The sequence below is a fragment of the Pyrus communis genome, chromosome 6 (assembly GCF_963583255.1).
Source record: "Pyrus communis chromosome 6, drPyrComm1.1, whole genome shotgun sequence".
Taxonomy (NCBI): Eukaryota; Viridiplantae; Streptophyta; class Magnoliopsida; order Rosales; family Rosaceae; genus Pyrus; species Pyrus communis.
The window spans coordinates 22,138,659-22,423,454 of record NC_084808.1 but is presented as its reverse complement, the minus strand read 5'-3'; the positions used below and the strand labels follow the sequence as shown (position 1 = coordinate 22,423,454).

General features: G+C 37.3%; 29 protein-coding genes and 2 non-coding genes across 41 annotated transcripts; 14 read left to right on the top strand and 17 right to left on the bottom strand.

Annotated features, from left to right (window-relative positions):
* The first annotated feature begins 20,391 nt into the window (after positions 1-20,391).
* LOC137736250 (uncharacterized) lies at positions 20,392-20,946 on the top strand. The gene has a single exon (XM_068475556.1). The coding sequence runs from the start codon at positions 20,392-20,394 to the stop codon at positions 20,944-20,946; it is 555 nt and encodes a 184-aa protein (XP_068331657.1).
* A 5,821-nt stretch (positions 20,947-26,767) lies between these two features.
* LOC137738512 (small nucleolar RNA SNORD36) lies at positions 26,768-26,857 on the bottom strand. The gene has a single exon (XR_011068956.1). It is a non-coding gene; the product is annotated as a small nucleolar RNA SNORD36 (small nucleolar RNA).
* A 417-nt stretch (positions 26,858-27,274) lies between these two features.
* LOC137736977 (small ribosomal subunit protein eS27y-like) lies at positions 27,275-28,512 on the top strand. Its single transcript, XM_068476309.1, has 4 exons — positions 27,275-27,407; positions 27,673-27,774; positions 27,886-27,914; positions 28,039-28,512. Exons 1-4 carry the CDS (start codon positions 27,405-27,407, stop codon positions 28,163-28,165), a joined length of 261 nt encoding a protein of 86 aa, XP_068332410.1. The 5' UTR covers positions 27,275-27,404; the 3' UTR covers positions 28,166-28,512.
* A 4,252-nt stretch (positions 28,513-32,764) lies between these two features.
* Positions 32,765-38,625, top strand: LOC137737640 (putative pentatricopeptide repeat-containing protein At5g13230, mitochondrial). Its single transcript, XM_068477181.1, has 2 exons — positions 32,765-35,478; positions 38,252-38,625. Exon 1 carries the CDS (start codon positions 32,896-32,898, stop codon positions 35,395-35,397), a length of 2,502 nt encoding a protein of 833 aa, XP_068333282.1. The 5' UTR covers positions 32,765-32,895; the 3' UTR covers positions 35,398-35,478; positions 38,252-38,625.
* Positions 38,626-54,411: 15,786 nt separating this feature from the next.
* On the top strand, positions 54,412-63,663 carry LOC137735915 (protein LAX PANICLE 2-like). Of its 2 annotated transcripts, none has more exons than XM_068475268.1 (4): positions 54,412-55,671; positions 55,884-55,934; positions 56,057-56,129; positions 63,242-63,663. In XM_068475268.1, exons 1-4 carry the CDS (start codon positions 54,743-54,745, stop codon positions 63,428-63,430), a joined length of 1,242 nt encoding a protein of 413 aa, XP_068331369.1. In that variant the 5' UTR covers positions 54,412-54,742; the 3' UTR covers positions 63,431-63,663. The 2 variants fall into 2 exon arrangements, with proteins under 2 accessions (XP_068331369.1, XP_068331368.1); XM_068475267.1 differs by having other exon boundaries at positions 63,239-63,663.
* Positions 63,664-67,767: 4,104 nt separating this feature from the next.
* Positions 67,768-70,471, bottom strand: LOC137737922 (uncharacterized). The gene is made up of 2 exons (XM_068477507.1): positions 69,576-70,471; positions 67,768-68,145 (listed from the first exon to the last, which is right to left on the bottom strand). Exons 1-2 carry the CDS (start codon positions 70,451-70,453, stop codon positions 68,106-68,108), a joined length of 918 nt encoding a protein of 305 aa, XP_068333608.1. The 5' UTR covers positions 70,454-70,471; the 3' UTR covers positions 67,768-68,105.
* A 377-nt stretch (positions 70,472-70,848) lies between these two features.
* Positions 70,849-76,237, bottom strand: LOC137737967 (putative disease resistance protein At1g50180). 2 transcript variants are annotated; one of them, XM_068477562.1, is made up of 4 exons: positions 74,695-76,237; positions 72,297-74,070; positions 71,698-71,759; positions 70,849-71,557 (listed from the first exon to the last, which is right to left on the bottom strand). In XM_068477562.1, exons 1-3 carry the CDS (start codon positions 75,725-75,727, stop codon positions 71,720-71,722), a joined length of 2,847 nt encoding a protein of 948 aa, XP_068333663.1. In that variant the 5' UTR covers positions 75,728-76,237; the 3' UTR covers positions 70,849-71,557; positions 71,698-71,719. The 2 variants fall into 2 exon arrangements, with proteins under 2 accessions (XP_068333663.1, XP_068333662.1); XM_068477561.1 differs by having other exon boundaries at positions 70,850-71,563.
* An 11,084-nt stretch (positions 76,238-87,321) lies between these two features.
* Positions 87,322-96,650, bottom strand: LOC137737798 (putative disease resistance protein At1g50180). The gene is made up of 3 exons (XM_068477355.1): positions 95,585-96,650; positions 94,185-94,959; positions 87,322-88,667 (listed from the first exon to the last, which is right to left on the bottom strand). The coding sequence occupies exons 1-3, from the start codon at positions 96,630-96,632 to the stop codon at positions 87,518-87,520; spliced, it is 2,973 nt and encodes a 990-aa protein (XP_068333456.1). The 5' UTR covers positions 96,633-96,650; the 3' UTR covers positions 87,322-87,517.
* Positions 96,651-108,536: 11,886 nt separating this feature from the next.
* Positions 108,537-108,609, top strand: TRNAK-CUU (transfer RNA lysine (anticodon CUU)). Its single transcript has one exon. It is a non-coding gene; the product is annotated as a tRNA-Lys (tRNA).
* A 585-nt stretch (positions 108,610-109,194) lies between these two features.
* LOC137736437 (transcription factor bHLH137-like) lies at positions 109,195-110,973 on the bottom strand. The gene is made up of 7 exons (XM_068475704.1): positions 110,857-110,973; positions 110,456-110,611; positions 110,213-110,278; positions 110,038-110,106; positions 109,776-109,859; positions 109,528-109,668; positions 109,195-109,355 (listed from the first exon to the last, which is right to left on the bottom strand). The coding sequence occupies exons 1-7, from the start codon at positions 110,866-110,868 to the stop codon at positions 109,305-109,307; spliced, it is 579 nt and encodes a 192-aa protein (XP_068331805.1). The 5' UTR covers positions 110,869-110,973; the 3' UTR covers positions 109,195-109,304.
* A 4,106-nt stretch (positions 110,974-115,079) lies between these two features.
* On the top strand, positions 115,080-121,582 carry LOC137737433 (RNA polymerase II C-terminal domain phosphatase-like 3). Its single transcript, XM_068476898.1, has 12 exons — positions 115,080-116,115; positions 116,250-116,382; positions 116,483-116,538; positions 116,633-116,690; positions 116,778-118,214; positions 118,478-119,074; positions 119,157-119,303; positions 119,399-119,661; positions 119,765-119,876; positions 120,000-120,257; positions 120,538-120,584; positions 120,684-121,582. The coding sequence occupies exons 1-12, from the start codon at positions 115,403-115,405 to the stop codon at positions 120,745-120,747; spliced, it is 3,885 nt and encodes a 1,294-aa protein (XP_068332999.1). The 5' UTR covers positions 115,080-115,402; the 3' UTR covers positions 120,748-121,582.
* A 2,349-nt stretch (positions 121,583-123,931) lies between these two features.
* Positions 123,932-129,265, top strand: LOC137737348 (coiled-coil domain-containing protein SCD2-like). The gene is made up of 17 exons (XM_068476796.1): positions 123,932-124,464; positions 124,954-125,126; positions 125,581-125,656; positions 125,792-125,833; positions 125,926-125,988; positions 126,080-126,129; positions 126,214-126,241; positions 126,447-126,521; positions 126,775-126,885; positions 126,971-127,031; positions 127,347-127,466; positions 127,581-127,702; positions 127,907-127,976; positions 128,086-128,127; positions 128,243-128,283; positions 128,690-128,816; positions 128,948-129,265. The coding sequence occupies exons 1-17, from the start codon at positions 124,099-124,101 to the stop codon at positions 129,067-129,069; spliced, it is 1,689 nt and encodes a 562-aa protein (XP_068332897.1). The 5' UTR covers positions 123,932-124,098; the 3' UTR covers positions 129,070-129,265.
* A 5,609-nt stretch (positions 129,266-134,874) lies between these two features.
* Positions 134,875-137,622, top strand: LOC137736861 (serine carboxypeptidase-like 45). Its single transcript, XM_068476162.1, has 10 exons — positions 134,875-135,198; positions 135,312-135,413; positions 135,492-135,587; positions 136,087-136,179; positions 136,313-136,386; positions 136,461-136,742; positions 136,843-136,967; positions 137,073-137,165; positions 137,254-137,371; positions 137,473-137,622. The coding sequence occupies exons 1-10, from the start codon at positions 134,943-134,945 to the stop codon at positions 137,620-137,622; spliced, it is 1,389 nt and encodes a 462-aa protein (XP_068332263.1). The 5' UTR covers positions 134,875-134,942.
* A 190-nt stretch (positions 137,623-137,812) lies between these two features.
* LOC137736862 (protein NEOXANTHIN-DEFICIENT 1-like) lies at positions 137,813-141,057 on the bottom strand. Of its 2 annotated transcripts, none has more exons than XM_068476163.1 (12): positions 140,813-141,057; positions 140,647-140,716; positions 140,182-140,329; positions 140,011-140,094; positions 139,520-139,583; positions 139,270-139,316; positions 139,091-139,145; positions 138,957-138,995; positions 138,680-138,848; positions 138,499-138,559; positions 138,346-138,402; positions 137,813-138,214 (listed from the first exon to the last, which is right to left on the bottom strand). In XM_068476163.1, the coding sequence occupies exons 3-12, from the start codon at positions 140,238-140,240 to the stop codon at positions 137,959-137,961; spliced, it is 891 nt and encodes a 296-aa protein (XP_068332264.1). In that variant the 5' UTR covers positions 140,241-140,329; positions 140,647-140,716; positions 140,813-141,057; the 3' UTR covers positions 137,813-137,958. The 2 variants fall into 2 exon arrangements, with proteins under 2 accessions (XP_068332264.1, XP_068332265.1); XM_068476164.1 differs by having other exon boundaries at positions 140,647-140,713.
* Positions 141,058-143,010: 1,953 nt separating this feature from the next.
* LOC137736860 (pentatricopeptide repeat-containing protein At5g13270, chloroplastic-like) lies at positions 143,011-145,933 on the bottom strand. The gene has a single exon (XM_068476161.1). It carries the CDS (start codon positions 145,832-145,834, stop codon positions 143,540-143,542), a length of 2,295 nt encoding a protein of 764 aa, XP_068332262.1. The 5' UTR covers positions 145,835-145,933; the 3' UTR covers positions 143,011-143,539.
* Positions 145,934-147,688: 1,755 nt separating this feature from the next.
* Positions 147,689-149,596, bottom strand: LOC137736249 (F-box/kelch-repeat protein At3g23880-like). The gene is made up of 2 exons (XM_068475555.1): positions 148,823-149,596; positions 147,689-147,865 (listed from the first exon to the last, which is right to left on the bottom strand). Exons 1-2 carry the CDS (start codon positions 149,594-149,596, stop codon positions 147,689-147,691), a joined length of 951 nt encoding a protein of 316 aa, XP_068331656.1.
* Positions 149,597-152,222: 2,626 nt separating this feature from the next.
* LOC137736248 (F-box/kelch-repeat protein At3g23880-like) lies at positions 152,223-153,455 on the bottom strand. Its single transcript, XM_068475554.1, has one exon. The coding sequence runs from the start codon at positions 153,453-153,455 to the stop codon at positions 152,223-152,225; it is 1,233 nt and encodes a 410-aa protein (XP_068331655.1).
* An 828-nt stretch (positions 153,456-154,283) lies between these two features.
* On the bottom strand, positions 154,284-155,110 carry LOC137736247 (F-box/kelch-repeat protein At3g06240-like). The gene is made up of 2 exons (XM_068475552.1): positions 154,648-155,110; positions 154,284-154,417 (listed from the first exon to the last, which is right to left on the bottom strand). The coding sequence occupies exons 1-2, from the start codon at positions 155,108-155,110 to the stop codon at positions 154,284-154,286; spliced, it is 597 nt and encodes a 198-aa protein (XP_068331653.1).
* Positions 155,111-156,775: 1,665 nt separating this feature from the next.
* LOC137736246 (uncharacterized) lies at positions 156,776-157,774 on the bottom strand. The gene is made up of 6 exons (XM_068475551.1): positions 157,635-157,774; positions 157,479-157,565; positions 157,332-157,371; positions 157,187-157,240; positions 157,050-157,106; positions 156,776-156,964 (listed from the first exon to the last, which is right to left on the bottom strand). The coding sequence occupies exons 1-6, from the start codon at positions 157,772-157,774 to the stop codon at positions 156,905-156,907; spliced, it is 438 nt and encodes a 145-aa protein (XP_068331652.1). The 3' UTR covers positions 156,776-156,904.
* A 6,721-nt stretch (positions 157,775-164,495) lies between these two features.
* On the top strand, positions 164,496-165,474 carry LOC137737869 (uncharacterized). The gene is made up of 5 exons (XM_068477442.1): positions 164,496-164,536; positions 164,617-164,727; positions 164,807-164,899; positions 164,981-165,087; positions 165,192-165,474. The coding sequence occupies exons 1-5, from the start codon at positions 164,532-164,534 to the stop codon at positions 165,317-165,319; spliced, it is 444 nt and encodes a 147-aa protein (XP_068333543.1). The 5' UTR covers positions 164,496-164,531; the 3' UTR covers positions 165,320-165,474.
* A 120-nt stretch (positions 165,475-165,594) lies between these two features.
* LOC137737870 (light-regulated protein, chloroplastic-like) lies at positions 165,595-166,408 on the bottom strand. The gene is made up of 3 exons (XM_068477444.1): positions 166,143-166,408; positions 165,893-166,054; positions 165,595-165,791 (listed from the first exon to the last, which is right to left on the bottom strand). The coding sequence occupies exons 1-3, from the start codon at positions 166,325-166,327 to the stop codon at positions 165,716-165,718; spliced, it is 423 nt and encodes a 140-aa protein (XP_068333545.1). The 5' UTR covers positions 166,328-166,408; the 3' UTR covers positions 165,595-165,715.
* A 9,775-nt stretch (positions 166,409-176,183) lies between these two features.
* Positions 176,184-179,453, bottom strand: LOC137736959 (inactive leucine-rich repeat receptor-like protein kinase CORYNE). 2 transcript variants are annotated; one of them, XM_068476287.1, is made up of 3 exons: positions 177,889-179,453; positions 176,755-177,073; positions 176,184-176,501 (listed from the first exon to the last, which is right to left on the bottom strand). In XM_068476287.1, the coding sequence occupies exons 1-2, from the start codon at positions 178,752-178,754 to the stop codon at positions 176,761-176,763; spliced, it is 1,179 nt and encodes a 392-aa protein (XP_068332388.1). In that variant the 5' UTR covers positions 178,755-179,453; the 3' UTR covers positions 176,184-176,501; positions 176,755-176,760. The 2 variants fall into 2 exon arrangements, with proteins under 2 accessions (XP_068332388.1, XP_068332387.1); XM_068476286.1 differs by having other exon boundaries at positions 176,185-177,073.
* Positions 179,454-182,297: 2,844 nt separating this feature from the next.
* Positions 182,298-189,623, bottom strand: LOC137736958 (ADP-ribosylation factor GTPase-activating protein AGD3-like). The gene is made up of 19 exons (XM_068476285.1): positions 189,036-189,623; positions 188,260-188,336; positions 187,852-187,952; positions 187,695-187,765; positions 187,173-187,235; positions 187,034-187,078; positions 186,848-186,913; positions 186,684-186,731; positions 186,500-186,595; positions 186,378-186,419; positions 186,084-186,299; positions 185,808-185,939; positions 185,467-185,691; positions 185,235-185,321; positions 184,816-185,151; positions 184,144-184,289; positions 183,957-184,050; positions 182,929-183,419; positions 182,298-182,769 (listed from the first exon to the last, which is right to left on the bottom strand). Exons 1-19 carry the CDS (start codon positions 189,078-189,080, stop codon positions 182,655-182,657), a joined length of 2,496 nt encoding a protein of 831 aa, XP_068332386.1. The 5' UTR covers positions 189,081-189,623; the 3' UTR covers positions 182,298-182,654.
* Positions 189,624-201,856: 12,233 nt separating this feature from the next.
* Positions 201,857-204,217, top strand: LOC137737277 (uncharacterized). Of its 2 annotated transcripts, XM_068476715.1 has the most exons (3): positions 201,858-202,210; positions 202,632-202,960; positions 203,038-203,207. In XM_068476715.1, exons 1-3 carry the CDS (start codon positions 201,956-201,958, stop codon positions 203,069-203,071), a joined length of 618 nt encoding a protein of 205 aa, XP_068332816.1. In that variant the 5' UTR covers positions 201,858-201,955; the 3' UTR covers positions 203,072-203,207. The 2 variants fall into 2 exon arrangements, with proteins under 2 accessions (XP_068332815.1, XP_068332816.1); XM_068476714.1 differs by having other exon boundaries at positions 201,857-202,210; positions 202,632-204,217.
* A 12-nt stretch (positions 204,218-204,229) lies between these two features.
* Positions 204,230-206,625, bottom strand: LOC137737278 (trihelix transcription factor ASR3-like). 3 transcript variants are annotated; one of them, XM_068476716.1, is made up of 3 exons: positions 205,787-206,625; positions 205,268-205,309; positions 204,230-204,523 (listed from the first exon to the last, which is right to left on the bottom strand). In XM_068476716.1, exons 1-3 carry the CDS (start codon positions 206,463-206,465, stop codon positions 204,237-204,239), a joined length of 1,008 nt encoding a protein of 335 aa, XP_068332817.1. In that variant the 5' UTR covers positions 206,466-206,625; the 3' UTR covers positions 204,230-204,236. The 3 variants fall into 3 exon arrangements, with proteins under 3 accessions (XP_068332817.1, XP_068332819.1, XP_068332820.1); XM_068476718.1 differs by having other exon boundaries at positions 204,230-204,517; XM_068476719.1 differs by having other exon boundaries at positions 204,230-204,514.
* A 19,725-nt stretch (positions 206,626-226,350) lies between these two features.
* Positions 226,351-231,783, bottom strand: LOC137738355 (histone-lysine N-methyltransferase, H3 lysine-9 specific SUVH4-like). Its single transcript, XM_068477992.1, has 17 exons — positions 231,711-231,783; positions 231,199-231,620; positions 230,709-230,738; positions 230,418-230,498; positions 230,245-230,301; positions 229,731-229,785; positions 229,459-229,565; positions 228,936-229,115; positions 228,618-228,716; positions 228,344-228,442; positions 228,106-228,155; positions 227,926-228,014; positions 227,666-227,825; positions 227,436-227,541; positions 227,172-227,354; positions 226,825-227,058; positions 226,351-226,733 (listed from the first exon to the last, which is right to left on the bottom strand). Exons 2-17 carry the CDS (start codon positions 231,592-231,594, stop codon positions 226,620-226,622), a joined length of 2,040 nt encoding a protein of 679 aa, XP_068334093.1. The 5' UTR covers positions 231,595-231,620; positions 231,711-231,783; the 3' UTR covers positions 226,351-226,619.
* A 12,765-nt stretch (positions 231,784-244,548) lies between these two features.
* On the top strand, positions 244,549-245,160 carry LOC137736243 (uncharacterized). The gene has a single exon (XM_068475550.1). It carries the CDS (start codon positions 244,549-244,551, stop codon positions 245,158-245,160), a length of 612 nt encoding a protein of 203 aa, XP_068331651.1.
* An 8,769-nt stretch (positions 245,161-253,929) lies between these two features.
* On the top strand, positions 253,930-261,524 carry LOC137736743 (protein MEI2-like 4). 3 transcript variants are annotated; one of them, XM_068475992.1, is made up of 15 exons: positions 253,930-254,622; positions 255,097-255,169; positions 255,407-255,452; positions 256,633-256,947; positions 257,269-257,696; positions 257,795-257,953; positions 258,117-258,233; positions 258,319-258,470; positions 258,594-258,691; positions 258,779-259,180; positions 259,279-259,951; positions 260,051-260,135; positions 260,238-260,306; positions 260,384-260,563; positions 260,705-261,524. In XM_068475992.1, the coding sequence occupies exons 2-15, from the start codon at positions 255,110-255,112 to the stop codon at positions 260,867-260,869; spliced, it is 2,949 nt and encodes a 982-aa protein (XP_068332093.1). In that variant the 5' UTR covers positions 253,930-254,622; positions 255,097-255,109; the 3' UTR covers positions 260,870-261,524. The 3 variants fall into 3 exon arrangements, with proteins under 3 accessions (XP_068332093.1, XP_068332092.1, XP_068332094.1); XM_068475991.1 differs by having other exon boundaries at positions 253,931-254,622; positions 258,779-259,183; XM_068475993.1 differs by lacking the exon at positions 255,407-255,452 and having other exon boundaries at positions 253,932-254,622; positions 258,779-259,183.
* A 131-nt stretch (positions 261,525-261,655) lies between these two features.
* On the bottom strand, positions 261,656-265,012 carry LOC137736744 (OVARIAN TUMOR DOMAIN-containing deubiquitinating enzyme 1-like). Its single transcript, XM_068475994.1, has 9 exons — positions 264,783-265,012; positions 264,271-264,432; positions 264,121-264,186; positions 263,945-264,028; positions 263,705-263,827; positions 262,905-262,957; positions 262,739-262,788; positions 262,560-262,660; positions 261,656-262,192 (listed from the first exon to the last, which is right to left on the bottom strand). Exons 2-9 carry the CDS (start codon positions 264,427-264,429, stop codon positions 261,929-261,931), a joined length of 900 nt encoding a protein of 299 aa, XP_068332095.1. The 5' UTR covers positions 264,430-264,432; positions 264,783-265,012; the 3' UTR covers positions 261,656-261,928.
* Positions 265,013-270,111: 5,099 nt separating this feature from the next.
* Positions 270,112-270,507, top strand: LOC137736242 (secreted RxLR effector protein 161-like). The gene has a single exon (XM_068475549.1). The coding sequence runs from the start codon at positions 270,112-270,114 to the stop codon at positions 270,505-270,507; it is 396 nt and encodes a 131-aa protein (XP_068331650.1).
* Positions 270,508-271,532: 1,025 nt separating this feature from the next.
* LOC137737890 (uncharacterized) lies at positions 271,533-274,867 on the top strand. Of its 2 annotated transcripts, none has more exons than XM_068477465.1 (5): positions 271,533-271,741; positions 272,230-272,737; positions 273,666-273,782; positions 273,900-274,297; positions 274,427-274,867. In XM_068477465.1, exons 2-5 carry the CDS (start codon positions 272,237-272,239, stop codon positions 274,803-274,805), a joined length of 1,395 nt encoding a protein of 464 aa, XP_068333566.1. In that variant the 5' UTR covers positions 271,533-271,741; positions 272,230-272,236; the 3' UTR covers positions 274,806-274,867. The 2 variants fall into 2 exon arrangements, with proteins under 2 accessions (XP_068333566.1, XP_068333567.1); XM_068477466.1 differs by having other exon boundaries at positions 272,221-272,737.
* The last annotated feature ends 9,929 nt before the right edge of the window (positions 274,868-284,796 follow it).

Here is a 284,796-nt window from a genome sequence, read left to right as displayed (position 1 = left end):
ACGGTTTTGTTTTTGGGAACTCACGAGCAACTTCCCAGTGGGTCACCCATCATGGGATTGCTCTAACCCCCTTCTCGCTTAACTTCGGAGTTCCTACGGAACCCGAAGCCAGTGAGCTCCCAAAAGGCCTCGTGCAAGGTAGAGATGAGAATATACATATAAGGATCACTCCCCTGGGCGATGTGGGATGTCACAATCCACCCCCCTTAGGGGCCCGACGTCCTCGTCGGCACACCACGACCAGGGTTAGGCTCTGATACCAAATTTGTCATATCCCGGCCCGGGGCGGATCACTTCCCGGGCCCGCTCCACCACCGTAGCACGATATTGTCCGCTTTGGGCTTACCATTCCCTCACGGTTTTGTTTTTGGGAACTCACGAGCAACTTCCCAGTGGGTCACCCATCATGGGATTGCTCTAGCCCCTCGCTTAACTTCGGAGTTCCTACGGAACCCGAAGCCAGTGAGCTCCCAAAATGCCTCATGCTAGGTAGGGATGAGAATATACATTTAAGGATCACTCCCTTGGACGATGTGGGATATCATTGCTAGGCAATATGTCGATTAAAAAGACATAATAATTAGTCATTTTATTTCACCGCAAATTAATCAAAATATTTTGATTCTTTTTGTATGGAAATACGGTGGATATGCCACTATCAAAGTCACTTATCAAGGGTCCCTCGCCACTTTATCTTACTGTCTCTCTCTCTGGACCTTTCCTTTTTTCTTTATTTGCATCAATTAGTGAAGGAAATAGAGAGAACGTACTTTGTACTATCAGCCAATGGCTTACACTAACTTGTCCTTCTCCGTTTGGGTATTAAATCAAAATTACAGCACTTGGTCAATCTTTACAATTCCATACAATTTGCTACATTGGAAATGCATGAAGAAAGAATATATGATGAAGACTATGTTGATAACCAAAGATCCAGGTAAGTCTATTAATGTTTATTTGTGGCCCTTTATGGTGTCACCAAACTTCAAGAAAAATATTTGGACAAAAATGTCCCCAAGACAAAAAAATTCAAAGGCATCCCAAAATAATGCATCAAATAATGTAGGGTTATTTTCGTTTTTTTTAACAGTACTTTTTTAATAATTATTTTTTTGTACTTTTTTTTAATTAGTATCTCACAATAGCATAGCAATAATGTAATTCAATCAGCTGTTCATTCCATATTATTTTCTCTATTTTTAAACACGTTCAAAACATCTAAAGATGAGTGTAATGCCGGTTAAAAAAAAAAAAGGTATTTCGCATGCGGATAAAAATGTGATTAAATTAGTTGTCAAATGATTTTTTTTTTTTTAACAAACCATATTATCTACACTAAGGGGAAGGGGGTTGAGCTTAGCCTCACAATGGGCTAGCAATAATGTGATTCAATCAGTTGTTTATTAAATATTATTTTCTCTATTCTTAATATAAATTCTATAGAGACCGATTTTATTATGTGGATTCAGCTGCTTTAATTGGTTTATAAGGGTTTTCTTTTAGCATGATCTAAGATTATTCATTTACTTCAAATATTTGACTTTCCTTTTGCCAATTTACGCATATAAATACATTTAAAACATGTAAATCACACCTATTGATGGTCGGGGTGAAATTTCATCTTCTGAATCTTGATTAATTGAGTCTCCCGCTCCTGGTATTATTTCAAGATGTTCTGTATACGAGCCTCTTCAAACAGGACTTATTGCTATTAGCAAGCTGTGATTCAAAAAATATTTTCTGCAAGCGCGTGAGCGTGTGCATGAAGGCTAGTATATATACGCGCATGCATGAAGGCTAGCGTGTGTGTGTGCGCGCGCGCTCATTGCTAGGCAATATGTCGATTAAAAACATAATAATTAGTCATTTTACGCGTGTGCATGAAGGCTAGTATATATTTGCGCATGCATGAAGGCTAGTGTGTGTGTGCGCGCGCTCATTGCTAGGCAATATGTCGATTAAAAAACATAATAATTAATCATTTTATTTCACCGCAAATTAATCAAAATAATTTGATTGTTTTTGTATGGAAATCCGGTGGATATGCCCCTATCAAAGTCTCTTATGAAGGGTCCGTTGCCACTTTGTCTTTCTATCTCTCTCTCTGGACCTTTCCTTTTTTCTTTATTTGCATCAATTAGTGAAGGAAAGAGAGAGAAAGTACATTGTACTAGCAGCCAATGGCTTGCACTGACTTGTCTTTCTCCGTTTGGCTATTAAATCAAAACCACAGCACTTGGTCAATCTTTACAATTCCGTAAAATTTGCCACCTTCGAAATGCATGAAGAAAGAATATATGATGAAGACTATGTTTATAACCGGGGATTTGGGTAAGTCTATTGATGTTTATTTGTGGCCATTTTTGGTGTCACCATGTTTCAACAAAAATATTTGGACAAAAATGTCCCCAAGACAAAACATTTCAAAGGCATCCCAAAATAATGCATCAAATAATGTAGGGGTATTTTTGTTATTTTAACAGTACATTTTTAATTATTATTTTTTGCACTTTTTTTTTAATTAATACTTCAAAATAGGATAGCAATAATGTGATTCAATCAGTTGTTCATTCCATATTATTTTCTCTATTTTTAAACACGTTAAAAACATCTTAAGAGGATTCTAATGCCGGTTATAAAAAAAAGGTATTCCGTACGCGGATAATAATGTGATTAAATTAGTTCTCAAATGATTTTATTTTAACAAACAATATTATCAACACTAAGGGGAAGGGGGTCGGCTTAACCTCACAATGGGGTAGCAATAATATGAGTCAATCAGTTCTTTATTAAATACTATTTTCTATATTCTTAATGTAAATTCTATAGAGACCGATTTTATTATGTGGATTCAGCTGCTTTAATTGGTTTATGAGGGGTTTCTTTTTGCATGATCTAAAATTATTCATTTACTTCAAATATTTGACTTTCCTTTTGTCAATTTGAGCAAATAAATACATTCAAAATATGTAAATCACGTGTAGCACGCTATGATTCAAAAAAATATTTTATGCACGTGCATGAACATGTGTATGAAGGCTAGTATGCATATATATATATATATATATGTATATATATATATATATATGTATGTATGTATGTATGTATGTTCATTGCTAGGCAATATGTCAATTAAAAAAAACGTAATAATTAGTCATTTTATTTCACCGCAAATTAATCAAAATATTTTGATTGTTTTTGTATGGAAATCCGGTGGATATGCCACTATCAAAGTCTCTTATTAAGGGTCCCTCGCCACTTTATCTTTCTGTCTCTCTCTCTCTGGACCTTTCCTTTTTTCTTTATTGCTTCAGTTAATGAAGGAAAGAGAGAGAAAGTACCTTGTACTAGCAGCCAATGGCTTGCATTGAGTTGTCCTTTTTTGTTTGGGTATTAAATCAAAACCACAGCACTTAGTCGATCCTTACAGTTCCGTACAATTTGCCACCTTGGAAATGCATGAAGAAAGAATATATGACGATGAATATGTTGATGATCGAGGATCCAGGTAAGTCTATTGATTTTTTTTTTGGCCCTTTTTGGTGTCACCAAGCTTCAATAGAAATATTTGGACAAAAATGTCCCCACGATAAAAAATTTCAAAGTCATCCCAAAATAATGCTTCAAATATTGTAGGGGTATTTTCGTTATTTTAACATTACTTTTTTAATAATTATTTTTTTGTACTTTTTTTAATTAGCACCTCACAATAGGATAGCAGTAATGTGATTCAATCAGTTGTTCATTACATATTATTTTCTCTATTTTTAAAGACATTCAAAACATCTTAAAAGGAGTGTAATGCCGATTACAAAAAAGGTATTTCGCACGCGGATAATAATGTGATTCAATCAATTTTTTATTAAATATTAGTTTCTCTATTCTTAATGTAAATTCTATAGAGGCCAATTTTATTATGTGGATTCAGTTGCTTTAATTGGTTTATGAGAGGTTTCTTTTAGCATGATCTAAGATTATTTATTTACTTCAAATATTTGACTTTCCTTTTGTCAATTTACTTATATAAATACATTTGAAACGTGTAAATCACGCGTAGCACGCTATGATTCAAAAAATATTTATGCACGCACGTGAGCGTGTGTATGAAGGCTATTATGTGTGAGTGTGTGTGTGTGTGTGTCTATGCTCATTGCTAGGCAATATGTCAATAAAAAAACATAATAATTAGTCATTTATTTCACCGCAAATTAATCAAAATATTTTGATTGTTTTTGTATGGAAAGTCGGTGGATATACCACTATCAAAGTCTCTTATCAAGGGTCCCTCGCCACTTTGTCTTTCCATCTCTCTCTCTGTGGACCTTTTCTTTTTTCTTGATTTGCATCAATCAGTGAAGGAAACAGAGAAAACGTACTTTGTACTATCAACCAATGGCTAGCACTGACTTGTCCTTCTCCTTTTGGGTGTTAAATCAAAACCACAGCACTTGGTCAATCTTTACAATTCCGTACAATTTGCCGCATTGGAAATGTATGAAGAAAGAATATATTATGAAGACTATGTTGATAATCGAGGATCCAGGTAAGTTTATTGATGTTTATTTGTGGCCCTTTATGATGTCACCAAACTTCAACAAAAATATTTGGACAAAAATGTCCCCAAGACAAAAAAAATTCAAAGGCATCCCAAAATAATGCATCAAATAATGCAGGGGTATTTTCGTTTTTTTAACAATACTTTTTTAATAATTATTTTTGTGTACTTTTTTTTAATTAGTACCTCACAATAGCATAGCAATAATGTAATTCAATCAGATGTTCATTCCATATTATTTTTTCTATTTTTAAACACGTTCAAAACATCTAAAGATGAGTGTAATGCCGGTTAAAAAAAAAAAAAAAGTATTCCGCATGCGGATAATAATGTGATTAAATTAGTTGTCAAATGATTTTTTTTTTTAACAAACGATATTATCTACACTAAGGCGAAGAGGGTTGGGCTTAGTGTGACATCCCACATCGCCTAGGGGAGTGATCCTTAAATGTATATTCCCATCCTTACCTAGCACGAGGCATTTTGGGAGCTCACTGGCTTCGGGTTCCGTCGGAACTCCGAAGTTAAGCGAGAAGGGGGCTAGAGCAATCCCATGATGGGTGACCCACTGGGAAGTTGCTCGTGAGTTCCCAAAAACAAAACCGTGAGGGAATGGTAAGCCCAAAGCGGACAATATCGTGCTACGGTGGTGGAGCGGGCCCAGGAAGTGATCCGCCCCAGGCGGGGATGTGACACTTAGCCTCATAATGGGCTAGTAATAATGTGATTCAATCAGTTGTTTATTAAATATTATTTTCTCTATTCTGAATGTAAATTCTATAGAGTCCGATTTTATTATGTGGATTCAGCTGCTTTAATTGGTTTATGAGGGGTTTCTTTTTGCATGATCTAAGATTATTTATTTACTTCAAATATTTGACTTTCCTTTTGTCAATTTACGCATATAAATACATTTAAAACGTATAAATCACGCGTAACACGTTATGATTCAAAAAATATTTTATGCACGCACGTGAGCGTGTGCATGAAGGCTATTATGTGTGTGTGTGCGCGCGCTCATTGCTAGGTAATATGTCGATAAAAAAACATAATAATTAGTCATTTATTTCACCGCAAATTAATCAAAATATTTTGATTGTTTTTGTATGGAAAGCCGGTGGATATACCACTATCAAAGTTTCTTATCAAGGGTCATTCACCACTTTGTCTTTCTGTATCTCTCTCTCTGGACCTTTTCTTTTTTCTTGATTTGCATCAATCAGTGAAAGAAAGAGAGAGAACGTACTTTGTACTATCAGCCAATGGCTTGCACTAACTTGTCCTTCTCCTTTTAGGTATTAAATTATAACCACAACACTTGGTCAATCTTTACAATTCCGTACAATTTGCCACCTTGGAAATGCATGAAGAAAGAATATATGATGATGACTATGTTGATAACCAAGGGTCTGGGTAAGTCTATTGATGTTTATTTGTGGCCGTTGGTCGATGAGCGGAAAGATTTGTGGGAAAACGGTGTTCTGATATAAAATAAATCAATTGGGCAGATGTTCACCTTGCGAGCAGTAGTGATGTGGACTATAAATGATTTTTCAACATATGTTATGATGTTCAAGTGGAGTCTTAAGGGTTATTTTGCACGCCCAGTTTGCAAGGAGGACACAACGTCTTCTTGGCACGCCGTGAAAGTTTGTTACCTAGGGCAACGTAGATGGTTGTTGTGAGACCACGAGTGGCGTCAGAATGAGACAACATTCTTCCACGGAACAAAGATTAAGCCAAGACACAGAGAATGGCCTGGAGAAAATATTTTATTGCCCTTGAATCGTTTGGATTTTGGTCCTTTTGGAAAATCGATAAGTAAGACCACACCAAACACCCATCTAAACTAAACACACAAAAGTATGTTGTTTCAGTTGTCGTACTGGTCGAAATTGAAACTGCGTCATAATCTCGATGTTATGCATGTTGAGAATAACATGTTTGATACACTGGTTTGAACTATATTAGACATCGAGAGAAAAACAAAAGAAACAATCAAAGCTTGCATCGATTTGGAGCGAATGGGAATAAGGCCACGTTTACAGATGACGAGGAAGGGTGAGATAGCTAGAAAGGACCTAGCAACTTTTTTTCAATAAAACCGGAGAAAAGGAAAAAGTTTTTAAAGTTTCTATCCTCCGTAAAATTTCCAGATAGGTTTGCTTCAAATATTGGGCGATGCACAAACGTAGATAAGGGCAAATTTTCTGGGCTTACGAGCCACAATTGCCATGTCATATTGCAACGCTTGCTCCCAGTTGGTATTCGACACCTTTTGCCAGAAAATGTGGTGAAGCCGATTCTATTGTTGGCGAGTTTTTTTTCCCAATTATCTAATAGGACATTGCGAAAGTCTGATATACAACAATTATGCACAAACATTGTCGAAGTCCTTTGCAAGTTTAAACAAATCTTTCTCCCTTCTTTCTTCATAAGCATGATACACGTGATGTTTCACTTGTCATATGAGGCATTACTTGCCGGACCCGTCAACTATCGATGGATGTATCCAATTGAAAGGTATAAAGTCCTTAGTCATTTATTATTTCGTGAACAATTGATGATTTAACTTATTTGAATCATAAAAAATTTTATTTTGCAGATTATTGGGTGAGTTAAAGAATAGTGTAAGGAATAAGGCGAATCCCGAATGATCAATTGTGGAGCTAGGCTTGGGTGGCGTTTGAAACGAATAGGTTTTGCACTATGTACTTACAAGACATTGAGACAGCTTTCAATCGAGCACAACGTAATAATGACGATGGTGTGAGAAGGCAAAAACTATTTGTGTTTGCCCAAATCACACGACCATTTGGCGAACCAATACGAGATGATTCGTTCACAAAAAGGGACATGCAAGTAGCTCATTGGTTCATACTTAACAACTATGACGAGATAATTGAGTACCTGGATGAGTATGAAGAGTTGATGAAGCGGAAGTATCCTTCACATTTATATGCCGTGAAGCACAGTGACTTGTTTCCTCATTGGTTTCGCGAGCAAGTAAGTTGTTTGGGTTTTTTTGGATGGTTGTTTTCTTAAATTGCATGTTAGTTGTCTTAAATTTTGGTAAAACCAACATGTCAAATTTTTGGATTAAATTAGGTGAAAATAATGAAGGAAACCAATTCCCCTACGTATACTGAGGAATCATACAATTTGGCTATCGGACCTCTAAGCATCGAACTGTACTCATGGTGTCATGTGAACGGCATAAAATTCTTGGGAGCTGAGCGTGATGACAAGCTTTGTACTAAAAAAAATAGGGTACATGTCACAAGAGCAGGAGGTATTGCAGACATTGATTTCTATGGCAAACTAACAAGTGTGGTCCAATTGTTTTACAAAGATTGTTGCCAAGTCATCATTTTTAAGTGTCATTGGTTCAATACAGACCCTAGTAGGAATGAGAGTGTTAAACGGGATGATGGTTTACTGTCGGTGAACACTAACCGATGTTGGTACAGTGAAGATCCATACATTTTGGCAACTATGGCCAAGCAAATTTTCTACATCGATGACCCAAAGGCCAGGAGGGGATGGAAAGTTGTTCAGAGGATTGATCACAAAAGGGTGTATGATATTATGAACCGAGATCCTGACGACAACGACGATGACGACAACTTTGCTGACCAACTCCTCGAAACTTCGACACAAATTGGTGCAGAAACACTTCGAGATACTAATATTGTCCAAGAACCATTTCAGGTAGCTGGAGGTCCTCAAATCAAAATTCCTATAGACTCAATTACAATTGATTTCAAAAGTCTCCCAATATACAATCCACCTGAGGGCACATATGATGTTTTTGATGTACCAATGGATCAGGATGAATGAGAGACTGAAAGTGATCAAAGTGAAGATAGTGATATTTATTGTACCGAGGATGAGGATTAAGGACTTTTGGCTTAAATGAAATGCAATTCAATGTATTTAATTTTTTGTATATAAACAAATTTTTATTTTTATTAAATTTGTAATTGGATAAAGAATTTAAAACTAAAACAAAATAAAGTTAATTTTACGCAACAAACAAAAGAAAGTCGTCGCGCATAACGTAAACGCGCGACGAAAATAAGAACATTCGTAGCGCAAGCTAGAAAAATTTTAATATGAAATTTAAATGTGAACAAGCTCAATAAATTGAGTTTCCAGGGTTACGCGGCATATGGTACGCATTCGTCTCATAATAGACGTTTGTGCGACGAAATCAGTTATTTTTGTCGCGCAAGGCCTTCAAAATTTTCCAAAGTCAAATATGGGTGCCTTTTTTTAAATGTTCATTAAATATTGAGCGACGAATGAGGATAATTCATCGTGCAATGCAGTATTGCACAACGAAGGTGCTAAATTCATCACTAAAGGTCCTTCAAAATTTCCCAAATTAAAATGTAGGCGCCTTTTTCAAAAAATATTCATTAAATATTGCGCAATGAAATGTGCTAGATTCGTCGCGCTTTGTCCTTATGCAGGACGAGTTAGTTTCTTTTCGTTGCGCATTGTTCTCAAAATTAACCAAAATTTGGACGGGTTTTTTTTTTAGTTTCATTAAAAGTGCGGCATGACGAATATGGTCGTCGCGCAAAGTCCTTTGCATTATTAATTCCAAAGAGCTTTTCTTTCTCTCATGTTTCAAAACTTCTCTCACTCGAACTCTCTATCTCTACAACTTTCTCTCTCACTACAACTCTCTCTCTCCCTACAACTCTCTCGCTCCTTGCAACTTTCTCTCTAGCGAATTCTCTCTCTCAACTCTTAGGTAAATTTCTGTTTTTTTCCTTCATTTGTTAATTATTTTAGTTGTATGATATTTGTGGATTGATTACGTATTAGAGTATTAGACATTAGGGGTTAGGGATTTAGGAATTTTGTCAATTTGGGGATTTAGGGATTTTTGAATTAGGGAATTTAGGAATTTGGCAATTTGGGGATTAGGGCTCGGGGTGGGCGTCAAGATGGGTGGTGGGGAGTGGGGGTTGGGTTGGGGTGGAGGTGTCGTGAGGTGAGGATTAGGTAAGGGTGGAGTTGGTGCAGGGTGGAGGTTGGGTAAGGGTGGAGGTGTTGTAGGGTGAGGGTTGGGTAAGGTTTAATTAGTTTGTTAATTTTCTTAATCTTTTGCAAATTTCATTTAAATTGGATTTATTCAATTTGTTAATATGTTGACATATTAAATTAGTAAAATTGATTAAGTTGTTAACTTGATAATTTTTTGTTTGAGTTTTGTAAGTTTAGGGTTTATTTTCTAATGTTAGGATTAACATATTAGTGTTAGGGATTATTTTATATTGTTACAATTGTATAACATTAGGGTTTAGGGTTTTTTTTATTAAGTATTACTTAGTACGATTAATTTGTTAAATTAGTTTACGATGTTCATTTGTTAACTTTAAAATCATAGGTTTAGGATTTTAGTTTAATTTTTTAATTTTAGGATTAAGATTTTAGTTATAGGTATAATATTATTAATATAGGGTTAAAAATTAAAAAAAAAAAAAAAAAAAAAAAAAAGGGATTTGGATGAAGTATTTATGTTGGGATTAAATTGTTAAATTAGTTAAATTTCTTAATTTGTAAACCTAGGTTTACAATTTTAATTAATTTTATAAATTTAGGATTAATATTTAGGTTACAGGTATAAATTTTAAATTTTTTGTATTACTTTTTTAATTTTAGGGTTGCTTTTACAATTTCATAAATTTTGTGTTAATTGTATAATTATAGGGTACAATTTTTACTTTTTAAATTTTAGGACTTTGTATTGACTATATAAATTGGTATTAACAATGTCACATCCCGACCCGGGGTGGATCACTTCCCGGGCCCGCTCCACCACCATAGCACGATATTGTTCGCTTTGGGCTTACCATTCCCTCACGGTTTTGTTTTTGGGAACTCACGAGCAACTTCCCAGTGGGTCACCCATCATGGGATTACTCTAGCCCCCTTCTCGCTTAACTTCGGAGTTCCTACGGAACCCGAAGCCAGTAAGCTCCCAAAAGGCCTCGTGCTAGGTAGGGATGAGAATATACATTTAAGGATCACTCCCCTGGGCGATGTGGGATGTCACAATCCACCCCCCTTAGGGGCCCGACGTCCTCGTCGGCACATTTCCGCCCAGGGATTGGCTCTGATACCAATTGTCACATCCCGGCCCGGGGTGGATCACTTCCCGGGCCCACTCCACCACCATAGCACGATATTGTCCGCTTTGGGCTTACCATTCCCTCACGGTTTTGTTTTTGGGAACTCACGAGCAACTTCCCAGTGGGTCACCCATCATGGGATTGCTCTAGCCCCCTTCTCGCTTAACTTCGGAGTTCCTACGGAACCCGAAGCTAGTGAGCTCCCAAAATGCCTCGTGCTAGGTAGGGATGAGAATATACATTTAAGGATCACTCCCTTGGGTGATGTGGGATATCACAAATAACATAGTTTTGAATGTTTGTCGTTCAATTGGATTTTGTAGATGTCGCAATTGATTAGGCAGTTGTTGACCCTAAAAATTACAAAGCCTACGTGGTGTGCAGGCCGAGTAACTAATAAGCTAACTACATCCTTCGGTTGAATGTGGGACGTGCTAACTCATTGGTCGAGCTTGACCAAGGAGTAAAATTTGTTGATGTTGCGTTGAGCGCGTTGCTGACTTCTTTATCTTGCGACTGCAGCCGAGGAAGGAACAAATCTCGGCCTTTGGATTCTCAAGCCTGAAGACAAGGCTGCTAGTTTTGCGAAGTTCAATACCAAATTCGACTCTCAGGGTGTCGAATGTGGTAACCTGGTAACACCTCACTTCGCCGAGAAGGCTAATGAGATGACCTCTGCCAATAAGGATTCGAAAATCCTTCTTAACCGAGACTTGGATATATAACCAGTCAGCCTCGACGCAATGCTGTTTATCCAAACTGAAGGTGTTTCGGGAATGACTGATTGTACGGCAACAGTGCTGTTTATCCAAACTGAAGATGTTCGCCGGTTGCCTTCACAATGTTGTTTATCCAAACTGAAGTTGTGTCGGCGAGAAAAAGAAAATAAAAAAAATCTCAAGATGTTTGAGAGGTTTTTTGCAGGGCAATTGTGTGTTGAATTGGAGGTCCTCAAACTGAAGATGCAACTCTGTATTTATAATGTTGATTTTTACTACGTTTTATTCTTGTCTTGGCCTACTATACATAATAATGGGCTAGATAATTGTGGAGTCCGACTACAACTTTAACTTGCAGAATGAAATATGATCCGTGTGGCTGACTTTTCAAATGAAAACCCATCTAGGTTTATCCCATCATGACCAAAGACCTAGCCTACCTAGGCTTCCTATCATAACTCCATCACCATCAAATCCTAGGCTTATCACATCAGCAAAAACCTAGCTTTCCTAGGCTCTCATCATCTTTTACCAAAACTGCCGCATGCATCCTGACCCTATGAATATTAAATTCATTTTTAATTATCACCATATTTAAATGGATAATAATCTGTTCGGAATCCAATCCTATTAGTAGTTCCAAGTGACCTCATAATATCATCATGTTCTGCATGCTTCATTATCTGATGTCGTGCATATCTGTTAACCAAAAACTGATCCAACCAGACACCCATATGCCAAACATCCACATCAACTTGAATTATCTTGAATTCTCCCACCTGTTTCCTAGCTTGGAGATATATTATTTTCACATGAAAATGTCAAGATAAATCATTATTAAAAGATAATTATGATAAAAATCATAATGTTATCTTTTAATATTAATAAAATTATCTTCACCAATTCATCGATAGTGTGGAAGTACGCTCACTCAACGGCCTCGATTACTCGGGCCGATGGTGCAAGTTTGGGTCCAAACAGTAGCGTAGGTCAATAGGTAGATCCTTGCCGACGCCTCCACCACCTACGCCTACAGTCGCCACCGCTCTACCAATACTAGCCCCAACGTCGGAGGTTGTCTTACATCCACCCCAGGCCATGATGTCTACAATGCTTGAGTCATCTACTTCTTTGGTGACTCATCCGTTATTAAGCACCTAGCGGACTCATCAACTGCTCGGATTACCAACAAGGTAGAGGAGTATGCATCGAATTCCACTGCATACAGAGAGGAAGCCGATACAGGTAATACATCTTTTGTGAAAATTTCTAATTTAATAAATTTAATATACTATTATTCGGTTCCTTTATGTGTGAATTGTTGGGTATTGGTGTTGTATATTTGTTTGTAGGTTTTGGGAAATGTTGTATTTTTAGGGGAAGTTTTGTCAAATTTTTCGTAGATTATTTAATTTATTTTTACACTAACTTATTTCATTTTTGCAACTCGTAAAAACACTAGGGGCCCAAGCAAGCTCATGGGCACCTCACAACTCACATGCACCACCCAGGAGCATATAAAGATTACATGGGATGCTCGACATCGGGCGGCATCAACAAAGGAGCAGCACAACCGTTTGGTCCATAACATTGGCTTCGTTGTGTGTCATCACTGCCCAATGCAATGGGAGTCTTGGAGACTTATCCCACAATAGACCAAGGACGCCTTTCTTCATGAGCTCGGTTAGCAAAGTTTATTTTTTCATTATTTTTTAAGTAAATTGTGCAAAATTAATAACTGGTAACTTTGATTAATTTTTATCTTATTCGCAGCATCATTATGAGCTCGAGGACCTTGATGCCAATCAAATCAAATACATCCAAGAACTCTTCACCGACTGGTTCACTCAGTGAAAGAGTGACCTCCACAAGTATTTCCAGAAATTCGACGATCCGACTGTCACTCTAGCACATGGGTGCCCCTTAGAGTTGGTGAAGTGCCCTGAAAATTAGGCCTGGCTCTACATTTCACATCCCGGCCCGGGGCGGATCACTTCCCGGGCCCGCTCCACCACCATAGCACGATATTGTCCGCTTTGGGCCCCGACCACGCCCTCACGGTTTTATTTTTGGGAACTCACGAGCAACTTTCCAGTGGGTCACCCATCATGGGATTGCTCTAGCCCCTTTCTCGCTTAACTTCGGAGTTCTTACAAAATCCAAAGCCAGTGAACTCCCAAAAGGCCTCGTGCTAGGTAGGGATGGGAATATACATTTAAGGATCACTCCCCCTGGGCGATGTGGGATGTCACAATCCACCCCCCTTAAGGGCCCGACGTCCTCGTCGGCACACACGCGGCCAGGGTTAGGCTCTGATACCAAACTTTACATCCCGGCCCGGGGCGGATCACTTCCCAGGCCCGCTCCACCACCGTAGCACGATATTGTCCGCTTTGGGCCCCGACCACGCCCTCACGGTTTTGTTTTTGGGAACTCACGAGCAACTTCCCAGTGGGTCACCCATCATGGGATTGCTCTAGCCCCCTTCTCGCTTAACTTCGGAGTTCTTACGGAATCCAAAGCCAATGACTTCCCAAAAGGCCTCGTGCTAGGTAGGGATGAGAATATACATTCAAGGATCACTCCCCTTGGGCTATGTGGGATGTCACACTACACCCATTTTCAAGATGAAAAATACTTGGTAAGTGAATTATATAAATTATTTAGATTAATAATATTTTATTAACACTTTAATTCCGTTTATTAATTTATTTGAATACTTCATAATTAATATCGGCACTAATACGGTTCATTTCTTTTTAACAGAAAAGAGGCAAGGCCAACACAATAAATAGGTTGAAGAAGAAGCTTTTCCACCACTCCGGCTCCCGACGCTTCTTATACAGGATGGAGGAGCGACGTCAGGTAACCACATTTTTAAAAATTAAAAAAAAAATCATTACTCTTACTTTAAATTACACAACTAATAACTCATGCCTTTATTAATTTTTAAGGCTAACGAGGTCGAAGTTTCCTGAGATTGACACATTCAAGGAGGTGTACATACAGCCTGGCGATGAGTTGACGAAGAAGCTCCATGTAAGTTTTTGTAATTTTTAAATTTATAATTCTTATTCATTTTAAGTAAATGTTATATAAATATTAATTAACTTGCTTTTATAATTATAGGTTAATATGGTCGAGATGAGTTAGGCTATCCTCGAGGAAGTGGCTTCCCAGCTTCCCCCTAACACCCCGATGAAGGAGTTGCCCCCCCTTCCCTGAGGATGCAGGTCTTCATATCATGACAGACACCATCGACCAAAAACTCAGTCTTAGGTGGGGGAAGGTGTATCGGGGCATGGGAAATACCCGCTATCGTGATACGGGAACCTCATCTTCCACCTCCACCTAGAGATAGGTTGCATCATTGATGAAGCAAGTAGCGGAACTCCAGCAGCAAGCGGCCCAAAATCAGTACATTGCGAAGCAGACTGCCCATATCGCCACCCAGCATGCTTATATAGCTACCCAAGAGTCTAGGATGGCCCAGATCATCACCACGCTCTTACAAGGGGAAGCTTCAACATCCCCGCCGCTACACCTCCTCCCACTACGCCTACGACTTCCCATGCCCCCAACCCAGTACAGCTAACTGCCGGAGCTGACTCTGATGACTTTTTATTGTAGTTTTTTTTTTAATTAAACATTCGTACTTTTAAAAAAATTTCCAGCTTGTACTTACATTTTCATATTTATTTTTAATTAATATTCTTCTTTATCAATTACTGTTCCTAATTCAATTTAACCAAACAAAATTATTTTGCTTAAAATTTAGTTTATAAATATGTTTTTAAAAAAAATTAACAATGGTTGCGCAACGAAATAATTCGTCACCCTATTAACAAACACGACAACAGAGTATAATCTTAAGATAAGGAGAGCTTCGTCCCATAAAACTATAGGCGATGAAAGACACCCTCGTCACTCTTTCTTGGGCTATAGGTATGTACGACGATTAGACTTTGTCCCTATACATTTATCCCTTTAAACTTCATGCGACAAGTTCTATTTCGTCGCACCTATAGGTATGTGCGACGATTAGACTTTGTCCCTATACATTTTATGCAATGAACTCAAATTTCGTCACACAAACAATTTTGCGCAACGCGGCGAAATTCTACTTTACGTGACGATTTATGTTTTGTCGCCAAAACTGTTTTATGTAGTAGTGAATTGATGGCTGATGTGGCAATCTGAAGCCCTATGTCAAATTTTGTACTTCTCCAACCAAATTGTCAAATGTTATTTTATTATTTAAATAGAGTTTTAAATGGTTGTAATTATTAAAAAAATGTTGAAACAAAATTTTAATTAGTTGAAATATTAGTGGAATAGGTGACCCACCATTAAAATGAATTAAAAATAAATTTGACATTGATGTCAAATTTGATTCCAAATCACAAAGCCTTCAAATCCAGTCAGCAAATAACACTTCAGTTTGAGAGATTTTTTATGTCAAATATGGCTCCAGGTCTGCTGTCCCCTTTTGCGTGTCTCCTTTAGGTCTCATTGTTAATATTTTGACACTTCTTCTAGTGCAACTTAGTTTCTAACTTTGTTAACTTTTTATTTAACATTTAAAAGTATAAAAAAAAAATCCAAAATAATCTGACTGTTTGGTTATCAAGGTCAGTAAATCCAAAATAGAATTCTTTCTGTGGCTGTTAGGTTACCAACGTGAGCAAACTTCTTCCCAATTTTTCTCCATCATTGTACTGCTTCTTCACTTCTTTCCAAGCCAACTCTGGTTGAACTTAGCTAGCTTGGAAAGAAGTGAAGAAGCAGTACAACGATGGAGAAAAATTGGGAAGAAGTTTGCTTACGTTGGTAACCCAACAACCATAGAAAGAATTCTATTTTGGATTTGCAGGCCTCGTTACCCAACAATTAGATTATTTTGGATTTTTTTTAACTTTTAATAGCGCGTTTACTAATCTGTAATCGGAATGAGAATAAGGAATCTGATTCCAATTACGAATTATACATGTGTTTACTAAAATTGGAAGGAATCAAAAGTGTGTGGGGCCCACACAAAAAATGGAATCCAATTCCTGAAATTAGAGGATTTGGATTCCCAACATATACAAGGTATTTGGATTCCGGATTGCACAAGCAATCGGAATGATAATTTTGTTTCTCTTTATGCCCTCACTTACTTTCATTATTTCCAAGATTATCCTTTTAACCCTAGGCTTATTTTTCCTTTCAACCAGCTCATTTCTATCTTCTCTCACCCAAGATTATCCTTTTAAAGTCAATACTTAAATTTATAAAAAAAAATAAATAAATAAACGAGATCATTAGTATGTCTATGAAATAAAAAAGCTATTTAATTTTTTCTTACTATTATATACTACATCAAATTTTACTAAAAAAATATATATATAATATTTGATTTGAGACAAAGGCATTTTAGTAAACATACTGGTTTATATTCCGATTCTGCTGAATTAGTAAACAGCTTTATGGAATTGTATTCCGATTCCAGACAGTTTTAGTAAACAACTTCCACAAGAATCTGATTCTGATTCTGATTCCACCTCATTTCAATTCCTCCTCAATTCAATTCCTCTCAATTTGATTACGGATTAGTAAACGCGCTATAGATGTTAAATAAAAAGTTAAGAAAGTTTGAGATTAAGTTAAGTTAGAGGACATGTGTCAAAATATTAGTAATGAGACACACAAAAAGTGACAACATATTTGGAGCCGTCAAATACGCACATTATCATTCTACCTAAGATTTTAATATTTCTTTTGGAGATACTCTAAGCAAGGCACGACATACTTTTCAAACTTCTCATGGGAGCTGCAATTACTCGTAAAAATTATTTTCCTGGTTCCCATGGAAGATTCAACTCTCTTTACATGTCTTTCAAACTTCCCATGGAAGCTGCAATTACTCGAAAAAATCATTTTCCGTTTTTAACCCTAATACCATGCCGCACGTACGACGTGTTTCAAAGTTCCCGTGCAACCTGCAATTACTCATAAGAATTATTTTCTTTTTTAAACCTTTATCTTCTGTTATATTTTTACTTATGCTTTTTCTTTCACATTCCACCGTTCATCTTCCTCACCGTCCCGTTAATAACCATTATCCCATATATTATGTTGGAGAAGACCAATCGTGTTGGACAACAATTTAACGCTAGCTAGTGGAGGGTTTATGAAGTATTGTAGGGTTCCAAAACTTGTATGCTTGGGAAAATTAAGGGAGTGCGTAAGTTTCTGCAGAACGATAAAAACCAAAAACTGAACAGAATCCAAAGACTGAAGAGAGAGAGAGAGAGAGAGAGAGAGAGAGAGAGAGAGAGCAACTTAATAAAGCTCTTAACACAAACAATTAAATACATGAAAATTAGTCAATATTTGCCTAGTAGCTAAAATAGGCACGGAAAAAGAAACATATAGTTTCGTGCGCATTAGGTCATTTCCAACCAAGAATTATTAGTCACATTTAGTCCTAACGACACGTTCAAGTAAGGGTAATCAAAATCAAACAGCGAAATTGAATTCCAATTACAAAATCCTTCGGTATTTACTAAATAATGGAAAATCAAAGATTTGATGAGATCCGCACAAATTTTGAAATCCAACTCCATGACGGTATTTGTATTCCGAATTTCCAAGTTGTTGGGTCATAATAGACTTTTCCTCCTTATTATAAACTCATTTATATATAAAGCTCTAAAATTGCCTTTCATATTACAAGCAATTTGAGTTTGTGAGAACCCGTATTTAAGAAAAATATCATATTAAAATCTTTTATTTTATGTTTGTTAATTTTCCATGTAATTTTACTAATTTATACATATGTATGCATGTGTGTTGTGGAGCCAAAAATAATCATAAGGTGACACGTGGATTTTTGGGTATAAGAGGACAAAAATACCCTTGAGGCATACCGGAATTCCTACGCACGAGCAGTGGACAATCATCCATCAATCAAGTCAAAAGTGTCCAAAATAGGTAACCAATTCAAAGATATTCTCATCCATCCTCATCTTAGGTAATTATTTTATAACCTACATAACATTCCATTTAAGTGGAGATTAATTGGCTAATTAATAGATTAATTCCTAATTAATCCATTAATCACCAATTAAATCACTCATTACGCCCCAAAAAAATACCCAAGAGCCGGCCACTCTTTCTTCCAAAGAGGACTGGCCATGCCCTATATATTGGCTCTCATTTTCACCAAAACCTAGTTCCACACTCTTGCTAAAATTCTCCAAAACTCTCAAACACTTTTCTCTCTAAATTCTAACTTTGGCATCAGAGGTTCTTCAGCCAAAGCCCTACCCCCCCCCCCCCCCATTCATTATGGGCACGTGAGGCTCTTGGCCTTGACCTAAGCTATTATTTGTTTTGTAGGTACAATATTGTCCAAGTCAAGGAGGAAGAAATTTGCATCCATAAATTGGTGATTTCATTGAGAGTTGAAATTCACACTCGTAGAAGACTTTCACATAAAAAGGGTTTTTTCTCTATTTTCTAGTCCACTTGTATTTTTTGTACGTTCTTATTATTAGAATTTTTTATTTGCAAAGATTCTTTGATAAAACGAAAAAGAGAAATACGATGACTAGAAATTTAGAAAACATTATGAGTGAAAATTACAATATTCAAGAAATGGGACCGCGGCGATCCACGAAACTAAATGTGATTCTAGGGGGAGTGGCACCACCACCACAAGGTTCCACCATGGGATCCACAGCGGTGGCCACCCGTGGCGAGATCCATGGCACCACTACCACGGCATGAGCCGTGCCATCCAAGGCTCATGGCACCAAGGCCATAACCCAAGCCATGTCACTCCAAGCCCAACACGTTGCCAAGTCGAGCCTTAGCCTCGCACCCACGTGTGCCACACGCCGAGCAGCCCACTCTCGTGGCCCAGCTTGTTCTCGTGGCCTAGCCTGCTCCCTACTCTTATGGCCCAGCCTGCTCCCACCGAGCAACCTGCTCTCATATCCCAGCCTGATCCTGCTGAGCAGTCTGCTCTCATGGCCCAGCCTGCTCTCATGGCCCAACATGCTCCCATGGTACAGTCTACTCCTATGGCCTTCCAAGCAGCCTAAATCGATCCAATACCAATTCAACCGTCCCAGCTCCAAATTTCCGGACCGATGATCAAACCAGGAGCATTTTCACTATATTTTTCGGCAGATTTGACATTTCCCAGCTCAAATCTCATGCCCGGAGTCTACCACACTTCCATTGCTCAAGGAGAAACATTCATTCCAAGCTCTTCCAATCCAAATGGCGAACAACACTTGTCTCGACAAGTCATAGAGTTAACGAGCGCCCTAGCACAGCAGACGACCTTAGTGAACCAGCTTTTACAGCTCAACAAGATGCAACGTGTTCCAAACGAGGTGTCCCGAAGAAGGACAAGGGCAGACGAAGAACCTCTCCAGCAACATCCCGACAAGGAACCACTCGATCAACCACGAACCGAGCGTTTAGGCAGAGTACACTCCCAATTGAGCTCCCAAGATAGCGTATACTCCCATCTTAGCGTGTGAAGGAGCGTGCACTCTCAACTAAGCCCACGAACGAGCATACAATCACGGTTGGGGCCACACTCCGATAATCAACATGAGCAGCCTTCTAAGCGAAGTGTTCATTTGCGGCTAGGCCCGCAAGGAGCATCATTCACATCACATCGGATTAGGCAGTACAATGGGCGGAGAGAAGCAGTCACTCAATATGGCTTAAGTTCAACCAGCAGCCTGCGAAATCCCTCACCTGTTAGGAATCCACCACATGCACCGTTGCAGCGGCATAAACTAGCCGAGCACGTAGAAGAGCAGCCTAGACCAGCAGGCCAAGATTGGGGGTAGCCGAAAGCTCCGTTGTACCACAAAGGCAAATTCAGGAAGAAGTAGAGAGGCTCCTAAACAAGCAATCACGTGATTTCTAACGCAACGAAGTGGCCGATGAGGCTCTACGACAGGACATGACCAACATAAGCAGGTCACCCTTCACGAACGAGATCGAGCAGGCAGAGCCTCCACGCAAGTTCAGCATGTCATATTTCACATCTTTCAAAGGAGATGAAGACCCAGAGAAACACTTAAAGCACTACCAAAGTGCAATGATCCTCTATCGAAACAACGACGATCTTATGTGCAAGATATTCACCACCACTCTACAAAGCGAGGCGCAAGATTGGTTCTACACCCTGCCGCCACAATCTATCCGGAGTTTTAACGAACTTTCTTTGGTTTTCACCAAAGAATATTCATCCTATCACTCGATCAAGAAGAAGTCCAACCATTTGTTCAACGTAAAGAAGAACCCAAAAGAGTCGCTTCGTGACTATGTGAAGAGGTTCAAAGCAGAGAAGGTAAGGATAGTCGGATGCAACGACTCGATGGCTAGAGCAACCTTCCAAAAAGGACTTCCAGCAGACTACCCGTTATTCAAAAAATTGATCATGAAAGAAGATCTAACTCTTGCAAACTCTTTCACTTTGGCAAAGAAGCATGCACTTTGGGACAAGGCACTCTAATGCACATTCAAGGACTTGAAGAAGTACACGACATCACCTCCCTACTATCCAAACCGGAAGCAAAAGATGACTGATTCACATGTTTGACTATACCCCAGCGCCACAATCCGCACCACAGCCGCACAAACTGCCCTTTGCTCTAGCCAAGCCGAGTAGCCTAAAGCAGTGGTCCCTGCCACAACACCTCATCGGCCCATGCTGAGCCAATTCCTAGCCCCTGCCAGCCGACGTGTCGCACCACCCTAACGGCTGCCCCACGATAACACTATCCAAGAAGAAGACAAGAAGAAATTAAGTTTTTATTACACTGGTGCGGCATAGAGAAGACGAAGAAAACAACAAAAGACGGTCATTTGCACGGGCAAGATGTAGAAGATTGCTAGAGGAAGGGGAACAAATATCCTCTAAGCTCTCTCTCTCTCTTGTATGGTAGAATAAATCACTTTCCAAAGTTGATTTAATAACCCACTTAAGGTGGACTTAAATAGGCTTTGAGAGAAATTTATTTCCCTTTCCTAGAAGGATCTAATTTCATATTAAAGAGGGAATCTACATTAACAGGAAGCAATCCTAAGTTTCCTAGAGCAAGAAGATCTTTACACCTGCTGCCCTTTCCTACGAGCAGCCCAGCAGGTGTGGGAGCATTTGTGGAGCCAAAAATAATCATAAGGCGACACATGGATTTTTGGGTAAAAGAGGACAAAAATACTCTTAAGGCATATCGGGATTCTTACGCGCAAGCAGTGAACAATCATCCGTCAATCAAGTCAAAAGTGTCCAAAATAGGTAACCAATTCAAAGATATTCTCATCCATCCTCATCTTAGGTAATTATTTTATAACCTACATAACATTCCACTCAAGTGGAGGTTAATTGGCTAATTAATGGATTAATTCCTAATTAATCCATTAATCACCAATTAAATCACTCATTACATCCCCAAAAAATACCCAAGGGCCGGCCACTCTTTCTTCCAAAGATGACCGGCCATGCCCTATATATTGGTTTCCATTTTCACCAAAACGTAGTTCCACACTCTTGCTAAAATTCTCCAAAACTCTCAAACACTTTTTTCTCTAAATTCTAACTTTGGCATCAGAGGTTCTTCAGCCAAAGCCATCCCTCCCCATTCATCGTGGACGCGTGAGGCTCTTGGCCTTGATCTAAGGTGTTATTTGTTTTGTAGGTACAATTTTGTCCAAGTCAAGGAAGAAGAAATTTGCATCCACATGTGTGTGTACTAATTTATGCATATGTATGCGTGTGTGTGTGTGTGTGTGTGTGTGTATTAAACCCTAGTGGTAGATATCTTTTCGTTTCGTGCATTGCATAAGATTAGGACACCTCCTGCAAAAAAATTATCCCTATATTTATATTTTACTATATTTTTAATTGGTCTGTAAAGACTAGCAGCCGACTTTTTTCTATTAGAAATAGAGACATGCCTTCTTTATTTTCAAACATTGTCGTAGTGGCTGTGCAAAGTGTATGTGTAAGTATTTATGTAATGTGCTATCACTATTAGAAAATAGGGCTTGTCTTACAAAAGTTTGCCCGACGGAATAGTTTTTGTCGGTTTAAAAGCCGTTTACTCAACAAAATATTCAATTCGTACACCTATTTTACTTCTAACATACTTTGTTTGTTTTTTATTATTGATATTTTTTTAATTTATTAATCTGTCGAACGCACACTTTTGTTAATTTTTTATCATTATTCTTCTTCAACTCATTTGATCTGACAACTGAAAATTAAGAATGTGAAAAGTAAAAATAAATATGTGAATATTCCCATGAGAAAAAAAAGTGAATGATTTTAGAGATGTGAGCAAAAAAAAAAAAAAAAAAAAAAATTAAGGACTGACATGGGGAGGTTGGACAAATAGGTTAAAGTGAGAGCACAAAAGTGTGCTAGAAAAACGATGTTATTGGGCATTGCCCACGGGCCCAAGATTAACAGATGGCACTCCATCCACTTGTTATATCCATGAATCATTTTACATGGGAATGCCTGGAATGCCTTGCCCTACGATTGAAGGGAATTCACCGGTCAAACACAAGCGGGAACGGTATCTCAAACAAATCACAAAATGACGTGTGAAGAAGTAAAATCATATGATATTGTGTTATTAGTGGTTCTAAGAAGCTCAAGGGAGTGTAGGTAAGTGTTCGTCCTCTAATTGATCTTTCCAAATTTTATGCGTTACTGGATTACAAATTCTAAATTTTAATGTGAGAATCATTTCATGTAAATAAATATGTCATCAAGAGTTCAATCCAATTATTACTTTTTTTTTTATGAGGATTGTAAAAAAAATTAGAAAAAAATGTGAGTCTCATGACCAATGCCAAATGGCAAAGAGAGTGAAACTGCTCCACAAGGAGCTCACTGTCGACGGATGAGCTCCCAACCAATATTGGGAGGACCATCAGCGTCGCAATAATCAATATGCAACATTAACTTCGAAATGTAAAAGCATCAGATAGATCAATTTAGTTAGGATCAGATCAATGTTTCCTCGTAAGAAATTTATAAATTATAACAAGGGATTGATTATTTACTTCGAAAGCTCTTGCATATTGTTCCTGGTTAACTTTTTGGAGTAAAATACTTGATCCAGAAGGGAATACAAATTTAGGGCAGTAACATGAATTATAGAGTAAATGAAAACACATGTAAAACCTTGATAGTGCGCCATATAATAATATCACATATTGGCCGGGGGAAATTGAGCTCTCTTATCAAAAACAAGAACCCATTTGAAACGGCCGAAGGAATTTTCGGCCTTGCTCCGGAGTATTCTACTTTTTCTAAGTTTTTAAATCATTTGTCAAAGGAAAAAACGACCGAAAAATAATGTATAAAACCTTCCTTCAACGCAAGAGGAGAATGCAAACATCTTCTCACTCAAAGGCAGGCCTTCCTTTTTGGCGTTTTTATATGCCCGCAACGGAACTCGAGCGCCATGACAATTAAGTTCGCTCGGATCTCTCATAGGCAATTTTAGACCTCTAATCAGATTCAATTAATCAAACACAAACCCTAATCAGATTTAACCCACTCCTTAATCAAACAAATTAAAGTATTAGAACCACAACAAAACCAATAAACCAAGTTAAATATTGTAAGAAAGGAGAGAGAGAGAGAGAGAGAGAGAGAGAGAGAGAGAGAGAGAGAGAGAGAGAGAGAGGAGTTGAAGGAGCAACAGTTTTAAACCACTCCTAATACCATGCCGCACGTACGACGTGTTTCAATGTTCCCATGCAACCTGCAATTACTCGTAAAAATTATTTTCCTTTTTTAACCTTTGTCCTCTGTTATTTTTTGCTTATGCTTTTTCTTTCACATTCCACCGTTCATCTTCCTCACCGTCCCGATGGCCATTATCCCATACATTAATTATGTTGGAGAAGACCAATCGTGTGGGACAACAATTTAAAGCTAGTTAGTGGAGGGCTTATTAAGTAAGTATTGTAGGGTTCCAAAACTTGTATGACTTGGAAATTTGAGGGAATGCCATAAGTTTATGCAGAACAATAAAAACCAATAACTGAACAGAATCCAAAGACTGAAGAGAGAGAGAGAGAGAGAGAGAGAGAGAGAGAGAGCAACTTATTAAAGCTCTTAACACACAATTAAATACGTGAAAATTAGTCAATATTTGCCTAGTAGCTAAAATAGGCACGGAAAAAGAAACATATAGTTTCATGCGCATTAGGTCATCTCCAGCCAAGAACTATGGGTCACATTTAGTGGCACATTCAAGTAAGAGTAATTGGAATCAAAAAGCTAAATTGAATTTCGATTACAGAATACTCAGGTGTTTACTAAATATTAAGGAATCAAACATTTGGTGAGACCTACACAAATTTTGAAATCCAACTCCATGATAGTATTTGTATAGACTTTTCCTCCTTATTATACACTTATTTATTTCTAGAATTCTAAAATTGCGTTTCAAATTAAAAACAATTTGAGTTTGTGAGAACCCGTATTTAAAAAAAATAGCATATTATCTTTTGTTCATGTTTGCATGTGTGTGTGTCTATATATATATATATATATATATATATATATATATATATATATATATATATATATATTAAACCATAGTGGTATAGATATCTTTCGTTTCAGGCGTTGCATAAGATTAGGACACCTCCTGCAAACATTGTGATAAGCCTTAAACTTTCTTGTATCATGATGACACTTGCATACCAAGTGTCGAACCCTAATACATTTATTAGCCATGCCCAATTCCATTAGTGTTCCACATGATTTATTTATCCCATTTTGGATAGTTTTAAAGTTAATATAGGGGATATTTATATTTTACTATATGTTTACTTGGTCTGTAAATATAGCAGCAGACTTTTCTATTATAAATAGAGACATGCCTTCTTTGTTTTCAAACATTGTCGTAGTAGTTGTGCAAAGTGTGTGTATGAGTAGTTTATGTAATGTGCCGTCACTACCAGAAAATAAGGCTTTTCTTACAAAGTTGGCCCGACGAAATAGTCAATTCGTACGACCTTTTTGCTCTATCCTATCATTTTAACTTTTTATCGTTAATCTTCTTCAAGTACTTCGATCTAACGACCGAACACATACCCTTGTTTTTTTACGACTGGTCTTCTTCAATTCATTCGATCCGACAGTCGAAATTTAAAAAATATATATATGAGAAATAAAAATAAATATATGAATAGCTCTACCTATTAGGTAAAAGCAAATGAATTTAGAAATGGTAAGCGAAAAAAACACAAACAAAACAAAAAAAAGTGATAAGGGGAGGTTGGACAAATAGGTTAAGTGAGAGCCCAACAGGCCCAAGAGTAACAGATGGCTCTCCATCCATTTGTTGTATCCATGAATCATCATATATAATTAGGAATGCCTTGCCTTACTATTGAAGGGAATTTCTTGGACCAAAACACACGTAGAAACGGTATCTCAAACAAATCATTGTATGCAAGTAAAAACACATTATTTGTGGTTATAAGTGGCTCAAGGGAGTCTAGGTAAGAGTTCATCCTCCAATTGATCTTTCCAAGTTTTATGTGTTGTAAGATTACAAATTTTAAATTTTAGTGTGAAAGCATTTCACATAAGCAAGCATGTCATCAAGAGTTCAAATCCAATCATTACTATTTTCTATGAGGATTGTAAAGGGGATTGATTGTTTACTTCGAAATAATCCGTATGCGATATTAACCTTCACAATTTTATAAATTTGTAACAAGGGATTGATTGTTTCCATCGAAAGCTCTTACATATTGTTCCTGGTTAACTTTTAGAGGTAAAATTCTCGATCTCCAAGGGATACAAATTTAGGGCAGTAACCTGAATTACAAGGTGAATAAAAACACATGCAAAACCTTGATACTGCCCCATATAATAATATCACATATTGGCCGGGTGAAATTGAGATCTCGTATCAAAAAACAAGAACCCATTTGAAACGGCCCAAGAAATTTTCTACCGTGCCGTGCTCCCGGTGTATTTTATATTTTCGAGTTTTACAACATTTGTCAAAAGAAAAAATGACCGAAAAATAATGTATAAAACCTTCCTTCAACGCAAGAGGAGAATGCAAACATCTTCTCGCTCAAAGGCAGGCCTTACTTTTTGGGGTTTTTATATGCCCGCAACGGAACTCGAGCGCCATGACAAGTAAGTTCGCTCGGATCTCTCATAGGCAATTTTAGACCTCTAATCCGATTCAATCGATCAAGCACAAACCCTAATCGGATTTAAGAACAAACTCAATAAAGGAAGCTAAATATTGTACGAGAAACGAGAGAGAGAGAGGGGAGTTGAAGGAGCATCAGTTTTAAAAAGCTCGAATTTTGGAAGCTTCATGGCTTTCGCCAATCAGTTTTCATTTCCAAATGTTTCTCATCATTTGCTCTCACCAACACTTCAATGGAAAACATAAATACCAAAAATTCGAAAGAAAAAAAAAATACAACAAATGGGAGAAAAGGATTGCATCCTCTCACCATTGATTGCCGTTAGATGTGTTTGATGAGTTTACCGGCAATCAAATTCATCTAACGGCGGTGACAAACGATGAATTTGAGCAGCACATTGTGCACTCCAGAGCGGCCGCGGGCGGACGAAGACAATACATAAGCATCTCTGGAACGCATTATATATAGGGAGGGAGGAGCCAAATCGAACCGCGAAACCCTAATTCCTTTGCCGACAACCACAACGACGCCGTTTCGTCTTGCTTATAATGATGAAAGAACGATAATACCCCGTGTTGGGGTAAAGGCGGAGATCTAAGTTTGTGTTGGATCCGACGGCCCACATAGCTCAGACACTCGTTTATATTCGTAGCCTTATAAGCCCTAAAATCTTCTCGGTCGCTCCCTCTCTCGCACTCCAGCTCTCCAGGGGTTTCTTGCGGCTCTTTGGGCTTTTTTGGTTTGCGACGATCTGCATTGATCAACATGGTTAGAACCCAACGTTTAAATCTGTTGCTTTTCATATTTTATCAACCAATTGCTCTGATATGAATCGTTATTTTCATTAGGCTCACAGATTTATCCCCATTTTTGCAAAACGCCTCTTTAAAGTGTAGATTATATTTGAATGCCACTGAATGGGTTATTTTTTTACGTGGGTCGTTCTGTTTTTGTTATATTAATTGGGAAATATATTGGATTTGTGAGAAAATGGATCGCTTAGTGGTAGATTTTGATGGCTGGTTGTAAACAGGTGCTTCAGAACGACATCGATTTGCTTCATCCGCCAGCTGAGCTCGAGAAGAGGAAGCACAAGCTCAAGAGGCTTGTGCAGACTCCCAACTCTTTTTTCATGGTAATTATTAGTAATTATTTGATTACGAAGGTTTTTCAACGTTTGCGTTTTCGTATAATTGTTGGGTTTTTGGGTGAAGATTGTTGATTTTGATTGTTTTTAATGTGGCAGGATGTTAAGTGCCAAGGATGCTTTAGCATGTAAGTAATGCTGCTCTGCTCATGTTGATGTTTTCTCGTTGACTTTGTGATGATTTTATATATGTTTTCTGTATATGATTTAAATTTGAATGAAAGTATAACAAAAGGAAAATCATTTGTGCAGAACCACCGTGTTCAGTCACTCACAAACAGTTGTGGTGTGCGGTAACTGCCAGACGGTGTTGTGCCAGCCTACTGGAGGACGCGCCAGGCTCACCGAAGGTTGCTCTTTCAGAAGAAAGGGAGACTGATGCTCTTGCTTTCATCGCATTTACATTTATTTGGGAATTGCAGAAGAGCTTTTTGGGGTTGAAATATGGGTTATCCTCGTTTTTCCCATTTCCTTTTTAGTGTTTTGAATATGTAATTTGTTAGGGCAGCGTTCTGGACCTTACCATGGGAGTGTTATGTTATGAATGTTTAGTTAATTTTGGTGGTTAACAATATCTTTTGCACTTCAGATGAAGCATTGTTTTAAGTGTTCATGTGTCTACCCTTTTAAGTGTCATTGACAGATTATCAGTGATCAGTTTCTCTGTCATGGAAATGTTATAGCTGCTACTTTCGTTATTTGAGATGCCAATTTGTTTTCAATGTATTCTGGGTGTTGATATTCAAATGATTCTGAACTTATTTGTTCTCGAATGTTGGGTTGTACTTGTACCTTGTTTTTGTACCTTGTTTTATTTAGGAGGGACGAATACTGAATCGTTGATTCGGCTTATGCTTTGTTTTTCTATGTTATGTTTAGTGAACTTTTCTGTGATTGCAATCTGGAATCGCACTTGCGTAGCGATAACCCTTTGGTATTATGAGAAAGTACTCTGATGCTTAGAATTGGATCATGTGTTGTAGTTGGGTGTATGAGAAATATTACTTATTCGACACTGAATCAAAGGGTGGCTGTTACAAACAACTCCTTTTATGATTTTAGGCATTTGACTAGTGGGGAATTTGTAGATTTGATCTTCTTTCTCTGCACAACGATCTCATTGGCTGCTTCGTACTTTGTGTTTTGTGCTGATTAACGCTGTATTAGCATTATCGTCTGTCCTTAAATGCTGCATTAGCGATCTTTGTTACTGGAGAAAGTATTGGTATAAACCTTGCAACCTTTGTGTTGGAATGTTTCTCTAATTGCATTGGATATGCATCGTGTTCTTGATGAATTCAGTATTCTGTAAGTGATTTGATGTGAACGGTTTTGTTTGCAGATTTTATGTTTTTGTTGATAAACGCCAGAACATGTGCATGTTACTAATCGTTGCAACACAATCCCGGATGTAACTTATCATTTGCCGGAATGCGTAACACCAGATTTATTAGGATATCATTGTATCCAAGAACGAAATGTCCTTCAATACAACCGATCTCTTTGTTTCAATTTATGCAGAACGTACTGCCTAATTCTAATCTAAAAAATCTCAAGTGTACGGAGTGAATTGTTTCGCTAGACGAAACTCCCGCCGGCTTTTACCTTTCATGGTTGATGCTAAATCTTTCAATTAGTGTTTATTCATCACGATCTAACAATGCTAGATTGTCGCAAAATGTTAATGGCACTTCGAAAAGATTATTTTAGTTATGGGTGAAGTGCCGATTTAGTCATTGAACTGTCATTTTAGTGAAATTAGGTCTTGGAATTATTTTTTTGGTAGAATATATCTGTAAATTCATTAAAAATTGCTAACTTCATTCTTACTATTATATTTAAAACTATTTTATTCAATTTTTCGTCAACTTAAATCATTTGACATACTTCAAAGTATAATACCGTCATTTTTTCGCTTATAAGCCCTTAACATTTTATATAGGTTACGAATCTAACATCTAATCTGTCACACCCCGATCCCGACATATGTTCAGGATCGACACGTGACATCACCAAGTACCCGTATATCTAACATACCCCGCCTCCGGGATATGGACAAAGTACAACTCAAGATTCAGATTCCTTACTAATTTTTTGTATACTTTATGGTTGCATCTACCCTCCTTGTTAGACTGCCTACGTACCCTACATAGAGATCAAGTCATTCGTAGTTCACCATTTGTTAAGCTCTAAACTTTTCGTAAGACACTTTCTAGCAGAAAACATAGAGTACCACACCACACATCAACCATAAGCCAAACAAAAGTTATCATCATGCCAGTCACACACACACACATGCTTTCCAACACCATTCAACAATCACATCAATCTTAACACATACAATACACCAAGATGCAGGGCTAGAGCGACACAATTTGACCGAAGCCTACATCTCTGAAGAATGTGATTTCCACCACTCAACGAAATCCAACAACATTGAGTTCCGGACCACTCAACAGAACCAAAATTCCAAGCGGAATTCCAGATCATTTAACAAAATCCAAATTAGGATACAACTCCGGACCACTCAACGGAATCGCGGAGTAGAAGGGATTCTAGACCTCTCAACCGAATCCTAGTGGATACGATTTTGGACCACTCAACGGAATTGCGGAGTACAATGGATATCAGACCATTCAATGAAATCCAAGGCAGGATACGATTCCAGACCAGTCAACGGAATCAAGGAGTACGAGGGATTTCAAACCACTCAACAAAATCCAGAGGAGCAGGGAACCGGACCACTCAACGAAACCCAGTTCCGAATAACTCAATGGAACTGAGCAGAAGTGCAATGAACATAACAACAGCTCGAAGAAACAAGACATGAATCAAGTTACTCAATTCACAAAGGCTCAATGAAATGAAACAAGCACAAGTACTAAATTTAGAACGAGTCAACGAAGTGAGAAATGAAACAATATCGAAGCAACAAATCCCCATCACAATGGGTTAACGGTCCATTACTAGCCTTCACATTTCACAAATATTTCAACATGCATTTCAAATCACATTTCACAAACATTTCTAATACACAAGTCAAATCACATTTCATAATAATAGATCAATGGCTAAACATTAAAAATCACATTTTAATAAAAATTACATTTATCAAAACGAAGTCATATCCACAAAGGATACTAAATACAAAATCAGGGTAAGAACCATGTCACATATCTTAAAGTCACTCGCTAACCAATGTAGGCCCACTAGACTTCACTTAGTCTCTAGTTGTACTAATTTTAGTATTTAAAACAATTTGAGACATGTTGACCAAAAGTCACCTATCAATCAACAGTGGGGTCCACAACCCTACGTAATTCGATCCAGAATATCTACCAACAAATTACCGATCCGTAATTTCCCAAGAGTCTCATTAGTCTTCTAGAACAATTTCCTAAAATTTTGAAACGATCCAAAGTTCGGATCTCTACCAATCGCTAAAATTAAGTGGCGGTCAACGTTTGGTTTTACAAACTTAAAAATTCAATTCATTAATATCCGTACGTCGAATTCTCAATCTGTCAGTTTCTAATGTCCTCAAATATTACTTGCTATAACGCATTAAAGTTTGGTGATGATCCAACGGTTGGATCGTCAATGGTTATAATGATCAAGATGAGGACCCTAACGAAACTATGTTCGAACGATGGGATTTCATCCATTGGATGTCACATATGGAATCAGGGTATCAATTTTAGCTTAGAAGGGTCAAGTGGGTCCTCGGGCCACGCGCCACCACATGTGGCAACTGACCACCCTGACTTGCTAGAAAATTCACCTAACTCCAAAAATTACCAAATTTTGTAAGGGGGAGAACTTTCATACCTAAGCCGAAGTCTAATTCGACTGGGAAATACCTGAAATTGCCCTTGATCCGTTGGAAACCCTAGAAATGGGTGTTCTCGATTCAACCTCAAAACGAACTCTAACACCTCAACCACTACTTAGGCCTTGTTCCTAAGGTGAAGGGGAGTATATTGGTGGTGGTTATCAATGGAGTTAACTTCACCGCCGTGGAACCATTGTACCCACCAATGCGGTTCTTCATGAATCCAAGCCCAATTTCATCGACTTTGGGGTGGAATTGGTAGATGGAGGGTCGTTGAGTGTTTCCCAGGTGGTGTCTCGGCGTAATTCTCCAAAATTTGACCGGAGAAAGCATTGGATTCCATGGTTGAATCGAGAACACCCATCTCTCCCTTCCCCTCCTTTCTTTCTTTTCTAATTGGGTAGCATCCCTTCCTTTCTCTCATTTCTCTCTTCCTTTTCCAATCACATCCACACACGTGGCACATCAAATTTGATGAGCCTTCCAGATTTATGGTCAAATGACCATTTTTTCCTCAACTTCGTTCATTTATAACTGCAAATTACATTCTGTTTGAGCCCATGCATCCGTATTGAGACGTACTATCTGAATATGTAAGAAATCTGAAAAATCATGAAAGGATCAAATATATCCGCAAAGAAATCCTGTTTAATACAATAGGGGCAATTTCATCATTTTACTTATCGGAAAAAAATTATACACCGCAAATACAAACGCGTCAAAACTAAGAATACGAAATGCATAATTTTAAATAGTGATATCCGGGGACGGGATTTCACATAATTTATTTATGAAAATTACCAATCTACCCTCCAATGTGTATCATATGCAAGTAACATGACTTAAATTGAGTACAGTAGCTTCGAATCTAATATTAGGGATGTAGTTGACAGATTTTTATAATTCAAGCCATAAATCCCAAAAGATCATTTTGCACTCTCTTTTTTAAAATAAAAAAATAAAAAAAAATTAAAGAATTACAATGACTTTCACATTTAGAGAGTGTCGACAATGGTCATCTAATTGAACTTGTCAAAAATAATTAGGATGAGCGGGCTTGGGGCTTCAAGAACTTATTGGTGCAATGGTGGGTATGTTGAGGTCTGTGTCTTGGGTCTTTGAATTTTGACATGGTCGAGTGGTTGATGCCGCGAAGGTGACTAGCCTTCCCGCTGAAACGTATTGCCCTCTTTCAAACTCTCAACGGAGAGTCCAGTTTTTTACAGGAAGCCAAAGTTCACAACTCTACATATTTCTTCGTTTTCGATCTCGTTGGCATGCTTAGATTGCTTTCCCAGAGAACGTTGCACTCTGGAAATCTCGCTTCTCACTCCAAAACCACCGCCCTGACAACCTTTTCACGATGTGGGTTCGCCGCCCAAGCCGCCCAACTGCCCCCACCAAACTTCACCACCCACCCAGAGCTTCCCAGCTCAGAGTTCGACTCTCACGCATACGGCGTATTGCTCCAGCACTGCATCCGAAACGGCGACGCCAGGTCCGCAATGGGTCTTCATTGCGAGATTCTGAAGAAAGGCGGCTGCTTGGACTTGTTTGCTGACAACATTCTTCTCAATATGTATGTGAAGGCGGGTATGCTAGTTGATGCCGCTAACCTGTTTGATGAAATGTCCAAGAGAAATGTTATTTCGTTCGTTACGTTGATCCAGGGGTTTTCGGATTACGGGTGTTTTGTTGATGCTGTAGAGTTGTTTAGTGGGCTGCATAGAGAAGGCCATGAGCTTAACCAATTTGTTTTTACTACGATTTTGAAGTTGCTTGTGAGGACGGGGTGGGCTGAGCTGGTTTGGACTGTTCATGCTTGTATTCATAAGCTGGCGCATGGGTCTAGTGCCTTCGTTGGGACTGCTCTCATTGATGCCTACTCTGTTTGCGGGTACGTTAATGTTGCTAGGGATGTTTTTGATGAGGTTGTTTGTAAAGATATGGTAGCTTGGACTGGGATGATAGCATGTTATGCTGAGAATGGTTGTTCTGAAGAAGCACTCGAACTCTTCTCTCGAATGAGGGTGATTGGGTTCAGGCCTAATAATTATACTTTTACGGGTGCGCTTAAGGCTTGTGTGGGATTAGAGGCCTTAAATGGAGGGAAGAGTGTCCATGGGTGTGTGATAAAATCATGTTATGAAGGGGATCTGTATGTGGGTACGGCATTACTTGATTTGTACACCAAGTTTGGAGATATTGAGGAGGCTCGGCAAGTATTTCAAGAGATGCCCAAAAATGATGTGGTTCCTTGGAGCCTTATGGTTTCACGGTATGCTCAGAGTGACCGGTGTGAAGAGGCTCTGGACTTGTTTTGTCGGATGAGGCAAGCATTTGTTGTTCCAAACCAGTTTACATATGCTAGCACGCTGCAAGCTTGTGCAACTATGGAGCATTTAGATTTCGGTATGCAAATCCATTGCCATGTAACCAAGGTTGGTATTGATTCAGATGTCTATGTTTCAAATGCCCTCATGGGTGTCTATGCTAAATGTGGAAAGATAGATGACTCTATGGACTTATTTGTGGAATCACCAAATAGAAATGATGTATCTTGGAACACAATGATTGTTGGGTACACCCAGTTAGGTGATGGAGAGAAGGCATTGATGTTGTTTTCAGGTATGATTAAATGCCAAGTCGAGGCAACAGAAGTGACGTACTCTAGTGCTCTCCGTGCTTCTTCTGGCCTAGCAGCGTTGGAATCAGGAGTTCAGATACATTCTGTAACAGTCAAAACCGTATATGACAAGGATACTGTAGTGGGTAATTCTTTAATAGACATGTATGCCAAATGTGGGAACATTAAAGATGCTCGCCTGGTGTTTGATAAGTTGAAGCAACGAGATGAGGTCTCATGGAATACCATGATCTCAGGGTATTCTATGCATGGCCTTGCCCTTGAGGCTCTAAAAGTCTTTGAAATGATGCAGGAAACAAATTGCAAACCAAACAAGTTAACTTTTGTTGGTGTCCTGTCAGCTTGCAGCAATGCAGGACTTCTAGATCAAGGACAAGCTTATTTTGATTCTATGGTACAAGACTATGATGTTGAACCATGCATAGAGCACTACACTTGTATGGTCTGGCTTTTAGGGCGATCAGGCCATCTTGATAAGGCTGTGAAGTTGATTAATGAAATCCCATTTGAACCTAGTATTATGGTGTGGCGTGCTTTGCTCGGAGCTTGTGTTATCCATAATGATGTCGAACTTGGAAGGATGGCTGCCAAGCATGTTCTTGAAATGGATCCTCAGGATGAGGCGACCCATGTGTTATTGTCAAACATATATGCCACCGCAAAGAGATGGGATAATGTAGCTTATGTTAGAAAAAATATGAAAAGGAAAGGAGTAAAGAAGGAACCTGGCTTAAGTTGGATTGAGAACCAGGGCACAGTTCATTATTTCACTGTGGGCGATACTTCACATCCTGATATGAAACTGATCAACGGCATGCTGGAATGGTTGAAATTGAGAACCTTGAAGGCAGGACATGTTCCCAATTGTAATGCCATTTTGCTTGATGTGGCAGAGGATGAAAAGGAGCGTCTCTTGTGGGTACACAGTGAAAGATTAGCTCTAGCATTTGGGCTGATTAGAGCACCATCTGGGAGCCCCATTCGTATCATTAAAAATCTTCGGATATGTATGGATTGCCATGCCACAGTGAAGTTAATATCAAAGATTGTGCAGCGAGATATTATTGTTAGAGATCTCAATCGATTCCATCACTTTCAGGATGGAGTTTGCTCTTGTGGTGATTACTGGTGATTGATCTGCTTTATTCAGATCTATGGTTCCTCGAGGGTTGAACTGAAGTGTCCTTGTCCTCAAGGGTTCACTCCCTTCCAGGTATTCCATATCCGTGACCAAGTACGTGAAATTTACCAAGTTTTTGCTTTGCTTCACATCTTGTATGTTTTATCTGCTAATTTATTCCATTGCAGTTCTTAATGGCTAGAAATTGACTGTTAAAACCTTCTGCTGATTCCATTACTTGTGCACATAGGTATCACCCACTTGTTTATTGTCTGTTTTTTCTTGATCTTCAAGTAATTCTAGACCAAGAAGAAAAAGTTGTGTCAAGTTTAGACCATTGGCTGTATCTTCAACATCTATCAATCCAAACGAATGCAGTACTCATTCATTAATCATTTCTCTTAAAACATTTGCAGCCTTTTAGTAGGGATTAACTTTCTAGTTTGGCCTTTGTGATAATCATCATAAAGAAGTTTACATTTCTTTTGCTGATTGGAAAGTTGCAGCATTTTCCTAATTAAAAGACTCGTACAATTGTCTAAATGTGAACTGCAACTCCCACTGAACTTGTTAATTGCTTTCTCATTGATACTCGGGAATATTTTTTTCCTTTTTCATTGTTCTTATTTTACTCTAGAAACTTTCTTGTTCCTATTGTATTGTTTTTTTAGTTCCATTTTCTAGTTTCAGAACAATTAACTGAAATAAAATGTTCAATCTCACTATAATTTAGCCTACCATTTGATGTAATGATTTTGTCCATTACTAATCTGTAGTCATGAGATTACATTCATCTGCATGCGTTGACATTGTCAGTTTAAAGATGATTACAGAGTATATGAATTGCAGATCATCTTTTCCCTATCCATGTGGGGATCACACCAGTTTAAAGGAAAAGTGAACCTTGATCCTTTAAAATCTGAGTGCATGCACCCATGTGTATCTAGTATTTTACCAAATTATAGTTTATATACATATGGTTGTATATTTATGACCTTAATCCATATTCAAATTTAATGGTATAACATTGGAGAGGTTATTATATTGTGGGCTTCCCTGTCATTTCAAGTAGATTGATGCACAAGCATAATAACATTGTGAACGCATTGACCTGATGCGAAAGAGTGCATTTTTCATTTATTTAGTTTTAATCTAAGCGTGGATAATCTTATGTTCATGGTGATATGCGGTATCCATCAAATATCTTCTATATGTTGCGTGTCGTATCAAACTTCCTAGTCATTTGTGGAATTAGACATCATGTCACATTTTAAAATATTCTGTATTAGCACTTCAACTTTTGAATCGTCTAACATTGCGATTTTGAATCATGACTTTTTGACTTTTGATTCTCATCTTGTCGATAGCATTTTAGGTGGTAGTGGATTCGTAAATCTCATTATGAATTAGGTAAGCATATCTGTAATTGCTACGTGGAAAGATAAACGGGAAAAATGGCATATTTCCCTTTCTTCAAATCATCATAAACTGCAAGTGGTTTTTTAGGCTAGGGCGAAAGTCTAGCCTTTGGATCTTCACTTTAGAAAATCGTTTGTGACGGCATCACCAACTACTTAGTCTACTATTACTATGATCACTACAATAGTTGCATAACCATATCTAAGCCTGGGATAATATGAAATATCCTTCCATTTATTTGCTGCACAGATCTTAATTGCTCACTTTGTGGGACTCATCATCAGGGATATGACTAAATTAGCGGAACTTGGGGCTAGTGTGAGTTTAAACATAATAGGATATGACTATACAAACAGAGCTTGGGGCGGCAACTGTGAGTATAAAACAGGAATGCACTGTATTACGAGAGCTACTGACTCATCAGGTGTATGATAAGAAATCAACTGATGAAGAAATATTTTGAGAATTGGTCTTGAGATCGTTTCTTTGTGCTTACAAACCTCAAACTATGTGTCAGTTTTTTTTTCCCCTTTTTTGCAGGAAATACAGTACATCTTAACCTGGAAACATATTGCATCTTAGCTGCAGTTTTTTTCAATTGCATGGATCACATTGTCAATTGTCTTTGTGCTTCCCCGGGAGAAAATTTATCTATAATTTTCTAGAACTATTTACATTCGATTTGAGAGATTTTAGCTCAGAGAAAGCAACAGTTCATCTTACTGAAAAACAATATAGTTTATTAGTAAGGCTTTGCTTCAAAAGAGAACTGACTATCCAACTACTTATTTCCCACTATCCCTAGAAGAATCTTGTCTTGTTCCAATTTCCCGGTCGGTTGAATTACTCTTTGACCGTTTTCATTTTTCCTCTGAGACCTTTTGTTATCTCTACCTTCAGATGGTGCACCAAAGGTTGGACATTGTTTCACTTTTTTGTCTACCACTTTGAAAGAGATTTAATGCCAAACATTCCTAAACGAATCAGTTGTGTGTGATTGCATACATGTCAGGTTGTCTTATAATATATGTTACTCGTGTGTGTTTATAGGGAACTTGGCAAAAGTAGGAGCTCTTGTCAATGGCTCAACTTGCTTTTGGCATCAGCGAGGACAAGCTAATGTCTAAGATTAATATTTTCCGAATTTTAATTTCTCTTAGACTCAATTTTGGACACTTTATGTCACCGAATCTATAAAATAACAGGGTACATAGCTATAAACTTGTATATTTTAATTTCGCGTCTATACTGTAGCAAAAGTTGGAGTTTTTAACTGGTCGTCCAATTTCTATAGCATCTCGCTGCAAGCAGAAACTGATTTTACATTCATCTTCTTTTCCAAATTATTTGTGTGGATAATTACTGTTTCCATCTTTTTACTTTATGCTTTCATTGTTCATGTTGCTGATGCTAACTATTATTGAATCTTGTTTTGTGCTCGACTTAGATGTATAACTAAAATTTATAGAAGACGTGGAGCTTGATATGTCGGCAGCAGTTTGTAAGCTAGCGCTACACAGTGTGTTCCATTGTCGAAGCAAGAGAATACAAGCGGCCTCTGTTTGACAGTGATACTTAAGACCACTCTGATTCTGAGAATGTAGGTGAGGAAGGTGACTTTAGAAGGCTAAAGAAACTCTCTTTTCAGAGATTGCTTACATCAATTTTTTGATCAGGTTAGAAAGTTGCTTTTGTCAAGCTTTTATATGCTTCCAAGTTCCAAGTCATACAAGGTTGTCAAAATCCTGTCTTGCCAATTATTCAGAACCATATTTTTTCCGTATGAGAATACTTAGATACAGTTTTACGAGCAGTTCAAGGTACAGATATATAAATCTTGAATGTGTGACTATTACTTGTACTGGTCTGAATTCAAACTTCTTGTACCCTCCTTAAATTCAGTTGTGATTATATGGCGCCTACGTTTCCTGCTCATGGTTACGTCGTGCTGCATCATGTAGGAAAATCATGTTCTTCTCAGAGATTTGAATGTACGCTGTAACTTGTAAGTGGCATTTCTTAGTTTCCATTTTTTGGTGGTTAAGAGTGACTTTCCAAACAGAATATGAGAAGATGATGTAAATTGTCTTGAACTTCCATAATGTATATGTATGATTCATGAGAAAGCATTTGTTCACTGTTCCCCTTGCACAAAATTCCTTGGGCCATGTCTTAAGTTGTACGCGAGCCCATCTGATCAGTCATTGCTTTAAATTAACTAAACATTTGCAAAAGCAGAAGCTAAAAGTAGAAAATGCACTACCACAAATTAATTAAAAATGAGACTATAATCCATTCAATCAAAATTGGCTTCTTAGCTAAATTGATGTCCGAGATTGGCTTAACTCCTTACTTTGTTCTTTGACAATGAAAATTGATAGAAATGGTCCCTGAGTTGGTCTTACCGCAAATCATTTTGGTCATTCTATGAAAAATTTGCAAATATCCTCGTTAAGTGGAGGAGTTTATTTGACAAAAATACCCTTAAAAAGGTGGTCACGTGATTGTTCATGTAACAATTTAACGAGGATATTGACATTTTTCACGAAATGACTAAAATGATTTAGGTTTGACAAACTCAAAAACCATTTCTATCGATTTTCATTGTCAATGACCAAACTGTGGAGCTATCTCAGAGATCATTTTAGCTAAAAAGTCCTAAAAATAATTAACAAAAAATTAAGAGGGAAAATATGTCATACAAGGATGTATGTTATACATAAACATAAACTCTTTCAACCATTATATGTTACAGTTTCACAGTATCTCCTAAGGTAAACTCTTTCAACCGTTATATGTTACAGTTTCACAGTATCTCCTAAGAGTATAGAATGATAACTATCGTGGGAGTTTACTGTTTACGTACCAAAATTCATTCACGAGGGGAGAAATTAAGGCACAGCCGCACAGGGTGTGTCTCGTGGATGAGAAACATGCAGCCGCAAGGGCCACAACGTTGGAAGTCTATGAAACCTACCAAACACAGAATCGTCGCGACGAAATTGGAACGCTCGTATCTCATCCGGTCCTGCCAAGGGAGAATATATTTTTCCTACGTTTGAAGTTTCAAAGCGCTCGACCAATGAAACGACCCCACATAAAAAAGAAACAGATCAGAGAAACATCACAAGTCAAGCTTTAATCTTGACAACATTATATTTTAAAAATCATTTAACTAGATGCATATGAGTGATCGTAGTTGTGACCTTAATAACTCATCGACCGTCGTATTAGCTTCTCACTAAGTATGACTTTCAAGATTAGTGGGTCTTTACGGAATTGCTTGGATAAGAACTTCTAATCCTCCTTCGATATTTATTAAAGTTAACAAAACGCATTCGTATTGTTCAATGTAAAATATGTCAAAAAGCAATAATTTTTAGCCAGCGGCACAAAAGTGTAACCAACGGTGAACGAACCTACTATAATATAAAATTGTATTATTTAAAATACATGATATGGTTGAAAATTCATTTTTAGCACACTTGTTCTATTTGTATAGGTGAATAATTGCGGACAAAATTGCTAGGTAAAGCCATAAGATCGACGAGAAATTTTTCAATGTACTGGGAATATGGTATGATACATCAAGTGTCATAAAATAAGTAGTTGAAGTTTTTTTTCCTAGTATCTAACCATTTGTATAATAACATTTGGTATATCAGACCATATTTTTAACACATTGAAAAATCTCTCTAGATGGACATGCATAAATACACGCATATACATAATACATCATGGATGAAGTGTGGTGAATTAACATATAATGTGTTGATGTGAAGAGTCACCTTTCCTACAAAACTAAATAAATAAAAATTAATCTGCATAACATAATTAAACATCATAAACTTATAATTTACTTTGTCAAAAACTATAATCCAATGAGGAATTTAAACACGATGAGCTTGTCTTATTTGACACTTGACAATTGACATGTGCACTCATCACTTCTCTTCCACTTTGTTTGTTTGTACACGTACACCTAGCAAACTAGAGCTAGCCTAGCCTGGTACCCACACCAACACTTTTTTCTTTTATTGTTCATGTACGTAATACAAAGCCTTTTTGTTTTGAAACCTGCAAAACAAAATGTACGTTTACATGGTGAACAGAAGAAATATACAATTCAAATTTGTTCGACCCAAATCAACTGTAGCTAGAAAGTTAGGGTTCATAGATGCGAGCTCAACCTCTTAGAAAGAAAAAAAAGAAAAAGAAAAAAAAGGGGTTTATTATGTGATTAATCTATATATGTCTGAGGCAGTTGACCATGTAGATGTATAAAAGTGGATGAATGATGATGAGGCATATGAGCCATCTTGTCAAGATCTTAGTAGTGGAATTACAAGACGAATGATCGATGTAAGAAAAGCGAAGAGAATATGACTCTCTTAAATGTGAGATTCATTGTCATTTCATGTTTTTTTTGTACAATATTGTATAATATTAACATAAAAATAGATGTTAAATTGTGAGACACTAGAGATATCATAGAAAATCTCATTTTTAGATAATCTCCTTAGTATTGGTAATTAATGTTCTCTCTCTCGCTTTCCTCTCTCCATTGTAGGTGCGGAGGCATTGAATCATCGATCACCAGGTAGCAAGAAGACTCACTTTCCCATTACAAACTACAAAGTAACTGTTTCAGTACTTTTCATCAATAATCAAACGTCCACGTGACCCAACCACGACAATGCAACCCATCCCCAAAAGAAATTTCATTGTTATGATAGCCGGTTGTAAAATAATACAGTAATTAAAGAACAATCAAACGGGGATTAGTTTAATGAAATATTTAACTAGCCAGGCCAAATGCGGATTAGTAAAAGAAGGTGGTGGTGATGATGGCGGTAATAGAAAAATGAGAGGAGAGAATACATGTTGAGGGTTTTCCAGGGGGCCCACAGGAGAGCCCCCCACGAAGTCCGGCTTTGCACGCGCAGTCAGGAGGTGGGGACCCAGGAACAGGCCCACGCCTCAGTCCATGCAAAAGGGAGAACCAAAAAATCAGAAAAGAGAGAGCGAGCGTGGAATTTTATGGCCCAGGCAGCCCTTGTCTTGTCGGGAATTTCGAAGGGCTATCGCTGTTGCCGTGAACCTGCACGCACCCCATACCATAACAAATAGAAAGCGCTCTCTCTCTCTCTACACATAGATAGAGGTATCATGCATGCGCATGCATGGCGTTGGCTGCCATTTGATTATGAATTATCATGCTTCTTCTTCTCCTCTCAGCTTTCTTGCCCTTCCAAGTTTATTAACCAATACAACCAAACCTAACCTACCTTACAAGTTACAAGATAGCTCAACTTTAACCCTAAACAACATATTTATATATATATATAGAGAGAGACAGAGACAGAGACAGAGATAGAGACAGAGATAGAGAGAAGTACTGTGCTATGCTGCCAAGGGAATCTACTCCATGCCTTGCTTCACATATGTACTCCTTACGAGTTACCAACCACTGGCCATTGATTTCCAACTTACTTTCTTTTCCATCTGAAATATCGATACATACCACCCAAAAACAATAAAAAGAATCCTAACAAAATTGCAAGGAATCACACACACACACACACACATATATATATATATATATATATATATAACTTCTACCAATTGAAAAGGAGAGATTTTATTCAATAGCATTGTACTTTATATTCCAAGTATTGAAATATTAATATATATGATATATACTAATCTAAGGGACAATTTTTGCTAAAAAGTCTGCAAGTTATTGTTCTTTCTTAATATATGATATATGCTTATGTAAAAATTGAAATAATTTTTTGGTATACTAGTATCCTTATCCTTTCTAATGTATTATTGTATGTTTAATATCAATGAACAAAGGGTATCTAAAACGAACAATAAAATATAAATTTTGATTACAAAATGCATATTTTGATTACAAAATGCATATTTTGAGTAAATAACGACAAGAAACAGAACTTTTGGAAGAAAAAAAAAATTCGAAACACCTTGGAAAAATATGGATCATAAATATGGAATTATCGGAAAATCATTCCAGTTTTTTGAAAAATATTCGGATTTGAAATTTTCAGGTTTGGATTTTGAAGTTTTACTTTAGGAAGATAGAAGATGGAGAAGTCATGAAGAAACTTCTCTCTCTCAATCCTACCATTTTTATATAGATTAGGAGGGATAAATTTTCTTCAAAATTTATCCATTTTCTACTTTCATTTAGAAAAAAATATGCAAGTTCATATCCAGATTTACATTCAACATTCAATTTAATGAATTGTCCAAACCAAGTCAATCCTAAACATCAAACGATATGGTGAGGGAGAAAATATGGGCCCTCTCTCTTAATGTTACATGAAAGCAACAAAGCAAGACTTAGTTCAGGTACATATACAAATATTTTTTATGATATTCCGGAGTATGAGATACTTGAATTTTTTAACTATTAATTTTTTGTTTAAAATTTTAAATTTAAGGGTTAAAACATCCGAAGAAAATGCCTTGATGTTTTAAGGAAACCAGTAATTAGCATGCAAGTTGTTAACCGTATATAATAAAGTTGGAGCTATATATGCATGTAAATCATCATCATTGGAGCTATATTAATATTTGGTGGTGGTGGAATTGGAATGTGCAAGAATTGTTAAATTGTTTTGGTTTTTGGTAATTTTTTTGTCCACTGTTTGTATTTGGCGGATGTATTAATGAAATTCTGTTTCAATACGCTACGTTGTCTTCGCAAAAGATGAGCTGGCTAGCAGCCATGAAGGGTACCATCATCAAATATGAGTGAGAGAAAAGGAAAGCGAAAAAAGGTTTGATTGCCTTCCAAGGTCATCAATTGGCATGCAAAAGTGGTAAACAATTAAGAGTTCATAGTTTTTTAATATTACATGCAAAAGTGGCAAAAAGTTTAAATGTTCATAATTTTTAGATATAACATGCAAGAGTGTCCATTCATATATATAGTACTTATACCTTAATTACCATACAAACGGTTATATTGCATGAACCCTACGTTTTAAGTTAGAATCTAAAGCAACCAATATAATTAAAATTCACACTACAACATTTACATTGTCGCAAAGTAATATGTTCTCAACCGGAAAATATAAATTTTTTGGAGTCGGTGTGCCATATCTAACTCTTGTGACTACTAGTGATATCAAAGATAATCATAAATTTAAAGTGGAATCCGTTGAATTACTTTTTTCTTTCTCATGGACAAAAAACTATACGGTCATACAAATTATTCTTCCTCATAAACAACCCCAAGATAAGTGTCAATATTGAGAAGAGAAGTGAAAACTTAAGATGGCAAATGTAATTTAGCTTTTTGCATACATTCTTATCTTGTTCTTTTATACCCATCTCTTCTGATAAAGTAGTTGTCCATTTTTATAAAAAATAATTGGAGATGACCTAATAGTTGGGTAAATTTCTTGGATTTAGTTGAATAAAAATGTACATTTTGAAGGGAAAAGCATACTAAATTGTAATATAATCCACTAACTAATTAACATGTTTTAAGAAGAGGTTAACAAGCTAGCTAACCTGACTCAGACCCATTTGGAAAGTTGCAAAAAAAAAAAAAAAAAGGAAAAGGAAGGAAAAAAAAACACAAAAGGTGATCTCCAAGTCAATTTGAGAGTAATTGCAAGTACCCTTTTGGTAGTAAAACTAATAATCGCACAGACGGAAGTAAAACAATGATAAAAGGGAAGAAAGTGGTAGGTTTGTAAAGAAAGCTTTATCTCTGAAAACCAGCCGGCCAAGAAAATGTATAAAAATCAAGGACTACGAAAAAGAGTTGGAAAATGATGAGGTTTGTAGTAATCATGGTGAGTGGGAAGCAGTGAAGAAGAAAAAAGGAATAGAAAAGAATGGAATATTTAGGGTTTGGTGACATGCAAAGAGCTGGCGCACTGCGTTGCATCTGTCAATCTTTGGTTTATAATTAATTACTGCTAAGTACTCTGTTTTCATTCGTAATTTCCCATGCATACATGCTTTTGATCAAATCGCTAAGCGTGCCTGCTGTGCTCGCTGCTCTCATGTATGAAAAAACAAGACATCTGTTTCTTGAGCTACTCAACCTGCGGCCCCAGCAATTCATTACCGTCGAGAGATTTTTCAATGTGATCAGTATATGAGATAATACACCACGCGTCATTATAAAAATCGTGAGATATGTATGCTAAAAAGTTAATAACTTAAAAAATAAAATTTCTCACCACTTATATTAAAATACGTAGTATACTACTTGTGTTCCCATCACAATTAAAAATTTTCCTTTCATTTAAACAGTACTACACCATATATACGTAGTACTGCCCCATCATTTTAAATTTAGCTCATAATTATTATCTTTAGGATTTAGGGTTTAAGCACGGTGAACAGTTACATGTGAATCAAGAAATTTATTAAACCGAGTAAAATTCATTGGAGTTGATTAACTTCTTGATTAACAAGTGATTATGCATAGATTAGTCCATAAAGTGGGGAACGGATTATATTTATTCAAATTAATTAAAAGGGTGCGCCCCATTTACCAAAAAATGGGGTGGGCAGATAACGGTTTTTAAATATTCACAGATATTAATGACCTGTAGACGCGCGCGAGAAGCTTTTCTTGCACTTAAAGGGAACATGCAATGCAAAGTGGTAACCCAAAACGAAGGAATATATAGAAAGTTGGCCCCCTTTTCAATTTGAAGAAATGATAAGGAAAATTTCTTAAAGTGAGATTTTTTATGAATTTTCTAATACCTTACAGTTAATTATCGTGCAAACATTACGTTATGCAAAAAATATGAAGTAACAGAAAATTTATAGAAAATTTCACTTTTAAATAAATCTTCTTAGCATTTCTCTACGATCACCCACACATGCCACTATGTGAGAGACATCGAGGCGCCTAAGCCAAGACAAAAGCTATCCAACAAGCCTACAAAAGGCATCTCTCCTTGATCGCTCACACATATACAATTTCATTTTTCTATTTTTATTTTCCACCAACAAAGTAGACAAACCCAAACCATACGTTCCTTTTCTCTCTAAGAACAGTCCCTGTTACAAGATTGTAAAAGAAATAAAGCATGTCATATGCTATATTGTTCATTCCCTTCTTTGTGTGATGAGTTTTATGGGGAGAGAGAGAGATCACTCTACCTATTGTCACACTATGACCTAATATTAAAAGTTTGCCCAATACTTGGAGAACTGAATTGCCCACCAAGCAAGCAATACACGGAGGGAAGGACAGAAATTTGATCTACTGCTGCATAATTGTTTCATGAGAACCTTAGAGCAATATTCTTTGGACAATCAAGTTGGTTCTTACTTTACGTTTGATATCCTAATTACTTTACGTTTGACATCCTAATTAATCAACTCTTAACTTCTGACCCCCCCAATAAAAATCAACTCTTAACTTGATTATTTGTACGGTCATCACCAGTCGGGAGTACTATTATACATGGTGTTATCTCCATCAATGAACGTGTATGAGGCAATGAATGATGGCTCGTATATATCGGGTGACATAGTACAGTACGAAAATCCAAACTAAAGTCTTCACTCCTCATGATCAAAGTTCTTTTTTGGGTAAGCTCCAATATACAGTTCATGGTATCAAAGTCAGGTTATCTTGTGTGTGAAGTTCAACAGTCACACTTGCTCCACGGCACTCCGTTTTGTTGTCCATATATTAGACTTGAAAATTCACCACGTGCGAGAGAGCATGTTGAGAATGAATCTTACTGATGAAAGAAGAGACCTTGCATAGTCTTATAATTAAGTTTGGTTGCTCTTCGTATTGTCAATTTATTTTACGATAGATGATAAATTTCAAATTTTATTCCCATTAAGGTTGTTCACCAAACAATATGGAATCAAAATAAGAATCCTACTGATTCCATGTAGGAGAAAGGAATTCAGAATTCCATATCTTTACCTGTTAAATAATAAAAACTGTTTGTAGAAATTAAATATTTTATTTATTTTAGAAACAATGGCCTTCCATAGCATATTAAAAACATATATGTTGATTTTAAAAGTGGAATTGAACTCTAATAAATATTTGTCTTTGCACTCGAGGTTCTGTGTCCGACAAACATTTCCCCCTCCCCCATTATAGAAAGTTAAAAAAAAAAAAAAAAAAAAAAGCTTATCTAGAAACCACAACAATCTCAAACTAGTCCTTAGTAAATAGCTTATACGGAATTTATATTAATCTTACTTCGATTTTATAAATATTTTTGTATGCATTTCAACGTGATTCTAATTTTGACTCTTCCTCATTTCAAATTCTTCTTAATTCAATTTCCGTATACAAATTAATAAACGACGAATTCTTCCTTCTCGTATTAGTTCCTCCAATTCCATTTAAAAAAATAAAAAAATTATGCACGTCATAAATGCAGTTGAAGCGCTTGCCAAGCCCCAGCACCCCAAAAATAAAAGACATAACTTTGGCCCAATTGACTTGAGAGTTGAGATCATAGACTTAATCAATTATTTAATTATATATGATTAATGTATTGCAAGAAAAAAAGGTACATGGCTAGGAATGTGTTATACGCATACCCATTTTTACTTTTCACACAGTCTCTTAATTTACAACTATCAAATCAAATAAATTAAAAATAATTAAATGATAGAAATTAATAATAAAAAATTTGAAAGAAGTAAAATATGGTCCACACACCCCTATGGCTATGGCAGGCAGATGAGGAATCTGTTGACTAAACTAGACTGGGCTCTGAATTTAATTAGTAGAAGATATCATATATAGGATGGGAAGGGAGGACATCTCACATCAAATGCATTCAAACCCAAAAGCAAAAACTAAAGGGAGGTGACTCAGAGGAAGCAGTTTGTGCCGTGCTATAAAATACCTGACAAACCCCCAATACGCCATGCACTCTTTTCTCTCTCGGTTTCATCAAACTTGAATTATCCATTCCCTTGCCCTCACAATCACATGCATGCACAGATGGGCTGACATCCAGCACTCATTACACCACATGCACATGCAGACAGACACAACCAAACATATCGTTTAAACAAGAACCCTAGCTAGTAAAATTATTGACCAATAAAAAGGAGAAAGAACCCTAAAGTATTTATTTTATAGAAAAACAAAGTAAAGAACAGAAAGAAAACCAATCATGCATGGGAGAATTAGGAGCATTCTGATGATGGCATTGATGATGCCATGATGACGAGATTAAAGCCTCCCAAGTTTTTATCTTTTCTTCCCAATTTTTCAAGTAGAAACATCCAGAGCATCCAACGATTCCCAAACAATTAGTGGGGGATTGGGAAGGGGATTGAGAACGCAAATCAAAACCCACTTCTCGCAATGGGAACAAGCACATTAGAAAGCCATCATTATTTGGTCCCCAGGCCCTTAGTACGGTATTTAATCAAAACCAATGGACTCTAATGCATGAAATGATCACATCTCTCTCCGAAGTCAGAATTGCACAGCATCCCATGCATGATTATTACGTATTCCTCGTGCTTAATTTCTTTCATATTTCTCCACCCTTCGAAAGGCAAAAGCGATGTCTTTCAGATATTTTTCCAACTGTTTTGCCCAATAATGTCCTGGTTCTTTCAGTACTACAAGAAAGCTTGATGTACATTATGGATACTGTCTATGTGAAATGTATATATAATTAGTCAATATTATTGATTTCACATACAATTTGAGCTCATAATAACAAAATCTTTAGTCCAACCCAGTTGGGCAAAATTATGGATAACTCATATAAGTTGACCAACTACAAAAACAATAGATAACTGATCTGCTATAGATTAAATCAACACCTACACATACTGAAGCAATTGATGAAATTTGTTGTGATTGTTAAAATTTGTTTGAAAGTACTTTTAAAATAATTAAAACTGTTTTTAGTTCATCAAAATTGTTAATTTTGGGTTTCAAAAGTAATTAGAAGGATATATAAAGATTATGATATTTTGGTATTTTTTTGTTTTAAGGTTGTCTTGTAGGATAAGGATTAGGGTTTCTTTCCTACTTTTTTTTATTAGAGTTTAAGATTGATGTCATGTTTGTTTCAGGATTAGTTCTTTGTAAATACACCTCTTGTTAACTTTGTAGGGAATAAATAATGCAAATTGTAGTCTTTTCGGGTTATGTAACATTCTTGATAATTTTGGAGTGCTCTTTATTTTTCTATGGAATAAGATTCAAAGTTTGCAATTCCTAATTCGTCCTTTTCTCATCTTTTGTTTTGTTTTGTTTTTTTTTTGTCTAACACTTTGATTTTCAGCAAGCACTTGCACTTACATTAAAATTTCTGTGTGCTTGTAATAGAAGTGCGTATATTGAAATTGCTCCTAAGCATAAATGCTTCTACGGATCTTAATGTTCAAATTAAGTAATAAACCAGAACATTAGGGGACCAAGGTTCGAATTGAAATTGCAGTCTTCTGCGAGGACTTCCATATATAGCAAGTTGAACAATATTCGAGCTAGCTTAGTGACGATGAAGGTTTATCTTAATTAGAGACCATAGCCATGGTTTTGCATGCTTTATTTTATTCCGGTTTAAGATTCTTTATAAATTTAACTCTCAAGATGTTTGTCCATATGTCATATAATCGATCGTCCAAATTAATCAAAAAGGAGGAGGAGTCGGCGTGACGTAGGACCGTTGAGTGCACTGCTAGCTAGGCAATATCTTGCGGATGAATTTTGGGTAGAAAAATGTCTCTGTCAATGGCCTTTCAAGTTTCACCCTTGCTTTGCTTTCCATTCTTTTATTCGAAGCTTAAGTCATTCCATGCCCATGCACTGTCACCGGCCAGGCATGCCATCTCACCACTGCTCCCCTTCCTTTTAAATAACCCCATAAATCAAAGCGCATCATCACACTAGCTACTTACTTGCCTCTCTCTCTCTCTCTCTCTCTCTCTCTCTCTCTCTCTCTCTCTCTCTCTCTCTCTCTCTCTCTCTCTCTACCTATGTACATGCACGACAACAACTTTTTCACTTGTACAAGAGTTAAGAGTAAAAAGTAATGTTATCAATATTATGTTTTTATATTATATTTCTATACCATCTTAGATAGCATTTGATGTGGACAACAAAATCATTTGAAAAATTTGCAAAACCCAAGGAAATGAAGGAGAAAGACTCCTCGTATATCACAATCATCATTTAATTAACTAATTTTTCTTAATTATTAGTTTATTAAATAATAAATTAAATTTAAAAATATGATTAATTCAAATGATATGGCTGTTCACATCAAATGTCACTTAAGGTGGTATGAAAATGTGGTACAAAAATATAGTATGAATACTATTACTCAAGAGTAAATTGACAAAAGTTGAGGTTTTATCGTAAATTCAATTGAAAAGATGAGAAACAGTCCAACTACAACATACTTGTAAATTCATGCAAAATTATTTTTTTCCTGATGTGGCATTTATATTTTAGACACATACGCTTCCTCACATGTGTCGAATTTTCAAGCCCGTCACGTGCGGTGAATTTTCAAGCCTAGCACGTGAATAACACAAATTGGATGACGTCGAGCACTTGTATCTGTTAGGCTTTACACATGACACATCTTGCTCTGATAACAGGAAGAAAGTTAAGATTTTATCTTAAAACCAATTAGTAAAATAAGAAATATCCAAACTTACTTATAAGTATATACAACATTTTTTCTTTCTTCAATATGAAATTAATACTGTCAACATAAACAGCACAAAAGTATTATAAATTATGAAATTATAACAACATTGCATCGCCGTTGGAGAAACAGAGAAGGAAAATATCAAACAATTAAAATGGGCCACGAGGGTGTAACTCTTAGTTTCTTTAATGCACCGGAGATTAGTACTTTAAATCTTATATTTGGTTTCATATGCGGCAAAACATTTTCGATGTATTGAAGACATAAAACTCGTATTTGAGTCCATAGTAAAACCCTTATTAAGATTTGAATTTTGATTCCAACAATCCACAATGCCAATATCCAAATTTTGACTCTAATATTTTCTTCTCCATTGAAAGATTCAAATCTTAAAAATCAAACCACAACAATACAAATCTTGGCATTGAAGTAAAAAAATCAAAAAGCTCTGTGGCACCACCTTTTTAAGACTCAAATATAAGTCTTGCATTAATTAGAGATGCTCTAGGCATCGAGCAAAGTTTTGAGGCAAATGTATCATTTGATTTGATTATGCATGTATCACTTAAAGATAGGCCTAAAGATTTGTTTGATAAACATTTCATTTTTTTAGGTTTTAATTTTTTGTTAAAATATAGAGAAATACAAGGGAGAAAAGAGAGAAGAACAAAAGTGGATGAACTTAAGGGTCTGTTTGACAAATATTTCCGTTTTAATGTTTTGTTGTCAATTTTTTGAGAAAAAAGGATGTTTAAAAATTAAACATTGAATACTTCTTAATAGGTTTTTTGTCATTCTAGTTTTTATTTTCTACATTCCTTTCATTTTTCACTCCACTCTTCGTTACCATTCTTCGTTCTTCGAATTCCTATGTCTCTATCAAGACAAAATAAAAACTAAAAATTAAAAACAAAATGATGATCAAACCACCTTAAATTACTCTGCCCACAATTACAATTACTTCCTTTGAACTTTCTTTGTTCTTTTATTCATTGGTGGGGTCTTTGATTATTGGGTAGAATACAGTCTTCATGAAGATTGATATGCAAGGATTGGATGGGTATAGAGTAGTCTCATCAGCTATAGTACTAGTAGTGCGCCATGAGCCATATCCATATATAATGATGAAAAATATATGTAGGCCGCTGGCGCTCAATTTTAATTTAAATCGCATGTTCCTTGCCATGCCATATATTTCCCTTCCAAGGGTTCAGAGAATTTGCTGATTGACGCGTCTTTGAAATGTCCCCCATGTTTCCAAAACAACTGAAATATATAAAAGTGCTTCTTTGAGAGAGAGAGAGAGCATGTATAATGGGCTGGAAAGAAAAATGGTCAGCTTTTCAGAAACGATCAGGCAGCCAAGCCAACAACCACCACCATATATGTGTCTAATTAAAATGTCAGTGTCTTGAAGTTTACCCAATTAGAACTGAGCATCCTGCAAATAGAATTTGGAAAACAAATTAACTAAACCTAATTAGATGAGTTGAGAGAGGGAGAGAGAGAGGGAGAGAGAGAGAGAGAGAGGGAATTACATTTGACAAATCACTGGCCGTACAGGAGAACCAGAGAGAGGGTGGGGAGCACATGCGTTTTGGACGGATTACATATTCTAAATTTTCGAAATTTTTTTCAATATGACAGGTACACATGATAGTTCACGTGTTACTATACAAATGATAAGATATGTATGTTAAATTATTAATAACTTAAAAATTAAAATTTTTACTATTTATATAAAAACACATAGTATACATTCCATGTTCCAATAACAATAAAACAGTTCTCCTAAATTTCCTAGTTCCTACAGTTGAAGCCCACGTCGTAGTGTTTCGATTCTTGGGTTGTGGGGAAGCAAAACACCATCATATATGCATGCCCAAGTCCCCAATGTTTATTTGTTTACAGATAATTACCTCTTACCTCTAAATATAAAATTCAGTCTGATGTGCTCTCTGTGTATTAATATCTCAATTAGGCTTGTTCAGACACAGACAGGTAATGTCATTATGCCCTGCCACTCCCCTTCCTTTCTCAATTTCAGCCATTTACTTAATTAATTAAGCTTTCAAAAGTACGTACCCACCAAAACTGCATCCTAATGTTTGACTACAACAAGCTGAGTTTGAGAAAATTTTATGTGTATCTAAAATATTTATTTTATTTGAGTTTTATAATACGAGTAAACGATAAGATTGATATGTGTTATTTATAGGAATAAAGTAAATATATGTATTATAATTGAATAAAATTATAAGGTAATGCTAAAAAGAATAAGTTTGAAGACAAAGTTTTGAAAACTAAAAGATATGGAAGTTGATGATTGATTGATTACTTAAACATTAATAAACGTGCTTATTAGTAACACATCATTTAGTTTCCAAATTTTGTCTCTCTAATATTACTTTAAAACTATAACACCAAGTAATGGTGTTCCGAATACATCAAAAGTCCCTCGAGTCTGAGCTGAGTCTTCGAGAGCTAGTAATGATGAATTAGTATAACATTTATTGGGATTACTCTTAAGTAATTGGAAATATAGACGATCGAGAAACAAAACTTTGCTCAACTAAATAACTGAATAAGGCCGGTGGTGTCGCTTTGTTAACATTCCCCAGGACATATTGATGATCGATCAGAATATTGTGATGATCGAGTTCGTGGATATTTTCAGAATAATGATTCTCAAAAGCATAATTGATATGTCTTATATATGATTATGATAGAGTACCAAATTGAAAAGCAAATATACAAGAGATGGGGCCTAATATATGCAGTAGTGATGGCTTTAGCACATAAATCCACTATTGCTATGTATGCTAGAAAGGGATCTTTTAGAGATATCTCAAAAGGAGAGAGCCGTTATGTCATTTATCTTTGGAACATATGGCAATTCTTTGATGCACACACACCATTTGCAATTAGAGATGCACAAACATTAATTTAGCTTGTTACTTTTTACTTTTCCGATCGATAAAGTTACTTATACTTTACATATAATAATTATTATTATTATCATGGGTTCAATGGGGAGATCAAATCTTCTGCACCCAAAGTGGATGTAGTATCTCTGTGGCTTCAATAAATGTCTGACACATTAAACTTATGACAATAAAATTAAGAAATTGGAAGATAATGAATATAAGTCAAACACTTATTGGAGCCATAGAGAGACCACACCTATTTTGAGTGCAGAAGATTTGATCTCTTCAATGGGTGTTATCTCCAATTTGTGACATAAAAAGTAGAAATACTATTGTAACTTTCATGATCAATGATAAATAATAACTTAAATATACAATAGTCAAGTCACTTAAAACAATAATTTAGTGATACTTCTCTCCGATTATAAGGTTTGATTTTTATGGATGACTAGTTCAATACTAATTTTCGTATTCAGCAAAGAGTATGATTAACCTTAATCTCAATTTTCCAGTCTCTTACTATAAATATAGGGTAATGTTATCCACATGTTCATTTTTACTTCTCACAGACCACTCTCAATTTTGAGCCGTCGAATTGAAGAAGATCAATGGTTGAAAATTAACAAAGGTGTGTAGGAGGTGAAAATAAGTGTGTGAATAATACTATCCTAAATATATCGTTGTACTACAAAACAATATATACAGTAGTTAATGTTGCAAAACTTAGCATAAGAATGAAGTATGTTACCTGTATTTGTACATACGTGTTGCACACGAATCTAGATATTTCCTACACTATTAATTTATTAGAAAACAGGTGAATATGTATTTTCTTAATAAAGTAAAAAAAATAAGAAACGAAATAAAAAGATAGGAACAGTTTGACCTCTAGCTCCTTCAGCATATATAGAATATACAGAAGAACAATATATACATATATAATATACCTGACTGACCACCATCTCCTCTCTCTTTTTTTCTATTCCATCTCTCTCTCTCTCTCTCTCTCTCTCTCTCTCTCTCTCTCTGCGCAACTGTTTCATATGTCCACAAGGTTCCAAAGAAATAGAATTAATGGAAAGTGAGATTTGCAGGGTTTATTCTCTTCTAGGATGAAACAGCAGCAAACACAAACCCACATGGTCAGCTGCAGGACGTTCATGGGTGTCTCTCTCAAAATCAGTATTTCAAAACATTCCCATGGCACATAAACACCAGATTCAGGAATCATTTTCTTTATTACTAATATTCCATGGCTCAAGTCTTTGAGACCACCAAGCAATATTCCTGCAATCTCAAGAACAATCCAAACTTCTATTATTTGGGGTCGGTCAACAGTCCGAAATGACCATGGTTCCTCCTGCTGCTCATCATCAAGACATACCCAACCAACAACAACAACAACACAATCTCTACGGCGGTTATGGTGGTTGCGGTTCCAATTACACGGCGGAGATCAGCAATTTCGGTCTTATGAGTACTAGTCAAGTTGTAGAAGGTTATGAGTATAACAATTATTGCAATAATATTGTTATTGAATCTGATCATCATCATCATCATCATCATCATCATCAGCTAGCGGGAATTGATTCAATGGCCGAGGATGAGTCTAGAACTAACAGCGTAAACGAAGCGGGTTCGAGTTCTAAAGATGCTCCGGAAGATAACAAAACATGGCTCCAATTGACTATAGGCGGCGGCTCTAACAACCACCCACCTGCGACTACGGAACATCCAACCCTCAGAAGCTCACGAAGTAGTACTACTCCTTCCGGTCCCGGATTGGTTGAACTTGATCTTGATCTATTACCACCAGGCCATGATCAAGGTGGTTTTTCGTCATTACGGCAAGTGAGGTCCATGCCACATATGCCTCCAATGTTTCATGTTCCTCAACACGAAAATATTTTCCGTGCTCCTCCTTCGAATCCGTCTTTCAGGCCTCCGTTTAATTCGAGTAACGCTACGGCTTTATACTTCCAGCAACCGGGGCCGGGAATGAGTAGCTCCTCGTCGGGTTTATTTCCTCACCAGGACGTTAACTGGGCATTTAGGCCAGCAATCCCTCATAATAATATAGGGATGACGGCTTCTACTTCATCTTCTTCTGCTTCCTCTTTTATACAACTGGGTTCATCCTATTTTGCACGCCCATTCCACCATCCTCTTCATGAATTTAACGTCGCCGGACCGAGCTTAGATTTCAGAGTTGTTGATCCTCCGAGAAGGCCCCAATCTGGCATTTGGTTTACACTCCAAGCATCCCAAAATCAGTAAGTATTATTGCATAAAACTCCCCCTGAGTAGGTGTAACTTTCTTTGTTGGATTTATAAAACTCCCCCTCCTGCAGACGTCGAGGTTTGTTAGAAAAAAAAGTTTACTAGTACTAGAACTCATTTTCTTCCCTTTTTGTTTCTTCGTTAATCAATTTGGAAAATATTGATGATGAAACTACATTTTCAATTAATCGGTTTGTCAATGCAGAGCAAAAGAACCATTCTTGCCCCAGATACCCAAAAGCTACTTAAGAATCAAGTAACATCTTCTATCTTTCCATCTCCTACCAATTCTTTTTTCATTTTCTCAGCTTCAATTAATTGCTATTTTCCTTTTACTTAGTTCGATTTTTATTAATTTCTTGTGTGTGGAAAATTTAGGGATGGAAGAATGACAGTTCGGTTGATAAAGAAGTATCTGGTTAATAAGCTGAGATTGGATAGCGAATCAGAGGTATGTATATCATCATACACACTTCAATATAAATTGAATCGAAAAGTGTTAAATTATAGAAAATTATAGTTAATTTTTGTTAGTGCCTTGCAATATTCAAGTTGCTTACGAACTTAATTAACACCATGCAGAAGCAAATATGATGACAAACATTAATAAAGAACATACAGAAAACTGACCTGTTGTTTTTGTCAAGTAACTAGGTATAAGCACATGGTGTTAGAGACATGATAGAAACAGCAGAACTAAAATGGGGTTCTATAGTGCTATTTGTTTCTTTTGCTAATAGAACCATATTTAGGTAGTTAAGTAGATTTAGGTCTTCCCTTTTTTTTGTTCATAATCATCTATTTCTCTATTAAAGGGATAAACTAAAATGGGTCATCTGCTTGTGTGTAGTTAGTTACGGAGTGTTTAATTGGTGATGGAAATTAACATACTTACTGGCCAAGAGGTACTTTACCTACCACCGCTTTGCTCAAACCTCAAAATTAAAGGTTCTATAAAGAGGTTTTCTCTTTCATAACTAAAAATAATGAAAGTAACGTTTCATCGAAATGGCAATACTCCTGCATGGAAAGCAGAATAAAGCACAACAAATATTCAAAAAACATAGAGAAAAAAATGTATATTATCAATACCAAAGATAGAAACACCACTATTAAGAAAGACAGTAATAAAGAAACAATGGATTGACAAAAAAGATGAGCAAACAATATATAGATGTAAGCCCTTCCTTGCACACTTCAAAACAACTCTTTCTTATCCACACACTAAATAAGACAGTGATTGAGCCTGCAGTGAAGTTGTTACGCTTCAAACCCTATATGAGAAATGGTTTTCAGTTGTTGCTTGAGAACTGGTTTAACAAGTCACTGCAAATCAAAACCAGGCTTTCCCCCATATTATAACTAATATATTTTCTTTTCTCTTTTTTTCTCTTTCTTTTCTTATATTATAACTAATATATACGTATACATACATATTGAGCATGGACATTCACTTGGAGTTTTTTCACTTCAAATAGATGGAATGAGTATCGGTGTCCTGGATTGATGTGTAAACTATTTTTTATATAATATTAAATATACTAAAATTTAATAAAAAATCACAGTAATTTTTTGTGATTATCTATTACTGGAAGTCATAAAATAAGATGTGGTATTTGAACACTTTGACCTTAAATCCAGACCCCAAAACAATTGAGCCTATATATGCCAGTAGCCCTTCACTATTTGTTCCCTACTAACGACTCCCTCTATTTTTTCCGCATGCAAAAAGTATTAATGTTTTTGTTAAGTGAAACCATGACTGGTATTAAACAGGTATAGAAAAATTAGGTTTAACCGTAGTAGTATGCAGAAAGCATTATATAGGTGAATGATATGCAATGCAATGCACAGCATGAAATGATAATTTGTATATGATGTGCACATTATTGCGGCTCATAATTTTACACAACTCTTTTAACACACGTTTCATCATGAAGTACCAATATATGTTTCCTAATAATTATGCTGAAGTTAAAATTCCTTCTGTATCTTAAAAATATGTGTATGCAATTCATGTTAGAACGTACCAATATAAGCAGACTTAATTAAGCTTTGCACAAGTGAAGTCATGGCCTGACTACTAGCTAGGTTTCTTAAAATTATTGAATTTTTTATGCAATGAGCAAAGTTTAATTTAGTTCATTGATCATGGATCGTAGGAAAAAAATCTTGACCAAAAAGAAAATTAATGATGAAATTTAGATTAACAGCTTAATGAGTAAGACATAATTGTAGACAAAATTAAATGAAACCTCAGTTGTATTCAATACTAAATGTTACGCGGAGGCCTAAATGATTCTAAAGCCAGCTTATATATCTATTATTTAAAACTCGAGGCATAATTCATGAAAAAAAAATCGAGGCATAATGCATATACATGTAGATATATATGTTTATGATATATTTAAATTTAAATTCCGTGCATGCAAGTTTAAGCTATAAGCGATTGTTTTAAGTTATAATTAATATCTAGTTGTCCTAATTGATCTAAGAAACATACGTCTCTTCTTATTAAAGAAAAGGTACATAAATAAATAAAAAATTACGATCCTTATTAGTTTAGCAAATTGTGTTTCTGAATATATATGGCTTAATGGGTCGTTGTATACAAATTTCTGCTAAATTATCTGTGGTTCTTCAGTAAGTATGTATATTCAAATTAAAACAGCTGTGTGGATCATCGAGTGCATCAATAAAAAAGAAGTTGCCTGGAAGAATAAAATTGGTTTGTAAGTAATATACGTCAACAAAATAAAAATAATTAAGAAAAACAAAATTATAAACTTATACAGGGATGCCAGTTTGCTTTTAGGTATAGAAGAGTGTTGGAATGGAAAAATAAAATGTCGAAGGGCGTAGCAAAAATGGTTTTAAGTTATGACCCATGTACTGATCGTATATTAGGTACTTAAATTTAGGTTTTAAACCGACAATGTATGAATAATATAAGAATGATCTAAAAATTAGAGATTCATTAAAAAAAAATTATGCGGTTCAAGTTATTGAAATACATTATGTAGTAGGCGTAATAACACTCCCCGTTATTGTTTTTTAAATAAAATAAAGAGAGACTTTGGATCCTTGGTTATCAATGTTCCTTGACTGAATCTTGTTGATTTTCAGTTTTTGATCGAAATCCCTGACATTAATATGAATATGTATTTCTATGCAAGTAACTATATTTTTTAAACTAAAAAAAATGAAATTTGTAATTGTTTAAATTAATGTGATATTAAATCAAACCTATAATTTGTGCGATTAAAAGTATTAAAATATAAATTACACTCTACAGTATATTGTATATGCATAAACATGGGTACACTCATCAAAATTAACAAAAAAAATTATTGTACCAAAACATCGGTAAATTCTTCAAAAGCACACAAAAAAATAATAGATATTAGGTCTAATAACATTAGTAAATTTCTTAGATTAAACTTGACATGGATACATTCTCCAATCAACGAGAAAGAATGTATCCATATAAGTTTAAAAATGGATTAGAAAAAATTGAATGGATTATATATATAAAAAAAATGGGTGCATTTTGCATTTCGCATGTAGCAAATTGGTATATTTAAGAACGGGTTATCTTTTTATAAAAATTAATGGGGTTCAAACTTGTTCTAATTTTATTTTGGAAATTTTGGAAATTTTTTGAATTGAAAATTAATTAGGAGTTTAATAAAGGTGTGAGTATTAAAACCCTAAATTAATTACTAATTTTATTTCAAAAAATTATGTAACTGACATGTAAATTCATTATTACATTAATGCTAGGGACTTCGATCAAAATCTAAAAACTAATAAGGTCCCAGTCAATGAACATTGGTAACTAGGGACCAAATAATAATTTTTCCTAAAATAAATGTATATAATAAAAGAACTCGGTTCATTTCAAGGCGCATAAATTATTCCATTAATTCAGAAGAATGAGGAGTTTCGAACTTGGGGCGCATAGGTAAAAACCCAACACCATATCCACCATGATTATACTATATACATTTCAAAGGTACATTTATATACCATGTACAACTATCATTTCATAATATGTGTGCAGCAAGACAAAAAAAATGATATTACTTTCATATATATGACACCAGTTCTGCTCTCCTAAGATCCTCGTTTTACTTGTGAGGACCAAATGCATATTAACCCTAAGATTATATCAGTTTAGATCCAAAGGCTTAAAATATTTGACAACTTAATAAAAAAAAAATAAAAAATAAAAACAGAGTTTTGTTTTTGTCATGGTTCATGAATTTTAAATTGGTTTTTAGTGTATAGGATATCTTCATTAAGAATACAAAACGAAATCAAAACTGAAGGAATATAAATTAATAACGAAAACCATGTAGTGGTGTAGTTGAATTTGTCTTCTCTTGACCTAAATTATATATCATCTGCATCTTTAAATAAAAAATAAAAAATAAACTATATATTATATGCGTATACGATCGATGTCTAGGTACCTTATTAAAATTTTTTAGTAATAATATATAGATAGGGATATATGTTTGAGCTGTATACTCTACATGCCAATTTTCTTATAAATAAGTTTTGCAATTTAAGTTGGATCGTTAATTTTTGGTTAAAATTCATAGACTCCACACGTTGAACAGTTTTAAGTTAAACGAAAATATAAAATAGTTGAAAGAATGATAAACCAACAACACGTGTATGTATCTTACTGGTCAATATTTTACGATCATTTGATACGTTACTTAATTATTTCTTTGTACACCATGCCCCCAAGTTAGGAGATAAGATGGAGACACTATCTTATAATAATAATAATAATAATCAATCCTCACAAAACAGCTAATCTGTGTGCAACAACCAACAATCAAATTTGGCAGATAGTGTTTTCATGCACCCATATATTTCCAAATTAATTCTATACCATATTAATAAAATATAGCATTATTTAGGATGTGTGACACACTAAACATTCTCTCTTTGCTTTTATATATTAATATAAGTTAATTAGTTCTCGCACTTTGTTATATGAAAGTCAATAATACACCGTTGAATTGGCAATTTCTTTGTTCATTAGGATCCACCGTCCAGGGTGGTGTGAATCCGTTGCTGCATACTTTTCCTAGGGAGAAATTTAATTAAATTCCATGCAGTACCTAAAAGTCGAGAAATTTTTAGTTATGACAGGAATATAAGTGGTATACTACGTATTTTAATAGGAGTGGTGGAAATTTTTATTTTTGAAGTTATTAACTTTTTAGCACACATATTCCACTATTTGTATAGTGACACGTGATGTACCACCCCGTATACGGGTCACAATGAAAAATCGCTCCTAAAAGCCAACTCGTTCCCTTCACACCTGGCATGCAACTAAATACCCAATGATTAGGTTTATAATTGGAGGGTGTGAAAGATGAACTCCATTTCACTTATTACATAAAAATAAATTTCATGTATAAAAAATCTTTAAAAAAAAAAAAAATATAACCTCTAATGATTCTTGCGTAAACTTAGGTTTGTTCCTATGATACGATTCTCAGATGATCAAGATATGATCTTTTGTGTTCTTTGGTTAGGCATGCATCATATATATCTCTAATATATTTTGTTATGATTAGCCACAATCCATGAGAAGCATGATAAATTATTTTTTATGGACATGAATATATATCATCTAGTGCAATAATCAGAGGTGGGATTTTTTCCAACCTTTTCTTTTTTGTAATTCCTTCATTGACTTTAGGCTTTTGCAAACCAAACATCTTCGATCATCTTGGATTATCGTAGGGTTTCAAAAATCACACGTGGACCCTGTCATTCTCGAAACCCATTGCATGTTCTCTCTCTCTCTCTCTCTCTCTTGTTTTCCTTTCGTCACGCCTTCGTTTCTTTGAACTCATCTTTCATCTTTTCCATTCGAAAGCTAATATTGTAGGGCCTTCTAATTTGCATTCTTTTCCTAAATTTGCACTGTTTGTGATAAAAAAAGGTCCTCCAAAACCTTAAGTGCTGCACTTAGTTGCATGGAATTTAAAAGACACCCCATCATCATCATCCCCAAACCAAACTTGAATAGATAGACCCAAAGTATTAATTTATATATTAATAGTATAAGAGTTAATGAGTAAATCTGCAACTGAACAATTCCAATCAAGTTGTTCATATAAGAACAAAAATAAAATCACGAGAGACAGATAAGAACCATGAAGTTTAATGAATACTTTACAGTTTGTGAATCCGATGCATGCACACTAAAGAAATACAAGGATAATCCCTGTTAGCTAATATAAAAACGACACTTTAACAACTTGGTTTTGCCAGAATTTAAGCAGTGTATTAGAGATTATAATATTAAGTTAAAAAACGTCTATTTTATTATCCAAAGACGAACATACGGTGGAAGCTACTTCATGAAGGAATATTGACCTTTCGTATTAGGGTTTTCAGAAGCAACGTGAAAGAGACGTGCATGAAGATGAAATTGGATTGGAAAGTTGGAATAGTTAAGCTTTGGGCCCTTTCGAAAATATAAAAAGATAGGTAGTGCCTGTTCGTCGCCGTGCTTTTTGGATCCATTACGTGATTTTTTGGATTTATTTTTAATCATTTATATTATATGATGCATCTTATTAGTATCATATTAAAGTCCAAAGCGTAATGATTTTGGCTTACCTGCAAAGTCTGAGTAGGTCCTGTAATCATTAAATCCGGGAAGTTTAAGATGGTAGGATGGCAGGCAGCTCCTCTCATACAGTCGATTTTCATGGCGGGCAACCCCTCATACTGCCCGTGATACTTTGGTTTTTCACATATAACTATTTTCCTTTATATTTTTTGGAATAGAAGATATATCAACGGGGACTGTGGGTGTGGGGTACGAAGAATCTGTTGGAGTAGAGATAAAAAGTTGAGAGAGATTTATGGGTAAAGCAGACGTTACAAAGATTTGTATGGAGCATAGCATGGAATAGACGTAAGCTAGTGACAAAGCATGACTTGAACACTACTTAATATTCAGTGATTTTGTCTTTTTTATTTCTAATACATAACTCATATAATTTTTTAACATAAAAAATAAATATAATTTCAGGTGAAATATACGTAGTATGTTTAGTTTGTGTGACGTGATAAGATAAATCGATAAACAAATCTAAAATGTTATACAATCAGTTACAATGTAGAGTCTTTTGTGTGTTGTGTGGCTGGGAAGTATTGCACCTAATTTCTAGGGTTTATTATATGCTCGATTAAAATCTGCATGGCTATCAATTACACTTAGCTAAAGAAAATTAAAAAAAAGCGAGTTGCACCATAATGTTGTCCTTGCATGCACAATATTTATGCACGTATGATATGATTGCAACTACGAACTTCACTTTTTCATGCACGTGAAATCCCATCGATACTAATAATTAGTTTTGTTTCTTCTTTACTTGTTTGTTTCTGTTAATTATCATTATTAATTCATGTAATTAGTTCTTCAATAATAAATTTACGTGTATATCGCAAGTGTGTGTACATGTATATATGTGGGTGTATATACATATATATGATTGGGATTGATATGAATGGTAGCAGGTAGAGATAACATGTAGAGGACAGGAGCTTCTACCTTTCTTGACGTTGCAGCACGTAAGAGACAACATCTGGAGTCTAAGGGACGCACTCACCTTGCTTCCAGAGTCCTCAACCACTGATCATGTCATGGTGTTGAACTATGCTAGGACCACGACGACGACAAAGACGACGACTACTACAACCGCTTGATTAAAGCTACTCCTCGATTGAGAGTTTTTCCCCATAATTTGAGCGATCGTTCGGGTCCCATGTTCTTGTATCATTGTTTATTTAATTATGCAAAACCCTTGGCCCTCTCCTCGTTTTGGCATTCTTTTACTCTTTTCCCCCTTAATTTATAATGGTTTTTTCTTTCACTTCTCACTTCTCTAATTGATGGAGATAAGTACCCCAAAAGCAGTGTTTATTATATGGTTTTGGGGTTAATGACCTTAATTAATCCAAGTGTATCTCTAAGCTACGACGGGATTATTGATATTTATTCTCATTATTTATGTTAACTAGTACAAGATCCAGAGTGACTATTTTATTTTTATTTCTTAATAAATGATATTATCTACATTTAGAGAAAGATGGTGGGCTTAGTCTCATTATGAGCTAGAAATAATGTGATTTGAATTCTTCTTTGGCGAAAATCGAACCTAAGACCTCTCACTTACAAATGAAGATGAGTAACACTAGATCGTAATACTAAGTAACATTTATTATTTTGTTAAGAACCCATCTTATTTGAATCACATCCTAAACCACATGATGTAGCAGATGACATTTATATATCATGTCATTTAATATCCGAGTAATGCTATTCATACCATGTTTTTATACCACATTTTCATACCACTTTAGGTGGTATTTGACGTGAACAGCCATATCATTTGAATTAATCAAAATTTTAAATTAGCTCATTATTTAATAAACTAATAATTAAAAAAAACTAGTTAATTAAATGATGACTGTGGTATACGAGAAGTCTTGCTTCTTCATTTCCTTGGGTTTGGCAAATTTTTCAAATAATGTAATTGTCCACATAACATGCCATCTAAGATGATATATAAATATGGTATAAAAACATGGTATGAATATCATTACTCTTAATATAATTAAATGTATTTTCATCTTTTAATCTCCTCTTGCACTACCGTCTTCTCCCCAGATCGTCGATCTACCTCTCTCTCTCTGGGAAAGTCAACCTCTAACAAGAATACCCATAGAACCCAAATCTCATCACACAATCAATTCCCAGGGGAAACAATGAAAGTAAAAAAGTGCATTTTTCTCCCAGACTCAAGTGATGGTAACGCTCGAGAAATTTTTCAGAGTACCTTGTACATGTGTTGACTCTAAAAATTACAAAACCTACGTGGCGCGCAGGCCGAGTAACTAATAAGCTAACTACGTCCTTCGGTTGATTGCGGGGCGTGCCAACTCGTCGGCCGAGCTTGGCCGAGGAGTAAAATTTGTTGATGTCGCTTCGAGCGCGTTGCTGACTTCTCTATCTTGCGATTGCGACCGAGGAAGGAACACTCTCGGTCTCTGGGTTCTACAGCCTGAAGACAAGGCTACTAATTCTGCGGAGTTCACAAATCGTTGGAGCCCGATTCGGTCACTGTGATTATATTCGTAAGAGTATAAGCACGTCGAATCGAGACCGAACTATATGGGCACAGGTACTCAAACGTGATGTATGTCTTGATGGTAAACGTAGTTCGGCCGTCGGAATGCCGAACCCTGAAACTCACTTGCGAGTATCCAATCATAAAATCACTCGGCGTCCAGTACGCTGAGCAGTGCAATTCGTAACACCTGACTATGCCGAGAGGGCTAGCAAGGTGACCTCTGCCAACAAAGGTTCGAAAACCCTTCTCGGCCGAGACTTAGATAGATAACCGGTCGACCTCGACGCAGTGCTGTTTATCCAAACTGAAGGTGCTTCTCGGTCGGCTGATTCTACGGCAGCAGTGCTGTTTATCCAAACTAAAGGTGCTCGCCGGGTGCTTCCACAGTGCTGTTTATCCAAACTGAAGATGTGTCGGCAGGAAAAGAAAAAGGGAAAATCTCAAGGTGTTTGAGAGGTTTTGCGCAGGGCAATTGTATGCTGATTTGAAAGGGTTTTTCTGTTGCATGATTTCTTGTATTTATAGTACCCCATTCCTTGAAACCAATTCTGATTTGGATTGGGAGTCCTTGTTCCATTTCGACTCTAACTCGAACAAACCTACTCCCACTGGGATTCTGAATTTTCCTTCTTTTCAAGACTCCATTCCTTGCCGGTCGAGAATCCTGGTCGCACCAGGACTTCCTCGACCTTTTCTATTCATCCGGACTACTTAGGATAGGATTTGGCCGACCCTGCCATCTAGCCCAGGATTTATTATTCGGCCCATAGTATTTGTCATCACCTTGGGCCGAGCACATCCTGCTGCTCGGCCCAACAATAGTATTTTGGGCCCAAACAACATGAAACAGCTGGAGTACCCACCCAATAAAGTTACCACTCCGCACGTTTTAGTAAAGTGACCTCCAATCCAGAGGAATGAGAACACCCACCACCACCTGGCTTTGGCTTGTCTGGCTGGTCGACAACCTTCACTCAAAGACCGACGTTATATTCTCTCTCCTTATGCAGATGCATGTATCGCGATCAATATATATATATATATATATATATATGAATCTGAACAAATTCAAAACCCCAAAACCCGCATAAGTAAAATGGTCAGAAATTCCAAGAATTTTGTAAAGGAGAACAAAAATCCAAATGATGAAACGACAAGGACAAAACCCAATTTCTAGTTCTGGGCTCCGGGAGAGTAGCCAATTTCAATTATGATTAAAAGTAAGATGAATTAGGGGTTGCAGATGAAGAAGATGAAGTTTCAGAATAAATTTTAATAAAAACAAAGAATTAATTAATTTTCAACGAAAAGAGCAACCAAAAAAAAAATTTATGTGTGAAAGCATATAGCCACGTGTCATATGCCTGTTGGTTTGGTATTCCACCTGTCATGCATGAGATGGAGTTTCCGGAACAAAGAAAAATGTCTCGTAATGTTCGTTACCTTAGGTATCGTTTGGTATGCAGACGGGACGGGACAGAACAGAATGGGGCGGGACGGGACGGAGCGGGAGCAAAGATGCCCTCGGATGGAAACAAGGAGGAAGAAGAAGGAGACGGAGAGGTTATAATTTTGTGTTCCACGGATGTGGAACGAGTCGTTCCAGGGGGGTGAGGTGGAACGAAAATTCACCCAAAACTCGTCTCGTGGAACAGCTCGTTCCACCCATTTTAGGCACACCAAACGTGGGACGGAACGTCTTGTCCCACTCTGTTCCGTCCTGTCCCACGTACCAAACGGTACCTTATCTATTTATGTATTATCATTAAACGAGTTTAAATTTTAAAATTTATGTATATCTATCACATAGATTTCCATTAAATCTATCAAACAGTAATAAATATATTTGTAAGCAGCGTCAACGCTTAAAAAAATGGTGAGAAAAAATATTTCAAAAAAAAAAGAAAACACTTCAATTCCCCAAAAGATCTCAGTAAATACCAATATCCATTGATGTGAAACCAAGATTCTCTTATTTCTCATCCCAATATCCTTAGCGTCCATTGAAAGGAGAGAGAGAGAGGAGAGGAGTTTTATAGTATGAGGGTCTCCCGCGACACCGGCGGCGGTGCAAAAGGGGTGGGTGGTGGATTGTCGAGGAGCTATAGGTTCCCAAACTTAAACTTAACTGCTTATGTTCGCAATTGGTTTTTTTTTTCTTCTAAACATACGATGATATTTATATTAAGGAGGTGAAGGAGTGACATAAAATTTCTCACTTATAAATGAAAAAGAATATTACTAACCGTAATACTAAGTGATCGTTGGTAATTGATTTTAATTGATTATGTTGATAAAAGTTTAAAATCCATGTAGATTGCTTCAAATGACTTGGCAATGCCAGAGATGTGGTTCAAATAAGGTGGTCTCCCTTGTATTTTCTTTTTGTTTTTTAAGTTCTACTTTTTATTTTCGTGTCATAGAAATAGAAAAAGTATGTGAAAAATGTATATGAACTAACAAAACAAATACTAAAACAATTTTAAGCTATTTTCAATCTCGATTTTTTATAGGGAGTTTTAACAAAAAAAACTCGCGGTACTGTTTATTTTAACGAAAAATCAAATTTTTACACTAAAAAGTTAAACCTGCTACTATTCATTTTACCCTTTATTTTGTCCTTATTATTAAAACTCAAAGTTTTCAAGTCTTTTTCATTAATTTTTCTTTTTTTATATACATAATAGTTATAAACTCAAAGAATATGCATCTTTTACATTTTTCAATTTGGTTTATCTTTAGTTAATGATCAAACCAAACCATGGGAAATCAAGTAGTATGTGACGTAATCACCAATGCACTTGGACGTGGATTGCTTTGTTGGGCTTCAAGATCCAAGGCAAGCCCACAACATAGATGAATTTGAGGCTCCAATGCTTTTTTGTTTTAGCTGGATTAATTCAGAATATGATGCCAGCATTTTCTCGTGAATCTGCTGCAAGTACATCTTCTGCAAAACTCTCAAAAAGGCACGACTAACTGCCACCGGTGTACCGGCTCAAGGTATCCAACAAAGATGGTTGTGCGTTACTAACCGAAAATTGAAGCCGACGAAAGAATGTTAGGACATTCACTGGATTTTCAACTTCGTGAACGCAGGCAATGACTTCTGCCCCGATTACCAACAAAGTGAATGTGCTTGAGAACCGGCTTTGGACGTAAGGATTCATGGATATCGAAAGACCTGGGCATTGCTTGAAGTTGATGATGACCGATGATGACTTACGAAGAAATTGCCGTGGCCTCGCTCAAAGCACACAGCCCAGATGAGTGCATACAGTTTTCCTCCTAAAGAAAGAAAGTTAGCTTGAGAATCATATGACATCTAGACCGAAGCTGAATCTACGAAGACTGAGAGTATGACAGAGCTACGTACGAAATGCTAAAGGAAAACAAGGTGACAAGATTAACAAGGCCAAACCATACGAAATACGAGCATCCAGATCATATTATGGCACAATGAACTTTAAAAAGGTCAAGTTTTATGAAACATTCCAGCAGAGACCAATTACAACTGTTGGGCCAAAGAGGAAAAACATCCTATAACATATTACGGATTAGGAAAAGCTTTAGGGCAAAATCCAGTAGAAATAGTACAAGAATAACTGACAAGGCAAAATACGTTACACCAATTATTTTACCGCAAGTGGTCTGTAGGTTAACAACACCACTGTTTCTCAAATACTCAAATTTCACCAGCTCCACAATCATTTAAAAGAAACAACTCCTGCATCATCAATTATGCAGCCAAGGAACATGCGATTTCTTGTAGACTGCATGACCACCCAACTATCTATCAAAGGTTATTTGCACACATTAGCGTAGCTCGTAAAACTATGATTCTTTTGCTGTTGGTCCTAGACCATGTACTCAAACACAACAAAAAACAAATTCACAATCAGTTGTTATGCTTGCGCTGTACTGGGGTCGGGTTAAGGTACTCGATTCAGTTCTTGCCAAAAGCAATACCACACACGGCATTACTTTTGAGTTTTCGGATCAAATCCACCGCAGCATCCTTGTTAACGAATGATAAATAACCCCTTTTAATGCTTAGAAACAAGTGAACCATCAATATTCATTTCTTATAACCCCTACCATATGGTTCCTACCCTGTCCTCCCATCCCCCAAACTATATTGTATGAAGTATGTCATCACACTAAGCATTGAAGCCAACACTATCGGTTACCAGTTTACAGACAGTAGTATGGAGAAAAAAGCTTTCCTGACATAAACGAAGGAACCTCAAAAGAATACCAATACAATGATGCTATCATCCAAGCCAAGCAAGAATACAATCCTACCATCCGAGCTATGTATCATTTCAACCGACAACAACATAACTGCCACGCTAGTTGAATTCGCAACATGCTGCTAGAAACCTACGAACATGCAATAAATGCAAGAAGCAAAGGGCATCACAAAAGGAAGGATGAAATGAACGCCGGTTCCAAATTACTCATTTAACATATACTTTATTCGAATCAAAATATGGTAGTGTTACATCAACCAACTACAAGTCGAAACTCTAGCTCAAAAACTAAAGAAAACTCCCATTGCGTTGATGGGAAAACAACAATTAAAGTACAAAAAGATGAACAAATAGCTAATGTTACAACACAAACTATGATTATCATTGTTGTAATTATGTTATTGTAAGAACAAAAGGATTACACTATTCTACTAAACCAAAAAGAACAAGGAAAGCCAGACTCACGAGAACCCCTTCCGGAGCTTCTGGATGGCGGCGTACATTTTCCGCCGTGAACCGACGGCGTTGATACCCATATCCTTAAGATCCTCCAAAGTCAGCATCGGCAGCACCTCGTCGTCCACCTCGTGTATCTCGAACACCGGCGTGTACCGGCTCAGCCCCAATTCTATCAGCCACGACCTCACCCCACTCCAATTCGACTCCGGCATGTTATCCGCCTCAACGGCATCGTTCTCCCTGCTCACCGACGCCCTAGCCCAATTTCCCGCCATCCTCTGCCCATCCCACATATCCTCCCCCGCGTCATCCCCCGAGTTCACTGGAGTGCTGCCCCTCACCGGACTATCCTGATCGGGATCCGCGCTGAACCACTCGCCTCCCTCCTCTCTGCTATCGCCGTCGTCGAGCTTCGAATTGGAAGCCCAATTCGATCGGATCCTCTTGGTCCCCGTGGCTCGCTTCGCCTTGACTCTCCGGTTCCCGAACTCGAACCGTCCGTCGCCATTTTGGTTCCTCTCATCGGGCGGCGTCATTTCGTTGGACTCGTTGCCGTTGACGAGGTTGGTGATTGACCGGGCCTTGACCGATTTGGAGTCCTTGGGGAGCCTCCAGCCGGGCCTGGCTCGTCGCATATGTGATTCAAATGAGCCAGTAGCGGCGGGCTGGTCGCCGATCTCGCCTAATCGGACGCTGGGGCGTCGCTGCCTTTTGGGGCCCAATTGGGGGCCGTGGTTCTCCGCGGTGTGTACGGCCGTTGTGGTTGCTATTGCCGTTGTGGCAGTTAAGGATGCTTCTGTATTTATCAGCTGTGTCGTTGTGGTGGTTGGAATTGTCGGGACGGCGGTGATAGGAGCTTCCGGTGGCTGTAGCTCAGCTGCCATGAGAGTGAAGTGGGAAAAGGGTACAGAGAGTGCGCGTAGGATAAGGGATCCGGTAGTTCTAGATAAGCATCCTTGTCTCAATTTCCACCGTTGGATCAGGATTATTGGTTGATAATCCAACGGCGGAGGTAAAGGCGATGGGATTTTCAAAATATTTGGGCCTGGAGCGCTCCGTTGCTTTGCCTTATGGACTCGTATGTAGAACCGTCCTTCTACTAAAATGGGTTGGAAATAGCTGGCCTTTATAATAATATGGGATGCCCTTACATAACTTCTTGAGATATTTTACATACAATCGATTTTTTTTCTTGAATTTTATTCTTAGCCACTCCTATATTCGAACCAAGTAATTTCTAATTAAATCACGAATTACAAATGTCTAGAAAAGCTCTATTGTTATTTCCCGAGGCAATCCACATTGATATAATAAAAGTTAGGAACCTACAACAATCACCGAATGTCCGAACTGCTTTTTTCTTACCACAACTCGTATTCATTCTTCCCATCAAACCTTTCAATCTCATACCACTACCGTGAACCGGAAGCCTCAAAGCCACCACCACAAATTCCAGTCAACTTTCCTTCTACGGATGGAGGAGGAAAACTTTGAACTCACTACTTGTTCCAATGCTGGATAGACCGAAGGAAATACCAGTAGATTAAGAGCTAATTAGTAGCCAATTTTGAACTTGAAGATCTGAGACCAATTAAAAATTTGAACAAAACTTGTAGCCGAACGATCGCATAAACATTAACAAAGTAGGCAAACAATCACAAAGACAAGATATAGCATTGTTCAGCCAATCACACGTAAAAGAAGATGATCACAATTTTGAAATGGAAGTAGTTTCAATCAATCACACGTAAAAGTCATCCAGGTTGTATTCAAACAATTATGGCACCACCATGTTGCGCATCCAGAAGCACCAAATCTGAAACTGGAGGCACCGACGAAGGAGGAGTACTTGCCTCTCGCTCGAACATCCTGATTTGAGAATTCTCGTCGCACTTCATTATTCATACTCACAATTGAATCTACGGAAGCTTTCGTATCCAATCAACCTTGCTTGAGCACCAAATAACGTGTCTATAGATCCCAACAAGCTTTTCCTGGAATTAAATAGATCAAAATCGCAAAACGACATACCAAGAATAGTCAGTGCACTGGGATAGAAATTATACGTATTTTAAAAGAAAAAACTGGATTGCAAATATTGCAAATGTAAAACCCTAGACTGAAATACCTGGAGAGTCTTGGGCAGATAGCTACATACGCTGCCGTGATTGGCGTCTCATGACCTCAGGACTAACAACAAATTGGGAAAATATTAGAGCTTATACATTTAAGCAAGAAACAAATAAAGTACTTTTACACCACAAAGAAGCTGATAACATAATTTGTATCAGTTGCAGCTTATGCTGCTGTGCAATATAAGAGAGATGTTCCTTTTAATTGCTTCTTTGTAGCTGCTCAAAGAACGGTAGTACAATACTACCAACAATTTCTCTATCGGGTATGCTTAGGTTACAGTTATTGAATAATCAGCGAAACACAGTGAATTGAAAATTAGAACAAGCAGTATATAACAAAGGGCAGGTCAGATCGTCAGAGTAGGAGCATGAACACGAAGTAGAAAAACAGTAAAAAACAGAGAACCAACAATGGAGAATAACAGTAAAAATTTAAAGATCAAATAAATTTTAGAAAAAAAGGTAATATGAAGCTGCCGAAGTAAACAACACAAATGAAATCCGTCGAGGATCCTTGCTGTAATTTTACTTGTTTAATAAGAAAACAAAACACAAATGAAGTAACCTCGAGATTTCCAAATTCAAGAAGTACCTGTCCAACATGTTGGCAAATACAACGGAAGGCACGTGTTGGACTTTATCGAAATCCTCTCCTCCTACCTGAAGCCTGTTACGAAATGTCGTAGACATCCTTGCGAAGCTTAACTCCCTGAGCGTAGTAAGATACCTCAGCCCGTTTGGAATTTCGGTCAATCTGTAGCAAGCTTGTATGAAAAATCGGCGGAGGCTCGGCATGGCTCCTCTTTCCACCTTCAAGTCCTTTAACTCATACATAGAAACAAGGGAAAGACATTCAAGATGACGAAAGCCTTCGTTGGAGAAAACCAGTGTGTCTGAAATTGAACTCTCAAAAGTTTCTTCCATTAGGCATAGGATTTTCAAATTTGGCAACTTCGCTAGTACCGCCATTTGGTTGTGGTTGAGATCACACCGGCACAGAGATAACTTAGTGAGGTTTGGAAAGTGCTGAAGGTCTCCAGGTAACTCTACTGTTCGACCAATCAATTGCAGCTTGTACACATGACGACAACTCAATACTATTTGTGTTACCTCCGTGCCAGTTCCAAGTAAGTTGTGCACAAATAGAGATCGAATGCCATTGAGTGTGCTGCTTATACCTTTCAAGGTTTCCTCCAAATTTTTCAAGGGGCTTGCCAATTCTATGGCCAGTTTTCTGAGACCGGTTAACCCAGCAAGATCATTCAACTCACAACAGTCACTCGAAACATAATTTAAAGTCTGCAAATTGTGAAGAGTAGATAGGTGTAGTCTATTACCATGTGCGGTGTAATTCAAGGGTAAATACAAATGCCTCAGTTGCACCATCTTCCAAAATACATTTGGTAACATATCCGAGTCATAATGAATGCGAAGATCCAGAGTTTGCAAAAGTATCAAATTGCCCAGGCAAGATGGCAACTGTTTTATACGACTATTTCTTAGACTTAAGAATCTCAAGTGGACCATATTCCCAATTTCATTTGGCAAGTCTACTAATGCAGCCATACCTTCAACCTTCAAAACTCTGAGCAATTTGAAGTCCTCAAACAGTGATGATACTGGCCTTTTATTTCTTGGATACCAATCTGATGGGCAAAAGTATAAAAGAGACCTGAGACGGACATCTCTTTCATAACTTGATGGAACTAATTTATCAACATATTCATCCAAGCAGATGGCAAGTCTTCGAACCTTACCCGTTGGTATTGCCTTGGCTATCATCAGAGAAGGAGGAGAATACATAGTCTCACTTCTGTGCAATGATTTGACATTTTGGAGAAAGCCCTCCTCTTCTGACTTTATCAAACACAAGTCTCGCATAAGATCATGAAGACGACAAGACTTGATCTTTCTAACAGAACCCCGTTCCCCAATTTGAACCACACACCTGTCCACCAGTTCATTTAAGTAGTTGTATGCTATCTCCTCCATTGTTTCTACTAAACCTTGTGTTTGTTGTAGTGGCATAGATATAAAACCTTCTGCCATCCACAGTTGAGTCAATCTTTTCACTGGTATCTCAAAATCTTCTGGGAAAATGCCTAAATACAAAAAGCATGATTTTAAGTGATAGGGTAAGTTATCATAACTCAATGACAACACCCACAATGTACCCATGCATTCTTGTTCATGGCCTTTGCCTCTTCTTATGTATGCATAAACATTGTTAAGCACTGTATCCCACTCTTCAATTGTATCCTTTGTAGCAAGGAGTCCTGCGAGCACAATGACAGCTAATGGCAAACCGGCACAATGTTGAAGCATCTTCTTTCCTATTTCTTTCATCTTTCCGAAAACTTCCGGGGCTGATAAATAATGAAACACCACATTAATTATTTGTCATATTGACAACTGCATTGTCTAATGGAGAGTTAAAGAAATGAATTTATCAAATACATAAAGTATAAGTTAATGGTTTTACTAAACGGATGCTAGATATCTCACCAAATACACACACACACACACACATATAGTTCTAGTTATGAAAAACAATATAATTTATCTTAGATACTATTTTTTTATCTATATACACCAAGGTAAATGGTGAATTACTCTAGTGGTTAGGATCTTCCTCTTAAACCTACTGCGTCATGCATTCAAACCTTTTTCTCTTCCCTTAGTGTAGAATATCAAACATCAATTTGGTACAAAACGTAGTCTTCCTACTAGGTTTACTCTCCCATATATCGTTTAGCAATGTAATTGAAATAACTAGATGTACTTATACATGTGAAATTGTTTTGAAATATCTACGTGCTAGAAATTGTTTGAAACCCATTTGTTTTCTTCATGTACTCCTTGTTCGAATCTTTAGCATACACGGAGGTTTGAAAACATATTTCTTTTTAATTTGTGTCAAATGGAATATGAAATCAATTGAAATAAGAAATTAAAGTAATCCAGGAGAATAGAATGGGATGAGAAATTACTTATTTCTTCTCTTCCGAAGATTGCTATCTTCTCCAATAGTTCCCAACTTTCATCTTCGTTCAACGGCCGAGGTTCGTGGAGGATACCATTTCTATCTGCTGCATGCAAAGCTACTTCCTTGACTCGAGTTGTAAGTAATATTCTGCTTTCTGTTCTCTGATTTAGTGGAAATGCAGCTTTCAAAGACTCCCATGTCTCCATGCTCCAAATATCATCGATGACAACCAAACATCTACTTTCTTGCTGTAGAAGATAAATTCTCTTGGCTATTTCATCATCTTTCATTTTTGCAATTTCTTCTCTTTGCACGGTGGTAGCAGAAAGAAGTTTAATTAAAAGTTGTTCCCAAACATCTCTTACTTGACATTGTTGAGAGATACATACCCACACAAAGCTGCCAAAATGGCGTCTAACTTCATCATGATGATAAATCTGTTTTGCAAGAGTTGTCTTTCCTAGACCGCCCATGCCCCAGATAGAAACAACTTGGTGTCTGGGCTCTTTCTTCACCAACTGCATAACCAATTCTCGTACGTCAGCTTCTAAACCGACAACATCACGATCAATAATATGAGAATAGCTTCTTCTTAGTTTTTGCCGCCTCTCATACAAAGAAGTGGCTACTTCCATGATGTGATGATTTCGCAAGCTTGACCTGCAATTGGAAAGCTGGGTGGTAATTTTCTTAATTGCTGAGCCAATTTTGTGAAGATCACCTCGTTCCTTCAGCACACAACCAAACCTTTTCAGAACCTTCATAATACCTCCTTCCCTCTTCGAGGCCACTTGGAGGACAAAAATTTCTATGACATCCTCCAAATCATAAGCAGCATTTCTAATTTCCGCGACCAGAATATGTACCGTTTCATCATCTCGTTGCCTTACATCTGCATCTTTCAGAAAACCCCGCACTACTTGTAGCTCTCTTCGTGCAGCCTCAACTTGATCGCTGACTCCATGCAATAACTTCGCTTCTTGAATGATTAAGTCTCCAAGCCTTTCAACCACAAAGGAAACCACTGCCTCAGCCATATCGATCGCGCGCACAAGGAAAACAACTTATAGACTTTTAGTTTCAAAGTATTTCTATTTCATAAAGAGTTCTGAATGAACAAGCCAATATACGTAGGCAGACGAGTAACTGGTTACAGGCAACCAAAACTTCACTCCTCGAAACCGTGTGTTTTCGAGGTTGTTTCTTCTTCAAACTTGACCTAGGAGCCTCGGGGAGTTGTAAGGAAGCTCCTACAACCTTCAAAACGTCGTGACTCGGCCGGGATCACGTCGGAATAAACTTGTCCGAGTCGGACCTTCCGAGTTGACGAGTCAACTCGTCCGTTTCACGATCTGGTTGTATGGTTGGGTTCGTGGTGACGAGGGGAGTACGATGGTGGAGTTTTTAAACTCGATCTGTGAAGATTTGGTGAAGGTCCTTGTAGTTGCAGAGGTGGAGAAGCCCGGGTGAGGAGAGAGGGGGAAAAGAGGGCAGATAAGGAAAGTGAGTTCTGATTGGTGAAAAAGGAAGAGAGGGTGAGTGAGGAGTAAAAAGTTGCAATAATGAGGGAAGCAAAATAAGAGCGTGGGGACCCAGGCAATACAATATACTATTCGTTCATGGATAAAATTATTACACTTCAATAGCTTTGGCAATATGCAATAAAATGTTAGTATTATTTTTATTTATAAAATAATACTAAATTATTTTATTTGTACTTTCAGATAAGATTTTTAATCGTTATCGTTGCGCGTGTCATTATCTAAAAAGTTATAAAATAATACAAAATAATTTTATTTGTAATTTCGGATAAGATTTTTAATTGTTTTCGTTGCGCCACGTGTCATAAAATCCAAAAATACAATTATTGGTGATGGATTTCCAATAAGATTTTTAATTGTAGTCGTTGCGTCATGTGTCATTATTTGAAAATATAATTATTGGTAATGAATTTCCGATAAGATTATTAACCAGTCACGTCACGTCACATGTCATAATCTGTTTACAATCTTTAAGGATAGATTTCCATCAGATTTTTAACAAATGACGCCATGTCACTTGACATTATCTACAACCTAATCTTTTATGAATCCTCCATATAATCCAACATTCATCCTCACAAATCTCACACCAATTTTCTTAAGATCTCTATTATTATTCATAGTTTATGCTTCATTCTTCACCAAAATCTCTATCATTATTCATAGTTTTTGCTTCACTTTTACAATGTCTTCTTCTTCAAGGATGACGTGGGAAATCGATCAACAAAGGGAAGAATTGTTTAACCAATTAGAAGGAATGTTCAATCTCCAGGTGGCCCAAAATGAGAGGGAATAGTATAAAGAGCATAGAAGGAGAGATGACGAAGTAAGAATGGGCAGAGCCTCATATTCCCGTTGAGTCATCCAAGCTGTGGGTCAGATCTGCAGGCCTAGCCATTTCAAAAACCTTGATAGAAACAGGCAACGACGAGGTATGGAACTCTTGGACGATTATTTTGTCCGTAATAGTGCATTCCTTGATACATACTTTAAACGTCGTTTTAGAATGGAAGGACATTTGTTCAACAGAATCATGATTACTATTTACAACCATGATTCTTACTATGTGCAAAAGAATGATGTTTTTGGTGCTATGGGTCTCATTCCTCAGCAAAAAATTACTGCTGCCTTGCGGGATGCTTGCATATGGAGCATTTGTAGATCAAGTGCATGAGATAACGAGGATGGGGAAATCAACCATTCTTGAGTCCCTGATGAGGTTTTGTAGAGCAATCAAATTTATCTACACCGCATAGTACCTCCGGAAACCTACTGATATGGACTTGCAAAGGCTTTTGAAGAAGGGTGAGATGCAAGGTTTTCCTAGGATGATTGAAAGCATCGATTGTGTGCACTGGACGTGGAAAAATTGTCCAAGTGCATGGCAAAGTGCTTTTGGGGACAGAAAATGAGCAAAAAGTATCATTTTGGAGGCGGTGACATCTTTTGATACATGGATCTGGCACACCTTTTTCAGGGTTTCGGGAGCTCAAAATGACCTCAACGTCCTTACCCAATCCCCAATGTTTAACGATGTCCTGCAAGGAAAGACACCAAAAGTCACGTATTGCGTCAACGGACGTATGTACGACGAGCCATACTACCTAGTAGACGGCATTTACCCAAGGTGCTCAACATTTGTCAAAACAGTGCCACGTCCGCGAAGGGCAAAGGAAAAACACTTTGCAAGCTGTCAAGAGGGGTGCAAGAAGGATGTGGAGCGTTGTTTTGGTATCTTCCAAGCTCGCTGGGCAATCATCAAAGGTGCTGCCAGATTGTTTGATAGAGAGTCGCTTCGATCCATCATGATGACGTGCATCATTCTTCACAACATGATTGTAGAATATGAGTACGATTATGATGTTGTTGATGAATATGAGTCAGACACGATGAACAATTCAAGAACACGTATATATTGTGCTCATGAAGCCATCGAAGAACCCGTCCAACATGAGCCATTAGAAAATGATGGATGTTACAATGAATTGATCATTCAACGATATACTGCACTTCAAAAGCCATATATGCACAATGCTTGGCAAATTGATTTGATAGAGCACCAGTAGGAATTGAAACAAACTCAAGATACTTACGTTCATTTAGTGTGTTTGTTTTTTTTTTATGTGTTTATTTAATTTTATTTGGTGTGTTTTTTTTAGTTCATTTAGTGAGTTTTTTAGTATTTGGTTTGTTTATGTAATTTTATTTGGTGTGTTTAAATGTCTTTTGAATAAAGATTCTCTTAGTATAAATTAATTACCAAATTATGAAATTATGGTGTAAAGTAGATGATAATGAGAAAGTATTTATAGAAAAGTAAAAACAATTTTTTTTAAAAGAATTTTCAAATTTTTTTTCGGATTTTTATTCATTTTTTACAATTTTTAAATTTTTTTTATTCAACTAATTAATCTTTGCCGTTGGATTTAAAAAAAAAATAAAATTCCAACACTCCAGATTGTGCCACGTGGCACAATGGTAACATTTCTAAATTTTAAAACTATTTTTTTTTAATTTATAAAGGAGAATAATATCAACCGTTGATCTCAGATCCAACGGTTGATATTAAATAAGATTTTTTTATTTTTTTTTAACCGTTGCAAATCTGACAATCCACGTTTTCTTGTCGTTGAGATCCAACGGTAACAATTTGAAACTGCACCGCGGGCCCCATTTGCTAAAAACATGTCGGGTGACGCACCCTTACGCGTGGGTGCAGTGCACGCACTTGACAAATAAAAACAAAAAAAACGGGCTGACGTCAGCCTTGCGTCAGATAGCCTTCGAGCTCGCGGGCTGGCAATTCGTGATGGGCCTAGTGCTCAGGCATGCCCTGTCCCTCCGGCTCCCACACGCTAAAGTCAATAGGCCGGGCTCTCGGGCCCTGTTTGCTGGCATGTCCCCCAAGCTCCAGCTAACGCTGGAAGTGCTCTAATTGGTGGTGAAGTGTAGGGCACATGTCTGGTTTTAAAGAAGAGAAAGGATAGGATTTTGTACAGATGAAATCACAAGAAACCTACTGTGCTTTATCAAAAACATTTGACAATGAACAATTTAATGCACATTCGTAACGATAAGTACAATTTAATTACGATAATGAGAAAAATAAATTAAAAGCTAATAAACACATTCACGTCACTTTGCCCACCAGGACATAAATGTCAATTTACACATTTGGGGAGAAATTAAATATAAAATTAGGAACAGATCGTCACATAACATAGAAATATGGATTGTTCAAAAAAATAAAAAAATAAACAGTTTAGATCTTTGACCGGGCCCAATTGTACCATCTGATGTGGCAAGCTATGAATACAACCAACATTCAATGAAATAAATTTATTAATTGACATAGCATATAAAAATCACTTGTCACCAATGTAGTATTGCTATTTTTTTTCACTAAAAAACTACTTCTTTTGAAATTAAGCAAATAAAAAAAATATTTAGTAATAAAATATCCTAGTTTTAAAATCATGCTTTCATTAAAAACTAGAGCTAGGCCGCTAATGAATATATACGTTCATTAGTTTGTACAAATGGCATTATTTACTTTTACACATGTATTTCCTCTGTTGAAAAAAATAAAAAAATAAAAAAAAAACAAAGAAGAAAGAAAGAAAAAAAGTGACAACTGTCACCTATTACTTCAACAACCATCGTTGCCACTGTTGTTATCACCACCACCCCACTATGTCTATTTTTATCATTACACACAACTATATTGTTTTCCAATAAATTTTACTAAGCGTCTTTCCATTGTTATTCATACTCACATTATTTTTAAAAATAATATTTATTAAATAGTTGAATTATTTATTTTATGATTAATTATTCTTAAAGCATACAAGAATCAATCTCTTAAAAAAGCACAAAATCTTAAAGTGGCCCTAACAGGTTAATCCTCGAGTGTTCCAATGTATACGAACCTTTCTTTACGATCTCGTTCGACTAAACCTTAATGAAATTTAAACAAAAAAAAAAAAAAAAAAAAAAGGACCGATAACATTGAGTACATATAGAAGTGCTGATGGGGCGGGTTTGGGTCGAAGGTGAAAATACCATCTCTGTCCTGCCCCAATCACCTTGATAAAAAATTTCCCAAACCCTTTCGCATTCTCCATTTTTCTACTCTTCATGCACGACCCATTTGGGGCGAACCACGACGACCCGAACTAAGGGAAAAATTGTCATTTTAAGCTTTGCTAGCTCAAAGATCTAGGTTCCATGAACCTAGTCAAGATCCACATCAATTGACGTTACTTATCTGAGTAAACCGTGTCACTCAAATAGGTGGTGTGGTTGCAGCTGTCAATCAGTAGTGAGACCCCTTAAACGTACATTAATCTCCACCTCAGACCTTCCTCCATCTTTTTGAAAGCAGGTCTTGCCCTTCATATGACCCACACAACTCAGAGCGGGAGAGAGTGAGAGTTTTCCAGAGAAAACAGTTTGCATGGGTGTATGCGTAGACGAGTTTAGAGCTGCAGCTAACGTTAATTCGACCAAAAGAAGTAGAAATGGCTGGCGTATGCGTAGACGAAAGCAGTACCAAATGAACCCTGAGGATGACCAGCTGGTTCAACAACCAGCTTCTCACGAATCGCCTGTCTCGATTGATCCTCCGCTGTCTCCACGTCAGGTAAGGTCGAGCAGTTTTTTCTAATACATATTAATTTGTGGGTTTTTCTCAAAGAATTTTTTTTAGATATTAAAACTTCTCCGTCATCTTTCACATTTTTTTTTTCACTAAACATTAATGCCTTTTGCAAAAAAAATTTAAACAATGACGTATTATATATAGTAAGGGGCTAAAAAAATAAACTGCTATCGATCCCTTTTCAAACTTTCAATAAGGAGCTTTGATACCGTAATTGCTTTTCTATTTAGTCAATTTAAATGTCGTTGTTTTAATTTTTCTAAAATCGAAATACTATATATATATATATATATTTTTTTTTTGAACAAAATCTATATATTGATTTCCACATTTTATCCTTTTACTTGTTGGAGGTTTTCATTTTTGGCATGTTATTTATGCCTTTTTTCTAAGTATAATATTAATTTTCTTGTTTTGAATATTTCTTAGAGAGAAGCAGAATTCCATTACCATATCCTAGAGGTAAAGGATGGAGGAGTATGGCTCCACTTACAATTGAACGACATGGATTATTTACGACTTTGGACTCTCCGAGCTAGAAGGGATGCTATGCCACATTTAACATATCCAACAACGCACAACCGGTTGCCTCCAAGATTACCTTATGATCCTTTGCACGATTTTGGGGTCGATTTGTTTGTTGTACCGCGAGTTTTAGAGTATAATTATCAAACAACAGAGAACATTGCAGTCAACATTTGCGTTATGGATGCAAGTCCTAGCACCAACAATCAAGAAGGTGTCCAAACCGAAGAGGATCTTCAAACAACTGTGCACGAGAACAACAATGTTGATGTGGCAGTGGCTCCAGTCGAAGAAGATCATCAAACTACGGTGAATGAGAAAAACAATGTTGGTATGGCCGTAATTATGGAAGATCATCAAGCAATGATGATAAATGCAAACAACAACGTTAGAGATAACGTAAATGTTGCAAATGAGATGATTTTTCCTAGTTTACATGATCATAGTGCATTTAAATTGTCTTCGCATCACCGTTGTGTGGAAGTGATATTTCTGGATCCTCTTATGAGTTTGGCTATCCAATTGACGATTTCTGGGACATTGGTATGGATCATATGGATTTTGACTTCATCACTTCTCGCTGTCCAAATGAAATTTTTATGCATGCAACTCCGTAACGAAGAGACAAGAGACTAGATGCAAGTCGATAAGTGTATTTTTCTTAGGTATAATGATATTCTTCTATGTAGGAGTAATGTTACGTAAATCAACTTTTTTGACTAAATTTATAAACAATGTGATATGACATTAACAGAAAATAAGCACGTTAATTAATTGTAGTTTATTATGGTTGGACCTTATTGTATTACAATTTAGGGTAATGCTAGGGAAACTAAATGTGTAGACTAATTTTTGTAAACTAAATGATGTGGAAATTGATAATTGGATTAATATTTAAGTGTTGATTAACATATTTATTTCTTACTGGTGACGCATCATTTAATTTACAATTTTAGTCTACCTAGTTTACTCTACAATTTATTGCATGTTCAAATCAAATGGTAATGATACCTTATTCTTTGGGGCGACGCTATCCACACACATCTTTGTACCTTTCACATACTCTTCTTCAAGGTTGGTCTTGAGATTTTGGAGGTCCTAAGTGAGACTCAAACAGAGGCCCTTACATGGTTTAAAGTTTTGGTTGCTATATTTCCTTTTATATATTTTTTATTGTATGTAAATAGATATAATGCCAAAATAAATAAATAAATAACAACAAAGCAAAATGAATCATAATGTGGTGGTCATGTACCTATCTGTGTTCTCTACATTTTTGGTTCAAATCTCCTTACCTTTTAAATACAAAAGTATGGTGTGATGGCTATGTACCTATCATATCACCATACAAATACAAATACCATGATCAGAACCATTCATGTTCTTATTATCATCTAGATTTTATTTTGAGAAAAATTTATGTGCTAAACTAATAACTGGTTATGATATTAGTAGCATCTTATAATGAACCTTTTTATTGCATTTTTCCTCACGCCCTAAAGTGACGATGATATTTTCCCCCTCTCTCGTTGATTTTTGTCAGGTTAGTTAAAATTTCAAGATTCATGTCTTAAACAATTAAACCAAATTAATCTAACAGTAGATGTAGTAGTACTATAATTTTCTTTTTGATATGGATGACTAAATAGTTTTCAAATGGAATGAAAAATAGATGACTTTTAAATGGTGGCCAAAAGAATAAATGATTCTGGTTATGACATGTATTTTATTAAATGATATCATATAAGAAAGGGGGGCCCTTTTAAAAATTATATTGGACTTTTAAGAATTTTAATTTATTATGATATTCCTAACTACAAATTTATTAGCAAAAGTTATCTTTTATAATGAACGGAATTAAACTATAAATATTTAAAAATATAAATAAATAAAAAACAGTGTAGCTCAAAAAGGCCCCAAATAGTTACCCCGCACATGACCAAAGGCCAATATGAATGAAACATGGTTGAAAAATAAAATAAAAAATAACAAATACAAGAAAGTTGGCAGTCGAACCCGTGCACGGCCACATGAAAAGTACTAGCACTTTTCAACTATGCTAGGAAAACGTATCTTATATATAGTTAGGGGTGGACAAATGAGTCAATGACCAGTGGGTCGAGGCAGGTATTTGCGGTTCGGGGTGGGTCAGGGTGAGGTGGTGGTATTTACCGGGCGAGGCCGGGTCCAAATCTTTAGAATTACGGGGTCCTGAACTAATCCGTTGCTAAAATGGAATGATCAACAATCATTAATCAAATCTCACTTAGATTGGACTTGTTTCTCCAAGTGACCTAGTCCCTTCTTCCTCTCCCAGACTCCTACTTGGCTCATATTTTCCCACTCATCTCCTCGATGACATCACCAAACTTAGACCATCATCATTGATTCACCAAAACATCCTTTAGTCAGCAAACCCCGTCTTCCTAACCCTCCTTAATCAGCCATTTCAGTTCCCAACTCGAAATCCTTTTCGACTCCTCTCATTCTCCTTCTCTCCCAAGTCCCAAGTCCCAAGTCCTAGAAATTGACAATATCGTAGATCCACCACCTCTCAACACCTGCAAGTCGAGAAACCATTAAATCTGACGAACTAAAAAGAAGAAAGTGCGAATGAGTCGAAGATTTGGAAAAGGTGGAAACTTGTCATCGAATCATTAAGCGATGGCGTTGGGACCAATTAAAGTTGCAAATAGAGAGATGACTGAAGTTGCAGACAGAGAGATGATTGAAGTTGAAGACATTGGCAGTGGCAGAGGCCTAGGTGATGCAATAATTAGGAAATGGTGATTTCTTCAGTTTTTCATTTGGGAAAAGGGAAGAGGAGAGAATGGAGATTGTAATACCCTGAAAATTTAAATATATGAATATGTGGAGGAAATCGAAAATAAATTGATTTATGGTTATGAAAATTTAATTGAGAAATTTTAAAATTTTGTTTCCGGAAATTATTATAATTTACGTCGTAAAATGTATCAATAAGTGAAAAAGACGAACATGGCCTGATTTGGCTTAATGTAGTTATATGAGGATGTATTTTATCCCCATATATTTTATTGTATTTCTTGATGTATTTGGATAGTACTCGTTGATACGAACACATGGGCGCAAATGGAATGTAAATTGGAGTTATAGCAAAAAAGTTATAAACGAATAAAGATATGGACTAAATGGTCATTTAATTATTAATCTGGAAGGCTCCAAATTTGTTGGAGCTTTGATCAGGAGCCACGTGTGTGGTTGATAATCCAACGGCAGAGGTAAGGGCGATGGGATTTTCAAAATATTTGGGCCTGGAGCGCTCCGTTGCTTTGCCTTATGGACTCGTATGTAGAACCGTCCTTCTACTAAGGCCTAGTTTGGTACTGAAGTGATTCTGAAAAAACCTGGTATCAAAAAAAGCTGGGAGCTATTTTTGTGTTTGGTAAACATTCAGCTTCAGCTTTTTTTCACAGTTTTGGGTGAAAAAAAAGCCAAAAATAAGAAGCTGCAAAACCCAGCTTTGAAAAACTGGCTTTTTTCACATCTGTTTTACATAAAAGTTTACCAAACAATATAATACTGCTTTTTTTTTCAAAAGCACTTTTACAAAAAAGTTTACCAAACACTCTGCTGCTTTATTTCACAGCTGCTTATTCTCACAGCACAGCAGAAATAGCTTTTTTTTCAAAGCACAGCAATACCAAACCAGCCCTAAAATGGGTTGGAAATAGCCGACCTGTATAATAATACGGGATGTCCTTACATAACTTCTTGAGATATTTTACATACAATCGATTTTTTTTCTTGAATTTTATTCTTAGCCACTCCTATATTTGAACAAAGTATATCGTAGATATTGATACGAAGCTTAATTCCTTTGAGGGTAGTAAGATACCTCAGCCCGTTTGGAACTTCCGTCAATCTGTAGCAATATTTTATGAACAATCGGCGGAGGCTCGGCATGGCTCTCCTCTTTCCATCTTCAAGTCCTTTAACTCGTACATAGAAAAAAGGGAAAGACATTCAAGATGACGAAAGCCTTCGTTGGAGAATACCAGTGTGTCTGAAATTGAACTCTCAAAAGTTTCTTCCATTAGGCAAAGTTTTTTTAAATTTGGCAACTTCGCTAGTACTGCCATTTGGTTGTCGTTGAGATCACACCGGCACAAAGATAACTTAGTGAGGTTTGGAAATTGCTGAAGGTCTCCAGGTAACTCTACTGTTCGACCAATCAATTTCAGCTTGTATACATGATGAGTCTATATTATATTATATATTTTACTCTAATCTTAGTTATAATTTATTAGTTATTTTGGTAGAATTTTGATACTTTCTTATATATTTTCAATGTAAGACATTAGACTTCCTCTGAAGCAAAAATTGATCAAAAGGATGAATTTTCGAGTGATTCTAATTGGAGGATGTTTGTGAGTCTTTCAAGATGATTGTATCAAAATTCCAGATTTTTCTACCAAGCTGTTTGACCGTGGTGATGAAATTAAGACCCAGCGCGCAACTTTCCTAGATTGACATTTCTGGACGTTTTGGGTATTTTGGAGGTCAAGATGGCGTATTTTGAGGAAGATTCCTTCTGAGAATTGGTAGGGGACATCTTCAGCTTTAAAAAGAGACATTTTGGGACCAAATCCGAGTTTATTTGATCGGTCAAAAGTGTGATTTTCTGAGAACTCCGAATTCTAGTTCAAATAGAAAACCTTTTATTTTCTGTTTTATCATTTAATTATGTTTTCTAATTTTATTCTAAGACATTTTCTAGTAGGATTTTATTTTGTAGTAGTATAAATAAGACTTTTTAGCCATTAGATTAAAAGGGGGGAGAATGCAAAACTTTGGCTTTAAGAGAGCCTTGACGATTCAAGTTTATTTTCAAGGTGTTTTCTATCCATGTTCTTAATAATATTTTGTTTTATGGTTGTTATTAACTAGTTTCGTTTGCTAGGGAAAGGTCATAAGCCTTAGTAAGAATATGTAATTTCTTTTCAATTTGCTTATGATATTATGCATGCAAGTTTTGAATTATTAATCATTGTGCTTTAAACTATCTATTTATCTTGATGATTGGCCACCTCAAATTCATTCTTCCCATCAAACCTGTCAATCTCATACCACTACCGTGAACTTGAAGCCTCGAAGCCACCACCGCAAATTCCAGTCAACTTTGTTTTCTACGGATGGAGGAAAAACTTTGAACTGACTACTTGTTCCAATGCTGGAAAGACCGAATGAACCATCACTAGATTAAGAGCTAATTAGTAACCAATTTTGAACTTGAAGATCTGATGCCAATTAAAATTTTGAACAAAATTTGTAACCGAAGATCGCATAAACATTAACAAAGTAGGCAGTTGCAAACAATCACAACGATAAGATTTAGCATTGTTCGGCCAAATTGTCCTTGACGATCGCAGATGGAGAAAGAAGATGATCACAATTTTGAAATTCAAATAGTCTCAATTAATCACACGTAAAGTCATCCAGCTTCCATTCAAATAATTTTGGCACCACCATGTTGGGCATCCAGAAGCACCAAATCTGAAACGGTAGGCGCCAATTAACCTTGCTTGAGTACCGAACTAAAGCGTCTATTTTTTCTTATTTTTCCGCCGTATATAGACCTCGCCAAGTTTTCTCCTGGAATGAATTAGATCAAACCTGCAAAACAACAATAGTCAGTACACTGGGATAGAAATCATACGTATTTTAAAAGAAAAAACTGGATTGCAAAATGAAAAACCCTACTGAAATACCTCGAGTGTGTTGGTCAGAAAGTCGTCCAATCAATGATAGGATTTCCGCAATCTCAGAACTAATAACAAATTGAGAAAATATTAGAGCTTGTACAAGGAAGCAAGAAACAAATAAAGTATTTTTACACCACAAAGAAGCTAATAACATAATTTGTATCAGTTGCAGCTTGTGCTGCTGTGCAATATAAGAGATATGTTCCTTTTAATTGCTTCTTTCTAGCTGCTCAACGAACGGTAGTACTATATTACCAACAATTTCCCTATATGGTATGCTTAGGTTACAATTATTGAAAATTTAGCGAAACACAGTGAATCGAGAATGAGAACAAGCAGTATTTAACAAAGGGCAGGTCAGACTGTCAGAGTAGGAGAATGAACATGCAGTAGAAAAACAGCAAAGAACAGAGAACCAACAATGGAGAATAACAGTAAAAATTTAAAGAAGATCAATATAAATTCAAGAAGTAACCTCGAGATTTTCAAATTCAAGAAGTACCTGTCCCTCATGTCGGCAAATACAACGGAAGGCACGTGTTGGACTTTATCGAAATCCTCTCCTCCTACCTGAAGCCTGTTACGAAATGTCGTAGACATCCTTGCGAAGCTTAACTCCCTGAGCGTAGTAAGATACCTCAGCCCGTTTGGAACTTCGGTCAATCCGTAGCAAGCTCGTATGGACAATCGGCGGAGGCTCGGCATGGCTCCTCTTTCCACCTTCAAGTCCTTTAACTCATACATAAAACTAAGGGAAAGACATTCAAGATGACGAAAGCCTTCGTTGGAGAAAACCAGTGTGTCTGAAATTGAACTCTCAAAAGTTTCTTCCATTAGGCATAGGATTTTCAAATTTGGCAACTTCGCTAGTACCGCCATTTGGTTGTGGTTGAGATCACACCGGCACAGAGATAACTTAGTGAGGTTTGGAAAGTGCTGAAGGTCTCCAGGTAACTCTACTGTTCGACCATTCAATTTCAGCTTGTACACATGACGACAACTCAATACTATTTGTGTTACCTCCGTGCCACTGTCAGTTCCAAGTAAGTTGTGCACAAATAGAGATCGAATGCCATTGAGTGTGCTGCTTATACCTTTCAAGGTTTCCTCCAAATTTTTCAAGGGGCTTGCCAATTGAATGGCCAGTTTTCTGAGACCGGTTAACCCAGCAAGATCATTCAACTCACAACAGCAACTCGAAACATAATTTAAAGTCTGCAAATTGTGAAGAGTAGATAGGTGTAGTCTATTACCACGTGCGGTGTAATACAAGGGTAAATACAAATGCCTCAGTTGCACCATCTTCCAAAATACATTTGGTAACATATCCGAGTCATAATGAATGCGAAGATCCAGAGTTTGCAAAAGTATCAAATTGCCCAGGCAAGATGGCAACCGTTTTATACGACTATTTCTTAGACTTAAGAATCTCAAGTGGACCATATTCCCAATTTCATTTGGCAAGTCTACTAACGCATTCATACCTTCAACCTTCAAAACTGTTGTGCTAAGAAAGCACCAAAATCTTTTGGAACCAACTCAAGCTAACCCACAGGAAATATATCAAATAGAAATGCAAGAACAAAATATAAAAGACACCAAGATTTTAACGAGGTTCCTCCACAGTCAGTGTAACTGGAGTACGTCCTCGGAGCAGTAGGAGCTCACCCAATAATCCACTATCAACCAAATGGGAGTTTACAAAGTGTTGGCAATCTCACAACCCAAAAGCCCAATACACCCAATAGCTCACACACACCAAAGAAACAAATAGAGAAAGAAATATAATGAATAATTTCTTCTCTATACATCTAGCTCAAAGCTATTACAACAACAACTACTTTGATGGATGATTACTAACCAAATGAAGCAGCAGCTTCTTCTTCCTTTTGGGCTCTCTGCAACTCTCCTTCTCTCTGCAGAAAAATGAGCTCTCTTTCTTCCTCCTTGTTTTTCTTCCAAACCGAAAATGAATGAGCTCTCATTATAAAAAGAAAATTCTCTCTTTCTTTGAACCAACACCCACGGGTGGTGAAGACAACAAAACATCTTTTCCCTTTTTTTCTCCCCAAAGAAGGAAAGATGTTTTCTTCTTTTTGGTTTGTTTATTATAAAGATATGGCCACTTGGCCACATAATCCAACAATCTCCACCTTGGCCAAGTTCCGAAAACGCCATGATAAACCAACCAACACAATTGACACAAAAAAAACACTCCCAAACACTAGCAAGAGAACAACTCATGCAGAGCCAATTCTCCAAAACTCCTACTGCTCAACGCCTTCTTTATATAGGCAAAATGTGAGCCAAGTTCAAGCAATGAACAAACTTGGCTACACCAACAACCTTAGTCAACATATCAGCGGGGTTGTCTTTAGTTGGAATCTTCTGGAGAATGATTTCTCCTTCACCAACAACTTCACGAACAAAGTGATAACGCACATCTATGTGCTTGGTCCTCGCATGATGAACCTGATACTTAGCCAAATAAATGGCACTCTGACTATCACAATGCACCTCCACCTGCTTCTGATCAACCCCCAAATCTCTAATCAGCCCATGTATCCAAATGGCCTCCTTTATAGCTTCAGCAACTGCCATATATTCAGCCTCTGTAGTAGACAAAGCAACAGACGACTGCAAAATGGACCTCCAACAAACTGACCCTTTAGCCATAGTAAACACATAGCCTGTAGTAGACTTCCTTCCATCCAGATCACCTGCATAATCTGAATCAACATAACCAACTGCAAAATGACCAATACCAGAGTCATCTCTCTCAAAGCATAAACCAACGTCTCGAGTACCATGGAGATATCTCAATATCCATTTAGCTGCTTGCCAATGCTCTTTACCTGGATTATGCATATATCGACTCACCATGCCAACTGCATGAGCAATATCCGGTCTAGAGCATACCATTGCATACATCAAACTACCAACCAAATTTGCATATGGTATATCTTTCATTTGCAGCTTCTCTTTATCAGTTTTAGGACACTGTAGAGAACTTAATTTAAAATGAGGAGCCAAAGGGGTACTAACCGGTTTGGTTGAATCATGAACTCCAAACTTCCGAATCAACTTCTCAAGGTATTGTCTTTGATTCAAGCATACCAAACCTTTTTCTCTGTCTCTAGTGATCTCCATGCCAAGGATCTTCTTTGCTTCACCAAGATCCTTCATCTCGAACTCATTCTTCATTTGCTTCTTCAATTTCTCAATCTCTTTGACATTCTTTGAGGCAATCAACATATCATCAACATATATCAATAAATAAATGAAAGACCCATCTTGCAACTTCTTGAAGTACACACAATGATCATATTGACTTCTAGAATAATTTTGGTCTCTCATAAATTTATCAAACCTCAAATACCATTGTCTTGGAGATTGCTTCAAGCCATAAAGTGATTTCTTCAACTTGCAAAACAAATTCTCTTTCCCTTTCACTTTATACCCATCCGGTTGACACATATAGATCTCTTCATTCAAATCACCATGTAGGAAAGCCGTCTTCACATCGAGTTGCACAAGCTCAAGATCATATTGTGCAACAAGAGCTAACATAATGCGAATTGAGGAGTGCTTCACAACTGGAGAAAATATTTCGTTGTAGTCAATGCCCTCCTTTTGTGCATACCCTTTAGCAACTAATCTTGCTTTGAATCTCACATTACTTTTCTCATCAGCATCTTCCTTCTTGGCATACACCCATTTGCAACCAATAGCTTTCTTACCCTTAGGCAATTTAGCTAACTCCCAAGTCTTGTTCTTCAAGAGAGAATTCATCTCATCACCCATGGCATTGCACCACTTCTCCTTTTCCTCACTCTCAATGGCTTCCTCAAAATTGGATGGAATCTCATCAGTGATAATAGGAAGAGCAAAAGCAACATAGTCACTATACCGAGCTGGCTTGGTAATATTTCTCTTTCCTCTGTTCTTGGCAATAGACTCTTGAGGTGAAACTTGCTCTTCAACTTGAATAGAATCTTCAAGTTCAACTTCTTCAACATCCTCATGGTCTCCCACTTCTTCACTTGTAGTGGCTTCGACTTCAGCGGAAATAGGATTTGAAGTACTAGAGGCAACTTTCTCAAGCTCCACCTGTTGGACATCTTTCACATTCTTTTCAGAGTCTCTGAACATATTTTCTTCATCAAATGTCACATCTCTGCTGATTACAAGTTTCTTCATCTCCGGGCACCATAACCTGTAACCTTTGACACCACTACTAAAACCAAGAAAGATAGCCTTTTTGGCTCTAGGATCAAGTTTATTTTCAGTTACATGAAAATAAGCAGGTGAACCAAAAATACGAATATAATCATAATCAGTAGAAGGTTTTCCAGTCCATACCTCCATTGGCGTCTTACCCTGAACAGCAGCTGAGGGTAATCGGTTGATGATGTGACATGCATAAGTAACTGCCTCTGCCCAAAATGACTTGCTCAAACCCGACTGAGACAACATGCATCTAACCTTCTCAAGCAAGGTTCGATTCAATCTTTCTGCAACTCCATTTTGTTGTGGAGTTCCCCGGACACTAAAATGTCTCACAATCCCTTCCTCTTTGCAAACTTTAAAGAAAGGGTCGGATGTGTATTCACCACCATTATCCGATCTCAAAATCTTAATCTTTCTCCCAGTCTGGTTCTCAACCATTTTCTTCCAACCCAAGAAAATGCTCAACACCTCACTCTTGTGCTTCATAGTGTAGACCCAAGACCTTCTTGAATAATCATCAACAAAGGTCACGAACCAATGTCTACCACTCAAAGAGGGAGTCTTTGTAGGACCCCAAACATCCGAATGCACATAATCAAGAATGCCCTTCGTCTGATGTACAGCAGTACCAAACTTCACTCTAGTTTGTTTTCCCAAGACACAATGCTCGCAGAAATCAAGCTTACAAGTCGTGGCACCTTTTAGAATACCTTGTTTCACAAGCCCTTGTAGAGCTTTCTCACCGGCATGGCCTAATCTCATATGCCACAATCTAGTAGTATCAGAATCAGATGTGCCCATATTTTCTGAGACTACAGATGCTTCACCTGTCACAGTGCTTCCTTGCAATAAATACAAATGGCCACATCGAGGAGCTTTCATCACAACAAGTGCACCATAAGTCACCTTCAATGTCTGCCCATCTGAATGAAACCTGAAGCCCTTGGCTTCCAAAGTTCCCAAAGAAATAAGATTTTTCTTCAAATTCGGTACATACCGAACACCTGTCAACTCTTTAACCATGCCATCATGCAACTTCAAACGAACTGTACCAATCCCTTTTGTTGTGCAAGGATTGTCATCTCCCATGAACACAACACCGCCATCAAACTCTTTCAAGCTTGAAAACCAATCCTTGTGAGGAGTCATATGATGAGTACAACCCGTATCTAACACCCACTTAGTAGCACAATCAAATGATGAGGAAGTGGTTAAAGCAAAATCAGAAAAATCTGTTTCAACCTCAGCAACATTAGCTTCAGAACTTTCTTTGCCTTTGGTCTTCAATCTAGGACAATCTTTCTTCCAATGACCCTTATTACGACAAAAGGCACATTCATCCCTTTCCAAAGGTTTTCTACCTTTAGAGTTTCCTCTAGGTCGAGACTGTGATTTTTTCCTGCTAGAAGAGGATCTCCTCTCCGATGATCTACCTCTAACAAATAAAGCTTCAGAGGTACTATCATGATTTTTATCTCTATGCCTCATTTCATAATTCATCAAGGCATTTGACACATCTTCAAATTTCACAGTTTCTTTACCATGCATAATAGTGGTAACAAAATGCTCATAAGAGTCCGGCAAGGAATTCAACAATATTAAGGCCTTATCTTCATCCTTAATATCCTCATCTAAATTTAACAAGTCGGCAATCAACTTATTAAAAGCATCAAGGTGTCTAATCATTTTTGTACCTTCTTTGTATTGGAAGCGGTAGAGCTTTTTCTTCAAGTGTAGCCGGTTCTCTGCACTCTTCGTCATATACTTGTCTTCCAATTTTTGCCACAACACACTTGCCAAAGTCTCCCGCATCACAAAATACTTCTGAGTTTTTGCAAGGCACAACCGAATTGAAGAGCAAGCCCACAAATTTAATTTCTCCCATTCCAGTTTCGACATAGCTTCAGGCTTCTCTCCCAAGGCGGCAAGAAGATCTTGTTGAGCCAACACATCTTTAACCTCACATTGCCACATCCCGAAGTTGTTTGTGCCATCAAACTTTTCAACTTCGAACTTTGCATTTTGCACCGTAGTTCTTGCAAATCCGGAGCTGCTTCCAAAAGGATTCTCATCTTGCCCGTCTGACATCTTTGGCAACTAGACAGTACCCAAGAGCAACCAGTGCTCTGATACCAATTGTTGTGCTAGGAAAGCACCAAAATCTTTTGGAACCAACTCAAGCTAACCCACAGGAAATATATCAAATAGAAATGCAAGAACAAAATATAAAAGACACCAAGATTTTAACGAGGTTCCTCCACAGTCAGTGTAACTGGAGTACGTCCTCGGAGCAGTAGGAGCTCACCCAATAATCCACTATCAACCAAATGGGAGTTTACAAAGTGTTGGCAATCTCACAACCCAAAAGCCCAATACACCCAATAGCTCTCACACACCAAAGAAACAAATAGAGAAAGAAATATAATGAATAATTTCTTCTCTATACATCTAGCTCAAAGCTATTACAACAACAACTACTTTGATGGATGATTACTAACCAAATGAAGCAGCAGCTTCTTCTTCCTTTTGGGCTCTCTGCAACTCTCCTTCTCTCTGCAGAAAAATGAGCTCTCTTTCTTCCTCCTTGTTTTTCTTCCAAACCGAAAATGAATGAGCTCTCATTATAAAAAGAAAATTCTCTCTTTCTTTGAACCAACACCCACGGGTGGTGAAGACAACAAAACATCTTTTCCCTTTTTTTCTCCCCAAAGAAGGAAAGATGTTTTCTTCTTTTTGGTTTGTTTATTATAAAGATATGGCCACTTGGCCACATAATCCAACAAAAACTCCGAGCAATTTGAAGTCCTTAAACAGTGATGATACTAGCTTTTTATTTTTTGGATGCCAAACTAATGGGCAAAAGTATAAAAGAGACCTGAGACGGTCATCTCTTTCATAACTTGATGGAACTAATTTATCAACATTTGCATCCAAGCAGATGGCAAGTCTTCGAACCTTACCCGCTGGTATTGCCTCGGCTATCATCAGAGGAGGAGGAGAATACATAGTCTCACTTCTGTGCAATGATTTGACATTTTGGAGAAAGCCCTCCTCTTCTGACTTTATCAAACACAAGTCTCGCATAAGATCATGAAGACGACAAGACTTGATCTTTCTAACAGAACCCCGTTTCCCAATTTGAACCACACACCTGTCCACCAGTTCATTTAAGTAGTTGTATGCTATCTCCTCCATTGTTTCTACTAAACCTTGTGTTTGTTGTAGTGGCATAGATATAAAACCTTCTGCCATCCACAGTTGAGTCAATCTTTTCACTGGTATCTCAAAATCTTCTGGGAAAATGCCTAAATACAAAAAGCATGATTTTAAGTGATAGGGTAAGTTATCATAACTCAATGCCAACACCCACATTGTACCCGTGCATTCTTGTTCATGGCCTTTGCCTCTTCTTATGTATGCATAAACATTGTTAAGCACTGTATCCCACTCTTCAATTGTATCCTTTCTAGCAAGGAGTCCTGCGAGCACAATGACAGCTAATGGCAAACCGGCACAATGTTGAAGCATCTTCTTTCCTATTTCTTTCATCTTTCCGAAAACTTCCGAGGCTGATAAATAATGAAACACCACATTAATTATTTGTCATATTAACAACTGCATTGTCTAATGGAGTGTTAAAGAAATGAATTTATCAAATACATACAGTATAAGTTAATGGTTTTACTAAACGGATGCTAGATATCTCACCAAATACACACACACACACACATATAGTTCTAGATAACTGAAAAAACAATATAATTTATCTTAGATACTATCTTTTTATCTATATACACCAAGGTAAATGGTGAATTACTCTAGTGGTTAGGATCTTCCTCTTAAACCTACTGTGTCATGCATTCAAACCTTTTTCTCTTCCCTTAGTGTAGAATATCGAACATCAATTTGGTACAAAACGTAGTCTTCCTACTAGGTTTACTCTCCCATATATCGTTTAGCAATGTAATTGAAATAACTAGATGTACTTATACATGTGAAATTGTTTTGAAATATCTACGTGCAAGAAATTGTTTGAAACCCATTTGTTTTCTTCATGTCCTCCTTGTTCGAATCTTTAGCATATACGGAGGTTTGAAAACGTATTTCTTTTTAATTTGTGTCAAATGGAATATGAAATCAATTGAAATAAGAAATTAAAGTAATCCAGGAGAATAGAATGGGATGAGAAATTACTTATTTCTTCTCTTCCGAAGATTGCTATCTTCTCCAATAGTTCCCAACTTTCATCTTCGTTCAACGGCCGAGGTTGGTGGAGGATACCATTTCTATCTGCTGCATGCAAAGCTACTTCCTTGACTCGAGTTGTGAGTAATATTCTGCTTTCTGTTCTCTGATTTAGTGGAAATGCAGCTTTCAAAGACTCCCATGTCTCGATGCTCCAAATATCATCGATGACAACCAAGCATCTACTTTCTTGCTGTAGAAGATAAATTCTCTTGGCTATTTCATCATCTTTCATTTTTGCAATTTCTTCTCTTTGCACGGTGGTAGCAGAAAGGAGTTTAATTAAAAGTTCTTCCCAAACATCTCTTACTTGACTTTGTTGAGAGATACATACCCAAACAAAGCTGCCAAAATGGCGTCTAACTTCATTGTGACGATAAATCTGTTTTGCAAGAGTTGTCTTTCCCAAACCGCCCATTCCCCAGATAGAAACAGCTTGGTGTCTGGGCTCTTTCTTCACCAAATGCATGACCAATTCTCGTACGTCAGCTACTAACCCGACAACATCACGATCAATAATATGAGAATAGCTTCTTCTTAGTTGTTGTTGCCTCTCATACAAAGAAGTGGCTCCTCTAAAGTCCCTTATTTCCATGATGTTATGAGTTTGCAAGCTTGACCTGAAATTGGAAATCTGGGTGGTAATTTTCTCAATTTCTGAGCCAATTTTGTGAAGATCAACTCCTTCCTTCAGCACACGACCAAACCTTTTCAGAACGTTCTTAATACCTCCTTCCCTCTTCGAGGCCACTTCGAGGACAAAAGTTTCTATGATATCCTCCAAATCATAAGCAGCATTTCTAATTTTCGTGACCAGAATATGTACCGTTTCATCATCTCGTTGCCTTACATCTGCATCTTTCAGAAAACCCTGCACTAATTGTAGCTCAGTTCGTGCAACCTCAACTTGATCGCTGACTCCATGCAAGAACTTCGCTTCTTGAATGATTAAGTCTCCAAGCCTTGCAACCACAAAGGAAACCACTGCCAGAGCCATATCGATCGCGCGCACAAGGAAAACAACTGAACCAGATTTTTCAATCGTATTCCAGATTGATGATATTTCTTAATTACCAGAGTATTCTGTTCCGTGTATGTATAAAGTCCAGTCAACGAAACTGATCCCAACTAGTAGTTAACTTTTTCGGTCTTTGATCACCTTCCTGAATTATTTATTTCATCTGATGTTGTAAAGAGTTGACCTTAATTACAACAAATGCAACTTGTATAACAAGTTAACACACTTGCAATGTGATTAGTTTAACATTCTCTTTCGTTTACCCATTTGTCAATGGATGTCGATGTTGACGCACTACTTGCTCTGACATTCCTTCATTTTGGTAAGGATAATACTGCTACGTTCATACCCACTCTTAGTGAAAGTCGTCTACTCTCTTTATCGTTGACATTATTTCACTATACAAACATTATAATTTATAATTTAAACAATTTTTTTTTATCATCATAAAAATAATAATGAACAATTTCGATTAAGATGTTTGTCCGGTAAATTGATATCTCAATAGAGAATTTTATTAACCCATTTATTTGTCTTTCTAAAGTTAAACAAAACAAAAAATATTGATGCAAATTATTTGAAATATCTTACACACAATTAATATACCCAACAAATTTTATAGTCTACATAATTTATTTTTTTGAAATAGTTACTTTAAGAAATAAAATTATCCTAAATTCATTTTTTAATAATCTCGGGTTGGAGTAAAAAGACTATTTTTGAGTTAAAACCTAAATTTTATGGGTTAAAAATTTAGGTTTTAACCAAAGGGTTGGAAATGGTCTAAGTGAAAGTTGTCTATTCTCTTGAATGCTGACGGTATTTCACTATACAAACATCATAATTTAGTTTATTTATTTATTTATTTATTTTTATCATCTTAAAGAAAATAATGAACAGTTTCGATTAAAACCAATGTTTTAAAAGATGAAGGCGTAGGTGTAGACGAGGCGTTTCGTGGATTACCCCACCTAGACGAAAACCTTGAGACATGAGACGAAGCCTCATGGGGCTTATGTCACATCCTGGCCCGGTCCCCACCACATCTCAGGCTCGACTCCACCGTAGCACGATATTGTCCGCTTTGGGCCCCGACCATGCCCGCACGGTTTTGTTTCTAAGAACTCACACGAGAACTTCCTAGGGGGTCACCCATCATGGGTTTGCTCTCGCGCGCTACTCGCTTAACTTCGGATTTCCGATGGAACCCGAAGCTAGTGAACTTCCAAAAGGCCTCGAGCTAGGTAGAGATGAGAATATACATATAAGGCTTACAGGATCCACTCCCCTGGGCAATGTGGAATGTTACAATCCACTCCCCCCCCCCCCCCCCCCCCCGCCTTAGGGGCTCGACATCTTTGTCGGCACACTTCCGACCAGGAATTGGCTATGATACCAAATAAATTGTCATATCCCGGCCCGAGATGTGGTGGGGGCCTGGGCCAGGATGTGACAGCTTAAATTTTTTAATATATATATAATGCTTTGTAAGACAAATTAATCAACAATAAAACAAGCAATCAAGTTAATCAATACCAAATTGAGATGAGTTGAGAATACATGGCCAAAACAGCGTAGTTTTGGGCCAAATCTTTATAATTAAATAAAACCATGCTTCTTCTTCACGCGGCCATCTTCTTCGTGAAGGCACCACTACAACACAAAACCAGAGCAGAGGTTTTCCAAAAAATTTCAAATTTCAAGCAAGGTTTTGGATCGCTAGAAGGTCCTGGGAACGCCAAGTCAAATGCCTCAGGCGCGCCTCAGCAGCCTAGGTACGCCTCGACCACGTATAGGAGATTTCCCGCCTACTCCCATGGTCCCACTAGGCAGAGGCGATTTCTCCTCCGCCGCGCCTCCAAAACTGCCTAGGCGCGTATTTTTAAACACTGATTAAAACGTTTGTAAAATTATTTTCCCATTGTTTATTAAATCGAATGTATCTTTGTCATTTTTATCCTTATTTAACAAAGATTTTTCACAGAATAACCAAAGTGATTGGCGGTAGACAAAATCAGGGATCACTTTTATCGATTTCAAATCTCAGAGACTAAAGTAATGAGTTATACCAATTTTAAGAACCATTTCGATTTTCGGCTAAAATGCCTTTTTAAAATTTGGGGCTTGTCCTGGGCCTGGTCTGCTCAGCTTCCTTTTGGACTTGTAAATTTAGGGCTGGACCGTTGACAAACCTTTTGGATTCCCTCAGTGTCAGCCTGAGTCCACCCGACTGGGCTTTAATGACTGTTTGGAATAAAGCGCTAAAATGAAATCGTCGGAAACTATATTTTTAAGAGGAGGAGCGTCCAAGACAGTGGTTGTAGAAACTGGAAAGTGCATGAACATAAAGCTTACGTTTCCAAAAGGATTCTCAGGAGTTTGGAAGCTACCTTCCCTCCCTGGTTTGGTTTACACCATTGATCTTGTCGTCACCGTATTATCGTGTCCTTGTAATGAGAACTGGAACAACACCTGTTTTCCACTTTATTTTCTTCCAACTCTTTCCCTCCCATTTGTCAGAACGATTTTTTCATCCCTCCAACCAAAACCCTATCTTCAACTCTCTCTCTCTCTCTCTCTCTCTCTCTCTCTCCATTTCTTCATAGCATCATCTAGAATATATATTAGGAAACTCATTGCATTTAATTATATGTATACATGTGTGTAATGTAACGTTGAAACGCTAACCAGTTAGTAACTTAATGGGTTCTAATTACGTATTTGGTCTAGCGCCACAATACTTTCTCATTATCCACATTCAGTTTTTAGATCTTCATTCAAATATCATTTTTATATAATTTGTCTAAATAGGAAAGTGTTTCAATATTTAATTGTGACAGAGAAAAATAGACAAATATAGTGTTGCTGAAAACACAATGAAATGTTCACAACAATAATTAAATTGCAAAATGACTTCCGATTTAATTTTTTTTTGTAAGGATAGTTTTTTAATTAAGATCTAACAAAATAAACGGTTGTCACTTAGTATTACGGTCTAGTGGTATTTCTCTTCATTTTTAAGTCAGAGGTCTTATGTTCGATTCTTGGCAAAGAAGAATTTGAACCACATTATTGATAGCCCATTGTGAGGTTAAACTCATCCTCCTCTTTCTTAGTGTAGATAATATCAATTCTTCAAAAAATAAAAAAACAAAATAAACGGTTTAGATCTTTGAGTGGGCCCAATTGTATCATCTGATGTGGCAAGCTATGGATACAACCAACATTCAATGAAATAAATTTATTAATTGACGTGGCATGTAAAAATCACTTGTCACATTAAGTCGGACATCAATTTGGTATTGCTATTTTTTCACTGAAAAGCTACCTTCACTTTGAAATCAAGCAATAACTAAATATTTAGTAAAAAAAAAATATCCTACTTCTAAAATCATGCTTTCATTAAAACTAGAGCTAGGCCGCTAATGAATATTTTCAATGAATATATACGCACAACCGGTTGCCTCCAAGATTACATTATGATCCTTTGCACGATTTTGGGGTCGACTTGTTTGTTGTACCGCGAGTTTTAGAGTATAATTATCAAACAACAGAGAACACTGCGGTCAACATTTGCGTTATGGATGTAAATCCTAGCACCAACAATCAAGAAGGTGTCCAAACCGAAGAGGATCATCAAACAACTGTGCTCGAGAACAACAATGTTGATGTGGCAGTGGCTCCAGTCGAAGAAGATCATCAAACTACGGTGAATGAGAAAAACAATGTTGGTATGGCTGTAATTATGGAAGATCATCAAGCAATGATGATAAATGCAAACAACAACGTTAGAGATAACGTAAATGTTGCAAATGAGATGATTTTTCCTAGTTTAGATGATCATACTGCATTTAAATTGTCTACGCATCACCGTTGTGTGGAAGTGATATTTCTGGATCCTCTTATGAGTTTGGCTATCCAATTGACGATTTCTGGGACATTGGTATGGATCATATGGATTTTGACTTCATCACTTCTCGTTGTCCAAATGAAATTTTTATGCATGCAGCTCCGTAACGAAGAGACAAGAGACTAGATGCAAGTCAATAAGTGTATTTTTCTTAGGTATAGTGATATTCTTCTTCATTTGTAAGTGAAATGTATGAGTAATGTTACGTAAATCAACTTTTTTGACTAAATTTATAAACAATGTGATATGACACTAACAGAAAATAAGCACATTAATTAATTGTAGTTTATTATGGTTGGACCTTATTGTATTACAACTTAGGGTAATGCTAGGAAAACTAAATGTGTATACTACTTTTTGTAAACTAAATGATGTGGAAATTGATAATTGGATTATTATTTAAGTGTTGATTAACGTATTTATTTCTTACTAGTGACGCATCATTTAATTTGCAATTTTAGTCTACCTAGTTTACTCTACAATTTATTGTTCAAATCAAATGGTAATGATACCTTATTCTTTAGGGTGACGCTATCCACACACATCTTTGTACCTTTCACATACTCTTCTTCAAGGTTGGTCCTGAGATTTTGGAGGTCCTTAGTGAGACTCAAACGGAGGCCCTTACATGGTTTAAAGTTTTGGTTGCTATATTTCCTTTTATATTTTTTATTGTATATAAATAGATATAATGCCAAAATAAATAAATAAATAACAACAAAGAAAAATGAAGCATAATGTGGTGGTCATGTACCTATATGTGTTCTCTATATTTTTGGTTCAAATCTCCTTACTTTTTAAATTCAAAAGTATGGTGTGATGGTTATGTACCTATCATATCATCATACAAATACAAATACCATGATCAGAACCATTCATGTTCTTATTATCATCTAGATTTTATTTCGAGAAAATTTTATGTGCTAAACTAATAACTGGTTATGATATTAGTAGCATCTTATAATGAACCTTTTTTTATTGCATTTTTCCTCACGCCCTAAAGTGAGGATGATACTTTCCCCCTCTCTCGTTGATTTTCGTCAGGGTAGTTAAAATTTCAAGATTCATGTCTTAAACAATTAAACCAAATTAATCTAACAGTAGGTGTAGTTGTACTATAATTTTCTTTTTGATATGGATGACTAAATAGTTTTCAAATGGAATGAAAAATAGATGACTTTTAAATGGTGGCCAAAAGAATAAATGATTCTGGTTATGACATGTATTCTATTAAATGATATCATATAAGAAAGGGGGGGCCTTTTAAAAATTATATTGGACTTTTAAGAATTTTAATTTATTATGATATTCCTAACTACAAATTTATTAGCAAAAGTTATCTTTTATAATGAACGAAATTAAACTATAAATATTTAAAAATATAAATAAAATAAAAAACAGTGTAGCTCAAAAATGCCCCAAATAGTTACCCCACACATGACCAAAGGCCAATATGAAAGAAACATGGTTGAAAAATAAAATAAAAAATAAAAAATACAAGAAAGTTGGCAGTCGAACCCGTGCACGGCCACATGAAAAGTACTAGCACTTGTCAACTATGCTAGGAAAATGTATGTTATATATATATAGTTAGGGGTGGACAAACGAGTCAAGGACCAGTGGGTCGAGGCAGGTATTTGCGGTTCGGGGCGGGTCAGGGTGAGGTGGTGGTATTTATGGGGTGAGGCCGGGTCTAAATCTTTAGAATTATGAGGCCCCGAACCAGCCCGTTTCTAAAATGGAATGATCAACAATCATCAATCAAATCTCACTTGGATTGGACTTGTTTCTCCAAGTGACCTAGTCTCTTCTTCCTCTCCCAGACTCCCACTCGGCTTATCTTTTCCCATTCATCTCCTCGATGACATCACCAAACTTAAACCATCATCGATTCACCAAAACAACCTCTGGTCCACAAATCTCGTCTTCCTAACCCTCCTTAATCAGCCATTTCAGTTCCTAACTCGAAAGCCTCTTCGACTCCTTCTTTTTCTCTCCCAAGTCCCAAGTCCAAGATATTGACAATATCGTAGATCCACCACCTCTCAACACCTGCAAGTCGAGAAACCATTAAATCCGACGAACTAAAAAGAAGAAAGTGCGAATGAGTCGAAGATTTGGAAAAGGTGGAAACATGTCATCGAATCATTAAGCGACGACGTTGAGACCGATTAAAGTTGCAAACAGAGAGATGACTGAAGTTGCAGACAGAGAGACGATTGAAGTTGAAGACATCGGCAGTGGCAGAGGCCTAGGTGATGCAATAATCAGGAAATGGAGATTTCTTCAGTTTTTCATTTGGGAAGGGGGAAGAGGAGAGAATGGAGATTGTAGTACCCTGAAATTTTAAATATATGAATATGTGGAGGAAATTGAAAATAAATCGATTTATGGTTATGAAAATTCAATTGAGAAATTTTAAAATTTTGTTTCTGGAAATTATTATAATTTACGTCGTAAAATGTATCGATAAGTGAAAAAGACGAACATGGCCCTAGTTGGCTTAATGTAGTTATATGAGGACGTATTTTATCCTCATATATTTTATTGTATTTCTTGATGTATTTGGATAGTACTCGTTCATACAAACGCGTGGGCGCAAACGGAATGTAAATTGGAGTTATAACAAAAGAGTTATAAACGAATAAAGACAGGGACTAAATGGTCATTTAATTATTAATCTGGAAGGCTCCAAATTTGTTGGAGCTTTGATCAGCAGCCACGTGTGTGGTTGTGATGGGAAGAAAAGAAGAGAAATGAGAGAAGGGAGGGGACGAACGAATCAGAAGGGGGGAGAGGAAAGAAAGTGACCAATCAAGGAGAAAAGAAAGGAGAGGGAAATGAGAGAAGGGGCAGGCATAGGATCCTCGACTTGCACCCTTTGCGACCCGACCCGGTCAGAAATAATGGTTTTTTAGGGTTCCTCCGACCAAATTCTAGCAATTTAAGTCGAGTCATCACCTGGGAAGTACCCCACCACCCTTCCTTTACCATTTCCACCCCAAATCCGATGAGATTGGGCTCGAAATCACGAAGAATCGCACCGATGGGTGCGACATACCACATTAGCAAATCTGCCAATTCCGGATGCAAACATGTCGATCTTCTTCACCATTACACCCCCCTTGAGCCCTGGAACAAAGCCCAATCAGTTGTAGGGGCGGCAGAACACTGAGGAAGGAAAATCGAAGCACCCCATTTCTAGGGTTTCCGGCGGGTTTGAGTGAAATTGGGGCTTTTCCCGGCAGAATTGAACTTCGACCTAGGTATGAAAGTTGTTCCTCTCATTGAACTCTAGTTGCCTGTAAATTTTGGTGAATTTTAGTGTTGGTCGGAATTTGGGGTTTCTGTTCGCTGGAAACTGCCACCTGCGGCGGCGCGTGGCCAGTGAACCGATGCTGCCTTTTTATGCAAATTTTGATATTCCAATAGAATTGATGGGTTCAATTATTAACACAAATGTTGAATATTTCGGTTATTTGAATATTTCCGAAAATGGTTTAAAAAGGATTTGTGAACTACGAAATGCTTGATCCCGTTCAAGGGTATGTAGGCAGTCTAACGGAAGTTAGATGTAGCCTTAAAATAACCGAGATTAATCTTTATTGGAAATTAGAAGAAGAAAAGGGATTGGGTGTTTAGTTTAAAGGTTAACCCTATGTTTTTGGTAAATAAATTTAGCTATAGATTTTGTGAGAAATTAAGAATTTATTAAATAAATTGTGATTAATGGTAGTAAGTAAACAAGAGTTTATTTTTGGCCTACCACTAAATGTAATTCCGAAATAAAAAATTTCTGGTTGGGGCGTTACAAAGTTGATGTGAAGATGAGAAAGAAAAAAACACTGGCAGTATGCCCAAAAGTGGAAGAAAAAAAAAAAGTAATGGAACCCGTGGACCCATTTGGAATTAGCCCGTTTCAAATGGGCCAGATTAGGTCCGGTTCTCAAACTCAAAATCACTCTACCCAGTCTGGCCTGTTACATTTTAAAACAGGTAGATATGGTTCCTCCAAATTTGGGCCTGGCTCAGCCCAGCCCGTGCCCAGCCCTATATAGAGTATTAAGATGGTTTTTAGAATTCGGTAGACCCATAAAAAATAAATCAATTAAAAACTTAAATTAAAAAAAAAAAAAAAAAAAAAAAAAAAAAAGGTCGTCTTCTTCCCTCGCTTGACAGAAGGTGATTAGTGCCAAGAAAGTGGTGCATAAAAATCACGTTTCCACAGGATTTCTCTGGAATTTAGAAACCACATTGCCTGGTTTGCACCATTAATTGTATTGATATCGCGTCCTCCTAATGAGAACTGGAACAACACCTATTCCCCACTTTATTTTCTTCCCAACTTTTTCCTCCCATCTGTCAAAACAATTTTCTCATCCCTCCAACAAAAGCCTATCCTCAACTCTCTCTCCGTGTCTCCATAGCATCATCTAATACTACCCTTTTGATTATATCCCAGGAACTTCATCACGCGTAATTATATGTACATAAAATGATGAAACAAAACCCAAAAAACAAACAAACAAAAAAGAAGAAACTAAATAATTAAATGCAAACGGCAGCTTGCTAGCTCAGAGAGCTGGATTCCATGAACCATATCAACAAACGTTACTTACACATAATAATCTTATTAAGAGAGAGATTGATTAAAGTGAAATGAGAGTGGTGACGAAAAGACCCCGACTTCATCTGAGTAAATGGTGTCACTCAAATAGTTCGTGTGGTTGACGGGCGTCAGTGAGCGAGACCTCCAGGCGTACACTGATCCGCGAATTCCTAGAAACTGACAATTCCAGCGAAGAGTCTAACACCTTCCTCCGTCTCTTTATAACGCCCAGGCCTTGCCTTCATATGACCATACAGCATAGAGAGTGAGAGTTTTAGAGAGAAAGCAGTTTAGTGTGGGGAGGCGTTACTAACTTACTAGTTCATATCATTCTTTGAAAATTTATTAAAAACCAAAAATGGCCGGTGTTCACGAGAAAAACAATGTTGCAGCATCTGCTGCTGAAGATAATCTGGCCGGAAGCAGTAGAAGTAGCGGGCCTCTACGTAGCGAGAACTCGTACCGACGGAACCCTAGGGATGAGCCACTGGTTCACGAACCAGCTGCTCGCCAACCCCCTGTCTTGACTTGTACCCCTCCGACTCCAGATCCCCGTGTAAGCTAATTACTTGCCTTGTGATGTCCTTGTAGCTTTTTCACCGTACATATTGATATTTGGGTTCTTTCAAGAAATGCTTTTTCTTACATAGATGACTTTATGTTTCTCATGACTGATATATACATGTCATGCCTTGATCTGATATGAATTACCTAACCTCTTAATCTTAAGTTTCTCATATACGAATCACTGAGTTCCTTTTCTTTTCTGATCTAAAATTACACATGAACTCCTGTAGTGATGAATAAGAAAATTTCTAATAATTGAAATATAATGTACATTTGTAATACTTTCACAAAAATTTGCGCTTACAAAAGCACGACATCTACATATTTCAATTTAGATGATAGCGTCGATTTCAGAGTAGTTTCGCGCCTAAATTTTTCAAAGTGTTATGTCGCGTGTCAATTATAAAAAAGGTAAGTAGGCATAATAGCGATTATTTAAGAAACGTTTGGCACATATATGACTTTTAAATGTTCATAAAGTATTTTGTGTCGTGTGTCAATTTTATAAAAGATAAATTTGATAGTAGCGTTGACCTTAGATCAATTTGGTGAGTATATTGTTTTCAGAGTGTTCGTAACAATTTGTGTCGTGTGTCGTCAATTGTATGATATATAGTTAAGTTAGATAGCATCATTGATTTTGGCCTGATTTGTTGGTTCATATATCTCGTAGTGTCCGGAAATTTTTTTGTATCACGTGCCAATTATATGATAAGTTGCAAATCGATGATATAACCTAACTTACTGTATCATATAATTGGCACGTGAAACAAAATAATTTGCATATATCTTGAAAACAAAACACAGGCCAAACCGGTACAAAATCAACGATATTACCTAACTTACCTCTTCATATAATTGACACACGGCATAAACAATTTGTAAACGCTCTAAAATTATATACAAGCCAAATTGGTCTAAAATCAATGATATTACTTAACTTGCCTTATATTTCCTACAATTGATGGCACGTGGCACAATACAATTTACTAACTCTTAAAAAAAAAAAAAAACACTAAATCAGTCTAAAATCAACGGTATTACCTAACAAGTATACATACTTATATGCACACATATTTAAATGAGTTGAAGTGCAATTTTGCTTATTATTTCTCTACATTCACAAATGATTACTTATTGGTAGATCCTTCTGCATTATTTTCAGCTATTCAATCCACAACAGATGAGGTTTTTGTTCCAGAAAAAATTACAGAATAGCGACGTCAAGGCAAATGGTCGCATTGTAGTACCAAAGGTTAGAACAAAATAAAGTACATATGCTCAGAACCATGTATTAAATTTCAGTTCTGATATCATACGTATATAATAGCACTGTGCTTCTGCTTGAGTTGTATCATGACCGTATATGTATTGCTTCAGCGAGAAGCCGAAAGCCATTTCCCTGTCCTCGTATCAAAGGAAAGAGGACTGTGGCTGCACTTGGACGATATGGATTATATGCAAGTTTGGACAGTCAGGTTCAGGTTAATATCAAGCCAACTCCCTATTTAACCTTCTTTTTTCTTTTTCTTTTTTGCTTTAATTAAATTCTAAAATGTTATCGAATCTTTTTGCAGGTTTTGGCCCAACGAAAGGAGCAGGATGTATATACTTGATCATACAAGTGAGCCTAAGCTCTAACTCAACTACACAATTCATCATATCATCATATCCTCAGACCACGCTTTTTTCTTAACAGAGAGCTGATTTTCACGCACCACTTTTAGCATTTCACCCACCTCTCCTTAGCATAGTTATGATGGCTAGATTTGTTTTGAGGATATTCTGATCATTATAGTTTTTTCAGGGAGCTTCATTCAGGCGCATTGCTTGGGTGCCGGGGATACGATAACATTGTTTAAAGATGATCGTCTTGGATCCTACGTGAGTGATTCATGTACATTCGTATAATATGTACAACCACATGAAGGTAATTCATTGACTTAATTGCTTGTTGGTTTAACACTTTTGCAGCTTATCCGAGCTAGAAGGGATGCTATCCGACTTTTAGCTCATCCTACGACGCACAACCCCGTTCAGTTACCCCAAAGATTACCTTGTGACCCGTTGCAGGATTTTGGGGTCAACTTATTTGTTGTACCGCGAGTTTTGGAGTATAATCATCAAACGATAGAGAACATTGCGGTCAACATCGGGGTTATGGATGCGAGTCCTAGCACCAACAATCAATTCAGTGTCCAAGCTGAAGAGGATCAGCGCACGACTGTGCACGAGCACAACAACGTTGAGGTGGCAGTGGCTCCAGTTGTAGAAGATCGTCAAACTACAGTGAATGAGAACAATGATGTTGGTACAGCCGTAGTTACGGAGGATCATCAAACAATGATGATAAATGTGAACAATTACGTTAGTGATAACGTAAATATTGCAAACGAGATGGTTTTTCCTAGTTTGGACGACCATAGTTCGTTTAAATTGCCGTCACTATCACCGTTATTTGGCAGTGATATTTCTAGATCCTCATATGAGCTTGGCAATCCAATAGACGACTTATGGGACGTTGGTATGGGTCAAATGGACTTTGACTTCAACTTCTCATCACCCAAATAAAACTTTCATGCTTGTAATGACATAACGAAAAGAGACGAGAGACTTGATGTAAGTCGATAAGTGTATCTATCTCGTCATTTTGTTTTAGGACAGATGTATTTATGAGACGATGTATTCTTTGCTGATTTTTTGTTATGACGTATCTGTGGAACTATATCCTACCATTTTTCTGATGCATAACTTATGTTTACATCGATAAAACGTTTGTACAGGAATAAGTCAACAAGCCCGTCTAGCTCAGTTGGTAGAGCGCAAGGCTCTTAACCTTGTGGTCGTGGGTTCGAGCCCCACGGTGGGCGCCAAGATATTTTTAGCATAATTTTTTCCTTCATAAACAAACAATGGGCCAAAATTACAAAAACACATAGCATTGTGGGGGCTTCCGTAGTTAGGTCACTTTGAACTATGTGGCCTCCCTCTTCATGTGAGAATTTTTTTTACCATTTACAAAAAACGGGAAAATTGCAGAGCTTCTTCTTCAACCAGTCACCATCCAATTACCAAATCTGCTGGCAACAAATTGGACAGTGTCTCAGCCAAAGGAAATCTGCTGGCAACAAATCATATACTATTGGAAACTCGTTCGGTTCTTTTTGAGAAGAAGAAACTTGAGATTGATGGTTGGTAACTAAAGCTGTTTTTCTTCGGCGCTTCGCTGCACTAAGTGCGAATAGTTGTAGCGTGTGTGCTTGGAGTGATAATGTGCTAGTCCGGTGCTTAAAATACCACTCTGAAGCAGTATTTCAATGTACTAGTCGGACGATGTGAAAGTGCATTTGGAGCTCTTCACTGAAGAAAGTCGGGGTGATAGACTATACGATGAAAGTCGAGGGAAGACAACATTCTCTCCGATGCAATACAGCAGGATAGTGATACTCCCCTCATTGATTTCTACCAGAATGGGCAGAGGACACTGCCCAGTTAAACTTAACGCAGTTACTTTACAGCTCCTACATATTTCACAAAGTTTGTGCTTTTAACCACAAATAGTAAACTAATCGAGTCTGTTTCCCATCTCGCTATTTTCTTTCTTTTCCCAGATTGCCTGCAATTAAAAGCATTCAAAAAATGACGTAAGAAATATATAGAGGACCTTTTTCTTATTTGGTTTTCTAATCAATGGAACTGGGCATTTAAGAGGTTAGAGGGTGCAGGAGTTGACTAATCCAGCATCCCCAAAGTAATTTTCTGTTCCTGATCAAGTTAAGTGTCACTACCTGATGGATTAAGTTGGCTTTCTGTTCCTCTGTAAGTAATATGGAAGCGGAAGTCGGTGTAGCGTCTGCCAGAGACCCGAACTGGGTAGAGCTAGGCTCTAGCGCAGACGAAAATTGAGGTTCCAAGCAACATAGTAGTCTCTGAGGTATCATTATGTATATGATGTAGGAATTAGGACAGTTCGGAAGATTCAAAATGTAGTTTAACAACATAATGATTAATGATATATATTCTCCCATCTTAGTACCTCTGAAGCAGATGGATTTGCACTTTGGTTCAGCTCGCAGAAGTACAGCATGAGATCCACCGAAGCAAGCTGAGCTGCGAGGCACTGCGCAAAGTAACAGGACCTAAACTGTCTTACTGATCATATATATATACCAGGTATTTTCTTTTAATTCAAGCAATATTCTAATTAATCTAATGGAAAATACGGGAGATTAAGCAACCTTCTTCTAGCTCTAGCTTTTTCAATTAAAGGTGGAAGTAAATAGTAATGTACTTATTACCTCGACTTGATTCTGCAGTAACTGGACGTATTTGATGATCTCGTCCAATATCTGAGCCTTGCCAGTTATCTATAATTGTCATGCATTTAAAATGAAAGATTTTAACTCTCAACTACTAATTTTCTCTGAGAAAATCGTGTAAAAAATAACGCAAAACTTGAATATAAGGCGGTACCTGATCACAACCAGGAACAAGAGACTGCAAAAGTTTCATACTCATACTAATTTTCTCTCTTCTTGCCTGGAAAATCAAATTTGAAATTTACATCCATTTCAAGTTATTTTGTAAAAAATATAGGAGAGTCGAGCCTCTGCCTAGCCAGGTTAACTAGACTAGAACATCGCTCCCGCAATTTAGATTAGATTAGAATATCGCTCGAAGTCAAAACAAAACAGGAAGAACTTGTAAATAAAATACCCTTTCAGCAAGGCTGTGACTATTAGTTGCTTGACCCCTTCTTGCTTTCACACGAACCCCATCTCTTTGGAATTGGACCGCTTTATCTGCAGCAGCAACTTTGCTCTGTATATTTGCTCTGTTTTTGTTCATCTGTTTGGTGAGCTTCTCTTCTTCCTAACCAAGATTAAGCACCAAAAATTAATTAAGTGTTAATTGCATCATTTCACACAAGAAAATAAAACCCAATTCCCAAATCACCACCCCAACCATTCTAATTGTGAACAAGACCCTGACCCAATGACGAATCTTCTGCTGCTTAAGGAAGAAAAAAATCCCAAACCATCCAAAAAACAAAACCAAATTCCCAAACTTTCAAGAAAATGAAAACCCAACTCCCCAAATGCAACGTGAAATGCTACCTGCGAAACCATTTTCTTCCTCTGTTTTCTCCACTAGGGTTTTTGAGTCATGAGCACCACGACATGTATGTTTCAAGTATTTCAACTTTCAATGCATGTAGCACCGAAAGGGACTAATCCAATATCCCCCATGAGCCAGTTTCGAGTATCGAGAAGCTCATCAATTAATAAGGTTTCATGGATATGGACACGCAGGGGAATCTCCTGGGGTTTTTCTCCCATCTGAGTTAGTATAATTGGAGAGAAACGGGCGGTGAAAGGGATCGGTTGCTTTGTTTCCCGAAATGGGGTAGACAGTTTCTTGGCTCCTGGGGCACGAAATACGAGCGGAGAGAGCTATCTGGGTGGGGGAGGTATTGGGGAAAAAGGCCAAAGGCTGCAAAATTATGAGTAGCTTGGGTGTTGAATTGTAAAGTTCGATGGGTCTGGTTCTTCATGATACATGTGATAGATACGTTGGCTGATGAGACTGAGAGGGAGAGTGGGCCTTTTGTTTGAGAATCAGACAGACTCAGAGGAAAGCACCACATCATGTAAAGTTGTATTCTTTTATGTATCAACGCATGCATGTAATTGTTTCAAATTTAAAAGTTTGTGATGTTTCGCTTAGGACATGGATTTTGCTATTTCTCTTCGGTCGTTAATGAGAGGTTTTGTATTTAAATATTGTGAAAGCGAATTTGATACTAATGTATTTTGAAAGAGGATCCGTCCTCTAATTGTATCCGTTCATCGTATATCTTGTGGTTAGAAAATCTTGTGAATTTTTTTTATTCAAAATTGAATACAAACAGTACCTGACGAAAATTGATTGTATGATGAACGATACATGATCACGATTGAAGGATTCCGAGGATCCTTATAAAGAGGATCCGGAGAGGATCCTCGTAAATATATTCTCTCATATATGACTGTAAATATATCGTTTGTGTCAAAAAAAAGAATTAAATAACAAAAAAGTCTTTTATGTTAGCAGTATTTTCATATGTACCTTTTCTATTTTTCTTTTCGTTTACTTATGCAATCTTGCTACGTTTTAATAATTAAACCATATCTTTTCTCTGTAATTCAAACTCAACCAACCCAGTAATAATCGGTCCAATTAGGAGAGATTAAATAAAGTCTCAGCTGGAGCCCCATTTGTTCATTTCATCATAAGATTCATAACTATGAGCTCAAACATCTCTCTTCTCCATCTACTACGGGCTTGAATTCTCTGCTTCCATTTCTGTCCTCTTCCATCTTCTCTTTTTAATTTAGAGCATTTAAAACAAATCTGACCATTTGAAATTTTACCGCATATTTAAAGAGTCTCATTAAATATGCGGCACAATTCCAAACCATCAGATTTATTTTAAACAATCTGGATTAAAAAGAGAGGGTAGGCGGGAACAAAAATAGGAAGGGAGATAATTCTTCTCCATCTACTACATTGGTTTTCTTCGGTCTGAACACTGAAGTGGTTGTGTGTGCTTTGTGGGAGTGTACCATGTTCAAGTGTTGGCTGTGTTGTCCTCAAAGTGGTAGTGATGTGGTTGGAGCCGGCGAGTGTAATGTACAACGACACCCAGCTACCAGTAGAGGAAGCAATGCGTACTTGTCAAATGACATTCCCACATGCATTTTCCTAAGAATTCCTAACTCACATAAGATTTCGAGTTATTTATTCTTACAACTAATTAAAAGTGTTTCAAATTTGAATTTTCTTTAATCGGTGATCAAATTTTCTTCAATAGTTCAGACTTCTTAATAATATGAAAATGAACAATCATGATTCAATTGAGAAAATATTGTTTTTGCTTACTTGTTAGTCTTATGGATATGCTATTGAAGACTTACCCCAAAAAGATTATACGAAGTTGGTATACTTTTGTCTTCCATGTTGCCTTTGAAATTCAAGTTGTTCGACTTTTGAGTTGGCAACGTATCATAAGGCTTTCTGACATAGATATATTTGCACCCACAATAGTTGGCTAGACTAAGGGCTGATTTGGTATTACTGTGTTTTGAAAAAAAAACTATTTCTGCTGTACTGTGAGAATAAACTCATATTTGTTGCTTGACATTTTTAGCTTATTTTCACCAAAACTGTGAAAATAAGCTGTTTTTAAGTGTTCACCAAACACCTTTTTGAGTTCATCTTTTTTTATACCAACTTTTTACAAAAGTACATTGGTACCAAACCAGTACCAATTGTGTTCAATACTATAAATAGTTAATCACATTTGCTGCAAAATAAAATCCTGGAAAATGTTGGTGCCGAAAAAGCAAAACACCAAAAACAATGGAAAAAACGGACTACTTAATGTGCACAAGGATCACTAATAGCAAGAAAATACGAATCACAAACAGCAACAACAAGAAATTGAAAAATGAAAAGCTAAAAAAAAGATAAACAAAAAAAAATCGAAAGCTATATGGCGAGATGGGCGACGGCGAGATGAACCCGACGACAATATGGGTGAGGAATTGAGGTCGGCGAGGTGTGTGAGACGACGACAGTATCATGTAGAGTAAGGGTTTGAGTTTGAAATACGGATGTGCGACGTCGTAGGAGTGTATTTGGGTTAAGTGTAAAACTTGTAATAGAACTTGGTTCGATTAAGTTTGGCTTTCAAATTATTGAAACTTATGATGTAAAACTTATGGTGAACTACTAAAATGTATATTAAGCTCACTAACATAAAGTTTAACTAATTACAAGTTTTGAAAATTCATCGTGGTCAATCATTTTCATTAAAAAAAAACGAGAGTCGAAATGTTCGAAATAACTTTAAAATCCTCAAAATAATCTTGAAAGGGACCGGCATGAAAAGTTGAAATGTCTTAAATAACATTGCAAATGATTTATTTTAGATGAAAACTTAATGCAAATAGGATCAGTGTCACATCCCAGCCCGGAACAGATCACTTCCCGGGCCCGCTCCACCACCGTAGCACGATATTGTCCGCTTTGGGCCCCGACCACGCTCTCACGGTTTTGTTTCTGAGAACTCACACGAGAACTTCCCGATGGGTCACCCATCCTGGGAATGCTCTCGCGCGCTACTCGCTTAACTTCGGAGTTCCCATGGAACTCGAAGCCAGTGAGTTCCCAAAAGGCCTCGTGCTAGGTAAGGATGGGAATATACATTTAAGGATCACTCCCCTTGGCGATGTGGGATGTCACAATCCACTCCCCTTAGGGGCCCGACGTCCTCGTCGGCACACTCGAGACCAGGGTTAGGCTTTGATACCAAATTGTCACATCCCAGCCCGGGATGGATCACTTCCCGGGCCCGCTCCACCACCGTAGCACGATATTGTCCGCTTTGGGCACTGACCACGCCCTCACGGTTTTGTTTCTGAGAACTCACACGAGAACTTCCCGATGGGTCACCTATCCTGGGAATGCTCTCGCGCGCTACTCGCTTAACTTCGGAGTTCCCATGGAACCCGAAGCCAGTGAGCTCCCAAAAGGCCTCGTGCTAGGTAAGGATGAGAATATACATTTAAGGATCACTCCCCTGGACAATGTGAGATGTCACAATCAGATGACCAATTAATAATTTTCGAAACTTAATACGACAAATCGTTTAAAATTTTAATTTATACGATAAATTAAAAATATGAATACAAGTTTATATGATATTTTAAAAGTTTACTCTTAGTTTTATTACACCAATTTTAATAATTTTTTATGACTTGATGTGAGGGCAAAAAAGGCGAAAAAGAAAATGGAATAGTCTTTGGGCGGCGATCTATCCAAGCCTCCAGGTCACAACCCACAACTAGTCAAATGAGGAAAGGGACCCTCTCCTTTCCTTTTAATTCATTAAGTTTGAAAATTCAGATCGTTAAAATTTGATTTAACAGCTACAAATTAGGATCTATTTTAAAAATTATAATAATTTTAATTGTTAAATCAAATTTCAACGATTTGGATTTTCAAACTTGATGAATTAGAAAGAAATGATCGGGAAAGCAGCCCCTTCCTTCAAATGAAACAGCCTCCCATCGAGATTAAATTACCAATTTATTCCTGATGGAGCAAATTTGCTTTTGTCATTTAAATCCCTCACCAGGATCACCTAGCCTTTTACGACCAAAAAGAAAAAAGGATCACCTTGCTTTTCCGGATTGATGACGTGGACGGTCCAGATTTAAACTCATTGCATGTACTAGATTCCCTCGTCCTTATAAACTCTCTCCCCTTCGTCACCCCCGGTCTTTTTACTCTCTCATCGTCCTTTTCTCTTATTTTTCCGTAATTTTATTTTCCTCTCCCGATCCGAAAGCGTAAATAATCCCAAAGATCGGGATCTCAAAACTCCGCCAAACAGATCTGAAAATCCAGAAATTTCTACGAAAGATTCAAATTCTTTACATTTCTTGAATCCCATCGTAATTTACGGCGTTAAATTTCCACATCTCTGGAAAAAAAAAATATAAAAAGAGGAAAAATTAAACCCTAAAAGTCAATTTTGTGTAAGCGAAAGAGATTATGTAATTAGTCTGTGGAAATTGTTTTGGTGGTGGGAAAATTTGGATAATTTTTTAGCGATTTATGGTCGCTGGTGGATTTGGGTGGAACAATTGCAAAGAAATCGAGGAAATTTTAGGGGGTGGTGTAATGGGGAAAGATGATGAAGGTGCGAAAGTGGTTGAAGATGTAGAAGAAGGTGAAATTTCGGATTCGACTTCGGTGGAGGAGATAAGTGAGGAAGATTTTGTCAAGCAGGAGAAGCAGCAGGAAGTTAAGGTGGTGGTTCCGCCGCCGCCACCGCCCAAGGATCCGTCTAAATCCAACGGCGGAGATGATGCTAGGGTTTGGACGATGCGCGACATCTACAACTACCCGGGATTTCGGGGGTACAGGTCCGGCTTGGTTAACCTCGCTTGGGCTCAGGCCGTACAGAATAAGCCGCTCAATCAGCTTCTGCAAGTGAATGACCCCGACGAGAAATTGAAGCGATCGTCGTCGTCGCCGTCGGTGATTTCGTCCGAAAGGAGCAACGCGAAGGAAGTGGATGGAGTGGTGATTGTTGATAGTGGTGATGAAATGGATGCTGAGAAGGAGGAAGGGGAGTTGGAGGAGGGCGAGATTGATCTGGATTCGGAGCCTGCCGATGGCGAAAACACGGCGACAGCTGAGGAGGCTAGAGATGGTGTTTTGGTTTGTGATGATATGGATGTTGATAATTCCGAGACTGGTTTGAAGATGCGAGTGAGCTCGATTCGGGAGGCTTTGGAAAGTGTTACTGTAAATGAAGCAGAGAAGTAAGTGAACTGATTGCTGTCGAAATCGGATTGATTGGTGAATTGTGGGAGTGAAATGATGATTGCCCAGTTTGAATAATTTGCTCTGTAGCTGTTAGACAATGTTTTCTTACAGTTTGGTTTATGTTTTGTAGATCATTTGGGGATGTTTGCCTCCAGTTACTCAACACTTTGGAGAGCTTGCGTGGAGTGCTTTCGGAAACTAATGTTTCCACAAAGGAAGCTCTTGTTCAACCGTCCTTCACTGCAGTACAAGCTATCAGCTCCGTAAGCCACCTAAGAATTGCTCACATTGATGTTGTTCTGTCCAGATATTTCCAGATTCTGGTTATTGAAGTTGTAGAGGTTTAATTGCTGTTTGTTGCAGGTGTTCTGCTCAATGAGACCTGACCAAAAGGAACAAAACAAAGATATTATATCAAGGTTCTTATGAGTCCGATGCTCCTTTTTTTCGTTATTAGAGTTTCTAATCCCGTCGATAGTGTAGTTATTTCCTTTGTTTTGTTTTTGGTAACAGGGTACTTTCTTCTGTGAAGAATGATCCTCCTCTTCTTGCCCCTGAGCAGATAAAAGAGGTGCACTTTTCGCTGCCCTAAGTGTAATCAGTTTAGGATACTTAGTTGATGTTATAAAGTATTGACACGGTTTCTAATTTCTTCCAGATAGGGGTCATGATATCCTCTGTGGATTCCCCTGATGTTTTCCTCCAAACTAGAGCAGGCATTACAGATAATGAGGTACAGGTTATTGGTGGGGTTAATAATAAGAATTCTGAAGCTGTAAATGCCGGTTCGTCAGCTAATTTTGCTTCAGACACTGTTGTATCTGGGGTTTATAGCAATCCATTTATGTTGTCCGAAGTACCAAAACCAGGAGTGTCTATTTTGAAGGGTAGGAGGGTCGTGCTTCCCCTGTTAGACACTCACAAGGATCATGATGTAGATAGCCTTCCTTCTCCAACACGAGAGTCCCCATCATGTTTTCCTGTTCAGAACACATTGGTTGTTACTGATAAGATGGTAAAACCACGGCCTGATACCTCTAGGGTGACACCAAATGCTGGAGGTTCTGGATTGCATCCTTATGATACTGATGCTATTAAAGCTGTATCCACTTATCAACAAATTAATCGGACTTCTTTTTTCATGAGTGAAAGACTTCCAAGTCCAACCCCATCAGAAGACGGTGATAATGGGGATGATGATACTGTTGGAGAGGTTTCTAGTTCTTCTGCTAGTAATTTAAGAACTTCAGTTCCTCCTATTTTGGGACAGCAAGTTGTTTCTCCTTCCCCTATTCCTGTGGGTAGCTCCAGCATGCAAGAACGATTTACAGGTAAAAGTGCTGCCCCTGCAAGTTCTGGATCTAATATCACCATAAAAGCTCCAACTAGGAATAGAGATCCTAGGCTTCGGTTTTCCAATTCTGATATGGGTGCCTTGAATCTCAACCCACAGCCCTTGACAGTGCATAGTGCACCTAAAGTAGATTCAGTTATAACGTTAAGCTCGAGAAAGCAAAAACCCCTTGAGGATTCTAAATTTGATGGTCCTGCATTAAAGAGGCAAAGGAATACATTGGATAACTCAGGTTTTGTTAAAGATCCAAAAACTGCTTCTGGAAGTGGTGGCTGGTTGGAGGACATTGGTGGTGTTGGACCTCATTTAATTAGCAAGAATCAGACAGTGGAGAACACACAGTCTGATCCCAGACAGGTGGTTAATGATGTAAGTAGTTCTAGTACTGCAGATGGAAACTCCAATGGCCCAAACAGTTCAAATGAGCATTTGTCAGTGACGGATATAAGCACGGCTTCCCTGCCTGCATTAGTTAAAGACATTGCTGTGAATTCTGCAATATTTAAAGATATTGCTGTGAATCCAACCATGCTGTTAAACATACTTAAGCTGGGACAGCAGCAAAGGTTAGCTGCAGAAGCCCAGCAGAAGTCTGCTGATCCTGAAAAAAGCATGACAAATCCTATAAGCTCAAGTTCAATACTAAGATCAAATGCATCAGTGAATATTCCTTCAAAGACCGCAGCCATGTTACAGACACTAGCAGGAACACTTCCCGTTAGTTCACAAAAAGCTCCAACGGTTAGTGCTTGTGTACTTATATCCTTTTCCTAACTGTTGTTTTAGAATGGGCTAAAGCATGTGTTTTTTGCATTTTCTTCCTATTCTGTATGATTGCCCCGATATATTTTAGTTTTCCTAATTATTGATTTAGTTTAATTTTTATCTTCTCTATTTTAATATTCTGTTTTTAGCGGATGGGTTGTTGGATAACCTTTTGTACTATTTAGATCCATAAGTCATGTTACGAGTTATAAAAACTCTTGGCGCTGCAAATTTTGCAGGATGAGTCAGGGAAAGTCCGCATGAAACCCCGTGACCCTCGTCGTGTTCTCCATGGTAATGCACTTCAAAAGAGTGGGAGTCTGGGACAAGAGCAGTTCAGAAATATTGTAACCCCACTGTCCAGCAGCCAGGGGAATAAGGATAATCTTAATGGCCAAAAGCACGATGGTCAGGTGGATATGAAGCTAGTCACTTCTCAATCAGTAGAGGCCCCTGACATTGCTCGCCAATTCACAAAGAATCTGAAAAATATTGCTGATATCATTTCTGTTTCTAATGGATCAACGAGTCCAACAATAGCTTCTCAGAGTCTTTCTTCCCAACCAGTTCCAATCAAGACTGAGAGAATAGATCCAAAGACTGAGGAGCAGGGTACTGGAAGTATTTCTGCTTCTGAAGCAGCTGCAGCAGGTCCCTCTCATTCTGCCCCCATGTGGGGAGATGTTGAACATCTGTTTGAAGGATATGATGACCAGCAAAAAGCTGCTATCCAGAGAGAGAGAGCAAGGAGGATAGAAGAACAGAAGAAAATGTTTGCAGCACGCAAGCTTTGCCTTGTCTTGGATCTAGATCACACACTTCTTAATTCAGCTAAGGTAGGATTTGGTCCTTGTGACCAGTGATTATAAGGGACCGTTTCCTCTGTAAATTTGTTCTAACCTATATTATCCTTTTCAGTTTATTGAAGTAGACCCAGTGCATGATGAGATTTTGAGAAAGAAAGAGGAACAGGATCGTGAAAAACCACAGCGACATCTCTTTCGATTCCATCACATGGGAATGTGGACCAAATTACGGCCTGGGGTTTGGAATTTTTTGGAGAGGGTAATTTTGTATATAAAATTTATTTTGGCATAAATTCTCATTTTATGGTTTATTTGAAAGTGGAGAATTCATTGCATTGCCTCTTTGGACATCAGGCTAGTCAACTTTTTGAGTTGCATCTTTACACAATGGGGAACAAGCTATATGCAACGGAAATGGCAAAGGTGCTAGATCCAACAGGGGTACTTTTTGCTGGACGAGTTATTTCTAGAGGCGACGATGGAGATCCCGATGATGGTGATGCTCCGAAGAGTAAGGATCTGGAAGGAGTTTTGGGTATGGAATCAGCTGTTGTGATTATAGATGATTCTGTGAGGGTCTGGCCGCATAACAAAATGAACTTGATAGTCGTGGAACGGTAACCATGCTTCAATTTAAGATATAATAATCCTTATTGTCTCTGTACTTTGATGGGCTTGCTTGCCTTGTTACCTAATGCTTATGTACAAATGCTTTTGCAGGTATACGTACTTTCCTTGTAGCAGACGACAATTTGGGCTTTTAGGTCCCTCTCTGCTGGAGATTGACCATGACGAGAGACAAGAAGATGGGACTTTGGCATCCTCATTGTCGGTGAGGATGCCGCTCAACTGTCTGAGATTGCAGACAATTTTACATGTTTCTGTTTGATTATCTGTTCATTCGCTTCTCTGGTTCATTGAGAGTAATCAGTTATCTGTTGTTTTTTATGTATAGGTTATTGAGAAGATGCATCAGATCTTTTTCTCCCATCCCTCCCTAGATGAAGCAGATGTTAGAAATATTCTAGCCTCTGAGCAGCGGAAGATTTTGAATGGTTGTCGTATACTATTTAGCAGGGTATTTCCAGTTGGTGAGGTCAATCCTCACCTACATCCGCTGTGGCAGACAGCTGAACAGTTTGGTGCTGTGTGTACCAACTATATAGATGACCAGGTCACCCATGTAGTTGCCAATTCCCTCGGGACTGACAAGGTATTGTTTCTCCCATAATCTATGCTATGAGAACGAATTACTAAGACTTGATATCATTTAGAAATATGATTTTCGAGCTTTCCCAGCTACTCTTGATTACCTGAAAAAGAAAGAAAGAAACAAAGAGAGAGAACAACCCAAAACTCCGATGCCTCTGCCAGAAAAGCCTTGAAAAAACCGAAAAAAAATAACTTTTAGAAATCTTACTTCAGTGTTTTTCTCAGCTTTCCTTTCTGCTAGGTTCTCTTGCGTTGAGGCATGACATTAATTGTTTGAGCAGGTGAATTGGGCTATTTCTTCGGGGAAATTTGTTGTCCATCCTGGCTGGTGAGAAATTATATCTTGTTTGTTCATTTGTTTTCTCTGTCTTTGTTAATTTCTTTGGATTTTGAATTCGACATGGTTTTCCCTCTCCTAATTAACCAGGGTGGAAGCATCAGCTTTGCTTTACCGGAGGGCAAATGAGCAGGATTTTGCCATTAAACCATAAACAATCAGCACCCTAACCCTTCCGATAACTAAAACTGGTTAACGTAGGATCAAGTGTTGCATTGGAGTCGGGATGGAAACCTTAGATCATGCTGGAAGCAGCTAAGCCCTAGGCCTGACACTGGTTGGCGTCGTTTTGATTCATGTTTTCCACCCAATAATTGGCAGTTGCACTTAAATTGCCCAAGGTTTTGCTTTCATGGTCGGTATCATTGTGAGAAGAGGAATGAGGTGGTAAACTCTGGTCGAGCTTTGGTGGCTCTGTTTGGGCTCGATGGTTGTGGTTGGGCACGTTTTGTTCCCGATCAAATAAGAGATTGGTTGCCAGACATGGTCGCTTCGGGGACGAGGATTGTAAATGCAAGTTTTCTAGAGCCAAAACGTAAAATAAGAGATTGAAACCTAGTGATGGAGCAAATTGGCTGCACTAGGAGGTAAATTTCGGTGAAGGATGATGAGCGTATGAAGGGAAAGGTGGCGGTGGGGGTTGTCGGGGATACAAAACTGTATACATGGGGTACGAAAGACCAAGTCTGGCAAGGGAGAAATTGGTCATCCAAAGCTTGAGGCAAGCATTTGGATATTGGTACGGTGGGAAAAATGGCTGGGCTGGTTGTGATGGTGCCTGATTATACTTAATCCTTGTCCCTAATCAGCTAACTCATGATTTAGCTATTGCATTCACCTCCTAATTAAAATTGGTTTTCCAAGAAAGAAAACATCGACAACAAGCGAGTTAACGGATTTTCATGCACACGAAGTATGTTATACAAGATTTTTCTGCCTGAATCACCTTTTATATTGTTTTAACTTTTACCATATAGTTCGATACCAAATCCCGTTCTTTGTATCTTTCTTCTCACGTGACATACACACCAACGGTATTGAACCCTTAACATATGGAATCTGGTAAACCTAAGGAGGACAACTACCATCTGTATTCTACAGACAGGAACGTCCGCTAATTCAGAAATTTTTTTTGTCGAGGGATTGCTGGTGCATTAAAGTTTATGAGGCTATTTCGAGTAGTTGTCAAGAATTCAATGAGATTACATTTTTTTGGTACTTCTGCATGGTTATATAGGTAATGTGGACGTGAGCTTTCTTATTTAGCAAACGCGATGGTTGCCTACACTTTACAGCAACATTATTTGATACAAAAGCAATGGTCCAAATCCATATATATTTTTTTACAAGTGGCTATATTTTTCAAACTACTTCAACTTGTAAAAAGAGGTTGAATTGCAAGTGGTAAATCGACCTAGTAATTATGGTCTTCATATTTAACTTACTATGTTCCGGGTTTGAACCTTCCTCCTCTTCTTAATTTTTAACACAATACTTCTAATAAATGAAAAAAAAATTGTGGGGATTGGGGAGAGGGTCGAATATGCGTGCAAAAGACGAATGCATTGTTCGTATCATTTGGCTTAACTCACTTTTTATGAAGGATGTTTCTTGAGGTAAAGTCTCTTTGTTGGCTTGATCTTTTTTTTTTTTTGTTTTTTTAGTACATCGATATTTTTACACTAGAGAAATAGGGAATTTGGTTAAACTACACAATGGGTAGCCTAATTTAATATCAAATTCGTCATCTACGAAATTTGAACCTAAGACCTTTCACTTTTAAGCGATCTCTCTTTATATAAAGGCCTCATGGCCCCTCCTCAAAGGGTCAATTAATTCTAAGCATTCGAGCTCTCTTATACACTTTGTCTCAAAATACTTGATTGATTTAATTAGGGTTTAAGGGCTTTGGAGGACAATCTCGAGAGGTCATCCCGCTGCTGAGACCATGGACCGTAAGGCTCTTAAGGCATGGTTTGAGACAGACCAAGAATTCCACGAAGTATCTGATGCTAATGTTGGTGAGACAGAAAATTTGTGGAACGAAAAGATGTTGGAGCTCATCGACGAAACTATGCAGAGCCAGGCTGAGTTGATCAAGAAAAACACGGATAAGAGAAACAATTGAGCGGCTTTCGTCCGAGGTACATAGGCTAAGGAATGAGAACAGAATTTTGAAGAGTCATCTGGCAAGCCGTAACGCCGATCATGCAAGATCTGATATGTTGTCAAGATCCAAGTCCATGGGGGCATCGATCCTTGGAAGGTTCATTGGATGGACTACTGGTTACTGATCTTGATTAGCCGGTTTTTTCAACTTAACTAAGTAGCGTTTAAGAAAATTTCAAATGTATTAATATATCTGTTAACTTATCATTGTACACATGAAGTTGTTAACGAATTGGTTTTAGAGATCAAAATAATTTACTTGTTTTTGTTTGGGGTGAATTTTAACCCTAGAAAAGTTGTTCATGGTTAGAAAATTTCACCTTCCAAACAAAAAAAAATTGCCAGTTTTCCACCAAACTCATGTTTTAGTGCACCCACCTCTATTAATTTTGTCAAATTTTGGTCAAAATGTAATTTTTTACCTCACGTGAGCCTATTTTTCAAGTTTATGGCTTAGGATAAAAATTCAGTGGACTAAAGTTAGCGTGCTAAGAACACACTTTGATATACAAAGTATTTAACCACTCGTGTTATAACACTTGATATATTAGATCATATTTCTGACACGTTAAAAAAATCTCTTCTCAAATGAGCAGCATTTGATTTGTTTTGATAGAATTTTTAACAAAGAGGGGCTAAAGTGGAATTAAGATAGTAAATTGGCAAGACATTGATGTCTTTAATTTTTTTTATTAGACATTTAAAAATTAAAAATCATGTGTAAGAATTAAAAATAGATGCGTATATATCATCAACCTTTGTTTAGGTGACATTTTGGGATGAGGATCCTCTCCTAATCTAAGAATGAGGATCCTCATGACCAAGAGATGTGGACCATTAGATGAAAATCTAACGGCTACAAATAGGAAGGTCACTTTAAAGTTATAATAATTATAATCGTTGGATTTTCATCCAACAACCCACATCCCTTGATCACGAGGATCCTCAATCCAACAGCCCACATCCCTTGATCACTAGCATCCTCATCCTTAGATTAGAAGAGGATCCTGATCCGACATTTTGTTTGACTTTTACCAAAATTATCACTCTACTTTTACAAAATCAGTCAGAGCATAAACTACGTTTACACCTTCAATTTACGCTTACAGAGTACACGTGACGTAATGCAACGTCTGACTAACGTATAGTAGATTTTACAGACAGCGGTCTCCAATCCAAAGACCCAAATACCTCTCACCCCCACCGCACTCTCTTCAGTCTCCAGCTGAAAAAAGCTCCGACCTTGGAGCCTTGGTGTCCACTCCACCCCTACCTCCCGCACGACGATCTAGGCCTCCCATTGCCTCTAACTAACTGACTGACTAACTACCGCTCCATGGACCGGAGGGGAACCGACAGCCCTGTCTACGCCCGCCAGTGGACGAGCGAGTCCACCGCCACTGTCGGCGGAGCTACATCTCCGGCAATGTCGCCGGTTCGTGGCCACCACGCGCGGTCCTCCTCCGCCAGCGGAGTTTCCAACATCAAACGCACTCAGAACTTTGCCGCCAAGGCCGCGGCCCAGCGCCTCGCTCAGGTCATGGCCTCGCAGACCGCCGACGACGACGACGACGAAGATGATGATCTAGGATTCCGGTACAGTGCTCCCCCACCGCTCTCTCTTTCCAGGAATGCTAACAGTCCCGGTGCTAAGCCTGCGCTTCCGTCTTTGAGGTCCACTACTAGATCGCCTTCGCCCGCGGTAAATCTCTGAACTTTCCCAATTGTGAAATTTTATTGAGATTTTGGATTTTGGAATTTGAAATTTGCCGGTTGTGAGTACTGAGTGGTTGAATGAATTCGTCGAAATGCAATCAGACCGAGCTTGAATTTGAGCGGAAGGGAACTGAACGTGGATTTAGTTGCTCGTTGTATTTGAATTCTGGTTGTACGTTGCTCTGTGTAGTCTAATATACTATCAGTTTTGTGAAATTCTGCCGTCTTCTGTTTGAAAAAGGCTGCCTTTTGTGGGGATTTAGACCAGTGAGTGGAAAGTTTGATTGACTGAGTGAGTTGACCGGAAACTAAGACGTCTAGATTTGTTCATACACAGCTTAGATTAGTAGAAATTTACTTTTTTGTATTTAGCAAGGAATGTGTGTGTGTGTGTCTATGAATGGTATTGTGAATGGATGGGGACGTTCAGGCTTCAATGCAGATGGCTAATTGAATGTTTGGATGTTTTAATTAGTTAGCTCGGACCTCTTTAGACGAAACTCCACAGGTTCGCTCAACATCAACAGGAAGGCCAGCAATGTCTCTTCGTGCGGCACCTCCATTGGTACCACCCAATAGAACACCGAGGACAGCAACTTCCATGCCACCACTGGACCCTCCCATCACTAATAGCAAAAAAGAGAATCGGTAAAAAAATCTTCTCTCTGATGTCATTTATATAGTTGAACTCTGTGTTTCAGAGGTTTAGGGATACAGTAAAGGGATATTTTTTTTGAATTCTGTCAATGTCTTGCTCATATCATAGTTTACCTTGGTTTTGACTATCATTCTCTTTCGGGATTTCAAATGTATACATACTATGTAAGGAATCCGATTAATATCTTGCTAACAATGTCATTTTTATGGTTGATATAACCCTAAACAAGGACGGAAAACTGAACTTCCTATGGGCTTTTGTGATTGGGGGATCATTACACGTGAACAAGTTGACTAATAAATTAATACTTTATGTGTATATGCCAATCTTTGCAACTTATTTCTTACCTTAAATAGATTTCTGTGTTCGCTTCTATGCCTGTGGGACAGTCAATTTGGTTGAATAATACAACAAGTGAAGCTAATGGATGTGCACAAATTGCAGATTCTTATCAGAAATAGGAAATTACAAATCAAAAGATCCAGGAGATCAACGTGATGCTTCTGCACTCCGTGATGAAGTATGCCAATGAATTGCATCTATTTCAGTTTATTTGCCCCTAACATCTGAATACGTGCCATTTTTATACTACTTTAGATAAATATGGTATTATTTTCTATTTCCTATTGGTATTTATTCACTGTTTAAAATGCAGCTTGAAATGCTACAAGAAGAGAATGAGAATATTCTTGATAAGGTGCCATAAGTCATCCTTTCCTTTTCTTAAATAAGTAATTAGTTTAATCGACCTTATCTCTGACTGATTCCGCTGTGAAATTTATCTTACAGCTTAGACATGAAGAAGAGAAATGCGATGAGACAGAGGCTAGAATTAGAGAACTTGAAAAACAGGTAAGTTCTATAATACAATAATCAGCTGCATAATGTCTGAGAGTGTGCTTTTATTAAATACAAAGTTGGCTATATGTTTGTGAGTCTTCAGGTTGCTGCATTTGGAGAAGGCATGTCTTTGGATGCTAAATTCTTGAGCAGGTGTACTAAAGTTCATATAACCTTCACGCCTGCCTTTTTCATTCTCATTTTCCTTTAATGACATTTTTTCTCGTTGCTTTGCAGAAAGGAAGCTGCCTTGCGGCAAAAAGAGGTAATTAGGAAACTTGAATGTTTTATGTTTGCCCCACCTAATTACAAGTCAAACCTACTTAAAATTTGTTCATAGGTGACTCTCTTGGTTGAAATTTTTTGTTTTTATCTAACTTTAATCTGGAGTTTGCTAAACCAGAATTCACATGAATTGGTTTTAGAGAAAACAAAACAAATAAAGCTAAAGAGGCTTTTTATTGTTATAGGTTGCACTAAAAGATGCAAAACAATCAAAAGATGGGGCCGAAAAGGAGGTTGCATCTATTCAGTCTGAAGTTGAGGTAAGCATGCTACCATTAGGTCATTGTCAGTCTGCCAAAAAGAGTTTCTAAATTCAAGTCTGAAGCATAACAAAATTTTAAATATATAGATTCAATATACAAATATATAACTTTAGGAAACAGTACTCGGGAAAGTGCTTTAATTAGTATTTTGAGAGTATAATTTATTCTACATTGGATCTTTGAGGAATTTTCTATTGCTACTACTGCAACATCTTTTAATATTTGTCTTTAACTTAATTGCTTGGATCAGAAAGCAAAAGAAGCGAGTGCAGTTGTTATGAGACAACTCCATGGAGCTGAATCTGAAGTGAAATCTCTACGGTCAATGACACAAAGAATGATATTGACTCAGGAAGAAATGGTATGTATACACATAGTATAAGCACTTGATAGAGCATATTAGTAAGCCATCTGGGGACTGATTATTTAGTATATCCATATTTCAGGAAGAAGTAGTCCTCAAGAGGTGTTGGCTTGCACGCAATTGGGGTTTAGCTGCAAAGCTTGGTATTCTACATGATATGCTATGTCGTAATTTCTAGCATTTAGCTAGGAACTCATGATACATTTATATGTTTTTATTTTCTTTTTACGTTAATTCTGACAATTAATTACCCATTGATATCTGCTTTTGTTTGCCTTTGCTTGCATTTTATGTTATAGAAAATAAACTAAATTTGGTAATGAAAATGAAAACTTGTACGAGATAATAAAAAGAGGGCAATCTCTTAAGTAGTCAGAGCTGTTACCAGCATAATAGGATTTCATGATGCCCACCCTTCATATGACTCAATTTTACTCAATCTCTGTTGTGCCTTGTAGGTATATGTGCAGATATTGCAGTTGCTAAGTACGAATACTGGTCATCATTAGCTCCTCTCCCATTTGAGGTCGTCATTTCTGCAGGACAAAGGGCTAAGGAGGAACTTTGGGAAAAAGCTAGTAATCATCACTGCAGAGTTTTTTGTTTAGTATATATTTTTGTATTGTTCGGTTCCGTGACAAGAGTAGCTCATTGTAGTTATGGCATGCTCTAATTCATCTTACATTGAACAGGTAATGGTGGTCTTGAGAAGAGAAACAAACTGTTGCAAGACTTGGATGATCTTACCGGAGAAGGAAACATTGAGAGTATGCTTGCTGTTGAAATGGGGTTGAAGGAGCTTGCTTCCTTGAAGGTGCACTCCTGATGCATTGCCTGTCTGATTTTGTTCTCATACTTTTTTTTTTTGTTTTTTTGTTATTCTCCGACTCAGACTCACCATGCTAGATTAACATTGGTCTCTTTTTACAGTCTGTATTAGGTTGCTTCAGTGTTTTTCTTTCGGTAATCTGTTGTTTTTTCTTTTTCTCACTAATATATGATGTTTTGTTCAACGAAGGTTGAGGATGAAATTGTGCTTGCATTGGCTCAACAACGACGTCCAAACTCTGTTCGATTATCATTCTCGGGTATGCATTGTGTTTTTATATCATGTTGGCTTGGCTGGTTGGCTTTTCTTCTGTTATTTGTTATCATCTAAAGTTCCTACTGTCTTTTGACACATACGGGTATTTTCAGATATCAAATCACCAGCTGATCCAAAGTTTACGGAGGCTATTGGTATGCATTTTTTATTTTTTTACATATCAGGTCTTTTGGGTGATCCATAGTTTGCCATATTTGAAAATAAACAAATAAAATTTAGTACTGTTACTAACTTAATGGTTTCTTGCAGAATTGAGTCCCGAGGAGTCAGAGGATGTTCTTTTTAAGGAGGTCTGAAATTTCCATTCTTTTTACGTATTTGTGTCCCATTCATACAAAATCGTTCTTTCCATATACGCATTTACGTAATTACATGTACACTTCAATTGCTGAAATTCTATTTAACTGATGCTATTTTGACCTACCTTTGTGGCTAATATTCAACGTAATAATATGGTTTCTATCCATAGAAATATACCAGCTTGTTAATCAACTGCCACATACATTTGATTTATAGCAACTCAATAAAAAAAGTTGAGGTAATTACTTGTCATAATCTTCAAACTTATTAGTCATTTCATTTTTGGTCTAATAAACATACTTGTCTATGCGTTTCTTTGTTACAAATCATTTTTCACAAGGACATGATATTAATTATTGTTAATGTAATGATATTAAGCATATTCAACTGTCACAGGCATGGCTTACTTATTTTTGGAGAAGAGCCAAAGTTCTTGGTATAGAGGAGGACATTGCCAAAGAAAGAGTTCAGTTTTGGATTAACCGCAGTGGGCATGCACCGTCTTCACATGATGCTGTCGATGGTAAGTTTTATTTATTTTTTCCTCAAAATTTTACGTTTCACTCGGTCCTTGCACACAAAACTATTGCATTCTTTTTGAGATTCAGTATTACAGCGTTATGGGGTTTTGTTTATGCCCGTGTTTTTGATCAGTTGAGGAAGGGTTGATGGAACTCAGGAAGTTGGGAATTGAGAGCCGACTGTGGGAAGAATCCCGCAAGGCAATTGATCAAGACTCTTCCGTGTCTGTTGCACAGAAATCTGCTCCACGGTGAAAAACCTGTGCTTGAAACTCTGAAATTAAAAGATCTGTTTGATGTATAAGCTATTGCAAGCGATTTTACGTTTACTTCTTTTATTTGTGTTAACTGGTTTTGTTGTAGCAATTTTCATCTGAGCTTCTGCTTGATACACATGAGAAGTGAGTTCCTCCCTTGTAATACCTCTATATAGTCACGAATCACGATCAAAGAGTTCCTTTTTTTGTACAAATCGAAATTCAAGTACGCCATTTACGTTTCTTTTAAAGGAAAACTAATAAAAATGACTTGAAATATTTGAGTTTTAACGATAAGGACAAAACAAAAGATAAAGTGAATAGTATCATGATTGATTTTTTAATGTAAAAATGTGGTTTTTCGTTAAAGCGAACAGTACCAAAAGCTTTTCATTAAAATTTTCTTCTTTTAATTCCACCCAATTAAGTTCCTACTCTGAATTCTGAACGCATAGGAGCTGATCGGAGTATCACCATCTACTGTTGTTGGTTTTTCTACCTTGCGGCATTCAGTTATCCACCAACCATTTTCATGCCATTATATGGTAGGTATAACAATGACTCCTGTCGTCCATTCCGATGCTTCTGTGTATTTTTGTGTATGTGGTTTTGAAGAATACGGAAAAGTCCACTCTTATCTTTCAACGGCTCTTTCTGCTGACTATGGATATCTTTTTCCCACAACCACCCCTTCTCAGAATTATGAGATGAAACCTGGACCAAGTAATAATGGGTAATATGTACGAATGGCCGAGTGCTGCAGTGTCCTTCATTTTGTACAACAAAGTTTGAATCTCTCATCTTGCAATTTAAAAATAATTTATTGTAATTATTCTATTATTTGTCAAAATAATGTTTGTGAATAGTGAAATGTGCAAACAACTTATATCGACAATTATGTAATCGAAGTCGATAATATGGCAATACGTTTGTTGATATTAAGTGGTTAAACATGTCACGTGATTAGACAATTTGGACTAAAAAATTTTAGCTTTATGAATCATATTTTCCACACAAGACCTGCAGTGCTTATAGTGAAGTACTTGTTTACATGATTTATGATTCACTTCATTTATGGGTCTTGAGAAAGAATAACATTAGGAAAATGGTTTTGTCCTCTCACAGATGGAACGTCGTAAAATGGCCGTTGAAGGATAATAAATATTCCTAATCTCTCTCTCACTCACTGGACTGTCTGTCACGCGGTCCATGGCACTTAGCACGCTCTGCAAGTTTTGCTGAAGCCGCTGGCCACTGTAACTAAAATATTGCAAGTGCCCACCGGGGGGGGGGGGGGGGGGTCATAACATAAGCTTACCACAAGAGTATGGGCAACTGATCAACCAACTGGGACCAAATTAACAAAGGAGAGAGAGAGAGAGAGAGATGTGTACAATTTGTTTTGTATTGTGGAGGATTGGATGGCACTTAGGAGGATAGGCAGCATGTGCACTTGAATATGATAGTAAGTAGTGCCCCCCATTGGGGCCATGGCCTTCTTGGTGGACTCCCCAGTCCCACCCCCCACCACAGTAAAAAGAAAAGAGAAAAAAAACAAAGCATTCTTTTGGTGAAAAGGTGCGCATACATACGAAAGAAAGTAAGAGTAAAGACACTGGAATTCTAAAGGTAATTTTGACCCAATTCCCCTTCCCTATCGGTTTTTCCCCTTCCCATTTTGTGCAATGGGTCCCTTCTTTGCTAATTTAGGATTATTATAAACCCTAATCTATGAACCCTACACACATTGCACACACAACCCTACATGTTTTACATCATTTAGAATCTTCCTCTTTTATAATTAAAGTTTATGGTGATTAATTATATTTGCATATCTGTGATTTAGAGTATGTAACAATGCATTGCCTTACAAAAATTAGCAAAAAAACAACCCTAAAATTACAAATTGATCTACCCTGGACCTATCAATCTTTCAAACTATTAAGTCGATACTTTTTTGAGCATTTAATCAACTTAATATTAACTTACATAGACGACAAATTAATGTCACATGAGTTAATGTTCATCACGTTATATCTATAAAGTTAATGCTTTCTTTGGAAAGGTTCTTATTTTCTTGCTCATAAAGATTTCTATTAGTCTACATATTATCTTTGATGTCCGTACAAGGAAAAAAATGGTCCATATATAATTTATGGAATTTGTTTTGTTAGCTGGAGTTTTATATTAGGTCGTGTTTTTGCTTGTTTGAATTAAAAGTTTAACTGATAAACATGTTCATAGCAAATATTGAAATGCATGGAAAGTTTTGAAAAATGGAACCGATAGTTTATTTGACCACAATCCTTGTATTTTGTACAAAAAAGTGTTGAGCTATAATATGCTTATCTGAATCCTTTTTCTTATCATCCCGTTGCTTAAATGGTTCATATTGCTACTGTAGATATGCAAGTTTCGTTTCTTCAAATATTATATCATTGATTGGGTTTAGAAAAAGCATCATTAAACAATATGATCACAATTGTCATTAATCCAAAACTAGAAGGATAAAGTGTAAACTCACCTTCAAATTTAAAGATTAGCCTACAAATGGACATATCTATCATGGTTTTCCTCATAATTATTACACTGGATTAGATTATGCTTGGTTAAGAGGCTTGGAGTTGGAACTCTCATACTTTTCTCTCCACAATTGCATTGGAAGGTAGTTGAGCTTGAGATGGGACCGCAAGAAAAGAAAAGGCAAACGTGGTGGGTGGGGGGAGGAGGTTTCCAAGATGAAAATGTAGAGACATGCTGTGGGCGGGCGGCAAGGCAGTGGCTTTTGGTAGGGTTTGCCTTTTGTGTCTACAAAACGAGTGATCTAGGGTTGGTAAAAAAAAAAAATTTAAGGGTAATATTAGAGGGATCAAATTTAAAGACTAAATTTACAAACTAAATGACGTGTCACCAATAATAATAAGCACATTTATCAACGTGTACATAATAAATCAATCATCAACTTCCATATTCTTTAGTTTTTAAAATCTTACCTATAAATTTAGTCTTCACATTATTCAAAAATTAAATGTCACATTACATAGCATGTTTTGCCTGCAGGCGTATTCAACCGCAAATATTTTCTCCAACGTGCTCGAGTGAAAATCATTGCCTCTTGACCCCATCATCACCACACAAACACTCATGAGAGAGAGAGAGAGAGAGAGAGAGAAAGAGATTTTCAACGCATCGATCTTCTTTTTTTTTTTTTTTTTCCTTCTAGTTTTCACCTGACCCAATAATTCATCCATTTTGTCAAGTTAAAAGCTGGTCTGACTTTTACAAATTTAACTAATTTTTCTTTAGGGTTTCACAATTAACTGAAACTTTGAATGGGTTTAAATAAATAAAAAGAAATGGAGTAAAGAGGCCAAAATCTAAATCCATTGTCATTCACTTGTCCACGCACAGAAAACCAATTCAAATGTGAAAACCAACATTTATGGGTTCTAAAATGTGTGTCTAGGCCAAATATTGTGAGTATTAACTAAATAAATTACAATATAAAAACTGATTCAACTTTTAATATTACCTAGGTCTTTTATGATAAAATCTAACACCTATTGATTGTACAAATAAAAGGTTGAGTTGTTGGATACAAGATCCTTGTAATAGGCTTAAGTTTAGGGCAATATGTTGATAAAAAAAACAATATCAGTATAATAAATAGTGGGTTACTTGCTAGAGAAGAAATTCTCGTAATAGGCTTTAGGAATTCTCTACTTGTATACATGTATTGCTGAGACAAACTGACTACCAACGACTTGTATACATCTACAAACTACCTTTTCTAAGTATTAGAATCATGTAAATTGAAACTTTGAAGGGTTTTAAATAAGAAATGGAAAAACTCAATCCATTGTCATTTACTTGTCCACACACAGAAACCCTAATCGAATATGAAACCAAAATTTATGGGTTCTAACCATGCGTGTCTAGACTCTAGGCCAATACAAGAAACAAAAAATAGACAATATCGACTCAGAAAGTTGGCCAGCTTTTCCACCTGTAAACAACTAAAATATAATCAAAAGAAGGAAACCCATTAAGGTAAACCTTTGCTTCCATTTGAAGACTCACAGAATGCTCATTGCTCATTGCTCATGGCTCCACTTCCATTCTTAGGCACATTTCCCAACCAAAGTTGAGCACAGGCACTTTTCATTGAAACCCTATTTTCTTTTTCTTCAAAAGTGACCTAAATATTGCAGAGATGCTAGCTGCTGCAACAGCCAACAAGTAAGTATATTTTGTTTGGCCACGATAAAAACAAAAATTTTCATGCGGATTAACTAGGGTTTAATTTGTGCGGAAAAATAAAACGGATAATAAGTTGGACCAGTTTCCAAGTTGTCACGAGCAAAGATTGAGACCTTACCTTAAGTCGAGCTCGATGGCTGAGAAGAAGCAAACAAGACATATAACGGAATATATTTTGTTGTTTTGTCCTACTTCACACGGAACCATCTACCGTGGAAAAAAGGAGGTTAGCCAGCTGCGGCTGAGTGCTGTACAGCCCACGTGCAAATACAATCTTATATCATTTATTAGGATAACTAAATAAGTTATCGCTGAAAGATTGAATGTTGTACTAAGATTAGTCGTTCGTATGTTTGTATGCTTTTAGAGAATTGATCAAATGTAGATTGGATTACGTTAAAAATCTTCAATATAGACAAATATAGATTGAAATATGATTAACGTTAAAATCGTCAATGCACAATGTTTTTTTTTTTTATTTATTTATTTATGTCGTAGCCCATGAATCAAGATGCGATAAGTCTTTACTATTGGCATTGACCTCCAAAATCATCACTCATTTCAACCCTCACTATTTCTTAGAAGTTTAGAAAGTTGTAGTGCATTTCCGTGGAGACATAATTATTAATTACACTCTGGTTGGTTGTCACCTTCAACTCTTGAGTAATGCCATGCGTATGGCTCCTTTTCATTTCTATATAGAAAAGATTTATTTAATTCAGTTTTGGATTCACTGCAATTTCCATTACAAGGTTTAAGAGTTATTTGCAAAATGAGCTATGAGATTTAATTTTTACATTTTACATCACGTGATTTCTGAATTGCATTAATTTAACTTTTTTATCAATTTCATCGGCTAAATACTAAGTCACATTTCACATTGACAGTCAATTTTATAAAATAATTAAACGAATAAAAAAAAGTAAAGTACTAAATATTGAAATTGACGGATGACGCGGTGCACCAGTCGGACCAAAGACTTTCTTTTGTGAGTTGTGACCCCAAAATGACCAATTCGGTGAATTCACACCAAGGGTCTCCTCCTCACATGATCACACACATCTCTGTTTCAGGCCCAAGTCTTTGAAAGGACAACAGTTCAAACAATAATAATTACAAAAACAAGATTATCTCCTCTCTTTTATGCTGGTTTGGTATTTTTGTGCTTTAAAAAAAAACTGCTTATGTTGTATTGTGAGAATAACCAGTTGTGAAATAAAGCAGCAGAGTATTTGTTAAACTTTTTTGTAAAAGTTCTTTTGAAAAAAGAAAAAAACAATATTATAATGTTTGGTAAACTTTTATGTAAAACAGATGTGGAAAAAAACCGATTTTTCAAAGCTGGATTTTGCAGCTTCTTGTTTTTGATTTTTTTTCACATAAAACTATGAAAAAAAACTGAAGCCGAATGTTTATCAAACACAAAAATAACTTATAGCTTTTTTTTATATCAATTTTTTTTCAGAATCAGCTGCTAGTACCAAATCAGGCCTTAATCTTTATATAGAGCCCCCACTCCGGCCAACATTGCAGCCCAGCTGACCTCCGTCCACGCTCTCTTTCCTTCCTTCTCTCTGGGCTCTTTGCTCTCTCCTCCCACTCACTCAACCCATGATTTCCCTACCATGGAACACCATTGTACTCACTCTAATTCTCTTCCACATAACTTCTTCCTCCATTGAAGCAGAAGCTTCTCCTTCTCTGCTCGACAGAATTACCGGGTTGCCGGGTCAGCCCCCCGTCGGGTTCCAGCAGTATTCTGGCTATGTGACCGTTGATGCGAAAAAACAGAAAGCTCTGTTTTACTATTTTGCTGAAGCAGAAATAGATCCAGCTTCCAAGCCTCTTGTCCTCTGGCTCAATGGAGGTCCCCATTTCTTACCCACCATTAAATTTTCCATCTTTTTACTTTTTACCACCTGGGTTTTTAAAAAAATGAGGTTTTACTTCTGGGTTTTTTATGGGTTGTGATTTTTCCAGGTCCTGGTTGTTCTTCCCTTGGAGTCGGAGCATTCTCTGAGAACGGACCGTTTAGGCCTAAAGGAGAAGTCTTGGTTCGAAATGAGCATAGCTGGAATAGAGGTGAGATCTTTTTTCATCAATGCGGTTTTCCGAAACAATCCAACGGTGCAGATTGCTAACATGCTCACTGATTTGCAGAAGCAAACATGCTGTACCTGGAGACACCAATTGGAGTGGGGTTCTCTTACTCAACGGATACTTCTTTTTATGAGGCTGTAGCCGATCACATCACAGGCATGACTCACCAATTTCAAATTTGGTTTTCTATTTTTCCGTCAAAAAATTAAAACTAAAATCAAAATGGTTATAAGACGGGTCCTAAATCTTTATCTCCATTCAGTCTTCCAAATTTCTTCCAAATTTTCTCAGCAAGCAGAAAATCTTGCTAAGCAAGGAAAAAGGAAAAAAAATTATCTTCTGCACCCAACATTCAGGTCAACTTGTCTTCCTATCATCTTCCTTTGTTCATTTCCCAAAGACGAAGAAAGTATTCTTTTAATTTCAAAAGATCCACATGAAATCTTTTAATTTCCTTTTTACACCAAATATTCAAAAGAATATTTCATGCTGGGGTTTGCACTAATTTCATTTTTTTTTTAATTTCGAAAAATTCACTTTACAGTTTACAGATATGCCATGTGTGATGGTGTTTTGTAATCATCCTTGTGGTTGACAAAAAGTTCTCCTTTACAGGCTATGTGTGATTTCTGAATTTTGTCCTTGTTATCTACAGCCAGGGACAATCTTCTGTTCTTGCAAAAGTGGTTTGAAAAATTCCCGCAATACAGAAATAGAAGCTTGTATATTACTGGAGAAAGCTATGCTGGTATATCATCTTGTCACTTTTGATTATTTCTCGATGTTGATTGACTCGATCCTAATGTTGAAAATATTTTCGACTTACAAACGAAATACCCCAATAAGAAATGGAGGAACTGATTTTATTTATTTATTTGTAGGTCACTTTGTTCCTCAGCTAGCAGAACTCATGCTCCAGTTCAAGGAACATCACTTCAATTTGAAAGGAATTGCTGTGAGTAATAAAATCTCGAAGTTACCAGCTTTCGCCATCTAGATTTTGGTCTAAATTTTTCGTTTTCATTGCAGTTGGGTAATCCAGTCCTAGAATATGCAACTGACTTCAATTCAAGAGCTGAGTTCTTCTGGTCTCATGGATTGATATCGGATTCAACTTACAAAATGTTCAGTTCCGTTTGCAACTACTCGCGGTTTGTGAGTGAATATTACAGAGGCTCAGTTTCGCCTATTTGTTCGAGGGTGATGAGCCAAGTGAGCAGAGAAACCAGTAAATTTGTTGACAAGTATGATGTCACCCTTGATGTTTGTATATCATCTGTGTTTTCCCAATCCAAAGCCCTCCTTCCTCAGGTGAATACCCTCTATTGCTCCATTGTAGCGTGAAATTTTGGTTTGGTTTCACGAAGTTCGTGTCCATCTTCTAATTAATTGAACTTGTTCGTTTTGGCAGCAAGTTGCTGATTCAATAGATGTGTGTGTTGAGGATGAAGTAGTTAATTATTTGAACAGGCCAGACGTGCAGAAGGCGCTTCATGCTCGTCTTGTTGGAGTTCGACAGTGGGCAGTTTGCAGCAAGTAATTCTCTTCTGAAGATGTACATTTAAAAAAATTCGAATGCGCCTCAAAGTAGTGTTCATGTCAACAGTTTTGCTTATGAAAATATCTTGTGTGTTATGGCAGCGTACTGGATTATCAGGTGCTGGATGTGGAGATACCAACGATCACAATCGTAGGCAAACTTATCAAAGCAGGAATACCGGTCTTAGTTTACAGGTAGAAGAATTTTAGACAGCATCAAACCATTGTGTTTCATCTTAAATGTTATTGCAGTGGACTAAACTTTCAAGTTTTAAACTTTCAGCGGCGACCAAGATTCTGTTATCCCGTTGACTGGAAGTCGAACATTAGTTCATGGACTTGCAGAGCAGTTAAGACTAAACACCACTGTGCCTTATAGAGTCTGGTTTGAAGGACAACAGGTGAATTTACTACAAGATTACTAAAATCTAAGAATTTTTGGTTGCTTCTGTCATAAATTGTAACGCGATGAATGCATGTTTCATGTTTTTATCACCTGCAGGTTGGTGGATGGACTCAAGTTTACGGTAATATTCTTTCTTTTGCCACCATTAGAGGAGCATCACACGAAGCGCCATTCTCGCAGCCTGAGAGATCACTCGTGCTGTTCAAGTCGTTTTTGAAGGGCCGGCCTCTGCCAGAAGTGTTCTGATCTACTGATAAGCTACATTGTCGCCGGATTGAGATTATAAGAAGTTTGGTTGCAAAGGTTTAATCATCTGAGCATGAAAAAAATTGCATTTGTTTGTTATTTGTAACAGGTTACATGGGTTTGTCCATGCTGTGGAAAGTAGAAGAATTTTGTAAACATCTCAAGGAAAAAAAGGAAAGAAAGAAGGTGCTTTTGTAAAATCCCAAGTTTCCATTTTATTTATTTTATTTTTTATAATACTTTCAAACAATTGATCTGTTAGATATTAAAAATATAAATTACAGCACTCCAAAAGATTAGTTGGAATATTATGTAACTCAACACAAGAACACAAGATCAAGAGGTTGCTAAAGAGTTCCTGCAGTTGGAAACTACAACTGGAGCTTCAACCTGCATTTTCATACAACTGAACTCCAATGCCAATACAGGCTTTGATAACATCACAGCTTCACAGAGGTTCTTGCCGTTATCCACGAGTTCTTCAGTTGCGTGGTTCTTTGTATCGCTAGTATGGATTTCTGATGATTGTCTTGTCTCGGTCTTTGGCATCGGAGATGGTCCTGATACTTTTGCTGGATGCACTGCTCGTACCCTATAAAAAATCGATCAGGTAGCAAACTAATAATTAACACTTGAGTTAGGTAGAAAACGATGGAAGCATGCGAGTTTTAACATTTATGAAGCTTGATGAACATAAAAAAGCAACTGAAACAAAAAGAAAACCTGCACTCAATCCGGCAAGAGTACTTGAGAAGGTTGGGATAATATTCTGTGCCGCCGCTACAATTTCACAACAGAAGGAAGTATATAAGGGAAAAAGATACACTCTAATAGCATAGATAATTATGTGCACAACACACAAAGGGAGAAACTTACCTAAAACTTGGAAGTGACAATTTGATCGCCGGCCCCCTCCACCCAGCACTGGATTCAGGCACTGCCATCGTCCAACTCGCAATTAGAATATCGATGGTTGAATCACGCCAAAGGATGAAACCACAGAAGAAAAACATCAAACGTATACTAGTGAGATAGATATTTGGATTAACCAACTTACCGAAAGTGGTAAGGTTGAAATTAAAGGAATCTTTAACCGATGAAGCCTTGATTTCGGTCACTTGAACTCCTATACATTCTTTTGGATCACAGAAAGCAGCACTGCTACCAATTACATTAAGAAATCCAATGTTTTTGCTCTTTGGTTGCCTTGAAACTGCTGTAATCCTCTGTTTTGTACAGAAATAAATTTCGTAAGCCGTAGTCCACCTTAGGGAGGAAGAGTTCACCATATGCAAGCTGCAAAAAAATGCTTATAATTCAAATGAAAATCATACCTTCGAAAACCTTGCAACTTGACTTGGAAGCCCTACTTCCTGCAAGAGGGGACTGCAACCAACATAAGAACTACATACAAAAAATAAGAAACCTTGACAAGCTCTGCGGCAGAGTGCCTTATGCAGCCTCACACCTTTCGTCCATGGTCACAAGCTTCATCACTATTCACAAGCACCTTAGCTGCCCAGCTGTTTGACAAAAAAACAAGTAAAAATGCTTATGATTTAGGGTTTAGAGTCCAGAACAAGTCTCTCCTAAAGATTACATGCTCTTCGGCTTATTACGAAGAAAGAAAGGGTTGAGGAAACATACGCGCAAGATGTTGGAGGGCTCCAAACAAGCCCAGCGATCACAACGAGCTGAGAGGGAGAACATAAACAGTCTTGTTAGTGAGTGGTTGAAGAAACCTCAGAAGAATTCCTATCTATATTTTGCTAAAGCAAACATGGATTACTCTTGCGATAAACAAAAGTAGTGAACAAAATCTTGTTCATTAGCTTTCTGTATCGAGGCCCGAAAAAGTATGACTTTGTAAGGTGATGATTATGCAGAAGATATGAACCTCATCAAACATTCCAACTGGACTGTCATCATAGTTGGCAAGAAAGAAGCCACCAAGAGTGTACCTGTAAAGTGTAATCAAACACATATTTGGTGATCGGATTCTTTGACCATCCCGAATCCTATCAACCTTATTCTTCTTTATCGCTCAATCATTTAAGGCTTTTTATCAAAACTGGTCTCAAGATTGGTATAACTCCTTACTTTGGTCCCGACAATGAAAATCGATAAAAGTGATCCTTGAGTTTGTCCACTATAATCATGAAAAATCTGTCAATATCCTTGTTAAATTGTCACGCGAAACCAACCCTCCACTTAACAATGATATTGACAGTTTTTTCACAGAATGACCAAAATGACTTAGGGTCAACAAATTCAGGGACAACTTCTATCGATTTTCATTTGCATGGACCAAAGTGAGGAGATGTATTCATTTGAGGACCATTTTGCTTAAAAAGCCATCATTTAAACAACAGTTAATAGTACATTTACCCAAATGCTTCAACTAGTCTGAACTCTTTCGGGATGCATGCTCGAACAGTTGTTGCTTTGACAAGGTGGAGCTGATACAACGCGCTGATCAGAAAAACCGGGCAATCAGCAGAGTCATTTGTCATGATTGAGAACAGAGAGCAAAAAAAACTGAAGTTGTTGGACACTTACCTGCCTCTGAATATCCATGGAGGCTTTCCATAGGAACATTTTGTTTCTCCGACATCCATGAACTTGAATGACTTCAAGAAAGTGCTTTTACCAGAAGCAAATTTGAAGATGCCAAAATCAAGTCATTGAAGCTGTGTCCAGGAAATCCCTAAACAAAAAGTGCATCATTTATCAGAAGCAAAGTCCCTAATCATCTCATGGTGGTGGTGCCACCCCATGCAGTTACAAATTACAATGATCACTTGCCCTGTTTTGTTAAATACTAGCAAACACAATCTTGAATTGTAGAAAGAACTTCCATGCACCTAGGATGCCATCGTATTCTGAGTCAATCACACATTGAAGCGAGGAAAAGTCACGGCAATACATGATTGGCCGCCACCGTGACATCTCAGGTGTCGTTAAGTTTCTCTCGTACTGTAAGGGTGGCGGACACTAAATAATTAATTGATGTTTTATACTTACTAGGAACAATTGTGAGATTGGATATCAGGCATCGTCAAAAGAGAAATGATTTCCGCACGCCCGTTCTCTCCTTGTGCACAATATGCAATACATTAATACATGCATTGTGAAGATCAAGAGCACAGCTAAGTAGGAAAAAAAAGGAACGCAAACAAGCAAAGCTCACCTCAACGAAACGAAACCAACCAAGGAAAGCTGCACACAACAAAACTCAGCTCCTAAAGTTAACTGGCCGAGAAAAGAAAGAGAGGTAGAAACCCGGAAGAAAAAATGATGAGAGAGAGAGAGAGAGAGAGAGAGGAAGAATTCAAGGAGGTGAGAGAAGTAAAACCAAAACGGATAGAAAGACAGGGATTGGCTGGCTGTGCTGAGACACAAATAGCCGTAGTAGGACTCTAGGAATGGGAGAGGAGTGGATGTGGATAGGACTAGGAGTACTTTATCCAAACCCACCACAGGTTTTATTTGGCGCCAACTGAAAATAAATAACAACCACCCTCCCATTTACCAATACGAATAACATGGGCAATACCAGCACCAATACCATCAACGTTCAGCGACATGGAAAACCAAAACTGATGAGATGATACAATCATATAGATATAGAAGGAGCCTTGGAGGTGGGTTTTGTACTTTCCACTAATTAATCCTTTAGGCTGGTCTCTAAGCAGATATCCTGGATCCCAATATCACTATATATTTATTCTTAGTCTCAAAGTATCATTTTTATTTTCTTTTATATATTAAGCTAGATCGTATCCAACAAACTTTAACTCGTATTCTAAAGCATCTCCGAGAGAGAGAGAGAGATGATGTAAAACAATCAAAACTATAGTCTTTTTAAATTTGAAGAGTCATTGTCATCCGTTAAATAATTACAAATAATAATAAAATTCAAGGATGGACTCATGAGCAAGGAGAAAAGGGAGAGAGGAGGTTGGTTTAGAAAATGGGAAAAGGATCATCTCCGGATCCTTTTCCTAGAGATCCCGTGATCTCACCCGTTCATCGTATATTATGCGATCAATTTTCTTTAAGTACTATTCATATTTAATTTTAAATTTTAAATTTTGAAATAATTTCTGACTGCACGATATGCGATGAACAGATGAGATCATAGGATCTCTAGGAAAAGATCAGGCAAGAATCCTTTCCCTAGAAAATGAGTATGTTGAGTTTAAATTGATGTAACATAAAACCTATTAGTCCGAAAGCTCCATGTAGAGCAACAAAAGTCCATAGACCGCCTAATTGACACTAACGAGTAAAATCTCCTTATATTTAAGTTTGTTAAAATAGTGTGTTGGTGGGGATTTTAAACTGAATAACTAAAATAATTTTTTCGACACTGTTTACTTTGTAGTTTAACAAAAATTTAAAATTTCTCTTGAAAATGTTTTAATACTTTGGCAGGTTAAACTCCTCTAAACATAAAAGAACAAACTGTTTTCTATAATCTTGATAAGAGTAGCCAATAACATGTCAATGGTAAAATGGTTAGACATTTTAACAAAGGATACTATTGAGGAAACAAAATTTGTAAACTAAATAATGTATCACCAATAAAAATAAGCATATTTATCAGTTCTTACCAACTATCCTTTACTTTGACAGTTAAAAAACGTCAAAAATGACTTTCTGTCAAGAAATGGCTTTCTAGACGGCTTTTACCGTCAAGTAAAGGCTTTTCTTCTTATATTATTTCAACGAATAATGGATATCATGCAAACAAAAACTTCTGTTGAATTCTTTTAGATTTTTTAAACTTATAAAAAATAGGAGAATAAGTAGAAAATAATAGCTTTTACACCTTGTTAATTTTTGTATTTTAATATTCTTTAATTCATTCGATTCAATATAATAAATTAAAAAAATATGTAAAAGATAAAAAGAATGATGTAAATAATATTAATAATAACGATGATTTTGAACCACTTAAAAGCCAGAAAAATGTTGAGATTCTCATTCAAAGACGTGTCAACGAACTGAACACACACACACACACACACACACACACACACAAAGGAAAGAAAAGCGGGTGAGTTCGGAGTCGCACTAACTACCTATATCAGTGATCCTCTGTACTATTGGGCATCAATTGAGAAGGTGGCTTGTGCTTCCGTCTTGATGCAGCAATCCTCAAGAGACACGTGCTTCACGTGTGCACTAACATGCAAAAGTATGACATACGACGGATGAATCTGTTTTTTTTTTTAAATCGTATTCGTTCATTTCACATTATATGATATGTGCACTAACTTGGATAACATACTAAAATTACATGTGTTTTGTTTTTTTTTAAATTGCAATCATTTATTTCACATTGTATTGAATACAACATATAATATCAGCATAATATTGTAGATCAAATCGTGAACATAATGATGTTTATTAAAATTTCTATCATACATCAATGACGTGTTCAACATGAATTTCAATAGAAGTGCAAAAGTATCAATTTGATAGGGCAAAACTAAAGCAGGAACAACCCACAAAAACAACTTAAAAACGTGCATCACCAACACGTATCTAAGTCTATACATCCAAAAGTTTAAATTAAAATCTAAGATCAAAACAAAACTACCATCACAAATCACATCATGAATCATATTGCTTTTGTATCAAATTTTAAATGAATGCACCCCATTAGACGCACGAATGTATGACAAGATATGTGGCCTGCCCGAAACCGGGGGAATGACTTACCTATACGATGATGCTGCCGTTTAACTTTCTCACTTGATCATGTTCTTTAACTTGATATGTCGTTACAGTGACATTCCGGATGTAGTTACGTTTCTCTTGGATATCAACTAGTAACCATGAGGTTGCTCTTTCAAACCATCCATCCAAAATGTGTCATGCCCAAATCTACATTTGAAATTTGCTTAGGTTACCAATAATCTCTGCAAGAACACTCCCCAAACTTGAAGTGATGGAATCTGTTGGAATCTCTCACAACAATTGCACGCCCCGTTACCACAGAAACATGTTTTGCAAACTCATGGCAATCTTTGCACGCCCTGATGTTCTTAAAAACCACAATAGGAGCATCACCTGGTATGGAAATAAGCCCAAATGCTATAGCAAGTCTCTCACTGTGGTCAAGAAGCTGTTCTTTCCTTTCAGGAAAACCGCTCAATACATCGTCCTCGGTAAGAAGCGAATCTTCAGCATCCCTGAAAGAAATGCTCAGCTCCTTCAGTTTCGTGTATATCTGTTCTATCTGAGGATGGTGTTGATCACCCACTATAAACCGATGCTTTTCACCCTTGACGGTTATCCAGCTGCATCCGATTTCTTTCCTCAAGTTCCTTTCAGCCATCATTCTTCTATAAACTGCAGCTTCTTCCCACTTCCCGGATGATGCATACAAATTAAACATGATAATGTAACTAGCAGTGTCCTCCGGGTCCAATTGGAGGAGGTTCTCAGCTGCTAACTTTCCGAGCTCAAGATTTCGATGTATCCAGCATCCACCCAATAAACTTTTCCAGCTCATTGCATCGGGTTCAAACGGCATGCTCTTTATCAGATCAAGTGCCTCTTGTAGTTGCCCAGCACGGGAGTATATGTCAATCATACAATCGTAATGATCAATGTTTGGTTCTACATGATACACACTACTCATTGATTCCAAAAACTGTTTTCCGTCAGTCACCAAACCTGAATGGCTGCAAGCAGTTAAAACTGCTATAAATGTAACTGAGTTTGGCTTAACGCCGGAATCCTGCATTCTATTGAAAAGCGTAAGAGCTTCGGAGGCATTGCCGTGATAAGCATAACCACATATTATTGCAGTCCAGGCCACAGTATCAGGTTTATCTATTGATTCAAATGCTCGAAAGGCACAGTCCAATCTGCCACATTTTGAGTACATTGTAATCAATGCACTTGCTCCATGCAAGAATGCAATGAGCCCTCTTTTTATTGCATCAGCATGAACTTGAGTTCCCAAATTTATATCTGCGATTGCAGAACAGGCTTGAAAAATGCTTGTATATACGAACGAATTTAAGGTAACATCTTTAGTAATTAAAGATTGAAAAATCTTGACACACTCCTCAAATTTCCCACTCTGGCAATAGCCAGAGATTATAGCACTCCACGAAACATCATTTGGTTCATGTATCCTTTCGAATGCTCTGCAAGCAGACTCAAATTTTGCACATTTGACATAGAAGTCCACTAGAGGAGTTCCTACAGAAACATCAGAATCCAACCCAAGTTTAACACTGTAGCCATGAATTTGCCTTCCCATATTCAAGTCCTGCAAACCAGCACATGCCTTGAGAACTATCGAAAACACAAAATCATCCACCTCTACACTTTTCCTAACCATCTCAGCAAACAATTCCAAAATCTCCTCCGGTTTCTCATCTTCAGTATAGCCTACCATCAATCCAGTCCAAACCACAGCATTCCTTTCTTCCATCCTATCGAAAACAAGCCTAGCACCCTCTAACCACCCACACTTCACATACATGTTTGCAATCGCCGTTTCAACCGAAACATTACTACTCATTTCACTTCTTATCACATAAGAATGTATCTGTTTCCCAAGCTCCAAAAGCGAATCCTCCGTCAAGGAACTTAAAACGCTTGTAAAAATTGATGCATTCGGTCTAATCCCAGTCTCCAGCATTTTTGAAAACATCGAAATAGCTCTTTTCAGAATACCCTTCTGCGCATATGCCGATATAATTATAACCCAAGAAACCAAATTCCTCTCAAGCATCTCATCAAACACCTTCTGTGCATCGGATAAACTTCCGCATTCGCAATACATCTGCAGAGCGTCGTTCTCAAGAAACTCAGGTGGGTTCTTCACTGTCCTCCTTAACCATCTGTGCACAGATTTTCCATCTAACAACGAACCCTTTAATCCACACATTTCAAATAAACATTTATACGATTGAGGACTCACGGATACACCGGCTTCGTTCATCTGCTCGAGAAATTGGCGCGCTTCTCTGAGCTTCCCTTGCTTGGAGAGAGAAACCAAGTGCACATTTTCAACCTGGCCCAGTTCTGTTTGGCGGGTTTCGATCGACGGACATGTGGATTTAAGAGACACCCACGATGGAATTTGAGCAAAGTTGGAAGCTTTTGCGAACGGAGTCTGATCGGGATGGTGTAAAGCGCGGGAATGCAGCAGAGAACATTGGACAGTGAAGGAAGACGACATTCGAATTTAAGCTTTTGATTCCCAAAAATCTTTACTTTACAGTTTACGCGCATGGGATTTCGCAGGAAAAGAAGAAAAAAATAACCGTTGAAAAATGCCAGAAAAATTTTAATTTCTATAAAAAAGTCGGCAGAAAACCATTTCCGAAATAAAATAAGAAATTTAATGAAAAGCTCAAATACTGTTTATTTTAACAAAAATTTATATTTTTACATTAAAAAGTTAATTTTGGTATTATTTCTTTATCCATTATTTTGTCTTTATTATTAAAACTCAAAGTTCGTAAGTCTTTTCATTAGTTTTTCTATCACTCCTGCTTTTTGTTTGGTTGAGGAGAAAATTCTGGAAAACGAATGAAAATCCAGCAAAATCGAAATTCTTATATTATGTTGGGACGAATAAATTTAAGATTATTAAAGAATTTTAAAATGATAAAATTTTATTTCCTAAAATTTGTAAATTTTATTGTTTGGTTAATCTAAAAGAACAATGAAATTTTAATACGAAATTTGTTATTTTTAAACTCTCACCATAAAAGTTTAGAAATGATACATATTTACGTTGAATTTAAACTTGGGAATTGGAGGCCTCAACTTTCAAATTTTTTCCAAGTAAAAATTCTAAATTTCTATGTTTATGAATTCAAATAAAAAAAATTAGTGCATATCAATTTATAAATTTTAACTTTTGTTAAAATTCCGAGTTATTTCCCACCTGCAAAGATTGTGTAAAAGTTTGATAATTCGTCCAACAACTTGCAAGCAGAAATGGAGGCTTCCTTGCATTTCCGCGGGGTAGAATCCCCTGCCACTCGCGAAGTCGAAGACCCTCGCACTTGCCGCTGCCGTCCTCCGCGGCTGCGCTGTCGCGATCGTTCTACGCTGCTGTCGAAAATGCATGCAGAAGCAGTAGGCCGAGAGCGAAGAGCGAGAAGAAAAGAATCGAAGCTATGCATGGAGAAGAAGGGGAAGAGAATGCGACAGAGAGCCGCGGCTCCGATGCGGTGCCGTTTACGTGCGTGATGAAGTTAGGAGGATCGTAACTGGCGTCGGCGGAGAGGATGAAAGAGGTTGCTCAGGTCGTTGTCTGTTTTCACGATGAAAATCCTGTCGTTGTGCACTTGTGCTCCATGGGGAAGACCACTAATAACCTCTTACTTGTAATGCACTTTTCATAATTGTCTAATTAGTTTCTTTAATTGTCTGATTTAAATGGTTAAGAATGATGAGATTGAATGGCTGTGATTTGTGTATAATGTATACATTTAGGCTGGGGAGAAGGCCGTCAGCTGCGGGGTTTCAAATGCATCAGAAATCGAAGAATTGAGCTTTATAAAACAACGGCATCTCCGGTTAGCTCATAGCGCCAATAAGCAGGAAAACAGCTTTAAGACTTTTCCAGTAGCCCTTAGCCAAGGAGAAAATCTCAAATTCCTCACATTTGTAGGTTTGGTGACGATTCTCAGGACCTTAGTCATTCGTCCGACAGTCAGCCAACGAAATGAGTTTTTCCATTCCCTTCCTCTATATTAGGCGGCAAAGGCAAATCCACATACTTTCTAATTGAAGGGTTTCAAATTAACGGGGCAGCGCCTGTGGCCGTGCCATTCATGTACCTGCAGTACTCAGGACCAAGGCATGTAAGCCCGTTACAAGTTTCGACCATTTTCAAATCCCCAAGGGGATTACTTTATCCAAAATTGGTGGCTTCAGAAGCTCGGTACGTTACTCAGCATAATACGACGTGTGATATATATATTCACCTTCTTCACTCTCCTGTAGTAGAAAGAGCTGACGACCATCGTTTCTGTTGCGGTGGTCGGATTCAATTAATAAGAAGCGGACCAGATGAGTATCAATGAAGGGACAACTTTTGATCAGAGTGCTCCACGTACGACTGGCACACTCTTCTACATTTGAGTAAAGATTTGACGGGCAACCTCAGCAAGATTTCTGCTATGATTTCTTCAGCAAGGTAGTCGATTGACATTGCCTTTTTAGTTTTTACTTGATCAATTTTCCAAGCCTTTTTCTGTTGGAAGGCGAAGAGAGAAATTATGACAATTTAGAAACTTTCTTGATCGTGGTCAAAAGTGCACCTTATAGTGAAGACTCAAAGACTACTTGAAGAAGAAGTGTATGTGGAACAACTCGCTCCCTGGTATAAGGAGAAGGAGAAATATTGTTTAAAGATGGCACTGTATAGCCTAAATCACACACGTGTTTTCCTTGTACGACCACGAGCTTGGAATTCTTGCGTTACAAGTTACAACTATTTTCAATAAAATGGCTTTATGTGCAGTGGCGAGACTAAGCATTCCTAATAGTAGGGGACAACGTTCCACTGCCTCAGGGATTACTCGATGTGCTACTTCGATCAAGACCAACCGAAGCCTAGTAGGTGAGCCTATTCAAGTTTCGAGATGCAAATGATTGGATTGGGGTGAAAGAAGATGAGATGATCGATCAATTGGTATTTATTATTTTCCTCTTAGGTGAGCCAATTCAAACAAAGCCTATTACCATGAAAAGTTGTGTTTCTTTAATTTGCTCCTTTTTATTTTCACTTGCAACCATGATATTATCTATCAACCGGAATTTATTCTCAGTAAAGACGCAACACTTTTGTGCATGATATGTTCATTTCATTCAGCGTAACACGTTTTGCACTAAATCTAAACAAAAATGTCCATAAACTGACGTGGATATGCAAACAACAGATGATTTATCATCACACATTTTTTTAGTAAACCAACAAAACGCATTCAGGGCACGAAATAAAGAAAATAATCTCAATTCTATGTATAACGGAGAGATAGCTTAGGAATGGAAAAAAAGTATTCAAGCATTCCACATGTAAGTTGGGAAGGAAAAATTTGCAACATATTGTTCTTTGCCTGCTGGTACTTTAGAAAGTACAGATCCATGGAGCTAGCCAATTGATTAGTAGGAAACAACGTTGCGCTGGCCAAGTAAGATAAAACTCTACAAAAGGATTCATTGATGAGTAGCCATCTAGAGCAGTTGCAGCATCTTTATTTCCGGTCTTGAAATCCACCACTATGGCCCGCCTATGGCCATCCAACAATTTTGTCATCACCAGTTCATCACAGTTATTGAAACCAAGAACGCTAGGACGATATCCTTCGAAGAGTACACTATTGTTACCAAATTTTTTCATGACCCACAAATGAAGCCTATAGACAAAATATTCTCCTCCCTCATCAATCTGAAACATCTGAACCAAGGCAAGAGAATCTCCATATCTTAAAACATAAGATGGGCAACCTGTTTTTCCAAAATCTTCAGGCATCGCAATCTCATGGAATAATTCAGTGCCGAAATCAAACGACACAATGAGACGTTCTTTGGAATCTTTGTCACGGGGTAGAATCCAATGCATAGCATCATTAAAAAATGCGTCTTTCGAATTACTCAAGAGCCACGAGCACAAATAAGTAGGAAAAACAGCAGTTGCAGCAGCACTTAGACTTGTCCAACATCCCTTGGCCAAGGAGTAAACCTTAACCCCCAACAAAGATTTCCTTACGGTAACAATTCTCAAGACCTTGTAGTCATTGGTCAGAGAATCATAGCCAAAGAAATAGGTATGTGTACCCTTAAAGTTGCTCTTCTTAATATTAGGGCTAGGCAAAATCACATACTTTCTGACTGAAGGGTTCCAAATTATTGTGGGGGCATCTTTGTCCCGAAGGTCTTCGTTGTCAGCAAGGCATATAAGCCCGTTACAAGTTCCGACCATTGACAAATAACTAAAACAACGTTTAATTACATCTGGAGTTGGTGGTTTGATAAGCACGGTGTAACCAGATGAAGAGCTAAAGATATTCCCATAGTACGAGTGAAAACTATTAACATAGTGCCCTCCATTCTTCTTCAGTAAGAGGAGTTGGCGCCGACCATCGTTGTTGTTTTCGTGTTCAGATTGTATTAATAAGGTGCGCGCCTGAGATAAGTGTCATGAAGGTGCAACTTTTGATCAGAGAGTTCCATGACTTGCACACTCTTCTAACTTTGATTATAAAAATTTGAAGGGCAGCCTCATCAAGATATCTGCTACGATTTCTTCAGGAAAGCAGTCGACTGATATTGCTTTTTTACTTGGACTTTTCAAGTCTACGTTCCGATCCATTGTTTACAAGAGATTCCGCCGTGAAAAGGAGTTGGTGATTAAGGGGAAAAATTTTGGCAATTTATAGGTTAGGGCAAGTGAAGTTATGGGGCTTTCGTGAATAACAAGGAAAAGAGCTGGGTGGGTGACTCCATTTTCGCTATTTTTGGGAAGGAATTTATCCCTCCTAAACTTAAGCTAAAACCAGAAATTATCCCTCCTAAATGCTAAATCCTGAGCAAATCTCTAATACCCGGTATCATATTAACCAACCAATCAATATTATATTATGAAATTAATCGTTAAATTTGAATCTATTGCCTACTCTCATTCAATCTCTTGCCGACACTGTGGAGAATTGGAATTGAGAAAGGGGAAGGGGGGGGGGGGGGGGGGGGGGTGTGTGACACGCCCAACCTTGATATTCTCCAAAGACCAGGGTAGGCATGTGCTGGCCGACATTTGAAGATGACGAAGCCATATTAGGATGCATGATAACTAAAAACAATTAACTGACATAAATAAAACTTGTAAATTTAATTATAATGAATATGCAATTGTGGAACGTGTTTAGCATACAATTAATCTGAGACACTAAAAAGAAATAATATTAAATTGAATGAACAAGGGATGCGTCCTACACCGAGAGGACTCGAGGATGCCGATGTGGGAATGCCTTGACGCTGAGATTGTACGCCTCGATTCTAAGTCCTGAGGGGGCGCAAAACAAAACATGAGTGGACCAAGGTGATATATAAGTAATACTGAAACAGTTATTCATCAACGTACTAACCCCAAAGTTTATGAAAACTCAATAGTATAATATCTAATAGGTTTTTCCGAAAACCCTAGCATGCCATAAAACTTCATAAAACATATATTATATATAGTGTGCTTAATAGTAGTAGCACAAAGGTGTGTGTATGTATGTGTGTGTGTGTGTGTGTGTAAATCTTCATTCGCCCGAAGGCCCCTACATCACCCGACCGAAGCCATAAATAGATATCATTCGTCCGTAGGCCCCTACATCACCCGACCGAAGCCATATATAGATATAATTCGCCCATAGGTAGTATCATTCGCCCGTAGGCAGGACATTCGCTTATAGGCAGGACTTTCGCCCATAGGCAAATCATATGAGTGACCACTAAATAAGCACATAAAAACATGAACATAATATTTCTAATATATATATATATATATATATATATATATATATATATATATATATATATATATATCAAACGGAGCTCAGTAGCTAAGACGTCATATCGTAAAACCACATTCATAAGTATGTATATAATCATCAATCATATATACCACAAAGAACGTAAAGTCGACAAAGCATGATATTTCATAAAGTGTGAAACCAAGTTACTCATAAACGTTTCATAAAACGTATCCATAAAATCATGTTTTTCATGTATGCATTTCTAATAGTAAAATCATGCATTTTTTGCGCCTCCTTAGGAATTAGGATCGAGACACATGATCCTGGCGTTAGGACACAATGGCATAGGTATCCTCGAGTCTTCTTAGTGTAGGTATCATTCCCTTGTTCGTATCTTTTTATAGTAATTCTTCCATATTACTCTTAGTTAGTTGTATGCTCTAAATACGTTCCTGCTTTGGTATAATTGTTCTAATTGCATATATTTTAGTTATATCCATGTTTTAAAATGGCTTCGTCACCCTCAGGTGTCGGCCAGCACGTGCCTACCCTGGTATGTGGGGATATCGGGGTTGGGGCGTGTCAAGTAATAAAGCGGACGAAAATAGGTTGGGGCTCGCCTTCAATAATTGAGAGCAGACTTTGGAGCTCATGTGAATGAAGAACATATTTGATGAATCTAAGGACTTGAGCATGACAAGTGCACAGAAGCTGCTCGCTAGGATACATTCGAAATTATTAGTGGCGCATTTAGAAGTTAAGCAAGCTTTGTTTCATTCAGTTTAACACATTTGGCATTTAATTCTAAAAGATAGGTGATATGCAAACAACAGACGATTCAACGTAATACATTGCAAATCTTGGATAATGCATTACTGCACTACGAAAACAATTATGTATATATGAAATTCAATACGAGCATATCTCATTTAAGTTGGAAGAAGAAAACATGGAAATTAATCACGAAACTTTTTGTTAGATATTGTTATTCTATCTTACTAAACTCCAGAAACTGTTTCTGCAATTGTCTAATAAGAAGCAATAAGTTTTCCAAATAGATATGCATTAGGCTATATATCCCAGTAACTAGTAGGAAAGTGCATTGGGATGGTTAAGTAAGACAAGGCTCTCTACAAAAGGATCCATTGATGACGAGTAGCAACGTTCTTGACGAGTTGCAGTTTCTTTAGCCATATCCACCACTACCGCGGTTTGCTGCCTATTGCAATCGAACATTGTGATCACCAGCTCATCACGGCTTTTGAAACATAGAGGCCTAGGACGATCAGTCCCTTGCAAACGTACACTATCTAATTTTATCCACGATTTCACGTCACCGTATTCTTTCATGACCCACAAATGAAGCTGATGGACAAAATGTCTTTCGTTGTCGAGGAATGTAGACTCAATCTCAATCAAGGCAAGGGACTCCCCACGTCTTAAAACATAGCTGTTGGAACCTTTTTTTCTTAAAGCTTCAGGCATCGTGATCTTGTGAAATAATTCAGTGCCCAAATCAAAGGACACAATTAGATATTCATCAAGGTTTCTGTCACGGGGTAGAATCCAATGCAGAGCACCATTCACAAACACATTTTCGAAAACATGCACAGCCATAAAATAAGCAGGCAAACTCGACCTAGGGCTTTTCCAATAGCCCTTGGCCAAGGAGTAAACCTCAATCTTAACGTGTCTAGAGATGCTCACAATTCTCAAGACCTTATAGTCATTGGTCCGACAATCATAGCCAAAGAAGTAATTCTGTTCAGGCAAATTCTCCGCCCTGGTGGAAGAGATGTTAATAGAAGGCCTAGGCAAAATCACATACTTTCTAGCTGAAGGGTTCCAAATTATGGGGGTGGGATCGGTGGCATGAGCGTACCCGCAAGAAGCAACCAATATGAGCCCGTTACAAGTTCCAACCATTCGCAAAACCTCATACCGACAATTTATGTCATCCAAAGTTGGTGGTTTGAGAAGCTCGGTGAACTTAGCACCACCAAATCCAGGGTTAGGGTTATCTTTATAATAGAACAACGTCGAAGAGTAATACTTACCCCCTATCTGCTTTAGTAGAAAGAGCTGACTACCGTCGTTTTTGGTGTAGTGGTCGGATTGGATTAATAAGGAGCGGCTGAGATAATTGTCAGCGAAGGTGCAACTTTTGATCAGAGAGTTCCAAGACGTGCACACTCTTGTAAATTTGATTACAGATTTGACAGGCAGCCTCGGCAAGATTTCGGCTAAGATTTCTTCAGGAAAGTGATCAACTGACGTTGCTTTTTTACTTCGACTTCCCAAGTCTACGTTCCGATCCATTGTTTACAAGAGATGCCGCGGTGAAAGAGTTGGTGATTAATGGAGAAAATTTTGGCAATTTATAGGATAGGGCAGGTAAAGTTACAGGGCTTTCGTGAATAACAAGGAATTGGGCTGTGGTGGTGACTATTGTCGTTATTTTTTAGAAGGAATTTATCGCTCTTAAACTCTAGCAAAACTCAGGAATTCTCTCTCCTAAACCCTAAACTCTGAATTTTTGTAGAGATTAATTAGAAGGGATAAATTTTCTCCTGTATCAATTCGAGATAACACCAACACATAAATATATAAATGAGATAATTACAAACATAATCCCTTAATTATCTACATATTTTTCCTCTTCTTTTAGAAGGAATTTGATGGACTATTTTTCTCACAGGCGTGTCAAAAAACTGGCATGGATATGCAAATAACAAATATTCAACATTACACATTTTTTTTTAGTAAACCAACAAAATGAATTGAGAGCGCATACTGAAGATGTAAGGAATCGGATAGCTGAGGAATGGAAAAAAGTATTCGAGCATGCCAAATGTAAGTTGGGAAGAAAATCATAAAAATTAGAAAATAAAAGGAGAAAGGAAAATTTTGTAACCCATTGTTCTTTGCATGAGGGCGAGTTTTTGCACAACATAAAGGTTGCACCTTCGTGATCGAAAGTTTGAGCCGTGCAAACAGTCTCTTTGCAAAGTAAAGGTAAAGCTGCATACGATATACGTTCCCCCGACTCTCATAAAGGGAGGAGCTTTATTGGCTTGGGATCGGCCTTTATTGTTCTTTGCCTGCTGATACTTTAGAAAGTAGGGCTCCATGCTGTTAGCCAATTGATTAGTAGGAAACAACATTGGACTGGCTAAGTAAGATGAGACTCTCTACGAAAGGATTCATTGATGGGTAGCCATCCAGAGCAGTTGCAGCCATTTCTTTTTCACTCTTGAAATCCACCACTATGGCCCCCCAATCTTCATTCAACAATCTTGTCATCACCAGTTCATCACAGCTATTGAAACCAAGAGGGATAGGACAGTATCTTTTGAAGAGTACACTATTGTTATATAGTTTAGTCCACGATTTCACCGCGCCATATTCCTTCATGACCCATAAATAAAGCCTAAAGACAAAATATTCTCTGTTGTCAATCTCAAACAAGGCAACAGACTCTCTCCATATCTTAAAACGCAACATGGGCAACCTGTTTTTCCAAAATCTTCAGGCATCTCGATCTCGTGGAATAATTCAGTGCTGAAATCAAACGACACCATGAGATGTTGTTCGGGATCTCTGTCACGGGGTGGAATCCAATGCATAGCATCAATAAAAAAATTAATCAAGAACGACACGCACAAATAAGCAGGAAAAACAGAAGTTGCAGCAGCACTAAGACATGTCCAACGTCTCTTGGCCAAGGAGTAAACCTCGACCCCTAACAAAGAATTCCTCACAGTAACAACTCTCAAGACCTCGTAGTCATTGGTCAGAGAATCATAGCCAAAAAAATAGGTTTGTGCACCCTCAAAATTGTTCTTAATATTAGGACTAGGCAAAATCACATACTTTCTGACTGAAGGGTACCAAATTATTGTGGGGGCATCTTCGTCCTGAAAGCCTGCTTTTGTCCTGAAAGTCTTGGTTGTCAGCAACGCATATAAGCCCATTACGAGTTCCGACCATTGACAAATAACTAAAATAACGTTTTATTTCATCCAGAATTGGTGGTTTGATAAGCTCGGTGTAACCAGATGCATGGCTATGTAAGACGAAGTCAAAAGGAAGTTTCATCCAGCGTGCTTTGAGGAGTTTAGCTCTGATACCATGAAGAGAGTTGAGGTTCCATTATAACCACATGCAATAAGGGAGGAGCTCAACTACTTATAACCACATGCAAAGTCCGTTCTCTCATCAATGTAAGATTCATTCTCAACAGGCTAAAGATATTCCCATTTCACGAGTAAAAACTATTAACATACTGCGGTCCATTCTTCTTTAGTAGAAGGAGCTGGCGTCGACCATCCTTGTTGTTGTCGTGTTTGGATTGTGTTAATAAGCGTCTGAGATAGGCGTCAATGAAGGTGCGACTTTTGATCAGAGAGTTCCACGACTTGCACACTCTTGTAAATTTGACTATAGATTTGACGGGCAGCCTCATCAAGATATCTGCTTGTTGGAATCTTATTTGGACTCTACAAATCATGATAAGGAATTGTCACATTATAATTACTAGCCTCTCTGCACGCACTAGCGTGCGTGCGAGAGACATTTTTGCATCACGGGCGCTACACGCCCTAAAGATGTGTTGTTTTAGATATTCTTATATTTCTTAAGTGATTATTTTATAAAATGTGTTTGTGTCCATCACAACAATTTCTTATTATTTTCAATTTTTTATTATGTTCAATCATCTAACTTAGTCTTTTTGCACCTACCCATTGTACCCAAAAATGAAATTTATGAATTGTACACTAACCAATCCACCTTTTTTTTCTTTTTTTTTTCTGCTTGCTAATTATTATGGTGTCTTTTTTTTTTGTTTGGCTGATAGAATTTGATTTCACGAAATGAGCTATGCTTGATCATTATTATGACTTTGGTAATTAAGTTACTCAGTCTAGTTAGAATTTTGTTATCTCCATCAGTACCATTTTACCCTTATATATTGTACAGAAGATCAAGAGTTAGGTTCCTTAAACTCTCATATAAAAAATAAAAAAATATGCTTAATTATTTAATGTTGTATAGAAAATATGAAATGATCAATATATTTTGTAACATGAGGATTAGTGGCTGTATTAAAAGGGTGCACAACAACATTTTTTTATTATGGTGGACAAAAAGGTATTATGGGCAATATTTGGCGTCATTCGAGCAGGTTGGCAGATCATTTGTTCAATGGTTGTGTGAATGGGATAGTTGATGCAGTTAGAGGAGTGAGTACATAATTATGGGTGTGCCATTTTGGGTTGGGACTGAGATGTTCAACATTAGAGCATGGGCCAGGCTACGTAGTTCCAATTGCTTGAGTTGAAGAAAAGATGATGAGATAATGGTGTTACCGTACAATCATCCCATCATTCCAAAGTGATAATGGTGTTATCGCATGCCATATTGTCATATTGCCACATTTGTTGAATAATTTAGGAGCATATATTCCATCCAATTTGCACATATGTGAGTAATCTCTCATACATTTTTTACTATTTTTTCTTTAAAACAACAACGAAGATAAAATGGGAAACATATACTATTTATAAATAAAAAAATTTGAAAATATGACATGTAATTTGATTTCTAAATACATATTGACAACACTTAATGTCCTTAAATCAAAATGTTTCAGATTCATAAGTTTTCAATCAAAGTTATAGGCTAGCTAGGGATGAACTCCTAATATATGAAGCAAAGCAAAATATGGACAACATGTACATATGTAAACATAGCGCCTACGTGTGAAATCAAAGCCATGCTTGCCACCCATTTGCTTGCACTTGATGCTTTAGATTTTCATGGTTAATCTGCAAGCAATGATGATAAAATAAGAAGTCTAACTATAATGCACAATCCCAACTATAAAGATTGTAAGCAACTTAACCTAAATACCTTTAAGTTTGACAATTTTCTCATGGCAATACTTTTACTCCAGTTACTTGTAGAATACTGAAAGATAAATATATTTGTCAAGTTTGAGGTAACAAATTGTAACAATATTTACAAAATTAAATAATAAGAAATATTACCTTAATCTTGTACTTCAACCTTTGTACTTTGAGACGGGTGTGATGCTTGTAAAACTGACAAAAAATGCAATTTTATTTATATTTGAAAATTGAATGCAATTTGAATTTATAGTATACTTTTGTATGAAAATAAGAGAAGACTTACCGTATTTAGAAAAGTTGTTTGGCCACTGTTAATCTTTTTTCTGCACCCATAAATTGTTTTATTTTATTTTATAATTTGAGATAATTAATTTGTAGAATGATATAGAGAATGCCATTAAAAATAAATAGGTAAGAAATGGTGTTGTACCTTATTTGTTGGACTTTATTCCAAATACGTATGATCTGAGGAGTTGTTGAAGGTTTTAATTCTTCCACAGCCTTTTTCATGCGCCACCTATATATTGAAGGTATATATAATGTTAGATTTCTTGTAACACATTTGTATATAATTTAGGATACATACTGCTCATGCTTCTTCTTTTTCCACTCTTTGAGAATCAGTTGGCTTAGATCAGTAGTTTTTACTCCGACAGATATCTCCCAACCAGGTGTAAAAATACAGACACGTCTGTTTGAGATCTTATCAATAGGTTCCTTCTTCATTTTTTTGTGGGTATTCTTGTAAATATCCTAAGAATGAAAACAAATAATTTTTAAAATTACCATAGCACACGTATAGCACATTAAGATAATCAAAATTGAAATTCACAATCTGACCAAAATTTAAAAAACGCACAATGAAGATTTCAAAGGAAGAAATTAAAAAACCCAACTGAAGCTAAATCTGGGAATCATACAATTACATATTATGCTTACATGGAAATGTGTAAAATGAGTACAACCATGCAGGGAAAGGAAGTGAAAACCCACCAATCTCGTACGACTGTGCTTCCATCACCATGCTTCTAGTATCCAATTAATGACAGCATGCATGCTAAAAATTGACGGAGATGGGGATTGAGCTCATATCATTTACAAACACAAAATAAAAAAGATCAAAGGAAAAGAACAACTTAGAGAAGTGAAGGCGGAGCAAAAAAAAGGGGAGTATAAGATTTGGCCACATAATCAAAGGAGATGGGGAGTACATATAATAATATTGTAGCCGGAATGGAACAAATGGGAATGTACGTGGGAACTAAGAAATTACTGCTTGGTAGTGGGAGAAGTTCACCGTTTTTTTTTAACTAACGATAACCTCTATCCCTTTTCTCCCACATTATTATTATTATTATTAATATAATTTTGTTAGATATTAATATCTCCTCCTAAAATGGAGGAGATACGTTCCTGTCCATTTATTTTTTTTAAACTTTTTCCTCCTTTTTTTTTTTCCAATAAAACAAATTTTAATTTTATGTTTAATATTTGTCTCCTAAAATGGAGAGCAGTTACGTTGTTTTTGTTTAATATAATTTTGTTAGATATTTTTAATATAATTTTGTTAGATATTAATATTTCCTTCTAAAATGGAGGAGAAGTTATTCACAACATTCCTGTTGTTTTATTTGTTTTTTCGTTTCCTTTTTTTTTTTTTCCAATATAACAAATTTTAATTTTTCTGTTTAATATCTCTCTCTCCTAAAATGGAGAGCACTTATTCACTATGTTGCTTTTTTTTTTTACTTAAATTTTTAATATTTCTCTCCTAAAATGATGTTCAGTACAATTATCTCTGACTTTAATATCTCATCCTAAAATGGAAGAGTTATTCATCACGTCCCCTACTTTTATTTGTTTCTTTTTGTTTAATATAATTTTGTGAGATATTAATATCTCATCCTCAAATGGAGGAGTTACCCATCACGTCCCTTTACTTTTATTTGTTGTTTGTTTGTTTAATAATCTAAAATATAGCAAGAACCGTACTAATCAAAATGGAAGCATAAACATTCTAAGAAATATTTGTTAAAAATCATGCATCAAGAAATTAAGGTGAATAAAAGAGAAGAATAACTAAAAAAGAAACCCGGCTAGTCAAATTTTTTTTGAGGGGCTTTCCCATAGATATTTATTTAAAAAACCACACGATAAATGCTCATAGCAGTTTCAAAAATGACGCCACATTCATCCTCTTCTCTTCCGAACGGTTTTGCCATTTTAGTTTGGATTATCTTTTTTTTTTCTATTTATTTTAATTTGTTTTATTTTTAATATTTTTTTGTTGCCTTTTTATTATTTATCTCTCTCTCCTCTCCATAACTACTAACTTTTAGAGGATAATTATCATGATTTTTTTATTTTAATTACCATGTTTTGTTTCCAACTCAGATTGTGGAATTCTATGGGGGAGAAAACTGCCCACTACCGCTTAGCAGTTGAGAGGCTTAAGCACATCTACTTGTTTTTCTTTTTTTTTTCAATTTTCCGTTTTCTTTTCCAATACTTTTTGAATTTTGTTTTTTATTTATTTATTTATATTTTCTTTCTACTGTAACCTTCTTTGTTACATATATGGTAAAGATAGTTTTTTTTTTTTTTTTTTTTTTAATTTGTGTTTTTGAACTGCCCACTACTGCTTAGCAGTTTATGAGGGTTAACTGTTAAGCACGTCCATTTATAGATAGATAATCAATTAGAGTTAATTATTAGGTTAACTTCCTTTAAAGTAGGACCATATGGCAAACATGTTGAAGTGATGGAAAGCCCCACGTCTATAAGGATTGAGTAGTGCTGTCAGTTACCAACTGCTGTCCATAATAGGTGGAAGGCAGTTTGGATCAGCATCTATATATGGAATGGTCCCTGCTCAAGAGGAAATGGTTCTATACAGAAACTAGCCCTATTCTAGTGAGAACATAAGGTCCCCATTGAGTAGAAGATATTTCCTTATTCACGGTTCCATGGCTTTATCAGGCATGCCCATCCAAGTCTACCTAATGAAGCTGCCCAGCGTTGTTTCTTGAGTTCTGAACTTGTCCCTCAATGTGATGGTGCTTGATCATTGTGTCAATGTCCATAACGTCAAGGCATACCTACCCAAAGGTGAGAGTAGTTATTTCTTTCTTTCTAACAAATGCATTTCGGTTGAATTCATAGCCAAGTTTTTCTTCAGATAAATGTATGTCTATTGTAATTTAGGGTTCTTGATAATTGTAAAGTTCCAACACTGCTACGATTTCGTCAGGAAAGTGGTCAACTGATATTGCTTTTTTACTTGGAGTTCTCAAGTCTACGTTACGATCCATTGTTTACAAGGGATGCGGTGGTGAAAGAGAGTTGTTGATAAGGGAGGAATTGGCAGTTATTATAGGTTAGGGCGGGTAAAGTTATAGGGCTTTCGTGAATAACAAGGAATAGGGCTGGGTGGTGACTCTATTTTCGCTATTTTTTGGATGGAATTTATCCCCCCTAAACTCTAGCTAAACCCAGGAAAATACCCTCTAAACCCAAACTCTAATGCCGATTTGGTATCCTACTAAATATATATGGTGAGATAATAACACATAATATATGTATATATATGTGTATGTGTGTGTGTGTGTGTGTGTGTGATGAGATAATTACAAACATAATTCCTTAATTATCAACATATTATCTTCCTCTTCTTTCTTATCTCAGATCGTGGACTATTTTTGTCACATGCATTCCATGTTCTTCAAACCAATCAAGTAAGTGTAGTCAAACTCGGATTTTAGAGGATTTTAAAAGACTTTAAAAATCCTAGTATAGTCAATTAAAATATTTTAAAGGATTTTAGAATTCATTCAAATCTAGGTGTAGTCAATTAAAAGATTTTAAAATCCATCCAAATCTATGTTATAGAAATGAACCCCATCTCATTGAAAGACTACACAAATCTAGAATAAAGAATTCTAGAATATTCACTAAAGTTGGTTAGCTAGATTATCCAAGTTAAAGTAGTCCCTTGTAGAAAGGACTAGAAGGTTGTTTCTTAAGTTGGTGGATGAGTCTAGAAGAATGATGAGGTTTCCACCAACATGCAAGATTAGTGTAGATAATTCTAGCATAGGAAGTAGTGGAATTATCTAGATATCTCTAGCATGATGTTTCCATGCTTCTCCAAGGTTCCATCCATGCCTATAAAAGGAGAAGGCATCCACACCATTTGTATCAACCAACCAACCAACCAATCAAGAAAGAAGTAAGAATCAAGAAGCGAGTAAGCAAGGCAACCAAGTGAAAGTAAGAAGAGTAGTCTTGTGAGCAGTGTGAGTGGTCTAGAGTGTGTCTCTAGAAAGAGTGAGTGCCATAGTTTCAAAAGAGCGTCCTTGAGATTTTGTGTTGTAATATTTTGTGAGGTTAATACGATTAATTTGTTTACTTGTCTTGTCTCTCCAACACTTGTGTTAGAGTTGTGTACTCTAATTTTTTCCTCAACAATCTAAGTGTATTAAAAAAATTAAGATTTTGGAGGATTTTAATAAGTTGTGGATTTTGTGAGATTTGAGAGCAAGAAGTATATATAACCAAGACTAAAAAGAATACAACCTCACCCCCTAGGATTTCAAATCATTTTCCATCTGGGCAGTCCTCAAAGCTCTACCAACCTCAGCCACACACAGGTAACCACTATATACATTGGTGGAATCTCATCCCCCTAGGATTTCCAATCCTTTTCCATCTGGGCCGTCCTCAAATCTCTACCAACCCCAGTCACACACAGATATTGTAATATCCCACATCGACCAACGGAGAGGGGGTGATGTGCCTTATATGTACATGCTTCCCCAAGTTGGGCTATATCTGGAAAATTAGACTCAGAATAAGTATGTGGCTCTACGAGGCGACATGGTTCTGACATAAGACATCAAAATGATTAGAATACTCACAAAATATGCAAGACTGCTGAAACTAGGCTCTGATACCATTTTTCTGTCACATCACAGGCTCGACTCCGTCGTAGCATGATATTGTCCACTTTGGGCCCTGACCACGCCATCACAGTTTTGTTTTTGGGAACTCACACGAGAACTTCCCAGTAGGTCACCCATCGTGGGATTGCTTTCGCGTGAACTCGCTTAACTTCGAAATTTATACGAAATCCGAAGCCAGTGAGCTCCCAAAAGGCCTCATGCTAATTAGAGGTGGGTATGTACATATAAGGCATAGAGAATCCACTCCCCTGGGCGATGTGGGATCTCACAATCCACCCCCTTAGGGGCCCAACATCCTCATCAACATACTTTCGGCCTCGTCGGCACACTTCCGGCCAAGGATTGGCTCTGATACCATTCTGTCACATCCTAGTCTCGACTCCGCCGTAGCACGATATTGTCTGCTTTGGGTCCCAGCCATGCCCTCACGATTTTGTTTCTAGGAACTCACACGAGAATTTCCCGGTGGGTCACCCATCCTAGGATTACTCTCGCCCGAACTCACTTAACTTCGAAGTTCCGATGGAACCCGAAGCCAATGAGTTCCCAGAAGGCCTCGTGCTATATGGAGGGAAGCATGTATATATAAGGCACATCACCCCCTCTCCGTTGGTTGATGTGGGATGTTATAATGTTGCCCAGGGGAGTGGATCCTATATGCCTTATATGTACATACCCATCTCCAATTAGCACGAGACCTTTTGGGAGCTCACTAGTTTCGGATTCCATAGAAACTCCAAAGTTAAGCAAGTTTGCGCGAGAGCAATCCCATGATGGGTGACCCACTGGGAAGTTCTCGTGTAAGTTCCAAGAAACAAAACCGTGAGGGCGTGGTCGGGACCCAAAGCAGACAATATCATGCTATGGCGGAGTCGAGCCTGAGATGTGATAGGTACCATAATGTACGTTTGTGGGCCTGTGGCAAAAGGGCAGTCGGTGGTGATGGTTGTTGGTGGTGTAGTGTTCAAAAGCTCACCAAAGTTATGTTGATCTATCAATTGAAAAAGAGATGGAGTTGTGATTGTGTGAAAGGGGACCCGAAAAAGGAGGGGATAAAGTGGCTATCGAGTAAAGTAAAGCAAGGGGAATGATTTTTCCTTTTTTTTTTTCAATAAAAAAATTATATGAAAATCCATCACAATCCACCAAAATCTACAAACTAAATCCATTCAAATTCTTTAAAATCCATATGAATTTTGTAAGAGTCTTAAATCCTCCTAAATTCTATCAAATCTATCACTTTTAAAATCCTTTAAAATCTTAGTTTGACTACACCCTAAATGTTCAAATAATTTTTCAAGGGGCATTCCAAGCTCTCTTTGTCATGACTCATAAGATATCACTATTTTTTTTTTTTCTTTTTTGGTTTTTGTCTAATTTTTTTTAGTATAAATAATATTTTACACTAATTTACACTGGAAAAATGGTGGAAAGTTTGAACCTACAACACAGTGGGTTGTATAGTTCAATGATTTATTTACTATAAATCAGGTAAACATCTCATCGAGAGTAAATGATAATGAGGCTAGAAAATGCGTCAAAGCCCTTCACCGTGCCTGCTTTTAGAGTAGGGACTTGTCTGGGCTAGTACCAGAATGTGGATCATATCACTAGTACCCCAAAAAAAAAAAAAACAGTTATCAGTGTCACCAAACTTTAATTTAATTATCACAGTGCAACCGCTCCCAAATTTTAACTTATTCACGAAAGTCCTAACCTCATATCTTTCTGAAAGATTGTTCATTATGTGGTTCTAGATTGTAAGAACTTTTTCATTAATTTTGAATATCATTCCCGCACCACCCAAAACAGGATGTCTAATTACTCTTCAAGCCCATCTTTGGAAGCAAAGAATCCGTAGCAGATCTCTGCCGGGTTCTCTTGGTTTCCATTGGACAAACTAAGATGGGCACATTATACGCTAGGCCCGTAAAAAAACGAATCAGGCCCGCGTTTTGTGAGTTGAAGCAAGTAGAGTATAAAATTTTCATCAGACGGCTGACAACGTAAAGCTTCAGCAGCTCAACCATGGTGCAGAGATTTTTCTCAGTTCGGCAAATGGACCTCCAACAAGACCAACACTCCCACCCTGTTCTGCTTCTCTCCGGCCCTCCTTCCTGGTGTTACTCACAATTCCAACTCTCTGTCTCTCTATCTCACTCTCTCTCTCTCTCTGATTGCTTTCTGGGGTATCTTTTTTTGCAGCGGAAAGACCTCCTTATTATTCCAGTTTGCATTCAACTCCGCAATGGAGGCCGCCCACGATTGCAACAATGGTCAAGTAGTTTTCATCTGCAACCGACGCAGACTAGAGGCCAAACCCCCTTATCTTTCGCATGTAGCTTTCCACTTCCTATGTTACCTGTATTTTTTAATCTGAAAACTGAAAAGCATTATATTTTGGGCCACTTCCCGCCCTTTGGTTTTGGGGTGAAAGTGAAACCTCAACCTACGTAATTAATAATTGCGTTAAAACTGCTCAGGGCGTTGATTCATCCTCTCAAGCATTTCAACGAATACAAATGAAGTAAGTCAAGAGACCCTTTAGAGAATGAACAATGGTGATGCAAAAAATGGGATTTTTGAGAGAAGAAGTGTTTTGTGTAGGTATGTGGACGATGAGGAAGGAATTAAGAAGTATTTTGCTGCATTTCATCTGCACGATACATTTCCGGTCGCAGTTGTCCTCGATGATTTTGGAGCTTTCTTTGATGAAAGGTGCTTCCTTTCTTCTTTGTTCATGGACTTTCAACTTTTTACAAAGATTAATTCTTTTGTGCTTGCAATTGATTTGAAGGAGCTGCCAAGAAAGATATGGAAACCCACGAGGAAGAGACTTGGCAATGGTTCGGACACTGGCTTTGTGTCACAATGCCATGATCCATGCCAAGTGAGTGACTATGTGATTTCAGTTGGCGACTTTATTCTCACTGTTAGTAACATTTTGATACGGTTTGATTTTTTATGGTAGTGAAACAAGGCCTTGCAAGCTTGTGTTATCAGATACACACCGCGGAGACTCCCCGCGGTTGCTCTTCATCTACAAAAGATGGGTTTCGACCATTTTTACAATTCAAGGTTGGTTTAGTTTGGCAGAAGGGGTGGTTATACATTATAAATTTATGTAGAACATATTGCCTATTATAAGCAGGGTTTTTCTTTTTTCTTTTGGTATGTTGAAGGCGATGGCTCAGGATCGTTCATTGTAAAAGACTATAGCAATTCAGGGGGAAGAAGAGTGACTGCTAAGTACTCGGTGGCTCTCCAGAATCTTTTGCTAGAGGAGATCACTGAAGCAAGTGAATCGTAGGTGTATCGAATTTAGGCTCAAAATTGGTCCAGGATCCATTACTTTCGATCCGTGCATTATGTCAGAGTTAATATCTGCTTCACCTTCATTAGTTTTGCTCAGTGTAAGTTCTGTAAAAATCCTTTGGGCTCTGTGATGTGCATTCTCTGAAACACGATTTGATCAGTATTTCGATTTTCAAGTTTCCAGAAGCAAATTAGGTACGTCTCTTGTTAGTTCAAATATATGGAGAACATACTGATTCATCAATTTATACGGGGTTCGGAGAGTTGTAATTGTTTGTAACTAGAATCTTCCCACTGGGTTTATTACAGTTTCATGTACATAATTATTCACAGAATATTACAGTGAGCAGTAAAAACTGAAAAGAGACGAGAAAATATCCCATGGAGGGGCCTAGTTTACCCCTTTCTGATACTCTGGCTCACAAAATTCTCCTCCCAGATCATCACAAGCCTCCCCAGGAAAGACCCTGCAGCAATCATCAAGACAATTAATCAGTTAATCATAACACGAAAACTAGAGATCTTAAACCATTTGAAGATGAGTTTTACGAAAATCGATCGATCTTACGTCTTGGGACTGTCATACTCTAGATAATCTCTATCCAGCTGCTCAGAACTAGTCCTGGCTGTGCTGCTCCTGCCCTCATCCGGTTTGAGCTTCACTTCGGGATACATTTCGGCATCACAAGCTTCTCCTCCGACTGTTTCACAAGCCTCTGCTGGAAAAACACTGCACATTCCACAGTCAAGGATTGAAACAATCAATCGGAAGATTAAGTCCAAGATGGATTGGAAAAAAAAAAAACGAATTGACTTACGAAGTGATGGAGCTGTAATCGACAGATGAAGGGTCGTCTGTCACATTGGTTGCCCTGAGGGGAGGGCGCCTTGAGGGTTGTTGTGGCCTCGGAGGGGAGCTGCACGGCAAGGCCAGGGACTTGGTGGTTGCAAAAGCAAGAGATGACACTGATGAAATTGGTGAGAGATGTAGAGTGGCCTGCATTTTGATGGTTTGTAATTTAGAAGTTGGTTTTAATTTGCTGCGTCTAAAGAGGGGCAAGGTTTCAACCAACTATATAGCATCAGCTTTGGGACATGACTTGGATGGATATTGGATAAGGTGGGCATATAGATATTTTGAGACAAGAAATTTATTGGTGAACTATAAAACGTTGAGAGACACCCATGAACTCGGACTTTTCTCCCTCCTATTCTCCATATCTTCCCTTTTGTTTTTTGGATTAATTTATGCACGTTTCTTTTCCTTCTTCGCACACCATACTTATTTTTGTCACTTGATACTTCTTTAATTTATTCAATTCAAAGACAAAAACTATGCAGGAAACGAAATGAGTGTGAAATCGTCTCACTTTTTTTTAGGCGTTTATATAGAATGCACAAAAGAAAGTTACCGCCTTAAAGATGACAAAACGCTCCATGGGTTTGGATATTCGTGGATACCCAACCTAATGGTGCGGTTATGAAGAACAAACAGGTATGGGTGGGTTTGGGGGATGGGAACTCACATTTGAAATAATGGTTGTGGATGCAGTTATGGGGAATAAATTCACCAACGGAGTCGGGGGATGAAGGTGGCTAACCACAAGCTGCATCCCAAGTCAAAAGGATGACTCACTTCGGCTAACTACCGAACAGATGCATTGGGCTATCCAAGTAACTAGTAGAATCACTTTGTTGCACATTCTTCTTCTCTTGCTAATACTCGACAAGGCGATTGTCGTTTCAATGTCTATCAAAGCAAGAGATTCCCCATATTTGAAAATCACACAGTTCAAAATTCTTTTTCTCAAAGCTTCGGGCATCATTATCTTGCCAAATAAGTCAGTGCTCAAATCAAAGGAGAAAATGAAAAGTTCTTCGCAAAGTTTTGTCAGTTTTCCGACATGAAATTATTGTATTTTTCAAGTCGACATGCATGCAATCAAATCGACATCAATTATTCAAATGCAGATACGATAGTTAAGATGGTAATTCAGGCAAGGGAAGGTAAATTGGCCTTAGTCAATCAACCCGCTCTTATTGCATGTCAAGATTTCAAAGGTATGCGGCCCACTACTAATCACATCAATATTATCCTCAATTTGCATTTTATCACCTACTATCACAACAAGCATTGCGATTTTATATCAAAAGACTTCAATAATGTAACTAGCTAGTAGTGGCTTTGTCAAGTTTCTTTATGTCAAATCTAGTATTCTTTTTCTAGATTTTTATGTTTATTCCTGTAATATAATTTTGTCCCCAAATTTATATATATAAATACACACACACACACACATATATATATATATTCTTTTGTATGTATTCATGTATTCATTGCACTTTAAGGTGTAACCGTGTAACACTAAATATGCATGTGTTTATTTCATTCACATTAACACGTTTTTGAATTTTAAAACAGATGTATCAGTAAACTGGCATGAATATGCATTGCCAAAAACTTAGAAGTGAGAAAAAGAGAAGAGGCATGAGGCAGTTAAATAGCAAACACCTAGGAGGATTTTGGGTAGTGAAATAATACCGCATAATTAATGGAGGATTTAATTTAACTACTACAGAGGATAAAAGTTCCCAGAAATCTGACAAGCTTAGCAATTAATTTCAAATAAAATTTGAAGGAAGAAGAACACATAAATAGTGTAAGTGCTAAAATCCATAAGTCACACCTATTGCTGTTGTATCTTGCTTGCTCCTGAATTAGTAGGAAACTGCATTAACGTGGTCAAGTAAGACCAGACTTTCTACAAACGGAAGGCACTTTAACTGGTAGCTGTCGCCAAAAATTGCGATGTCATTAGCTTCGTCGGTCTTCAAATCCACCACTGCAATGGTTCCCAGCTTAGTAGAGTCAACAAACACCAGTTCATCCTGACTTTTAAAACCAAGAAGCATCCAACCCTCGCTTTCAAAATTTGGCATATAATACTTTTGCAGTTTTACACTAACATTGAATTGAGTCCACGACTCCGTCACACCATACTTTTTCATGACCTACCCTTGAAGCCTACACATTCCCGCGTCGTTAGTATGTTCAATCTCAATATCAGTCAAGGCAAGAGACTCTCCGTATTTCAAAAAGACACAGGTATTCGAACCACTTTTTCTCAAACCTTCAGGCATCATAATCTCGCCAAATAATTCAGTGTTCAAATCAAAAGACACAATATTGATATGTTCTTGCCCATTTTTGCCACGGAGTTGAACCCGATGCAGAGTACCATTCACCAAAACACTTTTGGAAAGCTTCCCATAAGCAGGAAGAGCTGCAGCACTAAGGGTTTTCCAATAGCGCCAGGCCAAAGAGTAAACCTTAACTGCAAATCGGGTGTGCCTACAAAAAATATTCACAATTCTCAATACCTTATAGTCATTAGTCCGAGAATCATAGCCAAAGTAATGAGTTTCTTTATCCCCTACGGTAGCAGTGGTCCTTGTAAGAATATAGAGAATGGTTAGGATTGAGACACTTGTCATAAGGATGTATGTCTTAGTTAGTTAGTTAGTTAGAGATCTTATTCTCTATATATACCTCAATGTAATAGCTTAGTAAGTAAGAAAATATAATATACAACAGATTTCATTCTCTCTCTACAAACTTCTCTTCTTCGATCTCTCTCTCTCTCTTAATACTTGAAACCCTAGCTTCTTCTCTCTACATTAACATGGTATCAAGAGCCATTGATGCTCACACTGCTTCTTTCGATCTTCTGGCTGCTTCCGCTCATCTTCTTCGTCTTTGACACTGTCTGGTTCTCGACGGATTCTAGTATTTTTCTCATCGTCTGTGATTTCTAGGGTTTCTACAAATCTTGATTTTTTGCTCCAGATTGTGTGCACACAAGGTGTTTATCAGTTGGTTTTTAGCATCTGCAACTATGGTGACTGCATTGCAACTGCAGATTTTACAATCGATCACTAGTCTTATTTCTACTATTTCCACATATGTGAATGTTAAACTTGATGATTCTAATTACTTGAATTGGCAATTTCAAATGCAATTGTTGCTTGAGGGACACGGTATCATGGGGTTTGTTGATGGATCGCATGTTTGTCCACCTCGATATGTCATTTGTTCTGATAATTCTACTGCTTTTGGTCTTGATGCTGCAAATTCTTCGACTCGGTCTGAGACTGAAGATTATATTGTTGGGAAAATGCATGACCATGCCCTAATGCAGCTGATCACTGCTACTCTATCACTAGTTGCGATTTCATGTGCGATTGGTAGCACCAGTGCTTGTGATTTGTGGAATCGATTGAAAGAATAGTTTTCGGTTGTGTCTCAGACAAGTATTTTTCAGCTTAAATCTAATCTTCAGACTGTTCAAAAGGGATCTGACTTGGTATCTCAATATCTACAGCGTATCAAAGAAGCTAGGGACTATTTGTCTGCTGCTGGGGTTACATTTGCTGATGAAGATATTGTTATTCTTGCCCTTAATGGTCTTCCTCCTGAGTATAATACTTTTCGCAGTGTGATACGGGATCGTGAGAATGTTATTTCTCTCAAGGAATTTCAGGTGCAATTGCTTGCTGAAGAACTGATTGTTGATAGCACGGTGTCCTCTCGGTTCATGACTGCCATGATTGCTAATAATTCTAGCCCCAAATCCTCTACTGGTCAATCTCAATCTGGAAGTTTCACAACTCATCCGTCTGCTCATAATAGTGGTTATTCTGGAATTTCTGGTGGTTTTCGATCTTTTAATAACAACAAGAAGGGCAAAGGGAAGTTTAATCAAGGATATAGGTATCTAATCCTAATCCTAGATCGTAGTTTTCCAATCAATTCTCTAATCCGAACCTTGGTTTTTCCCGAGTTCTTGGTTCGCATCCACCTCAGTACTTTGGTCAAAATACACATCCACAGGTTCCTTGTCAGTTGTGCAACACATTTGGTCATACTGCTCCATTTTGTAACTCAAAACCAATGGACAGACAGGGTTGCCACATCTGTGGTAAAGCAAATCATACTACCTAGTATTGCTTCTTCAATAATTAGGGTCCAAATTTTGGTGGTCCTCACATCTCTCAATCGACTACCAATGCATATGCTCCTTCTGAACCAGTATGTCCTCCTTAATCTCATATGCAAGCAATGCATACAGTTACTTCTCAACCTTCTTCAGGCTCTACTTCTCATCAACAACCCCAACTTTGGATCACTGACTCGGGAGCTACAAATCATATGACTGTCGATCTCAGCAATCTGTCTTTGGCTTCCCCTTATCCTACCAATGAGACTGTGCAAACTGCGAATGGTGAAGGTCTGCACATATCTCATATTGGTAGTTCTATTATTCGCACACCTTTGCATTCTATTAAACTTAATTCAGTTCTCTATGTACCTCAACTTTCCAACAACTTGTTGTCCGTACATCGGATTTGCCTCGATAACAATTGTTGGTTAATATTTGATGCTTATTTTTTCTAGATTCAGGACAAAGTCACAGGGTGGATATTATACAAAGAGAAGTGCAGTTATGGACTTTATCCTATACCTTCAGTCGTCAGTCATCCATTTCTTCCCACTCGCGGCTCTTCTCACACTACTACCTTTCTTAGTCAGCGTGTTAGCTCTCATCTTTGGCATAGTAGGTTAGGGCACCCTTCTAATACCATTGCCAAAATAATGTTGCACAAGTCTTCCATTGCTTGTACACAAGATGATATTCCTTTATTGTGTCATGGCTGTTTAGCAGGCAAATTCACTAAGCTACCTTTTCAGTCTAGTGCTCATAAGTCTGATGTTCCTTTTGAAATTGTACACAGTGACCTTTAAGGTCCTTCTCCTTGTACCTCCATTGATGGATATCGATACTATATGACACTTATTGATGAGTACACTCGATATTGTTGGTTGTTTCCTCTTGTGAATAAATCCAACTTCTTTGACACTTTTATTACTTTTCATTCATTTGTGCAAACTCAGTTTTCTGTGTGTATTAAAACTTTACAAATTGATGGTGGTGGAGAGTATATCAGTGCTAAGCTTCAAAATTTCCTTCACAGCAAAGGTATTTCACATCATAAATCTTGCCCACATACCCCAGAATAGAATGGACTGGCTGAGCGTAAACATCGCCACATTATTGAAACAACTATAACTTTATTGCAATCTGCACAGTTACCCTCTCAGTTCTGGTCTTTTGCTTGTCAAGCAGCTGTGCACCTTATCAACCGTATGCCTACTCCAACCTTGCCACCCTTTGAACGTCTATTTGGAGTCTCTCCTCTTTTAAGTCATCTTCAAGTGTTTGGTTGCTCTTGTTTTCCATTGTTGCGACCCTACAACAACACTAAGTTACAACCTAAAACCACTGAATGTATCTTTCTTGGATATGCCTCGAAGTACAAAGGTTTTATCTGTTTTGATGTCTTAAAGGGTAGAACTTATATATCTAGACATGTTGTTTTTTATGAGTTTTGATTTCCCTATCCTCATTTAACTCAGGTACTTCAGTCTAAGTCTGCTCAGTTGCCTATTTCTCAGCCCTTTATTTCATTCCCTGTCATTACTATGGATAACATGTTTGTTCAGCCTCTCTCATCATCTCACTCACATTCCCAATCACAATCACAGTCTCTCATATCTAGTGTTCCCCCCTCAGTTTCATCATTAGTTTCACCAGCAATTTCATCATCAGTTCCCTTATCTCCTGGAACATCACATGTTTCTATTTCATCTCAGTCCAATACTGTACTAGCCAGCTCTTCACCTTCACTCCTTATGGATCCTAATTTTAGTCCTGGTCTACTTCAAGTGGTCCTGCCTATCGTTCCACTTAATCTGCATCCTATGCAAACTAGAAGTAAAGATGGTTTAATCAAGAAGAAAGTGTTTCTCAGCAAGGTACATGATTCTAGTGGTGTTGATCTCACTCAAATGGAACCTGCCACTTACAAGTCTGCATTAAAAGTTCATGTTTGGCTGAATGCTATGAAAGAAGAGCTTGGTGCATTGCATCATCAACAAACTTGGAGTTTAGTTCCTTTACCATCCCATAAAAATCTGGTTGGTTGCAAATAGGTGTTTAAACTCAAGAAGAATTTAGATGGCTCTATTGCTCACCATAAGGCTCACCTGGTTGCAAAGGGGTTTAATCAAAAACCTGGTTTAGATTATGGGGAGACATTTAGTCCAGTGGTTAAGCCAACTACTGTGCGCTTAGTTCTAGCTTTGGCAGCTCATTTTCATTGGCTTCTTCGACAGTTGGATGTTAAGAATGCTTTTCTGCATAGAGTGTTAAATAAAGAGGTTTATATGGCTCAACCACCTGGGTTTGAAGATGTTTCTCGTCCTGACTTTGTTTGTAAGTTGCATAAGTCTTTATACGGTTTGAAACAGGTTCCCCAAGCTTGGAATGAGAGATTCACCAGCTTTCTTCCTTCCCTTGGATTCCAATCTACTTATTCAGACTCTTCTTTATTTGTCAAGACTGTTGAGAGTGATATTGTCATCCTTTTATTATATGTGGATGATATTATTATCTCTGGTAGTTCTTCTATCATCATTCAGCAGGTTATTCACTCTCTTACTATTGAGTTTGATGTGACATCCCACATCGCCCAGGGGAGTGATCCTTATATGTATATTCTCATCCCTACCTAGCACGAGGCCTTTTGGGAGCTCACTGGTTTCGGGTTCTGTTGGAACTCCGAAGTTAAGCGAGTAGCGCCCGAGAGCAATCCCATGATGGGTGACCCACTGGGAAGTTGCTCGTGAGTTCCTAAAAAAAAAACCGTGAGGGAATGGTAAGCCCAAAGCGGACAATATCGTGCTACGGTGGTAGAGCGGACCCGGGAAGTGGTCCCGCCCGGGCCGGGATGTGACAATTTGGTATCAAAGCCTAACCCTAGCCGTGGTGTGCCGATGAGGACGTCGGGCCCTTAAGGGGGGTGGATTGTGACATCCCACATCGCCCAGGGGAGTGATCCTTATATGTATATTCTCATCCCTACCTAGCACGAGGCCTTTTGGGAGCTCACTGGCTTCCGGTTCTGTTGGAACTCCGAAGTTAAGCGAGTAGCGCCCGAGAGCATTCCCAGGATAGATGACCCATCGGAAAGTTCTCGTGTGAGTTCCCAGAAACAAAACCGTGAGGGCGTGGTCGGGGCCCAAAGCGGACAATATCGTGCTACGGTGGAGTCGGGCCCGGGAAGTGGTCCCGCCCGGGCCGGGATGTGACATTTGACATCAAGGACTTGGGCAAGCTTCATTACTTTATGGGGATTCAAATCACTAAGACTGCTCAGGGTTTATTCTTGTCACAAACAAAATATATACAGGACCTATTGGCGAAAGTTGAGATTGTGGAGTGTAAAGCTTGTGACACACCATGTCTTCCTTACAACCGACTGCTTAAGAATGATGGTACTCCTTATAACAATCCAACTGCATACAGGAGCATAGTTGGTGCGTTGCAATATCTCACATTTACTCGTCCCGATATTGCATTCTCAGTTCATCAAGTGTACCAGTCTTCTATGGTGTCTCATTTCACCGTCGTTAAGCATATATTGCGCTATCTCAAGGGTACATTATCAGTTGGCATTTCGTATACTAAGGGTGACTTATCATTAAAGGCTTTTAGTGACGCAGACTAGGCCGGTGACCCTAATGATCGCCGTTCAACAACTGGCATGGTGGTGTTTTTAGGCAACAATCTTATATCGTGGTCCTCTAAGAAACAACACACGGTCTCTCGTTCTTCCATAGAAGCTGAGTATCGAGCTATGTCGTCCATCGCTGCTGAGCTTGATTGGATCCAACAATTTCTGCAGTTCATGCATGTTATACCTGCTCCTGCTCCTGTGCTTTTCTGTGAAAACCTTTCTGTTATTGCTTTGTCCTTCAATCCTGTCCAGCATCAACGGACGAAGCATATTGAGATTGACGTTCACTTTGTGAGAGAACGGGTTGCTAGGAAGACACTGCTTGTTCAGTTTGTTTCCTCCTGAGAATAATTTGCCGATACACTAACAAAAGGTCTCAATGCTCCTCTATTTCGATCTCATTGCTTCAACCTCATGCTTGGTGTTCCTTCCCATGAGTTTGCAGGGGAATGTAAGAATATAGAGAATAGTTAGGATTGAGACACTCGTCATAAGGATGTATGTCTTAGTTAGTTAGTTAGAGATCTTATTCTCTATATATACCTAAATGTAATAGCTTAGTAAGTAAGAAAATATAATATACAACAAATTTCATTCTCTCTCTACAAACTTCTCTTCTTCGATCTCTCTCTCTTAATACTTGAAACCCTAGCTTCTTCTCTCTATGTTAACAGTCCTAGGCCAAGGCAAAACCACATACTTTCTAAGTGAAGGGTTCAAAATTATTGTGCAGCCACCGGGGTACCAAGAAAGGCATGTAAGCCCATTGCAACTTCCTACCATTTGCGCAGGAGCTCCGAGTTTCATAACTAGTGGTGCATTAAGCACAATGTACTGAACTGCTGGTTTAGGGTTAGGGTTAGGGTTATCCCCAAAATACAAAGAGTAGAAGGCATGGCCCCAGCTTATGAGAAGGAGCTGATCAAAACCATCGTTTTGATTTTTGTGTTTGGACTGGATTAATGATGAACGGCTGAGATGGATGGCAATGAAGGCAGAGCTTTTGACCATAGAGCGTCATCACTTGCAGACGGCGTAGCATATGATTAAATATTGAAAACTTTAACGAAAAGCTTCAGTACTGTTTATTTTAACGAAAAACCATATTTTTATACTAAAATATCAATCCTGCTACTATTCACTTTATCCTTTATTCTGTCCTTATCGTTAAAACTCAAAGTTTTCAAATCATTTTCATTAGTTTTACTTTAAATATTTTGAGGGTAGTCTTAAGAGGATTTCTCATAAGATCTCTACAGGAAAGTAGTCGTTGCAGTAGTACCCGACTAACATTGCTTTTTTGCTACGATTTCCCAAGTCCCCATGTTTCTCTTCTAGCTCACAGTTACTGGGTGGTTTGGGAGCTTTTCCGGAATCCATGTTTCCGATTTGCTGGCGGCGTTGGTGATTGTGGTTAGTGAGAGATAGATGACAATTTATAGGTAAGGGGTAGTTGATTATATTAATACTAAAAATAAAAACAAAGCCTAAGAATATTGTTCTTGAAAATAACGACATATGCAGGCCAAGGCCCAAGAAGCTCCCAATGCATTTCATTTGGTTCTTTAAAAGCCTTCTTGGTATCCAACTAAAAAAAATTATCAATTTCAAAAAAATATATTAAAACCATTTCTTAAGAACAATTTTGTATAAGACCCAAAAATTTATTTGATATGAAATTTAAAATTTATTGATAAATCTTAGCAATTAAAGAAATAAGAAAGGAAGAGAGAAGAGAGAAGATCGAAAGGAAGAGAGGAGAAAAAATCGAAAAAAAGAGAGAAGATCGAAAGGAAGAGAGAAGAGAGAAAATCGAAAAAAAGAGAGAGAAATGAGGGAGAACTGGGAGGGAGAACGGAGAGAGAGAGAGTGGGAGTGAGAGAGACACAGAAAGCTGAGGGAAATGATTGGAAGAGAGAGAGACAAAGGAAGAGGAGATAAGAGAGAAAAATCATAACATATTGGAAGAGAGAAGGAAATGATCAATGAGTGAGAGGAGAAAAGAAAATGAGAGAAAATATAGGAGAGAAAATGGAGAGAGAAATGAGGTTAAAAATTACTGTTTTTTGTTTTTCATAAATAAGCTATTTTTTAAGTTGATTGAATTCACTTTTTAAAATATTTTGACCAAATAAGAATTATTGACTTAAGACTTAAAACTATTTTTACGTTAAAAAAAAATTAATTCAAATTGCATACCAAACAAACTCTTAATTTTACAGTTATATTATGTCTAGTTATTCCAAATACATTAAAAAGCCAACAAGCAAGTACACCAACAAGCAACCCTCAACCACAGTGGTGGAGAGGAACGTTACCTTACACCACGGCGTGTTTGAATCATGCCAGCTCTCTAATCTAACAAATTTATCGTTTGACAAAAAAAAAAAAAAAAAAAAAAAAGAGGGTAAGTACACCACCAAATTCCAATACATGGGACTACGACATCGACATTGGAATTATACGAGTTGCTGGCAATCTCAGATGGGTGAAGAGGTAGAACGATCTTTCCCGTGATTTTGAAAACAGCCAGCAAAGCCCTACAATCATTGGGAGGTGAAAAACAAAAATAATAATTGATATGTGCCCCCACATTGTTAATCTCCTCACTTTTACTCCAAAAGTTCGAAACTTCCTTGACTTCCAGCTTCTTCGCCACAGTGAATATCCACAGATTTAAACAGTGAAAGTATACAATTCTAAGAGACATGTGCAGATTGCAGAAGCAAATTTTTCTGAAGTCTAAGTTCCCCAAAATCTACAGAAATAGGAGCTTCAACATAAAATACTTACATCTGATCAAAAACTGTTCAGTTGGGTCAGCATGTGAACAAGTTCATCGCTTGAGGGTCTCTCCGCGGGCAGATCGGATAGGCATACAACTGCGATTCGCACTGCCATCAACATCTCATCATCTTCCTCCCCTTCTTCCCCTATTATACTCTTATCTAATGCTTCCCGTGCCTCGCCTGCTTGCTGCAAGTGCCGCAACCAGCGCCCTAAACTTCCACCACTAGCTGCTTCCCCAAAGAAGGGATCGGTTGGATCTCTTCCGGTTAACAAAACGCCCAATATCATCCCAAAGCTGAAAATGTCGCTCTTATCCGTGTACCTGGTGAAATTGAATATGTTGCCTTTAGCAAAAGAGCGTATATGTTTTCGAAGGAAAAAAATGAAAAAAAGCTCCTGTTCTAGTTGTTCTTTCCATTCACCTATTCACAGCCAAAGCTTTCTTCCTAAAGGGAGTTTCTCTTTTCGTTTTCAATACTACAAAGCTAATAATTCAGTACAAACAACGCAACTGTTACATACAAAACCCCACAGCTTAAATTCTAAGGCAAACATCAATAAACCATTAATATAGCCTTGAATCTTAACTAACAAGCATTTCACTGTTAACTATCAGTAAACCATCACGATGTAATTTCGGAGTTCTATGCCTTGTCAAAGAGGGATGATTATCAGAATCCTGAGTCATTGAGTAGAAGAGTATTGGGAGGGAGCATTTTTCCCTCCAGCGCAGGGAAACAAAAAGTGCGAAAAACTGGAGACAGATTGCAATGCCAACCACAACAGTCACGCATCCCAGTATTAGGGGGATGTCCATGGCCTTGTGCAGGAGAGAAAGCCATTTGACAGAGCAGAAGCTAAATGGCTAATACAAAATAAAAGCTGGCAAACCTAATTCAATCCTGCCCGAAACTACAAACGTGTGCCAACATTTTGGGATGCGGAATACCAAACTCCTGATAAGTATTCTAAAAGCAAAGGAAATTAGTAGGAGCTATGGGGAAATATCATAAAACACAATTACCATTTCCGCATATACACATACACCTACATAGCTCCGTCAATAGAATTGCATAGTAGTTGTATAAAACGAAACATTTACGAATTTCGAATATCATCCAAGATTGATATGTGTACCTGCCATTCTGGAAACACTCTGGAGCACTGTAGCCAGATGTTGCTCCATTCAAATAAGGCGCAAGCTTGGCCAACCCGTAATCTCCCAACCTCGGCTCAAACTCCGAATCCAACATAACATTTGTAGGCTTTAAATTGCAATGCATAATCTGAGGAACATACGAATGCAGATACTGAAGCCCCTTAATTACCCCGACGGCAATCCGAAGCCGAACTTCCCAACTAAGCTGCAACTGGGTTTCTCTAACTCTATTCATAGCATCCTCCAAGCTCCCATTAGGCATAAAATCATAAACCAAAGAGAACCTATCGTGTTCGCGAACATAAGCCCGCAGGCTCATCAAATGCCTGTGTCTCAGGCCAGCAAGCACTTCAAGCTCCTGCTGTATCCGCCGCTTCGCCGCCTTGCTCTGAGCCTCCGGCGAGCCACACTCTGAAAAGGGTCCGAGCTGCTTGACTGCAATAATCAGCCCAGTGTCCAGAACAGTCCTGCAGTACTTCCCATTGGGGCTAGAACCCAGCAACCGGTTTTCACTAGCTAGTGCTAATTGGAGAGTTTTGGGGTCGATCTTCGGGGAGAATATGACGGGCCCTTTGAGAATTGGGGTTCTGCTGATGTAGCGGACAAAGCACCGGACTAAGAGTGCAGTGAGGAGGGCACAAATTAGTCCAGTCAGGACTCCCAACACGATGCTCAGAATGATTCTTTGGAGCTCGTTCTTCGAGTGGGGATGCTTCGCCGGTGACGGAGGCTCGGTTTCTTGGGACTGCACAGTCCCTTGCCGGCAGCAGAAAATCAATAGCAAAAGGAGAAGCCTTGGGATTGGATTGTTCATTTCCGAGGTGCTTCTTCTTCTTCTATCCATTCCAATAGAAATCCAAAAAAAAATCCCAGCAAAAATCAACTGAAACCCAGTAAAACCCAGATGAAAATTAGCAAAACCAACATCAAAGCTGCAATCTTTCTTCAGAATCCGACCAAAAATACTCAAAGCAACAGCTGCTTTGGCATCAAAAGTTCAAATTTTTGTTCTATTTTTCTCAGGGCTTCAGCCACCGTGCAACATGGAGGCGTAGAAAATGCAACGCCGCCGAGAAACGCTTGCAGCTCTGCGGGAAAGTGAGAAAACCCCATCAAGGAGAAAGCTTCAAGGTGTCATGAAGGAGGGGAGAGAGATAGAGAGGGAGAATATCAGATAAAATTCGAATTTTTTTATGGGAAAATCTTCAGAGAAAAGACGCAACGAATCGTTTCGTCACCGATTCGCATATTTTTTTCTCTTCAAACCAAAACACTCTTTGTTTTTTAATACTCTTTTAAGTTTAAACCCACTACTGAAACTACTGAGTTGAAATGCTTGCAAAAAATGGCGACCGAAAGACAGAAAAAAAAAAAAAACCAAGTCCCAAAGCTTGAATTTCACACAGAAAGCGAGTCCCTTTCTCTTCACAAACTGAAACTACCCAACTGCACAAAATCCCTCTCTGGGTTTTGGGAGGAGAGAGAGAGACACTTTCTGTGGCTGTTTGCTTTTTTTTTTCTTTTTCTCTCTCATGCTGCGGAGGACAAAACTGGGCTTCCCGCCTTTCGAACCCCCGTAAGCGGTGGGGTCCACGGAGACACGTTGGCACAGTGTCGCTATCACGAGTGGCCCGAAAGCTAAACATCGAACTGCGTGAGACAAGGCCAGGAAAACGCTAAACACGTCTCCGCCGCTGGTTGGTGAGGGGAGGAGATTCTGGCCGTCTACCGGGAACCAACAGCGGGAATTTATTCCGATTAGAATAATACTAAAGAGACTATCTATTACCGTAGTGTGCCGCTGTTTGTCTTCGTGTAATGCTAGTAAGTGATTTTATACCTCCATCTCACTTTTTTTTTTTTTTTTAGTCATTAAATTGAATAATCAAATAAAATCAACAGACGAATTAAACATTTCGTGCGAATAAAAACTTACATGATAAGAAATTTCGCTACCTTAGAACCATTATAATTACGGTTGTTTCCCAAAGCTTCGATCGCCACCTCTCCTATTATCAAGTCACCAATTTCCATAACCTTCCAACACTAGACAAGCATTGGTCCCCAAAATACAGTTTTCTGTAATAGATGAGTGGTCAAAAGAGGGCATGTAATATCACTTCTTGTAATAAAATGATGCATACAAAAATCTCTTCACATAGTACTGTTTTTTAGACCGAACATTCAATTACTGTAAACTCGGTTCATCTAAGTTATTTTTAATATATCATATTTATAAGAAATTCGAAAACTCTAAAATAACAATATGTCTCAAATAAATCATGTGTCGTCCTGTATTTTACTTTTAACCAAACGTCTCGTAATTAATTAGTTTGAAACACCTCATGACACGAGTGTCTCCATCTCATAGGAGTCTCTTTCGGGGATTACAGATTAAACGAACGGTGATCAGTAAAGTGATTATCTTTTTTGCCTTTTGGGTTTGTTATTGAAACAATAATTAATAATTTGTGTGGGAATGAAAGCTGAAGGGAATAATCTTTGTTTTATGGTTGGCTCGGTTTTCGCTTTCCAGTGTTTGTGTTGTAGACCATGATAGGGTGTGTCTCGGGACCGGTGAAAGGCCAACACGCGTGCACCTGTGGGCCTCTTCCTTTTCAGGCCCAACATGAGCGTCAAGGGCTTTTCTTTTTCGCATCCAATTTCAGAAATAAAAATAAACAAATAATATAAAAATAAAAATAAAACTTTTTTTTAATGGGAATTATGCTTCCTTATCATGTTTTGTGTCATAAATCAACAGAGTATTCCACTATTATTACTCATGAGTCATGGCAGTTGAGTTATGAGTTAGCACCATCAGTCACTGGATAAAGTATCCACTAGACCGACCAGCTTGTCATGGGAACAACTTTTAGAACAACGAGGATATCGTTACTTTGATGTTATTTATCGATGTGTGAGTCTTTCATTGTATTATTAGTATAAAACACACGGTAGTGTACTTGTACTTTCGTAGACGGAAGTTCTCATCGCTGCTCATACTACTATGGGCTCGTGTGAACTGCAATCCTACGTAGATGGAGTGGAATGATACTCATAAAGTCTAGCTCATTTCTTTGTGAGAGTGTCTAACAATTGCATTTGGTCAGACTGTCATATCCAAAATTGTAAGAAAAGTTATAATTTTATTCGTTAAGTAGAGTTTTGTTACAGCTTTCATATTTTGAATTGTCACGGTTTTTACATATCTAGGTTACTAATTGTTGCAATTCAAAAAAATCATAATTAGCTAACGGGTAACATATGCGAGTAAACATAACATAAGGGGCCTATTTGAGTCTAATCCTTTACTTGTTATGTCAAAATGTGAAATAGACATAACTAAACTGGACATGATGAATTATGAATCTACAATAAAGTGAATTATTTAACTTATTTTTACATATAAATTATAAGTCATGTCGTACGTATCCTACCAATCTCATCCTAGGACGCGATCTCTTCCCACCTACCAAACGAACCCATAGGGCTATGGTTTAGTTGCTACAATTGTTGGAGGGAGACCCCATGCAAGGCTGTCTGGTACGTGATGGGGTTGGGTTGGCCTACTTGCTACATTTGACTCTCCAAGCGCTAGCGTAACATCATCATCCCTGACCTTCAGAAAATGTCAGTGCCACCGCAACACATTTGACACTTCAATTCACAAACTTTGTATTTTACGCTGACATGGATAAAATTTGGTGATCCAAAAATCTGTATATTTGATTGCCTTGTCTATTTAGCAAATTATATTTACATTTACTGGTCCCGTCTACGACAATGACATACACGATTGAAGGACGGAAAACGGACAGTTTTCACTCACGGAAAAGGCATTAGAATTCATAAGCCAATCAATTGAATGTGCTCAAAACTCCATATTCTCGGTGGCAAGTGCTGCTGGGTGGTTTTGTCCAAATGTGAAAAATGCTTGAAAATGCTCTAGAAAGCTAGGGGTGTAGGATCTTAGCTCGACTGATCATGCGCTAGTGGAACCTACGCTGCACTGCACAATATGAAGAACAGATGCAATCAAGTAGCCAAGTCTAGTTAAACGCGAGTGGTACAGATTTTATGCAAAATCAGTTGAAAAGAATGTTCTAAATTATTTTGATTTACGAGAGAACAATTTCAAACTCGCGTGCCAGGTTTCAATTACACTTGGTGCAAAGTGTAACATTCCAATTACACTGTCCAAATCAATTAGCTTAATTCATACTTGCTACTTGTAATCAACTCTTTAACACAATTGAAAGACGAATAACAAGAAATATAGCATTTTTTTTTTTTTTTTGTATTACCTTCATATTTTCTATTGCGGCTTTGGAAACCCTAAACCTAGAACAACATAAGGTTGAAGTTTCGAGCTTCATAGAGTTACAGCCACCAAAAGCTTTCACTAAAAGAAATGATGTACAAATACACAATGGCCTACACTAAATCCTCACAAGAACACATTACAGAGCCCTTGGCTGAAAGCTACCGCATGCTTTCGGCTTAGACCACCGGAGCCGTTTTAGATTACAACACCGGCTGACATTTTTCAACAATGCACCCCATCGGTATCCTCCAACTCTCAAAACCACAAAACACTTGCTGATATTTCGTTCAAAGGATAACAATCTCTCAAATTTACTGACTATAATTATACAATGTGATACCTTTGTTTCTTTTGATAATGATCATCCCAGCACTCATGAAGTTGGCCTCGGATAGTTTCATTACTAATACGACAGTTTCACCCATTGGAGTCTGATAACATAGCAAGGACTTCACTATCATCGAAGTTCGACTCCACTGCTAGTTCGAGGGGGGTTTTTCCTTCCCCATTTAATGCCCGTGGATCAGCTCCCCTGCAGATGCAATAGAGCCCTTTCAGTTGCAAATCACAAAAAAAAGGCGGAAACACAGCATTTTAAAGAAACTGAGAGTTTGTTCAATATGCACAGATTAGGCAAATGTAATAAATGGGTTTTAAAAACCGCAAATCCAACCATGAGATAAATTATCACCTTGTAAGAAGCAATTTTGCGAATGTGTTTTTGCCTCTGAGAATACAACGGTCGAGTGGTGTTGTACCTCTTGAATCAGTCACATTTATATTCACTCCATACTGTAAGAGGAGTTCAAGCATACCAATGTCTGCGGTTTCACAAGCCAGGTGAAGCAGAGTGCACCCATCTAGATCCTCCACCTGCTGGCCTTCACTTGTACCACTCAAGTTTGAAGAGCTAGGAGACGACTTGTCCAATGAATCCCCAGCTAAGCAGCTCGGGCTTTGGTCATGGCTAGTCTGCTCATGCATCAGCATTACTTTGGCAAGGGTTAATGAAGAGTTACAAGCTGCTTGCTCATACACCGCATTCAAATCTGGCTCAGAATTAACAATGTGACGATATACAGCTTTCTTGTCATTAGCGCGAACACCCTCCCAAATCTGTTGTGCTACCAAATGAGTATATTGTGCATCTTTTGGTTTCCGGACAAAAAGCTTTTCTGCGTACTGCAATTAACAAAAGAATACACATTAACTTCCACATTTCTGAAGCAGTCTGTAGATTTTCAACTAGTAGCAAGTATAGTCAGGAGATCAGTTCGCTATATAATACAAGACTTTCAAGAATGCTCATGTATCATAAGTTGACAAAAGTTAGTCCAGAAATCATTAGTCTTTTAAAAACTAAGATGAATTCAAGCAAGGCTTATCCATGTCATAGAGGAATAATAATGTTATGCCTTTATACACTATGTACAGCCGTTCTTGCAAGATCCCTAAGCCATGATCACTAAAAAGCAGTAAAAGAGAGGACGACAAGTATCCCAACGAGCCAAAAAAGGTTCAGTCTCAAACTAAAGTCTAGACAAACTTGGTTTTAGTCTTTAGTATTACAAAATATGTGTTTTTCAGATTGGCTGATGTTCTGAAACAATTGCCTCACTACCAACTTAGCATTTAATACTATAATGTTAGCAATTAGATCATAAATTGAAATGCTTTCAAGTTATCCAACTAGTAACTGTGAGCCATGAAAGGACATACCTTTGCATGAATGAATTTCTCCTTTACAGGTATAGAATCACTCTGACCAGGTTTGCTGATAAAAACTAGTTGTTTTTTATCGGACTTGTATGACCTTCACCAGAAGAATACAAGTGAATACTCACAACAGTCCAGTAGAGAAGAAACATATATAATACTCGAAAGAGTTGTAACAGAGAATCCCTACCCTGTGGATATAAGATCAACCTGAAAGGCACTTCTTGATTGCAAAAGTTCCTCCCAGACAGAGTTGGCAAAGGCATTACCCAAAGACCGAAACAAATTTATAACGGAAGGCTCCCACACTTTGACATCCAGTGTAAGAGACCTTACCTGCAGTAAGACACCAAGAAGAAAATTTGCAGAAATTCAGTAACCGGTACAGATATCCAATTTTTGATAGGATAAGTACATTATAAACAAAAATAATTACTAGGAAGAAGTTACTGTCCATATACAAATATACAAACCAAAACAAAATTTGGTAATTTCCAGCATATTAACTACTTTACCAAGTTATCATTTGCATAATTCTTGGTTCTCCTGTAATTGCACTCACAATTCATTGCCAAAGAAAAGAAAATCTTGGAAAAAAGATTTAACATACCATTGGCAGTTTACACATCTCAAAACTTTCTTATTGCCATTTAGAAAAGTAAACCACATACTAGTAGGAATCATATGCGTAAGGTTCTTTAGACTCCTACTCAATAAATATTTGAGATTGTATGTGTAAAAAAGTAGAGGAATCAAGAACATGAAAAAAATAATAGTTATCCCTGCACAACACTTGTTAAACAGTGCATGGCTCACAGATATAACATGTAAAAAGGCCAAGTGAGAAAAAATTGTTATTAACCTTTGAGATATGTACACCTAGATTACGATGAACACCAGAGCACTCAATGCAAACGAGAACACCAAGATTTAATGATGCCCAATCTGGCTCTGGGGCACCACAATCAGCACACTTATCATTCCCACATACTCGTCGTAGCATATCAATCGTCTTTTCGGTTTTTAACGAAGATCTTTGGTGTTGTGAGCTTCTCAACGGGCGCTCAGAATTTGCAGAAGTAAGGCTCCTCTCAGATACAAGTTCTTCAACTCCAGTGTGATCAAAATCAGAACTCTCAAATGAACTACTCTCACTGGCAGAACGACGATGACTTCCCATGGGACTAGCAGGCAAAAACTGAAATATAATTGAACCAAAACCATCAATGATACTATGAAAATCAATGGCCACATAATCATGTAAAACTTCAAAACAATTACCCTCTCAGGAGCTTGAGAGCTAAGTAATGAAGCAATAACCCCTGTTATCTTTTCAATCCAATCCATTTGATCAAGTGCACTCTCTGCCTGCACTGACAAGCATAAATCAATATCATTCCAGGAACCACTAGATAAAAATAACCATAAAAGACTCGTCATATTGGCAAGTTGAAAAACCAGATAAATACATAGCAAGCCTAAGCTCACAAGGGCCAGCTACACTGAATCGAACCTGCAAAGTATAATTCTTTGTTGGTGAAATGATTCTGAAACAAAACCTCAGATCTGACTGGTCAGCATCAACTTTGATAGTTGATGTAAGCAGATTCACTGTGTGATGAGCAACAGATTTCTCATCATGCACTCCACCATGATAATGAGAAGAAAGCCACCGACTCAGCAGTCCAGAACCAAGCTCAGAACTATTCCTCTGACCAGAAAGTTGACTACCAGAACCCTAAAATTTGTAGACAAAAAAAAACAACAAAATTTGATATTAATATAATAACCCAGGACAAACTTCTAGCCTCCTGCATCCAGACTCCAAACTTCTTTCTTGAAAAGAGTACTTACGGATGGTTTGCTGCATTGTTTCCGATAGTAATAGAGCATTCCTCGGCTATCAAGAACAAAAAACCTTCTCTTCCAGTCACCTCTCAAGTTTGAGGAACGTTTTGAGAGGTAACCTTGCCTAATGGTTTGAACCTGATTATTGCTACTGTTAAACTTGTCTATAGTAGTACTAAACGTAGAGATGAAATAAAAACAATTGCACCATGAAAATGCATAAAGAAGTTGAGCATAGGTCACATCAATAAATTAAAGGCAAAATATGAAGCTTCATCAAACCTTTCCCTTTGCAGCAGACTGCATAACGGCCTCTATCATTTTATGTGAACTTCTACCAATGGCTTGTATCCCATCTCCATTAGGAGATCCATTAGAACCATTAGAAGACCACCGACTCTCTCGATCAACCTGTCGTTGGTAATCTTGCATCCTTTCATGAAGAGCAGCCTGTTCATAGTTGGATCTTTCTCTTGATTGTTGAGCATATGTCAAGACCTAGGAAATAACAAGAGGTCCAATTTAAAATGATTCTTACTACAAACATATGAAAAAAGTCCAGAACATGTAACAAACCTGATTAATATATGGCTCCATTTGATGCAACAACTCATAACCCTACACATGACAACAGTTTAAGGTCGGCATGCTAATGATAAAGCAAGCAAAACATAGAGCAAGCCTGACTTTCAATCTACCTGTTTGAAGTAACGAAGATGTGCATCCATTGTTCCACTGACCGCTTCCAGAAATTCAAACCTCTTTTTCGCTTCAACATTAGAAAGAGCAGTCACCTGCGAATAGAAAGGTCCAAATCATAAATCCAAGGCCTCAATGGCGTGAACTCATTGATTTCTGGCAGAACAAGACTGAGAAAGTTACCAGACTAAAACGAGCGTGCTCAAATGTAGTTCTTGCATTATGAAGTTCCTGCAGTATCTCTTATAGCGTATTAGAACGTAAAGAATGGATAGTTTCCAATAATATAGATAAGAGCCCAGGTTTATAGAATAAAATGAAAACAAGAAATTAGCACCACAAATTACCTCCTCAAGAAGGGTAACCACGTCACTCTTTGTGCCTTTTCTCAGAGAGAGAAATTTCTCACGAGCCTGTAAATAGTATCAAAGTATCAAACCAAGTGTCCAAAACCAAAACTATTTCAAATTGTTTTGATAATCTCAATATAGCTGGAAGATCTATCAAATTAATTAAGGATATGAAGCACACACCTGGTCATAAATAAGGCTAGCCTTGTCAAAACGTTTCCGTGCTTCCTGCACAAGGACGGTACTCAATTGGACGCTAATGATACTGAAAATAAACTAAGTGATAACCTAAATTATCTAACGAACAAATCTTTCACAATACCTTGACTTCATGCAAATCAATATTCACAAATTGTAAGAGTCTGTCATTTAGCATAAGCTCAACCTGTAGGGGGAAGGGAAAAACAGGTTAAACAAGATAACAACTCTACATTATCCATGATAACGAATAAACTAATCATCCAACAGGCAACAAACACAGAGAACTTGAAAATGAAGAGCATGAAAGACATTTGATATATGTAAGGACTAGAGAAGCTAATGCACCAAAAACTTCTTGTGACTGCATAAGCCGCAGTGTATTACAGTTAGCCATGACATCTACAAAGTTGAGTTCCTTTTGTTCAAGTAAAACTACTTTCTAACGCAAGAGCTAAAAAATGGAAATAACATCAAGCTTCAAAAGGAATCCATTGCAAGCCAAAATTATGGGGAAACCCTTTCAAGTTTCAACTAATAACTATATTTCTCAAATAGTATATTGAATTGTAAAATCATAATGAAGCCAATTAGCTTCCAGCAATAGATTTGACAATGTAGATTACAAACAAAACAAAGTTATTACCTGGGATCGAAGAACTTCCTTGTACGTCCCAATTTCTCTCAATGCGATAGTAAATTTAGTCATAACAGGACCTGGTGAAGAAGACATGAGTTCAATTATTGATTTGAAAATCATCAATGCGCGATTTGGTACTCTTTTTGCTGACAATTTGGCATACCTCCAAAAGCCACACTAATTGGATCATTATGCCCCCCGCCAAAAGTTTCTAGGGCGCTAGCAAAAGCAATGTCCCCATCATATGCTTCCCCAAGCCCTTCCCTGCAAGCAAAACAAAAAAAGAAAAGGCCTTTAAGTAATTCCCTGACAAAACTTCACATCCAAGTCTAGTGCGGGTTGATTTCCATCCAGAAAAAAGGTGAGGAAGGAAGATCCACAACCACTTCATCACATTTATATTAGTCTCGAAGTTCAAATGCTCTCCATATTTGAGAGCTATAAAAGTGCAAACAGCAAAAGATACTAAGTGGCCAAGTTTGTTATGGTGCCAAATTTACATTTTACATTATCAGAAATGTAAATGAATTTGCAAATGCAAAGCTAAAATGCATCCAAAAACTAGGCATACGTGTATTTTCGGCATCCTTTGTAAAATCTCAAACTTCTCTCCCTCAACGTTTCTGCATTTTCCTCCATGGATAGTATCTGCACCAACAAAACTAACATAAGTTACCACATACCCCAGCCGAGCTTATGACTAGAAATTATGTCATAACATACACAAGTATGAACAGCATCTGTGATATTTGTTGGTGAAAGTTCAATGTCCATGAATAATGGATATAACCAGAATGCAATGACATGAATCCTTGCATTCAGAAGTTGACCATGACAGTATTATTTCATCACATACATCACAAAGAAAATATAATAAGAAGGGGAACGGTGAGCTATTTAACATTCGCTACACTTGTTACTAGGAGAGACTGAGTAATCTAAAGCCCGAGAAGAGCATTAGCAGATTTAACATGCATCTTTGCAACGTTAGTATCTTCGGTCCTAAGCAGAGAACACAACTGCAATATAACTTTCTGTTTTTCTATGGAATCCGAAATGATTGAAAGTTAGAGACAAACAGTACTACGGAAAAAAAAAATGCAAGCAATTAGCAATCGGAAGATAATAAATCTATCCATAACAAAGTTGGGTCTGCCTTGGAACTCAGAAATCACCACCCACCAACTCCCCAAATGAGATTCAAGTTCCAAACTTTCTTTTCACTTCCGGATTTTCTCAGCAGACAATCACGGCATTTGGAAGAAAGAACAAAAAGCTCTCACAAAAACCATGCAACCAAACAACCCAGAAACAGAAACAGAGAGAGAGAGAGAGAGAGAGAGGAACCTGCTTGCGGAACATAGGAGAGTCATCGAGCTTAGTGAAATGCATTTTTGAGAGCTTTGATTTCCCTTCCAACTCTTTCTTCAAAAATATCAATCAGTACAACAACAACTCCTCTGCTTCATCTTCTCCGGCGGGTCCAAGCAGTCAATCTCACCCACCAAGATCTTTGCACATTTTAGATTCAGGTCCAATAAAACCCCAGAAATAAGGAAAAACCCAAGTCCAAATCACAATCTATATCTGCCAAATCAGCTCCAGCTTGCATAAATTTAGACACTCTGAGGAGCTACACACCTCCACCAAACCAAAAACCCTCTTTTATTTTTAGTTTCCTATTTTTCCCTATTTTAAAGTTTGAGCTTCAAAACCCTAGAAGTAGTAGCAGTACGGCCCACCCAAAAGAAGAGAGAGAGGGGGAGAGAAGGAACCCTACGAAGAAAGAAAGAGGCAAGAAAACATTACCGCACGAAGGTTTGAGTGTTTGTTAAGCTTAAGCCGCATATAGATGCACACCTATAATTACAGAATATGGGAGTCTTGGGAATTGAGAGCGAGTGTTTTTGTGTTGTTTGGATTGTTTGGATTGCGATTAGGCCATTTTTCAGTGAAAAATAACGAGGGGAGTCTCTTTAAATATGATTCTTTATGAATTTTTTCACCACTTATATTTTTAGTATAATATTTATAATATTGACATATAAATTATTCTAAAAAACTGACAGAAAATTCATACTGAGTTTTATTTTTGCAAAAGTCTCCTTAGTATTAACCTGAAAACGTCGAAAGGGACTGCTACAAAAACTTGACACTACTACAGGCTAGTTTGGCATTGTTATGCTTGGAAAAAAAACTGCTCGTGCTATGATGTGAGAATAAGTTTATTTTTACTACTTTACGTTTTCAGCTTTTTTCATCCAAAACTATGAAAATAAGTTATTTTTGAGTGTTTACTAAACACCTTTTTTAGTTCAATTTTTTTTATACCCACTTTTTATAAAAGCATCTCAGTACCAAACCAGTACTGCTTCTGTTTGCGCTCTCTCCCTTCTCTTTTAATAATTGGGACAAGGAAAAATATTCAAAATTCTTTTTCTTTCTTTCACTTTCTTTTTTCATCTTTGCTTTATTCCGGAATTTGACTTTCTTGTTACTTGTTGAAGGCTGAAGTTTCCGGGATTTGACTTACTTGTTACTTGTTGAATGTTGAACTTTGTTGATGCATAAAATTAGAGAGATTTTCGAACTATGTAAATGTCAAGTTTGTGATATTTATAAGGTTGTTGCAGTCGCCTAATGAGGATAGGAAAGCAAACAGAAGATGTACGAGGTTCATTTTAAGTTGGGCTACATCCAAGAGGATAGAGTAGTTCTAAATAATAGTGAAGAATTTACACAATACATAGGTTCAAGCATAATCAACTAGTGAGTTCTAATGATGAGTTTATGTACAATAATGGCATTAGGAACTAATTGTAGGAGAAATGTCTATTTTTATTGTCAAAGAGAGTCTCCGGCTTCTATCTGCAGTCGATGTGGACTCTAATAGCTTTATTTTGACGTTGAAACGTGTCGCATTGTGATTGCCTCATGGTTGGAAAGAAACTCTTGTATTTCGGTAGGGGTGCCTTAACACGAATCTTTCAAGTAGGTCCTTGAAAATATGAAGTTGACCGGTAATCGACAGTTTCAAAATTGGTGAAGTATGATACAAATAAACATAGTAAAGTGTGACAAACACATTTAACTGACATGGACTCGATCTCAACAAAAAACTACAATTTAAGTAGAATTAAATTAGAATAGTTCGGGATGTGTTACATCTTCAAAAATCTTGTGTCGGACCTATGTAGAATGAATCGTTCCTTGTAAATGACAGTGTAATGCATAACTCTTCAGCAATATTAAGATAACGAGTGATTTTTTCTTTATTTAAATTACAATATGATCATACATTTAAAAACTCATTAAAAGTATAAAGATAATGGGATCTAGCTGAACTGATTATTTTACGATTACTATTGTTGAACTCTTAAAATCGAATATCAACAATTCATCCATCGGTATTAACGGTCTACTAAATTTTGATTATTTCAGGGATTGAAATCTAATTTTTCAAATATTTTGGCAAATTTTACATAAAAATTGTGAGCGGCAGCTCATTGAGACTACACGTCGTTTGGGCAATTAGTCCTCTTCAAGGTGAAATCAGGGAGCCTTCTGAGTTTCTGTCAGTTCACTTTACAGGGTACGAGAAACGAGGACGACAGGTCGCACCAACGCACCTCCACGGCGCGTGGATTGAATCCGACGAGAAACGAGGACGACAGGTCGCACCAACGCACCTCCACGGCGCGTGGATTGAATCCGACGGGAAACGAGGACGACAGGATCGCGAGTCGTTGGATGGTTGGATCCGACAGCTGCAACGAATCCGGTTGTTGAAACGCGCCAAGCGGCCAGTTGAGAAACGTGGGAGTGAAAGAGATGCTTCTGTCACTCACGGAATGGCCACTTCATCAAGGTGGGACCCGGTGTAAATTTCCCTCCACATCCATGCCCGACAGACAACTCTGGAGTTTCGAATCGCAGAGGAAACCCAACAACATTTAAAAGGATAGGTATCCTATCCAAATCTCTTCGATCAAGTCCTCCTTACTAACTAATTGGAATTCTTTAAAATTTGATTAAATAGTTACAAATAAGGTTTATTTAAAAAATTATAATAATTTTAATATTTTGATCAAATTTCAAAAATCCGAATTATTTGATGAAGAAGACTTAATGGAAATGATAAGGAGAATATCCCTTTCCCATTTAAAATAGCAATAAGAGTGTAATGCAATTTACCAATAATAAATTAAAACACAAAGAAATCACTCATTTTCTCAAATCTGAAAATTAGGGGTGGGGGAAATGGGAAATTGATCATCTAGGCCATGGAACACTTAGACCTGGTTTGATACTGAGGTGATTCTGAAAAAATCAGCTATCAAAAAAAGCTGGGAGCTGTTTTTGTGTTTGGTAAACACTCAGCTTCAGCTTTTTTTCACAGTTTTGGATGAAAAAAAGCCAAAAACAAGAAACTGCAAAACCCAGCTTTGAAAAACCGGCTTTTTTTCACATCTGTTTTACATAAAAGTTTACCAAACACTCTAATACTGTTTTTTTTTTTTTTCAAAAGCACTTTTACAAAAAAATTTACCAAACACTCTGCTGTTTTATTTCACAGCTGCTTATTCTCATAGCACAGTAGAAGCAGTTTTTTTTTCAAAGCACAGCAATACCAAACCAGCCCTTAGACTAGCGTGATATTGTAAATAAGTGATAAGCGATAAATGGTGGCTTATCTTGATAATTATGATCTTTTTCTTCAGTGCATTGCTTTCAAGATCCAAACCTAGATTGTCGTGGACCTCGTGATGACAAGAGGCAAGTAATGTCGTGACAAGAGGCAAGTAATGTCGTTTCTACTAAAAACATAAACAAGTGGCAATCGTTTTGTTGAATGGTGATATTGTCGGTACTAAAACTTGACTACATGTGAGAATCTCTTTTGGTGAATTGCATTTTTCTTTTAGTCTGTTATTGGCCATAGTTTTGCATACAATGTCATAGTACAAGCAACAATATAATAGTCTTAGCTGAAAAAAAATCTCAAATCTGACTCAGACGAAGAAAAACATGTACTTGTAATATATATAGATGAAGAAAAACATGTACTTGAAATATATACTTAATTGAGATCAAACCTAAAAAAACGCAAGGCAAGATTTTTCCTTTTATTTATCATTCAAGCAATGAAAGGTTAATTAGTTTGTAATATCTTTTAAGAAAACAAAAATCTTTGTTCGTCATCGATTAAAATGGGAGTCTCGCATTGGAATTACAAACTTACAAAGTGTAATATGAATTTCTTATTTGTGTTCACACGTGACATTATGCACAATGGATTCTGAAGGAATATCCGAACATGGTTCAATTTTTTTTCAGGGTAGTTCTTCCTTTATCGTTAGCATGGTTCTTTCCTTGGATGCTCCGGCAAAAAATTGGGTGTAAAGATTAATCATAATTAGACAATAATTGTCACCTATTAGACTTGAGTACAAGGAAATTTTTTAAAATAACGTTTACACGATCAAGTAACGTTACTAATATACATATTATATAATATAATTATAGATGACTAACAAACAACTACAAGTTATAAAATAAAGATATCAACAACACTAAGTGACAATGTATACGTATGGCTCGAAACTGTTCAAGCTTGCACTAGGTTCGATTCATGTTTGGCTATTTGAAGCTCAGCTCGTGAAAGAATCATGCCAAACGTAGTTTGGCTCGATTAAAAAGTAAACCAAGCTTGAGTATTGGTATGTTCGGTTAGTAAAGCTCGTGAGTAGTTTGATTTTTTTTACGAGACAACTCGAGATAGGCTTGAGCTCAGCTCGGTAGTTCAAACTTAAACAAGCCAAGCTTCAGTACAATGATATTCGATTCAGCTCTTCTAGTTTACACAGAATCAAGATGTTTCTCGATAATTACACTGTGTAGCCATACTAGATTGGCTAAGCAGCCGTGAAAATTGTCCCAATGTGGAGAAGGAAGCACCCGCCGAAGATGGGGAAGTACTTTGCTTTTTCCACAGCAGTGGATGCCATTTTCTTCGTAAAAAGGAGGAAAGGAAACTAGTAAAGTAAAGAATGTGACTATTTGTACGTCCCATATCTTGCTCACTTTTTGACCATTTGCATTTTTATTACAAAATTAATTTTATAGGAACCTAGAGCCTTCACTTTCTGGATAAAATTATCGTCCTCTCCAAAGGGAGCTCTGCAGCTTCTAGTACGACTTTATCATCTAGCATTGCAAAGATTCCTAATAATATTGTTCCCTCTGCAGTTTGATTAATTTACTAATTAACTGGGTGAATAATTTTTAAATAAATTTACCACTTTGTACGGGTCAGATACAAACACTTGAAATTTAACGAAACCATGTGCAGTATGACACAAGCAAGCAAGCTAGGGTAGGGGAATCTTTAATTCGTACCATGATAGTTGCATACACAGGCATAAAGTTGCCGATCAGGAACAAGTGTCCTAGACTTGCAGGCATGTACTGGACTGATCATTGATCAAATTATACAAACAAAATGTGGAGAGTGTATCACACGTCGGAAAAATAAGAAAATTTTCACGTATTTAGAAAGAGTTTGACTACTTTTTATATTATCAATTAATTTTATTGTAGATATTCAATTTCTTTCGTCATTGTATCAAAGTATGTTATTCTTTTTGTGAAGTCCAATAGTTACACGTGCATCACTCCATTTGTTCTTAAAATTTATCATTACATGTTGATGCAACATGATATTGGACTGACTCCAATATAGTTGTAGACACGTAGTATCTTAATCAATGAAATAAGCTTACCCACCCAATTTAAGTTGTCTATCATTCAATCCAGTTTTCCCATTTTCACTATTTATGTTTTATACAAACAACATTTGACAGACAAAATTCGGCCGAAATGCTATAGATATAGGAATAAACTCTTAACCAGTTGAATTGCAAGTTTCTTAATCTTCGGTCATGAGTTGTATGCAAAATTGTCATCGATTTATAGCAAAATTTGCTCGGAGAACAAAGGAATATATATACATATTGCAATGATTGATAAATTGTGTTGTTTTGGTTGAAACTTTGGAACAAGAGATTTTTCAATGTGTCCAGAACATAGAGGTACGTCATATATGATTATATAAGTGGAGAAATTTTTTGTTCTTATCTCTTCACTTGCAATTGTACAATGACATGTGGCACACCACTTCGTGTTCCAAAAAAACTTAAAAATCTCTTGAGGATGATACATAATTTAAATTAAAACACGTGTGATGCATTATATGACAACCAAGATCGCCAAGGAACTTACACTGAAAAAGGCAAGGGATCGATGCATCATCATAAGTTGGAATAAGAAACAAAAGAAAGGAGAAGGGAGGAGAAAAATAAGGAAAAGAAAAAGGAAAGGGTTTAGCTAAAGCACCGACAGATTAGGACATGCCATATGAACGAAGAACTAAAGTGAAACATTGTGTTGCTTTTCTTCTCTTGTATATGAAAAGAATATGATCAACAACTTGCTTTCAATCCTTAAACTATTAATCCCCGCTTAATCAGGCTGTAATATTTCGATTTGCTGCTGCCTCTATCTCGTTGCATATCTTTTTTGAGATGATGATATTTTGATTACTGGCTCATTTAGAAAGTATTTTAAAAATGCTAAAAGCGTTTTTTTGTAAAAAATGATTTTATAATCAGTCCTTAGTAAAAATTTAAATGAATTTTGGAAAAACAATTAAATGATTCATGCAAGAAGCACCAGTTATGTGATTTTTGTACGAAGGAAACACTTCAAAATCTTTTACAGCCCAAAAATATTTTCTTTAAAAATAGTTTTAATCATTTTAAAAGTACACCTCCAAACGAACCCTAAATATGTTTTTGGTTTTACCTACCTTAAACAAGTTACAAAACACCAATCACCAAATGAATGCTTCTTGTTATTGAAGGATCAGTTAGTATGTTAAAACCAACTAGTTCTTAGTGGTACTTCTCTAAATAAAGTAAACGTGTCCAGTTGTCACAAAATTACTAAAATACTCTATGTGGAATGAATGTGGTATCAATAATTTCTAACGTCTATATCGATAACAATATTGAAACGTTACACCATTAAAATGTTATCTATCGATATTATCAATGGTTTAACAACCCCATATCAATCCGTCATTTAGTAAAAGAAAATGATTGGTAATTCAACATCCATTTAGCTAATGGTATAAAAAGAAAAATACATTTTTTGTCTAAAACGAAGTGGTGTGGCTTCAACACCACAAGTGTTTTAGCCGTAAGATTTTATGTTTACAACTATTTCGATTCTCTATTCTCAGTTTTGTTTATTCTCGTATCATTCAATACTTCGCAACACAGAAGAAATTTCTTTAAAGAAGAAGAAGAAATGGGCAAATGAACTTTGTTTGAGCCCCTTTAATATTGACCCTAGTCGCTATCGGCTCCTAAAGAATCCCAAAACTTGTCTTTCATGGACAATAGATAGAGCAAGAGCTAGGCCCATCTGAAGTCTATTTCATATCTCAGCAAGGAAATAAAGACGGCCCACTTTTTTGTTCTGAGACGATTTGAGAGGCCGAACCAATGCAGTCTTATTGTCGTTATTCAATTTTCCCACATGAGTCTCTTTGCATAACTCCAAAACCAAAACCCTATTACGGTTTGGTAAAGGTGTTGGAGGTCGTATTCTCTCCTCCCACATTTCTTAAGAGTTTCCAAATTTTGTCAATATTTGTGCACCAAAAAGTTCCCCCTAAACCAATAATTGTGCATAAAATAATCACATTTTACATGATTTGTGTAAAATTAATGTGCATGATATGCCGGTTTCTAACTTTTATTGAGTTGACATTCTTGTTGCTAGTTGACACGTTCCTTTCCGAGCATTGTTTTGCTCATTCATTGTAAGGTATTTTGGTGTTCCAAAAATTTGAGTTTGATGCTTATAAATCTGGTAGGATGGAAAATTTGAACTAATAGGAGTGAGTGCTATTATTTTCTTTTTTGTCAAACGATATATTAAATTAGCTACCGACGGGTTCGAGCCCGTGCCGTCATGTAAGAGCTCAACTCCTTTCCACCACTGTGGTAAATGACCACTTGTGAGTGAGTACTATTGTTGAGTGTTACATACAAGTCTTCCTATAGAAAAATGGGCCCAAGAGAAAATAGAAAACAAATGTACTATGATAAGGTACCAAAATTATTAAAAATGAATGCATCAATACCGCTACAATAATGTTATAGTAATCAAATTCAAAACATTGTTTAAATAAATAAATCTAATAGAATTATAAGTTTTGTATCTTCCTTACTTCTAGTTAAATTTGGACTTTAAATTTCTTGGGCCTAATAGGTTATTAGTTTTGGGCTGCAGTGGAACGAGGCCCAGTCTACCTTTCCCATTTTCCTTCTATGTTTGGGAATTCCACACCAATTAGGATTAGGACTGCAATAATCTGCAACCTATAAAATGTCCCTCCCTGTCCGTATCCCTTGGCAATTCGCAGAGACCAGAAGATTCAGCTCTTCTCTCTTCCCATGCAGGAAAACATGAAGGGCACTGCTGTAATAATCATCTTGCTCCTTTCATCCTTCTTCAACTTCATGCATGCAAAGGACGTAGACAAATCACGTACCGGCAAACCGGCACGTTTGGCTATAACCTTCTCCGACGAGGACTTAATACGACCCATCGAAGTCCCCCCCACAACGACGAACTTGTCGTCCAGATGTTGGTGGCAAACACCAGAGTGGATAAGATACTGATCGACACCGGCGCTTCAGTCAACATTATTTTCCTTTCCGTTCTAAAGCGGATGGGGCTCAGCGAGAGTGACATTGTTCAATGCCGCCGAGCAGACAATATCGTGGCCGCGTTCGGGGCAAATGCCAGACCTCTGGGGATCATAACTCTCCCGGTCACTGCTGGGATTGCGCCCAAATCCAGCACTGTGATGGCGGATTTTTCCGTGCTGGTTGATTCTTTGGGTTTAGGTTACAACATCATATTTGGAATTCCGGGGTTAAACGCCCTAAGGGCAGTACCGTCAACTTACCACCTCCTCCTCCGCTTCCCAACGGAAGCCGGAATAGGGCAAGTCAGAGGGGATCAGCTGCAAGCTAGAGAGTGCTATAAGCCCCGGCGCCAGCTGGAGCAAGTGAGGAGGCAGAAGACTCAGAAGGATGCACGGGCGTGTGTAACTCTTTTAGGTTTGATTATTTTACTGTCACTTTTGCTGCGGTTTTGAAGAAAGTTGCAACAGGGCCTCCTATCTCCAAGGAACCAACAATTTTCTAACGACTATTTGGTCTAGTAATGTATGGTTTTCCACTCATACGTGTTGACTCACTCAAATTGTATGAACGAGACTAGATGAATTTTTTTATTAAACACTCATTTTCTTCAAAAATTCAATAATTGTACAGTAACTGTGTATCCAATTCCCTTCTTTCAAGATCCATAAGATGTGTGAATTTTTTTCTGGTTATATTGCCAACAACAATTGGAAAGTTGCTAATATTCAAAGAATAATACTTGCATCCCTCACTTAGGAGAACAACTTACATGACATGTGTTCATCGCTACAGTGACGTCCCATACCAATGAAATAAAGACATATGAACAAAAACTTTCACATGTTTTCAATTCATTGACATGCGACACCGTCGTGTGGGTCAATTCGTGCCATGTAACTGCTTCTCCTCATTTGGAGATGAGCTGATTCCCTTTTGACATGAACCAATCCTCTCTTGCCACATGTTCACGCTCAAACTCCTAAACCATGTGTCAAGAGATGATTGATCTATATGAAATAGGAGAATGAGTTCATCTCTCCAAGTGGTGAGATTGTTCTATGTTCTTGGAATATGGGTCGACCACTTGTATTGTAACACGTGGTGCACCGATCCGTATTTCAAATGCACAGAAAAATCTCTCCTCTAGATGAGGGATACGAGTATTATTCATGTTCAACTTCTTAGTTCCTTTAAAATGTTCACATATCGATAGCAACTACTGTGCACAACTCTGTAACATATAAAAACACAAAAAGCCCGGTAGGAAATAAATCAAAGGAACAAGGCCTATGGGCTGTTTTGACAAATTTTAAAAGTACCAGAACCGGTAAGAAATATATGAAGAAAATTTATAGAACTTTAACGAAAAATTCTCAGTACTATTCATTTTAACGAAAAATCATATTTTTACATTAAAAAATCAATCATAGTACTATTCATTTTACCCCTTATTTTATCTTTACGTTAAAACTCAAAATTTTCAGATCACTTTTATTAGTTTTTCTTAAATTTATTCCCGCAGGCGGGTCTTTGCTTTATCCTGCATGTATCAAAACGCCCTATACGGATGCGCGGTGCGGCCTCGTTCTGTCGGATTTCTATCATGAACCGGAGCCCTACACACGGCTGGCTTGTGCCAAATTTTAGGGCTTCCTCGCGTTGTGAGTCATTTATAAAGCACACTAATGGGAGAGTCCCGTCACGCTGTAGGCTGCCGCTTGTCAGAGGAACCCTGAGAGCCAAATTTTCCTCCATTCTTCAACACAGCAGTCTTGACGAAGGGTGTGAAAAAAGCCTTCGATTTTCCTTCGACTTTATGCTAATTTTTCTCATGATAAATATTTAAGTGCAACCATGGTTATGAAACTTTGCTCCTATTAATTAGTTTTATGTGTGTGTATATAAAATATTTGTGTTTTCTCATGGAAGAATGCATATATTTCACTTCTTTCGAATGACGTATATATTAAGATCGAGATAGAGTTTAATTGCTATATTAATCAATATAATTCATGCAACTAAATCATGAAATGAATTAGAAAAACCTGAAAATTGTGAGAGGCAAATGTTCAACATTTTGTCCTAAAGCCAAGTTTAAACCCTCACTATGATGCTCATGATTGATTAGCTATTGTCTCTCTCTCTTAGGATATAACGATAAGATTCTTGTAATAGTAGCACCAAATCACAAGGCTTCAGTGAACCATAATTTTGTTGAATACTCTCTCAGGTGAACTCAACGAGACACTCTAATATCTAGTGCACTCTATGTATGATTATGTAAATATGAAAGTCTATTGGGAAAACATGTGACTATTAATGAAGAGTCAAAACTGTAACTCTTCATTTGAATTTCATGTTTAGAGAGATGCATCTTTCCATCAAAATACACCACTACTAATTTTCATTCAATTAATAAATCTAATTTTATAAGAACCCCAATAATAAATATCAACATATATCACGCCTCTTATTGTGATTCAATCATGGCTCTGTCCCTGAAGGGAGAGGTTAGACGTCTTTTATCGTTGTCAAAAGAAATACCTGCTTCATGGCTCTGTCATTAATTTGATTTATTTCTATTTGATTAAGTTTTTCTTTTCCTCTAGACATATGGTTTCTTTTTTTTGTTAAATCTTTGGTGTTTTTCATTTCAAGAAGCAGGTGATCATATCGAACTCTAAGCGTTCTGGAGAAAGAGATGGCATATCCTTTTCCGATGAGGATCTAAAGGGACTTGAAGTCCCCCACAATGATCCACTCGTTGTTTCCATGACGGTGGCAAACACTAAACTGGACAAGATCTTTGTCACCAGTGGCTTTAAGCTCAATCTTCTCTACATTTCCACTCTGGAGCAGAAGTTGGGGCTCACCCGGAACGAAGTTCACCTGTCTAAACAAGCTTATGCGGGCAACTATGGCGAAAATCTCGAAACTATTGGGACAATCACCCTCCCTATCACAGCTGGTGACAGCCCCAGAGACCGCACGGTCATGGTTGAATTTATGGTGATGGACAATCTTTATGCGTACGACATCATCTTTGGATGCGGAGGGTTGGCTGCGCTGCAAGCGTTAGCTTCAACATATCATCAAGTCATGCGCTTCCCTACTAAAGCCGGAATTGGATAGTGCAAAGGAGACCAGAAGAAAGCTCGAGAGTGTGAGAAAGCTCTCCTGGAACTGCTGCCTCGCAGGGCCTAGAATCGCTCAAACCAAGTGAAGGCTAGCTAGTCACTCTAAGGTTGCTTGGGTAGAAAGAAACTAGCTAGCTTCTTTTGAAAGACCGTTCGAAATTCGGATCTTCTGTTATGTGCTCAGCTTTGTTGAATGGATGTTATGGTATTCTGCGAACCCCTAAACTAGTTTTCTGTGCTGGCCTTCTGTGCCACGTGATGTTCTGTGAACCCTAATTTAGTATCTATATGGCATGATGCGATCCATGCATTTAACCTCATTTTCTTTGAATCGCTTTGGTATTGCCACCCTCAACATCGATGGATAGAGTAATGCTTCATCTTCAATTCTTCATCATCATGAAGCATTTCTACTGCCCATACTCGTTTCCTAGAGCAAATGTGCTCCCCTATTTTGCCTAACTAGCGTCATTTTTTTCTAAATATATTCTGGTTTCAAGTTTGAACTACTTACTATCTGATTTAACAAAAATGAAAAGGATATGATGATCGAAAATGACATAAATTAGTTGTTCCATAAAAAATAATATGTGAGTACGAGTACGCGATAGTTTAATTTGGCTTTTTATGTATGTTTTCACATTTGAACTTTTGAATTGTTAGGAATGGATTTTGAAATTTTCAAAAAGATATGTAACGAAATTGGAAAAGAGAATTTCATTATGCAATTTTTTATATTGAAAATAGAATATTGATTTCAATCTAATCCAAAAATCAGGCCTTCTCATAGAAAGTAATTTTATGAATGGTTTTACCGCCACCGTAGTGTTTTGATCCAATAATGAGTTGAACGCTACGCAACGTGGCAATGAACGGATTTGGATCCTCTCCTGAGTTAATGGAGATGATCCTCTTGACCCATCATCATGGACCGTTGGATTTTTATCCAACGGCTACAATTATTATAACTTTAAAGAGACCTTCTATTTGTAGCCGTTGGATAAAAATCCAACTGCCCACAATGATGGGTCAGGAGGATCCTCTCCATTAGCTCAGGAGAGGATCCAAATCCGCAATGAACCTGCTCGATGTATCATCTATCCTAGTGGGACCCACTAACTGTTCGTGTATCAATTTTAAACCTTCGGCCCATTAGATGGACTAGATGTCCCATATATCTGGCCCAAACCAAAACAGATTAGGAAACTTGAAAAAAAAAAAAGAAAATCACAAGGCGGTGCTTTGCCTATTTGATATCGGTAACTCTGGCTTTTGCATAAAAGCCTCTCGAATCAGTGAAATTCTTACACAGCAGCACACACGCAATCGAATCCTTAGACAACAATCGATGGGCGACAGCTTCAGAGTTCGCGCGGACAAGGTTTTTGGATCGATCCCTTCGTCGACCTCGTCGTTCCCGAAAGTACAGCAATCCTCGCCCTGGTCCGTTACCGGCGACGCGGTGGAGCGCAGAGAATGGAAGCGGGGCAAGGACGCCGGTACCTCATCCAACAGAGACCAAACGCCGTGCTCGTCGTCGTTTCTGGAGGACGAATGGGGGATCAAAGCGTCGATCGGCAAGGACCCCACTCTGGATTTCGAGGTAAATATTTTTATTTTCCAAAATTATTTGATACTTCGTTAGAAATTAAGCTAGAAGAAGAAGAAGAAGAAGAAGTAATTGTCACACATTTACACGCATTGTTCATGTGAATTGATAACCCCAATTGAATTCATAGGAATTTTAGTAATTATTGTGTTCTAATTAGAATTATAAGCTGAAATTTTAGTACTTTTTTTGACTGATTTGAAGAAGAATTAATGTTTGATTACAAATACTCGATCTTGGTCCCAATTGGCACAATAAGTCGAAATTTTAGTACTTTTTCGGCTAATTGATTCAAGAAACTATCCAATTTATGTTCTTTAGTTGTAAAGTTAACTTGTTGCTGTTGGTTATAGTAGAGACTGAATCGTTGATATTAATTATTATGGTCATCTAATTTGTTTCCCATTGGGTGCAGGAAGAGGAAGATGAATATGACAAAGTGGCGGCGGGAACAGAAGGCGTTAGCGACCGTTTGTACATGGATGAGATTGCCAATCATGGGCCCTTTTTAAATTCTCAAAATGTGCTTCATGGTAGCAACAAAGATCCGCGTGCCAATTTCCAGGCTGCTAAACTTCGGCTGAAAGAAGATGATGCTGAAGCTCGAAAGTCAAATTCTACCCTGGCTGCTGCTTTACCAGTCAAGAAACAGACTGTAGAATCACCTGAAGATGGTGGCCGGCCAAAGTCTATATTGAAAAGGAAAGGCCATACCTCAGATACGAAGGTGCAGAAACGTGTCAGGTTTGATCCTGCTTTTGTAGCTCATAGTCATTCTAAAGAAGCAGAAGTTCAGTCTGATGTGAATGGAATGGTTTCAGGTCCAAGCCCTTTCTCTATGAAAGCAAAAAGTAAGCGCCCAAAATACCGTGAGGTACCTGATTATTTGGTGAATCCTTCAAAGTATACATGTTATAGCTTCGATACAACAGCCAAAGTCGATGAAGTTGCCAACGCCCAGGCTTGTACAGAGTACCTTACTCCGGATGAGAGTTCAAATTCAGAGTCAAGGTCAGAGACAGAGGATTCTTCACCTAAACTTCCCGTGTCTGTGACCTTTATTTCGAAGAAGAAGAGAGGAGATGACAATGCAGTTAATGATAGCAACAAAATGAAGCTAGACAAGGAAGATGACAAAACGGAGTCCTTAAAACGAGCAGGCATCCCCGTTGGCATTGCAGCCGTTGAAGTCCAAAGTGATGTTAGTGCGGTTGAGGAAGAAGGTTCGCAACCAAGCGCACCAGTTGCAAGTGCTTGTGTACAGAAATCTGGTCGGAAGTATCGGAAAAAAACAGTATCCGATGAGTCTGATTCTTGATGTGCTGGATTTTTCGTCCTCTCGTACTTGAAACCACGCAATCATGTAGCCTCACGACTTAAGCTTCGCGGAATGATGGGTTATCCGACTAGTGTTATGAATGTGTAAGAATTTGCTTCGTTTGATGATTTTTCATTTTTTTTTTTTCAAATATAAATGTCACTGCGTTGGTGTCTGTTGCCTCGTCACTGATTTCAGTTCAAATCAAACCTTACATCCAAATTCTGTAAGATTTTTTTCGTGTGCTGTTTTTGCATATGCAAGTGATGTGCATATTGGTATGAAGTGGAAGAAATTTGGATGGAAAATTCATCTCCGTATTGAGATTGGTAACGGGCGGAATATAACCACAAGGCATTATTGAGAGTTTATTCCTTTGACAGGAAAATATCATAAGAGCTGGACATTTATATGAAAGAAAAACATTAAACCTTAAAAACATTGTGCTAACTCCTTTGAAATTTCTAAACCCTTGTGTGTATGGACCCTATGAAATATAAATGGGGAAAAAATGCCACAAAGTGACACACCAAAAATAAAAATAGGAGAAAATTAAAAGAAAATGTAGAATGACAGGTGTAAATGCTCTACTGGACGCCGCCATCCCACCATATAAATTTTAATCCACCAATTTCTCAGCCTCCGCTAACATCTATGGGTTTTCTTGAAGAGGACTTCTCTCTATATACACTGATTTCTGCGCTACAATTTCTCGGCGATTCGCATGAATGCATCTGCAAGCTTGTTAAGAACAGCAACCACGTTATCGGAATGCTCTTTCCTCTGCTCCCGGTCGAGTTGAGAATGGGAATTCTGAGCGTGGAGGTAGTCAGCCAGCACTTTGCTATTCCTTTCCATGACATCAACCAACTGATTCTGCAGATCGGATGCTTCCTCCTCTCCTTCTGTTGCAAAACGCTTCCGCTTCCGGTCTTGAGAGGTAGATCCAAACTCTGGGATTGAAGCTGGGTGTTTTGGGTCTGCTGCACCTGTAGACAATAGAAATCAGTGACCACGTATAAAGAGTTACTGCCTAAAAATCGTCCAACTCAAACATTAGGCAAATAAATTGATCTTGCTTAAACTTTGATCCGTTCCCGTTTAAAAATGCATTAACCCTTAAGTTCGGCAGATATATTTACCAATGTTAATTAAACTAAGTCCTTGTTCAACCAATCGTCTCAACTAAATTCAAAGGGGGCGATAAACTGTATCCCTGGCACAATAAACTAACAGGTTCTTGATGGTAAGCTTAAACGAGAATATATACAACAGAAAGTAAAAGAAAAGCTACAAAGCAGACGGGGACAGAATAACTATGCATTTCACATTTTCACCCTTCAAGTTTGAAGAATCTTGTCGAGCATGTTCACCACACAAACAAGAAATTGTGATAGGCCAAGTTGACACAGCAAATCAGCAAAACATCAAATCGGCAGTACATGTACATTACATCTCGGACTTAGTCCATAGAGGATGTTTAAGCAGTCATTCACAACGGTAAATAAGGAGAAGCTGGACAAGGCTAGAAAGGAGATGAATCCTACTCGGACAAAAGCTAACGAAATTTCTTAAGTAGTTTTCAGTCAGATGAGAAGATTCTTTCATTTTCAACCTGGACATGTTCATGAAATTAACTCCCGACACGAATTTTTGTTTGCAGCTCAAGTATTAGTTTCTTTTTCACGGTAACAAAGAGTAGTACAAGAAAGGGTTGAGGCAAACAGAATTACCTTGTCCTTGATGTCCTTGTGGCATTGGTTTGTACACCTTCTCTGTTAACAATAACACACCAACAAAACAAGATTTGAAATATCAGTAACGCTGTCTGCCTAATACCCCAAGTAATTCTCAATGGCCAAAAACATTCATAAAAAGACAATCTCTTTGAATTTTTTTCACCCCACCCCACCCCACCACAAACTATATCTAACTTTTAAGCATATCAGACATAATGGTCATGCTTCACTACTAAAATATCCATTTTTTTTCTTCAACCCAAGATATAAAGAGGCAGTGAATAAATCTAGAAAACAAAAACTGTTTCTTGATTCGTCCTTGATATCAATCTAACGGCTAGAAAACACGAGACGGGTGAATGGAAGAAAGAGAGAGTTCGAAAATGCAACAAAAACCCAAAGACATTAATCAAAACCCAACAAAAACGCAGCCAAAGGTACCAAATTTTGAAGCTTCCACCCCAAAAATCAAATCTTTTTATCCAAAAAGAGTCAAATTATATTTGAATATACCTGATATTGGCAAGGGAGCTGAAATCACCGGACCCTCCTTGAACCGGACTTCCTTTTCGGGGCTCCGACCGGACTCGTCATCCAAAAATAACCCGTCCTCAGTCGGTCTCTGTATGCTATCGAACAAGTTCTCAGCCTCCTCCGCCATCCCCTCCTCCTTCAACTCCTCGGACTCCACCCGGTTCGGACCCGGTAACGCCAGCGTAGTCGGAGTACCTGGAACCGCCTCCATTATATCGTAAACCTCCTTATCGAAAAACCCCGGCAGCTTCCTCTCTCTCCTTAGGTCGTTCCTCATCACCCAAAAGGACTCCGTTTCGTCCTTCCTCTGCGCCTCCCACTCCCTGATCTTCTTGAAGTCCCCCGCCAAATTGCTCCACCGCTTCCTGCACTGGACCGGCTCCCGGCTCACCCCGTGCTTCTTGCAGTAGTTCGACACCGCCGCCCATTTGGGCTCTGACTGACCCGACCCGAAGTCCGACCTCGGAGTCCGGCCCCCGCCCCGGCTCTCCGCGTACCGCTTACCGTTTATCAGCACGAGAATCTCCTGCCGCGTCCAGCGTGGCAGCCTCGGCGCCTTGCTGGAGTCGTCACCGGACGTGGGGTGGCGGGCGTCAGCGCCGTTAGCGTCGCCGTCAACGGGGCTCAGGACCACCTGCTGCTCCAAGGCCATGACCATAAATAACAGAAACGGATGAAAAATAAGAGAAAATATTTGAAACGCACGTGACTTGATGGCGCTTTACTTTGAAAGTAAACGGCGTTTTTCGGAGGCGAAAGGTCCCCCCCTAAACGGCGTTTAGAAGAGAGGAGAGGGGTGTTAAGCTTGCTCTTACCTCTCTCTACCTAAAACAATTAGGGGAGGAGAGGAGAGAGAGTGAGGGGGTTTGAGGGCTTTTTGGGTGGGTTATTATGGAGAGTGGCGGGGTTTATCTCTATAATTCTCTATTAATTAATGAAATTCTCATTGTCAACTAAAAGAGGGTAAAATGACTATTTAGTCTTTTATCATAAAAAAAAATGATGGGCAATAATGTAATTTCACAGGTCCAAATTTTACTGTTTTTATTGAAGCCCTCACCTACAGGTGATGTTAAAATAGCTCCAATATTAAAAAAAAAAAACCTCCCACCCCCCCTCCACGTTCTCTCTCTCTCTCTCTCTCCCTCTCTCCTTCTCATTTTCTAAAAAAATGTGTTCATACACACAAAGTGTGTATGCAAATGCTAGTTATCTAATTATCCTTGTGTTTTTACTGCTTAATTATACAGATTAATTTGACCCTTAATCCCTTATTAAGGTTGTTTTTGGCTATAATTACCAATAAATGGGGATTTGTTTTTTTTTTCTTTAGTTTGTTACCATAACAAGGGTTAATTAACTTTTAATTCCCTGTCTTGGAATCTCTAAGGGCACTCTAGGCATTAGAACCATTCTAATAATCTAATCTAATCTAATCTCATTTGCATTAGGTCATTTTCCTTTGTGTATAATATGGTATGAAACGCGTTTTGGGGCCACCTTTTATCCTTTTTAGTTTTGTTTTATTGCCCTTTTTTTTTTTTTGTTTAATTTGTCCAAGTATTGAATATTTTTAGATATGTTTCTTAAACTTTTGGTCAAAGTTTTTAATATAAAACAAAAATCATGGGAATTTCATCTGGAGGAGGTTGAATATAAAGGCATGATAAACGCATATATTTTTTCTCTTACCACATATTCTGCTTAATTTTATTTGTTGTTTTTGTTTGAATTGTTAACTTTGAATGTCATAAATAAAGGGCGTGTGAAAACTAAAAAAAAAATGTAAAAATCGCACCCTATTTGTTGATTTGATTGGCACTTTGACACCCTCTACAGTTTGTCGTATTTTCACAAATTCTATCATACGTAAATATCTGTATTTTTTTTTTATCAAATGATAAATTTGTTAAATTAGATGTTAGATTAGAAAGCCAACAAGGTTTGAATTCATGATGGGGTGCAAATGCCACACTTCTCTCCACTACTTTGTAGAGGGCCACTTGCATATGTAAATATCTATATATAAAAATATGTATTTTGGGTTACAATTATAAACGCGCTTTTTTTTTTCCTACCACACATTCAGGTTAATTTTGTTTGTTATTTTTGTTTGAAATATTAAATTTGAATGTCATAAATAAAGAGTGTGTGGAAGATTTTGAAAAAGTGTGAAAATCAACACATGTTTTTGGTACGGATAATGCTAGAGAAACTAATTTTTTTTCTATCAAATGATGTGTCACCAATAAGAAACTAGTACGTTAATCAATACTTAAGTAATAATCCAATAATCTACAACCACATCATTTTGTTCAAAAAATTTGATTTCTCTAGCATTATCCATTTGGTACAATGTTTTATATTATTGACATGAAAATTGATATTAAACTGTGGGGTGACATAGAATTTATGAAGAGTTATATTTTGAAAGCCTTAGCATTTCTTATTTTCATTGACACTTTGTACATTTTATCGTATTTACATCAATATATATAAGAAATATGTATTTTGGGTTACAATTATAAAGAAAGTGGCTAATGACAAATCCATGGTGTGGAATATAGAGGCTAAGAAGGTGATAAGGGCATCCTACCCTACCACTTAAGTAAAATTTTCTCCACCTCTCCTTTCGTTCTCAACCTCTCTTAGCGTCTTATCCCGTTGAATCATTTGCCCTAATCTTTACTTAGTCGCTAATGCTTATGATAATGGACGGCCCCTCCAACAATAAAGCCACTTTTTTTTTGTTATATGAAGTTTGGACAAAAAAATTATTGAGGGTAGGTCACTAATCACTGCCCCCTCCTACTACTAAAACATGCGTCACTTTCCCAAATCACGCCTCTCTCTAATCAGGTCATTTTATCTAATAATAATAATCTAGGATTAGTAATAATCATATTTGTGAGTAGAGAGGGTTAGGAATTAGGAGGGTCATATTCTGCCTGTGATGTAGTGGGGACAAACTACAAAGGATGATCCCTATATGCCAAGGCCAGCCAATTTGTGGTACTATTCTTGTTGCACGCCTAGGGCTGCACTTGCATGGACTCATTCCCAGTTACTACATGGTCACTCTCACGACAAATTTCCATCACAATCTATGATATTCTATTTTGAGTAAATTGTAGCTATGATCCCTTAACTTAAACTCAATTGGGGCAATGGTCCTTCAATTAAAAATCCATTACCATTGGTCCTTTAACTCATCAAAACGTGCAGTTATGGTCCCTTAACTAAAAATCCATTACCATTGATCCCTCAACTTAATTCAACTGGAGAAATGATCCATTAATTCTAACCCAATTGTAGCAATGGTCATTCCAACATAACTCGTTTTGACAAAATTTTTGACGAAGTTGACGAAAATGACCATAATTACACACTTTGATGAGTTGAGAGACCCTAATTGTATAAATGGTCATTCCAACATAACTTATTTTGACGAAATTGATGAAAATGACTATAGCTACACATGTTGATAAGTTGAGGGACCATTACTCCAATTTGATTAAAATTGAGGGACCATTGCTACAATTTACTCTTCTACTATCTTCTTTGGTGTCACTTGTATTTAGAAATTCTAAAAAGTGATTGGAACACATTTACATGTATTATAATACGAGTGGCAATCCCTCTCCCCATTTTGCTAGCCTTTCTCCTTTATTTTCTCACGGATTGTTGTTGATCTATCATTTTATCTTCGCATTTCGTCAATAAGTGCTTCATTGGTGAGGTTCTTTCTTTCTTCATTAGTATTTTAATCTTGTGTTGTGTGTTATCAGCTCATTCTAGGTACTTTGTTGGAATTGGTTATTCGTTGATGGTGTTGTGCAAAAATTCATGTCGGTATGAACACTAGTTGGTTTGTTGTCCATTCATATCTGGAGTTGGTGCTGCTTGTTGTCAAAGATTATGCTTATGTCGTTATATTCAAGGTTTTGTGTAGAAATTCTCAAATGTTAATTCCCGAAGGGCTTGACCTTTTCATAAAGAATTGGGTTTCTCTAGCTTTGGAGTGTAACCTCAATCCTCTGAGTTTGAGTGTGGATGATTTTAAGACTTTGATGCGTTCATTTGCTTATTCTTGGACCTGCATCGCCTTCAAATCCACCGGGTGATAATTAGTTTGGTAAAGTTGGCATTTTATGTCTTGTTAGAGTTTCTTTGAATTGAGGACATCTTTGATGTTATCTCGAATGTCCTCTTTGATTGTATTAATTCTTAGTATTAAATAAAACGTATCGTCTCAAAAGAAATGAATATTAAATTTCAGCTATACTAAAAAAAGATACTTTTATATCATGAGTGAACTGTAACATTATGTAACCATATATATGATTGTAACACCAAAAAATTTAAGAAAAATTAATGAAAAAGATTTCAAAACTTTAAATTTAAACAAAAAACATTCAAATAACTTTATTTAATGATAAAGACAAAAAAAAAAAAATCAAATGCTATATTCTAGGCACCACGTGCCACATGCCACTCACATACTCACGTGTGGGCCCATGTGATCTATTTGTCCACGTATCTCACATGGGCCTGTGATTTTTTTTTTCTTTCCGTTCCTTCATCTCTCCATCTCTTTTTTCTTTATTTATTTCGTTCTCATATTCCACTCAGTGTGGATTTTCTCTTTCCTCTTATCTTTCTCTCTCTTTCTCTGAACAAAGTTGGATAGGACTTATGGGTCCATCCTTTAACTCTCTTACATTGTAAAAATTAAAATAAGCATCGACTTAAAAAAAAAAAAATCTTCATTTTTGGATTGTTATATTATTACATAGTTTGTATTATTTAACTCAGATGGCATGCCACAAACTCAAAAAATTTGTTCAAACTAACGTTAAAATCTTTAAATTAAAATAAGCATTGTTTCTAAAACTAAAAAAATAGAAGAACTTTTTCATTTTTTAATTGTAATATTATTAATTGGTTTGTCCAAATGATGCATAGTTGTATTACTTATACTCTTTTTCTTTTAAATTATCTCCTCATTCCCATCTCACCATTCCCAACCCTCTCTCTCTCTCTTTCTCTCTCTCTCTCTATATATATAGCTTAAATTATTTTTCATGAAATACACTTCATTGTTTATTAATTTCTTAATAAAAGCATTATTTTGTCAATTATTTTTTATTAAAATAGTGTCATTATTTTTAGAAATAGTGTGATTGTATATAAACAGTGACCATTATTTAAAAAAAAGGTATCATGGTTTCTACAAATAGTGTCACTGTCTAGAAATAGTTACCATTGTTTTAGAAATTTACTATTTTTAAGTAAAAATAACTCTTAGTAATAAAATTTTATTAAAGATTTGTTAATAATAATATTGTTAAATTTTGGTATGTAATAAATAATTCATATTATTATGTCTTAAAAAATATGACTAATTTTGAAGTTATACATAACAAAAAATAAATAAAAATAAAGAGAGAGGAGGAAGGAAGGATGTGAGAGAGAGAAGAGAGAGATGATATTGATGGATGCAAAAGGAGAGAGATGATGGTATCGAGTGAAAGAGGAGAGAGAGATAATGGTGATGGCTGAAGAAAAAGATGGGGATGGTGACGGAGGGTGGGAGAGAGAGAAGGGTGGGGTATATTAAATTTTTGTCTTTTTCATTAAAATTTAAGTTTTATTTATTAAATAAAGTTATTATAGTGTTTTTTGTTAAGAAAAAGTTTGAAGAGCCATTTTCATTAAAATGCTCCCAAAAATTTATCCTTAACTTTATTATTTTAGGGTAACTAATTAGAAATACTAATGACTTCCCTTGCGTTAATGGGTCTCTTAGGGATAATGACTTTCAATACATTTCACACAAAAATAGTAATTAATATGGGCTCTTATATGGTACAAAATTGGAAAATAAACAAACTACACTAGGGCAACTTGATTTCGACACGCCAAGCAAGCTTACTTATGTTTATTTTTATTTTTTAACAAATGATATTATTTAGGTGTAGGGGTAGGTTAAGCCTCACAATGAGCTACCAATAATGTTGTCTAAATTCTTTTTTGACAAGAATCGAACCTAAGACCTCTCACTTACAAGTGAAGAAGAATACCAATTAGACCATAGTACTAAGTGATAGCTGCTTATGTTTTGATTTCTTCTTTCTTCCATATTTTTGTTTTCTGAGGGTTGGTTCGAAGGAACTGCAGGTTCGTTGTGACCTAGGACATTAAGAATATCATCAAAACGCGTGGCTGTGTGTTTTTAGCCTCTAGACAGTGGGAAATTAGTGGCTTCCATTCCACATCAGAGCAAATAATTATAATTAGTGCATACATTTACGGTAATTACAAGAATTAACTGGTCTTTTGAACATGTCAAAAGAGAAGGGCATATATGGCAATCTAGGCTATTAATCTTTAACAGTTAAATGACCTTTAAGGCACCATATATGTGCATGCATGGCAAATAAGTACGTAGTGCGAGATTGCATCATTTACATCACCCCGAATAAATAAAATACTTCCTTGAGTGACAGATGCAACGGATGAGACTAATCACTAGATAATATGGAAATTACCCTAATTAAACTCTACAATTTGGGAGTCATATGGTCGCATAATTCAGTTTGGGAAATTTTATGTAGACCCATTTATCTTCTTTTTACATCTAACTTATTATTTTTTATCTTGAAATTCCAAATGTGTCCAATAATTATCTTTCTGCATCCAACAATAACAAAAAGAAAATAATAATAATTTAGCAATAGGCAACTCTAGCCACCCTATCTCTTCAAATCGCAACCACCCAGTTTCTAACCTCCCGAACTCCCCACCGCCACCTCCCTTACCACCCACAACAATTTGGAAATTAGAACATTATTCCCAACAACCCACGATTAAAAAACCCAAAAGAAACATGTCAATATTTTTTTTTCTTTGGAAAAATTAATGGTATTATTAACATATGGTCCATTAGATTTGACACGTCGACAATTTCGACCTAATTCGGACATGTTAGAAGGACTGCATGGAAGAGAGAGCTATTGTGATCTTTGGGGGTTTCACTGTGGGTGATAAGAAGATGGCGGTGGGGGGTCGGGGAGGGGTAGAAATTGGGGGTGGTTAGGGTTTGGAGTGATGGTATGGCCCGGGTTTTCTAGTGTTGGAATTTTATATTTTATATTTTTGTTCTTTTTCATTATGGGTGTAGAAAGAAAATTGTTGGGCATATTCGGAATTTCAAGATTAAAAACTATAAGTTAGGTGTAGAAAAAGGATAAATGGGTTTGAATAAAACTTCTCATTCCGTTTTGCGACCTAAACTAAATATTCTGAAAGATAATTAATATCAAAATATTTTGTTTGTTAATGAGACTTGTAACAACTTTTTCTACATTACAAAAATATATATATATATATATATATATATATATATATAATTAATTAGCTTAAAAGCTACTCAATCGACGCATGTGCCATTTCACGTACTTCTCGCGAAGATCAAATTTACTTACATAGATGATCAGAAAAACATTTGGTGAGAGATGCATCCAATAATGTCACCAGATATTACAAAGCTGCTACTATATCATATATGGCATGAGAGAGACTTTACAGTATATATCGCCCAACATTGTTATTAGATATAATGGTGGAATGATATTATTATTATTGTCATCTGACTCAATTATTGTATATCAAATATAATATATGATTCAACCTTCGAAAAAATCACCTGATATTTTTAAATTATCTTATCATAAAAGTTATAAAACCATACCTATATAAAAATTAGGATTTAAAAAAAATAAAACTATTTTTTTATTTTGAAGTGATTCTAAATTAGTTTCAACCTTTTAAAACATAGTTTAATTGGATAAATAGTCCTCGTGGTGACAGGGTAATTGGAAGATAGCCCTTGAGGTAAAAAAATTAGGATTTAAGCCCATGTGGTGAAGTTTGTTAGGATTTATACCCAAAATTAAAAATTCTGTAAACTTTCGGTTAATTACTAGCACGTGAGCCAACTATGAAGATGGCTGCAACAATGCAGAAAACCAGATAGAGAGAGGAAGAGAGAGAGAGAGAGAAATTTGTAATTGAAAATGTTTTCTTGATTGATACACAATGGATTACAATGATCACCTATATAGGTGTTACTATTTCAATACTTGTAGTGCAAGTTAATAACCTCCTCCTTATTTCAACTAACTATATTTCTAACAAATCTTATCACAAACAGATTCCAACTAACTGCATATAACAGCTTATTTAATCTCTTGACAAGTGGCATTGATTTTGACCATTGATTACCTTCTCACTTGGATCATAGTTTTGCATTTCATTCTTCTTACATCCCCCTCAATCTGATGCTCGAGGGAACTGAGCATGAGATTGCTACAATGTTGTTGGAACAATGGTGCAGATAAGCTCTTTGTAAGAATGTTTGCTGATTGATCTGCAGAGGATACATGTTGAACTTGAAGATCTCATTGAGTGACTCTATCACGTACAAAGTGGTAGTCTATTTCAATATGTTTTGATTTAGCATGAAACACAGGGTTTGTGGAGAGTGCAATGGCTGAAACATTATCACATTATATCATTGGAAATGAATATAAAGAGATATGAACATCACAGAAGAGTTGTCGAATCCAGGCAAGTTCAGCAGCAGTGATTACTAGAGCCTTATACTTAGCTTCTATGGAAGATCGAGAAACTGTATGTTGTTTCTTAGATGCCCAAGAAATAGGATTTGAACCAAGAAATACTACAAAGCCCGAATTTGATCTCCTATCATTTGGATCACCTGCCCAATCTGCATCAATATAAAATTGCAGGTACATTGGTCTTGGTTTGAAATGAATACTATAGGTATATGTACATTTGAGATATTGAATGATTCTTTTGACTGTAATCACACGAGAAACCATGGGATTATGCATGAATTGTCAAGCTTAACTCACTGAAAAAGCTATGTCAGGGCTTGTAAAAGTGAGGTACTGAAGTGCCCCAACAACACTTCTATATTGTTCAGGACTGTCATAAGGTTTCCCATCATCTTTAAGTAGCCTATGATAAGGTAGACATGGTGTAGCATATGGTTTAGAGTTATGCAAATCCACTTTATCGATCAACTCATTCATATATTTTGTATGTGACACAAACAATCCTTCTGATGTATAACTAATCTACAATCCTAGAAAATAGTGCAATATACCAAAATCTTTCATTTTAAACTATGTAGTGAGAGCTGTGATAACTTGGTTGATTAATTGAGAGCTACTGCCTGTGAGAATTACATCATCAACATACATAAGCAATAGAACATTTCTTTTTTAAGATTGTTGCACAAATAAAGAAGGATCATCATGTGAAACTTGGAACCCCAAACTTGGTAAGAAACTTGTAAACCTCTCATTCCAAGCTCTGGGAGCTTGTTTTAGACCATATAATGACTTCTGAAGCTTGCAAACATAATTTGATTTGTGTTGAACTTTCAAACCCTAAGGTTGTGCCATACAGACTTCTTCTTGAAGTATGCCATATAGAAAGACATTTTTGACATCTAATTGCCTAAGAGACCATTTGAACCGAGCATCTAATGCAAAGATCAACCTTATTGTTATAGGTTTTACCACAGGACTGAATGTTTCCAAGTAATCTACACCCTCCTCTTGGCTATATCATTATGCCATAAGTCTTGCCTTATATCTTGCCACAAACCCATCTGCATGTTTCCAAGAAATTTGAGGCTCTGGATGCAAACAAAGATTCTGAGGCACTAGATGAACGCATATTCAAGGATTCTATGGTTTGAGATGTGAGTGAATGAGATGAGGGTAAAAATGCTTGATTTGTTAATGTGATGTTGGAGCTAAATAAGTTGGTGAATGTTCGAAAGTGCTTGACGAATGAAATTGTGATGATGCAGATGACACTGTTAATGTGGCATCCCACATCGCCCAGGGGAGTGATCCTTATATGTATATTCCCATCTCTACCTAGCACGAGGCCTTTTGGGAGCTCACTACTTCGGGTTCCATGGGAAATTCGAAGTTAAGCAAGTAACGCGCGAGAGCACTCCCATAATGGGTGACCCACTGGGAAGTTCTCGTGTGAGTTCCCAGAAACAAAACCGTGAGGGCGTGGTCAGGGTCCAAAGAAGACAATATCGTGCTACGGTGGTGGAGCGAGCCCCGGATGTGGTGGACCCCGAGCCGGGATGTGACAGTTAAGTTTTGAAACATGCTAGAATTAGAGTATGGAAAACTCTAGTTCCATCAAACAAAACATGTCTAGATACATGAAGTTTACCAGTAGCAACATCTAAACATATATAACCCTTATATTGACCTGCATATCCTAGAAACACACAAGTTGCTTTTGGGTTGAAGTTTAGATGTGTTGTAAGGTTTTAATAGAGGAAAACATGCACAACCAAAGACCCTTTAATCCCATGACTTGTATTATATAACTTTTGAAATGGTGACTGCATATGTAAAGTAGCACAGGGCAACATATTTATCAGATAGGATGCAATAGCATAGGCATGAAACCATAATTGATTAGGCAATTTTGCAGTTTGGAGAAGTGTAATTGTTGTTTCAACAAGGTCCCTGTGTTTTCTTTCTGCCAAGCCATTATGTTTAGGTGTATATGGACATGATTTGTCATGTAAAATACCATGTTTTAACAAGAATTGTTGAAACTTAGTGCTTGTGTATTCACCTCCACCATTGCTTTGAAATATCTTAACTTTATCAGAAAATTGTGTACACAGATAGACATGAAAGTGAACAAATGTTGCAAATACTTTTGTTTTATTATGTAATGAAAAAATCCATATATATCGAGTACAATCATCTATGAAGGTTACAAAATACCTAAATCTTTCATATGATAGTAAAAGGGCAGGTCCCTACACATCACTATGTATTTTCTCTAAAGGTTGTACATATTTTGTTACAGGAAAAGTAAAGGGTAACTTGGTGAACTTTCCCTCTAAACACGGTGTACAGATTGATGAGCATGTATCTAGTGATGTAGGAACTTGAGATTGATGTAGAATTGCAAAAGTAATTGCATTTGATGTGTGTCCTAGTCTTTTGTGCCATATGCTTGATTGAACTGGTTTCGCAAGAAAACATGAATGAGATGTAGGTAATGTAAATGACACCTTCTGTAGAGTGTTGAATGGCATATGATAATAACCAGTTCTACATAGCCCCTTGAGTATTATTTTCTCTATGAATTTGTCCTGAACTCAAAAAGAAACATCATCATAGATGAATATGTATTTATTGTCTTTACAAAGTTGATAAATAGATAACAAGTGTTGAGAAAACTTTGGAACGTGTAACACATTCTTGAGAGTGAGTGAATGATTTGGAACTACCAATTGAGAAGTACCAATATTAGAAATATGCAAACCTGCACCACTTGCAGTGCTAATTATGTCATTTCCTTGATCTGGAATAGAGAGATCCAAATTTGCTAACTCAGATGTCATGTGTGAAGTGGCACCAATATCTGCAATCTAAAACTGCTTAGATGGTGCATAGGGTTAATGATTGGCATGCATAGTAGTGAGATTGACAGTGGGAGACTTTCCTTGATAAGCAAAGTTTCTTCTGTGATAGCATTGTAAAGCTGAGTGTCCAAACTTCCAACAGATTTGGCACTGAATAGGAGAGCTAGAAGATGTGTTGCTATGTCTTTGAAAACAATTTGCTACTACATGGCCCTTTTTATTGCATATTTAATCGATAGGAATCTCAGAATGATGATTTGGACAGTGAGATTGATATGGCTTTGGTTTGCCAAGAATGCCAGGATTACCATTTGAAAACTTTGGACAAGAATTGTATTGAAATCTTCATCTGCCTTTGCCTCGAAAATTGTTACCCTTATAGTTATCATAGTTGTGATAACCCCCATTGAAATTGTTATTCGAACTATTGCCAGGATTATAACTAGAGGAACTTAACCCTTTATTGGACTTGAAAGATTAACTAGAAGAAGACCCTGATTGATCTTGATCAAGAACAAGAGCATTCCCTTTTTCAGATTGAACCCCAACAACCATAACACTTCCAAAGACAAAGCAGATGACTTCTCAAAGGATTGAGCAATAATAACCTCTTATGCCAACAATTGAGACCTGAAGTCTTTGAGAAAGATTCCACTTTCCCTTCCTCGAATCACACATCGAAAAATGTTGAATTTTGCAGACAGGCCTTTCAAAGCTAGTATGATAATGTCATCATCTTCAAAGATTACTCATGTTGTAGCAAGATCATCCCTTTCTTCATATTTTGAAGTTATGTCTTCATCTGGAAGATTGTTGCTTTTGTAACTTAAGAGAATCTCTCGGTGAGATTCAGCCACGTCTCATATGAACTCTTGCTTCCAATGATGCAAGAAATGGCAATCGCAAACAATGTTGCAATAAGCAACTGCATAAGTGCACGATCGTGCATTTTCCAAACCAAGTAGTCATCATTTTCAACCCCTTCAGTGGTAGAATCATTGTCAAATCTTAGGGGACATTTTCTTGAACCATCAATAAACCCCATAATTCCATGGCTTTCCATAAGTAATCTGAATTGAAAACTCCAAGTGAGATAGTTGGAATCATCAAGTTTCACTGTAACAGAAGTGGAGAATGTAGAGAAAAGATTGGTGATTGGCGATTGAACAATCTGCAGTTGAGCAGTCGTGACCATTGTGTAGAATTTGTGAATAAATCTTTCACTGAAGCTTTTGATTGAACAGTTGGTGGGTAGGTGAGAAGAAACCAACTTTCTGAGCAAATAGATATGTTTTCCGATGCCAATATCATAGAGAGATACAAATAATAAGGTATAAAAGAGAAATGAAAGCTAGAAGATTGAGTGGAAACACCGGACCGTCCGGCGATGATACCATATGAAGATGGCTGTAGAAATGCAGAAAAGTAGATAGGGAGAGGAAGAGATAGAGAGAAATTTGTAGCTGAAAATGTTTTCTTGATTGATACACAATGGATTACAATGATCACTTATATAGGTGTTGCTATTTCAATACTTGCAGTGCAAGTTACAAACCTCCTTTTTATTTCTACTAACTACATTTCTAACAAATCGTATCACAAACATATTCCATCCAACTACATATAATAGCCTATTTAATCTCTTGACAAGTGGCATTGATCTAGACCATTGATTACCTTCTCACTTGGACCACACTTTTGCATTTCATTCTTCTTACACCAACTCCACGTACTAATAATTAACAAGGAGTTCCGTTTTAGCCTATTATGTGTACGAAAAGTTCCGTTTTAGCCTAATATGTATGGCTCACGTGCTAATGATTAACAGAAAGTTGACGAAATTTTCAATTTTGGGCATAAGTTTTAACAAACTTCACCACATGAGCTTAAATCCTATTTTTTTTTTTTTACCACATGGGCTATCTTCCAACTACCCTATCACCACGGGGACTAATAATCCAATTAGGCCTTTAAAACATTCTAAATAACTTCCTAACGTTTTCAAAATTAGACATATGGTAGCTCACCGGGGACTTTACCAACATTAGGTGACAACAATGCTAGCACTAAATGATTAGGTGGACAAATACTAAAGTTTGTTTTCGCTAATCAACGTCTTTGGAGTTCTAATCCCCCAAATTGACCCATATTAGCCAAGTAAAACCATGAAATTGCTTAACTACATGACATCAATTTTAATTAGGAGATTTTAAATTCTCTAGTTGACTTGAAGGTTAAATCACGCTTAATATTTGTTCATGTCATGATTGAACAATAATGAACCTAATAGATGTCAATTTTTAAAAATTTTATGTAGTTATTTAGAATGTTTTAAAATGTTATGACTAATTTGAAATCACTTCTAAAAATTAAGTAGTTATCTAAACTTAACCTTAAAATTAAAATTTGTAGTACTTTGAGTCATTAGTTCGCGTACCATTCATCTCCAGTGATGGCTATGTACTTTAATTATGGAATTATTTTATTTATTTGAATTTCTTAAAACTCTATTTACAATATACAAATAGCCAACTGATAACAAAAAAACGTGGCAAAAAATTTTTAAAAACCCAGAAGCATATCAGAATTTGGTAACATGTCAAACCTCACTAGGATTCCATGAGAGTCATCTGATCCTTTCAACAGTTTATTTCGAACATATTTGGTGGTTTATTGGACACTTGTCGATTCCCTACACGCAGTTCACTATTTAATTATGAAAATACTTGTGTGTAGAGTTGTTTAGCATTTTTTGAAGGGACCCATTAAAGAAATATATACTCGAAGCAAGTAATTTTTTTTTTTTTTAATAAACGATATTATTTACACTAAGATCTACTACAATCCTTGAAATAAAATTTAAATCTTAGCTTTTAAACCTATCCGAATTTGGTCAAATCCTTGGGCCAGATATGAATTTTAACCCAAAACTCTTTTTTGAGGCAAATTTAGGTCAGAATTCCCCCTTGGGTTAGTACTCTGGCCCACTATATATGTGTATTTTTTTAGTTTTATATATATAAATTCTTTAAATTTAACCACTAAGATCTAATATGATCAAATTCAATAGTAAAAAAGAAAATCTAAATGTCCAAATTTAAATCCAATGGAGAAAATAATTTAAAATTTTCTTTTCATGTGTTTCATAGTCTTTTGTAATGTTCCACGTGTTTCATATTTTTACGATTTTATAAATTTTAAAATAGTGATTTGAATGTCCCTAGAGGCGAGATCGTTGACTTTTGTTGACCATCATTTTGTGATGTGTATGGGTTATTATTTTATTGTATTCTCAAAGTACTCGACAATACGAACTCATAGGCGCAAGCGGAACTGAATTTGGAGTTACGACGAAGATTTTACAAACTACAGAGCGTGATGAGTGTTTTGGTAAATTCACGTTACAGGATAAATTTTTTCTGTATTTTCATTGGTGACTTTGAACTGTGTGTCACGTGGGGCCCACAACCAACTCTTTCCCCCTCTCATGTGTCTTCCAATCCCCAAAAATCCCTCTTTTTTTTTTATCAACTCTCCACTCATTTGTTGCCACCCCATCTCTTTTTCCCTCATTTCACTCTCTCTCATCTCTCAACTCTATCTTCTCTCTCTCTCTCTGCAAGTGCAGAGAAACCAGACCATACCACTCTCGCGGTTCCGACGAGTACCACCACCACAAACCTAGGCTAGTCACAAACCACCACTGACTACCATGATCTCTTCTTCCTCATCCCTCACCTCTTTTTCGCCCATTCTCATCTTTGCAGTTATGCAGACACTACCATGATGGAGCATCGCCTTCTTTCGTCGAAACCATCGAAACTGGACCACTAGTCTCGAAGAGAGATCACCATCATTGTCATCCAGTCAGTTCGATGCACCCTAGTTCGAAATCTGGCTGCGCAGTGGCTCTGCCCATTGTTCATCGTCTCTTTCGGCAAGACTTCACTATTTTTCGACCAAGGTAGGCCTTGGGAACCCCCTCTCTTGTCATTTGTGAAAGATTTTAAGGTTTTTAGGCCTTTGTTGTGGGGTTTGGGGACAGAAACCACTCGGGGAAACACTCCCCATATTTCTGGCAAGAAAACCCGGCCTTTGCAGGCTTTTTTCTGGTTGATCTTGACCTCGGCTCAACCTCACTTTGGTATATTTCGATTGCTTAACTCTTGAGCTTTACTTTAGCTTTTGAAATTTTGAATTTGGTTTAGAATTGAAACCATTCTAGCCTTCTAAAGTTTTTCGACCATCCCCGCTGCGATTCTGGTGTTCTCTTTTATAGAAAACCGACCAACCCGATGCAAGAGAAAAAAGGCTCAAACCTACCTCAAATTTTTGGCCCAAACTTGGCCCAAATCTTTAGGCCATTATTCCAGCCGACCTAGTTCTGAAATGAGCTTAATATTCTGGGAATATTCTCTACAACATTTTTTGAAATATTCTTTTCTTTGGGTTAACTTTTTCAGAATTTTCTCAGAAACCCTCCTAGGCTAATTTTGACGTCTCGAGTCCCTTTTTGACATCCATTTAGTGAAATTCCAAAGTTTTAACAAGGTTGACCACCGGGGCATCTCGGTTGACTTTTGGGGTTGATCGTTGACTTTTTCGTTAACTTTTTATAAAATTTGTCCTGGACCTCTGTTAGCATAATTTGACACACTGATTCCAAATTTGCACTCTATTTTTCCAAATTTAATTGTCTTGGTGGAGTTTTACTAATGATTCCCAATATAATGTTTAGGTACAATTACTATCAGAAACTCCGTCTATCTTAGTTCGAACAACTGCGACCTCACAAGTATCTGTGAGTGGATCTTTTCCTTTATATAGTGTGTGTGTGTGTATATATATAATTGTTAGTTTGCATTTATAAATTGCATAAAGAGCTTTCTACAATACGACTAGACGAGCGGGACGTTTATAAGATTTAGCGCATTGATAAAAATCATGAGGTTATGCTATGTCCTACGGGATGCACATGTATGCGTATTATTGATGCCTTAATTATATTGATGGCCATGAATAGTATTATATCGACGTAAGATTATCAATTTACCACTGTATGATTTTATTTATGTTATCTGATCATCGTTGTTGCACCGGTGTTAGTACTCGCCTAGGCCAGGGCCAATCTTTCACGTGTATGTGCACATCGCACCGTACGCTCACTTTGGATCCATTGTAGGTTCCAGTTTTGTCCTAGATTGCTATAGGAAATTAGGACTTGTATGTGTTGCGCATAACACCAGTCTTTACGTGATTGTAGCATGAGAGTGTATATCATTGTTACACCCCAGTCATGTTCATGTCATAATGCCTCTGCATGAACTTGTGTGTCAGCATGTGTTGATGAGCACTCGATATGATATGTTTGCTTATGCGAGATTATGTGATTACGGACGTCATGTACTTATTTACGAAATATTGTGCCGTATTGAATACTTGAGATTTTGCAGGCTACGGTAGGTATTTTCTTATTATACATAGTATGTATATTTTGGAAACTATATTGTTTTACGGTGAAGGGTTACTATGTTTTCGAAAAGGTTTTTACAAAGCTTTGTTTTTAGGCCCACACACCCTTGTTTTTCGCCCCTCCAGGTGGCTACCTTTGATGGTATAATTCTTATCCTACCTTACTGTACTTTACTTATGCTCTATTATCACGTGTGAAGTGAGTTTATTCCCGCTCACAAGTGCACTTTTATATTTAGACACTTTTAGGTTTAAATTTATTCACATTTTCCACATCACTACACTTTATGACTTCGTTACCCTTCTGGTGTCGACCAACACAACTCGATTCGGAGTCCATGTAGACATTCCGGGTCGGGGTGTGTCATTCATGATGTCGGTTAGTGATTTTTCAATATTTATCAAAATCTAAATATTTTTTTGTTTAAATGTTCATAAAATTAGGACAGCCTACATAATTTTTTTTTAAAGTCACTTTAAGAAAAAAATTATCCTAAATACATTTTTTAATAATCTCAAGCTAAAAATTTAACTCAAAAAGGATGGAGCAAAAAAACTGTTTCTAGATCAAAAATTTTAGGCTTTCTCCCAAGGGTTGAGATGGTCTAAGGAGGTGGAAGAGTGGGTTAAGCCTCACAATGGACTAGCAATAATATGGTTCAAATTCGCCTTTGGCAAGAATTAAAATTAAGATCTCTCACTAGGGATGACAACGGTTCGGTTTGGGGACAGAAATGCTATATCCATCCCCATAACCATGAAAATTAACCATACCCATAACCGCAAAATAACCATCAGGGATTATCCATAACCATATCCACCGGGTAACGGATTTTCAATCGGTTATCAGTTATATCCATCTTCATCAAAAAAAAAAAAAATTTATATTCATCTAATTGACGCACTATAAATTTTAGTAGATACTAATTTTGCCATTAAATAGCCATATCCAATTACAAAAAACATAATAATATATATTTGAAGTTGTTCATGATAAGCCAATATGATAAATTGGTCCAATAAAAAAGAAAAAGAGGACAAAAACAAATACGAAAGGAAGATAAAACATGTAAACTAAATGTATGACAACAAACAAGAAGACAATTATTGATTTAATTTTGCATAATTCTATGGGCTCATAATATATGTAATAAACTGAAAAACTGACAGTAATTGATAATTTGCATGAATCAAATAACATGAAAAAGAATGAAAGATTACCTATTGAGCTTACAACATACACCAATTTCTTGATATTGAGACCCTTGAAGAGAGATGAATCTGATAAACTTGGAACATTTGATAATTGATATATAAAATGATTCAATGAATTAATTTGGTTGAGTATAACAATAAGAGTATTGAATTGATGAGTTTGTTGGTATGCCCCATGTATGATGTTTGGTGCATAATAAAGATAGTATAGGGTTTGATGCATGCATAATGAATTAATACTATAGGGATAGGAATAATTGAATACGTTGTGGGCATGATTCCTAGACTTCAAAATGCATAATTGAATAAAATATAATATATATCAAATATATATATATATATATAATATTCAGATCGGATTCGAGTACGGATATGGATTAGGTACCCCTATAACCATATCCAAAACCATAACCGAATAAAGTTAACGGTTTTTCCCCATATCCAAATCATACCCGAATTTTCATATCCAAATCCAATCCATTCGGGTGATTATCCACGGTTAACAGGTTTAACGTTTACAATTGCCATCCCTATCTCTCACTTACAAGTGAAGAGGAATGTCACTAGACCATAGTACTAAATCGCTACTCGAAGCAATTAATTAAAATGCGGATATTATATCGTAAAAATGGACCAACATTCCTTCTTTCTTGAGGTTGAAGATTGGGTAAATTAGATTGATGTCTAAAAAATGGACCAACATTCCTTCTTTCTTAAGGTTGAAGATTGGATAACCTAGACCGACCGAGAAGAATGGTAAACTTTACTCTGGGAATGTGTGTAACCTTGACTGGACACCACTCACTTCATCGCCAAATGTCAGGCTAGCAAGTGAAAAGATGCCAGTAGTAAGCTAGTATACATAGGTGGTGCAATAAATGCCCAGTGGAAAAGACCCAAGGCATGATGTTTCCCTGAGGGCCTATATAAATGGGTGAAACCCTCAATACCGGGGTTGGAGAACAAAAGACAGAGAGATATTATATGCATTAGCCGAGCACTATTTTAGTCTTGCAATGAATATAATTTGTGCAACACAGTGGACGTAACCCAATTTTGAGGGGTGAACCACTTATCTCTTTGTGTCCATTTCATTTCAATATGTATCCCAAGCCCACCAAGGGTTTAAGATCTTCGTTTGTTAAGCTTATAATTTGTGAGTGTCCACCCAGATTTGTTTGGGTTTGACTTGCAAATTTTGAGCATTAACAATATTAACATTGATTAAAGTAGCAATATTGGTCATTTGATTTTGTTGGGGATTTTGTGGAGTCCCCCAGCCCCAGGTTAGAGTCGCAGGTCAAAATGGGTTGTGTTTGCGTATGACTCCTAATAGAAAAAAAAATGTGAATAAAAGAACCCACTAAATTGAATTTGATCCATGAATCTAAGAAATAGTGAGAATTATGGATCTTTCTCAATTCGAAAATCCAAAATAGGTTTTGAAAGAAAGGCTGCAAAATAATGTGCGCTTGCCTCAAAAACTTTGTCCCTGTAGCCATCATTTTATTGGATAAATGTCTTTGAATCGGAAGAGAGATTTCAAGAAATGGCTGATCTATTCGCTCTACAAATAATCAAGTTGGATCTGGTGTATCATAAGGATTTGCCTTTTTTATTGGATTGGATAAAAAAACAATTCTTGAATGAGGTATTCAACTTCAGGGATGAATCAAAAAATAAATCACTACAGTCGTAATAGCAAAAGTTCTTTCTTTTATCAACACTTGAAAAGGGCTTAATCATTTCATTTTACACTGACTCCATTACTGCATCCATTAATATAAGGAACCACTAATACCTTTACATTTCTATTTGAAACATAATGGTAATATACAAGAAACTTGTAACTCAAGTTATTAAAAGCGTTTATCTACATTCGATTTCTCGTCCTCAATATATCTTGTATAAACTACAAAAAAATAAAATAATAATAATACTATTCTATTGTGAAATAGTAACATATCATATTACTTGCATATAAGGAAAAAGGAACATCATAACATAGTTATCAATAAACTGGCAAAGTTGAGTTGCATATTTGATTTGGAATATACTGTTATTGATTCCCCTAATGCGTTGTCATGTGAAAACAAACTTACACATCAATGTATTATTGAGCTGAGACTATACATGACAGTCAAGCCATTTCATGTAAATATCACTCATTTGTAGTCTCTAATAACAATTTGCGTAAGAAAAGGACACCTTAGCTATTGCAATCTTGATCAAAGGGCATCGATCCTTAAAATTGGACAAGGTCATTGATAGGTCAGGTTCTTGACCTTATCCCGCACAACAGAGATCAGACCATACTTAATTAAATTACTAATCAGACAATAATCCCTTCATTAACAAAATATTAATCATATGATAATCCCTTCGCTTTCAGTTAATCCTTACCATAAACATTTCTGTTCAGCACTCCCCAGGGACGTAATATATACCCCCCTATATAACAAAAAGTTGGAAATACAACAAAAATGCAGACATTGCCAAACCATCATTTGACCCTTTACTTTTGCTTCCTTAAGGTGGGGATGGGGAACCCTACAGAAGGTCAAAGAACATTTACATTTGTTTCAGGTGGCCTTCCGGGTGTGCATGTAAGTCCTTCTCCTAGTACAAACGCTTCCGACAGCCAACTGCACCGCAATGGCAGTCTAACTGCTTAATTTTTCCATCAAGACCGACCACGCTGTCAAGTTCATAACCATAGTCATATGAAAGTTCCTGCACACGCAAACATTGAATCAACTCGTTATTCAACTATTCAAGAGCCAAGCAATGTTGGATACCTGAGTTAAGGGGGAAGAATTTTTACCTGCAATGGAGGTATATTATCCGCAGCGAATAACACAATTCTAGCGAGTCTAACATCATGATGAGAGCTCAAAACACATTGTACGAAGAGGTTAGGCTCACAACTATGATTGATATATCTAGTAACGTTACCATGAGAAGCGGCATCTATGCAAAACTCAGGCTCACTTTCTGAAAGCTTGCTGAATCCTGACCCTGCATCACTATTTGGAATAGTCACATCGCACATTCGCTTCTGCAATGTGTATAGATACTTTAGAGGAATGTATAGATCAACACATCAAAAATCCAAAAATTGTAAGAGCATTGCGAGTTCAATTCTTCCATATCAAACAGCTGGAATTGTACCTCTCTTGACCCAATCCCATGCATTGTATGCCAGCAATCAATTTCAAATATATATTCGTTCCCCAAGAGACTGTCAACTTCATCAGTCTTCCTAAGAACTCCAATGTATTCACATACTGGTGCACCAGAAGGAATAAAGTCCCACGACCTAACACCCCAGCCTTTGTAATCCGTACGAAATACCTGTCCAATAAAATTACAGAATTAAATTTTGTAAAGTACTGCGTATTATAAAAGAAGCATTGGCAGTTGTAGCATTCAGACCTCAAGTCGATGCTTCATTCCCCGCTGAGATGTACGGTTAACACAACCAGGTCCACAGCCGCAATTTGGACCACACTCAAACACAACAGCCTTTGCCTCAATTAATCTAACAGATAGAGAGAAACAGAGAGTTTCGCCAACACAACCTTTATACAAAAAAAAAAAAAAGACTGGTGGATCTCAACCAAGATAGTCTTACAACAGCACTAATGCCATATTACAAACCTTACCTTCCACCATCTTTACTAACGTAAGGAAAATCACCGCCATTCAGTTGAGCGCAAGAGCAAGTCAGTGGATTAGTACAGTTTCCTTTGCAACTGCACCCAGGAGCGTTCGGTGGAATGTTCACATCTTTTTCAACTATAATAGAGTTAATATATTTAAGGCCTGCAAGATTGATCATTTTACCGTGTCATAAGTAGTGGCACGGATAATGCCCTACTGAACAGTACAAAAGATCTGCTAAAAGTTGAGAAGTGTAGCTGACCTTCAGGCGCTACAGGAGGTTTATCAATGACGTTGGTAGCTGGAATGCAAATATTTTCTTGACCGTAACAAATGTCCTTGCACACCAACCTAAAAGTAACACGGTTCCTTGGGTTTACAATCAAAGGAACACAACTGGGTTAAAACAGAACATTGAGGAAACAGCTTACTGATTTCATACCCAGGTAATTCAGCGTGAACTTTAGACCCTCGCGCACGAACAAAATTTACCTGAAAAACTAGTCACTTAAGCATCTCTAAACACCTTCAGATGATTTAACTTGTAATCAAACTTATGAAAAGCCAATAGTATGGCCCCAAGCCTTGAGAGAATTATATATGAAAAACTCAACAAAATTTTCCCACAGTTTGTTCCCTCGTCACTAAATTGTATTTAGATATTGAAAAGAAATGAAAACCTGTTTACTACGCAAACTATCTTGCCCGGGAAGTCGCTTTAAACGATACTTAAACACGGTAAATCCAGCAACACCCTTTTCTGCCCAATGATTGTTAACCTGCCAGAGAAAGAGAATAAGGAAAATATATTTTGGTTCAACTAGATGTGTTTCTATTTCCACTTTTAACTTCAACTAGATGTGTTTCTATTTCCACTTTTAACTATGTGTTATTTTATGCACATATATACTATTAACCATAAGCAAAAGAAAAATACACATGAAAATGGCCAACCTTGTATAGGCCATCATACGTATAAACTTTACTAGTATAACTATTGACGCAGTCATGTCCACGGACAACTCTAACAGGAATGCCCTGGTCCATATTATTCTGCAAGAAAATAAAACACAAACAATAAGTAAACAACATGTAGGAGAATGTCACACATTCAAGGAGTCGGTATGTGAAATAAATCATTCCTTGGATCCATGGCATCATATGCCGTCAGACAATTTTGTAAACTTCAACAAAAACTGTGCGTATTGCATGAACCTTAAGAGCCAAATTATCAACAGATGCAGCACAAATATCAGTTTCAAGATGACGCACCTTAAGAGCCAAATTACCCCGTTTCATAACTTGATCTGCGATTTGTTGTTTATTACCAAGCAAATCATTTCCACCTTGACCAGTATAAACAATCTCTTCTGCGTTATCAACATCATCTTCATATTGGCCAGAAACCACAATTGTTAAGGCAAATGGAAGCTTATAGCCTCTGAATTTCTCCTGCAATATCCAAAAGGCTAATAAGATCACAACCTTTGGTTCAAATACCCCAGTGGCTAATGTGTGAATTTCTCTGGCGAACGGTAAGGAATAGCATTTGATTCAAAACAACTGTCTTCACATAGTTAACTAGAGCTCAAACTCAAGTATTAAAAACTAACAAGAACAACAATTTAAGAGAAAGAAACAATAATCAGAACTTAAAGAGTACTCCACACCGTCGCACCCTATGGGAGTTGTTTACTTGTGAACGCTTTTATTTAGGGAACCGAATTTATCCATTAGTTTCCTCTGTTAACTGTGTATAATTGATTCAATCTTTCAATGAAAGTAGACTTACTACCTTGCCTTTAGATTCTCCCACAAAATCAATTCCATTTAACCAGTGTGAATGGAACCCTAAAGCCACCATTTCAGCCCGGGAGTAAAATTGATGCCCAACAGCAATACCTGCATCATTTATATTTACACTGAGCAAAGTATCTTTTGAAAAATGGTCCTCCTAATGATCAAGCATAAGATACAAGCCAACGTTCTTTCAGTGTACCCAGCTAAAACCAGATAACACTAAAAAGGTTAACATGTGATTCAGCTAGCAAAGCAATAACAACTAACCCGGAAGATGACCAATTTGCTTTTCAGGGAATAAAATTTGATTCTCCTTCAGCATCTGTAATGAATAAAAAATGACAAACACAAAAAAAAGCACAAAAAAACGTCACAGTTAGCATAAAAACAGAAGAGTTAAAAACTTAAAAGACGAGGTTAGTATACGTTTCTGAAAGGATATAACGCCTGGTTACTACAAAAAAATATACTAGTTCAACTATATCACTAAGTTTACTAGCCCACAAAATCAAAATGCAGAAAACCAGACATTATGATAATTCTGATGCTTATGAGGATTTACGGAACGAAGAAAAACGGATGTAGCTGTTCGCATGAATGCCAGAAGAAAAAAGTTTCCTTCCAATTGTAAAACTAAATATGAAAAGGAATTCTTATTACTCTCTACAATAATGAATTACCTATGCTTTATCGCTAATGACAGAAAAAAGGTTTCCTTCCAATTGTTAAACTTCCTTGAAAATATTACGTGTATCAGATCTACATGGAGCACAGAACTTACCTCAGAAAGTGCCTTCAGATCAGGTCTCTTGGACTGCTTCTTAGGTTCATCATCATTCTGAACAGATTTTTAAATATGATAGTGTGATCAGTGGTGTCTAACTCAGGTACTACACTTACTAGATAATCATGTGCCGAATCCACATATAGGACCTAAATTAACTCATAAGGTACCTTCTTATCAGTTTTCTTGGAAGGACTCATCGAAGGCCCTTTGGGAGGTCTTTTGGAAGGACTCTTGATAGGACTCCCATTCTGCAAATGATTGTCAAACTAAAGTAAATGATAATCACAAATGCCAAGATCTCTAACTATACCTTTTATTGCCTTTTTACAAAATGATAATGAAAAATTGAAAGGAACATTCTTCCTGCAGATAAGAAACATTGAAGCATCCAATAGACATGCATAAGTTGTTCCTTCACTCTGCTATGTAATATGGAAAAAAAAAAAAAAAAAACTAACCTCAGGCTTACAACATCTTTTCTCCTCTTCCTGCAGAAAAGCAACAAACTTTGTAAGTTAAGAATCTTACTTGTGGAAGTACTTGAAGCGAACTTGCATTTGTCAATTTTCGAAAAATAACCCAAGTAAAATTCACTCATAAAAAGTAGATTTTCAATGAGTCCACCTTTTAAATTGCATATAATCATCAAGTCAAAATCCATTACGATACAAATCAACATTTTAGAGGCCCTTTAAACAGGGCACCCCCCAAAAACAGAGCTCAAAAGATATATTCTTGAACTTAATCCATATAGTATCAAACTTCGAAAAAGTTGTTTAACAGTAAATAGGAAATGCGGATTAGGTCAATTAAGGCCATGTGCCGGCCCCCTTGTACCCAACTTCGAATCCCATTCCAGTGAATCGACTAGTTCAGAATATCATCGTTAAAAAACTAAATAAGGCTCAATAATCAAATGACATTGAACACATTTTATGAAGTTCATACCTGAACATGGTGAAGGTAATGCAAATTGAAAGCTCGGAGTGTCTCCCTCACGCGAGCAGTGTAGCTCACACCGTTCTCATCAGTCAAAGGCAAATCAGCAGCTGTATACCAACTCCAATCCACACAATCCTTGCTCTCGCCGCTCTCCAGTGTCACTTTGCTCTCGCTGCTCTCCATTGTCACTTCTCCCTTGCTCGGTTCAACTTCAGGCTTAGAACTCTGCACCGACGGTTTAGGGGGTTTCGCAACCTTGGTCTTCTTGGTCCTGACGACGTCGTCCTTGGTCTCATCAGCCATCCGCTTCGGACCCCCGTAGAAAGGCCGTTTCTCCGCCGGAACATTCTGCAGCCGGGGGCTAACCCTGCGATGAGCGGCGGAATCGTTCAGTTCACCCATCGACTTGCTATTTCCACCCCCTAAACCTGCAGCAAAAATACAGAAAATAGTGATTAAAAATTAGGAATCAAGATTTCGGGACGAAAGGAGAGTGAGCTCGACGGCGAGAATCGCACCGATCGGACGACGGAGGGATTTGGAGCGGAGCGATAAACTCGGGTAAGACAGAGGGAAGGAGAATACTCGGGGCTCGAGACGTCGCTAGGGTTTTGAAAAGAAAGACGTTGTGGGAGTGCACAGACCGATAGTGGGAAGTTTAAAAAACGATACAGGCGGGAAACTGAAAGGTTAACAGTCATTAGAGATGTAGTTCTGAAATTAGTGGGAAACGACCTGTCGTCTTACTTCTAAGCTTTACCAAGATTGCTACAGTTGATGTTTGTTTGGTGATGATTACGGGCTCGTTTGATAGCATTTGAATTTTTTTTTGGTATCTACTTCAGACGGTTGGGAGAGAGTTTAAAAAGTTGAAATGCAGTGGGTTGATAATAAATATTCTAATCAATATAACATTCTACCATTTGCACGTTTATTATATATTATGTATCTATTATTTTTGAAACCGACATTAATGAAATTTATTAAGCTACTATCACCACTACCAATACCAGTACCATTATTGCAAATGCCACAATCACAACTGCCCAGTACCCACGAGAAATTTTTTTGTATGCCGAGCATCAAATATTATAATACAATTAATTAAATACCTCAAAAAAATAATTTTCAACTAATTGCATTCTGACACTAAGTGTACCTTTTCAATATCCACTATCACCACCTCATTAGTGGTGGTGTCCAAATTAAATAGGTGTCATGGGTCCATGTTTGCTAAATTTAACCCCAAAAGAAAATAACCCCCATAAGCATATTCTATTAAATTAATTGTTTTTACAATACAATGTTTATCATTTAAACTTCACAAGTTTGTGCTAATGACCATTTAATTATGAATTGTAGGCATTTAATTGTACTTTTGTGGAGGAAAATTTGAATTGAAGCTTACAAATAATTATCTTTCGTATCGACGAAGCATTTCGTGTACACGCATTCAGTTAGCAGTGCAGATTTGAGCTACATCACAAACAAGTTATTTATTACGTTCAACATATCGACACAATAAACCTATTTATTTCCGTTGCCACCAAAATTAGCATCCTTAATTAATGGTTTTCCGTATTCACTATTAAACCAGCTAGCATCAACTTTGATAGGGATTTATCTTTGATAGTCAAAGTCACCAAGTAGTCCGATTTTTTTTTCAAATCTTCAGCGTTTAATTTCTTAAAGTTAATCTTCACTGTTTATATTTTGAACTACTCAATAGTCGCGGACTATAAAACGAAGATTACTTAGATAGAATAACAAAATGTGCAAACCAATCTTAATTACAATAATCCACTCTTTAATACTGCTTCTTTCCCCAATAGATTAGTGTATGCTTAATTAAGCTATGCATACAGATTTGCAGATTGCAGATTAGTATGTTCTTCTGTTCCACAAGACTCTCTGAGCAATCAAAATCTATGATTGCATCCGCATCCACATGTCTTTCATTAATCATTCTTTCTAGTTTATGCTATCTTTTTCTTAATCTTAAGATTTATTTAATCGCTTAATTAATTGTTTAATCCCTTGCTTCCGGCGGACAGTTTATGTTCCCTAATTGTAGTCTAATCTCCAGACAAAGCATCTCGCATTCTTGCTGTCCCGGTTTAAGTAGTGATGCAATTGCAAGTAGACCGATCATCTTAGGAATAGAGATAACATGCCCGCCCTGTACGCCGATAGACGACGTTCAATATATACTTTATCCTATTATCTATATATAGTTTTCAAGTGAATAATAAAGAAATAATTTGTACTGTGATTAAATATGTACATGGGTTTTTTTTTACAAATCAATAGGATAATTTACACTGAATGCATTTAAATTACGGGAGGAGAATTTGAGTACGAAACTTTGGATACAACTGCAAATGCTCTTAGCCAACTGAATTGTAAGTCACTTGCATACATATGATATTTTCAAAAGCCGTGATCGGATATCTCTCCATATGTAAAGCTTTAATTCAAAGTGTTAGAATCATTATTCAATAATCCAATTAAAATGAGAAGTGACACGTATATCCCAAAAATAGTACTAGTACATGCAATGATGGATTTAGGAATTTTCTTTCAAAGGTGATGGTGAACCTTCTGAATAAACTGTAAATGATACTCCATAACCCTGCCATTCATTTGCTTAAGGAAAAAGTTCATCATTGTTGTTGAGCTTTTTTATCGATCGCACTACTCATTGACATGTTTATTTTAAATAAATAAAAAAATCAGTTACAATGTAATACAAACTTTATGAGTTTTCATTGTGTGTGTTTTTCCTTACATATTTCTTCTACATCTCCCCACAATCATTGATATACTCTTCTAAATCTATTTCTCTCTTAGACTTCCCCTGTAATTCTAATACAAAATGTGAAACAAAAAACAAAATAAACATATCAAACAAGTTTTTTTTTTTTGAAACAAACCAAACAAGTTTTCTAACTCATATATTTTTCCTTCATTTCTCTCATATGAGAAACACGCGCTGTACAAAAATATTTGTTGAAAACAGTTGTAAGAAATAAAATACTAAGCATTACATTGCACATGATTAAAACATTAATACTTAAGATAAAAAAAAATTAACATAAAAGAGTGACAATATCATTGTCGTTATTTGATATGTAACTTGGTAAATCATCTATTCGGTGTTTGAAAATTACAAGCCAAACAATGAAAAGCAAGAACTATTTTTTCACATCATTTTGTCCTTCAAAGACCCCTAAAATCATCTTGTCCTTCAAAACCCCTAAAACAAGCATTATTTATCAAGGAAAACGAAAACCTACGGCAAAGTAGATCAAAATCTAACTTGTGTGTAATTGTGCACAAATAATCTCAATCTTAGGGACTATATGAAGTGGATGGTTCTAGAATGACGGTTTTGGTCCACCGATTATTTAAAAAAAATAACGTTCTAGAAACTTTCACTTCATGTATTAAAAAGACCCTAATAATGTGCGTATTTATAGACAATTACAAATAAGTTAGATTTTAATATGCCTTTCTGTAGGTTTTAGTTTTCAACGAGAAAAAAAATGCTACATTTAGAGGTCTTAGAAAGGCAAGATGAAGCAAAAAAATGGTTCTAGATTTCATTGCATGATGTGCAATTCTCAAACATCGAACCGATAATTTATCAATACGTACTAAATATCGACAACGCAAAATCCTTCGCCGCCGCAAGGGAGCGTGCACGACGTCTGCCATTTGAGGTGCAAGAGAAGGAGTGGAGACTATTTTGACTACGGAGAAGTGCTGCAAAAGCGAGAGGCATATACCTCCCTCACATTTCTTTGACAGTGATAGCTTTTGAGTTTTGACCGGTGTGAGGAATGTGATAGCGAGAGTGGGCTTTTATACCCAATGACATGGCTTTGATATGGAAAGAATTTGGTATGATTTTTTTTTAATTCTTTGAATTTTCCCCACTTTTTCATTTGGTACTCCATAGATGGTTTAAGCTCATATGGAAATGCCACGCTCCGAATCTTTATTTCACCAACCAAAAATGGAGAGATAAGGATGAGGAAGAAATTTACAAGCGTTTTTCCTTTTGGTTTGTTTGGGTATACGGGTAGTAGAAAGCTACTCCTAGTTTAATTTGAAGCGTGATATATTTTATTATAAACTATTTTATTTGTATAATTTTGATATATTTGTTGTTAATAAACCGCTTGGTTGGCTCTATAGGCGGTGGTGGCGCTTATAAAAAAACTGCAAATCATACTTTCGCGCCATAAGGCGCCGTCGGCTCGCTTTAGAAAAAAATATGTGATTACTGTTTACCTGTTTTAACAGTCGAACTACTCATTGACACATTTTCTTAATAATATAAATAGAAAACGTAATCATAAGCTCATGTGCCCAAATAAATGTGATATGATGACTAATTTCGTTTTATTTGTAGTTTCGAATTAACGGTCAACATCTATCCTACCAACTCTGACTAACGTGATCGGTGATCATTGGCGTCTTGAGCTCAATTCACATGTACCACAACTGTTGGACTTATTTAATTCAAGAATAAGTAAGAATTTTCCGTTATTAATCTAGACATTTGTCAGTTGTAAATCAATGCAAAATTGTAGAAATGTAATTTTTTACGACCATCTTGTACTCAACACGTGGCTAGTGTGATATACATTTTTTTTTTTTAACAAACGATATTCTACACTAAAGGGGTAGACTAAGCCTCATAATAGGCTTCTAATAATGTGATTAAAATTCGTCCTTAGTGAGAATCAAACCTAATACCTCTTTATAAGTGAAGAAGAATACCATTAAATCCTAGTACTAAGTGACGATGTGATATACACTTTTGATTATATGGAAAGTTAATAACACTTGTCTTCGTAATATTAACAAAATAAAGAAAGAAGGAAAAAGAAAGTAATCTATGAATTTATTGAGAAAAAGAAAGTAATAAAGAAAGAAAATGAAAGTAATTTACGGATTTATGTTGAAAATGAAAGTAAACTACGAATTTATGCAAAAAGGAAAAGTAATGATGAAAGAAAGGAAGGTAATCATCCATATATTTTTATGAAAAAGGTTACAGTCCACGAATTTATCCGTATACATGGAGGAATAGGCGGGAAGAAGGTTTTATTTAGAAAGAATTGATCGTGCACTTGCTGCTAATGAATGGGTCCAAAGTTATCAACAAGCGGTAGTTAAGCATTTGGTGATTAAGGGGTCTGATCATGCTATGTTCGTGCTTTCAACGGAGGTGGATCAACCTAGGCGAAAGAAGAGATTTATGTATGATCCTCGGTGGAATCCGGAGGATCAGTGTGCAGAGGTGATGCGATCCTGTTGGGATAGTGGATTTGGCGGAGCTCCAGACCGTAAAGTGGTGGCTAATTTAAAACGTGTTAGACACGGTTTAACGATGCGGAAGAAAAAAGCGGGCCGTGATCAGCTCATATATATATATATATTATATATATTTTTTACATCAAATTCATTTGTCTTTTCTTAGTTAGTTTCTTATATTTTTGAGCTATGTACTTTGTTTTTATGTTTTGTAGGATTTGTCAAGCAAAGAAAAGAAAAATAGCACAAGTGGAATTTTAAGTAACAAATTCGTCAAAACTGCCTGTGCAGATCAGCTGACTTTGGAAGCAAGTTGTGGAAAGCTCAAAATGAATTAGAGAATGAGCCTTATATTCTTGGAAAACTACATCTATCTATTTTCTGGAACATTTCGTGGATTGTTAATATCATTTTTCTAGAAGAAGTTATAGCCGTTCTAACACTGAAAGGTTCACAAGAGGCTGAGCAGCTTGTAACTGCAATAAAAGCAATAAACCCAATAAATCTAGCAGCCAAAACTGATGCAGCCAAGAACAAACCAGCTGACACATATTCGAATATCAAAGGAAATGGAATTAAAGATGAGGATTAAGTGGGAGTAATTGGCATAAAGGCTGCCTAAAGAGTTACAATTGTTTTACCATTTTATCTCACTTATTGTCATCACTAAATTGCTATTCGTGGGGGGAGTTATCGAAAGGATGCAGCAAGAATTGCTTTAAAGGAGCGTTGGGGGAGGAAATAAAGGGAGTTTTGATAGAAATAATTTTAAGAAGAAAAAAATAAATAAAAAAAGAAGGTTGCAAGTTGCAACGGAAAAGAAGGAAAAAAGACAAGGCATCGGCATTGGGGAAGGAAAGGAGGAAGGAGGAAGGATGAAATCTTGGCATTCTCTTTTTTTCGGTTTTATCTTCTGAAACTTATGTCTTTCTTTTGGTTTTATTTAAGGATTATGTGTAACTAATTTTTAGAAGTTAGGGATTGTTTTGAAGCCCCGAATATGATTGTAAGTTTGTTATGACATTTCATTTGAATTACTTTTATAAATGATGATTTTTTCATCATCATTGGGAAACGGTGGGAGGTGTGGTTATGGGGATGGTCAAATCCTTCTTTCAAATGTGACGAATGCTAAATGAGTTGAATCATACCAATATAGTGCTTATTCCTAAGGTGGATAATCCAAGGAAAATGTCTCAATTTAGATCGATTATTTCAAAGGTGCTAACAAATCAGTTAAAAAGGGTTTTGCCTAAGGTGATAAGTCCGAATCAATCGGTGTTTGTAGCAGGAAGCCAAATCTTTGATAATATTTTGGTGGTTCATGAGCTTTTACATTCAATGAGACAAGGGACTGATGAATGTATTAATTTTATGGCACTTAAATAGGACATGGCTAAAGCCTATGATAGAGTTGAATGGTCTTTTTTGAATGCGGTGATGCGTAAGTTGGGGTTTGATGATGTCTTTTGTCAATGGGTGATGGAGTGTGTGCTAACAGTGTTGTATAATGTGGTAATTAATGGGGAGGCCAAGGGCAACATTAAACCGAGTAGAGGTCTCCGACAAGGGGATCCATTGTCCCCGTTCTTATTCCTTCTTTGTGCCAAGGGTTTTTCATGTTTAATCCATAATGAGGAAAGGGTTGACCGTAGAAGGGGTATCACCGTGAGTGCCCTAGCTGAGCCCATTTCCCATGTATTCTTTGCGGATGACTCGGTTCTTTTTTTTCGGGCTACAGAGACAGAGGCTCGGAATGTTTCGAGGATGTTGAAGCAATATCAAATGTATTGGGTCTGGGCAATTTGTTAATTTGGAGAAGAGTTCATTGCATTTTAGTGGGGGATGCTCTCATACTTTAAAGGATCAATTATCAAATGTATTAGGCATTCGACATCATAAGGGCTTTGGGAAATATTTGGGCATTCAAGTGGACTTTGGGGCATCGAAAAAGAAAGTGTTTGAAGATGTACATAATAGATTGGATGAGAGGATTAATGGGTGGGCATAGCAGTTTTTGTCAGTTGCTGGGAGTGAGGTACTTATTAAAAGTGTGGCGTCTGCTTTACCGAATTATACAATGTCGTGCTTCCAACTTCCAATTAAGTTGGCAAAAGAAATTGAGCAGGTTATTGCTCAATTTTGGTGGCTACATCAGAAGACTAATAAGGGTGTACATTGGGTGGCTTAGAGTAAGGTGGCGAAGAAAAAAATCAGTCGGAAGCCTTAGATTTAAGGAAATTATTGCCTTTAATTTAGCAATGCTTGCTAAAGTAGGGTGGCGTGTGATTGGTAATCCAGAGTCAATGCTGGCTAAAGTGCTTCAAGCAAAATACTATCCCTCGATATCTTTTCTTGATGCTCCGGTGGGTAGAGGAACTTCGTGGGGGATAGAAAGGTATATTACAAGACATATTCATATTTTATCTGACCCATGATTGCCAACACCAAAAACTTTTAAGCCTTTGTCGAGACATATTGATATGCCTAGTAGCGTGTCTGACATTGTAGCATCTAATGGGCAATAAGACAGGGAGAAAATAGAAATGTGCTTTAATACAGAGGAAGCTGGTATTATTCTATGTATGCCGCTTAGCAAATATGGTTGTCCTGATCGTCTTATGTGGCACTATACTCATAATGGGCTATATTCGGTTAAATTTGGCTATCTTGTTGCTCAAGAGATGAACAGAAATAGGGAGTTAGGGCGGAAAGGTGATAGGTATAAGAAACTGACTCTTTGTATTTCATTACTTAATGTGTAAGAATTACAACTCAATATATATACAGTTCTCTAACAAAGCTTAGTACCTAATTACACATAATTAGGTCTCTAATACAGAGATTAGTTACAAAACTGTTACATCTATAAATGACAGATGTACAAGCTGTTAGCTATGACTACTTATCCCTTTACACCCCCTCAAGCTAATCGGAGGAGAACCCAGAGAAAGCTTGGATTGAAGGAAATGAAATCGTGCCTTGGGTAAGGACTTAGTATGAATATATGCAACCTGGTGTTCAGTGGGGACATAGAGCACCTTGACCAAACCTGCAAGAACAAGCTCCCGAATGTAATGGTAATCGATCTCCACATGCTTAGTGCGCGCATGAAAGACAGGATTGGAAGCCAAAGAAATTGCAGAAACATTGTCACACCACAGTATAGGGGGATGAGAAAGAGGGAAAGTAATGTCATTGAAAATCTTGCAGATCCATGTAAGTTCTGCAGCAGTAAGTGCAAGAGAGCGATATTTGGCCTCATTGGAAGAACGGGCAACAGTGGGCTGCTTTTTAGCACTCCAACTGATAAGATTGGAACCGAAGTAGATACAATAGCCAGAAGTAGAGCGACGATCAAAAACACAGCCAGCCCAATCCGCATCAGAGAAAGCGGTGAGCTGCAGAGATCCCTTTTTGAACCAGATGCCTTGATCAATAGTGCCTTTGAGAAACCGAAGAATGCGTTTAACAGCCTGAAAATGAGTGTCACGAGGACAGTGAAGAAACTGACAGACTTGGTTCACAGCAAAGGATAAATCTGGCCGAGTCCAGGTGAGATACTGAAGGGCACCAACGATGGACCGGTACTCCTTTGGATCAGGCAGCAGGGTTCCAATGTGATCTAATTTAGTAGTACCAAGAGGAGTGGCACAAGGCTTGCAGCCTTCCATATTTGTCTTGATAAGAAGATCCATAGCGTATTTGCCCTGAGACATAAAAATACCATCAGAGGATCGATGGACTTCAAGACCAAGAAAATAATGGAGAGGTCCTAAGTCCTTAACAGGAAACAGGGTACTGAGCTGTTGAATAAAAGTTTGACACTGAGAGGCATCGGGACCAGTAACAAGTATGTCATCGACATACACCAAGACCATCACCAGAGAAGGAGCAGAGCGCACAAACAAAGAGCAATCAGACTGAGAATTAACAAAACCAAGAGAAAGCAAGGTGCGACCAAGTTTGTCATACCAGGCCCGAGGGGCTTGTCTTAAGCCATAAAGAGATCAATTTAGCTTGCAGACAAAGGAAGGCTTAGAGGCATCAACAAAACCAGGAGGTTGTTGCATAAACACCTCCTCTTTCAGAGAACCATGAAGAAACGCATTACTAATATCCAACTGATGAAGAAACCAATCATTTTGGACAGCAAGGGTTAATAAAATGCGAATGGTGACTGGTTTGGCAACAGGACTGAAGGTTTCTGTAAAATCAAGACCGGCTTGCTGGTGAAATCCCTTGGCTACAAGGCGAGCCTTGTACCGATCAATCGTGCCATCAGGTTTCCTTTTAATCCGGAACACCCATTTGCAGCCCACAATATTGTGGTGAGGAGAGGAAGGGACTAAGGTCCAAGTGCCTGTATTTTTTAGAGCAGCAAATTCATCGGACATGGCTTGAACCCAATGAGTATGTTTAGAGGCCTGGTGGTAAGTGGTAGGCACAAAGGAATCAAGGTTGAGGGGATGTTTAGTGGCAGAAAGAGCTTTGGGTTTGAAAACTCCTGCTTTAGACCGTGTGATCATAGGATGAGAGTTAGTGGGAATAGAATGCTGAAGAGGAGAAGAAGAATGAGGTGGCAGAGGAAAAGACGGATTAATTGGAGAAGAAGAGGAGGACATATGGGAGGGTGCAGCAGCAACTGGCTGAGATGAAGAGAGGATAGAAGAGACTGAAGGGTGCTGAAGAGTAGAAGGAGAGACAGAAGGATGGGGAATGTTAGGAAAATGAAGGGTGAAGGAAAGAGATGAATCAGAGGCAGTGGAGGATGGCAGGGATGAGGGAGAAAGCTGCCTGCTATCATGAAAGGGAAAATGGTCTTCATTGAACAGGACATGCCGAGAAATATAAAGGCGCTGAGAGTGGAGATCTAAACAGCGATAACCTTTGTGCTAAAGACTGTAACCCAGAAAGACACAATGCTGGCTCTTGCCTTCCAGTTTCGAGGAAGCATAGGGTTTGAGCCAAGGATAGCAGCTGCAGCCAAAAATCTTTAACTTGGAATAATCGGGAGATTTGCGAAAGAGAAGTTCCCAAGGAGATGTATCCAACCGAGAAATAGGCAGCCGATTAATAAGATACAAAGCAGTGGAAAAAGCTTCAACCCAAAATTTGTGTGGAACCCGAGAAGAAACCAAAAGAGTTCTTGCAGTCTCAGTAAAGTGGCGATGCTTCCGTTCAACACATCCATTTTGTTCAGGAGTGTGAGGACAGCTATATTGATGAGAGATGCCATTGCTGGAGAGAAATGAATTGAACACAGAACTGGTGAATTCACCCCCTGAATCAGATCTCAAGATTTTGATTTTATTACCAATCAAGTTCTCAACATAGGCCTTGAAGATGACAAAGAGAGAAAAGACCTCAGATTTAGCTTTCATAGGAAACAGCCATGTGTATTTAGTAAAATCATCCACAATCAACAAGTAGAATCTGTAACCAGTAACAGAAAGGACTGGAGACGGACCCCAAACATCACAATGGAGTAACTCTAAACTAGTTGAAGTAGAACTAGTGCTAGGAGAAAAAGACAGCTTATGGTTTTTGCCTATTGCACAATCTGTGCAAAAAAAAGATACAGACTTGTCACCAATGGAGGGAAGACACTGCTTATTTAAAACTTTCCGAAACATAGTAGAGGAAGGATGACCAAGTCTGTGATGTCATGTCTTCAACGAAACTTTAGTGGTAAGAAGAGCAGTATGTGAAGAAGAAGCCGGAGAGAGACCTTGAAGGGGATAGAATCCGTCTGTAACTGGCCCTCTAAAAAGCGTCCTCCCCGAAGAGCGATCCTTGATTTCAGAACCATCAGAATCAAGGGTCAAAGAACAGTAGTTATCTTTTAAGAATTGATAAGCAGAGAGTAAGTTGAATTTCATCATGGGAACATGAAGAATATTATTCAAACGGAAAGAGGCATGTGGAGTTGTGACAATAGAGTTACCAGTATGATGGATAGCCATACCTTGACCATCACCAACATACACCTTGTCTTCGCCAGAATAAGGATGTGGAGACCTAATTGCAGAAATGTCATTAACAATATGAGACGTAGCACCTGAGTCCATCAACCAAGTGGGAGCAGATTGCTTAGAGGTAGTGTGAGCACACATAGCAGCAAGCTTGGCAGGAGGGATTTTGCCGGCAAAAGAATGATTCATCCGGTCATAGCAATCAAGAGCATCATGATCAAATGAATGACAGATCTGGCAAGAAATGCGACCACCAGAATTGGGACGATTTCCAGAGTTGTTGCCACCAAAATCAGTACGACTGCCAGAATTGGATCTGTATTGACCACGATGTCCACCATAATTGTTGAATTGAGGACGATTGTTGAAGTTCTTAGAGAAATTACCACGATGATTGCGTTGAGAGAAATTTCCACGATTACCACGATTGTTGTTGTGAAACCTGGATGGCACAGATGACTGGTGAGCAGCAAAAGCTTGGGGAAAAGGATAGAACTGGGATGGTGTAGGAAGGAGAGGAGGTTGAGACTGCGCAGCAAACGCCTGAAACGGCTCAGAAGCAGGGGAAGCCATATTTTTCTTCTTGCGATTCATGAAAACTTCCTTGTTAAGCAACAAGCCATGAAGTTCATCCAGAGTTGTGGTAGAAATTCTGAGCATGAGAGAGTCAATGAACGACTCATACTCATCAGGTAAGCCATTGAGAGTGACAGCAATTAAATCATGATCAGAAACCGGAGCTCCAGCAGCCATTAAGGAGTCAGCAAGACCTTTGATGCGCTGCAGATAATCGGAGATAGAAAGATCGCCTTTGTGAACGGAGTGAAGGCGAGAGCGGAGCTGATGAATGTGAGCTGCAGACACACCACCAAATCGATGCTCAAGATTTAACCAGAGATCGCGAGATGAGGTGACACCAACAGTGAACGGAATAATATCCTCAGAGAGAGTAGAATTCAACCAGATCAGGATATTCTGATCTTTCTCATACCACGTTTCGAAGGCAGGATTTGGAACGCCAGTGCTGCAACCAGATTCATCAAGAGTAAACAGCGGCGGGCAAACCTCCGAGCCATCAATAATACCGGTGAGTTTGTAACGACGAAAAATTGGAGCGAATAGAGCTTTCCAGACAAGATAATTGTCACGCTTGAGCTTCGTAGGAACCATACAGCTGATATTCTGAACAGTTATAGAGGAAATTGAAGAAGAAGAAGAATTAGGGTTCATCCCAGTAAAATTGGGGAAAGAAGCCGCAGGAAGAGGAGTAGCAACAACTTCAGGTTGCACAGGAGAAGAAGTCGAAGACGCCATGATCGAAGATCAAAGAACAAATCAAAGATCGAGGAAGCAACGATCGAAGAACAAATCGATCGAAAAAAAATCGCAAGAGAAAGAGGATCGAGAAGCGGTTAGGCAGAGAGGCGGTGATACCATATAAGAAACTGACTCTTTGTATTTCATTACTTAATGTGTAAGAATTACAACTCAATATATATACAGTTCTCTAACAAAGCTTAGTACCTAATTACACATAATTAGGTCTCTAATACAGAGATTAGTTACAAAACTGTTACATCTATAAATGACAGCTGTACAAGCTGTTAGCTATGACTACTTATCCCTTTAATAGGCAATCGAGTATAGTAGATAATAAGGATCCGATGTGGTGGGCAATATGGCATTTGGGGGTTCCTCCCAAGCTATGCCATTTTATTTAGAGGGGTTGTCGAAATATTCTTGCAGTACGGAATAATTTGATACGAAGGGGTATTCGACTAGATACTAGTTGCCCGTTATGTGATGAAGATGTGGAAACATAGGTACATTTGTTTTTCCGTTGTCCGTTTGCTCGTGTATTTTGGTTTGGTTCCCCGCTCCAATTAGATGTACTTAAGGTGGAGGGTGAAGATTTTTGGAGTGCTGGAAGTGGCTATGCAGAAAATATGATGAGGTCAAGGACATGGAACAATTTATCCGGTGGGTAGTATGTGGGTTGTGGCGGATTTGGAAGTGCCTAAATAGTGCAGTATTTGAGAAAGTTATTCCCACATCGATGGGTGTGCTGGAGCTTTTGAGCCAACATGTGAGGGAGATTGTGGATAGTAGAGGGCAGATTGTGCATCAAAATGGTAATAGGCAAAGCATTGAGGGGGAAGTGCAGGTGCGGTGGGTGAAGCCTCCTTTTTGTACTATTAAGGTGAACTGTGATGGTGCTTGGTGTAAGCAAACGAGTGTGGAGGGTTGTGGGTGGGTAGCGATGGACTTTGTTGGGATCTTTAAAGCTGTTGGTTGTATGGGAAATATAAGATGTGGATCGAGTTTGATGGCGGAAGCGGAAACATTGCGATTGGCATTAATGGCTTGTGTGGAACTAGGGTTCGGGGTTCTTCAATTTGAGACGGATTTGAAGGTCTTGGTGGATATGATTAATGGTGTTTTGGCTTCGGAGGCTGCTTTGGAAGGTATTTTATGGGATATGAACCTTACTCGACAACAATTGAGTTCAGTAGAGTTTCTATTTACTCCTCGTGCCTGTAATGGGGCTGCGCATCAAGTGGCTTCTTATGTCACACGTGTGGGGGATTTTCATTTATGGGATCGGTTTGAGCCAGAATGGTTGTTTAATACTCTAGCATTTGACGTAAACATGTCAATTCATCTTTAATAATATTTGATCTTCGACCGAAAAAAAAAAAATGTATTGGCCACTACACAAAAAAATAAATAAAATTAAATTAAAAAAAAATACAAAATTCAAATCTCCATCTCCAACCCATTTTTAAGCTTCAACTTCCCACCCTTGTACAGTCAACCTACCCTTCTCATGACACCGAAAAATGTACCTCACATATATGAGTTTGAAAAAAAGTTCAATAAGGCTATCATATCATAATGACTCTCATATCGTGTGGGACTAGTATAGAGTTTGATTGGACAAAATTATAAGAATTCTCATACTTTCGTGAGAAGTGTTTTATGAATGACATAGTTGACTGGCCATATCTAAGTTTTTGTAAAGTGCTTGGAATTGTCATCACAATAATCTAATGTAGAAATATGACTCATTAAATTAATAATGTACACTGGCTACAAGATATATAGGCTTTGACAAAATCAATATGTGGAAGGAATTCTAAATTAAATACAAATAGAATAGTACATTTCTATAAATACGAGAGAATTCCGATTTAATTAATTATACTCTAACATCCAATTAAGATGACAAATGACACATATATCCCAAAATAGTACGTTCGATATATCCTCTAAAACCTAACTAGGTTTTGCTTCATAGTACTCTTAAGAGTGGAATGAAAAAACAAAATATTTGAATGCAGCCTTTTTGTAGCACTAGTACGTGAGTGCATTTGGGTAATTATAAGGATGATGACAATTTTATTCACATGGAAAGGTAAGGACTGACCGGAACTGTTGAGAAGTGTCCTTATCCTTTCCTGCTTAATTAAAAGTCATGACTTGTGTGCAGCTGCACCCCCCAGCAGCCACCTGCTACCCAAGAAATCAAGAAAGAAAGATCGAGTTACAAACTCACATGCATGAATATATTGCAATTAAGCTGTCAATAAATTATATGTGTAGCGGACAGCAAACTAAGCTCATCTGAGATAGCTAGCTTTGTAGATGCTGGCCACTGCACCAGCAAGAAAGGAACTGCTGTCGTGTTTATTTGGTACTGACTTGGTACCTTTTTTTTACTTTGGAGAGAGAGAGACCCGAAGCCGATACACCATTTCATGGTGTAGGGTTGCTTTTGCTAGTTACATATAGCAGTTAGAGGCGATGAATTAGTTGTGTAGCGGTATTGGGTGCAGTGTGCTCAAAGATTAGGGTTTGTACCCTTCAGAATGTTTTAGTTTAATTTTATGCCTAATTCGCTTGTAGCACTAGTACGTGAGTGCTTTTGGTTAATTGTAAGGACGATGACAAATTTATGCACATGGAAAGCCAAGGAGTGACCGGAACTGTTGAGCAATTCAGTGTCCTTCATCAGACGTGGTTGCCCTTGTCCTTTCCTGATTGAAAGTCATGACTTGTGTGCAGCTGCATGCGTACGCACGTTAACCCCCCAGCAGCCACCTGCTACCCCAAAAAGCCAAGAAAAAGAAAGATCGAGTTACAACTTGCATGAATATATTGCAGTTAAGCTGTCAATATATTATATATGTGTAATGGACAGCAAACTAAGATCTCAAAACTTATATACCACGACCTAGCTCATCTGAGAACTGCTGTCGTGTTTATCAGGTACTGACTTGGTACCTTTTAATTTACTTTGGAGAAAAACACCATTTCATGGTGTAGGGTTGCTTTTGGATAGTTACATTATATAGCAGTTAGAGGCGATGAATTTCAAGTTGTGTAGCGGCATGTGCTAAGAGAGTAGGGTTTGAAGCCTAGTTCGCTTGTAAATTAGAGTTAAATGTGTGTAGTGAGTTCTATTTGACTCAATATATACAGCTATACTTTTCTGTCACTTGTTGCTCTTTGATGTATTTCAGAGTCAAGGTGTGATAGATATATATACATATATATATATATATATATATATAAGTGGAGTTTCATTATTTGTGCTCACAGCTACGGGGAGCAACAAGTATAAATAGGTGCACCACCTTGCACCATGCAATTGCAAACCATAAAAAAACCAGAACCGTGGGGAAGCGTGCGTACTACTGTAGGCATACGTGCGTCTGACCAGTAGTGAGCAGCTGTAACGGCTGATCAAGTCTATGACTGGGTCAAGAGGACCACATACATACAAATGAGGAAGTACTCATGCTGATCTTGTGTAGCAAAGTTGTGGTTGTCAGTTATGTACCTAAAACTGTACATATCCATTTACAAGACAACATCACTATACACGTTATCGTGAGGACGCATAATGCATATCTATATATATACATATATATATATATGCCCTTTATGGGGTAGGTCCACCTATCTATATATATATATGCCTATTGGGGAAGGTCCACCTTTCAAAAAAATGGAGATTAGGTATGGGATCCACTCCATATATACTAAACTTCAATTATCTGAATTGTTTATTTTGTAAGTCTCGATTCATAGATTATTTTTACAAAAATTCAATTCATTTTGAAGCCATTTGCACATGTTTCTTATAATATATTATTCATCAATTTTTTTGAACTCAATTAAATGTCTCACATATTTTTTATTTAGTTAATATTTTGCAAAGATGTTCGACTGTAATTTCCAATATTAAAAGGGATGCATGGAAGTTAGATGCCTCACATATTTAGCTAATATATCCCGAACTAATTTTGGTTTTAATACACATCCTGTTCGGCTGTTCCCCCTTAAACTTCCATGCATCCCCTGGAAATTACAAATCAACTCAACACAGAGATGCATGCATTAAAAGCCTCCAAATTATGATAAACCATGCATGGTCTAGGAGGTACCATTTGATGTTGATAGTATGATACACCATGCATGGTCCACGAGGTACCCATTAACTGTGCCATTTGTGTTATATATAAATTATATCATTTATTTTTAGTCTTCACTGGTCCTTTTTGAAGAGCGAAACTCTTTTGGAATTAATATATTGTCTTGTTGACACAGTGGTGCCGACACTATACTTATCATTTATGAAGAGTGAAACTCTCTTGGAATCAATAATTGTCTTGGTGACACGATGGTTCTGACACTATAATAACATATAGATAATTGTTATGTATTCAATCATTCAAATACACTATTTATTAGATAATTATCACGTAATATCACCAATTAAAAAATAAAATATACACCTCGATTTAAACATGATGATGCGGTGCAACTAGGGGTGGTTCGGTATGGGATACCATACCAAAATTAGTATCCCGAATCCCAAACAAAAATTTTTTGGGACGGGAATTTGAAGACCAATCCCAAACCAAATTTTCGAGAATCACAAATTTCGGGAATCCCGAAATATTTTCGGGATTTTGGGACAAATCGGGAATCCCAAATTGAAATATGAAATTATGAATTGTTCTTCAAATATATAATTCAAGAACACATTCATGAACTAGGAATTTCATTTCATTCACACTACCATTTAATTGAACACTGGCATGCCTGACTGTTTTTATCATAGTCAAAATTCAAATTAATTAAACCCTTTTTGCAATCTGTTGAGAGACAAAAGAATCAGGTCTTCTGAAATCATCAGCCATGGTAGCAGCAATAATAAAATCCACATGAATATCAAACAGAACATGAAAAATATGCAAGGTGTAGGGCATTCCAGGTTGCAGAGCATGAATTAGAAACTACTAGCATCAATTATAAAAGAATAATATATATATATGTATAAATATATATATAATAATTAACATTATATATTTTCGGTTCGGTATGGGATTCCCGAAATATTGAGAAGCCAATCCCGAATCCCATACCGAAATTTTGGGATCGGTTCGGGAATTTCGGTTTGGGAAATTTTTGGTTTGGGATCGGGATTTTTTCGGTTCGGTTCGGGATTTTTGGGAATTTTTTCCAACCCTAGGTGCAACTGTGCAGGAGAACCAAGGATTGCCATTTTAAAATACAAATTAATTAAAGACTATTCATGCGACTTGATTAACGTATAAATTAAAACCATCGATCTAAAGGGGTCAAGATTAAATATTATTTTAATTGGTTAATTATGTCGTAAAAAATTGGATAATTATGTGAAACTCCCATGATAAACTCTACGTCCGAGAATTAATGTGAGAAAAAATGCATATATCTTTCAATCATTCAAACGTGATGAACTGTATATTATATTGGCTTTCAAACAGCCATTTAAGAAATTTGTTATTATACCAACAACGATATAAAATTAATAAAAATTTTAATCGTCAGATTGGGTTATGAACAACAATCATCCAATAAATCCTTATTCTTGATCAAGATTTTTATGTCTTTTTGTTGTGGTTGACATGTTTTGTTATTACGATTTGAGATATTATCGTAATTTACCAAAATGAGAATTTAAACGGGAATTACAACGTAAGGAGTAAACTATACTTCTTTGGTCCACTGACCCAACTTAGAACAACTGACTCTCTATGTACTTTATACAATCAAAAGAATTCACCAACTCACAAATATGTATTCATCTAAATTTTTTTTTCTTGCGCTTTTCCGACAAGCATGAAAGGTTCTTGGTTTTTGTTTATTATTTTTAAATAGAGTTTATAATTTGATGCCTTTTGTTAAACGGGACATTCCACTTTACTTTGGTATTAATTAATAATTAAAGAAAATATATTTTGGTACCAATTTTAGAGTTAAATATTGTTCATTCTTTTTACTGCTCCTAATTCGTATTTTAATTTTTTCTTCAACCTCCATCACAAGTTTAACTGTGTTAAACTAATCAATCTATGCTGTAAGTGCTGTATATATATTAGTATGAATTTATATATCATTAATTCAATCAAAGTACCCATTAATATATCACTAATTGAAGAAGTCACGATAACTACATGGCATGCTAATGTTAGGCGAAGTCAACAATTGGTTACCACCAACATTTCTTGAGGAGTTGTGCTGTGCTCAGTTGACTGCTTTCTCAGATGTGGACTATGCTAGTAATTCAGATATCAAACGTTCCACGGGTGGTTACTGCATTTACTTAGGTTCCAATCTTGTTTCATGGAGTTCAAAAAAATAGAAGACGATTTCGAGGTCTAGTGCGGAGGCTGAGTACAGGCAGTTAGCCTATACTGCAGTCGAGTTATCGTGGCTCATATCTCTTTTTTAGGATTTGCAATTGCATCTTAGTCAACCAATGATTTGGTGTGATAATATTTCTTCCATTGCACTTGTCTCCAATCCAGTCTTCCATTCCCGCACAAAGCATTTAGAAGTTGATTATCATTACGTACGGGACAAAGGTTGTTCATGCTGAATTATTAGTCAACTAGACTTGCTTTCAAGATCAGCTCGCTGATTTGTTTACAAAAGGGTTGTCTTCGTCCCATTTCAAGTTGTTAGTATCCAAGCTTCCAGTTGTTCCAAAGCCTATTAGCTTGTGGGGAGCTGTTAGACGAAGTCAACAGTTGATTACCACCAACGTTTCTTGAGGAGTTGTGTTGTGCTTAGAAGTCTTATCTTCTTGTTTGTAAGACTTCATTTTGAATTATTCTTGTAACTAAAGCTGTGTGTAATCTTTGTAGATTTCAGTTTTGCATTTTTTGAATTTTAACCTTCCTTGTAAGTAGGGTTTTTAAACCCTGTTTGTAATTTAAAAGAGATTATAAATATATGCTTCCCACGATTGACCGTGTATACAATTGAAGTGAAACTACCTTTGTCTCTAAGTTTTACAGCTTATCCCACATAGAAGGCCCTGCTTGATCATGAGAGTGCTTCTGCAACTGAAGATTTTGTCTCTCTGGAATGCTCATCCCACGGTGAAAGTCCTTACTACATCGCATGCTAATCATACTTTCTGCAGGGGCTCTTTAGTCATTTCTCATGAACGAAATGATAGGCAAACGCATATGCAGAGGGGTCACGTTTTCTGTTTGTCCTATAATGGCCGCTAAACTGCCAATGCCATCATGCCTACCGCCATTTTACCAGGTAAAGCGATTTCTGATTGCATTTTGCGCAAAGAAAATAAGTATAGCATTACGGTTTTATGATATTCTCTTTTATTTGAAAGTGAGAGATATTATATTTGAATTTCGTGGATAGCAAATTCGATACCAAATTATGCTGCTCATGACTTAGTCGAACTCCTCATTCTCTTAGTGTAAAAGTATTGATGTACTAAAAAAAAGTACAGCCAGTAGTAGCTGGACGCGTGTCTGTTAAATCGTAAAGTACATTTCTCGTCCACAAAACCGGAAATAACAGCGTGTTTCATGTTGTAGGAGATCAGTTTTCCCCGTAACAGCGTGTTTCTTGTTGTAGGAGTTCAGTTTTTCCCCATGACGGTCACAGTTTAAACCGCGCACGCATCTCCAGGCGAGGGAAGGAGCGTTTCCCGTTTCCATTTGCTACCAAACGCAACCAGAAGTAGATGCAATGGACCACATACGGATACACCTATTTATATTTGTGACGGTTTTCTTTCGATTCGTGAGTTGATCAAAGATCAATACTTATGATAATATAAAATTAATAGAGATAAATTTTGAATGGTTCTTTAAACTTACATAACGGGCATTATTGTTTTAGGTTAATGTTAATTTCTGACAAAGATTATGTTAGTATGATATATATCACATGTGAGTTTTTCATATCCAGTTTTAAATATGTGTTCAATCACCAAAGCAAAATTTAGTAATTGTGAATTTCATTATAGGTCATGTTATTTCATGTAATCAAGTTTACGAATCTTAAGTCCATTGACCAAATCAAATTTATGATGAAAATTCATGAACTAATTCTGAAATTTACTCACATCATTAACACAAAAAACGATAACTCGTACTATTTATTGGGAGATTCAAACCTTAACCTATCCTAGTCTTAACCAATCGCCTTACTCTCAGACACCACTCAATTAGTTGAAAAATATTAAAATGTTATAATAGTAGCAGGTGTCACATCTTGGCCCGGGGCGGACCATTTCCCGGGCCCGCTCCACTACCGTAGCACGATATTGTCCGCTTTGGGCTTACCATTCCCTCACGGTTTTTGTTTTTGGGAACTCACGAGCAACTTCCCAGTGGGTCACCCATCATGGGATTGCTCTAGCCCCCTTCTCGCTTAACTTCGAAGTTCCTACGGAACCCGAAGCCAGTGAGCTCCCAAAAGGCCTCGTGCTAGGTAGGGATGAGAATATACATTTAAGGATCACTCCCCTGGGCGATGTGGGATGTCACAATCCACCCCCCTTAGGGGCCCGACGTCCTCGTCGGCACACCACGGCCAGGGTTAGGCTCTAATACCAATTTGTCACATCCTGGCCCGGGGCGGACCATTTCCCGGGCCCGCTACACTATCGTAGCACGATATTGTCCGCTTTGGGCTTACCATTCCCTCACGGTTTTTGTTTTTGGGAACTCACGAGCAACTTCCCAGTGGGTCACCCATCATGGGATTGCTCTAGCCCCCTTCTCGCTTAACTTCGAAGTTCCTATGGAACCCGAAGCCAGTGAGCTCCCAAAAGGCCTCGTGCTAGGTAGGGATGAGAATATACATTTAAGGATCACTCCCCTGGGCGATGTGGGATGTCACAGCAGGGCCATAATGTGATCGTTGGTTTCCCATGACCCTAACAACTTCACAACCCTATGTATATTTGTTTGTGTATTTGTGTTTATCCTTATAAACAATTAAGGCAAACTCAATAGGGTAAAAATAAACTGAATTAGAACATCTTCCTCCGCCTTACTCGTCTATTTTCTTCTATCATTCATTTGTCTTCGCTTTCTCTATTGTATGTGACTTTATTGTGCGACTAAGGGCTTGATGGGCCTTTGTTGAAAGCTTCGGTAGTGTTCAATAATACTTGACATCTTCCTGCAATCGTCCTCAATAAGCCTATAAAAATCACAGTAATAGTCGACATCTATTGGCATGTGCCCACCAGATGCTCAACGAAAGGTTCTTAATACAATTTATTTAGTATACACCAAATGTTATATTCATTAAGTATTTTGATGTGTCATAGTATTTCGATGTGTCATGGTTTAGAAAAAGATTGGAATGTAACATTTATATTATCATTGTAGCGTTTCTAACTAATAATACAATGCTATGACACATAATCAATGTCATAGTTAATTCCCCTTCTAAATTGCTCACCCCGAATAAAAAGTTTGGAGTCTGGCCGGATCACATGTCCTTGCAGAACTTAGACACAAAACCCCTTAGCCATTTTGTCCCCATCAACAAATTACCTGAAAAGTAATAGCCGTTTCAACAAAGTCAATCTCAAAACGGATTAGCATTTCATCATTTTAGACATCTTTAAAAGAGAAATCAAATATAAAACATCAAAATGATATTTAATAATTTATAGTCAATTTGATAGTGTGTACACTTTTTTTGCTCCCACAAAATATGCTAAATAATAATGTCATTTTGTAATTTTTTTTCGTCCCTTTACGAGGTCTAATTATTAAAACAATTAATCAAATACTTCATATACACAACAATGTTTATTATGAATTGAATCAAACCTATTAAAAAAAATCATTAAATCATTTTGACAGTAGTGTCAAAAATGACGCCAAAGAACTTTATCTTCAATTGATTCCTCGTTACAAATTTTACTATCATTTTTTTATTGTTATAAATCTATACAGCAGTTTTGACAACTCTATTTCAGATATTCTAACAAAATACCGGCTCAACACAAACTGGAAGACATCAATCTCTCTCCCCACTTTGCCAGCGTGGCATCGACAGAGAGAGAGTTACAAAACCCAGCTAGGCCCTCCCTTACTGATACCACACAACGGATAGGGGTATAACGCCGTTAAACAGTTTTAACGGCCACCTCCCCCTCGTTTCTCTCTCGTGTTTTTAGGAACCTGGTCCAAGTCTATCCGGTTTTCTATTTCTCTTCCGTTTGCCCTGAAGAAAACAGAAGAATCCACTGAACCAAACCAAAAAAAAGAAAAAAAAGAAAAACCCAAAATCCCTCTCTTTCGCTTTCTCTCTCTGGCGAGAGGGCTCCGCATCTCGCCGGAGAATTCCATAGATTCCGATGACCGGCGGAGCTGAAAGAGCAGGAGGGGGAGGAGAAAACGTGCAGCAAAGAGAATGAACAAGGCATAAAGACAAGAAGAGAAAAAAAAATGGTTAACGTGCAATGCAGGGAAAAAGAGCATCAGAGAAGCTTAAGAGGATCTTACACGGCACAGATGCCTAGATGATCCCTTCTCCAATCCCCTTGCCTTATGCCGTAATTTATTCGTTTTTTTATATCCTCCTCGTCTCTCCCTCCTCCTCCTCAGCATCCTCGTTTTAAATTCCCCTCTCGTTCTCTCCTCCTTCTATCTCTGGCTTTCTCTCTCTTTGGTCCTCTGTCTGGTCCGGACTCCAATTGCGATTTCAACGTCCCAGTTCGGCTGTTCGTCGTTTGATTGGTGTTCTGGGCAGCTGAGCAGCTCGGACTTTGATTTTGCAATCTGCAACTTCACAGGTGAGCTGAATTCCTCCTTCAATTTTCGCCTGAGTGATTTAATTTTCCTTTTTTTTTTTTTGTTGTTTAATTATTGTTGTTCGTGATCTCGCTGATCTTCGTGTGAATTGCTTGCGGATTTGGTACTAAATGAATTGTGTGATTCTTTTGGATTCGGTATTTACGATAGAATTGCATTTCTATCTTTCTTTTTATTAAATGCGGTTTGAATTTCTCTGAATTCGTCATAATTGAGCTGCATTTGTTCGAGATCTTGATCTCATTCCACTTGTAGATTGTTTTCCCTTTGAATTCCATCTCATAAATTCACCCAAACTCGTACTATCGAAATTGTCAAAGTTTGTTGTGATTTTAGGCGTGCCATAATTTTTTTTTAAATGCTGGAAGGAGAATTCTGAATAGGTATCTAGACGTGGCCGCTGGAGATCTTTTTATTTTTGTTTTTTTTTTTTGAAATAGTTTTGGTTTGTGCAGTATAATTTTCGTCATGCCATCTGAGATAATGGACCTCAAGGGTTTGTCCTCCTCGTCGTTCTTCTCCGATGAAGTAAGGAATCAACAATTGTGCATCCTTCTGTTCCTATCTGCAGTAAAATTGAGTGAATTCGCAGTTTTGTCATATTAACGAGGTTTTATCAATTCATTTTTGTTGTGCATCCTTCTGTTCCTATCTGCAGTAAAATTGAGTGAATTCGCAGTTTTATCATATTAACGAGGTTTTATTAATTCTTTTTTTCTGTTTAGTTCTAGTCTTATTTATTCTATGTATTGAAAACTTTGGCAGAGGCAGGGTGGGTTTTGGAAGTCAGATAACTTGCCTGATAATCATGGTCAGTACCGTCAATCTATAACTGCCGCCTTACCATTTTGGCCCACAACTTGCATACTTTTTCAGTCGTGCCCTTTAATTCTTATCAAACTTGTTGCTAAACCATTCATTAGAAACCCTTCGGTTAGAGGCTGTTAATGATTAATAGGGAGAATATTTTGCTTTTGGTAACCACTAACTACCATATATTGTTGAACTAAGAGTCTAAGATGCCATCGCAATTAATCCACAGCTGTGACAAATTACCTGACAGTTATAACCTGTCAAGAAGTTTCCGTTACCGCCTTATATTACCATTTCAGTACAGAATTTTCCACTTGTGTTCATACCGAAAGTAATTTTGTGCCATCAGCTCTAGTAATCATCTTAGGTACCTATCCATTAACTGGATCTACCTTGAGTTTTCCAGAAGTTATTCTTACCTTCCCTGAAAAGAGATGGATGATATGGATATGTGGTGTTGGGAGGGATTTTAATGTGAGGATATGTTTTATTGTTAAGTGAAATAGTTTCGAATTTTGAGTAGGCGATAGGAGTGGTGATGAGCACGACCTGATGGTGTCGATCCACATGATGAAATGTACGATTACAGTGATAAAGATAAGGAGTGGAGGAATAAATGAGAGGATGGTTGGAGTAACAATTTGATATTGAGCTAGTTAGTTGAAGATCTACAATGTTGAGTGAATTCCATCTGAGATTCTGGGTGTGGATAATATTAATTTCATAACCCTTTGCCTCTTTGGAAACATCTTTCTCCCATGAATCTAATATTATGGATTAGAAGCGTGTCCATGTTTTCACTCTTGCTAACACATTTAAAAATTTTCATGTTCATGCCTAATAGCCTATAATTAAATAGGGTGTTACAGAGTGCGCCCTCAATGCTAAGTTCGGTCACAACTAATAACTCAAGTTCTATTGGGATAATTCATGAGTAACTATATAGTAATTCCTGAATTAATGACAAATGTATGAAGTAGAGCTGTCAGCCCCCTTTTGTACCTGGAAAAAAGAAGTGTATTTGTTATGCCTTTTCATTCTGACAATTGAGTATAATTCCTGAATTAATAACAAATGTATGAATTAGAGCTGTCAGCCCCCTTTTGTACCTGGAAAAAAGAAGCGTATTTGTTATGCCTTTTCATTCTGCCAAGTATTGCTTCTAATCTTGTGAACAGCCAGCAAGAAGTCACTCGCTTCATCATCTCTGGAGAAGTGTCAGACAGTGAATTCTGTGAACCATCCCAAATTTTTCATAATGGAAGACCAGAAAGTGCATCCCGGCTTCAATAGACAGGCAGTGGGAGCAGAGAGAGCCTTAAGTCATTCCTTGAATTTGTCGAGAACCATGAACCATGATTCAGGAGCAAGATCTAATGCAAATGTTGAGACAGCATCTTATTTTGGAGAAGGTGGTAAAGTCAATATGATGGGAGCTCAGTATGAGAGTAGCCTTTTTTCAAGTTCATTGTCGGAGCTATTTGGTAGGAAGTGTAAGCCTTCTGACTTCAGTATTCCTTGCGTGCAGTTCTGTTTCCAATGCCAGCTAATGTGCTTGAACCTTAAATGAAGCCTTATTCAAATTTCTTAGTGACTAATGTGTTCTATGCTGTAGTTGTTTTGGTAGCTTCAGTTTCATTGCATATTTGCTACATGATTTTTGTTGAATTTCTCATGCAGTGAGATTATTGTCAAACAATATGGCCATTCTGCTGATATCCACTCTGTTCTAGGCTGTAGTTTCTTTGATTGATTCAGTTTTGTTGCTTATTTTCTATGTGATTTTTGTTGAAAATGAAAGTCTTCTGATGCAGTAAGATTATCGTCGAACAATACACTATATGGCCATTCTGTTGATACTGTTGCCTCCCACTATGATGAAGAGGAAGCTTTTGAATCCCTTGAAGAAATTGAGGCCCAAACCATCGGAAATCTTCTCCCAAACGATGACGAGTTGCTTTCTGGAGTTACCGATGGGCTTGACTATTCGGTCCAACTGAGTGCTAGGGATAATATGGAGGAGTTGGACCTTTTTAGCAGTGTTGGAGGGATGGATTTGGGAGATGACGGTTTGGCAACTGGATTAAAGGACTCTGAGTATGCTGGAGAAGTTTCTAATGGTCTGTTGTGCAATGGTTCAGTAGTGGGGGAACACCCTTATGGTGAACACCCTTCCCGGACGTTGTTTGTGAGAAATATAAACAGTAACATTGAAGATTCTGAGTTGAGAACCCTGTTTGAGGTATGCTAGACGTCTTAGTTGTGGGATTTGTATTCATTTTCAGCATTACATGTTCTTTGGCCATTGAGTGCTGAAATTTTGATAACTCGAATGTGCAGCAATATGGAGATATTCGCACTCTTTATACAGCCTGCAAGCATCGCGGTTTTGTTATGATATCCTATTATGACATTAGAGCAGCTAGTAATGCGATGAAATCACTGCAGAATAAACCATTGAGGCGTCGCAAGCTTGACATACATTACTCAATTCCAAAGGTGAGTACCCAAGATGTTATCCCTCTAGATATCGATATAACTTTGTTATTTTACCAGGCATGTGGTTGCTTTGAGAGGGTCAGTATTTTTCATGATTATTGTTATACAGTTGGATTTACATTGGTAGTCTATACATTGCTTTAATTGGGTTATCTCTTGTCAGGACAACCCTTCTGAGAAAGATGTTAATCAGGGAACTCTTGTTGTATTCAACCTGGATTCTTCTGTTTCAAATGATGAATTACGCCAGGTTTTTGGTGTCTATGGAGAAATCAAAGAGGTGAGTATTTCCTGCTGTTTCTTGTAGTTGTGCATGGCAAAAGCATAAGCTCTAATGCGTTGTCATTCTTGAATCTGGATTGCAGATCTGTGAAACCCCAAACAGAAGTCATAACAAATTTATTGAATTTTATGACATTAGAGCTGCAGACGCTGCTCTTAATGCCTTAAACAAGAGTGATATTGCCGGGAAGCAAATTAAGCTTGAGCCAAGCTGTCCTGGAGGTGCAAGACGGAGGTATTGTCCTAGAACAATTACTTTGTCTTCCTTGCTTGTATTTATTTTCCGTGTTTTTTTACTCAAGCCGTGTTTGAAAATTACTAATCTCTTATAATCTGGTAATTATTTTTTTCACTGCAGCTTGGGGCTACAGTTATCTCCAGATTTGTTAGAGCAAGATGAATGTGGCCTATATCTGCAGCAGACTAGCCCTTCTGACTCTGTCACTGGATTTTCTGGTAAAGTATTTGTCTAAAAAACCCTCGTCGATTCTAGTTTAGAAGCACAGATTCTCTTTATTTGGTCTCATAAAGAGTTGTTAACAGGACCAGTTGCACATGGATCAGTTACATCCAGTTGCACAGATAATGGAAGTATCATGGCTGTACACGCTGCAGCACAAGCTGCGTCCCTTGAAAATGCATTCCACTTTGGGGTCTCTTCTAGTGTTCCTAACAGCTTACCTTCTGTTCTGAGAGCTGAATCAGTTGGGAATCAGTCTGGCTTTGTTGAGTCTGTCCATTCACCAGGCTCGCTGAAATTTGACATTCATGGCTCTCCAGCTTCCCATCCTCATTCACTTCCAGAGTATCATGGTGGTTTAACTAATTCAGTCAACTGCAGTTCACCGGGCAATGTATCTGTCAATGCCAGACCAACAGAAAGAATTGATAACAGGCACTTCCCCAGAGTAAGCTCCCACGGGCACTCATTTGAACTAAATGAAGGTGGTAAGTGAATGATTAACAAACTACGCACTTCTTTAATATTCTCCAGTTTGATATCTTTTCTTATCTCAATCCTCTGTTTTTGCTCTCTTCCTCAGTTTTTGGCTCTGCCGACAATGTTAACTGCCCTATTCCTGGACATCATTATGCATGGAACAACTCCTATCACCCTCAGCCTCCCGGAATGATATGGCCAAATTTACCATCATTTGTCAATGGACTTTCTTCAGCTCATCCCATTTCTGCAGTCCATCCCCCAACACGGGTTCATGGACTTCCTAGAGCACCATCTCATATGTTAAACCCAGGTTTGCCCATGCATAACCATCATGTGGGGTCAGCACCAGTGGTTAATCCTTCTCTGTGGGACAGACGACAATCATATGGAGGGGAATCCCCCGAGGCATCTGGGTTTCATCCAGGCTCTCTTGGGAATATGAGAATCTCAAATAACTCACCACATTCAATGGAATTTGTTTCTCATAACATGTTTCCTCATGTTGGTGGAAACAGCATGGACCTGCCAATTGCTCACAAAAATGCAGGACTGCAGCAAGCCCATCATCAGAGGTGCATGATGTTTCCTGGAAGAGGCCAGATGATTCCCATCATGAATGCATTTGATCTGCCTGCTGAGCGTACAAGAAGTCGTAGAAATGAAGGCATGGTTAATCAGGGAGACAATAAGAAACAGTATGAACTGGATGTTGACTGCATTATGCGAGGAGAAGACAACCGAACAACACTTATGATAAAGAACATTCCCAACAAGTAATTCTGAATAGAAAGAAAGTTCATTGTTAATGGCTCCTTTTATTACTTTCTTGGCTCTTAAATAATTCTCGGATCAATGTGTTTGAATGATGATAGGTATACTTCAAAGATGCTATTGGCTGCAATTGATGAACGCCATCGAGGAACTTTCGATTTCATTTATCTACCAATTGATTTTAAGGCAAGTGACGTTCTGTGTGGATTATTTCCTGTGATATTGTGGCAGATATATAATCTCACACTTGTAGCTGTATGATGAACGTGGTCTTCATATCTGTTGCAGAACAAATGCAATGTGGGCTATGCGTTCATCAATATGACTGATCCTCGAATGATCGTTCCATTTTATCAGGTTTGTTTTCTGTAAAGCTTTAAAATGATAAAACGCATATGCAAATTGAAGCTAAAAAGAATGTCCAATTTTTGCAGTCATTCAACGGGAAGAAATGGGAGAAGTTCAACAGTGAGAAGGTGGCATCACTCGCGTATGCTCGAATTCAAGGAAAAGCTGCTCTGATTGCACACTTCCAGAATTCAAGCTTGATGAATGAGGATAAGCGATGCCGTCCCATTCTCTTCAACACTGATGGCCCAAATGCCGGTGATCAGGTACGCGGATGGTGACGGAGCATGCATACTAAATTCAAAATGGAAATGCAAAATTTTAAAAGATATCCAAATAACAATAAGAGGATAACACTTATTAATGCAAGATGGAGAGATTACATACTGACAGTTCTTGACCAACAGGTGCCCTTCCCAATGGGGGTTAATGTTCGCACAAGACCTGGGAAAACTCGAACAGTCACCCATGAGGAGAGCTATGTAGGGAGTCCACCAAGTTTTGGAGACGAAGAGCATTCTTACACCGGAGAGACATCTGCAGGTTCCCGTTCTGCTAAGGAGTCGGACTAAGCACCACATATTTTCCCGGGCACTAACCTTACAGTACAGAAGATTCTAATTTCCTTCCACCCGAATCTTCGGTGATGCATATTTAGGGTGGCTTAAGAGAGGGCCAAGGAAAGATCTTGCGGTGTTTCTTACAAGCCCGTTTAAACCTTAGAGGACGAATGCTTAGCCAATGCTAAGCGATTTTCCAGGTTTTCTTTCACCATTTTTCTTTAAATTCCGAAACAGTTAGTACAAAGGACGAAAAGGAGCATCGGCTGGAGCTTCGAAATTTTGGATGATCTTAAGAGTAATTACTTAAAGAGAAACAAAAATATAATTTATGTATAGCAGTTTCTGAGCAGGAAGAAGAGATTGTAATTTTTTTTCTTGTGGTTTATGTTTTATTTAGTTCTTTGGAGGAACACATTTGTAACCATTAAGACATAAGAGCGTTAATTTTTTTTTTTTTTTTTGAATAATTAAACTCATTGTTCTTGTATAGATTCTGTGTTGAAATAATGTGGCTGGATTCCATGGGATGCATAGCTTCATATAATTGATCGGAAACTGCCGATCACTCATCGACAGCCACCCACTCGTACATCATGGTAACTGGTTGTGGCTCGATATGAACTTTCTACATTAATGAGTCGAAGTACTCAGCTTGCATGGGGTTGAGTATTTCGCCTTGTAAATCTCTCCGGAACAGTTAATCGTCTACTTTCACTTATTTATGTTCAAAATGTTTTCGTCGCAAGAAATCGACTTAATGAACCCTAAGCATGCGCATGAATGAAGTAACAACCATTACAGAAATCAAAGCAACAGTTCCTTTTCAAATTGCAAACATCCATTACAGAAGCAACAGCCACTTTTTAAATTGCAATTTCTTATCGTCGATGAAATTACGTCCTGCTCTCTTACAGATGGCAGTCCTAAACCGATTTCCCTTTTTTTTTCAGGCAATGTTGTGTTTCTGGTCTCACTCACTTTCAACAGTTCAGAGCAAAGTTACATTCTCCAACTAAATGAGAGCCCTTGAACATATGCAAGATGTACTTACAGGAACAGGTGAGAGCATCACTTCGGGTAGAGAAGATCGTAGTGGCCTGGGCGATATAGCAAGGTAATAGAGGGAGTCACTTTCTCAGAGCCCTCACTAGCTTTTGGAGCATCGCTTCCAGCAGGAACGAAATCATGATGATTCACGCTAACACCACCATTATCACATGAGCTACGGTCTAGGTACACCACACGGATTGGCACGCCAAGTGCATCTGACAGGGCAGTGATGTGCACATGGTCACTTTCTTCACCCATTGGTTCCACGGCTGACTTGCAAAACTATTAAGAAAAACCACATATGAGAAATCCGATATTGACATTTATGGAAATCTCAAATTGCTTTCTGAATTAAACTCTTTCGGCAAGATTGACTTCCAACCACACAGGAATTTGTAGCTTAATGCAGAGAACAAAATTAGCAGCACAGTCCAACATGAATTAGGTAGATAAGAAGCGAAGAGACCACCATTTTCTAGACAAGATAGATTGAAAGTTGAAACACATCACTATATCTTACATTATATATGATTTAATCATTTTCATATTCTTTCTCAAGAAACTTTGCGCAGTGCCTTGAATTGAGTAATTTGGTCAACCACATTAGAACAAATAAAATCATTGGTTGAAAAGTTTTCATTGAACAAACCTGCTCTACAGATGCATTGGTCAATCCGAATATAAAAGGTTCAAAAAACTCTGAGCGTTTCCGTATTTCGCCAGAGGTAACAAATCTGAAAAACATCACAACTAACCAACCAAATGTGTCAGGTAATTGTAGCGGGATAAAACAGCACACTAAGAACTGTTTCATTTATAGCCACTCACCATAGTCAGATACTGACTGATCTCGGCTCCTACGTATGAGCTCATCATGACTGTAAGAAATAACAAATCATGCTGATTACAGTTAGGCACACATCTCAAAACTAGCATCAAACTACTTTCAATATTTAATAGTCAACAAAAAGCCACGTAAAGGAACTATCCACACCTTATGGAATCTTCATTTCCTTGAAGAACACTGTCCAGCTGCTCAAGGAATAACTGAAAAGTTTCCAGGAATTTGAGATCATAGTTTTTTTTTTTTTACGAGTGGATATTCATGATATTATAAATTCAGGCCAAGTTTATGAACACGAAAAAGATCGGAATGAAACTAACTGGAAACTTTAAACAAATCCTTATTTCCTGAAATTGACATGAAGACCTCCTCGTCGACCAAATAACTATATGTAAGAAAGTGAATATCTCATTTTCTTTAAAAGCATAGATGTATCATCATTCTTGAATCTTGCCTGACCAACTTACACATGACAGGACGACACCAGATTCTAGATGGTTTTATCACCCCTCAATGGATGAAATTCTTTGGTAGCTTTTGTATATGAAAGTGAGCATCAAACCATAGAACCATGGGCCTATGAGTTAGCTATGCATGGTTGTCCAACTTGATTCTATGCGATCAGATTTATGTGAATGCCGAGGCCTTTGAAATTCTATTATATTTGGGCTAAAACTGCTCTGGAAAATCGGGTAGTAAAATATGTGATTCCCTGCTGATATTCTCTAAATGCATGAAATATATGGTGCATATATATCAGCTATCATGTGACTTCCAATAGTTGATCATACAAAAAACTTATTCATCTGCAAAGCGTCAAGCCGTGTTCAAATCCAAAAGGCGTAAACATAAAACCAGTGGCTTTACTGAATATCACATATGCATTCGGAATAGAAGAAGAGAAATGAATAAACCAACAATACAGTGTAAAAGTGAAAGTAGGAAGTTACCGCAAAAAAATCCTCAAAAGTAAAGTCTGCGTAACCCAAGCTTTGAAGTGTTTTTCTGCACTGTTCAACATTGGCCTTGATACGGTCAACTTCACTTTGATCTTGTGATTCCAAAATATGCTCCTATTTGGACAGCTCAAAAATTTATTAACAGCCAAGAGACCAGAATACATACTTTTGTCACAATTACAGGTAGACACCCCACATATAAAAAAACGAATGCAGTTCCAAGGGACATACAAGGTATGAAAACATAAAGCTTCGGAAGAAGCAGTTCCCATCTCCTCTTGTTCGCCGAATAGCAGCATATTGTTCACCGAGAACCTGCATAAAGGGTAGTTACAATTTGTTCCATAAGAACCTAATATCATAAAGAATGGAAGGGCAAACTAGAGAGCAGACGACAATTAGGAAACCTTTATTTTCTCCAACAAGATAGCGCTGCCTGATCGATATTCAGATGCCAGCGATGAGAGTGGTTCCTGCACATTTAACACACAACAAAAGGTTCAAAACCCGGTTGCATAACATCGAATGTTAACAAAGTCTAGACTTTTGAGTATTGCCTTGTCCCCAAGAAAGGGAATTTTCTCAGCCTCCTCTGCTCGAATCGCCGAGTGCTGCTGCATGATATCTTGGTCCCCCCACTCATCAAACTCGGGTGTTGCAACCGATGCTGCAGACTCCACTTCCCCATCCACTTGGACCCCATCAGGATTCTGCATTCTCTATTCACACACAAAAACAAGCAACAAACAACACTCACATTCAAACAAATCCGTACCCTAATTCCTCCACTTCCTTTATCCAAAATTCAACATAATTGAACACCCAATACTATCAAGATTCCAATACCAACTAAAAGTTCCAATTTTTTTTTCAGAATACTGAAAATTTGTTAGTCCAAATCAATTGATCAAAAACAAGAATTAAAGAAAGAAACCGGGTTCTCATGATTTGTGGCTAAAACCCAATAAAACCCAAGAATATACTGGCGGACAGCAATTGAAATTCGCAGTAAAGAAGTAAAATTGAGGTGAATACAAAGAAGCTGACATATCAGAGTGTAGGGGCATACCTAGGGGGTGAAACGGCGTCGTGAAGCCTGGGCGTGGGATCGAATTGGAAAATGGGAGTGGGGTGGCAGCCGTCTGCTTCTTCTCTGGTTTACGTTGAAGATTGATGAAGCAAAAGGGAATTGGAAAAACCCTTCGCGGTGGAGTCCAGCAAGCGTGTTATGTTGATTGACATTCTCTTTCTGTTTGGATGTCAGTTTTGTACTTGCGACCTGTTTTTCCCATTTTTTCACTCATTCACTTCACCACATCAAATTTACATGCATATGCTTCAATTTCATTTCCTACTCATCCAATTGACGTAAGAAACAAACAAATATCGTTGTAAAGTAAAATTTGTTGTGAAATCGAGGACAGATATGTAGTTAAATATAAGAAAAATCAATGAAAAATGCTTGAAAATTTTGAATTTAAACGAGATTCGATAAGTGTGCCTATGTCCTGGGGACTGCAATAGTATTTTTTTTCATTATCTGAAATAATATGAATACAAAATAACTTTCATTATCTTCTCTTATTCTCTCTAGCCTTGGTATAGCTAACTTATATTTTTCTTCTCAATTCCCTTCTTTCTTTCCTCTTCTCTTGCCGTGTATATCTCCTCTTTTGCCTGGATGATTGTTTTATAAGTAAAATGTCTTTCAACTTAACAAACCTACCAAACCATTTTATTTGACAATTTTATAAAAATATAGGTCATCTTTTCAAACTAAATAATAGATAGAAGACACGAGACCATTCATTTTTACAACAAAATCCTACTTTTATACTAAAGCGCCAAAAAATATCTTTGCCCAAAAGGTCACAATTGGTAGGATTTACAATCATTGTCACTTCAACCTTCAGGTACTGTAGTTTAAATTTTGTTAAATTTATTTACATGGTTTGATTTGTACTAGATTTGCTCAAATGTGCAAGTGCAAAATTTTTGTAAAAGTAACTTTCGAACCTCATTTTTCTTGTTTTTAAAGCCTTTATTAAGTACAACGACATAATCAGTTAATACAATTCCGTACATATTTTAAAAAATATTTTCGATGAGCCAACCATTTAGGTGTCCAAATCTTATATTAAATATGTCTTCGAACATAAAACATTTTACTTACAAATAAAAAATACAATCATTTGTATGTTGAAAATATTGGTGGGTTAATGAATGCCCACAGTGATATTGAAAACATTGGTAGATTTTTCAATACTGACATAGTAATGTCGACTTTGAAAATGAAGAAGATCGTATTTTTCAAAAGTTGTGTGCTGGAATTGCTCTATAAATAAAGCGCTCCGTGTAATATCAAAATACAGATAGAACAAGAAAGATCAATAACATTATCTATCCCTCCCTTTTTTATTGGTCATCTCCCCTTGTGTTATAGTTACAATGTGATATTTTACACCTGCTTCGCTCATTTCACTAGTAAATGTTATTTCTGTAACTTTTACTTATTTATAACACGTTATCAGCACGACTCTCTAAAATCTAACCATTGTTTCATTTCTCTTCGCCGAACGAAAGAGAAAAAAAAAAAGTTTCCTCTAAGGATTTTACTGTTCATCTTCTTTCTCTGTCTCAATTGCTGGATATACTCTTGCAAAGAACTGTTTGCACCATGCCTGTTTTTAGTTCTCAACCTAACAGTTACATATATCTTTGATTTCTTGTTTGGTGTAGATCTTGATTACTAACCTAGTGTTTATTTATGTTAATTTTATTGCAATCCAAGATTGTGCTGTACTATCGCCCATGTTGAACTATAAATTTAATCTTACTGCAATCTAAGATGTTGCAGTACCATCAATGAGGATGATATGCTGGAAAAGACTTTCAACACCTTTCATGACTCAAACGTGCTCCTGTAGCATTAGTATAGAGAACGAGGTTTCATTAAATACAACCAGCTGATATCTATGTTCTGGTAGCTGAACAAAACAATAAGCTCCTAATGAAAAATCATCAGTCCCGATTTACTGGATCTGCATCATTCCTAGAAATGAATGTTGCTTCCCTTGAAGTGAACGCCACATCCTCTGGTGGTAATAATCATAAACAAGGACATGGTCACAGGCGAGGACGGTGGAACAGAAAAGGCAAAAATCATGGTGTCCAGTTTCACAATCAGGTTCCAATGCATAATTCAGGCCTGAGCTTTAAAAATGTGAATCGCCACAAAGACAAAGCTCTTATGAACAATGCTCCCAAAAACTTTAAAGGAGTCTGTCATAGGTATGGTGGCAATGGGCACTGGGCGCAAACTTGTCGTACCCCAAAACATCTGATGGATTTATATCAAGCCTCCATCAAGGAAAAGGGTGTCAAAACCAATTTTTTCGACTATGCTAAACCAATAGATATACATGATCCAATGTGTGACTTATCAGAGAAGTTGAACACAACCCACTTAGATGTCTCAGATTTTATTGTGGAAATGGGGAATGAAATATATCGGTCTGACTAAATCGTTTATATTTGATGTACTGAACTTGTAGTTCAAAACTAGCATTTCAAATTCAATAAAAGTGGCGTTTAAATTTCATGTTATAACTTGATTTTAACTGTGATTCCCTTACTCAGAGAGCATGGATAAAAACCATGGTCATTCTCAAAACATGAGAAATGACGGAGATATTTGTCTAGCAGACTGCATAGCCACGCATATAATACTTTGAGATCGAAAGTATTTCTCAAGATTAATGCTTACAAAAGTAAGGGTAACAACAATATCAGGCCCTTCAGATGTAATTGAAGGTTCAGGGAAAACCCAGATTATGTTACCAAATGGAACAATATTGTCCATACATAATGCGTTGTACGCTACTCGATCTACTCAAAATTTGTTGAGTTTTAAAGACATACGTTTAAATGTATACCGCATTGAAATGAAAAGTGCAAAAAATATGGAGTATATATGCATTACCTCCAATGATACCCAAAAGTGTATATTGGAGAAGATGCATGATTTGACAAGTGGATTGTATTATACATACATAAAGACAGTTGAATCACATACTGTCATGAACCATAAGTTCATTGATTGAAAAGTTTACATGCTTTGGCATGACCGTCTGGGTCACCCAAGATCTACCATAATGCGTAGGATCATTACCAACTCTAATAAACATCCATTATTGAGGAGACACATTGTTATCTTAATAATAACCCTTACAAGGCTTGTTCTCAAGGGAAGTTGGTAATTAGACCATTACAACTAAATGTTGATGCTGAATCCCCATCATTTCTGCAAAGAATTCAAGGGGATATTTGTGGTCCTATTTAACCATCATGTGGACTATTCCGATATTTAATGGTTTTAGTTGATGCATCTACCCGATAATCACATGTTTCTCTCTTGTTTACTCGGAATGTAGCTTTTGCGAGACTTCTTACTCAGATAATTAAGTTGCGAGCACAATTCCTAGATTACCCCATTAAGTCAATTCGACTTGATAACGCTGTTAAATTTACGTCTCAAACATTTGATGATTACTGCATGACATTGGGCATTGATGTTTAACACCCTGTTCCTCATGTCCATACTCAAAATGGTTTAGCAGAAGTATTGATCAAGCGGCTTTAGTTAATAACCCACACTCTGCTCATGAAAACAAAATTGCCAGCCTCTGCAAGGAGACATGCTATCTTATATGCTGCATCATCGGTTCGAGTAAGACTTATAGCCAACCACCAATATTCCTCAGTACAACTCGTGTTTGGACATCAGCCAAATCTTTCACATTTACGAGTTTTTTGTTGTGCTGTTTATGTACCTATTGCACCACCACAACGCACTAAAATGAGACCTAAGTGCTGACTGAGAATTTATGTGGGTTTTGATTTACCATCTATCATTAGATATTTGAAACCCTTGACAGGTGATATGTTTACAGCTCGTTTTGTTGATTGTCACTTTGATGAGACAGTCTTCCCGTCGTTAGGGGGAGAAAAGACTATTTCAGAAGAACGGCAAGAGCTGACATGAGTTGTTCCCACCTTATCTCATTTTGATCCTCGAAGCATTCAATGTGAAAATGAAGTAAAAATGATCGTCCATCTTCAAAGTATTGTCAATAAAATGTCAGATGCATTTAATGATGCTATGAAAGTGACAAATATACTAGCTGTAAATGCACCTGCAAGAATTGATGTCTTTATTGGACAAAATAAAGTGACAGCGAATGATTCATCTGGTGCACGCTTGAAGCGTGGTAGACCTCCAAGTTCAAAAGATCCAACCCCTCAAAAGAGAAAGACGAGGGGACAACTGAATCCAAATAAAAACATTTAAGAAGAGAAAATAAATAACAAATCCACAATTCATAATTTTGTACTTTCAGAAAAAGAAAATGTCCTTGATGAGACATATGTACCTGAAGACAAAGAGGTATATGAAAGCAAATAAATCTTCATAAATTATACTTGTACTAATGAATTGTGAGATCAAAATGAAATAATCATCGACGACATGTTCGCATTCGTAGTAGCCAATGAAATCATATTAAGTGATGATCTTAAGTCCTGCTCTGTTGTTGAATGCAAATAGAGACAAGATTGGCCTAAGTGGAAAGATGCAATCCAGACAGAATTAAATTCCTTGGAAAGGCGAAATGTTTTGGACCAGTAGTCCAAACCCCACTTGGTGTAAACCCCGTGGGTTACAAATAAGTATTCACAAGAAAACGCAATTAGAAAAATGAGATTGCAAGATATAAAGCACAACTCGTTGCACAAGGTTTTTTTGTAAAAAACCTGGAATTGATTATGAGGAGACATACTCTCATGTAATGGACACAATTACGTTCCATTACTTAATAAGTGTGGTTTCAGAAAAACTTGACATGCGACTTATGGATGTCATCACCGCGTATCTATATGGAGAATTAAATACTGACATATATATGAAAGTCCCAAAAGGACTTAAGTTGCTTGAAACAACTAACAAACCATGAGGTATGCTCTCAATCAAATTAAAGCGATCATTATATGGGCTAAAACAATCTGGACGAATGTAGTATAATCGTCTCAGTGAGTATTTGATCAAAGAAGGGTATATCGACAATATCATTTGCCTTTGTGTGTTCATTAAGAAATCCAACTCTGGATTTGTTATAGTGGCAGTATATGTCGATAATATGAACCTAGTTGGAATCCCTGAAGAGCTCAATAAAACTCCTGAATATCTGAAAAGCGAATTTGAAATGAAAGACCTTGGAAAAACAAAATTTTGACTCGATCTGCAGATCGAGCATTGTAATAGTGGAATTTTGGTCTACTAATCAGCTTACATTGAAAAAATCCTAAAGCGATTTGGTATGGACAATGTTTATCAACTAAGCATGTCAATGGTCGTTCGTTCTTTGGACGTTAAGAAAGATTCATTCCGTCCAAAAGAAGATGACGAACTGGTCATTGGTCCAGAAGTACCATATTTGAGTGCAATAGGTGCTTTACTGTATTTAGCACAATGTACTAGACCAGATATATCATTTTCAGTCAACTTGTTAGCAAGGTATAGCTCTGCTCCAACAATTCGTCATTGGAAGATAATTAAAGATGTATTACGAGACCTTCGTGGGACAACAGATATGGGTCTCTTTTACTCAGAGAAATCCACAAATGACCAAGTCATTGTTGGATATGTAGATGCTGGTTTTCTCTCTGATCCTCATAAAGCCCGCTCACAAACTGGATATGTGTTCAACAATGAAGATACATCAATCTCATGGCTCTAAATAAAACAAACATTAGTTGCTACATCTTCAAATCATTCAGAAATACTTACTTTACATGAAGCAAGTTGTGAACGTTCTTGGTTAAGATCAATGATCCATCATATTCGGAATTCATGTGGTCTACCTTCCAAGATAGACACTCAAACTGTCATCCGTTAAGACAATACAGTCTGTGTTGCTCAAATGAAAGAAGGATTCATCAAGGGCGATAAGATTAAACACATATCTCCAAAGTTTTTCAGTGCACATGAGCTTCAAAATGCTAAAGTTATTGAAGTTAGACAAATCCGTTCCAATAAAAATCTGGCAGACTTGTTCACCAAATCCCTACCAAAGTGCACGTTTCAGAAGTTAGTGTAAAATATCGGATTACGTCGATTTACTAATCAGATAAATTTGAAAAATGCGAAATAAGAAAGAGATACATATCAGGGGGAGCATCCATGATACATGCATGTTGTACTCTTTTTCCTTCGATTAGGATTTTTCCCATTGTGTTTTTCCTATCAAGGTTTTAACGAGGCAATATAAGTATACTTAACACTATATCAACAATCTAGATAAAGTTGTACTCTTTTTCCTTCGCTATGGTTTTTTCCCACTGGGTTTTTCTGAGCAAGGTTTTAACAAGGCAACTAATGTTGATATGTGGGCATCCAAGAAGGAGGGTTGAAAATACTGGTGGGTTAATGAATGCCCACAGTAATATTGAAAACATTAGTAGATTTTTCAATACCCACATAGTAATGTGGACTTTGAAAATGAAGGAGATCGTATTTTTCAAAAGTTGTGTGTTAGAGTTGCTATATAAATAGAGCGCTTCATGTACTATCAAAATACATATAAAACAAGAAAGATCAATAACATTATCTATCCCTCCCTTTTTTATTGGTCATCCCTTGTGTTATAATTACATATTTTACACTTCAATCCTATCATTAATAAAAGTTATCTCTCTAACTTTTAGTTATATATAACATTGTAGTATTAATGACCTTAATTTATAAAATAACAGTTATGGAACCGCCGACTCCAAGTCTCCAAGCTCCCCCGCCCACCGCAACCACCACCAATTGGACTGAGGCATATGCGCGTAATTCATGCACCACATCAGTAACTACACGGCGTCGTTGTAGCCGTTAATCCCATCCATTCACCCAGTCTCCTCCCCAATTTCACTGTCTTCTCTTCAATCTCCAGCAACAACAACAGCAGCAGCGTGACAATTTTACAGGTATTCTTCGACCCAATCACTCCTCTGCTCTCTCTTCTCTCCGATTTTGGTGATTTATTCGTTTGTTTGTCGTAATGTTATTAATTTAGAGAAGATTTCAAGCATTTCGGGTAATATAGAATCGCCATTTGAGGTGAAGAAAAAGTGTAATTTAAATGGTGGATGATGGAAATTTAAAGGTAACTGGGGAGATGGAGTGATAATTAATTGATGCTATGGGAGGCTATGGACAAGTTGGAATCTTTCTTGTAAAAATTGGGTTTCTTGAGTTGTATTTATTGAAATTCGAAATTCGAAAATATTTTAACATGTTAGGAAGTAGAAGAATCAACAAAGATTACAAGGGTACACTGATGTGTTTAAGATGAATGTGATGATCAATGTTTAGGAATCGCATTGTCGTGTTCAAGAATCAACTACATTTTATGTAATCTTTCCATAACTATTAATTACATTGCAAGAATTACGCAACTTTTTAGCTTTAACAGTGTATTCATGGCAAAGAAAAGAGGGAAGGCGGCGTTAAAAAGAAAAGATGTAGCTGTAAATCACAATGATAGGAAGAAGAAGATAGAAAAGAAATTTACGAAGAACAAGAAGAAATCTATGAAGATAAGTGCATCTTCAGTGCCTACGCCGGCTCCTGTGCCTAACAGCGGCCCTTCCACTTCCAGTGTTGCTCATGCAACTTCATCTAGCCATGCTAATCCTACTGGTAGAAAAAAGGTTCGGCCAACAAAGAATGAGAAGGATAGGGGGCACTCTCATTCTGGTTTTATATTTATGTGTAGTGGGAAAACGAAACCCGAGTGTTATCGCTATCGTGTTTTTGGGCTGCCGTTAGCAAAGGTAGATGTTGTGAAGAAAATTAGACCGGGTGCAAAGCTATTTCTATACGATTTTGACTTGAAGCTCCTTTATGGCACGTATAAGGCAACTTCAAGTGGAGGATTGGATTTGGAACCAATTGCGTTTAAGGGGAAATTCCCTGCACAGGTAACAATGCTCTATATGATTTCCTAGAAAATAAGACCAGAAAATGTAAACCCCTGACTTTGTCCATGTCTGATTTAAGGGCTTATTGCTATTGTTAAACTAGCTACCTAACTTAGTTACTTATTTGATCAGTATTTTGGGTGTGTTTATATATGAGTATACATATTTTCTAAACAGATTTCGATCATTACTATCAAATGGTTTTGTTACAAAAGACTAGCAATGCTTTATTTTGTTTTATTTTCTCTGTTCCTTTTATATAACAACTTCCTGGAAACAAACCAAATGAGCCCTAAAATTATAATTAAAGTTGTAGTTATGGAGAAGACGTTGTGACAAGTTGATGGTGGAGGTTGGAATGGTATGTTGAACATGAGTATTGTTCAAGCGGAGATGCAGCTGGTTACAGCTTAAAAAGTGAATGCACATTATTAACGATGGTAGTGGTGGTTTTTGACAATTGTGTCTTTGTGGTAGTGGTGGCTACAATGATGGTGCACAATTCTTAGTAATGGGACATAGGAGGTTTCTCAGGTTGTAGTTTCTTTTTTAAGGTTTCTGGGGTTGTAGCTATATGTAAGTGTCATTGGGAGCAAGGGCTAATGACAGTTATGGCATGACAACAGAAGTTGTGGTGTAAAAAGTGGTAGTGTGGTAGAAGGTGCCTTCCACTGACAATATATTGTCCTTTCCTTGTTTTACTGTTCGGAAGTTCTTGTTTGTTCTTACTGGAATCTTCAGATGTTAAATCAAGCTTTGTGATAATTAAAAAATTAAGAAGATTTGTTTCGCCCATGCGTTTTGTATAGTACTGATAGCAGAATAATATGTTGTAAATTTACTGAGAGCAGAACTTGTAGCCTTCTGCAGTTTGCTTAATTTATGTATTTTTTTCTTTCATTTTTTGGCAATATGTTCTTGTATTCAGGTCAGATTTAAGATTTTCAAGGATTGTTTACCTCTTCCTGAAAATGCTTTTAAAGCAGCTATCAGAGACAACTACCAGGGAGGTTCTAAGTTTAAACAAGAGCTCAATAGCAAACAGGTAAGTAACATCATTTACATCTTTTAGCGCCTTTTTTAAAATTTGTTCAAAACTAGTTGCCTGTCACTTGAAATTATTTTTGAAGGAAAAATTCTTACGCATTTTGGTTTGATGAAGGTGCATGCTTTAATCTCATTGTTCTGCCCTCTCACCGAGTTAGTGCCTACTACTGCTCCCCCTCTCCGAGATGTGGCAAGACCAGGCTCATTTCCATCTCCTATTACAGAAAAAGGATTTCATCCAACAGCAAGGCTGTCCCATCAAGAGGGCTCCTATTCATATGGTGTGCAACGTTCTCATGCATTGCCGCTTGATACGCAATCCAGGCAGGCAATCCCGTATCCACTGTATGATCAATATGAGGTCAAAACACATGTGGAATGTTTGCGGCGTAACATGGAGCCTCAACATGTTCAGCATGCTTCTCTTCCACATCATGCCGATTCATATTATTTAGCAGCAGCACATGAGCCGTACTTGCCTGAAAACCTTTCCCATCATGACGGATATAGAAGGTACATTCATTTGTTGCATTCTTTGTCCAATTATTTCAGCTGTTATTATGTGGTGTTTTTCACATTTAGCTTTTACTGATTAGGGCATAATTCTCATATGGTAGATAACATTCTCATGCATTTTCACAGGCATAGGGTGACACTTGCAGAGGAGATGGTTCCCAGGGATCAAGTTGTTTTGTATGGAAGCGAGTATGACATGCCCCAGTTGTTGAAGGAGAGAGAAAGAGATATTGCTCTGCGTTCCAATTATGTGGCTGAATCTTATAGTCGACAGTTGCCCACCGCTGCAGCCTCACATGTTATGCTGCAGCCACATTCTTTAGCACCATCTTATGAACGAACATTAACGTACCAACGGTACTATCCAGTAACAACCCATCAGGATCAGAGCTTGGTGTATGCTGATCCTCTTCGAAGACCATTGCATGGTACCTCTTACTCAGCTGAGGCAGATGTTCCAATCTCTACACATTATTCGTACGCTAGAGCTCCCCGTTACCGATGAACGAAACTTGGACGTGTAGATTCATTCATGACATGCGGGTACTGTGTTGCTTCGTTGTCAAATACTGGTCGAAACTTTGTATAAGATGTGAACCGGTTCTGAGACGGGTCTTCAACTTCATAACTTGTGTGCAACTATTCACCTCTGTCTTTGTTAATCTGATAATCGAGTGTAAAGAAACAGTTAGTGTCATGTCCAGAAACCCACCTCTTTACCTCCCACATGATATTCTTAATTTTCGGTTATTGGATCTAATGAATTGAAGAAGACCAAATGTAAGAAATTAATAGGGTTGTGTGAGAGGTAAAAAAGGATGTGTAACCCTAAGGTTAAAACTGTCAAATGGGTTTCTCTCTTCGACAAACATAGTGGATTCGCTTATAATGGTGTGTAGCATCAATATCAGGTATTCGTAGGAGTCGAGTTCTACCACCAAAAAAATTGAAATTCTAACCCCAAAATCAATCCATTAGTAACTGCAGGGTACATTAACTTCTTATAAAATTATGTATTATTGCATAAGTTTTTTATGTGGAACAACCCTTCACATCCTTAAAGTCATATGCAAGTAAGACACTAGTTTCACTAAAAATGATTATGACATGTATGATACTATGATGTATTACTCAACAGGGAAAACCACCCCACCCCCCACCACCACCACCACCTAAATTTTACTAGATTGCGCATGCAGTTTGGCCCACACAATCTTGCCTCTAGCGTCATGAATCATGATGATCCAAACCATCGCTGCCTGCTATAGGGCTATATGCTGTTTTAGGTTTAGGATGGTCCCGCCGGCCAAAACACTTTTTTTTGAATTTTTGCAGTCGCCCTTGACCGACCTAGTTGATGGTTCAACACTTCAACTGGCGCTTTACCGAACTTACCCTTTTTTTTTTTTTTTGGTATTTCTCCATCTCTTTCCACTCATTTTGTTGGTGGTTGAAATTTGCATGCCTAAACCTAGTAAGCTGTTGCTATTTTACAGCTTCCTCTTAAGGCATCTCACGACTTGAACCATTTTATATTGTATTATATTAAAGGATGGATTACATGGACCAATAAGTCCCAGCGGGAGGCCGGTTTCAAAGGTCACACTGTTACCAACTTTGCTTTACAAATTAGTACAGATGTTGTGATATTTATGTATAAATTATAACCAAACTTTCTGCCTAAATCAATTTGTTTGACTAAATTATATTGTGTAAGGGCTGTCACGTTTCCAGGAGCAGATCCTCTTTGTGAGGATTCTGGAGATCCTCTAATTACATTTATTCATCGTACATCGTACGGTCAGAAATCATTGTAATTTTTTTTTATTTAAAATTGAATATAAACCGTACCTGACAAAAACTAACCGCACGATATACGATGAATGAATATGATTGAAGAATTTCTGGAATTCTCACAAAGAGGATCCAGCAAGGATCCTCTCTCGTCACGTTTAAGCTTTGATAAGTGATAACATGGCAGGTTGAGGCACACTTCTACATATGCATGTGGCCCCATGTCTCATCTACAATAGTCTTACGATACGTCCTGAGTTCGATTATTGGTGTTGGTGAATCATAATATGGTGATTGGGGGGCTGAAATATCTCTGTGAGTCTTCCATGCCCTGAAAAGGGTGGATTGTTGTGGACCTAAAAAGGGTGGATTGCCATGACAAAGCCACCAACTGATCTCCTTTTAAAAAAAAAGAAGGAATATGTACGTATGCAAGCAAAGAAACATGCACACGATAAAACGAGTTGTGCCATAGTCAGTTAGACACGCGTGGGTAAGTTTGATTATTAATTCATCAGAAAAATTGAAATTTCGCCCAATTATGTTGGTGTATTTTAGTGAAAACCCAAAAGTTATATATTTTCAAATTAAACCATTTGATCAACTTTCTATGTCAGCAAACTTACCATAATGATCAGTGGCAAAGCCATAAATCGAGACTAGGAAAGCCCTATAAGCCATATGCAAAAATTTTGACAAAAAAAAAAAAAAATATATATATATATATATATATATATAAAATTAATGGGAGAAAAATTAAAGGTTTTTTGGGTATTTGAATGAAGTTTTTTTAATCAAAAGACAGTAATGGAGTCACGAAAAAAAAAATTAACGTTGAGATAGTTATATCATAAGCATCAAACTTCTTTATAAGTTCCTACATTGAAGTTGAACAAAAAATTAATAATTATGGCTCTAAACTGCAGTTATGAAAATTTTCTTTCAAAGATGAATTCTTCCTCTATTCCATATATACATGGTTTCAACGTAGACAACATTGTGTCATGCAAAATGGTGAATAAGTAAGGAAGGCTAGTTGATAGAAGGTTTTCGTTTCATAATAACATTACTGTAAAACACATTTTTTTTTGCCAATTAGAAGAAACATAATAGAGATAAATGGGAGAAAAAGTACGTAAGTCGAAGAATGTAGAGTATTCACCAACAGCACACAAACATAGACTACAAAATGAAGAAACTTCAGAATAGGCCCCGGTTAATGAATATGTTTAAGTCAGACGATATTTATAGTTCCATGTTTTTTATCTATTCCTCCTTTTCTTCAACCCGCTCTCTCCCCCTTTCCTTTTTTTTCCTTCTTCGTTACGCTTCTCCCCTTCCTCTCCTTTTTCCTTTTTCTTCGTGGTTCTGCTTCTCTTATTCTTCATGTTTTTTTTTCTTGTAAATGTGACATGGGCTTATGTGTATTTACGTTTTTTTTTTTTTTTTTTTTTTTAATCTTGGTTCGAGTTAATGAGGCTTATCTTCTAACAATAGACACGTCAAGCATTCGTCTTATATTTTTATCTAGTGCAACCTATGTGGTAGGTACTTAATTCTTCTTCTTCTTCATAATTGTGTTTCTGTTACAGGTAAATAGTAGCGGTGTCAATCTTCTTTGTGGGTAAGTAATAGTTTATATATGTTAGCATAGGTAGATTATAAATAGTAGTAATTGCTATTGTTGTTGTTGTTGTTTTTTTTTTTTTTTTTTTTTTTTTTTTTGTATTTTACCTTTTTGTTTTGGGTAAGAAAAAAAATGTTATGGTTGTAACTTGAGTGAGATCTACCTCGTTTATTGGTTACAATTATTCTTGAGTTTACAGAACATTTGACATGAGTTTCAATTTGGGATTTCATGACTACCTCTGTTGAAGGTTTCTACCTTTTCATTAGGAGGTTCAATTTTCTGTAAAATCATAGGGAGGTCTAGTGTCACAATTTCAAGCTTGGTCTGATTGTAGGTGCATCATGGCATTTAGCAACACAATATCCAAAATTCATATATCAAAATAAGAAGTTAAAGATGCATATAAATACTAATTCGGGAGTTCAAATTTATTTTCTTCATTTAATTTAATGGCAAAATGGGAATAAAATTATGAGATAAATGATTAGGGTAAAAAATAACAAAGTTAATGGACAAAATAAAATATGTGAGTTTTTTTCATAACTCAGATTGGATCAAAATCAAAGGATCCTTTGATTTATATATATTTAATTCATAATTTGTTCAACGGTCAAGAATCATCACCACGATCGTTGAATCTAAATAAAAAAACCCCTTAATTTATATATGATATATAATTCACAATTTGTTCAACGGTCAAAAAACATCACGATCATTGAGACCGAGTATAGCAAAACCTAAAATGAGATCATTATCAAGTGGACACAGTAAGTTTAAGAACAGGGTTCCTAATCGACTCGTGGCAAGAATGACATCGACCTCAAAGTCTAGAACATGTTGGCATCAGGCATGCATGCTCATTGTCTTTTTATGGCTTATTTTATTTGGGTGGGGGGGGTGTTCTCTTTATTCTTTTTTTATTTTTAAGTTATTTGGGGGTACTGTGTTAGGTTAGGGACTTTGGAGAGAGAATATATATATCTGTGTATATATACATATTTTACAAACAGGTGTCGATCTTTACTAAAATTATCTACTTAACGTAGTTACTTATTTGATCAAGATTTTTTGTGTGTTTATACATGAATATACATATTTTCCAAACAGGGTGTCGATCATTACTATCGAATGGTTTGGTTGGATGCTCGTGATGTATAAATACATGAGTGTTTTTGGCAGATGTCATTGAGCCTTTAAAAGGAAGAGGGATTATGGGATGTAAGATGGCTGCCTAGTGCCTCCGATTATGTTTCATGAACCTCCAATGGCCAGGAAAACAAAACAAAAAAATTGTGAACGGGAAGTAGGCAAAGTTATATCAAACTCAAGCTTGAATTGTAATTTTGAGGGTTCAATCCTTCTAGCTGTGATATAACCACAATTGAAGGATTGGCAATTTTTGGTGGTGGTTTTATAATAATGAAAACAAGATGCGACACTGTTGAATGGTAAAAGTTGTTGTTTAGTCCCCTTAATGTGTTGTCAACTTGCTGGGAATGTAATTTTAGTATTTCTAGAACTATTTCGTCACAAAAGACTAGCGATGTTTTTTTTTTTCTCTTCCCTTTTATATAAAAACTTTCTGGAAACAAACCAGATGAGCCCTAAAATTATAATTAAAGTTGTGGTTATGGAGAAGACGTTGTGACAAGTGGATGGTGGAGGTTGGAATGGTATAGTGAACATGATTATTGTTCAAGCGGAGATGCAGCTGGTTACAGCTTAAAAAGTGAATGCACATTATTAACGATGGTGGTGGTGGTGGTTTTTGACAATTGTGTCTTTGTGGTAGTGGTGGCTATGATGATGGTGCACAAATCTTAGTAATAGGACATAGGAGGTTTCTCATGAGGTTGTAGTTTCTTTTTTAAGGTTTCTAGGGTTGTAGCTGTATGTAAGTGTTATTGGGAACAAGGGCTAATGGCAGTTATGGCATGACAACAGAAGTTGTGTGTAAAAAGTGGTAGTGTGGTAGAAGGTGCCTTCCATTGAGAAGTTTTAAGAGGTGGATCCAGCTTGATAGCACAAAATTTGGAACTTGACAATATATTGCCCTTTCCTTGTTTTTCTGTTCGAAACTTCTTGTTTGTTCTTACTGTATTCTTCAGATATTACATCAAGCTTTGTGATACTTAATTAAAAATTTTAAGAAGATTTGTTTCACCCGTGCGTGTTGTTTAGTTTGTTGTATATGTAGTACTGAGCAGAATAATAAGTTGTAAATTTACTGAGAACAGAACTTCTGGCCTTCTGCAGTTTGCTTAATTTATGATTTTTTTTTCTTTCATTTTTTGGCAATTTGTTCTTGTATTGAGGTCAGATTTAAGATTTTCAAGGATTGTTTACCTCTTCCCGAAAATGCTTTTAAAGCAGCTATCAGAGACAACTACCAGGGAGGTTCTAAGTTCAAACAAGAGCTCAATAGCAAACAGGTAAGTAACATCATTTACATCTTTTAGCTCCTTATTTAAAATTTATTCGAAACTAGTTTCCTGTCACTTAAAATTATTTTTAAAGGAAAAATTCTTACGCATTTTGGTTTGATGAAGGTGCATGCTTTAATCTCATTGTTCTGGCCTCTTACCGAGTCAGTGCCTACTTCTGCTCCCCCTCTCCGAGATGTGGCAAGACCAGGCTCATTTCCATCTCCTATTGCAGAAGAAGGATTTCGTCCAACAGCAAGGCTGTCCCATCAAGCCTATTCATATAGTGTGCAACGCACTCATGCATTGCCGCTTGATTTGCAATCCAGGCAGGCGATCCCTTTTCCACTGTATGATCAAATATGAGGTCAAAACACATGTGGAAGATTGACGGCGTGACTTATTGCCTCAACATGTTCAGCATGCTTCTCTTCCACATCATGCCGATTCGTATTATTTAGCGGCGGCACATGAGCGACACTTGCCCGAAAACCTTTCCCATCATGATGCGTATAGAAGGTATATTCATTTGGTCCATTCTTTGTCCAATTATTTCAGCTGTTATTATGTAGTGTTTTTCACATTTAGCGGTCTCCATTATATGTCATCAATTTCATTATACAAAGAAGATTCCTTTCTATTCACGTTTTCTCCCCGAAATATCCCTCTCATAACTTTTGAAGCTTTATGTACTAGGATAGTTTTGTCATTTGATACAAGCTTGAAAAATAATAAAACAACTATGTAACTCTCTTAATCTACATTATTATCCTATTTACAGTACCGCACTCGCTAAACCACCGCAGTTACATTATCTCAATATCGTATTTTCAATCTTTATATTTTCATCAATGAGAGTTAATCCTCACACATCCTGAGCACGTGAGAGGATTACTTTTATTGATTTGGGCATAATTCTCATATGATAGATAACATTCTTATGCATTTTCACAGGCATAGGGTGACACTTGCAGAGGAGATGGTTCCCAGGGATCAAGTTGTTTTGTATGGAAGCGAGTATGACATGCCCCAGTTGTCGAAGGGGAGAGAGAGAGAGAGAGAGAGAGAGAGAGAGAGAGAGAGAGAGAGAGAGATATTGCTCTGCGTTCCAATTATGTGGTCGAATCTTATAGTCGAGAGTTGCCCGCCGCTGCAGCCTCACATGTTATGCTGCACTCGCATTCTTTAGCACCGTCTTATGAACGAATATTAACGTACCAACGGTACTATCCAGTGACAACCCGTCAGGGTCAGAGCTTGGTGTATGCTGATCCTCTTCAAAGACCATTGCATGGGACCTCTTACTCAGCTGAGGCTGATGTTCCAATCTCTACACATTATTCGTACAGTAGCGCTCCCCATTACCGATGAACGAAACTTGGATGTGTAGATTCATTCAAGACATGCTGGTAATGTGTTGTTTCATTGTCAAATACTGGTCGGAACTTTATACAATCATCTCCCGAGTCTCGCTGGTAAACTGTCTATTCCGTTTTTCATCTGTGCCATCCATCTCAAAGTGTAGATCATTTTCGAAATCTGAGGCATAATCTAGCGCGCAAAGCAACGAAATAAATTAGATCAGTCTGCCTTTGTTAGCACCTGCCATGGCGGTGTGGAATTACGTCTTCCCTTGATAAGCTCATGTCCTTATACGATTTCTAGTTTCTATGCAGACTCTTGCATTGAGGCAAACTTTGTATAAGATGTGAACCGTTTTGAGACGGGCCTTCAACTTCACTTGTGTAGAACTATTCACCTCTGTCTCTCTTAATTTGAGAATCGAGTGTAAAGGAACAGTTAGTGTCATGTTCAGAAATCCATCTTTTTACTTTTTACATACCCTTCTTAATTTTTGACCATCCGAACAAATGAATTGAAAAAGATCAAATGATGAAAAATTAAAGAAGTGTATGAAAGGTAAAAAGTATTGACTAACATAAGAAGGGTAGTATGGTCCAAAGGATTAAAATGGTGCTGATGTGGCAAACGGTTAAGTAAGGCAGTTAGTTAGTTAGTTAGTTAGTTAGAGCTGTTAGCATCAAAAGCTTAGGAGATAAGGTAGTATTGAGCTATATAAGTGTGTGAGAATCTTGTAGCAATTCATTCGAAGCAATACACAGAAATTCATTTCCTTTGTTCTCTATCTACAATTCTCTTTCTCTCTATCTCTAAGTTTTTATGGTTTTCTTTTATTTTCTGTGCACTGTTATCATGGTATCAATCGCCAGTCGACTCTCAGTCTCGATTCCGTTGTGCGACTCCTTGCGATCGGTTGAAGATTGATGGTGGATGAGGTTTCTTTCTGATTTCACAGTGCACACCATCTGCTTGCGTTATGTTCTAGTCAAAGAATGTCTGTTATTTTTCTAAAAGTTTGAAGGCCAATAGCCATTGTTGAGCACATAAGAGGTCGATAGCCATTGTTTGATCAAGATTTGTTGATTCTTAGTAAGCTGATTCATTGGAAAAAGGCCGATAGCCAAAAGGAACGAATCAAGGGTAGTATATTTGGTGTTCAAGAACAAATCTTGTTTGTCTGTTTTTAGGTTCAAATGGAAGAATCTACTATCAAGATTGAAGCGTTACTTGGTATGCTCACGGTGAAGCTTTAGGATGATAATTTTGTCAAATGGAGTTTTCAATTTCAGTCTATTCTTAGGGGATATGATCTATTCGATCATTTCACGAGTAAAGCTCTATGTCCTCCGAGATTTGTTATTGATACAGAGGCAGGAGTTACTAAAGAAGTCATTGTGGTGTATAAAGATTTGGTGAAGAGAGATCTAGCATTACTTAGTCTTCTCATTGCTACATTGTTTGATGATGTTATAGAGCACATTATTGGTTGTAAGATTGCATGTGAGGCCTAGACTTGTCTACAAGAACGATTTGCATCTGTCTCCATGGTCATAATTAATCAACTGAAAAGTAAATTTTACACTATTCAAAAAGGTGGGGAATCCTTGGATAGGTTCCTTTTATGAGTTAAAGCAATTAAAGATCAACTAATGTCTGCTGGAGAAAGGATAACTAAGAATGATTTCCTTATAGCTATGTTATCTAGATTACCACCTGAGTTTGAAATGATAAAGATTGTGATATTGGCTCGGGATTCTCCTATATCCTATAAAGATCTGAGGGCTCAACTTCTTGGTGCAGAGGCTAGCATTGAATCAAGAATAAAGTCTTTGGGTACATCCATGGCAGCAATGTATGTTCAAGGTGAAGGATCTGGTTCCAATGAGTTCTAGAGTGGTCATAACAGTTTTGAAGTTGGTGAAAGTTCAAATTCTCAGAGGTATCAAAGGGGATATGATGGAGAACAGTCTAATGCTTTTCAGTCTGGTTTTCATGGAGGTTCTGGTTTTGTGGGGAATGGCAACAAGTCTGTGCAGAAGAGCAACTTTTCTGGGGGGGGAAATATAAAATATAATGGCACCTATAACAATAGTTCTAGAAATTTTTCTGGTAATGGAAATCAATTTGGTCACAGAAGTAACAATGGCAGTTTTTCTGGCAATGGCAGAAATTTTCAATCACAGAATGGAAACAGTTTTTCTGGTAGTGGTTTTCAGAAGAACAATACTTGGAATGGCAATGCAACTTACAGATTTGGTATTTCACCTGAGTATCAAATATGTTCTAGGAGAGGACACACAACAGCTAATTGCTATCACATAATTAACACTGGTAATACAGGTTTCATTGCTTGCCAGATTTGCGGGAAAAGATGACACATTGCACTGGAGTGTTATCATCGAAATAATTTTTCTTATCAGGGTAATCCATTACCTCCCTCACTAACTACAATGACTGCACAAGCTAATATTGGACATAATGCACCACAGAACAATGGACATGGGTTTTCAAATGGAGATACTTGGATCTTAGACACTGGTGCTACACACCATATGATTCATAATGTCAATGCTCTCTCTCAAGTCAATCTTTACACTAGAGAAAAGAAAATAACAATTGGAAATGGTGAAGGTTTGGCAGTCAAGAATATTGGTTCTTTAACAATTATGACTCCTACTAATGCTTTAATTTTGCATGTGCCTCAAATAACTGTCAATCTTCTTTTTGTTTAGAAATTATGCAAAGATAATGAATGTTGGTTTATTTGTGATGATGTGAATTTCTTTATATAGGACAAGGCCTCAAAGGTGATTTTGTACCAAGGAATAAGTGATGGTGAGGAACTCTTCGAGATTCCAGTGAATGTGTTTGATAATTCATTTGCTACAAGGTTAAGTAGATGTGCTGCATTCTTGGGACAGAAAGTAAGGACTCCAATTTGGCATCAAAGGCTAGGACATCCATTTGAGGAGGTTTTGGCTACAATGTTGAAGGCTGCTGATATTACTACTAGTAAAGATTCTTGTCCAACTATGTGTTCTTCTTGTGTAAAAAGAAAAATGTGTAGACAAGTATTTTCAATTAGACAAGATAGAGTTAAGTGTATGTTTGAGAAAGTTCATTTAGATGTATGGGGACCATCTCCAATACAATCAGTAGAAGGGTATAAGTATTACATAATCTTTGTAGATGAATTTTCCAGATTCAGGTGGATATTTCCTATGATCAATAAATCAGAAGCTTGTTCAATTTCTGTGAAGTTCACTGCTTTTGTGTTTAATCAGTTT

Bases quoted from the DNA above. Each gene is read 5' to 3' on its own strand.
- LOC137736250 (XM_068475556.1), top strand. From the start codon at position 20,392: ATGACCAACATAAGCAGGTCACCCTTCACGAACGAGATCGAGCAGGCA.
- LOC137736977 (XM_068476309.1), top strand. The intron at 27,775-27,885 runs GTAATTATTAGT...TTAATGTGGCAG, and splicing joins CTCCCAACTCTTTTTTCATG to GATGTTAAGTGCCAAGGATG. The intron at 27,915-28,038 runs GTAAGTAATGCT...TCATTTGTGCAG, and splicing joins TGCCAAGGATGCTTTAGCAT to AACCACCGTGTTCAGTCACT.
- LOC137737640 (XM_068477181.1), top strand. From the start codon at position 32,896: ATGCTTAGATTGCTTTCCCAGAGAACGTTGCACTCTGGAAATCTCGCT.
- LOC137735915 (XM_068475267.1), top strand. From the start codon at position 54,743: ATGACCATGGTTCCTCCTGCTGCTCATCATCAAGACATACCCAACCAA. The intron at 55,672-55,883 runs GTAAGTATTATT...TTGTCAATGCAG, and splicing joins CTCCAAGCATCCCAAAATCA to AGCAAAAGAACCATTCTTGC. The intron at 55,935-56,056 runs GTAACATCTTCT...TGGAAAATTTAG, and splicing joins AAAAGCTACTTAAGAATCAA to GGATGGAAGAATGACAGTTC.
- LOC137737922 (XM_068477507.1), bottom strand. From the start codon at position 70,453: ATGGCAGCTGAGCTACAGCCACCGGAAGCTCCTATCACCGCCGTCCCG. The intron at 68,146-69,575 runs GTGAGTCTGGCT...TTCTTTCTTTAG, and splicing joins AAGCTCCGGAAGGGGTTCTC to GAGGAAAACTGTATGCACTC.
- LOC137737967 (XM_068477562.1), bottom strand. From the start codon at position 75,727: ATGGCTGAGGCAGTGGTTTCCTTTGTGGTTGAAAGGCTTGGAGACTTA. The intron at 74,071-74,694 runs GTAATTTCTCAT...ATTATTTATCAG, and splicing joins CTTCGGAAGAGAAGAAATAA to CCCCGGAAGTTTTCGGAAAG. The intron at 71,760-72,296 runs GTACTTCTTGAA...ATTTGTTGTTAG, and splicing joins TTTGCCAACATGTTGGACAG to TCCTGAGGTCATGAGACGCC.
- LOC137737798 (XM_068477355.1), bottom strand. From the start codon at position 96,632: ATGGCTCTGGCAGTGGTTTCCTTTGTGGTTGCAAGGCTTGGAGACTTA. The intron at 94,960-95,584 runs GTAATTTCTCAT...ATTATTTATCAG, and splicing joins CTTCGGAAGAGAAGAAATAA to CCTCGGAAGTTTTCGGAAAG. The intron at 88,668-94,184 runs GCTCGGAGTTTT...GTGCTTTCTTAG, and splicing joins CTGTTTAAGGACTTCAAATT to CACAACAGTTTTGAAGGTTG.
- LOC137736437 (XM_068475704.1), bottom strand. The intron at 110,279-110,455 runs GTATTTTATTTA...TTGATTTTCCAG, and splicing joins GTCACAGCCTTGCTGAAAGG to GCAAGAAGAGAGAAAATTAG. The intron at 109,860-110,037 runs GTAATAAGTACA...TACTTTGCGCAG, and splicing joins TACTGCAGAATCAAGTCGAG to TGCCTCGCAGCTCAGCTTGC.
- LOC137737433 (XM_068476898.1), top strand. From the start codon at position 115,403: ATGGTCGCTGGTGGATTTGGGTGGAACAATTGCAAAGAAATCGAGGAA. The intron at 116,539-116,632 runs GTTCTTATGAGT...TTTTGGTAACAG, and splicing joins AACAAAGATATTATATCAAG to GGTACTTTCTTCTGTGAAGA. The intron at 120,585-120,683 runs GTGAGAAATTAT...CTAATTAACCAG, and splicing joins TTTGTTGTCCATCCTGGCTG to GGTGGAAGCATCAGCTTTGC.
- LOC137737348 (XM_068476796.1), top strand. From the start codon at position 124,099: ATGGACCGGAGGGGAACCGACAGCCCTGTCTACGCCCGCCAGTGGACG. The intron at 126,130-126,213 runs GTGTACTAAAGT...GTTGCTTTGCAG, and splicing joins GATGCTAAATTCTTGAGCAG to AAAGGAAGCTGCCTTGCGGC. The intron at 127,703-127,906 runs GTGCACTCCTGA...TGTTCAACGAAG, and splicing joins AGGAGCTTGCTTCCTTGAAG to GTTGAGGATGAAATTGTGCT.
- LOC137736861 (XM_068476162.1), top strand. From the start codon at position 134,943: ATGATTTCCCTACCATGGAACACCATTGTACTCACTCTAATTCTCTTC. The intron at 136,743-136,842 runs GTGAATACCCTC...TCGTTTTGGCAG, and splicing joins CCAAAGCCCTCCTTCCTCAG to CAAGTTGCTGATTCAATAGA. The intron at 137,372-137,472 runs GTGAATTTACTA...TATCACCTGCAG, and splicing joins TCTGGTTTGAAGGACAACAG to GTTGGTGGATGGACTCAAGT.
- LOC137736862 (XM_068476163.1), bottom strand. From the start codon at position 140,240: ATGGATGTCGGAGAAACAAAATGTTCCTATGGAAAGCCTCCATGGATA. The intron at 138,849-138,956 runs GTATGATTTTCA...TGTACAAAACAG, and splicing joins AAGTTGCAAGGTTTTCGAAG to AGGATTACAGCAGTTTCAAG. The intron at 138,560-138,679 runs GTAAGTTGGTTA...GGACGATGGCAG, and splicing joins TTTCAACCTTACCACTTTCG to TGCCTGAATCCAGTGCTGGG.
- LOC137736860 (XM_068476161.1), bottom strand. From the start codon at position 145,834: ATGTCGTCTTCCTTCACTGTCCAATGTTCTCTGCTGCATTCCCGCGCT.
- LOC137736249 (XM_068475555.1), bottom strand. From the start codon at position 149,596: ATGGTCGGAACTTGTAACGGGCTTATATGCCTTGCTGACAACGAAGAC. The intron at 147,866-148,822 runs GTAGAGTTTTAT...GCCTTCCAACAG, and splicing joins ACTCATCAATGAATCCTTTT to AAAAAGGCTTGGAAAATTGA.
- LOC137736248 (XM_068475554.1), bottom strand. From the start codon at position 153,455: ATGGATCGGAACGTAGACTTGGGAAGTCGAAGTAAAAAAGCAACGTCA.
- LOC137736247 (XM_068475552.1), bottom strand. From the start codon at position 155,110: ATGGGCTTATATGCGTTGCTGACAACCAAGACTTTCAGGACAAAAGCA. The intron at 154,418-154,647 runs GTTGCCCATGTT...TGTTGAATGAAG, and splicing joins TGAAGATTTTGGAAAAACAG to ATTGGGGGGCCATAGTGGTG.
- LOC137736246 (XM_068475551.1), bottom strand. From the start codon at position 157,774: ATGAAGAAGGAACCTATTGATAAGATCTCAAACAGACGTGTCTGTATT. The intron at 157,372-157,478 runs GTACAACACCAT...TTATGGGTGCAG, and splicing joins AATAAAGTCCAACAAATAAG to AAAAAAGATTAACAGTGGCC. The intron at 156,965-157,049 runs GTATTTAGGTTA...CATTGCTTGCAG, and splicing joins GAAAATTGTCAAACTTAAAG to ATTAACCATGAAAATCTAAA.
- LOC137737869 (XM_068477442.1), top strand. The intron at 164,728-164,806 runs GTGCTTCCTTTC...ATTGATTTGAAG, and splicing joins GGAGCTTTCTTTGATGAAAG to GAGCTGCCAAGAAAGATATG. The intron at 164,900-164,980 runs GTGAGTGACTAT...TTTTTATGGTAG, and splicing joins AATGCCATGATCCATGCCAA to TGAAACAAGGCCTTGCAAGC.
- LOC137737870 (XM_068477444.1), bottom strand. From the start codon at position 166,327: ATGCAGGCCACTCTACATCTCTCACCAATTTCATCAGTGTCATCTCTT. The intron at 166,055-166,142 runs GTAAGTCAATTC...TGGAATGTGCAG, and splicing joins GATTACAGCTCCATCACTTC to TGTTTTTCCAGCAGAGGCTT. The intron at 165,792-165,892 runs GTAAGATCGATC...TGATTGCTGCAG, and splicing joins GAGTATGACAGTCCCAAGAC to GGTCTTTCCTGGGGAGGCTT.
- LOC137736959 (XM_068476287.1), bottom strand. From the start codon at position 178,754: ATGGATAGAAGAAGAAGAAGCACCTCGGAAATGAACAATCCAATCCCA. The intron at 177,074-177,888 runs GTACACATATCA...CAATTTCACCAG, and splicing joins GAGTGTTTCCAGAATGGCAG to GTACACGGATAAGAGCGACA.
- LOC137736958 (XM_068476285.1), bottom strand. From the start codon at position 189,080: ATGCATTTCACTAAGCTCGATGACTCTCCTATGTTCCGCAAGCAG. The intron at 188,337-189,035 runs GTTCCTCTCTCT...TTGTTGGTGCAG, and splicing joins CTCCTATGTTCCGCAAGCAG to ATACTATCCATGGAGGAAAA. The intron at 186,420-186,499 runs GTAGATTGAAAG...TGTCATGTGTAG, and splicing joins ATCTTCGTTACTTCAAACAG to GGTTATGAGTTGTTGCATCA.
- LOC137737277 (XM_068476714.1), top strand. From the start codon at position 201,956: ATGGGCGACAGCTTCAGAGTTCGCGCGGACAAGGTTTTTGGATCGATC. The intron at 202,211-202,631 runs GTAAATATTTTT...CATTGGGTGCAG, and splicing joins ACCCCACTCTGGATTTCGAG to GAAGAGGAAGATGAATATGA.
- LOC137737278 (XM_068476716.1), bottom strand. From the start codon at position 206,465: ATGGTCATGGCCTTGGAGCAGCAGGTGGTCCTGAGCCCCGTTGACGGC. The intron at 205,310-205,786 runs GTATATTCAAAT...TATTGTTAACAG, and splicing joins AGCTCCCTTGCCAATATCAG to AGAAGGTGTACAAACCAATG. The intron at 204,524-205,267 runs GTAATTCTGTTT...TATTGTCTACAG, and splicing joins ACAAGGACATCAAGGACAAG to GTGCAGCAGACCCAAAACAC.
- LOC137738355 (XM_068477992.1), bottom strand. From the start codon at position 231,594: ATGGGTGAACTGAACGATTCCGCCGCTCATCGCAGGGTTAGCCCCCGG. The intron at 230,499-230,708 runs GTTAGTTTTTTT...AATCATTTGCAG, and splicing joins AAAGATGTTGTAAGCCTGAG to AATGGGAGTCCTATCAAGAG. The intron at 228,717-228,935 runs GTGCGTCATCTT...ATTTTCTTGCAG, and splicing joins GGGGTAATTTGGCTCTTAAG to AATAATATGGACCAGGGCAT.
- LOC137736243 (XM_068475550.1), top strand. From the start codon at position 244,549: ATGGGTGTGCTGGAGCTTTTGAGCCAACATGTGAGGGAGATTGTGGAT.
- LOC137736743 (XM_068475991.1), top strand. From the start codon at position 255,110: ATGCCATCTGAGATAATGGACCTCAAGGGTTTGTCCTCCTCGTCGTTC. The intron at 259,952-260,050 runs GTAATTCTGAAT...GAATGATGATAG, and splicing joins ATAAAGAACATTCCCAACAA to GTATACTTCAAAGATGCTAT. The intron at 260,307-260,383 runs GTTTGTTTTCTG...CAATTTTTGCAG, and splicing joins TGATCGTTCCATTTTATCAG to TCATTCAACGGGAAGAAATG.
- LOC137736744 (XM_068475994.1), bottom strand. From the start codon at position 264,429: ATGCAGAATCCTGATGGGGTCCAAGTGGATGGGGAAGTGGAGTCTGCA. The intron at 264,187-264,270 runs GCAATACTCAAA...TTAAATGTGCAG, and splicing joins TTCCCTTTCTTGGGGACAAG to GAACCACTCTCATCGCTGGC. The intron at 263,828-263,944 runs GTATGTCCCTTG...CTGTCCAAATAG, and splicing joins GCTTTATGTTTTCATACCTT to GAGCATATTTTGGAATCACA.
- LOC137736242 (XM_068475549.1), top strand. From the start codon at position 270,112: ATGTCAATGGTCGTTCGTTCTTTGGACGTTAAGAAAGATTCATTCCGT.
- LOC137737890 (XM_068477465.1), top strand. From the start codon at position 272,237: ATGGCAAAGAAAAGAGGGAAGGCGGCGTTAAAAAGAAAAGATGTAGCT. The intron at 272,738-273,665 runs GTAACAATGCTC...TCTTGTATTCAG, and splicing joins AGGGGAAATTCCCTGCACAG to GTCAGATTTAAGATTTTCAA. The intron at 273,783-273,899 runs GTAAGTAACATC...GGTTTGATGAAG, and splicing joins AAGAGCTCAATAGCAAACAG to GTGCATGCTTTAATCTCATT.